The 236,748-nt window shown below is 39.8% G+C and overlaps 3 protein-coding genes and 1 pseudogene across 11 annotated transcripts; 1 reads left to right on the forward strand and 3 right to left on the reverse strand.

Annotated features, from left to right (window-relative positions):
- Positions 1 to 1,346: 1,346 nt before the first annotated feature.
- Positions 1,347 to 45,004, reverse strand: BTBD1 (BTB domain containing 1). Of its 3 annotated transcripts, XM_068558572.1 has the most exons (8): positions 44,511 to 45,001; positions 34,049 to 34,205; positions 29,966 to 30,071; positions 24,177 to 24,374; positions 14,022 to 14,214; positions 7,165 to 7,252; positions 3,428 to 3,574; positions 1,347 to 2,916 (listed from the first exon to the last, which is right to left on the reverse strand). In XM_068558572.1, the coding sequence occupies exons 1-8, from the start codon at positions 44,915 to 44,917 to the stop codon at positions 2,758 to 2,760; spliced, it is 1,455 nt and encodes a 484-aa protein (XP_068414673.1). In that variant the 5' UTR covers positions 44,918 to 45,001; the 3' UTR covers positions 1,347 to 2,757. The 3 variants fall into 3 exon arrangements, with proteins under 3 accessions (XP_068414673.1, XP_068414681.1, XP_068414690.1); XM_068558580.1 differs by lacking the exon at positions 24,177 to 24,374 and having other exon boundaries at positions 44,511 to 45,002; XM_068558589.1 differs by lacking the exons at positions 1,347 to 2,916; positions 7,165 to 7,252 and having other exon boundaries at positions 3,433 to 3,574; positions 44,511 to 45,004.
- A 40,026-nt stretch (positions 45,005 to 85,030) lies between these two features.
- TM6SF1 (transmembrane 6 superfamily member 1) lies at positions 85,031 to 124,372 on the forward strand. Of its 6 annotated transcripts, none has more exons than XM_068558612.1 (10): positions 85,031 to 85,159; positions 90,086 to 90,189; positions 92,353 to 92,450; positions 95,985 to 96,088; positions 97,867 to 97,949; positions 98,579 to 98,700; positions 100,463 to 100,567; positions 102,374 to 102,466; positions 102,670 to 102,789; positions 124,281 to 124,372. In XM_068558612.1, the coding sequence occupies exons 1-10, from the start codon at positions 85,068 to 85,070 to the stop codon at positions 124,296 to 124,298; spliced, it is 939 nt and encodes a 312-aa protein (XP_068414713.1). In that variant the 5' UTR covers positions 85,031 to 85,067; the 3' UTR covers positions 124,299 to 124,372. The 6 variants fall into 6 exon arrangements, with proteins under 6 accessions (XP_068414713.1, XP_068414703.1, XP_068414722.1 ...); XM_068558602.1 differs by lacking the exon at positions 124,281 to 124,372 and adding an exon at positions 110,264 to 110,551; XM_068558621.1 differs by lacking the exons at positions 95,985 to 96,088; positions 97,867 to 97,949; positions 98,579 to 98,700; positions 124,281 to 124,372 and adding an exon at positions 110,264 to 110,551.
- HDGFL3 (HDGF like 3) lies at positions 111,969 to 187,199 on the reverse strand. 2 transcript variants are annotated; one of them, XM_068558662.1, is made up of 6 exons: positions 186,698 to 187,198; positions 136,869 to 136,945; positions 129,313 to 129,451; positions 126,430 to 126,588; positions 122,335 to 122,481; positions 111,969 to 113,063 (listed from the first exon to the last, which is right to left on the reverse strand). In XM_068558662.1, the coding sequence occupies exons 1-6, from the start codon at positions 186,779 to 186,781 to the stop codon at positions 113,058 to 113,060; spliced, it is 612 nt and encodes a 203-aa protein (XP_068414763.1). In that variant the 5' UTR covers positions 186,782 to 187,198; the 3' UTR covers positions 111,969 to 113,057. The 2 variants fall into 2 exon arrangements, with proteins under 2 accessions (XP_068414763.1, XP_068414773.1); XM_068558672.1 differs by lacking the exon at positions 111,969 to 113,063 and adding an exon at positions 114,638 to 115,231 and having other exon boundaries at positions 186,698 to 187,199.
- On the reverse strand, positions 166,313 to 166,795 carry LOC137761051 (low molecular weight phosphotyrosine protein phosphatase pseudogene; annotated as a pseudogene).
- Positions 187,200 to 236,748: the final 49,549 nt, after the last annotated feature.

Below are 236,748 nucleotides of genomic sequence, written 5' to 3' on the forward strand. Positions count from 1 at the left end.
CTCAGGAGTGGGGAGTGGAGAAGGGGGAGTGGAAAAGCCATCAGCTCCATTTGCCACCCAAACTGTACATCTGTTGTTGCTTCTGCCCCGAATCTTTGCCTCTGGAAAGGAGGGAGTTGGAAAAAATACTGCCCAATGGTAAAAAAAAAAAAAAAAAAAAAAAAATAGGGGCTATGATCCAAATGGCAGAAAACCCATTATAAATGTTTATACTGGTTCCTGTTTTCTTTTACATTTCTTTCAGGTTTTAGTAAAGTTCAGCTTAAAAACTCAATCTTATCTTAGCCTTTGCCAATGGAGAAGATGGATTTTTTTATGTGTGCAAACTCGGCAAAAGACTAAATGAGCCGTGTAGCTCTTGGGGCTGGGATTACTATAGCACCGTCCTCTCTTATGAATGATGCATTGTCTAATTCAAGGGACAATTTTCAGGTTTTGAATCTGGATAACTAGAACCGGGAAGCAAAAAGGAGCAGACTGTTTGAAGGAGACAGGACTCGAAAGGGAACAATGTTTTATCTAAAACGTATTGCATTTAACATACTGCATTTGAAGACCTGGCTCTCTCTAAAGTCCTATTAAGGTTATCTGTTTCCCGGTAAATTTTTTTCTTGCAAATTAAAAGCACTACTTATGTGGGCCTTAAAGAAAGAACACTTTTATAATGCAAACAAATAATCACAATTTGTTGGGTAGATACTGGAGTAATCACTCTTTTAAAAAATAGAAATTGCTTGTATTCTACAGTAAATACAGATTAGCCAAGTATCTTTTTGGGTCTCATTGTAAAGTTTGAGAATGGTGGCATTTTGGGACCCAGCAAAATAACATTTTCCCAACTTTGTAGCTTGGGAGATAGATCTGGGTTTAAATTCTGCTTCCCACCACTTACTGACCTTTTAAATCATGAATTTCTTGGCCTGTGAAATGGGTATTATAATAGTACTTCTCTCATACTGATGTTGTGAGAAGCAAATGAGAACGTGTGTGAAGTACTCAGTGCAGAGCCTGGTACCCAGGAGTCACTCAGGTGCTCTATTAATACTAAACGATGGCGAGATGGTCCTTACACTCTATCAGAGTAAATAACAAGAACAGTTTCCTTTCTCTCACCTACTGAGAGTAGAACAGGGGAGAAAAACCTGAGACTGAAAAAAACTGATGAAGCAGCAGACGGCAACAGTTGTTGCTGCTATAGTTGCTTTAAGGCAACAGTAAGGCATTCTTACTATGGGTTGCATTACTTCCATAAATTAAAAATAAGGTTCAACCTCAATTACTTAGAAGCTTTGTTCCGAAATGGTGTCTTACACTCAACTTTTAGAAAAGACAAATGACAAAAAAAATAAATAAAAGTACAATATTTATTTTTTAAAAATTCCAGGGGATGTCCCATGTCAGTAAACGGTTCCATTTCTTGTCCCTTGTATGACTACCTTCAGTTACATGAGACCTCTGCCACCACCACACCTCACTACCTTCTTGAAAATAGCAAATAGAATACTACTTTAGATGGAAAATTTTTTTATCCTAATTACCATTTAGAAAAAATTCTTTTTAAGTTGATACTTAAAAGAATTGTGATTTCTACACATCTTCCACAACTATTTGATATAGCTTAAACTTAATCACACATACATTTTTAATGAGATAATCATTTTGAAGGGAAAGAAAAAGAATGTTATTTATATAAAAATTTTGCTTTATAAAAGTGTATAAATGTCATTCTGCCAATATACTTCCCATCCCCTCCTTAGGCAGCTGTACCTGTTGACAGTGAGGTCATGAATGTTAAACATATTTTATTTCTTGGATAGAACTGTGCAGGTGACAGAAAGTATACTTTTCAGGAGTGATTCTGTTGGATATCTTTAAAGTTTCAAAGCAGCTGTTAGAGATGTTAGTATTTCATTCCAGTTCTTGCTGTGTAAGATTATCGCCACAGAGCTGAACTGATGTCTGTTTACTCAGCCACCATCAGCACCACCACCATCACCTCAATCTTGGGAATTCTCAACCGCATCCCCCCAGAGGGAGACACGTACAGTGGTGCAGCTTAGTGATAAAGAAGCCAGTCTCGGAGTACACCTTTAGACCCTTTGTTTATATCACATTATTGTGAATTCGTACAAATTTCATTTATCGTTTAAAACTGTACTATGTAACATATTATACTATTATAAAATATCCTTTTCTGTAAATGCACTGAAGATTTTCTTTGGCATTTGTTAAGCCTATTTCTAGCAATATTGCAAATGCTAACCACCAGATAGTTAGAAACGCCAAAGATGAGGTCAGTTTTCTTCATTTTCTGAAATTAGTTATTTGAGTTAATAGGAATTCTGTAGGAATACTGACCCACCTCATCTTATGTAACCTTCAAAACAGTTAAAACAGAAAAAAAAACAAACCAGCTATATAAAACAAGAATCTTTCAGTTATAAAACTGCTGAAAGATTATGAGTCAGCTAATCTATGAAATTATGCAAGATAAAGCTGAAATAGCTGTTTTTTTTTTTTTAAACAATTAAACCGGTTCTTTTTTCCCCTAAGGTTATAAGAAAATGGAAAATCTCCCTTTAAATCATGCAGAGATTTAAGTCAACACTTATCTATCTTTTCTAAGAAACTAAAATGTCTCTTATCTTACAGTTATAAATATTCATAACACGCAAACTCTTTTCTGTGGCCAGTTTTTTATGCCTTTGAGACTAGACTGTATGGTACTATTTAGCCAGGATGTATTATAATGCTGAATTATGTATAAAATATTATTTCTGGTATTTGTCCATCTTCTATTGAAGTGCCATTATTATTGCCAGGGGAACTAAAAAAGAAAAAAACAGTCTTGCTAGCAGTAGGTGTTTCATGCACTACTTTCTTCAGTCCTTTTGTGCCATAGTGGGAATCTGGACCCTAAATGAGAACAAAAGGTTCATTAGTAATTTTCATTTAATAAGCACTCAATTTAATGTGGTATTTTAATTATATTACCGATCTACTGTATTTCGTTATAGCTCTTGTATAAAAATTTATGCCAAGTCATTTAAGGAAAAATGCAGTTTTTGCTACAAGCTAATTAATGACTAAAAATACTGAATGTAGAGCTCAGCTATCAGAGGACAGTGAAATGGTTTTAAGGAGATAATTGTCTTATTTTATCTTCTGTCAAACTTCCAATCTCCTACTCAAACACAGGGCTATTTCTTATGAAGAACTATTTCTTTCAGAGCAGAGCTCTGCTGAGGCACTGCTCTTCTCAAAGCAGTGGAATATTTTAGCTCCCACCTTCCTACCTTCCCTGCTTCCGGCAAGGCTGTACTGTTAGTGACTCTCAGCTTCTACTGAAACATGCTCTCTGTAACATGCAAGAGGAGACCGCGGGCCCCGCCAGCTCACCACCTGGAACATTCAGGAAGACTCTTACTTTGAGTGTTGCGCATGCTGTGTAGCACACGTTGGGTAGGATCTCTATGGGTTCTTTGAACATGACCCTGAATGTGTTAGCAGTCCCATCACAACTAAATCCAGTATCATTTTGTCCCAGGGTTTGTTTTTTTTCATATTCAATGATCTGTAATTTTTAAAAGAGAAATTAAAGTTAAAACAAAGTTTCGCAGAAGAGAGCATGAAGCCCTTCAGCACAGCAGAAAAGACTACTACATCTCTCTGCTGTAATTTTTCTCTACTGTCTCTAACCACCAAAGATGGCTTTAAACACGCTGTCAGAAAATGCATTTACCGCAGTAAGGATGGGGAGGATGTTAGATAACTGGGCCTTGGCTGCAGGAGAGAGGAGCTTCTAAAAAAAGACACATGGCTTGGGAACTGGTGTTTTAGACTGTGTGGATTTTAGGTACCTGAGGGAAATGAGCCTTTACTCCTTGCTAACCTATGTCTTGTTGCTGGGAAATTCCTGTAGCATTTCCTATGTGGATATTCAAAATATGAAAATTCCGTCTTTTCGATTTAGTTCCATAATCTGTGCCAGGCACTGAGGGACACCCTCAGGGAGCTTCTAGTCATTAGAGAAGACAAGTAAACAATGACAATTCAGTACAGCACCTGCAGTAGAGAGCTATGCGTAAGATGAAGTGGAGGAGGAGAGGAAAAACTGATTTTGTCACGAAGTGGGGAGGCTCCACAGAAGAGAGTTTTAAAAGCTCAACTCAGAGGTTACCAGGTTGTAAGAGAAAAGTCTTCATGCAAGGGAACAGTATGTGTGGAGGCCAAGGCTCACAAAGCCATCTTTTTGCATACATCAGGTAAAAACGGTAAGAGTAAAACAGGCTAAACCAGTACATGCAGCGAGAGATCAGGACAGTGGCCACCTCAGGTGGGATAGTGACCAGAAAAGATCACAAGGGGATGTCTGGAGTGCTGTAATACCCTGTTCCTTGATCAGGCTGCTGGTTACACAAGTGTGTTCACAGTTTATGAAAAGGGAGCCATACGTACCACTTATGTCTACTTTTCTGTATGTACAGTCGGCCCCCTGTATACGCGGATGCAGAACCTGTGGATGTGGAGGACTGACTGTACTACGTCATTTTATATAAGGGGCTTTGAGCATCTGTGGATGTTGGTATCCACAGGGGGTCCTAGAACCAATCCCCTGCAGATACTGAGGGACTACAGTGTATCACAGTCCAATTAAAAAAAAAAAAAAAAAGACATGATGGTGCCCTGGAATAAAGTAGTAAGACACAGGATTTCGTTGTGGCAGTGTAATCTAGAGTAAACCACTTCACTTCTCCGAGCCTCAGTTTTATCTTTTAATTTGGGAAAAAAACTTGTTTGCCTTCTTCCTAAGGCTACTGTGAGACTCAAATTATACAACTACAGCAACAACGACAGCAACAGACTATGTTCCAAACACTTTACATGCATCATCTCAACCGCTCCTCACAAAAACATAATGGAGGTACCACTACTGTCAAAGTAAACAAGGACACTGTGGCTCAGAGAGGTTACCTAATTTGCCCACAGTCACACCCTGGAGATGGTAGAGCTGAGATTCAAACCCAGGCAGGTCTATCTGGTAGTGTTATCTAGAGGGTGCATGAGACTAGCCACTGGGCGGAAGAAAATAAAGAGAAGTCCTACTTCTATTCATTTTATATTTTATCATTTTAATATACCTATAACCCCAATGCCCTCCCTCAGACTGTACACAAGGAATCTGGTGTCTCATGTAATACGTGAGGGGCGTTGAAGGAAGACAGGGGTTCCACAACTGAAGAGAATGACTGTGGGGCCCTCACTCCTTCCCAGGCCTGCAGATTATACAGCCTGCTTAAGTGGGCTTATGGATCCTATGGATAGGATCTTAACAATATATAAAGTAAAACGGGGAGTGATCATGAAAATCTTTTATACCCGAGAGGTCTGCTGTGGTTTTTTGGCATTAAAAATTATAGAAACAAAATTTCCTAACCTTTAAAATCTTTCAAATAAACAATTTCAGTGGCTTTTGACCGTATTTATTAAAAATATTAAAACAAACTTTCTAATTGGTTTATAAGAGCAAGGAATTGACATGAATGATTTAATTTATAGCTGAATTTCACTATAAACGTTAGCGGATAGAATTTAAAAATGAGCATGATTTCATTAGCACAGCCAATAAAGCAATTCTTCCATTTCGAACAAGGTGTCTTTGTGAGGTAGTGAAGTATCTTTTTTGGCTGTCATCAGACCAGATCTTTATTTTTGTCTGTGTAGGGTCCTCCTTGCTGCACACGGGCTTCCTCTAGTTGCGGCGAGCAGGGGCTACTCTTCATTGCAGTACGCGGGCTGCTCATTGCGGTGGCTTGTCTTTGTTGCGGAACACGGGCTCTAAGCACGAGGGCTTCAGTAGTTGTGGCATGCAGGCTCAGTAGTTGTGGCGCACGGGCTTAGTTGCTCCACGGCATGTGGGATCTTCCTGGACCAGGGCTTGAACCCGTGTTCCCTGCACTGGCAGGCAGATTCTGAACCACTGTGCCACCAGGTAAGTCCCCAGACCAGACCAGATCTTTGAATTGTTGTGTATCTTGAAAGTCAATGATGCATTTTGATTGGTTCACCAATGTTTTTACTACTAAAAATAGTATATTAATTGACATTTTAGAGAGAGCAGTTTTTTCAGCTGAAAGAAGTCTGAAACATTGTTTACTTCCTTTTTTCATTTCTATTTTTGTGTTTTAATTTATGTATAATATAAAATAAGTATAGTATTGCATAGGTATATGTGTATAGTAAATAAAAGTACAATGTAGATGTGTTTCAAAAATAATTTTACTAACTGGGATGTGCAATCAAAAGACGGGAATAAAGACACAGACCTAATAGAGAATGGACTTGAGGATATGGGGAGGGGGAGGGGTGAGATGTGACAGGGTGAGAGAGTGTCATGGACATATATACACTACCAAATGTAAAATAGATAGCTAGTGGGAAGCAGCCGCATAGCACAGGGAGATCAGCTTGGTGCTTTGTGACCACCTAGAGGGGTGGGATAGGGAGGGTGGGAGGGAGGGAGATGCAAGAGGGAAGAGATATGGGAACATATGTATATGTATAACTGATTCACTTTGTTATAAAGCAGAAACTAACACACCATTGTAAAGCAATTATACTTCAATAAAGATGTTTAAAAAAAAAAAAAAGTGTGGAGAACACTGGTTGACTGAAAGGGAAGGAGAGAGGTGCTTCACTTTCTTCGAGATTAAGTAATCGTGCCGTAGCTGAAAGAACTGAGGTGGAGCAGATCTAAGAATGGGGCAGGGTATGGTCAGACAATCAGAAATCAGAGGTGTTACCAGTAGTTATAGGAAATTAGACAGTTTCAAGCCCTAGAGTTCAAAGTACCGTGAAAAAAGCAGGTGGGTGTTTTGAGACAGTCAGTACACAGCAGGAAGAACTAATAGAAGGGTTTCCTGGACAAAGGAGAGCTCCTTATATGTTAATGCTTCTGTTAAGGACCCCAGGACCTCAATTTTCTGAAACTACACTTTTTAGATCAATTGTAAAATGGAACCCTCTAGGCTTAAAATACTAATAGGCTTTCTGATGCCTGTGATAATTATAGTGAAATTTGGATTTTGCCGAAACAATATCTTACCGTAAAATGACACCTGTTATATATTTCAGATGGTATACAGTGGGCAAAAAAAAGTGTACCTGTATATTCACTTGATAATCCGTGGGACCATGAATAGATCCATATAAACCAAATCCGACTATAGAGATTCTTCTATTAACTGTGAACCTGAGAGAATGAGGCCAAATATAAAATAACATACATAATTCAGTAAGCATTCATACTCCAAAGGCTTATACATTTTTTAAGTGTTACTCAGAACATCTAATTTTGCTCATAATAAAGAAAACTATCAAAAATTAAACATCCTTGGAAATGTCATCTGCTTACCAAAAAACTCTTGCTAGAGTAACTTATTGGGAACTTAAGTAGAATCTGTTTTCTGTACTGTACATTTTTGAGCCAAGTAATTTATTTAACCTAAATACCCACTTTTGTTGTAATGATAATTTTAGTCCAAATCTGTCTGCACATCTCCTTCATGACGAGAGATGTGTCAGCCATCAGACCTGATGTGCAGCGTCCCAAACTCTGACAATTCTTCAGCTCGATGAATACTTACTGGGCCTGGCACTGGGGAAATAATGGTCAACAAGACAGTCTCTGCCCCTACTGCACTTATAGCCTAATGGAGGACACTGATAATAAATAAGTAAACAAAGGGATAAATCATTAATTATAAATTGTGATAAGAGTTGTGAAGGAAGCAGGCTGCTGTAACAGAGTTGGTGGTGGAGGTCTGGGGACAGGACCTAAGTTACACAGGTGGATCAGAATGAGATTTCACACTAGAACAATTAGCAGATCCAGTCTAGTCACCATAGTTAAGAAATAGACCCACCTTACTCCATTTTATAAATGTATAAAAACTAGCATCAAGCACAAATGGCACTAAATGACTGTATAATAAGAGATAATCTATAATATAAAGCAGTTATCCTCAACATTTCATACTTTAAGAACTGAAGTAACAAGTTCAAGTTTTATTATTATTACTACCATACCATTACCACTTTATGAGCACTTCCTGTGCCAGGCACCGAGCTTCAGTTCTTTACATAAATTATTTCCTTTAGTCATCATAACAGCTCTATAAACTAAGTAACACAGTGTGATTTTTATCATCCTGTTTTTATAGCTGAAGAAACTGAGGTTTACAGAAATTAACTTGCCTGGATCAAAATGTGTAGCAGAGCTGGGACACAACCCCAGGTCTGCATGGATCAAAAGGTCACACTCTTAATCACTATGTTAAACTCCCAGTACGAGGATCACCTTAAAATTGTTTAAATATATTATTTATAATTTTTTATTATAAAAAAGCAATATATTCTCTGTTTAAAAAAAGTTAGAAAATGTGGCTAAGCAAACAAGAGGAAAAATTTAAAGCATCTCTAAATCTACCATCTAGAGACAACTTCATTTTCAATTTGGTGCACTTCCTTTTCAGACTTTTAGTTCTGTTTTTAAACAATAGAAAAACAGACTTTTTTCTATGAACATATATGTATTATTTTAAAAACCATGTCAGAATATATATATTTTTGTAACGTCATGTAAAAAGGTAAAAAACTACTACTGATTCATTATATTTAAACAATTCCTACTTGTTAAATAATCTAGGTTATTTGCAATTTTTGTTATTATATAACAATGCCATGATGAACAATCTTATAGCTAAATCATCTCACAGTGCCTTCATTATTTCCTAGAATAAATTCCTGGAAGTAGATTTTCTGGGGAAAATGAAAGGCATATTCTTAAGGCCTTAGATGAACTTTATCAAATTGCTTTCTGGGAAGATTATAAAACTTTACACCCAACAAGGAATGAAGATCATTTCTATCTCACTCTCAACAACCACAAGTATCTTCATTTCTTTTTGCTGTTGAGAAACAGATAATTGACAAATTCTATTTATATTTGATTACTGAGTTAACACATTTGCTCATATGCTTACTATCTACTGGATTTTCTCTTTAATGAAAAACCCACTCACGTTCTTTTCCCATTTTTCTCTGCTGATGAGTGTCTTTTTCATGTGGATTTGAAAGACCATGTTATATAGTTATTATATGCTCTGTCAGTAACATCCATTACAAAAACTTTCCTATTTGTCATTTATCTTTTAACTTTATGGTGGTTTTGGATGTAACATTTTGAATTATTTGTAGTCAAATTATGATCTATGCCAAGTTCAGAGAGGCCTATCTCATCCTCATAATAAATAAACATTCTGTTCCAGCACTTTCACGGTTTCCTTTCTTTTAACGTTAAAATTATAATTTATACAAATATTGGAAGATGGCATCAGTAAAGATCTAACTTTATTTTCCCAGTGGTTAATCCTTCCTCACATTCTAAATGTTCATTTACATTAGGTTGGTTTCTGAACTCTGTAGTATGTTCCGTATAACATTCTATAATAGCTTTACAATATTTTTCATATTTGATTAATACCACTCTTTTAAAAAAGAAACCTTTACTTTTTTTTTTTACTTTTTATTTTTGGCTGCGTTGGGTCTTCGTTGCTGTGCACGGGCTCCCTCTACTTGTGTTGAGTGGGGGCTACTCTTTGCTGCGGTGCGTGGGCCTTCCATTGCGGTGGCCTCTCCCGTTGTGGAGCGCGGGCTCTAGGCGCACGGGCCTCAGCAGCTGTGGCACGCGGGCTCAGTAGTGGTGGCACGCAGGCTCTAGAGCACAGGCTCAGTAGCTGTGGCTCACGGGCCTAGTTGCTCCGCGGCATGTGGGACCTTCCCAGACCAGGGCCCGAACCCATGTCCTCTGCATTAGCAGGCAGATTCTCAACCACTGCACCACCAGGGAAGCCCCAGAAACCTTTACTTTTGCAGATTAATTAGAGAATAATTTTGCCAACCCACTCCTCCCTACCAAAAACATATGACTTCTACAAGGAACTGCCTAACTCAGAAAGGTTAGTTTGGAAAGACACTGTCTGATTCCAGTCAAAGTTCTCCAATTCTTTATAAAGATACCATACTGTACATTTCCTATAGGATTTACCCCTGCTACTTTATGTTATTTGTTACTATGGCAAGTGGGGTCCGTTTTTACTCACCATTTTAACTGAAAATTCAAACATTAATTTTTTTTTTTTTTTTTGCTGCATCGCGCGGCTTGCGGGATCTTAGTTCCCCAACCAGGCATTGAACCCGGGCCACCGCCCTGAAAGCGCCAAGTCCTAACCACTGGACCTCCAGGGAATTCCCTAAAATTTTTTTATTGTGGCAAAATATATAACAAAATGTACCATCTTAAGCATTTTAAAGTGCACAATTCAGTGGCATTAAGTAATTCACACTGTTGTTAACCATCAACACCACCCATCTCTGTAACTGAATTTTAATGACACAGGAACATCACTGGTTTTTGCACATACGTTTTATAAGTTGCCACTATTCTTTTTTTATTGGTTCTAATAGATTTTTACTGATCCTGAGGCTGTCTGGGTGGACTAGTTGTTCTCAAAAGGAGTTCTATGCCCAAGGAGGCAGGCTCTGTTTTCACAAAGGATATGAAGCACCACTGACAGGGAGCCAGGGACACCAGATTTACTGCAATACTTAGGAAAGTCTCCCAAAACAAAGAATCCCAACCAACTTTCAAGTGTCCTGTCAATTCATGTAGATGAAAAACCTGTTTTTAACTATGAGACTTGAACTTAATCCCTTTTTATTAATAAACCAAGATTTTCACAGCAATTTTAATATTCACTGACTTTTACAAGAGGTGACTACTATACAAATCGAGGAAATACCATACAGTCATTTCTCATTATTTGTGGTAGTTATATTTTATAGTTGGTGCAAACACAGAATTAGCAAATACTAAACCACTGCTCTTAGGGGGAATGTGTACACACACACACACACACACACACACACACACACACACACTCACACACCACTCATGTGGATTCTAATCTTAAATCCTAAGAACGACTCATTCTAGTATATTCCATTTTCTGTGTTTCACAAAAGAGAAATGGAATTAAGGAGTGTTAAGTGACTTGCCTGAGGCCACCCCACGAACAGATGCCAGAGCTGGGATTCAAACTGTCCCATGGCCACAGAGCTGTAGTGTCCTGCACTGCACTGCCCCCTACCATCTCCATCTCTGTATGAGCGCTGAAATAAGAAGGTAGAGCATCCTCCTTGTTTGATCTCACACAGAAGCATGCTCCCAGGCAACTAAAATCTTTCCTGTGAATGACTAAGAAAGCGCTGCTGGTATTGATTTGGGGGTTATAATTAAATTCTAGCGAGTAGATGAGTTCTCTACTCATCTACTCATATGGAAACTGGATAAACAGGATGGACCGTACTTTGCTTTATTTGAAACTTTTAAAGAAAATGACAAAATTGGCAGCAGTGCTGCTCATGGTATTTGGGACATGAGTATAATACACCTGTTCCCTGCACCTACAGCTGTCTCAGTGTGCTGGTGCGTACAGGTACTATCTCTGATTGCTTGTTTGTCTTCCGGTGCTGCCCAAGTGTCTACATATTGAAGTACACATTTGATTTTACTATCAGTTACATTCACTGTCCTTTACATTACAACTAGGCCATTATATCATTTTAAAAAAATGAAACACATTATCTATGAATTTCATTTCAGGTTAATAAAGGGGGAATACAAAATATTTATTACAAAAAAGGGAGAACTAGGTCTGATGGAGTGAAGAACTACTAATATAGACGTTATCTGCAAAAAATGAAAAACACCTCTTCCTCTCCAATATTTCTTTTTGTCTGTTTATATTGAAGTATAGTTGATTTACAACGTTGTATTAATTACCTGTATTTCTTTATCTTTATACCTACATCAATCAGAGTTTTAAGAACACTACTGAAAAATAGCAAGGTTACCAGGCATCCCTATCTTGAGGTTTCAATAGTCTATCATGTTAAAGAAGTATTCTTCTAGACCTAGCCTATTAATGGTTATATCTGGATCGAGGGTAAAATTTTATCAAAAGTCTTTTTGACATCTATCAAAATAAATTTTTTTTCTTTGATCTGCTACCGTGGTGAATTATAGTAATATATTTCCTAGTATTGCGCCATTCTTTCAATTTCCAAACAAACTCTCATCTGCCTTTTTTTTTTTTTTGCACTCCTTTTGCATTGATGGACGTTATTAGGAATAGCCTTACAAAACTCAGTTGGATGGATGTTATTTTAAATGATGTCATTGCACTGCTCAGTGTCCCCTTTCTAAGAAACCACAGGAGAAACTTCTCTTAAGTCTCTGTATCTGAAATAGCCACCCTTCTCCTGAGCAATATGTGTACTTTTCATGTGATAAACTGTTCAAATTTCTGTAACTTTATAGCTTTAGAACCAAACGTAAGATGTCAGAACATGGATCTTGCATATTTATCTCCACTGGATGTATTTTTCCGACCCTGATTTATCACTTTTTTAAAAAAATTGGACTATAGTTTATTTATATCTATTTGCTGTTATAGTATTATTCTTTTAAGGTACTGCTAGATTCAATACACTATTTTATTTCTTTTCTATATAAGTGAGATTGACCTAGAAAATTTTTTGCCTTGTCAGATTCCTGTATAAGGATTATGCTTCTTTCAATAATTAACCAAAAAGTATTTTCTTCTTTGAATGTTCAACGAAACAAACTGTTCCCTGAATGTTTGATAAAACTCACCTGTCAAAACCACCTTGTGAAGGGACAGTTCTTTGATAACTTTTAATTTCTTCCATGGTAATTGGTCTATTCAGGCTTTCTTCTTCAGTCAATTTTGATAATTTATATTTGCCTATAAAATGATCCATTCCATCAAGATGTTCAATTTATTAGCACAGAGTAAACCCAGAATTAAAATTAAAATTTCCTCAGAATATTATTATATTCCCATTATTATCTGTAGATGTAAGTATGTTTTCTTTATTACCTTTGCCAGAGGTTTGCTTATTTTATTGGTCTTTTTCAGGAACCAGCTTATATTTAACAATTCTACTATTTTTAATTCATTAATTTCTACATTTACCTATTTCCTTTCTCTTTTCATATGGTTCTTTTGCTATTCATTTTCTAGCTTCTTGGGTTAATGCTGAAATCATTTATTTCTACTCTAATTTATTTAATAAAAGTAGTTAATTATTGCTAATTCTCTGTGTGACACTTTGGCCTCATCCCGTTAAGTTCTCACATATAGTATTCTCATTGTGAATTATTACTAAATAGTCTACAAATGCATTTTTATTTCCATTTTAACCCAATATTTGTAAGAGTCCTCTCCCTCTTGGAGTTCTAGTTTTAAACAAACTTCTTGTTAGTTTCTAGTTTTATACCAAAGTGCTATTAATATTAAATAAATGAAAATCCAAAAGGCATGTTTTATGAAAACAGGTACATATTCTATTTTGACATTTAACCTAAAGAAACACGGTAGAGCAAATATAAATTCCAAAAGGATTTTATGCATGCATCTTTTAAAATTAAAAAAAAATTTTCCCATTCAAAGTTCTTATAAATGTATACTGAGATATTTTCCATGCAACATCTATGCAAATAAAAATCTCACACTAAACCAAGTAAGAGTAAATGTATTAAATTATAGCCCTGAGACTGTAAAAATAGTGTTTGATCAATTAAGGTCTAGACTTCAGCTCACCAGCAGTGGCAATCCAAACAAAACTCACAAAATAGAAGGCCCAAGTCAATCCTTTCTTACTCTACTTGTTTCCTAAGAGATTCCCTCACTCATAATTCAGTGGAGAGACCAGTAAGCCTCACTGACTTCTTGACTGTTGTATCAAGTTAGAAATGTATTAAACAAAGTATAAAATAAAATGTGGTTAATTATCTCCCACAATATGAACATAAAAGCCAAATGCGAGCCGCTGCCCCTCCCCACCCCACCCCCAAATCTACAATATGCAGATACCTGATTCGATCACTCGTTCCACTGTAACCCCACCGGCTCTCTACTTGCTGGAATCTATTGATGCAGCATTCCTTTCCTCTGAGGCAGCATCTTGGTCGATCAATGTATTCAACTCGGGGCTTAGGATTGACAGTAAAATGAAGAAAGAGGTTTACCACTTCACGATCTGACAGAATTCCAGACTGAGCAGGACCTGTGGAAATAAAAACATAAACCTCAATAAAAGTAACTTCACTGCAATTCCTAACTTTGTAATTCTCCCCATAATAATGTGAATTCAAATGTGAAAGATGTAAAGTAACAATGAGGCAGAAAAATCTCAGCATATATAATTTTAGCATATATTTAATTTAAAAGTTTTACTAAATTCATCCGAGGTTAACCTAATATGTAAGTGTTAAAATCATTAATAAATCAAAGCTTAGTTGAAACCCTGAGGTCACAGAAAGATCCCTGGATTTTTCTATCCATTCGCCCTGAGTATTCTGTTTCCCAGAAAGAGGAGAGCTGGAGAAGTGCTTACAGTGGCAGCCAGAGCTATCGTTACCTCTCCATTCCCCATCTGTCTGAGGCTATAATCAAACAATGGAATATTTAGAGGTAGAAATAGATGGCACAGTGCTTTCATTGTGGGATTTTGAAATTAGCAGAGGTCAGGCGCTAAGATTGGAAGAGCTGTGGAAGCAGCATATCACATGCTATAGTTTTCTCATTCACTGTTTCTGGGAAGAGAAAATTCCAAACAGCTTAAATTTAACCAGGAATAAATGCTATTCCTCATAAAAGATGCCAGGAGATTCCTTCCAAGGCTGGTAAAAACAATCTAAATAAGAGACTGCAAAACACTAGAAATTTGGTTTAGGAAGCTATAAATCAGATTTTAACATAAAACGCCCTAATTTTTAATATAAATTTTTTAGAATATCACACACAAAATTTATCAACCTGCCAGACCTGGCCCCGTGGTTCATTTGCAATCTCTGGATAAATAAAGATTGTAAAGAAGAAAAAATACAATTACACACTTAAAACATGCATTTTAGAGAAAAAAAAAAGAACAGAACATAACTGGAACTGCATAAGATCAGAAGAGAGATGGGGGTGAAAACTCATGTATCTTTCTCAGAATGACAAATAAGACAAAAGAATTAAAATGTTTAAGGTGATTAAAATGGATGATAAAGAGCAGAGACCAACATACAGGTAACTAGTGTTCCTGAAGAACTAACAATAAGAAATAGGATGATGCAATAATTCAAGACTACAGGTATACCTCTCTTTATTATGCTTCGCAGATACATTTTTTACAAATTGAAGGTTTGTGGCAACCCTGCATCAACAAGTCTGTTGCTGTCATTTTTCAACTGCATTTGCTCACTTTGTGTCTCTGTGTCACATTTTGGTAATTCTCTCAATAGTTTAAACTTTTTCATTATTACTAGTTATGATGATCTGTGATCAGTGACCTCTGATGTTACTACTGTAATAGTTTTGAGCCCCATGAACCACACCCATAAGACAGCGAACTTAATTGATAAATGTTGTGTGTGTTCTGACTGCTCCACTGATCAGCCGTTCCCCACCTCTCTCTGTCTCCTCCTGAGACACAACAGTATTGAAATTAGGCCAATTAACAACCCTATAGTTGGGCTTCCCTGGTGGCACAGTGGTTAAGAATCTGCCTGCCAATGCAGGGGACACAGGTTTGAGTCCTGGTCTGGGAAGATCCCACATACCACATACCACAAAGCAACTAAGCCCGTGCGCCACAACTACTGAGCCTGCACTCTAAAGCCCGCAAGCTACAACTACTGAGCCTGCGTGCCACAACTACTGAAGCCTGCGCACCTAGAGCCCATGCTTCTCAACAAGAGAAGCCACCACAATGAGAAGCCCGTGCAGTGCAACGAAGAGTAGCCCCCGCTCGCCGCAACTAGAGAAAGCCCGCGCGCAGCAACGAAGACCCAACGCAGCCAAAAATAAAATAAATAAATTTACTAAAAAAAATGAAAACAACAGCCCTATAGTGGCCTCTTAAGTGTTCAAGTGAAAGAACAGTCAAACATCTCTCCCTTTAAATCAAAAGCAGAAACGATTACGCTGAGTAAGAAGGCATGTCAAAAGCTAGGTCTCTTGCACCAAACAGTAGCCAAGTTGTGAATGTAAAGGAAGAGTTCCTGAAGGAAATTAAAAGTGCTACTCCAGTGAACACACAAATAATAAGAAAGCGAAACAGCCTTAATGCTGATATGGAGAAAGTCTGAGTGGTTTGGATAGAAGATCAAACCAGCCACAACATTCCCTGAAGACAAAGACTAATCCAGAGCAAGGCCCTAACTCTCTTCAATTCTATGAAGGCTGAAAGAGATGAGGAGGCTACAGAAGAAAAGTCTGAAGCTAGCAGAAGGTGGTTCAGGAGGTTTAAGGAAAGAAGCTACCTCTGTGACATAAAAGGGCAAGGTGAAGCAACAGTGCTGATGTAGACACTACAAGTTATCCAGAAGATCTGGCTAAGATAATTAATGAAGGTGGCTACATGAAACAACAGATATTCAATGTAGACAAGTGTCGACAAATAGCCTTCTACTGGAAGAAGATGCCATTTAGGACTTTGATAGTTAGAGAGGAGAAGTCAATGCCCGGCTTTAAAGCTTCAAAGGACAGCCTGACACTCCTGTTAGGGGCTAATGTAGCTGGTGACTTTAAGTTGAAGCCAATGCTCATTCACCATTCTGAAAATCCTAGGAATTTAGAATTATGCTAAATCTACTCTGTGTTATATATGGAACAAAAAAGCCTGGATGACAGCACATTTGCTGACAACATGGTATACTGAATATTTTAAGCCCACTGTTGAGACCTACTGCTCAGAAAAAAAGATTCTTTTCAAAATATTGTTCCTTGACAATGTACCTGGTCATCCAAGAGCACTCATGAAGATGTACAGTTGTTTTCATGACTGCTAACAGGACATCCATTCCATAACCCATGGATCAAAGAGTAATTTAGACTTTCAAGCCTTATTATTTAAGAAGAACATTTTGTAAGGCTATAGCTACCATAGACAGTAGCGATTCCTCTGAATCGCTATTTGCATAGCGATTTGCATCTGGGCAAAGTAAACTGAAAACCTGGAAAGGAGTCACCATTCTAGATGCCATTAAAAACATCCATGATTCGGGCTTCCCTGGTGGCGCAGTGGCTGAGAATCTGACTGCCAATGCAGGGGACACGGGTTCGAGCCCTGGTCTGGGAAGATCCCACATGCCACGGAGCAACTAGGCCCGTGAGCCACAACTACTGAGCCTGCGCGTCTGGAGTCTGTGCTCCGCAACAAGAGAGGCCGCGACAGTGAGAGGCCCACGCACCGCGATGAAGAGTGGCCCCCCACTTGCCACAACTAGAGAAAGCCCTCGCACAGAAACGAAGACCCAACACAGCCATAAATAAATAAATAAATAAATAAATAAATAAATAAAAGAAAGAAAGAAAGAAAGAAAACTGATTCCTTATAATAGTCCCCTTTAAAAAAAAAAAAAATCCATGATTCATGGAACGAGTTCAAAATATCAATATTAAAGAGAGTTTGGAGGAAGTAAACTGTAACTCGCATGCATGACTTTGAGGGGGTCAAAGACTTCAGTGGAGGAAGTAACTGCAGATGCGGTGGAAATAGCAAGAGAACTAAAATTAGAAGTGGAGCCTGAAGATGTGACTGAATTGCTGCAATCTCATAATAAAACTTGAACAGATGAGGAGGTGCTTCTACAGATGAGCAAAGAAAGTGGTTTCTTGAGACAGAACCTCCTCCTGTTGAAGATGCTGTGAAGACTGTTGACATGACAACAAAGGATTTACAATATTACATAAACTTAATTGATAAAGCAGTGGCAGGGTGAGAGAGGACTAACTCCAATTTTGAAAGAAGTTTTACTGTGGGTAAAATGCTATCAAACAGCATTGCCTGCTACAGAGAAATGGTTCCTGAAAGAGTCAATCACTGTGGCAAACTTCATTATTATCTTATTTTAAGAAATTGCCACAGGACTTCCCTGGTGGCGCAGTGGTTAAGAATCCACCTACCAATGCAGGGGACACGGGTTTGAGCCCTGGTCCGGGAAGATCCCACATGCCGCAGAGCAACTAAGCCCGCATGCCGCAACTACTGAGCCCGCGTGCCACAACTACTGAAGCCCGCGCGCCTAGAGCCCATGCTCCGCAACAAGAGAAGCCACCGCAATGAGAAGCCTGTGCACCGCAACAAAGAGTAGCCCCTGCTCACCGCAACTAGAGAAAGCCTGCGCATAGCAGCGAAGACCCAACGCAGCCAAAAATTTTAAAAAGTGAAAATTAAAAAAAAGAAAGAAGTTGCCACAGCCACATTAACCTTCAGCAACCACCACCCTGACCAGTCAGCAGCCGTCAACATCGAGGCAAGACCCTCCACCAGCAAAAAGATTAGGACTCGCTGAAGGCTCAGATGTTAGTTAGCATTCTTTAGCAATACAGTCTTTTTAAATTAAGGTATGTACTTTGTTTTTTTTAGACATAATGCTATTGTACTTAACAGACTACAATATAGTGTAAACATAACTTTTATGTGCATTGGGAAACCAAAAAATTTGTATGGCTCACTTTATTGCGATATTCAATTTATTGTTGTGGTCTGCAACACACAATATCGCCAAGGTACGCCTGTATAATAAAATTTCCTTAGTTGAAAAAAGAAGTCTCCAGATCATGAAAAACGTTCTCAGATATATACCATATATCTATTTAAAGAAAGTAATCAAGAATAAAGTCAACAAATGAGTGAATCAAAATAAAGAATTCAAGAAGGTGTATAATAAAAGAACTGGTGATAAACACTAAATCCAATACAACCTATAATTAAGTCTAATATAGTTGTGTTTTTGTAGTATGTTATGTGGGTGCATAATCAGTTACCATAAAGTGGGCTGGAAAGGTTGAAAGGATGGAACACCATGCTAACATTCTTATCTTAAATAGGGAAGGTCAATAAATATCGTTTTATTATGAAATGAATTAAGAAAATTGGAAGGGAAAAAGTAAATGCAGAATTTATTATTTCCTAATCTCTATACAGAAAACACACACATACACACACACACACACACACTCAACAGCAAAATAGAGAACATAAGGGGAGCTCTCCCTAAAACATTTTTGAAAAATATTAATACAGAAATAATATGCATAACAGAAAAGAACATACATAACAGCAAAAAAAGAAACATTATTTGACTACATAAAAATATTAAGAAGTCTGTAGGATGGAATAGCCTACGTCAGAGAACAACTATAGATGAAACAGTACATAAAATAGCTATTTCATGTTAACAGAGAACAGTTGAGGCAGTCAGTGCTTGAGAAGGGAAATGTATTGAGATGAAGCCCTATATTTGTCACCACTTTTCCCCTTGGGATATCTGTTGATTTGCTTCACAGGGCATAAATGCCACACAGAAACTGGCAACCTAGAAACTGTGGTAGTCCTCAACTGACTGAAGAGACAAAAACTGTAATTCAAAGCTACCAAGGCAGCCAGACAATGACCCGGAAGAGAATACTTAATAGACAAACAAGACCAATATTTTGTGCATAATTTCTCCTTGAAGTATTTGTCAACTCCTGGGCTTCCCCGGTGGCGCAGTGGTTAAGAATCCGCCTGCCAATACAGGGGACACAGGTTCGATCCCTGGTCTGGGAAGATCCCACATGCTGTGGAGCAACTAAGCCCGTGTGCCACAACTACTGAGCCCGTGTGCTGCAACTACTGAAGCCCACACGCCTAGAGCCTGTCCTCTGCAACAAGAGAAGCCACCACAATGAGAAGCCCCACGCACCGCGACGAAGAGTAGCCCCCGCTGGCCGCAACCAGAGAAAAGCCTGCGCACAGCAACAAAGACCCAACAAAGGCCCAACGCAGCCAAAAATAAAATTAAAAAAAAGTTATTTGTCAATTCCTAAGCTATGCACAAGCAAGAGAAAACTATGAGACCAAAAAACCAAGCAGAAAGGAGCTGCTAAGAGACTAGAGTTAAACAGAAATTTCTGTCTTAAAGCTAGGGAGAAAAATTCCCAAATATTTGAAAATTAAGCTATATACTTATAAGGCTGTGGGTCAAGAAAAAAATTACCATGAAAATTAGAAAATATTTTTTATTGAATGACAATGAAAATACAACATATCAAAACTTATGGGGGAAAAAAAAGATGCTTAGAGGGAAAACTATAGACTTAAATGTATACACACAAAAAAATAAAGTTGAAAGTCGCTGTTTTGAGTATTTATCTCAAAAAATCATAATGACTAAGTAAATAACCCCCAGAAAATTAAAATTAGAGGAAGGAAATAATAAAGAAAAAAGCAGAAATCAATGAAATGGAAAACACATACACAATAGAGAAAATTAATAAAGCCAGAAGTTAGTTCTTGGAAAAAAATTAATAAAATGCATAAACTCCTAGGCAAGGCTGATTAAAGGCACAAGATACCAATATCAGAAATGAAATAGGGGACATAATTTAGATTTCACAAACATAGAGATAATAAAAGGATGTTATGAAATTCATGTTAACAAATTAAAGGTCTAGATGAAACTGTTACAAAACGAAAGAGAAAATCTGAAAAGTCCTACTCTACTCAAGAAATTGAATCTCTAATTAAAAACCTTCCACAAAGAAAACACTAGATCCAGACAGCTTGACTGGTGAATTCCCCTAAACATTTAAGGAAAAATAGCACCAATTTTACATAAACTCTTGAATACAGAAAAAAGAAATATTCCTAACTTTTGTATGAGACCAGCATAACCTTGATAATCAAAATCTGACAATTTCATTACAAGAAAGGAAAAATTATAGCCTAATTTCTCTCATGAAGTAGTCCTAAAAATATTTTTTAAATCTGGCAAATTGGATCTAGTAATATATAAAAAGAATAATGCATGACAACCAAGTCTGGTTTATGTAAGAAATCCAAAGTTTTAACTTGGAAAATCAATCAATGCTGTATTAAGCTATACTAAGAGAATAAAGGGGAAAACTGTATCATTATCTCAAAAGAAGAGAAACATTTGGTAAAATTCATGATAAAACTCTTAGAAGACTAGTAATAGAAGGAAACTTCCTTAATCCAATAAAGAGTATCTACAAAAAATTTACAGCAAGCATACTCTGTGGGGAAATACTGAAAGCTTTCTGCCTAAGACTAGAATAATGCAAGGATGTTCACTATCCATACTTCTTAATACGCTCAAGGTCCTAGGTCATACAGTACGGCAAGAAAAAGAAATGTCTAAGGATTAGAAAGGAAGAAATAGAATTATTATTGTTTGCAGATCACATGATTGTACATGTAGACTATGCACAATGATCTACAAATAATTATTAGAATTTATAAATTTAGCAAGATCACTAGATACAAGGTCAATACAGGAAAAATCAACTGTATTTCTATATACTGGCAATCAATCAGTTAGGACATGGAAATTAAAAAACTAATCATTGCAATAACATTTAAGAAATAAAATACATAAGGAATAAACCTACCAAAGAATATGCAAGACCTCTACCAGAAAACTCAAAGTATTACTAAGAGAAATTTTAAAAAGACTTAAATCAATGTTCATTGATTGGAAGACTCAATATTATAAAAATGTCAATTATCTCCACACCAATCTATGGATTCAATGCAATTCCAATCAGAATCCCATGACTTTTTTTGGTGGAAACTGACAAGCTGATTAAAACACTTATGTATATGAAACTATCAATACAAAAGACCACGAATAGCCAAGGTAATCCAGAAGAACAAAGCTAGAGGATTTTCACTACCAGATTTCAAGATTCAGTTTAAAACTACAGAAATGAAAACTCCACAGAATTGGTTCAAGGATACACAAATGTAACAGTAGAGCAGACTAAACATTCCAGAAATAGATTCATTCATATACAGTCACCTGATTTACAACAAAGTTAGCACTGCTGTGTATGGGGGCAAGGATAGTTTTTAATACATAGTCACGTGGGGAAAAAAATTCAACCTTGACCTCTACCTCACACGATACACATGTGTGGAAAAAACACCACAAAAAATAAAAACCCAACTGGATTACAGACCAAAAAGTTAAATGTAAAACAATAAAGTTCCTAGAAGAAAACCTAAGAGAATGTCTTCATGACCCTGAGGCAGGCAAAATTTCTTAAGACATTAAAAAGCCTTCACCTTAAAGGAAAAGACTGATAAGTTAATTCATTAAAATTAAGACCTTCTATTTATCAAGACAGCATTAAGATAATGAAAAGACAATCCACAGACTGGGATATTAGCTATAAGTATATACATTATATGTATCTATAATATATTCTGGATACAAGTCTTTTGTCAGATTATATGCATATAATGGAGAGGATGTGAGGCAACTGAAATGAACTCTTAACTCTCTTAGTTTGGCAGTTGAGTGTGAACCATTACAACTACGCTGGGCAACTATTTGGTAGGATCTACCAACGCTGAACATATGTACACTCTATGACTTTGCAATTGCACTGCCACCTGCTCAACAGAAATGTTCACATATGTACACCAAGTGAGAGGTATAAGAATGTTCTTAATGGCCCCAAACAAACAACCCAAATGTCCAACAGTAAAATGGATAAAGAAATCATGGCACATCCATACAACAGATTACACAGCAATGAAAAAGAATGAGCTACTGCCACACACAACCACACAGATGAATCTAACAGACATAATGTTAAGAGAAAGAAGCCACACACAAAAGAACACATGCTGAATGTAGGACTTCCTTTATATTAAGTTTAGAAACAGACACAACTCATTTACAGAAGCCAGAAAGTAGTCACCTTCGGAAGGGAGATTAAGGACTAGGAGGGGCATGATGGAGACTGGTGGGGTATGGTAATGTACTGTAAATTGATATGTGTGGTTAAATAGGTGTGTTTACTCTATTTGTTCACTTTATTATGTACATGTTATAATTTAAGTTAAAAAGTTTACAAAAAGAAAAAACAAACATTGATTCTGACCAGCAAAAACAAAAACAACCTGTGAGAATACTGGAATATATATAATAAATCAAAAAGAAAAATGTAAATACCCCAAAAGAATAAAAGTCATGAATGAATACCCAGAGAAAACCATAATTCAAAAAGACACATGCACCCCAATGTTCATTGCAGCACTCTTTACAATAGCCAGGTCATGGAAGCAACCTAAATGCCCATCGACAGATGAATGGATAAAGAAGATGTGGTGCATATATACAATGGAATATTACTCAGCCATAAGTTGGGTCATTTGTTGAGACGTGGATGGATCTCGAGACTGTCATACACAGTGAAGTAAGTCAGAAAGAGAAAACAAATATCGTGTATTAACATATATGTGGAACCTAGAAAAATGGTACAGATGAACCGGTTTGCAGGGCAGAAATAGAGACACAGATGTAGAGAACAAACGTATGGACACCAAGGGGGTTAAGCGCCGGGGGGGTGGGGGGGGTGAATTGGGCGATTGCGATTGACATGTATACACTGATGTGTATAAAGTGGATGACTAATAAGAACCTGTTGTATAAAAAAATAAATAAAATTAAATTTAAAAATTCAAAAAAAAAGAAAAAAGAAAAAATACAAATGGCCAATAAACATAAAGAAATATAATTTTAAATCATTATGAGATTTTTTTTTTCTTTTAAATCAATCTGGCCATGACTTAAAAGCAGATGATACTCAATGTTGATATGGGAAACAAGAACTGGTCATAGAACTAAGAAGCATCAACCCTAAGAGTCAGAAAGATATGTCATTGTAACTTTAGGTAAGGCACTTAACCTCTCTCAGGTTCAGTTCTTAAACCTATAAAATACCATATAATTTTTATATATTTATAATATACAAAATATTTTAAAAGATATAAAATATATATAATTTTACAATACATAAATATATAACCTACAATATTATCTTGAAGGGCTATTAGGAGAATTGAATGAAATTATACACACAAATGCACATACATAAACAGCTTCTTTTCCTCTCTCACACAGGAGACTGACTGCCCATTAAAATAGTTTCAAGTAGATTTTGGACAAGTTACAGCCTTACCGGCTGCAAACTCCTCAATGGTCATCAGCGGGAACCGGATCAAGGACAGTGCTTTCCCTAGAACTTTCTGTTTGTTTCCAAAAGTCACAGGCAATTGTTGTCTTTGACATTCTGCTTCTGCCCACCGTACAACAGCTCCAAAAAGTCGACTTTCTCTAATACTAAGAGTGTCTCTTTCTAGAACTGCACAGAGTGTGTCTACAGGTAAAATAAAAAATATGTCAAATTAGGAATATTTTGCTCTTTAACAAAATATTGACAAACATGCTTATATAAAATTTTCAAATCTCAATAAAAATAGGATACTTAAAACTACAGACTCTACACTTAAAAATATTAAAGAATTAAAGGAATTAAACAGCAAAGTTTTCTTTAAAAAATTACTATAAGGTTAACATTCAACTTACTACTTACCATACATGGAAGCTTAGATACAGTATCTCCTTATATATTCATGCCATTCAGCAAGCAAACTCAAATATTCAGAACAAGAATAATAAGTAAGTCAGAGAAAAAGGCTCCCAATCAGTAATGAACAAATTCATAAAGTCTACAGATTACAATTCATTCATTCACTCAGCAAATATTTCTTATTAACCACTCACAATGTGCCAGGCACTATTCTAGACACCGAGGATACATCATTAAACAAAAAGTTAAAAATTCCTTGCCTTCATGGAGCTTACATTCTAATGGGGGAAACATTCAATAAACGTAAGTAAATTATACTGTGTTACATAATAAATGTAGGAAAAGATAGCAGGGTAAGGGGAATCAGAAATGCAGCTTAAAATAGGATACTTTGGATAGGCCTCACTTGAGTTAAGACCTGAAGGAGGTTGAGGGGGGTGGGGTCAGTAAGCCAAACACACCTCGAGAGAAAGAGCACTCCAGGACTGGCCAGTGCAAAGGCTCTCTTATAAGAGTGTGCCTGGCATACCTGAGGGACAGCCAGGAGGTCAGTGTGGCTGGAGGAGAGTGAGCAAGAGGGAAAAGTAGTAGGTGACGAGGCCAGAAACATGGTGGGAAGCGGGGTGCAATCATGCAGCACCCTGTAAATCATTTGGCTTTTACTTTGAGTGAAAAAGGGAACCTCTGGAGGGTTTTGAGCTGTGACATTTTATGTTCTAAAACGACCACCCTGGCAGCCGTGATGAGAAGAGACAGTAATGGAGGCAAGAGTGGAAACAAGATCAATTAGGAGGCTCTTGCGCTGATCCAGGTCAGAGGTGATGGTGGCCTGGACCAGGCGGAAGTGGTGAAAAATGATCAGATTCAGGGTATACTCTGAAAGGAGACTGGAGATTTCCTAACAGATTGGATATAGGGGGTGATAGAGGGCTTGAGTAAAGGATAATTCCCAGGTGTATAGTCTAAGCAATGGAGGGATGACAGTGGCATCAACTGAGATGAGAAAGACTACTACGTGGAAGCAGGGTGGGGGGTGGTGAGAGGGGAGATCTGAAGCTTAATTTTGGACATATTAAGTTTGAAAGCCCTATCTGACATCCAAGTATAAATGTCATGACCGTAACTCAGGTCCTCACTCAGAATCCTTTTCCCTCTTATCATAGGCAAAATTAAAATAGGCTGAGTTATTTTAAACGACAGTAGACCAGAAATCAATGAAAACATTAAAATATAATTAAATTGCCCAGAAACACACACCTAAGAAAAATTTATTAAAAACAAAATTCTACTATGCAATGGTCTACACATTCATACCAGAACCAAATATTTGTTTAATAACAAACATAGGTATCATTACAGCAAAGATATCACAGTCCCCGGAACGTAGAAGGGGCCCAACAATATGTTAAAAATGAAGAGGTTAAACATAATTTTTTTAAAAATCAAGCTTTTTCCTTCTCCTGTAGCTGAGCAGATGAGTATAAACTAAGGTCCCAGGAAACCTTTTCAAAGATAAATGAATGTAAGTCAACATACCTCAATACTTGTAGGATTAGGAATATACCATGACCATAATATTTAATCATTCAATAGAAAAACAGACAACCTTGAACCTACATTTCTCTACCTTGTATGCTAAAAACTTCAGTAAAGGTAAACATAGAAACTTAAAGGCTAAAAAACAAGCACATTATACTGCCCCTGGCATAATGTAAATTAATTCTGTTCTATCAATGTGACATATTATCTTTTTCCTTTGGCAAAAACCTACAAGAGAGAGACAGTATCTGTCTACTTGGAAAAAGGTAAGCATATCCCTCTGGAGCACATATTCAAATGCCAGAGGAGAAAAAGCATCCCCAGAATCTAAAATAGCTATTAAAGCTCCTGAAGCCAGGTCTTTCTTTCAGATCCTAGAATTCTCTTTCATTCCCAATTTTTAACATTTGCGACAAACTAGACTATGAGGTGAAAACACATAGGTCCTCTATTGACAGATGTGTTATAATAAGAAATGACAGCTGAGAGCCTAATAAAGATCATAAAAACACATAGGATATTTATAAACATCATACAATACTGGCTTTTAATACAAACCACTGCAAATCAAATCAAATCAAATCAACAAATATTTATAAGGTTTTCATCCTGTGCAAGGTACCTACTTCAAGATTCCCAGGATCCAATGGCATGCCTAATGGAGGAGCTATTTACAAAACAACTTCTCAGAGTGAGTCACCCAGATGCAGGCAGTATTATTTCAAATGACAGTAGACTGAAGTGGAGCATTTGATAGCTCCTTAAAGGGAAGGAAACTAGGATTAAGCAATGTTTCATTACCAACGTGGGCAGTGCTTAGGGCTCTCAAACATCCAGTAACTCAACAAAAATTCAACAGCACACAACGTGCAGGTGCTGGGGGGGGAACCAAATCTAGTCCCTGCCCTTCAGCATAATGCAAGAAGAGCACAAATCCTTCCCAAGGTAATGTGCAGCAGACAGGCAAACTAAGAAAGGGATGTTATCGAAACAGGAATATATTAAATTTCATGGAAGAGGGGAGGGTAGCAGTTCTTAAGAAAGAGTTATAATTTGAGCCAAGACATTAAGACTGAGTGAGAACTAGCCAAGGTGGGAAGCAAAGGCAACATTCTAGACATAGCCAGTCAGCCCAGTTGGTCAACAAATATTAACTGAACACATACTATGTTCTACTACTTTCAGTGCTGGAGATACAGCGGTAAACAAGACAAAGTCTCTGCCTTTAAGGAGTGTACAATCTAGAAGGAGGAGGTAGACAATCAATATATACATATTCAGACAAAGACCAAGATAAGATTTTCAGAGAGTGATACATATTATGAGAAAAATAAATCAGAGTAACAGAACAGGGATTGTTTAGGGGAATGTGGTACTTTACGTAGGCGTGAGATGGCCCGTCTCAGGTCTTGTTTAACCTGAGATCTGAATGATTAAAAGGAGGTAGGGGCTTCCCTGGTGGCGCAGTGGTTAAGAATCCACCTGCCAATGCAGGGGACACAGTTTCGAGCCCTGGTCTGGGAAGATCCCACATGCCGCGGAGCAACTAGGCCCGTGTGCCACAACTGCTGAGTGTGCGCTCTAGAGCCCGCGAGCCACAACTACTGAGCCCACGAGCCACAACTACTGAGCCCATGCGCCACAGCTACTGAAGCCCGCGTGCCTAGGGCCCATGCTCTGCAACAGGAGAGGCCACCGCAATGAGAAGCCCGTGCATCACAAGGAAGAGTGGCCCCTGCTCGTCACAACTAGAGAAAGCCCATGCACAGCAACGAAGACCCAAAGCAGCCAAAAAAAAAAAAAAAACAACAAAAAAAGGAGGTAGCCATACAAAGATTCACGGGGAAAAGGATTCCAATCAGAAAGAATAGAAAATACAAAGGCTCAAAAACACTGAAATAACTGTCGCCAGTGGATATGGAACATAGTGAATGAGAAGCAGAATGGTAGGAGACAAGGTCAGCTACAGACAGAGGCAGGTAGTTAACTGCCAGCTCTTTACAAAAATTCTGTTTTCTCTTCTTCCTGGGATGTGAGTAGTCTGCATCTTCTAGCCTCCCCTTAAGTTAGGTGGGATCTGGTGACTGAATTCTGTCCAATGAAATAAGAGGCAAAATGAGGGTGCCATTTCAAGGTCAAAGCTTTTAAGATGTGGGTATTTTCCTTGCCAAGGCGTTTTCCCATGTGCTACCAAGATACAGATAATAAGCAGGCTGTAGGAAATGGCAGAGCCACAAGATGGAAGAGAGCCACTCACTGGCCAGGAACACTGCCCTGGACTGCTGCGTGAGTGTGAAAAAAATTTCTACTGTGTTGAAGCCAGTGTGCATTTTGGGGGTTTATTTGTGCAAATGTGTTGAGCTTGCATTTTGGGGTCTATTTGTTACCACAGCCAAGCCTAGCCTACCCTGACTAATACAAGGCTTGATCACATAGGATCTTGTAAGTTTCGTAAGGAGTTAGAATTTTATTCTAACTGCAGTGGGAAGACACTGGAAGCAAGGATGTGATACAATCTGCTGCTGTGTAGAGAATGGACAGTATGAAAGCAAGGGTGAGTGGAAGCAGGGAGACAACAGGAGACCACAGAGGTTATCCAGGTGAGAGAACAGTGGCTTCGACTAGGTGGGAGCAATGGATATGGTAAGAAATGGTCAGATTCAGGATACCTTTGTGTTTTTTTTGGCTGTGCTGTGCTGCTTGCAGGATCTTAGTTCCCCGACCAGGGATTGAACCTGGGCCCCGGCAGTGAAAGCACCGAGTCCTAACAACTGGACTGACAGGGAATTCCCCCAGGATACATTTTTGAGTGGAGAGCAGAGAGCACGTGCTGATAAACTGCATGTGGGGTATGAAAGAAAGAGAGTAATCAAGAATAACTTCTAGGTTTTTAGTTGTGCATGGTGGTGCCATTAGGGAAGAATGAGAAAAAATTGGAAAGGAACAGAAAAGATTTAACAGGGAGTTGGGGGGAAATCAATGGCTCTCTTTTAGCTGTGTTGTTGGAAATGCCTATAAAATCTCCAAATGAAGATGTCAAGTAAATAGTTGGGTATATAAATTTGGAGCCCAGAAGAAGACAAGATTAAAGATAGATATTATGGGTTCATGATGGTGATAATATTTTAAGTCATAAGCCTGGATCAGCTCTCTCTGCTCTCCTACAGGACAAAATTCAAACTCCTCAGCCTGTCACTGCACTGTCCTCCACAAGCTGGCTTTCAGCTACATTGCACTGCCCTTCCTCTACACACACTTCTTCGTGCGGTTCCACTTGCCTCTAATGCCCTCCCCTCTTCATTATGCAAATGCTATCCATTCTCTAAGGCCCATGTCAGAACCTTCTGGGTCAAGATTTTCCTAACACTCCAATGTGAGGTGCTCTCTTCACGTTCTGGATTTGCATAGTAATTATTTTCTACGTATCTAGTTCAGAAAAGGCGAAAGTCACATTTTGCCATATGTCATCCCTTCTATTTAATGTCTTAAATCTTAATTTTCACATATTCGTTCCCTGATTCTCCAATTAGATGATAGTTTCCTTAAGAAAATTCACATCTTACCCTTCTTTGTATTTCTTATAGGACCCCAGTATAATGCCGTGCATATGGTGAGCATTCAATGAATATTTGTTTGATTTGACATCTTTTAAAAGGCAATGAGGTAGTTAAGACTTTTAGGAATACTTTAGCAAAATAAAGAAAGCAAAACTCTTAAAGAGGTAGACTTAAATCACTTGGAAAAACCACTAATTTAAAAACAGCTTGTCTGCCAACAAGGCTGACTAGTAAGGCATTACTGTACTTAAAAGGTAACATTTTAATTCACAGTGAACTTACCTATATCAATATCAGTAAACCCTTCTGCACTTATTGCATCCATCGTGCTTTTGTCTATTGTGTCTAGACAAAGACTAGCAAGCTGAGGTTCATCAAATAATCGAGCCTAAACATATAAAAAGCTAGTTATTTTATTTTCATAGTTATTTTACTTTCAGGCTGTATATATTCAAAGCTAATACTGTAAACAATTATAATTGCTAATTATATAAAAACACATACTTAAAATACAATTATAATGTCTATATGTGCTTAAAACTTTTCATTCCACAATCAGAAAAGCTAAAAGCACAAATGCCCTGCTGAGATAACAATTAATTCATATTACCACTAACAACCCTGTTATTTTTATTTTCATATGCCTATATATGCATTGCGTTGTTTCTTATACATCACTTATTTTATCCTTAATGAAACACTCTAGGTTAGATAAGGCAGACATTATCCCATTATCCAGATGAGGAAACAGAGGCTCAGAGAGGTATACTGACTTGCCTAGTAACATCTAGCTAGTTATGCTCCAAAGCCAGTACTTAAGTCCAAGTCTTAAGATCTTTTCACTAAACGGTAATATCAACTGTCAAGCATACCAGTACCAACAGATTAGATTTTTTTTTCCATTTCCTATTTTGATTGGGGGAAGAGAATAAAGTACAAGAATTTTAGAGCATGAAAGTTCTGGGAACCTAAGCAAAAACTAGGCGTGACAACAGAGGAGCAAATAAGTAAATTCACGTGATGGAATATTACACAATAATGAGAATGAACGATCTACAACTACACACAACAATATGAAGGAATCCCACAATCTTAATGGTAAGCAAAAGAAGGTACCGTATATATTGAGCAAAAGAGTATACAGCTGACCCTTGAACAACTTGGGGGTTAGGGGCACTGACCCTCTGTGCAGTCAAAATCCACATATAACTTATAGTTGGCCCTTTGTATCCGAGGTTCCTCCATATCCTTGGATTCAACCAACCACTAATCATGTAGTGCTATATAGTATTTACTATTGAAAAAATTACACATATAAGTGGACCCACAAAGTTCAAACCCGTGTTGTTCAAGGATCAACTGTATACTGTATGATTTTAGCAAAGCTAAGCTAGGCTTTAAGAAGTCAGAAGTCAAACTTACAATATGTGCTTTATCAGGATGCATATTATAATTCAAAAAAACAAGTTTAAAAATGGGGGCGTTCAAACTCAAATGAATTTTTTAAAAAACTGTAACACTGAAAAAGGAGAAATGAAATTTTTAAAAAACCATAACACTGAAAAACGAGATATGATGATAGGTGTGCCAATGACCAATTTTCCTTTTGGCCTAGGGTCAGCTCTGTTTACATTTAATAGCATGGACAAAACAGAAGTCTACTGTCTGTATTTCAGTTTTTTCAATTGATCCAATAATGCTTTTTATAACACTGTTCCTTCTAGCATGGGATCCAGTCTAGGATCATAGTTTTTATATTTTTAAAATATGAAAAATAGTACATTTTTAAAATTCTAATGTCAGCAGATATTTTAACTGGCCAACTCAGTTTTTATAGGTGAGTTAGTGTTCACGCAAAAATTGATATTTTACTCTAGGAAAAAATTTTTGGTAAAAATTATTTAATTCAGAGTAGCAATATTTCAGCCACTCAGATACAGTATCAAGTTTCCTTTAGAATCTACTGCTGCTACTTAGGAGTAAAATAAATTTTCTCTAAATTTAGTTTGAGTCTGGCATTACCTGATAAAATAGCACTATTTTTAATGATTGTATCACTTCACAGAGGGTGTTTTTCCCTCTGTAATCTATGCTGGTACAGTATACTGGCTCTTTGTTTTAGAGGGAAACTAGCATAGGTCCTCTCAAGTCAATGGACATGCTCAGTTCAAATGACTCACTTGGCAGGAACAAGATGTTCACATGACAATTTGTGGGCTAATTCACATGACCCCACCATGAAAACTTTGGAGTAATGCTTAGTTCTAAGACCAATAAGACACTGAAAAGTTTCTTTTTCTCAATTACATCTGTTAACCCTTGCTACTCAAAGTGTAGTCCAGAAGCACCAGCATCATCTGAAAGTCTGTTAGAAATGCAGACTCTCAGGCCCCACCTTGGCCTCCTGAACTAGAAAGCGTATTTTAATTGTCAAAGTTTAATTTACTGGTTTCTAAATTTTTTTTTTCTTTTGGCCATACCGCGCAGCATACGGGATCTTTGTTCCCCGACCAGGTATGAACCCGTGCCCCCTGGAGTGGAAGCGCAGAGTCTTAACCATTGGACCGCCAGGGAAGTCCTATTGGTTTCTAAATTTTATGACTGAATTTAAAAAAGAAGAGTAGTTAAGTGACCCTCTCTACACACAACAAAATTCTTTACACAATAAAGAATCTTATGACTATCAACTTCTTTATTAGATTTTCATCACAAATTCAAAAGAGGAAAAAAATGCAGGGAGACATCACTTATTAGTTATATAATCTTGGTCAAGTTATTTCACCTCCCTGTGCTTCAATTTCCTTGTCTATAAAATGGGGATGATAAGAAAATCTTCACCTAGAATAGCTACATCTCCTAAAGTTACTGTGAAGATTAAATGAATTAATGCATATGAAGTATTCAGAATGGTACCTGGCACACAATACTCACTCAATACATTTTGCTATTATTATCATCGATATCACCGTACCTTACTGGTTTAAGGTTGAGACCTCACTTTTACCACTTGCTGTCTCATGTTATATAAGATATTTATCTCTTTACGCTTCCATTTCTTCATCTTTGAAATGGGGATAATAATAATAAACAACAGCACAGCTGTAATGAGGAGTAAATGTGATAATATATACAAAGGGACTAGCTTAGTGTCTGGCACACAATATATACAGACATGGAGTTCTGTGATTATGTCTAAGAAGAGGTGACACCAGCATGTTCTTTCTTCTATAACTATAAATACTTAATGGCCAAAGATTAAAAAAAAAATGCCATCAGTCATTTTTGGTATGACAAAATGGATGTAGAACTGGGAAACTTGAGCTCTGGGCTCTGGCCCCACCTAGCCTATTGTGAGACTTTGGGCAGGTAGTTAACTAGCCAGGTTTTAGATTTTTCATTTGGAAAATGAGAGGGTTAAGCTAAGGAACAGCCATGATTATCTCCATTACTAATATTCAGTAGGATTATATATTATCAGCTTAGACTTCCCCCCCGCGCCTCATTTTAACTTGCTTAACTCTGTAAAGACCCTATCTCCCCAAAAGGTCTTATTCTGAGGTACTAGGGATTAAAATTTCAACACATGAATTCTGGGGAACACAATTCAACCCCTAGCACAGGGTTATATAGACTAGTTTAGGATTTTGAAAACAAATTTGTAAAAGGGTATCATAACACTGTCTAAAAAGAACAACAACAATTTATTTATATCTCATGTAAGGAGCTCAGATTACAGGCATTTAACAGATGCTAAATAGTATAAGTTAAAGACTGGTTAATGGTTCCATAGATGTGTTCAGTTGGTAAACATTCATCAGACTGTACACTTATGATATGTGTACTTTTCTGCATGTATAGTATACTCAGTGAAAACTTTTTTAAATGTTAAAGTAAGGATATTCTTAAATTCTAACTCCTCCAGAAGTGGGTCAGCAAGCTTAAAGATAGAAGACAGTAAATCTTACAACTTTTCTGGACTTGAAATATTCAATCTTAATTTCAGACGCAACGCAAATCAAGAACAAAAATGTCCAGAAAGCTTCATGCTATCATACTCTCAATCATAGCAGGAACAATGCTGGATACTAACCTCAACTCCAATCCTAAACAGTTATATAACTTTGAGTCATAATGCCCTATTTATATAAGGCTTCAGTTTCTTTACCTATTATATATTAACTCTAATTTGCTTTTCTATTCTAAAATTATATGACTCTGATGTATTTCCCTGAATGATACCAGAAGATTTTATATGCTTTAAAATAATAATCTAGGACTAATTCTCCAGGAAACAGTAAATATTCATATATAGTTGTACCCAATTTTTAAAGCTAAATGATACATACCTTAGCTACATTTACTTACCTGAGTAAGTAACATAAAGGCATTATCTGCCCTCAGATGTTTGGTGAGAAATTCCACACAATGTGCTTCCAAGGCTGGGACTGCATATTTCTTAGCAGTATAAAGAGTGGTCATAACTGTTTCTGGGCCAATTTGAACTTCATCTGAATACAGAAATCTGGGAAACAAGTGGAAATTGCAGAGATGGTCAGTAGGGTTTTAGAGAAGCAATCCATCAGAGTTAAACCTCTGAGGAATATTTTACAAGATAATGAGCAAAGTGAAAAATAACTTGAAAAGTACATCAAACTTTCCAGGGCTACAGGGCATTTGCACACACATCACCTCATTTTATTCTGACTCAATCCTGAGAGGTAGGCAGTGTCCATTTATAGAGGAGACTAAAGTTAAGTGAAGATCATGGGATCTTCATGTCTCCAAGTCAAATTTTTAGAGGTCTTTTAGCACCTATAGCAGCTTAGGATGAGTGGTTCATTTATCTCTCCTTCATCAAAGGATGTTCCTGTAAGCAAATCTACAGATGGCTTAAGTTCACATCTCTAAATGTCAAACATCCATTTATTTCCTGATAATGGTGTCTTCTTATTCTGGGCATCTTTTAACCTTTCTTTGTTATCCCAGAATTAGCATTATGACCAAAGACTAGAGTACTGGAGCTTTGGAGGAATAAAACAGTTTAATAGTATATTAAATAACCCCATATTGCTATGTGCTTTTGAGTATTTAGATCCAACTTTCTTTCAAAATAATATCAAACCAATACCTCCTCCCCCACACTTCCCCCACCCCGGTTGGCTGCTTCTAACTGCTAGGTCACTAGATAAATCAGATTCCTAGAAGTGCAGATAAAGCATAAGATTCTCAGAGAAGGCCTGGGCAGTTCTTGCTGAACTATACTGAAGCTTCTGCATATCCACTTCAGGGCTCCTTTGTGGTTCCTCAGAGACCTTTGTGCTTACTGCCCAGTTCTCAGCTACACTCAGGATAGCTGAGGGTGCTGGAGAAATAAGGCATTAAGAACAAGTATTTCATTTCAGCAATACTAAAGACTTAGAAAGAACACTTATTACACTTATATTCCCAGGACCCAAGTCGTAAAATAGGAGTTTAAGAAAACCCATTAGGGGGCTTCCCTGGTGGAGCAGTGGTTAAGAATCCACCTGCCAATGCAGGGGACACAGGTTCGAGCCCTGGTCCAGGAGATTCCCACATGCCACGCAGCAACTAAGCCCGTGCGCCACAACTACTGAGCCTGCGTGCCACAACTACTGAAGCCCGCGAGCCTAGAGCCTGTGCTCCGCAACAAGAGAAGCCACTGCAATGAGAAGCCTGTACACCGCAACAAAGAGTAGCCCCTGCTCGCCGCAACAAGAAAAAGCCCGCACGCAGCAACGAAGATCCAACGCAGCAAAAAATAAATAAATAAATATATTAAAAAAAAAAAAAAGAAAACCCATTAACATCTTTCAGAACACTCTATACAGTAAAGTGAGGAAAGGAAGTTCTATTTCAAGTCCCTATCCACTGCTTTTCAATTTCTTCTTCTATTCTGGTGGGCAGACTCACCGCCCAAGATGAAATTCTAGCCTGTTACATCCCCCTAACATCCCACCCTAACCAAATGCTGGCATTCCTCTAATAATATCATTATCCTTACAACTACCTCCATGGAGGCTGTGCATTCTCATACTTCCCTATGTCTCAGGTTCAAGTGAAGGTTGCTGGTTTTCAAGATTACATTGTTTTCAAACATTTTTTCAAAAACCTTTCAAGTCAGCCATCTGTATCACCCTCATAATACTCATTTAACGTCATGTGCCACTTGGTGATGAGTACAGGGAATGAAAAAACCACTTAGTCCCTTATAGTCAGGGGTAGGGGAATGAATAAAAAGGAGAGAGAGAAAATGAACATTTGCTGCATCGCTACCATCTGACAGATGCCAATTCATTTAATCCTCCCACAAGGAAGGTAGGTGCTGCTACCTGCATTTTAAAGATGGGGAAACAGAGGCTGAGGAAATGCAAGAGCTGTCTACCATAACACGCCATTTCTGGGCCTCTGGCTGCTCTCAGTGCTAGCCTATCAGGCCCGTCAGGTGAGGGCTGTTTTAATTTGCCTGGACTCAGGGAGAGATGGCTTGGGTTTGAGCCTATTCCATCACCTGATAGCTATGTGACTTTAAATGAGTTATTGTGTTCCTCTCTGAAAAGAGATGTGGATAACAGTAACTACTTCATAATGTTCTGGTGAGGATTAATATCAGTTAAAATACACAAAGTGTTTTGAATAATGCCTGACAAATACTTAGCCTCAGTAAATGTTAGCTGTTTATTTTTATATTGCTTCGTTTCTCTCTGCTATTTTCCTCTGCATTTCAGAAGGTTTCCTTGCCAGTCTTCTAGCCCTTCTATTTTTCTCCCCAGCAATCACATGTTTAAATTTCTAAGAATTCTTGCTTCTTTCTTGAGTGTTCCTTTTTTTTTTTTTTACTCCACAGCACTATGTCTCCTTTTTATGGATGCAAAAATGTTCTCAAGTCTCCAAGTTTTAAAAGTTCCTTTCTGTTCCCTGAATTACCTATTTCCTTGAGGATCAGCTGTTATTGGTCTTTATCATTCATATTCTGATTTTCCTTATATGTCAAAAGATTAATGATTATCTCCAGTTGAATATCCTGGTAGCTGGTAAGTTTTCTTTGCTGCTGTGTAAGTATAGGAGTGCTTTCCAGCTAAAACCTTCTCCAAAATGGAAAGGGTGGCTGGGAGCTGTGCACGTGCGAGGCTTGCTGACTGGCACCTTGCATTAGAGTGGGAAAGCAGCCTTTAGGTTAGAGAGACCAACCGCCCCCCCCCATGCCATTACCCTGGAGTCCCTAAACCAAATCAGCACCCTAGTTCTCCCCAGGTGGTTTGTCTAGTTTATTTAAAGAGAAGCCTGTCAGATGTCACCGGGAGTTAGCATACAAGAGGGGGTTTGAGGGGATGGCCTATAAACAGGCTTTAAATTAATGCCCATGTTTTAACCCTACCTTCTCATTTTCACCCTCTGCACTACCAACTCTCCACCAAGAGCCGTGCTGGGGCTCAGCCAGGAAAGGCAGCTCCCACCACCACTGTAGTTCCTCGTGCTCTGGATTCTGGGCTCCAGACTTGGCCACTCCATTTCATCATCAACACACTTCCAACTGCCTTGTTCCTTTTCTACATTGGCTTCCAATCTCTCTCCTTTTTTTGTCTTCACTGTAATGGATTTATTTTCTTTTGTATTTCTTTACAGTTTAACTGGGGCAGAGAGAAGGCTAACATCATGCTCAGTTCCCTTCCTAAACTAGAAACCTGGGAAGTTTTTGTTTTAAGGGCAAGATAGGAAGAAGTCTTTACATCTGTCTTAATTTTTTTTCAAGCAAAAATTACTAGAGTTATAAAATATAGAGCTGAAATGTGGGGCCTTTATTACCATTTGTTTGAGTAGATTCAAACTTAAGGAAACCAGCTCCACAAAGTTGAAGTACATGGTTCTTTAAGAATCTGTAAGTGGGGCCCCTGACAGGGAGATCTGGAAAAGCTTCCTACAAGAATTTCTACCTGAGATCTAAAAGGTGAAAAGATGGTAGGAAGAACATTCCAGGAACCAAAGAATTGTGTTTTTAGACTATTCTATATGGTCCAAAACCCCATTCAAATTGCTTTTATGAAATTATACCTCAGTAATATACCTTTGGCTCGAATATATTTAAGAAACATCTACATTTATATCTAAAGACATAGATTGAGGATACTACTCATGTCAGTAATGCCTTCATTTATTTATGTTTTTGGGCTGCGTTGGGTCTTCGTTGCTGCGCGCAGGCTTTTCTCTAGTTGCATCGAGCGGGGGCTACTCTTCGTTGTGGTGCGTGGGCTTCTCATTGCAGAGCATGGGCTCTAGGGCGCACGGGCTCAGTAGTTGTTGCTCGCGGGCTCCAGAGTGCAGGCTCAGTAGTTGTGGCACATGGGCTTAGTTGCTCCACGGCATGTGGGATCTTCCTGTACCAGGGCTCGAACCCGTGTCCCCTGCATTGGCAGGCGGATTCTTAACCACTGCACCACCAGGGAAGTCCCAGTAATGCCTTCTTTATGAGGGGACTGCATCAGGAATTTTTTTTTTAACTGCTCTTATTGTCAGACAGAGTTGTGCATTTCCTAAGCAGTTGGTTTGTTTTTAATCTACAAACACTATGAATTGTAACTGACTAGCCAGGTTTCTCTTTTTGTAATAGTTGCTAAAATTATCAAAATTAAGTTTGTAGAGTACCTATAGCATGCATTTTTGTATTGGCTTCATCTTGGCTCTGTCTTATTTCTTATCCTTGTGTTTCTTGTAAGACATTTTAAATTCTTTTTGGAGCAATGCAAGTTATAAATAAATACTAGACTATAAACAATAAGAAAGGGAACTCTGTGTTTCTTATATTTTTTCCCTATATCTTTCCTACAGCATCGGACACAGTGTGGGCACCTGGCTAAGCTTTAATGAATACATGTTAGCCGACTAGACAATTCAGTACAGGTTTCTAGCTAACATTGGTAGGGAAACCATTTTCATTTCTAATAAGAAAAAAGGCTACTTGAAAATCCAAGAATCATCTTGATTCATATTTTATCAATACATACATGTTTTCTCTACATTCTATTTAATTATTAAAACTGCTATAATAAAAAAACTATGTAAGCCAGTGTTTACAAAATATAATTAAAAATTAAACATAATATTAGCACAATACTTTGTATTTTAAAGTGAACATTTCAGCTCTGATACACTACCTCTAAGGACAAGAGCACAGAGAAATAATTACAGGTCATCAAACTATTTCTGATTTCTCCCCGAAGATGAACGGCTTTCCAAAAGATAAAACTTAGGTTACATTTAATCTAATTTAAAAATTAAAAGACTAAGGCAAAAACTTCATTTTAAATTAGAAAAATCACAAGATCATGTACAAGAAACTGTGTATCACTACTGATTCTTTCATTTTACTCAAAAACATTTATTGAGGGACTATATAATAACAAGACACTAAGACGGGTCCTAGAAATACAAATATGGGAGAGATAGCTCTGCCCATAAAAAGCTTATGGTATGGTAATAAAATGATTAAAAAGTAATGTCATAATTATAACAGAATTATGCATTAGGCATGGTTTGATAACTAATCTCTAAAGATGGCACCAATAAATCACACCTCCTACTATCCATACCCTTATATAGATCTGTCCCATAAGGAATCTGGGCTAATCCTGTTTGCCTCTCGTTAACTAACAGAATGTGGCAGAAGTTAACACTATGCCAGTCTGGGACCTAAACTTTGAGGATGCCTGGCAGCTCCTACTTTTGTGCTTTCTGGAGCCATGGGCTGCTGTTATCCAAGAAGACAAGCTACCCTGCTGGAAAGATCAGCTGGAGAAGACATGGAGAAAGAGAGAAAAAGGTTCAGCCAACTCAGTCTGAATCAAACCTCCAGATGACTCCAGCCCCAACTGCTATCAGACTGACTGCATGGGAGACCTGAAGAATATGCTATAAGAACCTCCCACACAACCCTGAAAGATAATAAAACCATGTTTAAGCTGCTAAGTGTTGGAGCGGTTTGTTGTACAGCAAGATACAAAACTTGCTACAAGAGATTAGATGAGGCAGAGTGCAAAATTAATGATGTTTTATAGAGGAGATAAAGCCTGAAGTATATCTGAAGGGTGGTAATTAAGTGTGGAAATCTTCTAGGCAGAAAGACTAAGTACAAAGGCAAGGAGGCTTTAGAAGGCAAGTATTAAAATAAGGGAAGGGCCATCAGTAGAGTCGGGGCACTGAGCAGATGGAGAGGAAGGGGAATAGATATCAAATCATAAAGGTCTTGTATACCTGCTGAAATGTTTAAACTGCATCCTGTATGCAAAAAGAAGACATTAAGAGATTCAGGGGACTCGTGATAATGTCTGGATGTGAGAGAAATAACTTTGTTAACAGTGTGAAGAATGGAGAGAGCTAAGTCTAAAGGCAGTGGTCTGTCTGAAGCAATGCTGGAAAAAATTAAGAGAAGGGGCTGAATCTTCAAGACTGGTCCAAACAGGATAAGAAACACATGGAACAGACTGGAACCAAACTACAGCTTGGAGCCAAGCCCACCTGAGTCAATCCCCAACTGACCCACAGAACAAGAATATTCAAAGGAAGAATAAATGATTGTTTTTTTTAAGCCCCTGAGTTTTGGGGTGCTTTATAGCATTATTGTGGCAAAAGCTGACTGAGACAGGGCCTAATAAGCGTGCCTGCCTCAAAGACTGTTCTGGAGTTCCCACAAGGTGCTTACGAACAAACGGTAAGCGGAACGTGGCAAGCACTCATTAAGTGTTAGATATTTTTACAGTTGACATGTCCATCTGTATGGGTACTAGACATTCGTTTGTGATTGTCCAGCTGGAAATTGGGTTCGGGCTGAGTACAAGTTTGACAATACAGCTGGGGGAGTATGTAGTGCCATGGGTTAATGGGAGAAAGGAAGAAGACAGCTGAAGACAGAACCTGAGGAATAGTTGTCACCTGAGGAACCCATGTCTCCTTCCAGCCACCGCTCCATTTCTCTGTTCCTCTTGGCAACAAAACTCCCTGAGAGGATTATTTATACTACTGGTCTCCAGCTCCTCACTTCATATTTTCTCCCCAATCTACTCTAATCCTTTTGTTGAAATCACTCTTGCCAGGGCTATCAATAGCCTCCATTTTGTCAAAACCAATAATCAATTCAATGTTCTCATTTTACCCAACTCTCAGCAGCATTTGACATAGTCAACAATTCCCTCTTTATTGGAGCACTTTCTTTAACATGACTTTCAGGACACCAAGTGGGCTCCTTGCTTTCCCTTCTAATTCCACTGACAGCTGTGTCTCAGTCTCATCCTATGCTCCTCCTCCTCTGCTACATCTCTACCTGCTGGAGGGTCCCAGAGCTCATCCCTGTACCTCCTTCTCTTCACAGTCTATTACACATTCCTTCCCTAGGTAATCTCATCTGGCCTCATGGTTTAAATACCATTTACTCTTAACTTTCAAATTTACATTCAGCAAGAAGCTCTTCCCTAAACTCCAGGTTCGTATTTCTAACTGGCTGCTCTTATATCCCTCCTTGGATGTCTGGTAAATCTTCTTGGTTCTACCTTCAAAATATATCCAGATTTTGACTACTTCTCATCATGTCCATCACTACCACCCTGGTATATATAACCCACCATCAGCTCTTGCCCGAACTACTGCAAAAGCCTCTTTTATTCAATTCCCTGCTACTCATTTTACTCGTTCCACAGTCTAATCTCCAAACAACTACCAGAATGAGTTTTTTAAAAATGTAAACCAGATCATATTGCTCCCCTGTTCAAATGCTTCCCACCATACACCAGAGGGAATCCAAGTCCTTCCACAGGCTCTACAGCCCTGCATGATCCTGGCCAGCCTATCTTTTTGACCTCATCTTCTACCACTTTCCCCTGTATTCTATCTGCTCAAATCACACTGGTTTACTCTTGCAATTCCTCTAACAGGAGAAATTTGGGGCCTTAAACATGTTTTTCCTTGCTTAGAATGCTCCTTCCCTCATGACTTGATCATTTTTCCTTAAAATACTTACCAGTACTTGACATTATATCTTTGTTTCTCCCTACTGGATTATAAGCTCCACGAGGGCAGGGACTTTTTCTTGTTCACTGCTGTATCCAATATCTAAAACAGTGACTGGCACAGGGAGGCAGTATTTCTTTTTTCTTTTTTTTAGACAGGTCTCATACCAGATAGGGCCTTAGAGACCACATTAAGGATTCGGATTTATTTTAAGAACAATCAGGAGTCACTGGGAGGGTTTAAACTAGGAAAAGAATATAATAAGGTCTGTATTATTATAAAGTTACCTCGGCTATTGTACAAAGAATGATCGGAAGGGATTAGGGGTACATGTGGGGAAATAAAAGAGGAGATTTTTACAGCAGGTGTCTCAGCTATGGTAAAGGTGCTTGGGATAAAGAGAAGAGTCAAGAGATTGCTAAATAGGTGGAATGAACAGGACTGGATATGTGGATATAATAGAGAAAGAAGACGAAGTCCATAACAAGGGAGGCAGTATTTCTCAAATGAGCAACTAAAGAACATCACTTAAAGGTCTGGCAGATCAAAGTGAGCAGTTTCTTAAAGTGCTTCAAACTCAAGTTCAAAAGCCTTTAAGTAATATTAACTAATTCAAGTTGTAAACATAAAAGTATGCCCAAGCTAACCTGCTTTTCCACCTCAGCAAGTACTGTGAGACATCTTTTTGTCACACAATAATAGGTAAGTAGAGCACCTATGCTTCACAACCAGCCAATAACCTAAGTTTAAAAATCACTTTCAGAATAGAACAATGACTAGAACCTGAAGGACAAATACCACGACTACGCTGAAAACAGGAAAATTTTAAGGACTCAGATTAATTCACTTCTTTTCTATTGATGGGAAAGGATTGACTCATCAACAGCTTCAGTGAAAATATGAAATCAGCATTTTCCCTCTACATTCTTATCCTAGCAATCTCAATATTTTTTAAAGGAGAAAGCTACCCAACAATATTTTTAGATCAGTGGCTCTCACGTATCAGTATTTAGGGAGAGTATTAAATATGCTCTCAAGGTCCCACCTCCAAACATTACAATATTGTAAGGAGGGAGGAAGAGACCTACAAATTTAACAAGTACTCCAGGTGATTACAATGCAGGTGGACCAACAGCTCATTAAAGAATACTTCTAGTTTAGAAAATCTAAATGAGCTATAACCAATCCTCCTGGCTGACTTCAAACCAAAAACCAAAATGATCTAGATCCTAGCTTTTGAGTTGTTTTTCCCCCTTTATAAATGTAATTGAACTAAATTATAAAAAGTATGAGAAACAAAGAGAAAAAGAAAGTCAACATCATCTTACCATTCCAACACAACTTTGGTTAGCATTTTGGTATATTTCCTTCTCTCCTTTTCTCTAAGTATACATTTGCTGTTTCTTTTCCCAGTTTTTAATCATAGTGAGCACAGTTTCAAATGCTAATTATATACATTTTCCACATTAATATTATTACCTAGTGTTCATGAATATCATACTTAGTTGCTGCACTACATTCCATCAAATGCACCTATCACTGTTTATCTAACCATTCTCTCTGCTTGACTACCTCCTCACTACTATAAATAATCCTGCCTTAAATATTTTTGTGGGGAACATTTTCAGTACTTGAATACTTCCTACCTGTGGGGGAAACAATCTACAGTGCCAGACTGTTTTACCACCACCTCTGTCAGAGAAGGCTCCCCAGATGTTATCTTAAAAAAAAAACTGGAGGGTTTAATAGAAGAGGAAAAGTACTACACTTTTTAATTTGCACTTCTTTAATTACTATCGAAGTTAAACATTCATTGTTAATTATTATTTTTTCTTTCCCTATCTATCCTGTCTTTATCCACTTATTAATGGGATTTTAGTATTTATTTTCTACCTGTGTTGTGTTAACTTTGTATTCAATTTCGTTGATCTTCCTGAGAGCTGTGAGCCTTTGTAGAGTATTTATCTGTTCCACTGACCTACCTGTTTTTGTCTCAGTACCACCCAAGACTGCTATTTTAATGATACATTCTACTCAGGCAGCTAAAACCATCTTGGAATACTGAAACACACTTGGCTCTGTTACCTCTTCAAGTTACTTGACTTTTCTGGGCCGCAGTCCCATTTGTAAAATTGTAGAAAACAATACCTATACCTTCCTAAATGGCCTTTCGTGAATAAAACTAATAATGCCAAACTATTAGCTCTCTTCCATTAAATAAAATTAATCAGAAGTCAATCTTCTATCCTCAAATAATCAAAAAGCAAACTCTTAACATCGAAAGGGAGATTCGTTTTTAAGCAAACATAACCTTGTCTGCAGGAACAAAAGGTAGCTAAAGCCAAACTTACTTGTTTTGATATTCACTGTCCTGGATCATGACAACTAACACGAATGAATAAGGCGTAAGGGCATAAAAATAAAATAAAATAAAAGTAAAAGTAAATTTAAAAAAATTTTAAAGGTCATCTCGTCTACAAGACTTCCCAAGTATCCCTCTCCCCCAACAAAAACCTAAAACGTCGCAAATGGGCAATCAGGACAACCTGACCCATACTCTGTCCTCACCACTTCTCTAATTCCCAAGCGTGGGCAACAACCCGCTACTGGAACGTGAAAACGCACGCTAATTGGCCCTAGACACTAATATTTACTCTCACAGCCGGCGGGCAGCCGTCCCGGCCGACAGATTTCGGTTTCGCCCTTCCCGAGCATCACAGACTCGGGAGGAAACTGAGGCCGGGAGGGTAAGGAGAGCCTTGCCCAAGGACACCGCGGGGTTGGGGAGGCCGGCTCGGCGCCCGCCGCTCACCTCAGCAGCGCCAGGAAGGCGGCGGGCTCCACGTCGGGCAGCTCGATCTCGGCAGACGTGGTGGCCATGCCGCCGTTGAACATGGCGTCGAAGACGGCGCTGCCGGCAGCCAGCACGAAGCGGTGGGCGGGGATGCGCTGCGGACCCCCAGCGGCGGCGGCGGCGCCGCGGCCCTTGCCCAGCACGAAGCGCACATCGCTCAGCAGCTCCGAGTTGAAGAGGAACGCGAAGCGCTCCTTCAGCGACGCCTTGGTCGCCTGCCAGTTGTACAGCGGCTCCCGCTGCAGGGGGAGCAGGGGCCCCAGAGAGGACGGCGGCGGCGGTGGCGGCGGCGGCCCCGCGGCGCCCGGCTCCGCCTCAGCCCCCGGGACCTGCTCGCCCGTAGCTGCCGGTCCGAGCGAGGCCATCCTCCAGCGGCGCGGCTCTGCGGGCTAGAAACAGCGCTCCCGCCGCCCACCCGCCATCGCCGAGGCCGCCCCCCGAGGCCGGCACCGCCTCCCTACCTTCCGGGAAAGGCGCTTCCGGAGGCCGCGCGCCTCCGCCGGCCCCGCCCCGAGCTGCCCTGCGCGCGTCCCCGCTGGGCCGGGAGGCGGAGGTGCGTGTGGCCGCCCAGGCCGGACCTGGAGGGGACGGTTCCCCCTGCGGCGTCTGGGCCTCCCTGGGCGCACCGAGATCACCCGAGCCCCGCGCTCCGGGTGGTGGGACTTCGGTGGGCTGCATGCGGCCCGGCGCGGGCGCCTCCTCAGACCTGCGGGCCCCGAAGCTCTCGCCCCTCCTTTCCCTCAGGCCCCTCGTCACCAGCTGCAGCGCCCCCCACGTGTATCTAGGACAGGTCCCTAGGCTCTCCTTCTAGGAGTCGCACGCCTGGAAGTGGAGGGGGCCCGAGGGCATGGCCGGCAAAGCATGTGGGAGGGGACGACCTGATTCCACGTAGCTCCCTCCCCCAGTGGGGGAGGGAAGGTGCTGGTCCCTTAAATCCCCAGGAAGTCACTGTACCTGATTCCACGTAGACCCCTCCCTTCCCCGCTCCAGAGGGCCGCTGCTCCTGTGGTAATCCCTGGAGCACAGCTGGAGACCCTCTGCATCTAACAGCCTTCCCTTTCCTCCTTCTTCCTGTTCTGTCTCTAATTGTGGTATCTGTGTGGACTCAGGCATTTTTTTAAATGTATTTTAACCCATTACCAAAAATTAACCGTATTTTAAATCTCAAAAAAACCCTCAAAGGTACCAAAGCAAAAATAATACAAGTAGTATAGGCTGCATTATCTGGTACGGGACAATAAAGTCATAATTTAATAGCAAAAAAAATGAAGACACCGTTATCAAAACTTGTGGAACACAAAAGTTGAGCTCAAGGCTAGAGCATAGCCAAAAGCAGTTGTTTACCAAAATGAAAACAATGAAAATAAGTGAAATAGAGGATCTGGGAAGATGGCAGAGTAGGAGGCACCAGGAATCTGACTCCCCACCTAAATAACAATTCCACTAGCTGAATCTGTCTGATGTACTTATTTTGGAACTCTGGACTCTGTTGAAGGCTGGTAACTTCTAGGGGAAGACTTGGACAGTAAATCGCTGTTAATTTTGGTCAACTTCAGCTCTTTGCACAGTAGCAGCTACCCATCCTTCACCACCAGCTGCATGGCAGTACACGTGTTCCTGGAGCAGCTTGCACACAGCTTTGTCGCCTACAAATTGGAACTTGCCATCTACCTCTATAAGGATCAAATTATGAGCCACTGCAGCTGCTGACCTTCAACACCCCCTGAAAGGTGTTCAGGGTGGAGATCAGGAATGAGTCACTCTGTGCTCTGGGAAAAACTGGCAGAACAGGTCTTCGGATAGTTAGATATTTTCAGGAGTCCAATTCTTGCAATTCTTGTATCTCCTCATATCTAGAAAAGCACTAAAATCCTTTACGGTGATGTCTGCTCCTTGTGACTAGCAGTAACCTTCACAAGACTAGCAGAAAACTGCAAAAAATATGTGCTTGATTGCATGTACTCCCCCTTCACCAAAATCACATATATACTGACCTCCCCACTCTTTGGAGCAGTTTCTCAGAGCTATCTGAAATGCTGTCTCCCAGGCTATAGTCTTCATTTTGCCCCAAATAAAACTTAACTCACAAATCTCACGTTGTGCATTTTTTTTTCAGTCAACAGCTTGTAGGAGCCAGGGAGGGCAAAAAGTCACCTATCCTCCAAACACTGGGGATCTGTGCTCTGATTTCTGCTTCTGAACACAAATGTACAGACAAAGAGGGGGCAGCTATTGTTGTTGTAGTACCTCTCTCCATTGTTGCAAGATGCTTTAGCTGAAGTGACTTCCTGGGGATTTAAAGGACCAGCACCTTCCCTCCCCCACCCCCCCCCCACCCCCATCCTTCATTTTCACTTTTTACCTTTTGGGGAGCCAGGTATTAAAGACTAGTATATTAAAAAGCAACCGTATTCATGGGGAAAATTAGAAAGTAACCATACATGCCCAAAAGGCTGAGAAAAGACCTGAGAAGACCTTAAGTTTATACCTCAGGCTGATCCGTGGCAAAGAGACAGATTTTACAGTAATCAAAACAACAAAAATAGCAAAAAATAGCAAATGCTGGGGAAAAGGGAGAATCTGATTTGCAAATTACCACATTACTAGATTCAAATGTCCAGTGTTCAACAAAAAAATCACAAGGCATACAAAGAAATAGGAAAGTTTGACCCATTCAAAGGAAAAAAATAAATCAGCAGAAACTGTTCCTGAAAAAGACCTAATGGCAGATATACTAGACACACTTTAAAAAAACTATCTTAAAGATGCTCAGATAACTTAAGAATATGTGGAGAAAATCAAGAAAATGATGTGTGAACAAAACAGAAGTATCAATAAAGAGATAGGAAGCTTGAAAAGAAACCAAAAAGAAATTCCAGAGCTGAAAAGTACAATAACTGAAATGAAAAATTTGCTAGAAGAATTCAAGGGTACACTTGAGCAAGCAGAAAAAAAGAATCAGCAAACTTAAAGATAAGATAATAGAGATCATCAAGGCAAAGAACAGAAAGAAAAAAGATTGAAGAAAAGCAAACAGAGCCTAAGAGAACTATAGGCCCTCATAAAAGAGACAACACTGTGGGATTTCTAGAAGGAGAAGAGAGAGCCAAAGGGGCAGAGAGAACACTTGAAGAAATAATGGCTGAAAACTTATGAAGCAAAAACTGACAGAATTGAAGGGAGAAATAGATGGTCCTACAGTAATAGTTGGAGACATCAATATCCCACTCACAGTAATGGATAGAACAACCAGACAGAAGATGAGTAAGGAAACAGAGGACTTGAACAACCTGATAAGCCAACTAGATCTAACAGACATATACAGAACACTCCACTCAACAACAGCAGCATGCACATTCTTCCCAAGTGAACATGGGACATGTCTTCTCTGACCACAAAGAGATGAAGTTAGAAATCAATAACAAAGGGAAAATGGGGAAATTCACAAAATTTTGGAAACTAAACAATATACTTTTAAACAACCAATAGACCAAAGAAGAAATCACAAGAGAAATTAGAAAATACTTAGAGACAAATGAAAATGAAAACGCAAAATACCAGGGACTTCCTGGCGGTCCAGTAGTTAGGACTTTGCCTTCCAATGCAGGGGGTGTGGGTTCAATCCCTGGTCAGGGGGCTAAGATCCCACATGCCTCGTGGCCAAAAAACCAAAACATAAAGCAGAAGCAATATTGTAACAAATTCAATAAAGACTTTAAAAATGGTCCACATCAAAAAAAAAAAATCTTAAAAAAACCCCACAGTATACCACACAACATTGTGAATCAACTATACATCAATTTAAAAATATATAAAAACAGTGCTAAGGGGGAAATTTACAGCTATAAATGCTTATGTTAAAAAACATGCAATATGTCAAATCAACAACCTAACTTTACAAGTTAAGGAACTAGAAAAAGAAGAACAAACTAAACTCAAAGCTAGCAGAAAGAAGGAAATAATAAATATTAGAGCATTGATAAATAACAGAGAGAACAGAAAAACAGCACAGGAAATCAATGAAGCCAAAAGCTGATTCTTTGAAAAGATCAACAAAATTGATAAACCTTTGGCTAGGTAGACTAAGGAAAAAAGAGAGAAGATTCAAATTACTAAGATCAGAAATGAAAGGGGGGACACTACTACATGCTACAGAAATAAAAAGGGTTATAAGAGAGTACTGTGAACAATTGTTTGCCAAAAAATTGGATATCCTAGATGAAATGGACAAATTCCTAGGAACTCAAAACAACAACAACAGAAACCTTTTAAAACACTTTTTTAAGGGACTTCCCTGGTGGTCCAGTGGGTAAGACTCTGTGCTCCCAAACGCAGGGGGCCTGAGTTCGATCCCTGGTCAGGAACTAGATCCTTCATGCCGCAACTAAGTCCACACACTGCAACTAAACTAAAAAATGCAGATCCCACAGGCCGCAACAAAGATCCCGAGTGCCACAACTAAGACCCAGCGCAGCCTAAATAAATGTCTTAAAAAAAAAAACCCAGTTATTTATTTATTTATTTATTTTAAATAAATACATTTATTTAAAAAATAAATAAATAAAAGAAAATGAACAAATACAATACAATACAATACAAAAAAAGCCACTGTGACCTATTCATCATTCTGTGTCAGAATCTAAACATGGTCACCTTTGGACAGAGTCCCACCAGTCAGCCCACCTTGGGCAACACGCCCACTGATGACACTTCTTATCCATTACCCAACCAAAACCATAACATGAATTTGAAACAGGGAAGGAAAAAAGAACCAAAATTTCTAAGGCCCTGCTTTTTTTTCTTCTTTTTCTTTAAATTGAAATATAGTTGACTGTAAAATATTGTGTTAGTTTCAGGTGTACAACATGGTGATCCAACAATTAAATGCATTATGAAATGATCACCGCAAGCCCAGTAATTATCTGTCACCACACAAAATCATTACATTATTAACTCTTAATTAAAATTTAGTTAACCTTACAGTATTAACTCTAACTCTACACCCCTGTAACTTACTCATTTTATAACTTGAAGTTTGTATCTCTTAAACCTCTTCACCTATTTCACTCAACCCCCTGCCTCCTTCTCCTCTGGCAAACACCAGTTTGCTCCATGTATCTATTAGTCTGTTTCTTACTATTCTTTAGTTTTGTTTTCTTTGTTCATTTGCAAAACACTTTTTTAAATGGTAAGGAAGACTTTATTCAAGTCCATTGCAATGGGGGCATTGCAGTAGGGGAGAGTGATCAAGCTCAACTCCAAATACAGCAATGAGAGCTGAGGATTTATAGCCAATAAGCAAAATGAGGGGGTCAATAATGGAAAATTACTAAGAGGAAACATCAAGGGTAGGGAGATTCTTGCTAAACTAATTTAGGATTTTTGCTGAAGGCAAGCCAGAGTAATCAGATATCAAGGGTAGGGAGTGAGAAACTTGATCAGGTATTGAGGGTAATCAGATGAAGGGTGAGGGCCTTCTTCCTAAACTAACTTAGAGGATTCTTGCTAAGACTGAGTTAGGCAGGCCAAAGACAGGCCTGGGGCCGAGGTTGAGGCACATCTGAGAAGAAGGCTCAGAGGAGCCTGAGTAAAGTTTGGTCAAGGAGAGTCTTTGTCAGAATTAAAGAATAAATAATGCAGATAAGACTTGAGGGACTAGGGTCTTTAAGAGAAGGGAAGTACATGAGATTTACTCTTGCTTTTTCCCTGAGGGCATTTTCTAATTTGTTGCTTATTTCTCAAGCAGAAAGAACTCAAGAGACAGACTATGAAACTGCCAGAGTAGTTGGGGCAAAGTCCTGGAAAGGAGGGAACTACAAAGAAGTGAACCCCAAAATCTTCATACAAATTAACTTTATGCTATTGGATAACTTCTAAGTTCTGCATGGGCAAGGAGAAACAATAGCAGCCGAGAGAACAGAGACAAGGAGAGACTTCACATGTGCTGCAGTGTTGGGGAGACAGAGGTTGTAGTTCAAGGTCCACCAAGATGGAGGAGCCTTAGTGATTACAAGGGACTTTGGCTGAGATCCCATAAGGACATGCCCTAGAAGTAAGGGTTACACACTAGTAGTGAGAGAAAAATTAACTAGGTTAAAACCTGTCTTTGACAGGTTCAAGGTGATCTGTACGAGCTGCTGTGAGGAAATTTAATCCTGTTCAAAGAAAGATATATCATCTGGAGACTCAACATTTTTTCTTCTACAGTGTTGTTGGGAAAAAAATAAAAATTATGAGGCGTGCTAAAAAAAAGAGAGACAGAGAGAGAGATAGAGAAGGAGAAAGAATAGACAACAGAATCAGTTCTATGGATGATTCAGATATTGGATTTATCAGATGAGGACTGTAAAATAACTATGATTAATATGATGAGGAAAATAGACGAAAGATGGAGAATTTCACCAGAGAGTTAGAATCCATGAAAAAAGAGTCAGGTGGAGATTTCTTGACCTGAAAAGCACTATAACAAATTAATACCTAGACACTTTGTGTTTAATAGCAAATTAGACACAGCAGAACAGACGACTAGTATAACTAGACGACAAGTCAGTAGATGTCCAAATTGAAATACAGAGAGAAAAAAGGACAGAAAATACAGAAGGGAATGTGTCTATTTATCATATGAGACAGAATGAAAAATGGAGTACTAGAAGGAGAACAGAGAATGAGGCAGAACAGTATTTGAAGAAATACTGGCTGGATATTTCCCAGAGCAAGTGCCCCAAGAAAACCAGGTAGAGCTGCATAATTTTTTGGATCTAGCCTCAGACGTCATGCAAGGATGCAAGGTCATATCCATTGCATTCTATTGGTTACAAACGAGTCACTAAGACCAGTCCAGATTCAAAGAGGGGGGACACAGACCCCCACCTCTTGATGGAGTAATATCTAAGAATTCATGGACATGCTTTAAAACCAACACCCTACTAAAACTACACATACCTCTATCCTATGACCCAGCCATTCCACTCCTGGGTATATATGCAACAGGGTACTTATGCCCACCAAAAGAAGTACATGAATGTGCATAGCAGCTTTATTCATAGTAAATGACCAAATAATTACCAATAATAGAATGGATAAATGGTGGTATATTCATACAATGTATGAAAAAGAGCAAACCCTAATATTGAAATAATATGAATTAATTTCAAAACATGTTAAGCAGAAGAAGCCAGACATAAAGAATATATTATGATTTCATTTGTATCAATCTTCACCATAGGCAAAACTAATATGCAGGGCTATAGGTATAGAATAGCAGTTAGCTTTTGGGGGGTTGTTGACTGGGAGGGTACATGAGGGAATTTCTGGGGTAACAGAAATGTTCTGTATTTAGTGGTAGTTATAGTGCTGTTGTTCTGGTTATTTATTACTGTGTAACAAACCTGTCCAAAACCTAGCGGCTTAAAACAACAATTTTTTTTTTTTTTTGTGAATCTGCATTGCGGGCAGGGCTTGGCAGGGAAGGCTCTTGTCTCTCCGCCCAGAGTCATCTAGGGTGGCTTGACTGAGGGCTAGAAGATCCACTTTCAAGAAGCCTCACTCACGTGGCTGGCAAGTTGGTGCCGGCTGTTGGCTGGGAGCTCAGTTGGAGTTGAGGGCCCAGGACCTTGGTTTCTCTCCACATGAGCCTCTCCATGTGACTGGGCCTCCTCATAGCATGGTGGTTCCAAGGGCAAGTGGCCTGAAAGAGAGAGAGAGAGCCAGGAAAAGGTTCTATCTCCTTTTATGACCTAGCCCTGACAGTCACACAGCATATTACCTCCACACTTAGTTTGTTGAGGTGGTCACAAAGGCCTGCCCAGGTGCAAAAGGAGGAGACAGACTCTGCACTTGATGGGGGAGTGGCAAGTCACACTGTGGGAAAGTCACATGGGATTATAGACATTGTTAAGTCATCTTTAGAAAATACAATCGGTTATAGGAGTTTACACATGTAAACATTTGTTAGCTTTATACTTGAGACTTGTGTCCTTCACTATATATAAGTTATATCTCAATAGAAAAGCAAATAAAATGTGAAAAACTTGTGAAAGAATATATAAACTTACAAAGATTGACAATTCTTGCCCTTCTTTCCTGTACAACCATTCTGTGGGAGTCACCACCATTATCTGTTTGACATGTACACTTTTTTTTTATATGTACACTTTTAAACTTTATCCTGTATACTTGAAAACATTGCCTATCTATCTATCTATCTAACTATCTAAATCTGTCTATCCATCCATCCATCCGTCTATATAGACACGTATACTCCTAAATACAATTTTTTAAAAAATAAAAATGGTATCACATTACACATATTGTTTTGAAATTTGCTTTTTTTCACTTAGTACATTGTGGAAATCCTTCCATGCCAGGCAGTTTGGGAGTGGAATGCCTTCAAATGTTCAAAGAATAGATGCTAAATAAATGAGAGCTTAGATGATAGATTTCCAAATTCATATTGTGAAGTTAGCTTAATTTTGTTACCAAAACCTGACCAAGAGAACTCACAGAAAGGAAAACTATCAGCCAATCTCGTATGTGAATATAATACCAAAATCTCAAAGTAACAGCAAATCAAATTTAGCACTAATTAAAAGCATAATTAACCACAACTAAGTAAAATTTATTCACGTAGTAATTCGAAGGTAGTTCAATATAAAGAAATAGTACTGGCAATTATCTCTTCAAATATGGACATCTTGACCCAAGTATCAAAAAGACATCTCCAAATACCCTTTGACACAATAGTTTTCCTTTTGGATATTTATCTGATTCAAATATACTCATTTATTTGTGAAATGACAGAAGTACCTGGATATCATGACAGTTTTATTTGTGTAATAAAAGATTTGAATTTCCATTAAGAGAGAACTGGTTAAATTGTGATATATTCATATAATGGAACACTATGAAGTCATTAGAAAGAATGAGGCAGTATTATATGTACTAATATGGCAGCAATTCAAGTTATATTGTCCAGTGAAAAAGGAAGATTACAAAAATAAATTAAAATGAGTTATACAGCTGAAATAATACAAAATTTAGTAGGCATTATAGTGTATAGCAAAAATCCTATGTGACGATGTATTGTCCAACTGTTGGCCTTGACCTCTCTCTACCTCGGTTTCCTCATCTGTAAATTTATTATTATATCAATAAAAGTCATATCACAGAGTCAGGAGTGGACCCAGGTTTTACGGGTCTGAAGCTAATACAATAGTGTGTGTGTGTGTGTGTGTGTGTGTGTGTGTGTGTGTGTTGGCGGGGGTACTTTTTAAGAAAAAGAATGCAAAATCAGATAGAAAATTGGGGTATATGGGTCTTAATTGCACAAGTCTTTCAAACTTTTCTATATGTTTGAAATTATTGAAAAATTAGTTAGAAAAGTATTTATTTATAATGAAAAAAAAATCATAAGAAATCACACATTTTTAAAAAGCTGACCAATATCACAAACAGCACAAATCCAGAAAATAACATAATCTTTTAAATTAAGTAACTGCCTGAAAAACTTCTATAATACTTTCCCTCTGTAGTTTTGTCTTTATACTCTTTATCTCTTGACATGAAAATGATTTTGGAACATCATTTTCTAGAGAGAGAACAGAAAAATTATTTATGCTTTTCCTCTAACAGGATCAAAAAATTTATTATTGGTTGTTTAGAGAAGTTTTTTCATGTTCAGAACTTGTTACTGATAATATGCACATTCTAAGTATTATTATGAAACTTGGGAACCTCTCTCTGTCGTTTCTTCTCTGTCTGAGCTGTAACAGACATTTACAGTACTGCTAGACGTTTGTGTCCAACAAACCCAGGAATTCTGATAAATTATATTTTGTGTGATTCCTGTCACAAAAGGCTATGATTAGCTATCATTGTAACCAACGAATAATCAAGAATATTCCCAAAAAGAGAGGACTTCTTTCTTGACCAGATATTAATAAAAACCAAATCTTCCATTTGCAATTTTACATTTTGATAGATTGGAAAAATTTCCCACAGAAATCTGTTGTTATTTATTTTTAACCTTGTTTTTTTCCACTGCCCACATACCTCTGGGGCTGAGTCCCAGAAGATCCATTTAAATTGTAATAAGAGTTCTGGCTTGTACCTTTGTGTCATGATGCTGGGTAAGTTGGCACAAAAGGCAGCAGAAGTATTCCTGGAAGCTATTCCTACAGTGGCCATCTAGCAAAAGTGACTGATAACCACATAAGGATATCCTACTAAACCTAACTAAATCTATCCCTGACTCAGGTTCTCCTTAAGGCCAGAGGCCATTCCAATGCCTCCCAGTGACATAGAGAAATTGCGATGGAAGATTTATCAGAACCACCAGTCTTAACCAACAGTCATTAACATATCTTATTTTGCAAATTTTACAAAAACATAACATTGTGTGAATATATTGCTAGGGCCCCTCCCAGACTCTTGGATGAGGTTTGTGCAAGTGAAGGGCCCTGAAGCTTAAGCTTCATTAGTTTCATGATAAATCTGCCTCTGCATAGAGTTGATGTAAGGCTTAACTGAATTAATATATGGAAAGCATTTAGAACAGCCCAAGTAAGTGCTCAATAAATACTATTTATTATACATTACTGATATAGAAATAGATAGATAAATACAGCAGACTAGCAAGTCCAGAAAGAGACTTGATTACATATATACATTCATTTATTGGAGGTAGATTATATTTCACTCTCTATTCCAAAATATACACCTGAAAGAATAATTCTATATATTAAAGAAGACTGATAACAGAGAAGAAAAGAAGAAGAAGAACAACAACAACAAGACAAAAGGAACCAAAATAAAGTGCAAGTGAAATGATCTGGTTTTGAGGTGGAGAATTTCTTTTTTTTTCTTAGAAATTAAAAAAAAAATTATTTATTTTACTTATTTTTATTTTTGGCTGTGTTGGGTCTTTGTTGCTGCGTGTGGGCTTTCTCTAGTTTCGGCGAACGGGGGCTACTCTTCGTTGTGGTGCGCGGGCTTCTCATTCGATGCCTTCTCTTGCTGCGAAACATGGGCTCTAGGCGCGTGGGCTTCAGTAGTTGTGGCTCGTGGGCTCAGTTGTTGTGGCTTGCGGGCTCTAGAGCGCAGGCTCAGTAGTTGTGGCGCACGGGCTTAGTTGCTCTGCAGCATGTGGGATCTTCCCGGACCAGGGATCGAACCCATGTCCCCTGCATTGGCAGGCAGATTCTTAACCACTGTGCCACCAGGGAAGTCCCTCATCCCCTTTTTTAAATGGACAAAGGACATGAACAGGGACTGCATAGAAGTATAACCTTTCTGAACAGCGACTCAGAAATGTGTGTTCCAGTTTAAAATCTATGTATCTTTCGTCCCAGCAATTCTACCTATGGCAATTTATCCTGAGGAAATAAGAGCAGAGTATAGAACTATAAACAACAATAACAACAAGGATGTCAAAGCATTATAATAAATTTTTAAAATGGAAACACCCTAGACAGATGATTGGTTAGGTAAATTGTGGTACAATCATATGACAGAACAATAAATATCTATTAAGGAATGTTTATTGGTATGAGAACGTCTTCTCAACCCATAACGCTGAGTGAAAGAGCAGGCTACAGAACAAGATGTAGAGCATACCATTTTGTCCTATGAGCTCAGAGTATACCATTTTGTTTTAAATATCTGTATTATATGTATAACAAAGACAAAGTTTATAACCACTGCTGTTAATTTGATATATTGCAGGGTGATGGAACTGTGAGTGGTTCCACACACTTTATATTAATTTTCTTATTTGAGATTAAGAAAGAGGTAAAAATATTGTGAGGTTTGACTGCATACAATTATTGAATTGGTTAACTGGTAAGTTATAGCAAGGACACCAGCATGTCTATGTCATAAGATGCAGTTTATTTCTTTGTCTTCCTCTGAAATGCTGTTAGGTATCACCTCTCATTTGACTAAATGCAATTTAATTCAGTTCAACACTCATTGCATACTCCTAGTGAAAGTCACTGGAGATGACATTACAAAGATGACTAGAACATATTACTTTCCTCAAAGAAGCTAATAATTTATTAGGAGGGGGAAACACACTGGGACCTGCTTCAGCTAGAAATAAAATTTCTTTTTGGATTTAAAAAAAAAGCAACAGTAAGGGCAATTTGCCATCCCGTAGACTAAATTCAGCTTATTTATGGAATTCTTCTTTCTTTGCTTGTCATCGCTTTCTGGAATTCAGCCTAGAAAGTAACATATGTCACCATGTGTGCTAGTTTATAATTAGAACAAATGTGAGGATGTATAAGAAAAAGAGCTATTGGCTAAAAAACATTTAGTAAAACTCTAGAAAAGGCAGTCAGGACAAAGAAGGAGGAAGAGTTCTATTTTGGAAATTAATTTAATGCTAAAGAAAGAGAAGACTTTTTAAAAATATAAAAGGCAATTATTATGTCCTTAGGATTTTTATGTTTCAGGAGTGCGTGAAAAAGTAGCTGCTATTGGATTACCCTGTATTTGAAAGGATGAGTATTGTGCGTATAAATAGAAGCTAAGGTCAAGAAACTAAAGGCAGAAAAAGACTCACGTGTTCAGCAGAGACTGATAAGCATGTGAAATAAAATCTTTTACTCATAAGCCTGCAATTATGCCTGTGACCAGAGTTTCAGCTCCAGGGAAGAGGGGAGGGGTAAAAGTCAGAAAGGTCCAAGATCGCCCTTCTTGTAAACCTTAAACCAGTCCAAGACTTCACCAGACTTCACTATGATAACATTAACAGCAGAGACTTATTTCTAAGACCTCTGAGCCCATAGGGTAATTTTCTCCCTACACTTCACCTGTTTCCAACTGAGCATTAACACTTTTCAGAAAGATGTGGTTGACCTAAGCCCTAAAAACCACCATCTCCTCCCCATTTAGGGTCAAGAGTTTCTGAGAAGGCTTTCCCAGAGGCATGGTCCCAGGAATTAAAAAGCAGACAGGGGCTTCCCTGATGGCGCAGTGGTTAAGAATCCGCCTGCTAGTGCAGGGGACACAGGTTTGAGCCCTGGTCAGGGAAGATCCCACATGCCGCGGAGCAACTAAGCCCGTGCGCCACAACTACTGAGCCTGCGCTCTAGAGCCCGTGAGCCACAGCTACTGAGCCTGTGTGCCACAACTACTGAAGCTGGCATGCCTAGAGCCCGTTTTCTGCAACAAGAGAAGCCACCGCAATAAGAAGCCTGCGCACCGCACCGCAACGAAGAGTAGCCCCCGCTCACCGCAACTAGAGAAAGCCCGCGCGCAGCAACAAAGACTCAACGCAGCCAAAAATAAATAAATAAATAAATTTATTTAAAAATATAAAAAAATAAAAAGCAAACAGGTAGAGGGTCACCTCTAGTCTGAAGTAGCTTGATTTCCCACCATCCTTCCATCCCCCTACTGACCTCCTCTAGCCTAGAATTCCCATGTTCTGCTTTTCTGCTCAGGACAGAGCAATTCAGCTTTCATCCTTCTCCACTGTCCTGTCAGCTTTCATGTCCCCTCAGGCTTTAGCAGGGCATGTTTCCCTGAGCACTTCCCCACCCTCCCCGCCTTGACTGTCCCCTCTGTCTTTTCTTGGGCTCCTGTCCCAGCTTCCCTGGGCCAGACTCATTCACCACGGGCTCCACCGCTACGCCCCACTGTGCATGGTTGCCAGGGTCTCCACTGAGTGGTGGTGGGTTACCTGGATGCTCAGCGGATCTGCTGCCTCTTCTTTGTCCTTCTCTGAGGGACTCTGCACTTGACTCTCATCACTAGAGGCTCTTCAAGGACAGGGGAGAGAACTGCCTTTTAGTTTACCAAGTCAACTCAAGTTCTTTAACTCCACAGCTCTTAGAGAGATGGACACACCTCTCCATGTGGAATATCTCTCTTCTGCTTTCACCTAGGAGCTACTCTTGCCGACTTGAATGAGAATGTAATGGCTGATACACGGTTTTAGTCTGTGACCCATCTGAGGGATAGGGGGACATATCTACCCATCCCAAACAGATTCTTGGTACCTTTTCACTAAGGAACTGGACTCGTGGGTGGGAACAGGAGGTACTGTCTGTTTCCTTTATCTTTTGGGTCCTATTTCTTAGGTTCCCTCAGGTAATAACATTCCTTCTGATCCAGCTTTCTGGGAGTTGAGGAGGGGAAAGCTGAGATTTGTAATTCCAAATAGCCCTAGTTTCTTAACCCAAACATTTGTCCATTGGCTGGCCCTGGGGGATCCTAGGCATGATTTATCTTTATTGCCTTCCCACTATTTTTCTTCCAAATCCCAGATCCCACAGAATTCTCATGGACTCAAAGAATCTGTCATCTTCTGTCAAAATTTCACCTCCTTTCTGTGATCCCATGAGAGCATGCATTATTTTGGGCCAGTACAACTGAAATAAATGTTAGATTTTTAGTTAACTAATGTGACATAGAGAGGAGTGTAGGGAAACTAGGTTTTTCAATCAAGTAGAAGTCAGGGAACTCTGAGGAGAGTTTATTTAGATGCCACAACAATACCAATAAGCATATACACACAAGTACTGAGGATATTGTTTTTGGTAATCACTTTTCTCCTCCTCCCCCTCCCCTTCCTTGTTCTGACACTACCTCATCACTTATTTTTAACAACTTTCTTGTTCAAAAATTCCATTTTTAATTCACCCTGGTTGCACAGCCACTATGGAGAGTAGTATAGAGGTTCCTTAAAAAACTAAAAATAGAACTACCATGTGACCCAGCAATCCCACTACTGGGCATATACCCTGAGAAAACCATAATTCAGAAAGAGACATGTACCCCAATGTTCATTGCAGCACTATTTACAATAGCCAGGTCACGGAAACAACCTAAATGTCCACAAACAGAGGAACGGATAAAGAAGATGTGGTACATATATTCAATGGAATATTACTCAGCCATAAAAAGGAATGAAATTGGGTCACTTGCAGAGACATGGATGGACCTAGAGACTGTCATACAGAGTGAAGCAAGTCAGAAAGAGAAAAACAAATATCGTATATTAACGCATATATGCGGAATCTGAAAAAATTGGTATAGACGATCTTACTTACAAAGCAGCAGCAGCATAGCACAGGGAGGTTGGCTCAGTGCTTTGTGATAACCTAGAGGGGTGGGATAGGGAGGATGGGAGGGAGGCTCAAGAGGGAGGGGATATGGGGACATGTGTATGCATATGGCTGATTCACTTTGTTGTGCAACAGAAACTAACACAGTATTGTGAAGCAATTATACTCCAATAAAGATCTATTTTAAAAAATTGACACACACACACAAAAAAGAAAAGAAATAGGGACACAGGCGTAGAGAACAAACGTATGGATACCAACAGGGAAGGGGGGGCGGGGTGAATTGGGAAATTGGGATTGATTTATATACACTATTGATACTATGTATAAAATAGATAACTAACGAGGACCTACTGTATAGCACAGGGAACTCTACTCAGTGCTCTGTGGTGACCTAAATGGGAAGGAAATCCAAAAAAGAGGGGACACATGTAGATGTAGAGCTGATTCACCTTGCTGTACAGCAGAAACTAACACAATATTGTAAAGCAACTATACTCCAATAAAATTAAAAAAACAAAAAAGAAGCAGCAAACAATTTGAAGTGGGATAGCACGAAGTGTAGAGCACACACTCTGGAGCCACACAGCCTGGGTTTGAATTCCGGCTCTGCCCCTTACTGATTGTGCGACCTTGGGCAAGTTGCTTAACCTCTGTATGCCTCAGTCTCCTTACCTATAAAATGGGGATTATGACATCTACTTTACAGAGTTGCTACGAAGATAATGTAATAAAGCACTTAAAATACTGCCTGACACATGGTGAGAGCTCTCTTTAAGTGTTTTAAAACAAATATATGTCTTTGAGCTAATTAGGGAGAATAAGCATTTGATTAGTAAGTTTTCTGAGACTTTGCAGACCTGAGAATGTCTTGGTGTTGCCTTGTTCTATGAATGACAGCCTTGCTGAGAAAACAATCCTTTGGAATAAACCTCACCCGTGCCCCCTCCCCTACCACCAAGCCCTGTAGATGCAGTTCCATTGCATCTGGGCTTGACCGGGTCCTCAGAAGTAAAGGCAATCTGACTTGGATTCATGAAAGCCATCCCTGCTGGGAAAACCTGCAAACTATTTCCAGTTGAAACAACCATGTTGCAGTCTCTGACTTAAATAAATTTTTGTTTTTACTTTTTATTGTGGAAGATTTCAAATCTACATAAAAATGAGAGGATTCCTGACAATTTTAATAAGGACTCTGTTTATGTATAAACTCATCTTTTCCCTCTCAAATTACCTTTATATCTTTAGTTATTGACTGTTGAGGGTTGGAAAATCTTCCTGGAGTTTCCCGAGGTCTGGAGTCCAGATGTTATTTTCTGTTGTCTAGGAGTTCTGTGATAAATGCTGTGGAAAGCCTGGATCTAAATTCTGGCTAGATCAGTTACTAATTATGGCTTTATTAATTTTCTCTACACATTTCTTCATTTTTCAAGCAATGTTCACGTCTTTAGATTATTGTATGGGATAAATTAGTTAATACTGTATCTCAGCAAATCCAGGATACCAGTGATTATAAGAACATATTTTATATACCACTAAGAAACAAACAAGGCTTCCAATTAAACTAATACACAATGAATTTTTTTATCACCTAAGATTCTTGTTTTATACTTATTGAAAGAATTCTTTCAGACTTATTTAGAAATATATATTTATCATTTACCACTTTGATAGGATTTCATTAGTATTTTCTATTTGACTAAACCTATAGTTTTATTTTTTTCTCAGTTGAATGACACATATCAGCTATAAGATGCATTCTGATTTTAGAGCTGTTAAAATGGGAAGAAAATATACATTTAGAATTGATTAAATACAGTATATGTAAACCTTTCTGCTTACAATAGGAGTTCAGTGATTTTCTCCAGTTTTGTTTCGCTTTGTTTTACTGTACATTTTTCTTTTGGAGTTCTTTTATGTTCTGACTGATTTTCTACTGTGTCAATTTTTACTTCCACTGCTTCTAATAGTGACTTTAAGTAGTCTGGTATTAATTTTTTATAATAATTTTAAAACTTGCCTGTTGTTCTTGGATATATGTCCTCTTTTATCTCTCACAGCTCATGAACCTCACATGATATAAAAAAAAATCCATTCCGGATCTAAATGTAAAAGGACCAAAAAAAAAATTCTTATAGCAGAAAACAAAGGAGAAGATATTGGAGCAGGCAAAAGTTTCTTAAAAAGGAAATATAAAGCACTTTACCCATCAAATAAAATTAATGAATTGGCCTATATTAAAATTAAGAACTTCTGTTTATCAAAAGATACAAATTAAGAGAATGAAAAAGCAAGCTATAGATTTGGAAAAGATACATATATCTGACAAAGGACTGTCATCCAAAATGTGTAAATTGATAAGAGAAAGGAAGCCAGTTGAATAAAAAATGGGCAAGAGGGCTTCCGTGGTGGTGCAGTGGTTAAGAATCTGCCTGCCAATTCAGGGGACACAGGTTCCAGCCCTGGTCCGGGAAGATCCCACATGCTGCAAAGCAACTAAGCCCGTGAGCCACAGCTACTGAGCCTGCGTGCCACAACTACTGAAGCCTGCGTGCCTAGAGCCCGTGCTCCACAACAAGAGAAGCCACCGCAATGAGAAGCCCGTGCACCACAACGAAGAGTAGCCTCCGCTCGCCACAACTAGAGAAAGCTCGCATGCAGCAACAAAGACCCAACGCAGCCAAAAATAAATAAATAAATAAAATTTTAAAGAAAAGGGCAAGAGACTTGAATAGGCACTTCATTAATGAGGTTACTCAAAAGGCCAAGAAGCACACAAAAAGTTGTTCAACATCGTCATCATCGAGGAAATGCAAACTAACACCATAATGAGATACAGCTATACCAGGACCTCAATGGCTAAAAATTAAATGGCTGACAATAACAAGTGCTGATAAGGATTTAGAACAATCAGAATGTTCATCGTCTCCTGATGGGAGTGTAACTTGATACAACCATTTTGAAATATTATTTGGCATTATCTCCTAAAGATGAACATACACATAATCTATGACCCAGAGATTCCACTCTTAGGGATATTCCCAACAGAAATATGTATGTATGTTCACCAAAAGACATGCCCAAGAATGTTCATAGGAGTACAATTTGTAATAAATGAAAACTAGAGAGCACCCAAGTGTTCATCTTCAATGGACAGAAATGTAAATTGTGACATATTATCACAATGGAAACCTACACAGAATGAACTGATACAAGAGCATAGATGAATCCTACAAACATAATATTGAATAAAAGGAGCCAGACCCCAAAGAGTACATACTGTGTAATCCTGCATATGTAAAGTTCAGAAACAAGAAACTAATCTGTGGTGTTATAAGTCAAGGTATGAAAATGATGTGAGGCAGTCTTCTGGGTGCTGTTGATGTTCTATTTCCAGATCTGGGTATTGCAGAAGTGTAGACTCACTTTTGAAAATTCACTGAACTATACTCTTAGGATTTGTGCACCTTTTGGTGTCTGTGTTAGACTTTGAGTTGCCAGAAAAATGTTGAAGATTTGTTCTCCAAATTCTTACATTTCTTCTGGATGATTTAGTCAAGAAGTTTTCCTTAGGCTCTTACTGCTTTTTACTGTCATCATCCTTAGATTACTTTTTGCTTGTTTACGTATTGGTGATGATATTTTTGCACACAGTAAATGGATGTATTTTATTTCCCTCTTAAATAATGTTCCCGCGCAGCCTTCCCTAAGACAGGAGGCTTATCTTCCCAGAGCAGGAAAGAGTGACTATTTGGCCTCCTTATCAAAGTGATTGGTCTAAAATTAGGGTGGCCAGAGAAAAGATGCAGTGTTCATTCCTGAGCCTCTTTTAGCCCCCTCGGAATGTAGAATTGAGAGCCAGCAGCCCTGCCATGGATCTGCTCGTGGGGGTGGTGGTGGTGAGGTGACCCCACAGCCTGGACCTCCTGGTCAGGGGCCAGATGGACAATGTGGTAGCGATTCAGTGAAGCCCATGGCTCAGTGAAAGCTACGGTGAGGTCAAGCCAGCTGGAGAGCAGCCCTCAGGCTCTGAGCAAGATAAATAAAACTGGGTTACGGGTTAGAGCAACTGCAGGGGTCAGCTGTGGACACCAGAAGCCAGGGCCAAGGCCAGTTGCGCCTCAGTGGTCACCAGCCCCCACAGAGCAAAGGGCCAGCATGAGGCCACGATATCTTGAGGTCACCAGGGCCCCTTCCCTGTACCAAAATGCTACCTTAGAGATAAGCTGGAGGAGAAGGGTAGAACTGACAGACTGAGTCGTTTTGACTCTGAAGCAGCCTTACTAAAAGGGCTTGGTCCCATTCCTGACTGGGACTGATTGTACTAGAACGGACTAAAATACATTTTTCCGTGTCACCTAATCAGTGGGACCCGGTAAGGTCAGATTGCTTAAAGATAAATAAAAGAGCTACATTTCTTTGGCACTTCTGGGTATAGTGCAACGAAATTTGCAGCCCTCTTTCTCTCTTTTATATTTTCTTGAGTTTACCAACTTGTAAACTTTTGTTGCTGGAAATAGTTCATTTTAGGAATTTTTCTAGCTATTTGAATAGAATGTGAAGAGAAAGCTCCTGGCATTGCTACTCTCCACAATCATCCCTTTATTTATTAGTAAAACAATTTTATAGTTTCTCTTACCTTTCCATTCTATTCATCATCCAACCATCTATCTACCCACCCAAACAGTAACCATTTTTTGGAGCCATGTTCCAGGTATTGAGCTAGAAGATGAATGACAGTCCTTTGCTATCAGGTGTCGAATACAGAGGGTAAGCAGATAGCCAACACTGTTCCAATTTCACCTTTCCACACATCCACACAGGCTTGTTTTCACTTTTGGTGTCTAGGCATACTAATTGCCAGGAATTATTGAAAGTACTGGGTTTCTGAGTCTTATGACCCGTTGGCAATCATCTTTAAGAGGTTCCTTGCTTTATAGTATGTCAAGATGGACATCTGCTGCCCTAGACCTGGAATCAGCCATTTCTCTAAGGAGCCTCGGTTCCATTTAATAGGAAATATATTTAGAAACCAGAATCTGGCCTCTAAGGAAGCTCATTTCTTCAGGGTTGGTCATTATTTCTAGTTCTTTTCAGTGGACAGAGATGAGATGAAGAATATTAGGGGAGGAACAGATTTTAGAGGGTAAAGGAGAACCAATTTTTCTCAGTCATTTTTCTATTATCAATCATAGATTATTATTTTTGACTATAAATACATACATCTGTTCTAAGTACCTTTATTTATAGTTTTTATTCCCCTTTGAATTCATTCACTTAGGATAATTTACCCTTGTAGGTTTATTAGGACCGAGGGCAGGAACACTCAAGTGTCTTGCTTAATTATTTCCTGAGTCTATATACAGGACCAGCTATGTAATTTGCCATCCCATATAAAATGAAAATGGGGGCCCTGGTTCAAACAGCAGTTAATAAGTTCCACAAAGGTACTAAAATAAAAAGCTTTTCTCTTTTTTTCCACCGTCTCTCCCTCCCCGATCCTCCCTCCACCTGTCCTGGTGTTTCTAATTTGCTATTTAATGTCAGGTTCCCCTGGGCCCAGGGCTACTGGCAGGCTGAGTGCAGACCTCACAGGCTCCCTAGGGGGCAGTCCCCTTGGCAGCAGGCATGCACGGGGCACAGCAGCTGCCAGGCTCCCTTCCCTGGCAAGACCAACAATGTCCCCTTCCCATAGGCCAGTTGCCCTCACCCACAGGAATGGGAGAACCTCAAAGGTATTGCAACCTTCGTGCCAGGACGTGGTAGGTATCTAGATTTGGGGATGGGTGAGAGATTTGCCCCGAGGCCAGGGTGTTTCTACTCTGGGGTGAGGTCAGCTGCCTGAGCCACCACCAAGTGCACTGTGCCCAACTCTGATCCTTCCCATGCCCTAGCCAAGGCTCCCACCAGGAACGAGGGTGCCAGTGGTTGCTGGGCAGGAAGGCAGGCCAGGTAAGGCCCAAGGCACCAAGGTGGGGGGAGTGGGTGGCTCAAGCTGGTCCCTGGGAGGCAGGCAGTCGTCAGAAGTGGGGGACAGTGCATGAGCCAAGGCTCCAAGCCTCTGGTGCATGCCCCATTGTCCCACTGGACTTCACTTACGAAACACAAATTCAAAGATTAAATTCTTAAGAATTTCATGATGGTGACTACAGAGCATTAAACCCCAAATGTGGGGCTCTTCAGAGCACAGGGCTCTGTGTGTCTCCACTGGTCCTGTGTCCATGAAGTGGTCCCTTCCTGTTTCAGCAGCAATTTTATAAATATGCCTGGGGCCCCTGGGGTTCTTGGAGACCCTTCCAGGGGATCTGTGAGGTCAAAACTATTTTCATAATAACAGGAGGACAATATTTGCCTTTTTTACTCTCATTCTCTCAGGAGTGTACAGTGAGGTTTTCCAAAGGCTGCCTGACAGTGTGATACTGTAACAGATTGAATTCAGAAGCAGAGAATTCAGCTGTCTTCTATTAAGCCAGACATTAAAGAGATTTTCAAAAATATAAAACAATACTATTCTTCTCACTAATTTCTATTGTAGAAAATATAGTTATTTTAAATAAAAATATGTTATCTGTCATTATTTTAAATTTTTAATATTTATTTCTATATAGTCCTTTTTGTTGTTATTTTTAGGTGAATGAAGATATTTAAAATTTTCCAGTTTAAATTTCCAACACAACAAATATTGATAGATAGACCCACATAAACAAAAGCTGTTGGGGTCCTCAATACTTTTTTTAATGAATAAATTTTAAAAATTGAAGTAAAATTCATGACATAAAATTAACCATTTTAAAGTGCGTAATTTGGTGGCATTTAGTCCACTGTGTTGTGCGACCATGACCTCTATTTAGTTCTAAGACATTTTCTTTCATCACCCCAGATGGAAACTCTGTGCTCATTAAACAGTCACTCCCCCATTCTTCCCTCCCCTCAGGCCCTGGTAACTGCTAGTCTGCTTTCTGTCTCTATGGATTTGCCTATTTTGGACGTTTCATATAAACGGAATTATCTAATCTGTGACCTTCCTTTCACTTATCATAATGTTTTTGAGGTTCACCCACACGATAGCATGTATCAGTACTTCATTCCTTTTTATGATTGAATAATGTTCCATTGTATGATATGCCATATTTTGTTTATTCATTCATCATTTGATGGATATTTGGGTTGTTTCCACCTTTTAGCTACTGTGAACAGTGGTACTGTGAACATTCATGTACAAGTATTTCTTGGAATACATGTTTTTAATTTCTTGGGGTATGATACCTAAGAGTAGAATTTCTGGGTCAAATGATAATTTTATGTTTAATTTTTTGAGGAAGTGACAAAGTGGTGATTCTTTTGTTTGTTTTTTTGACAAAGTGTTTTTCACAGCAGCTGCATCATTTTATATTCCCATCAGCAATGTACGATGGTTCCAATTTCTCCACATCCTCAACACTTGTGATTTTCCTTTTTTTTTTTAATTGTAGCTATCCTAGTGGGTGTGAAGTGGTATCTCATTTGTAGTATTGATTTGCATTTCCATAATGATTAATGATGAGCAGCTTTTCATATGCTTACTGGCCATTTGTATATCTTCTTTGGAGAAATGTCTATTCAAACCCTTTGCTCGTTTTAAATTGGGTTGTCTTTTTGTTGTAGGGTTCTAAGAGTTCTTTATATATTCTGGATACTAGACTTTTATCAGATATATGTTTTATAAATATTTTCTCCCATTTTGTAAGTTGTCTTCTTACTTTCTTGTTAGTGCATTGTTTTAAATGAATTTTTATTGGAATATAGTTGATTTCTTAGTAGTGTCTTTTGATGTACAAAAGTTTACAATTTTGTTTACTTATTTATTTATTATTGAAGTATAGTTGATTTACAATATTATGTTAGTTTCAGGTATACAGCATAGTGATTCAGTATTTTTACAGATTATACTTCATTAAATGTTATTACAAGATAATAGCTATAATTCCCTGTACTATACAATATATGTAATTTATACATAGTAGTTTTTATCTTTTAGTCCCCTACCCCTAACTTGCTCCTCCCCTTTCCCTCTCTCCTCTGGTAACCACTAGTTTGTTTTTTATATCTGTGAGAAAAGCTTTTAATTTTGATTAAATCAATTTGCCTTGTTTTTCTTTTGTTGGTTATGTTTTTGGTGTCATTTCTAAGAATCTCTTGCCAAATCCGAAGCTTGAAGATTTACCCCTATGTTTTTTTATAAGAGTTTTATAATTTTACGTATCATTGTAAATCAAATATACTTCAATTAAAAAAAGAGTTTTATAATTTTAGCTCTTACATTTAGGTCTATGATCCATTTTGATTAATTATTATATATGGTATGAGGTAGAGTTCTAACTTCATTCTTTTGCATGTGGATATCCAGTTGTCCCAGCACCATTTGTTGAAATGACTATTCTTTCCACCATTGAATGGTCTTGGCACTTTTGTTGAAAATCAATTAATCATAGATTTCTTGACTTATTTCTGGACTCTCTATTCTATTCTAATTATTTATATATCTATCCCTATGCCAGTACCACACTGTCTTGATTCCTGTAGCTTTATAGTAAGTTTTGAAATTGGGAAATGTGAGTCCTCCAACTTTGTTTTTCTTTTTCAAGGTTGTTTTGGCTATTCAGAGCCCCTTGTAATTCCTTATCAATTTTATAATCAGCTTGTCAATTTCTGCAAAAAAAAAAAAAAAAAGGTCATTTGAATCTTTGTAGGGATTGCATTGACTGTGTAGATTGTAATGGGTAGTATTGCCATCTTAAAGGTATTAAGTCTTTTAATCCATGATCCCAGAACGTCTTTCCATTTATTTAGATCTTTTTTTTTTTTCAGCAATGTTTTGTAGTTTTCAGTGCACAAGTCTTGCACCAACTTGGCTAAATTTATTCCTAAGTGTTTTTATTATTTTTGATGCTATTACAAATGGAATTGTTTAAAAATTTTTTATTTTCAGATTGCTTGTTCCTAATATATAGAAATATAGCTGGTTTTTGAGTGTTGATCTTAGATCCTCCAACTTTGCTGAATTCATTAATTAACTCAGTTTTTTTGTGTGTGTATTTTTTGAGATATTCTATATACAGGATCATATTATCTGTTAATTTTACTTCTTCCTTTCCAATTTGGACTCCTTTACTTCTTTTTCTTGACTAATGGCTCTGGCTAGGACTTCCTGTATAGTGTTGTTGACCAGCAGTGGTGAAAGTAGACATCCTTGTCTTGTTCCTGATCTTAGGGGAAAGTCTTTAGTCTTTTATTATTGAGTATGTTAGCTGTGGGTTTGTTGAGTGTTCTTATCATGAAGGGCCCAATAATTTTTAAGAATGTTGGGAATTCCCTGGCGGTCCAGTGGCTAGGACTCTGCCTTTCACTGCCGAGGGCCCAGGTTCAATCCCTGGTCAGGGAACTAGGATCCCGCAAGCCATGGGGCATGGCAAAAAAAAAAAAAAAAGGAATGTAAAGGGGTCCTGCTGGTATAGAATATTAGTTAAGAGCAAGAGCTTTGTAATCAGTCTAGGTCTTTTGAATCACAGCTTGGCCGCTTACTTGCTTCATGAACTGCTCGGACAATTTAACGGTGCGCTCCAGTTTCCTTATTTGGAAAATGGAGATTTATTTATAACAGTGACATGATCTACCTCAGAGTGGTAAGTGAGGATTACATGACTACACACTAAAACAGTGCCTGAGGTGGAGTAAATGATCAATACATATTGGCAATTATTCAAAGAACTGAACCAATTTAAATGTTCCCTGGCAATTTCTATTCTGCTAAAGTCTACGCCACATAGATTTAATAATTTGACTTTGCTTTTGATTATTTAATAGATGGTGCTTCATTTTTCAAATTTACATTTCCGTAACTACTGTAGAGGCTGAAGAGTTTTCAAATTTTTATCACAGTTGTGATTTTCCCCTTTTTAATCTATTTTAAATCTCCAGTTGTACTTTATTATTAGCTGTCTCACATATTAGTTTGATGCAGTCAAGTATAAGATAAATAACTAAAATTAGTCCAGTTTACACCACGTTATCAAGGCTGTTGTCCTGCTCATAAAAATAATATTAGGGCTCCAAAGACAGTGAAGAGCTGGAATTATCTGTCCCACATAATTTGAATCTTCAAAATAAGCCATGGAGACTGAGCACAGTTGCTGTGATTCTGCTGCAGCGATATAAATATGACCTTCCACGAAAAAGCATGTCATGGCCAGAAGTGAAATTCAAAGCAGCAGGCTGGTTTTCAGAGTCCACATCATTAGAATAGGCTGCCTCTCTGGTTACAGCAAAGTAAATATAGACCAGGCTTATTATATGAACACATTTCATTTAACTTTGCCCATCTCTATTGATTTCCCAATTCAGTTTCAACAGAAACTGGATCAACCCAGTTATAAGTAGGTCTGCTTATTCTTTTCCCATCCACCTCAGACATTTCCTTTCTTCCCAAGGCTAAGTTTTCCACCTTTGCTCTTCAGTTCATTCCCTTACTATCCTGCTGTTCTGTCTCTTGCTTTTCTTTCTGGTGACTTCAAGCTCTCCTCTTCCACCAGCACCTTTTCCCGGTACCCACAAATATGTAAATATTTCCCCTAACAGGAAAAAGGTCCTCAACCCCGTGTCAGTCTCAGAGTGTCCCCCCTTCTTCTTCCTTCCTATCACAGTATTCACTCTGCTTTCTTATTTCCGGCCACTCCTCAAGCAACAATAGGATGGCTTTGGCCACCACTCCTCTGGGCACCTCTAAGGCCGCTGGAGATCTCCTAACTGCTACATCTTTGTCATTTCATTTTTTTTTTAAGATTTTTTTTTTTTGATGTGGACCATTTTTTAAAGTCTTTTGAATTTGTTACAATATTGCTTCGTTTTATGTTTTGGTTTTTTGGCCGCAAGTCACGTGGGATATTATCTCCCCGGCCAGGGATCGAACCCGCACCCCCTGCATTGGAAGGCAAAGTCCTAACCACTGGACCGCCATTTTCACTGGGTGTGATGGTTGACTCCTAACTCTTTGACACTCTCCTTGCCTGGGTCTGTGATATATTTTTATAATTTTTCACCTTTCTAACTTTTCCTTTTCATTTTCCTGCATGACGAGCTCCTCCTCTGTCTCCACCCTTAACCGTTGGTTTACTCAGGATGCCATTCTTGGTGCCCTTTTTTTTCCCCTCCACCCACATTTTCTGCATGATCTCTTCTGTTCCCATGATTTCAGCTAATGCCGGTGATTCTCAAATCTATAGCTTCATCTCTGATCATTCTTATAAGCATAATACTTGTTTTAGATATCCAAACGTCTACTAGAAATCTCCTCCTGGAGTCCCACAAATGCATCAAACTGAGCTGACATCTCCTTTGTTGGAAGCTCCTTCAGCTCCTTATGAAGTAAATTGCTGCTAACTTAAAAAATCCAGCTGAAATCCTGGCACTCAAGTGGAAAGAATGTCTGGCTGTCTGATTTTAGCCTCTGGTTTCAACAGATCACAACATACAGAATGCAACACAGTTGTGTTCTTTCTTTCTTAGTTTATAAAATTTGATTTTATTTGGGCAGCAACAAGCACAAGGAAGGAGGACCCTGTCTCCAGGCCTCTGAGAAAAACCACGATAGGTTTCCATATATCTCAGTGTACCTTCATCCCCTGAGTTCCCTGTCCCTTTCCTTCTCCCCAGCTAGCTGCCACTCCTAAATTCTTCTCTGCTTCGTGCCTCTCACATCCTGTTAATCTCCAAGCTCTGTAGATTCTATTCCTAATTAATCTCTCCTTTCTACTCTCATTGTAGCTGCCCTGGTTCAAGACGCCTTTTTTTGTTGTTATTTATTTGTTTGTTTGTTTTTGTTTTGGGCTGCGTTGGGTCTTCGTTGCTGCGCACAGGCTTTCTCTAGTTGCGGCAAGAGGGGGCTACTCTTTGTTGCGGTGCACAGGCTTCTCATTGCAGTGGCTTCTCTTGCTGGGGAGCACAGGCTCTAGGGGCGCAGGCTTCAGTAGTTGTGGCACACAGGCTCAGTAGTTGTGGCGCACAGGCTTTGTTGCTCTGTGACATGTGGGATCTTCCCGGACCAGGGCTCGAACCCGTCTCCCTTGCATTGGCAGGTGGATTCTTAACCACTGCGCCACCAGGGAAGCCCGACGACTTCGTTTTTCTTGCTTGGATTACTGCTCCTCTTATCCCTTTGCTTCCTGTTTCATTCCCCTTCACCTCAAACCCTGCACACCTACTAGAATAATCTTCTAAAATGGCCAACCTGAAGATGTCCCTCTCCATCTTAAAAGTTTCACTCGTTCTTCTACCCCGGGGGTACCCCAGGGAGGCTGGCACTTCCTAGATCGTGCTATGGTATTTTAGCCTCCGTTCCATTCCATATGTGGTAGATAACTTCTTTCTGAAATGCCCTCTCTGCCTTGGTCCTCCAGGGGTTACTTCCTCTGAGATGCCTTAGTTGAATTAATGATTACTTCCCTGGGGCACCTTTCATCTTTATTATTATTGTCCTTCTCAAATACAGCTGTGACTGTGATCATTTTTTTATAGGTCTGAGTCCTCTGTAGATTGTGAATAGGTTGGTCACTTATTTATATTTTCCTTTTTTATAACCACAGTGCCTAGTAGAATATGTGGTACATCATCTTTATTCAATAAATAAATGTGTATTGAATGAATGTTTTAAATGTGATTGTTTGGATAGGGAATTCAGTGAGCTCTCCAATACTTGGAGGCTGATTATAAATTATACAGCTTCTTTAGTCCTCATTCTGTATCTCCTTCCCACTTCTCCTTTCTGCTTCCTGCCTTTATGTCATTTCCTTTCTACACTAGACATCAAGCAGGTGGTGAACCAATGAGTAAGGAGTGAATATGACAGTTGGGACAGTCAGTTTTACCGTAAACAGAATTCTTATTGTCTGAGTATTCATTAGTCAAGACCCCACCGTTTGAGTTTATGTAAAGTAGCAGAAGTCAACAGCCTTCCAACATATTCACTAACAAACCAGTCAATAACGAAATCAGTCCCCACTGGACTAGCCAGAGTTTATCTCTGCCATTGAGTCAATGGCTTTTTTTAGTAGTCAGTCATCCTTTCCAGGATTGTGGGGTTGCAGAATTTCATGAAGTTGATTAAAGGGATGTTGGAGAATGGTTTATTCACAAATGAAAATTTGATTATAAAACCAGTTAACAAATGAAGCAAATAAGTGACAAGGATTAAAATGTGATAAGTTCTTCAAAGAAGGTGATTTGAATATCAAAGGACTAAGAACTGCCTTTGGAGGAATTCCCTGGCAGTCCAGTGGTTGGGACTCCACGCTTTCACTGCAGGGGGCAAGGGTTCAATCCCTGATCGGGGAACTAAGATCCCACATGCTTTGCAGTGCGGCCTTAAAAAAAAGAACTGCCTTTGGAAAACTGACTAATCTCTTGAATACTTATGCAAAGACACCTGTTTTGGATCTTGATGCAAAACTCAAAAATGATATTAATGTTGTGCATTATGCCATCATACTTATTTTATTTACTTATTTATTTTTATCAAAGTTATACATCTGTTTAATAAAAATAGAGGTATGTGGCTTGAAACGAAAACCAGAATCCCTTTCCCTTCTTTTCCCCATCCCTGAATTCTGCCCCTGAAGGCAACATCTTCTAATGCCTGCTTTTGCCCCATATTTCTAAATAACATGTTTACACTGGAATTTCTTGATTTTTTTCAGGTTTGGTTGTTATCTATTGACTTTCTACTATAGAAGATGAGGCTGTTTGCTTAGTTTTCTATTTCCTCTCACTACTTCAAAGTCTCTGGAGTTGTTCATATCTTAATACCTTCAAACATACTAGGTAACCTAATAGTTACATCTTTTTCTAGAGACAGTTCTCCTGGAGTTGCCTCCCTTCTGCCCTAAACTGGACTGCTTGTTCTCCAGGCCTGCTCCTGCACAGCTGTCACCCCATCTTCCTGGGGGATCCCTCAGCCCCGCTCATGGGCTGGAGCTCCTGTTTCCTGAATCCTACATCTTCTTCTACATTGTATACTCCCTTGTATCAGTGGAACACGTTTTCCAGTAGCTTTCTGAGAAAAGGCTCAAGGGAGGTAGATTTTTTGAGACCTTGCATTTCTGAAAATGCCTTTTTATTTTCATCTCTTGCTTGATAGTTTAATTTTTTTGAGTTAAAGTCCTGAGCTATCTGGACTAGATAATCTGAAAACTTTCCCGCTTAATAACGCCTAAATGGGAGGACTTCCCTGGTGGTCCAGCAGTTAAGACTACGCTCCCAATGCAGGGGGCCCGAGTTCGATCCCTGGTCAAGGAACTAGATCCCGCATGCCACAACTAAAGATCCCTCATGTGGCAATGAAGATCCTGCAAGCCGCAACTGAAGACCCAGCACAGCCAAATAAAAAAAAAAATAAATAAAAATAAAATAAAAACACCTAAATGCTGGATACAATATAACAGGAGCACTTAAACATGTAGCCTAGACTGCAAGAAAGTAAGTGAAATTCCCAGAGGCTAAAACTAAAGTCTGGGGCCTGGAGTCAGCGAGAAATGCAGTGCCTACAGCTCCAGGGAGGTTGTCATTTCAATAACCTGGAAACTTGGTTTTTATGTCTACACTAGTCTAGGAGACCTGGCTTTGAGTTCACTGGATGCGGAACATTGAAACTGATATCCTGCAGAGAGCTGGGACCTTTAAAGGAGACATAACCTGTGATGAAAGGGTGAACTAGCAAAAAATGTCCCACCACAAAAGGGGCTAAAGACAAAGATCATAGGTCATGTCTTGAGCTCAGAGTAGTGGGGGAAGCCCTCCCTTGTAAAATTGTAGCCATTCTATACCATTGTTTGAGATCTGAATTTCTTCTACCAGCATATTCTGGGGGAAATTATTGACCTTTCCCATCTGATTCTTCTTATGATCAATTGCATCTTTTCCTGACATCTGATTTGGGTTTGAAGATATTATCTGTCTCCAGCAGTGGATTAGGACAGTGTTTCTCAGAGGGTAGACTGGAGACAACTTTGAGAACTCCTGGATTAGAGCCAAGCTCACTGACTCTTGGGAAGGACCTTTGCTTTCAAAGCTCATCAGGTCAGTGAAGAAACTTGCAGGAAACTGACCCTGGACTGAACAAGTGTAAAGAAGCTCCAAACAACATGCACACCTTGACCTGGCTGTTTTGTGTTTAAGTATTGCCACCTGGAGAAACTCTTGATGTGTGCACAGAAGAGAATCACAGAATGTTCATTACAGCATTGTTTATAGAAGTGAAAAATTAAAAACAATTCTGAGATCTATTAGCGGAGGAATGAAAAATAAATCATGCTATGGTCATACAGTAGAATGCTCTAGCAGTGAAAATGAATGAACAAGTGTACAGAAATCAGTGGATTTCAAAAACTCAATGTTAAGTGAAAAAAAATGTAAGAATATTATCATTTATGTAAATTTTATAAAATAACTATATATTGTTTACATGTATAGAGACACATATAAATAAAGACTGGATATGCCCCAGTTACAGGGTAGTGATTACTTCTAGAGATGGAGGGAGAGGAATGGGACTGGGAAGGGGATTTCAATTTCAATTTTATTAAAAAAAAAAAAAGGCTTTGAAACACCTTCTTCTCTGTCAGCCCCTTTCAATTTTTGTAGCTGTGATTCTTACAGGGTAAAGGTTTACAATATTTACATTTTGTTTTGTAACTCTGTTTTCCAGTTATTTCAAAAATAGAAAACTTTTTTTTTTTTTTGGCTGCACCAGGGATCTCAGTTCCCCGACCAAGGATCGAACCCACGCTCTCTGTAGTGGAAGCGTAGAGTCTCAACCACTGCACCGCCAGGGAAGTCCCTAGAAAACTTCTAAATAGCATAGTTCTGTGACATGTAAATATTAGTCACTAAAGAAACAATTCATGTGATTGGAGCCAGAGAATATTAATAAATGTAAATCCTCATGTCATTTAAACATTGTTGGTCCAGGGAGATCCATTCAAGCATCCCAACGTGATCAATTCTCTTGATTTGTTGCTGGCTTTTTTCACTTCCTTGGGGTTTCAGTTTCTTGTATTCCATGCTGTCTTTTCTTGAACTTTTAAAAAAATTTTGCTGGAAAATATACTGGCATAATCTGTCATCTAGGATGCATGGATAGTAAATGTTCTTGCATATCTGAAAATGCCTTATTACCGCCTTCACAAATTACTGGCAGTGTGGCAGGGTTTAGAATTCTAGGTCCGAGACTGGTTTCCTTGCTAACTGTGAAGATACTACTCTGTTTTCCAGGATTCAATGTTGTTAATGTTAGATGACAGTTCTGTGTCTTGTTCTTTAGTAGGAAATCCCAAAGATTTTAGGATTTCCTGTTTACATGTACAATTATAAAATTTTACCAGGATGTGTCTATCTAGATTTTAATTCAATTCAACAAATATTTACTGATGCCCGCTAAAGGTCAGGCACTGTTCAAGGTGCTAGGTTTCACTGGACAATGAACAAATCAGGCAAAGATTCCCACCCTCCTGGAGCTGACAATTTAGCAAGGGAGACAGGCTGAAAATAATATGCGTATTTCTTATGCATGGATAAGAAAATTACATAGTATGCCAGCAGGTGAAATATGCTATGGGAAAAAGGAATGAGTAGATCAGTGTAAAGGGTTCTGGGAATGCTGGTGGGGAGAGCTTAGTCTTTTTTCTTTAATTTTGTTCAGTGGGCTTTTTCAGTCTTGAAGACTTGTGTATTTCTTGAGCTTAAGAAGATATTGTTCTGCTACTTCTTTGCTATTTTCTCTCCACTATTTTCTCCATTCTTTCCTAATAAGATAGGTGCAGGACCTCCTGGGTCCCTGCTCCACGCTCTTATATTTTCTGCCTCTTTATTTTTCTTGCTCTATATTATGTGAGATTCCTTGATTGTAGATTAACTGCTTGGTCTTTAACTGTGTCCAAATTATTATTTCAGCCCATGAATTGAATTTTCCCTATTGCAATCCCATTTTTAATTTCCTAGAACTTTTTCTTGTTCTTTGTCCCTTTCTGTTAGCCACTTCTGACCATTTCTCAACTGCAATGCCTTCTTACGTTTCTCTGAGGATGTTAATTGCAATTTTTATAAAGTTCTTTCTTAAATTGTCTCTGTTTCCGCCAAGGTCAGTTTTTCTATTGGTTCAACCTGGGCCTTCTCTTTCATGCTGCTGATGTTCCTAATATATTTAGCAACCTTGGTTTTCTGCTTATAGTTATGAATAAAGGACTATGTTAAGCAGTGTGGGTAGCTTTCCTGAACATCTTGGCAGATTTGTTGGTCCCTGTCAGGCCTCTCCCCTGGCTGACAGAATTGTCTGAGAGTTCTATGCATGTGGGGTTTCAGAAGATAGACACCTTTTTAGGGTACCAGGATAAGAGGGAAGTAGTCAAGTTAGAGACCCTCACGGTTGTCCAAGTAGGTTTTATTCTGGGGGCAGAGCCCTTTAGAATTTCTAACTGGGTTCTGCTTAATTCTCAGGCCCTCCTACTGGCCCCCTCAGACATCGTCTAAACAGATTTCCCTCTTTCTTTAGAGAGCAGGTTTCTTGATTAATGATGAGGGAGAATGCCATTGCTTTCAGCTATTACATTTTCGTGCCAGGAGAGAAGGAAGGGCTGACTATCTGAGCTGTCCACAATACTGTTCCTCAATGCTCGTCCAAACACCCCCTACTCTGCATTTATTGACTGTGAACTTGGACCTGCTCCTTATCTCTCTTGGGAAGAATTTTGGTGTCTCAGGTTTAAATTGTCTCTGTTCTTTCTCCACTACTGTTTCCTATTTTTCTGTTATCCATGACTGCATAAAAAACCACCTCAAACTTTAGTGGCTTAAAGCATCAAAAATGTCTCACTTTTCATGATTCTGTGGGTTGACCATGCAGTTCTTTTGCTTTATGTGGTGTTGATGTTGGGATGGCTGGGAAGTCAAAACTAACCTTCTTCCATGTTTGGTGCTGGCTGCTGGCTGGGATCTCAGCTTAGGCTGTCAGCCAGGGGCCTTGGTTTTTCTCCGTGTTGGCCTTTCTACATGGCTGCTTGGGCCTCCTTACACCATGGTGGCTGGGTTCCAAGAAAGAGCACCATAAGAAGACAGACTCTAATGGGCAAGCTCTTATAAGCTTTTGTTTAAATTATGCTTCCTAATGTCCTATTGGCCAGAGAAAGCTAGCCACCTGCCAAGTCCAGAGTCACTGTGGTAGGGAACTACAAAGGGCACAAATACTGAGAAGTGTGGTTCAGGACACCAGCAAAGTAACAGCTACCACAATCTTCTATGTATCCTTCAGATTTCAGGTCTACTAGGAGTATTCTTTCCTATTTCAAGCACTGTATTGCTTAGTCTTTTTTTAAAATGTATTTATTGGCCAGTTAATTATGTTAACTATTCTTATGTTAACTACTTTTACGTTAACTCTTGAATCAGAGGTTGAAAAGGTATCTAGAGGGGAAAAGTAAATGTCAAGTAAGTCCCTCAACCTCCCCTCCAATGGGTTCTGTCTAACCCAAACCCTGACATGTGAGGTCTTTTTTGTTATACCTCAGGAGCGTCTGAACAATGCAGCAACCTCGGGTTTGTTTGTCCCATGCTCATCCTTTTCATGCAAGAGTGTCAAATTACCCTCCATTTGTTTGCCTGTCGAACCATAATGCTCTGTCCTTACTTATCCACTCAGAATGTTTCTTCTCTCTTGCCAGCCACTGTAATTTCAAACTCTCTGTTGCTTCATTTGTATTAAAATGTTAATATATGAAATAATACTCACAGAACATTGCCTGAAGGATATTCATGAATACCCTTCGATCAGAGCTGGCAGATTGATTTAAGTTGGCAAGTGAGAAGTAGCCTATTGGTAATGTCCAATCTCCATGGGAGAAGGTTTCATTGATCATTGGTGAATGATCAATGAAACCCATTGGTGCTCTGGACTTGGACTGGATGTGGTGGTGTGCTTTCCGGGAAGGTATTTCCGCCTCTGCCCCCAGATATTGTAAAATTTATCACCGAACCAAACCAAACCCTCTGAGAGTTGCTTATCTGTGAGGAATTATTTTGGCTCCTTCGCACTGAGTGACTCTTGGCAATATGCTAGCCACCTGCACTGAAGACATACTGAGAGACAACTGTTCAGAATTAGATTTCTATATTTATTGTAGGAATGTTGCTGAGGACATACTATATGACATGGTGTTCCCTTTAAGAGGAGCCATGAGAGAGTTCTTCTGAGCCTATGATCTGTTTTTATCTTACGGACACTGTGACTGTTATAACATTGTTTCCCTCTTTGCTTTGATTGCTAGGAAACCCAGGGCAATGGTGCAGATCTCATCTAGCAACTGCACAAGACTTTTTGACAAACATTTTACATACTAACTTTACCTCTCCCTTCAGTCAGCATTTATTGAGCATCTGCTCTATGCCTGGCACTACCCAAAAATATCCATGTTAATCATTGTAGCATATTAAGACAGTCAGGGCACTCGTGGCCAAAGACAAACCCAGTGTTTAATGTGACTTAGTGTTTAGGATAACTTAATGTTTCTTTGAGTGGACTGGTCACTCTCTGGTCCCTTCTCGGGACAAGACCCTAGTAATGTACCCACTAAGATACACCACCCTTGCCCTGGTCACTCTCAGGTCATTTTTTTTCTGTCTCTATACACCCCACAGAGCAATCTGTTTGTCCCTTTCACGTTTGTCTAGAGTGTTCAGCCTTTCCAAAGAACACAATCACAACTTTTATCAGAAGGATAAAAAAATGGGAAAAAATGGGGAGAGGGAAGAGGGGAGGGACAAATTAGAGGTATGGCATTAACAGATACAAACTACTATATATAAAATAGATAAGCAACAAGGGCCTACTGTATAGCACAGGGAACTGTACCCGGTATCTTGTAATAACGTGTAATGGAAAAGAATCTGCAAAAATTACTGAATCACTATGCTGTACACCTGAAAGTAACACAATATTGTAAATCAACTATACTTCAATAAGAAAAAAATAGAAAGAAAAAAAGGAAGGAAGAAAGAAAAATAGTGGAAAACTGAAGCATGTGAAAGGGGAAGACGGCACTGGGGCTGGGGGCTAACGAGTGAACACAGGGCTGACTTCTTCACTCTTCCAGAACAGCCTCACTGTGCTCCCTCAGTTCCTGCCCAGCAGTATTCTTCCTTAGTTCCTGCTTCCTATGTGACCAGGTTCTCTGATGTTTTGCTTTCACTTCCCCTCTATGGCAGAAGCAGACATGGTCAGGGGCCCTTCCGTGTAATTCCAGATTCGTCAATTCTTTTGAACCAATACACCCAAAACTGTCTTTCTCATCAGGGAATGGGCAGAGTACAGACCTCCATGTGTCTATTTTTGCTTCCAGGAAGCTTGGAGTCAAATTTCACAGCTACAATATTAGCCTTCATGGCTTGCAAGATGGATGGTCCTAAAAAAACAAAAACCGAAAATCAAAAAACAAATTTATTGTCTGAATGCCTTTTATTTTAAGTCATACCCAACCCTTTTTCAAGAGAAGGGGCAACTTAATAATTACTGATTTGCATAGAGCAGAACTCCAGAACTCAGCCTCCTAAAGCAATGAGTCAACTGGCCAAATCTGTAGGGTGTCCACCCACCATTTCTAAGGTGCCCGATGTGGTGCTTTGCTGCTGGTCAGCTGTGGCATCATGGGTATAGTGACTTAAAGTCAGCAAATCTGAATTTAAGTGCACCCTGTCTTAGCCCTTTGACCTTGGGCAAGTTGCCTCACCTCTTTGAGCCCCAGTTTCTTCATCCATAAATGGCTCCATATTCTTCAGAGAACTGCTGTGAAGATTATAGGATAATGTTGATGGAATTCCTTTATAATTTACAGAGTACTGCAGTGCTGGAGAATGAGATTATATTCACTGGGTTTGTGCCCTCCCGGGAAACCTGGGGAGGGTTCCTATCAAATAGTCTTCACCACTACAAGTGTTCTGACCACTCATATTTTCAGCATTAAGACAAATTTTTGTCAACAAAATAATATAAGCTCCAACATGTATACCAAAGTACCCCAAAGCTTTGCCATGGCCCTTGGGTCCCTTGCAGACTCCTAGGGAGCAGCTCACAGGTGTGGGATGTTGGATGCTTCTGCCATGGAGTTCAGATGCCCTTGGGCTGCTCTGCTGATGGAAATGCTCACCAGCCCCTCTCAGGTGGCCTCTGGTACCATTCTCTTTGACTCTACCCTCTTCCTGGACATTGAATTCATTTCCTTGATTTTTAAGCCACACCTCTAGGCTGGTGACCCTCAAATATGTATCTGCAGCCTGTGCTTCTCTTGGTGCCAAAGACCAGTATCCCCAACTGCCTATGGGACGGCTCCTCCTGGGAGTCCCATGGGTACTGGAAACCCAACACATCCAAAACCAAACTCATCCTCAAGCCCCCTTCTCCCAGCTCTCTCCTCTTACAATTCCTATCCAGATCTTTCACATCTGCCCCCTCCTCTTCCCTCTCATTGCCATGACTTTGGTTCAGGTCCTCATCATCTCTTGCTAGGATAAGCCTCCTAACCGGACTTCCTGCCTCCTACCTCTCCTCTTTCTAAACCATGGTCCACATCAGCTGCCAGGCAGATCTTTGAAGATGCTACTCTGGGGAATTCCCCTGCAGGTCAGTGGTTCGGACTCTGTGCTTTCACTACCGCAGCCCAGGGTTCAATCTCTGGTCGGGGAACTAAGATCCCACAAGCCTCGTGGCATGCCCGCCCCTCCAAAAAAAGTGACTCTGATTAAGTCAGCCTCTCCTCCTACTCATAAATCTTAAATGCTCCCTGCCCTTGAGGTTTTCTGAGACTGAGTCCCCGATCACCTCTCCATTGCCACTTCCCACCAGCCCCCCTCATGCATGAGTGTTTCCAACCAGAGCAAACAGCTTGAAGTTCATTGACTGACATGCTCTCTCATACATTTCTGCCTTTCACATGTGTTGTTTCCATTTCCTGGAAAACCCCACTAGTCCCTGCCTGCTTGTCCAGCTTCTACTTGTTCTGCAAGGCTGGCCTAAAGCCTCAACTCCTCTCTGAAGCTTTTCTTGACCCCTTCAGACAGATTGGTGATTCCTACAGCAATTTGTGCACAAATCTTTTATCACCTTGCATGCTAATTGTTTACATGTGTTTTTCTCACACTAGACTGTGGTCTTTTTGGGCGAAATGTGTTTGTAATTCATCTTTGTGTGACCACTTCTTAGAACAATGCTGGAAACATGGTAGACTCTCTGAGGATGTTTGAGTCCTCTTGTTAGTGATTTAATTGTCACACCCATTCCTAAAGTAGCAGAGAGCATAACCTAAGCCAGCTTGATAAGATAGGAGGAATACATATAGAACTGTGAAGTCCAATACAGAAGCCACTGGCCACAGGTAGCTATTAAGCACTTGAAATGTGACTAGCCTGAAATGAGATATACTGTAAAATACACATAAAATTGCAAAGCTTTAGTATTAAAAAAAAAAGAATGTAAAGTTTCCCATTAACACCTTTGATATTGATGACCATTGAAATGATCATCTTTTGGACATATCGTGTTAAATAAAATATATTATTAAAATTAATTTCACCTCTGTCTTTTTACTTTTCTAATGTGGTTACTAGAAAATTTAAAACTACACATGCGGTTCACATTTGTGGCTTGCATTATATTTCCGTCAGACAATGATGATCTAGAGCGTTCATTCTGTGAACAAATATTTCTTGAGTACCTGCTCCATACAGGTGTTAGTCTAGGTGACGGAAATAGAACGGTAAAGAAGATAAATAAGGTTCCTGACCTCAGGGAGCTTATATCATAATGGAGAGAAGGACACAGAACAGGAAGCAGATGTGTAAACAAGATAATTTTGGACAGTATAAGTAAAGTACTATGAAGAAAGCAAAGCAGGGTACTTGATAGAGAGGGTGGGGGAGGCACAGGAGGGCGGCCAGGTAAGGTCTTCTAGAGCAGGTGAGGTCAGAGGCAGGGAGACAGGGGAGGAGGCTGGCACATGGAAGATAGTAGAGACCTGAACTGAGACAGCAATGGTACAGATAGGGAGTCAGACTTGAGAGATATTTGGGAAGTAACAGGAGGACTGTGGTAATCACAGGAGTTCGGGATTGGCCAGAACCGATGCGGACTGCCAATTTTCTGGATCACCAGGTGAATGGTGGTGCCACCAGATGAGATAAAGCTGGAGTGGTCTTGCGGCAGACGAGGAATTCCATTTTGGCCATGTTGAGGGTGAGGTGCCTGTGGAATGCCAGGGAGCAGTGCTGAGGGGAGACATCAGTGCTAGGAATGATAAAATGGGATCTATTAGCACAGACACGGTCATTAAAACCCAGCATAGATGGGAGGAAGTGATAGAGTGGCATGGACATATATACACTACCAAATGTAAAATGGATAGCTGGTGGGAAGCAGCCACATAGCACAGGGAGATCAGCTCGGTGCTTTGTGACCACCTAGAGGGGTGGGATAGGGAGGGTGGGAGGGAGGGAGACGCAAGAGGGAGGGAGATGTGGGGATATATGTGTATGTATAGCTGATTCACTTTGTTGTAAAGCAGAAACTAACACACCATTGTAAAGCAATTATACTCCAATAAAGATGTTAAAAAAAAAAGTTTTAAAAGGGATTAAAAACAACAACAATAACAACAACAACCCAGCAAGGAAAGAGCGAAGATGGCAAATGGAGAGGACACACAGGTCCAGGGAGCACTTTTCTAAACTGGATCATACACGAGCGTGTGTCTAGGTTGAGGGGAAGGACCCAAGGTGGCTAGAGGGGTTCACGGTATAAGAGAGAAGGCAAGATTGATTCGGCAAGGTTTGGCTGGTGATGGAGGGGTTGGGCTGGCCTGGGAGACTGGCTAGGAGGAGAGAAGGGGTCTCGGATGAGGTATTTGTCCTTGGGGAGGAGGAAAGAGTTTAAGGAGCTGGTAAAGGTTAGGAGTAGTTGTGGAAGAGGATGATGTCCAGGTCACAGGTAAGGACATCACTTGGGGAAGCTTTGGATGTGTCACAGTTTGGGCCAAGGCTTTATCATTATGTCCTCAGAGTTTGAGAAGCCTCCAAGAAGCGCTGGGATAGGGGATTGGGAAAGCTGGCTTTTGAAAGTTGAGTGGCCCTGGGGCAGCTCAGAGCCTCTTTGCCACTCTTTTCTCTCATCTCTAAAACGAGCTGCTGGTGTCTTCAGCTCATTAGCAGGTGTAAGGTCACTAAGTACATGTGCTTCCCTTGGTTGCTTGAGCTCTCCTCTGTCTGAAACTCACTTCCCTTCCCTTTCCTAGCCAGTAGAGGACTCCAGGCTCTGTCCCAGGGGCCGCCCCACAGCAGTGGTCAAGCAGCCAGGACAGACTTGGCCCGCATTATTCTCTGTAACGAGGGGGCGTCTGTCTGTCTGACAGCAGTGTGAGGGCAGAGCCCTTGGCTTCCTTGTACTCTGTATGGCCTAGGGCAGGCTGGCTGGTGGTAAGATGGCTTCCAGGAACGTTACCTGTAATAGAAATGAATAGCGTTCTAGTCTCTTAAATCATCGTATTCCTCGGAGTGTCAGCTCCAAGTAAAAATGGGAATTGCAGGTGATAGCAGTGTACTGAGCAGTACTGGGCACGCACTTCATGCCTATTAACTCAGTGAATCCTACAGTCACACTGACGTGGGTTATTCCCATTAGGTAGAGAAGGGAAAAGACACAGAGAGGTTAAGTACTTGACCAAGGTCAACATCTGGTGAGTGAGCAGACGGGGTTTAAACCAGAATTCGGACTCGGCTTAGGAGCACTGCTCGCTGCCGGCTGTTGGCTGCTCCGGTGGAGAGGTTCCAAGGTTTCGGGATCATTTATCCCTTCCTATCCCCGGCCCGAGGGTTCCCCACGTGGATGATCTCGCGGGCTCTTCCCGCTCTGACACCCCCGGGTCTGGCTCCACCCTCTGCCTGCCCGCAGTTCGGCCCAGACACTCTCCAGAGCCTCTCTCGTCGATGACAAGCTCCCGGCTGCGCCCAGGGCCGGGGCCCCGCGCCCACCTCCCGGTCCGCCGCCTTCCCGCAGAGCGCGCGCCTCTGGGGACACCTGTCCCCGGGCAGGGGGCTGTTGCCGCTCCTCGGCGCCGCCCGGCGCTCGCGGTGGAGTCCCAGCAGCCCCGGGCGGGAGGACGGCAGGGGGCCTCTCGGGCCTGTGCAGCGGCCCTGCTTACCAGGTGGCTGCGGGCGGGCGCGCCGAGGGGGCGCTGCTGAGGGCGCAGCACGGTGGGCGCGCTGGGCGCGCTGGGCGGGGCGCCTTGAAGGGCGCGGCCGAGGGGCGCGGGCGCAGCCGGAAGCTGGGGCGGGGCGCCCGCGGGGGATGCGGTGAAGTGCAAGTGGCGCGGCGGCGGCGGCGGCGATGAGTGCCTCGGCGGCCACAGGGGTCTTCGTGCTGTCCCTCTCGGCCATCCCGGTCACCTACGTCTTCAACCACCTGGCGGCCCAGCACGAGTGAGTGGGTGCGCGCGGCGGGGGTTGGCGCGTCAGGAGCCCCAGCAACTTTTCAGAGGGGGCCGAGCCGCAAACTGCAGGGCAGAGGTTCGCCGGCCTCCAGGGCTCCCCGCGGGCGGCCGGAGGAGGGGAGGCGCCCGGAGTCGTGCGGGCCGGGGTCCTCGCTTAGGCTGGCATCCCTGACATTCGGCGCAATTCTGGGGGCAAGTGCTGGGCGTCCGCTCTGTGCCCGCCCCGTGCCAGGTATCCGGGGTTACAGAGGTCAATAAGGCAATGCCCCTGCCCTTGAAGTGCCCAGGGGCAGGGGTGGGGCGGTACACACACCGACAGCTTGGAGCTTGGTCTTATCTCGGGCTGTGCCTTGTTCGTTTCGCATTTCTCAGGAACGTTTCCATGTATGGACACACGCATACTTGTCATTTCGTATTAATTTTAGAAACTGTTGTGAATGACTAGCAGAAATAGCCCAGAACGAACAGGTAAAGACCTGGGTTCTAGGCCTGGCTTTGGCACTAACCGTGTGGCCCGGCCTCAGTTCTCCTGTCTGTCAAATGGCCTATATTTGCATCCTATTGTCGGGATCCAAAAAGCCGTAAGGGCGCAGTGTTGTGTAGGATGGGCGGCGAGGCAGAGAGGCAGGGCAGTTCCATGCTAAGGAAATGGGTGGGGCTGAAGGAGGCCGCACATGGATTTTGATCAGAGGCCTGCCTCTCCTCTGGGAGGGACCCCTGGCCAAGCAACGGGCACCAGGCAGCAGCCGGCCTGCTCCAGCAGTGGGAAAGGTGCCAGACCTCCGGGCCTGCTGATGTTTCTTGCTGTCTGCGGGGAAGAGGAAGTAAACCTGTTATGTTTCCCACAGCAGTTGGTGCTAAGGGAATTGCATCAGTCTGTACGCTGCAAACCCCCTCCAGACCTTCAGGCTGTAGAGAAGTGTCTGCCCACAGGGCAGTGACTTGCTCCTCTCTCGTTCATGGGGTCACCACTTGCTGACAGCCTTATCCAGGTGGCACCCATCCATACTGAGTGCTCCCTAGGCATGGGCGGTGACAGCCCTTGGTCTGACCCAGTCTTGGGGCACAAATCCTGGAAGAAGCATCTCTGGGCAGTGAATGTCACATGTCTGTGAATATAGTGCATGGAGGACCCTGCCCTCCTAAAATGGCATTATGGGCAGTTCAGCAAATATTTATTGAGTACATATTGTATGCTTGGCACTGTTCCAGGTGCTGGGGAAATAGCTATGAACAAACCACAAGAGATTGGGTAGGCATGTGTTGAGATAGACATCAGCACAGAAAATGGGGCGACATGAGAGTGATGGGGGGGACTGGTGGTCAGGGAAGGCTTCTTGGAGGAGGTGACTTGAGCTGCAGGAGGTGGCCACAGGAAGATCTGGGGACAGAGCTTTCCAGGCAGGGGAACAGGGAGCACTGCAGGGAGAGGGATGTGGCTGGGTGTGAGGATATTTGGGAGGGAGGGCAGCGCAGCTTGTTGAAGGATCACATGGCATGGAGAGGATCTGAGGATGACTGAGATTTTGGCCTCAGCCACTGGGAGGATGGTGATGGCATTTACTGAACACATGGTGAATTATGTATTGCTGTGTATTGTTGAGCACATTGCTAAGCCCTGCAGAGTTTGGAATAATTGGTTCCAACCATTCTTCCTGTCCTCCTGCAGGTTAAAATCCCAGTAGCCTTTGCTTCCTCCCTCTTCTTTCTCCACTCCTTCCCTCCAGCCCTCCCACTGTCTCCTTCCCCCTAATTCCCCGGGCTGGGCTAGCATCTGTTTCTTCCTTCCTGTTCCCCTGGCACTGGCCCTCTCTGGCCCAGCCCATGGCAAAGCCTCCCACGAGAGGTCCCCTTCCCGCCCCAGTGCCCTGTGCATTTCTGCCTCAGCCCACCAGCCCAGCCCACTGTGCTGGTGCTTCAGCCGCACTGGACTGTTCTGTGCTCCTAGGACACTCCTTAACTTTCCCGCCTCCTTGCCGTTGCTCACACTGTTTCCTCTGACGGGGATGCCTTCCTCCCTGTAGCTGACTGTTGAAGCCACACCTGGACGTTATGGCCCAGAGGAAAATGCCACCTCTGCCTCTTCCAGGTCCCTCCAAGCAGATGTGATCTCTCCCTCCTCTGAGCCCCGCTGGGTTGTGCTCTTCCCACAGGAGTTACTTTCCTGTGGTCAGAACTTACCTTCTCAGGCCATAGCTCCCCTTAGTATTGTCCTGCCCAGCACAGGGCCTCGTGCCTAGTGGGCATCCCGTTAAGTTTGCATTAGTTGACTTAGTTGAAGCTTCCTTCCCACCAGACCTTTTACGAAAGCCTGAAAAACAGAAAAATCAAATTAAGTCGAGGAGTCAGAAAAGGGTGGGATCTCTCTCTCTCTGTCACATACACACACACACACACGCACACACACACACAAATACACACACGCACACACAAACACTCTGCTCATACTCACCCATACATGACCCCTCTCAGTAGCTGTCTGTTCATGGAAGGGCATCAGTAACTCCCCGCCCCCCCATCCCAAAACGCACACACATTCCAAGACTAACAACATTTCCACCCTTGGGTTAGTGGCAGCCCTTACCCCTCCCCCCACTCCCCGAGTCCCTGCTGGATCCATGTCTCCCTGTTCTGAGCAGGTCCTGCACTTGGCTGTCACTGGGAGACACAGGTGATCTGTTGCCCCAGTTTCTCTTCATTTTTTGCTCCTCCCCCAGAGGTGGAGAGTGTGAGAGGACACCGTGAACCAGTTCACACTGCTCTCTCATAGTCCAGAAGAGCACCAGCTGTGTGACGGTGCTGGCTGCGAGCCTAGGTCCTTGGTAGGAGCAGGGATGGGAGTTGTCTCCTGGCCACTACCTGTCTCAGGCTGTGATTAAAATGTCTGTCAGCTTACATCGCACACCTATCCTCTTCCCTCTTCACCGGATGCTTCAGCCCAGCATCATGTTCCTGACCCACATTAGCTTCCTCTTCCATCCTCTCCTCCTTTGTCTCATCCCTACAGGAGGAGCCTGGAGCATCCACTGATGTGCACTGCTAGAAACCTCCTATTTCAGTCTCTTACCTGGTCACTGACATGGTCATCCTCATTCTTATCATAGAACTGTGTCATCCATTCACCATCCGTCCATCCACCCATCCATCCACCATCCATCGTCCATCCATCCATCCATCCATTCATCCATTCACCATCCATCATCCATCCCTCCACCCACCATCCATCATCTGTCATCCATCCAACTATCCATCCATCTACCATCCATCTGTCCATCCATCTACCATCCATCCACCCATCCATCCATCCATTTCTCCTTCCTTTCTTTCCCTCCCTTTCCTTCCCTCCCTCATTCATCCATCAATTCCTGAACACCTTAAAAGAGGTCCCGAGGCAGACTTTCTGTGCATACTCATCCAGGTTTCTTGAAAAAGGTTGCACGTTCCCATACCCCACCCCTGAAATATTCTGATTCTGTAGGTCTAGGGTGGCATTTGGAAATCTGGGCGCTGCTGATGCTCAGAGCCCACTCCTTTACTCTTAAGTGGGTCCTGGGGCCAGGTGCTGGGGATACAGCTTTCCTGGACCTGGGGCCAGTCTCCTTGGGGTCCATCTACCTGCAAGTAGCTGGATCACTTCCTGACTGACCTCTCTGACATTAGGGGCAGATTTCTGACTGGTGCCTAGCACCCATTCCAGCTGTAGGTGTGTGGAGTGAACTTCAGCATAAGTTCGTCCCTCAGATATTAGTAGGTATCGGTGGGCTGTGAAGGATACTTTCCAGAAGTCCCGGGGCATGTGGCAAAGGTTTTCCAAAAGTCCTCTGTGATGGTGTGGAGGGCTCTTGGCTAAGGAGTGGTGCTTGCAGCAGCTCTCAAGGGCTACTGAGGAGTGTAGCAGGCCATGGGAGTGGGCCAGGTGGTGCTTTGTCTAGAACTGGATGCCTTGTTGGTGTGGAGGAGTGAGAGAGAGAACATCTCTTAGGACTGGAGGTAGCCTTCTGGGTGAGAGAGCTCAGAGCCTATTGAGATAGGTTCTCCCCATGTAGACAGGGATCTCTTTTTCATCTGCAGTGCCTGGCACATAGGGGTGTACAATGCATTTTTCCTCAATATGTTTTTTAATGAATTAAAAAACAGATGATGAAATGACATGATGTTCCTAAGGTCACACAGGGAGTGGCAGAGTAGGTACTAGACTCCAGGTCCCTTGACTGCTAACTCCACCAAGCCTCGTGCCCTAGTGCTGTCCTGCTGAGGAGGGGCTTTGGTCGCCAGTCTCCTTGGTGCCATGCCCTTTCCCAGGAGAAAGACCAGGGGCTGTGCCCAACCTAGCCTCACCCTGGCTTCCTGGGTGTGGGGTTGGATGTTGGCTTGGCTTCCTGGGTGTTGGGGGGCTAGCATCATTCTGGCCTTAGGCCCGGCCTAGGCTCTTCCCTCCTTGGATTGGCCTTGTCCTCTGGCCCCTTTGGTTATACACACAGCCTGTGGGCTTGTCCACTGAGAAGGTGTATGTAGTTGTGACTCCTGTGTGTTCCCTGGAGCTCAGTCTGAGGGTTTCCAGCTGGCCCTGAGAGAGGAGGCAGATTCAGTGGTTAGACCTGTCAGACACTGGGAACAGGGCTTGGAGGAGCAGGTGGACAGAGGCAGCGGGACAGCAGCAGAGGGCGCTCGGACACATGGTTCACCCAGGTGGGCAGGATGACAGGAGAGTGAGGACCTAGTACCTCTGGTCCCTGAAAGTCACAGGGGCAGCCCAGAGGGGCCCAAGTGCTGCGGATAAACTTCATGAACTCCACGGTGCTTGAGGGATAGGCAGAGGCAGAGCTGCGAGAGAATGCATTCAATAGCCAGGAAATTCCATGCACCAGTGTGTTTATTTTGATAAGTGACCACCTCCCTGTTCTGGTTGTTGCAGTTCCTGGACAATTGTAGGGGTGGCTGCCCTCATCCTGTTCCTGGTAGCCCTGTTGGCTCATGTCCTGGTCAAAAGGAAACCACCCCGGGACCCACTGTTCTATGGTACGTCTCCATGGGCGGGAAGCCCTTTGTGTCCACTTAAGAGCACAACACTCGGGCCTCAGTCTCTTTCCCTCTGTGGTTGTGAATACTCTGAGCCCACTGGTAAAGCGGCGGGAAGGGTGGGAGTATTTTTGTTTTCCTGTAAGCTAAAGTCTCTCCCAGGCTGTGGACCCCACCCTGTGGCAGCTGGGATCCTGGTGGAGGGAAGGTCGCTGCCAGGGCCAGGCAGGACACCCCTCCATTCCTCTCCCCTGTCCCCAGCCATGCTCTGACCTCTGACCTCGGCTCTTTTACCAGCTCCTTCCTGGCTTCCTGCCTTCAGCCTGCTGTTTGCAGCGCCCTCCACCTGGCATGGAACGTAGCCGTATGGAGCCTCAGTTTGCACATTTGTGTAATGAGGAAAATAATAGTATCAATACTTACCGTGGAGGGTTGGTACAAACATTAAATAAGATACTAGTTGTAAAGTACTCAGACCATTGCCTGGCAAGTACACTTGTATGTTAAAGGAATAAAAACACCACTGATTGAGCACCTGTGGTGTGCCTGGTGTGACTCTGAGCACATTAGCAGTATCATTTTATTTAATCCTCACAACAAATGTCCTCCCTGCACAGATGAAGAATCTGGCTCAGAGGTGCTAAGAAACGTGATCAAGGTCACAGTTAGTGAGACAGCACTGAGCCGCACGATTTCTCCCAACTTGCATGTAAAAAATGCTGAAGCTTAGAGAAATGATGTAACTTACCTAAGACCTGACAGCCAGTCAGGAGATGAGCTGGGCCTGTCTGAGTTCAAGGCCCCACTCCACCTGCCTTTGATCTGGCCTCTGCCCGCCTCTGCAGACTGGTCTCCTGCTGCCGTCTTCCCCCCACTCCCTCCATACTCCGTGGAGCCCACGCTTAGCTGCGCTCATGTCTCTCCCAACTCCTCAGGGTGGAGGACCCTTGCTCCTACGCCCTCAGCCCTCTGTCCTCATGTCTGTCACTGCAGCCACAGGGCCAGACTGGAGGGCAGAGAATGTCCTTGTCATCTCTGACCCAGCGTCTGACGCTCCTGTTGGCACCGGCGATTGTTGGTAGAATAGTCGAATGAGCATGTGCTGAAGGCTTCCTCTCCTGGGGGACACGCAGTGGCCGATCACCTGATGGCTCATCACTGTCAGCGGGATCTGGACCAGAGGCCTGCACAGAGGCCCGGGGAGGCAGAGTCTACAGGGCCGGGCACGTGTGGGCCTTCTGCTCCTTCTGGGGAAGATGTAAACGCAGACTCAGGGCAAGGCCAGCTTCCCTTCTCTGTGAGTTAACCTTCCCCGCTCTCCTCTCCATTTCTTTTTTCACAGATGTTTTGATATTCACCATCAGATTTTTCTACCATCCATGCCCATCACATAGTTTGACACCGATTTGTTACAACTTGAACATGCAGCTTTACTGACAAACTGCCACACACTAAATTTGATCACTCACTGTTTAAAAAGTATTATTCCTAAGCTGTTTGTTGCTGGTAGTTTTCAGCCCGTTGAGGAGATTCTCACAACCTTAGTGAGATTCTCTAAGATGCTACGGCTTTCCTTCTTTAACATTCAATGGTTCCATCTCGTATCCATTTTTTAAAAAAATCACTGGCCTTTCTTCTTAAAGCCACTGTCACTTGCACGTCAGCCGCTGTCTGTCTTTCGGATCTCCAGTGTGGGATAAAGCAAGTGCGTTGGACACACCGTGAGGCGGACTGCTTGGTAACCACTGAGATGAATGATCTCTTTTGAGTCCATGTTTTAAGCCTGGGGGTCACCTCTGTGCTTCCTTGGCCACTGGTTAATGGTTTTGTTCCCGCTACCCAGGTGGGTTGCAGATGTGGCCCTGGCAGCCACGTGTAGGAAGTGGAGGATGGGTGGGACAGGCTGGTAGAATCCTCTGGGACAGTCAGTGGGTGACTTTGTCACTCGCTACTCCCTGGGGAGGGGGGGTGTCCTCTCTCAGCTCCACGACACGGGCAGAGATCCAGCTGCGTGCACAGGAGGTACGTTCTTTTAGTCCGTATTGACAACGTCCGCAGTATCTTCTGGAAAACATGAAAAGAAATCATTACTGGCGAATGCCAGGCTCTTAGGCAACGTCCCCTGAGCTACGGCTTTTTGAACTCCTGCTTTCTTTGCTCTAGTGTATGCAGTTTTTGGATTTACCAGCGTGGTGAACCTCATCATAGGACTGGAACAGGACGGGATCATTGATGGCTTCATGACATACTACTTGAGAGAGGTACGGGGTCGGTAGTGAGTACAAGCCTTGAACTAAAGGGTCTGCGACCCCAACAGCATTGCTCGAGATGGAAATCCTTTCGTTTAGTGTAAGCAGGGATGACACACGGTATTTCATTTGCTGCCATAGACACAGGACACTTAGTCACGTGGAAGGTGAAGCAGAAAGTTAGGATTGGATCATGGGAGGCAGTTCTCCTCGGCGTTCGGTCTTACAGCTCCTTCCTCACACCCAACCCACCACCTTTCCCCTTTACTTGTATTTAATATAAATGAGGTTACTTTAAATGAATCCAGTATCTGTGTATCTACTGTTATTAATACACTACTCTCTAAGAAAGCTCAGGTCAGTCTTAAATGTATAAAGCCCCAAACACTGAGGCAGTTAATAAAGCCATTTGATTGTGAGGATGAACACGCACTTCTCCCCCCATCACAGCATGACAGACCTACCTGGCACCTGACAGAGCTAGTCCTTTTTCCTTATTTTATGGTGTGATGAATCCAGCCCCAGAGAGGTTAAGTAACGTACTTAAGGTCACACAGGAAATAAGGAGCAGAGCTGGAAGTGTAGTCTTCATCTGTGTTTCAAATAATGGGGAGCTTTGTGTGCAAGCTAAGGGAGTTTGGATTTTGTCCCGCATGTGAGGGAAGATTTTAAGTCAATGAACAGTGCAGTCAGCTCTGAGAAGGATGGGCTTGACGGGAAGGGTCGATGTCATGAGCTGGGACTCCCGTCAGGAGGCTTTTGCAGGGCCAGCAAGGGCATGAAGATGGCCCAGACGGAGGCCAAGCATGGACAGTAGAGAAGGACGGACTTCAGAGAACTTGGGCGGCTGGAATGAGTAGGTCTCGGGGATGAGTTTGGGGCAATGGGGAGAGTAAGGGCTGAGGTGCCATCCTGATTCCTGCTTTTGGAAGAACGCTGGTGTTATTCAACCGGAGAGGGACAAAAGGGGAAATGCAGTTCCGCAGATGTTCGGTGAGCAGACTGTGGGGGTCACAAGACCTGCTTTCTCCCTCCAGGAGCTAATGTGGCAGTGAGATGGCATGGTCCTAGGCGCAGGGATGGAGGCTCACGCCGGGCGCGGCGTGCACTGAGGAAGACCTGACTCTGGGAGCACTCGGGGGAGCCTCAGCGAGTTGGTGCTGCTGCCCTCGGCTTCTTTAAAAATGGCAGTGGCAGTGGATGATAAACGTTTTCCAGATAGACTAGGGGGTGGAGGGCATGCCAAGGAGAAGAGACAGTGTGGGCAAAGGCTTAAGAGAAGGGACTTCCCTGGCGGTCCAGTGGTTAGGACTCTGTGCTTCCACTGCAGGGGGCGCAGGTTCCAGCCCTGGTCGGGGAGCTAAGATCCCACAAGCTGCACGGCGTGGCCAAAAAAGAAAAAGAAAAAAAATGAGGCTTAGAGAGGAGAAACAGCATATGTCTCCCCACTGCCAGCCTGGGGCGCACGTGTGCAGGGATGATGCTGAGTTCAGCTGGGGACGTGTGGAGTCTCAGGTGGGTAAGGAACATCCTGGCAGGTGTCCCAGCTGGCAGGGCTTCACAGCTGTTGAGCTCGGGGAAGAGATACAAGGACCATCAGGGTATAGTTGGTACCTGAAGGTCTGAGAGGAAAGGAGAGGGTAGAGAGGAGAGGGCCGAGGGTGGAACTTTGGAGACCGTGGCCAGAAGATCAGGAGCCTCCGAAGTGGACTGTGAGGGGACAGGCGAAGAGGCAGAAGGAAAGCCTGGAGAGCACAGGGCCAGAGTCCAGAGCGGGGAGGTTTCAGGAAGGAGGCGGCTGCCAAGAGGGCCTGGAGGTTGAGCTGGTGAGGGTGGTAAGACAGGGTATGAGATGGGGGGCTGGGGTGTAACTGTGGGAGGGTCTGCAGGGCCAGGCTCAGGGACCCGGCTGCCACATAAGAGGAGGTGGGGCTTGGTCTTACAGCCACCAGCAGCTTTGGCAGGTTTTTGAGCAGAAGAGTGACATGTCAAGAGCCAGGGCAGCAGTGTGGTGAATTGGAAGGAGAGGAGAGAGGTAGGAAGACCATGTGGGAAAGGTCCAGTGAGGGGCACTGAGGGCTTGAACTAGGCCATGACGAGAGGGAGGGTTGCCTGGGGTGACATTATAGAGGTAAAATTGATAGGACTTGCCAACAGAGTGCATAAGAGAACAAGGAATGAACAACGACCCTGTGGTTTTGACCTGGGTAAGTTGAATGGTGTCGCCCTGAAAATAGAGAGGCCAGGTGGGGCTTGGTTGAAGGGGGAAGCCAGTGAGTTAAAGGAGGTAAGGTGAGTTTGAAGGGCCCACGGACCAGACAGTTGAAGATGCCCATCAAGCCACCAGGAGAGGTCAGCACTGGCCCCGAGAGCCAGGTGTGTAGGCATCAATGATTAAAACCATGAACTTAGATAGTATTATCCAATCAAAGCATGTCAGAGAGAAAAGATGTGGGCCAGGCACGGGTACTGAAGTATGACTCACGTTGTTTCCTCCACCTCTGTGATTTTCACTTGATTTGATTTTTGAGGCAAGATGACAGAGAGCAGTCTTTGCCCCAGGGGAGTGCAAAGCTTCAGAGAATCCCCTGCTTGGTTGGTTGACTGATGGGCTGGTTGATCTGCACTGTTCCTTGTTGTAGAAAGGACTTAAGGCATCTTAGGAAAACATCTGAAACAAGGCAGGAGAGCACAAATGGAGAAAGAAGAAAGGAAAGTGAGGTGGAGCCAGAATGACACTAAAAACCCAGGCAAGTTTGACAGTGACTTTACAGTAGCCACCTGGAAACATAAGCACCTGGGAAAGGGAAATGTTGTTCATCATATAATCTGTGCTTATAAAATTAAAAATTTTTCAGAAGTATAGGTCTTCTTGGTAGTATAGTTTCTGCTAGGAATTAGCTGTGTGACCTTAGGCAGGTCAAGTAACCTCTTCGAACCTCTGTTTCCTCATCTGTAAAATGGAGTCAATCGTGTCTATCCCATAGTGGTGTTGGGAAGGTTGAACGAGGGGTTGGGTGTGAAGCTCTGAGTGTAGTGCCTGCTGGTCTGTGCCTGCATGGGGACAGAGGCGGGGGAAAGGCGTACCTTCCTCACACTCATCCCACCAAGCCTCTGGGGTCAGTATGAATTTTGAAGGTCAGCCAGTGGCTCTGGTCAGCAGGGTCTTCCCTGGCCACCCCCTCTGCCCAGAGCCAAATACCTTTAGTCACAGATTAGACTTGGCCTCAGTGAGTTCGTTATGTGGCCGGGACTGCCTGTAACGCCATCAGTTTTGCATCACTGTGCACACCTGTGTTGACCTAGCATAGGCCAGGCATTCTCTAATTCCACCCTCTGTGGCAGACCCTAGTTCTGGTGGCTCCAGGGTAAATGTATATTTTCATGTTTCTACCAGTTGTGTAATTGTATGGGATTAAGAATAGTTTCATTTTAGCAGACGAAGATGTTCTGCTGCTTTATTTTACTTTCAGTACAGGTCTGGTGTTCTGTGTTGAAGTGTCTGAGTCATATTTAAAGTGGACTTCTGTTTAATGCTTTCCTTAGGGTGAACCGTATCTGAACACGGCCTATGGGCACATGATCTGCTACTGGGATGGCTCTGCTCATTATCTGATGTATCTGGTGATGGTGGCAGCCATAGCCTGGGAGTAAGTCAGTTCGCCTGGTGGGTGTGCCTTTGTTACCTTAGCAATTGATAGGCGGGTAGGTAAGGAAAATGGATGTATAGAGGCACATACACAGGCAGGTACACATGGACACGAATCTAGGGTCTATGGAGACAAGTTAGACATGGCTTTATTTTTCCTTGTGTCACTGCCTTTCGAACATATGCCTTTGGATTTCTCCTCTGCCATGATGGACAGCTCGGGCAGACCCCTTAACTTTCTGATTATGTTCTCTTGTAAGAGCAGTCTCATTTTCAGAAATTAAAGCCCAGCACATACTGATTCAAAACTTCAAACAACTCCTTTCAGTTCAGAGCTCTCTTTCCCTCCAGTTCAGGCTTACCCCTGAAGCTTAGCAGCCTGCTTTGAGGCTGGGGTGCGTGGTCTGTCCCTTTATTCCTTCTCAGCTTGCTCTGCGGCTGGCTCCTCTGGGAGCATGTGTGTATGTACACGGGGTTAAAGGAAGAGGGGCAGAGTCTTACACGACAATTGCTGTTTTCTGGGAATTGGTAGCCTCTGTTATGATATGCTGGCTCTGTCATGTGGGGCACATGTGTGGGTTCTTGGAGACCCCTACCACAGGAAGGAACCTCTGCATTACACTGATCCCTGAAATGAGCAATGCTCTCTCAGATTGAATTTGTGTGACTCTCCTGCCCATGGTGGTACACCCACAGCTTCTTTCTGCTGGGGCTTCTGTAACCCAGAAGGCAACGCCCTTTGGGGTGGGGATCCTTTAAAGATGGCTCAAGCCCAGCTACTTTCCCAGGCCTCCCCTTGGCTCCAGGTTAGAGAAAGTCATGCATTTTGCCCCACACCAGGTTGAAATTCAGCTTGACCAACTGTCCTGTGCCACTCCCATGCCCTCAGTCATCCACTCAAGGACAGTTCCAACTAATTTCTGGACTTTTCTAGGCCCCCCGCCCATCTCTTCATGAATGTTCCCAAGCTCCAGGGAACACATCAGGTATTTCTGAGAATGCTCAGGCTCTGCTTGCTGCCAGGAGTGGGCCAGTGTTTCTGTGGTTCGGTTAGCATCCAGCTGGGGAGGAACATTCTGGTCTGTCCCCCTGCTGACAATCTCAGTCATTGTGAACGGGCCTCTTGGGATCTGATGCATTTGGCTTGGGGGGTGGGGCAGGGCAGGAAGCACACAGTATTCTCCACTTCTCTTTCCCATCAGAGAATCTCTTTTTGAATTTCTCATGGCCCTTTATGGAGGTGACTGTCAGTTATCAGTTGCAAACAGTTTTTGTCAACATCGCCTATTAAGATTAGGGGTATGTGTCTAGCAGCTCCTTCAGAACATGGGGTAGGTATCACTTATTACACTTATCTCTGGGGCTTTGGCTAAAATCCTGTGACACCAGGGGAAGTCCACTTAACATCCTACTACTCATAATGATTTAAAATATGGATCCAATTTTCTTTGAACCTTCTTTTTACTTTCATGCTGTGAGTTTCATAAATAATAGTGAAATGCAGGACTCCTTTGATAGTGATGACCATGGTATGGTTTAATAGATCAGTGTAGCAAGCATAATTTCCTATTCAAAGGGACACAAAGAGGGTTCTATAGCGTATCACATATGGAAATGCAGTTTGATCACCAGGGTTCCTTGTATTTGATTTATTACTCTTGATTCAGTACATTTTGATTCACGTACTTTACTAGTTAGAACAAAGATAATATTGTGGAGCATCTTATGCTAATAGTATTCTAAGACAAATGTGTTAAGTCAGGATTTTTTTCATTACAGGGAAAGTTATAGAACCATTGGCCTATATTGGGTCGGATCTATTATTATGAGCATTGTTGTTTTTGTGCCAGGAAACATTGTAGGTAAGAAACTTTATCTTAAAGTTCACTTTCCTTTTCTGAAACAATAGGAATTGTTTTTAAATAGGGAAGCTATTTTGGTTGTAATAGAACAAAGAAATTCCAAGTATACCAAAAAAGCTGTTTTGCAGAATTACTCCTTTTCCCTTCCATCTCACCTTTTAAGAAATGCTTTTGAGCAATTTTCCGAAGTGTGCACTGAACAATTAGACTATCTAATATCAGTGTTTCCTGACTTTTAGAAGGATCTAGTGGAGTAAGTATTGTGTTTGTGGCTACATTCAGTGTGAAAATATTTCCTACAACTCTTTGTATTATATATAACTCTTGACACACTGTGGGAACTTGATAAATGTACTTGAAAATTAAGATTCTTGAAAGCTAATGTAGAAGAGTTATTTATGCATGCAAGAAATCAGGATATTGTATTGTCTATTTTTAAAGTACTGTAGATAGGGCATGCCTGTTAATAATAAACACCTAATAATTTTAAATTGACCTGTTTTTGGTTTTATTAAAAATACTGTCTGGCCCATATCAAAATTTTAGATGACTTGAGATGGGGAGGTGTTCTACATGTTGTATTTGGATATACTTTTGACTTTCTCTTTTTTTTTCTCTCTTTTAAATAGGGAAGTATGGAACACGCATTTGCCCTGCTTTTTTCTTAAGCATACCATATACTTGTCTTCCTGTCTGGGCTGGTTTCAGAATCTATAATCAGCCATCAGAAAATTATAATTATCCCTCAAAGGTGATTTTATTAAGTTAAATGTAACCTGTTCTCAGAGTCACAGGGCTCACTCACCACTGGCTACTGGATTGAACCATGCCTCCAGGGATGGAGCCTTTGGGGCATTCAATCAGTGTGACTGTGCTGTTTCTGCAGCATTGGTTCACACCTCAGTTATGGTGGCCAGAATGGTCTGTTTCTGCGTGAATAGATCTGCTTTGATTGGCCAGGCCATGCTTTTTGGAACTTCCTGTGCCAGAGGTTACACTGGCTCTTCCCATCAGATTCCGCATTAGTGTGCGGAGCGTGAGGTTTGTCTGGGGCTGTTAACAGCCTGGAGTCTGAGCACCTGGGCACCTCTTTCAGAGATATCTATGCACTACTGCCCCAAAGGGAGGCTGGAGAGATACTGCTGTTCCAGGTAGCACACACAGCCATAGGGTCTGATTACCAAGAGATCCAGGCACATGGAGACTGGCTACAGGACGTCTTCTGAGACACCTCCCTTCCATTCACAGCCGAGGTGGTCAAGGTGAAACAATACTGGCCGGGCAGGTACTCTGTTAAGGTCTTCATTTCTAAGCTAGTGACATTTTTCTAAGTTTCTCTTCCTTTCATAGGTATTAGATCCTTAAGCAAGATCCTTTAAGCAAAATTGATATATGAAAATATGAGTTACTAGAGATAATCAGAACACGATTCTTCATTTTACAAAAAGACTTACAATAGAATTCATTAAAATACATTTTAATTTACAAACACTTCATTTGTAAACATTTAGACACATGCTCTGTAAACTCAGCTTGGCACACTGACAACTGGTACTCCCTTACACCCTTCTGAGGAATGAGGTGGTTGTTAAAAAATAAGCAAACAGTAACCATAGCCTTGGTCCTCGCTCGGCTCCACGTCAGTGTATCAATACCGTTCCGTTCATGTTGTAAGACACATAGACTGTTCATTTAAAAAAACTGTTAAAACACAGTGATGGCCGGGGAGAAATAGGCATTGTCATTACAGTGCTGGTAGGAACATAAACTCAGAATCGCTCTGCAAAACCACCTGGCAGTGTTATCAACCTTAACAAATGTAACTTTTTAATCTATTAATTCTACTTCTAGGGCACTATCCTAAGAAAATCATCAGAGATGCTGTCAAAGATTTATGTACAAAGTTGCTCATCATCACATTAAGTGTAACCGTGAAAATGCCTAAATGTCCAATAATCAGAGATATGGCACTTCCATGTGATGTTAAGTTTTAGAAGAATTTTTAATAATGTGGTAAAGTACTGATAGGTAGATAGTGAGAGGCAAGAGAACAAATGCAAAATTGTTTATACATTAAGTCCTAATTTTGTGAAAAAATAAATGTAGATTATATATTATACATACCTATGTAGTACAATGTGTGTGTATATATATATATATAACTATATATATGTGACTGGAAAATGTAACAACTGTTAATAGTAGTATGATGGGTTAATGGTTTATTTTTTAAAAATGAGTGTATTTTACATTTATAATCATAAAAATGCTTTTTCAAAAAAAATATGGCCTCATAGAGCCAGAAGGGCCCTTTGAGATCACCTGGCCCAGTCTCATTTCACAGATGAGGAACTGAGACTTGAGGAGAGAAATTATTTTCCTGTTACATGGTTAGTGGTTTTGAATCTTCAACATTCTCTTATCACCCATCATCATGGTATCTATGTTTCAGTAGATCTCAGATTATTCTTCGGCACCTTGGGCCTGCTCATTAGTTACCAACTCTACTTTAGGTCATTCAAGAAATCCAAGCGAAAGACCTGCTGAGAAGACCATTTGATTTAATGTTGGTTGTGTGTCTCCTTCTGGCAACTGGATTTTGCCTGTTTAGAGGCTTGGTAAGCATAAGAGATCATAATAACATAAAGTATATTTTAAATCAGATTTCCTAGTGCACTAACAAAACATACCTCCCATTAGAGCCTGGAGGCCTGGACCTGCTTCCTGACACTCTCCTACCCTCACCCCAGACCTCTCCTCCCAAAGGCGTAGTCCCTTCTGGGCTGCTCCATACCACCTCCTTCAGGTCCTTAGATCAAGCTCTGTACCTGAAAAATTAGCCATTAGTCTCATTCTTTTGGTTCCTTTGATGTTTCTGATTTAAGTATCTTTGGTAAGGGTGGTAACTTAAGACTAGTCAAACTGTGGCACAGAGCATCCATGTGTTCTCAGGAGCAGGGAGATGGGATTGAGGAAGGGGTACCAGAGTAAAGTGTTAGACTCCTGGCCATTTACTAGCTGTGTGGCCTTGGAAAAATCACTTAACCTCTTTGATCCTCAGTTTCTTCCTCTGTAAAATAACAGTACCTACCTTATAGTACTGTTTGAAGATTAAATGATAAGGCACATCGAACACTTGCAGAGGGCCTTATACCTAATAAGCGCTCAGTAAGTGATTGCTCTTACTATTTTTATTGATCAAGGATCCTTCACAATATCCCAGTTTCATGGTTTATTCTCAGTAGCAATAAATTTGAGCAGCCAGAATTATACGGGTAATTATATTCAGCTTTAATGACAATTACTGTTCTAAGGCTGCTGGCATTACACAGCAGTTGGGGGGCAGAGTGGCAAGTGTAAACTGATGCAGCTGATTCATTGTTTTGGGGCGGCTAGCTGGGTCAGGGTGAGTAGTCTTAAGAGCTGTCTCCCTCTGTGGATCATCAGAAACTTCCTGGAGCAGAGTTGGCTAATAGGAGTGGCATGGAAGGGAAGTAAAGGAGAAAGCAGGGCCATAGGCTTTGCTCAGACCACAGAGCACTGAAACCATTCTTTGTTTAGTTTGCTGTAATTCCTAAAGTCAAAAGAACAGAAACAGCAACAATAAAAATGAGACCCAACTGTTTTCTTGCATAGCCATCTCCACTCGCCTGTGCACATGAGAAAAACGTGTGCATGGGTGAGTGTGTACCCTTGGTAGGTGGGGCTTTTAGGTTGGGGCCCATTTTTACCAACTCTGCCACTGACGTGTTCATGTTATTTAGGTGGGACAACATTTATGGCTAAGGACACAAGGAATGGTACCTGAGGGAGGTGACTCAGAGGGGACCCAGTAATGTGCCAGAGACACTTTGTTCTGTGGCCTAAAGTCTACTCTGCCGTGACTAAATCTGCTCTGCCCTCTTTCAAAGTGGATATAGGAGGTGGCTTCAGAGAGGACCTCACTTTCAAATCATTATCCTTTACTGCCCCCAAAGGCCATTTACTCTGTGAGGCACTGGAGATAGGAGGATGCTATTTTTGAATCTTGCAAAGCACAGTTAAGATGAATTTGGTATAGAAATGTACTTTTCTTCCTGCAGGGAATAGTTGGTGAGTTATTCCCAGGAAAAGTGAAACTGATAATCTAAAGCAAGCTGTGCTTTGGTTAGCCAAACCTAGACATTTAAACTGAATACTCGAAAGATCCCCAAGAACAGAGCATTAGTTTCCATTTCCTTCTCCACTATTAACCTCTACTTAATCTCTTCAGAGTAAATCTGTAGAATATTTATTTTCTTTCCTTTTTTTACTGATGAGCTTCTAAAATAGCTTTTGTTAAATAGAAAGCAGCTTGTGACTAAACCTGGCACGTTTAGCCTTACCAGCAAACATAAGAACCAGATGTGACTGTATCTTTATAATGCATTCATTTTTGTTCGTAGATTGCTTTGGATTGCCCAGCTGAGCTCTGCCGATTATATACGCAATTTCAAGAGCCCTACCTAAAGGATCCTGCTGCTTATGCTAAAATCCAGGTCAAGTAGTTATGAAGCCTAAGATTTTTCTAAAATTAATTTTCTCTCTCTTTTTTTTAAGAATGGGAAAACGTGATACCATGTAGGAAATAGGAGTTAACGTTTTCTAAGGCGAAAATGTTAATTGATGAAAATGTTGTGCTTTTCGTAAGGCCAGATTAACTATTAATTTACTGATGACGTTATTTCTCTGTTCAATGCAGATGCTGGCATATCTGTTCTATTCTGTCCCTTACTTTGTGATGGCGCTTTATGGCTTAGTGGTTCCTGGATGCTCCTGGATGCCTGACATAACCCTGATACATGCTGGAGGTCTAGCTCAGGTACTAAGAATATGCTGTTAAGAAAGTTTATTGGGGATTTGGCTGTCATTGTTGAGTGTCTAAAAAATATCTCTGCTCTATGTTTTAGGGTAGGAAACAGTTATTAGAAATGTTGTGCCCTTTGCTTTACAGTTCTTTGGAAGACATTTCTGCATTACTTAAATCTCATAATCTGGTAGGTGTGCCATTCAGTTATACAGATGAGGAAACTGAGGCCCAGCAAGATTAAATGATTTGTTCAAGGTCACATACCCAGCAAGCGGCACTGCTGTTTCCCAGTCTCTGAGCACCACAGCTACTAAAAGAGAATTGAGAGCTGTTATCATTAAGATGTCTATCTGAATTTAAGATTTCAGAAGTTGACTAAATTATGCTACACAGGACCAGGGAAACTGGTTTTAAAAAAGTTCTGCTCCTGGGAAGCTGGGCCTGTCATTCCATTCCTCCCCTCTGGTACTTAGCCAAGCCTCTGGCCTACAGTAGATGTTCAGTGAATGCTTACTTCATTGAACTGGGAATGAAATTATCTACGGAATTATCATTCAAAGCATATTTTTATAACAACCTATCAAAACAAATTGATCTTATGAACAAGGAAAATTATTTTGTTCTTTTATTACTGTAAATTAGAAAACCCAAGTGAACTCATCCTTTAAAATCATTATCTTTGTCTCGCTCTTTTCAAGCAGGCATAAAAATGAGGTTCATCCAGGAACTCTAGGCATATACAGTTAATTATACTCATGGTATAATAATTATGATGGCAAAAAGACACACTAGAATTTACAGGGTTTAAAACCAGTAACAGCATTTATGGGTTAATACATTGGGCTCAATCTTTCCAGTCTGAGGTACTTCTTCTTAACTATAGAATTAGAATATAAATATCAAAAAAGTTGATGCAGTATTCAGAAGTAATGTTTCCTGTCCTTTCCTTGAAGGACATAAGGAAAGAGAACTAGTATTTACCCTCTTTGCAGACCTCTGAATACCTTATTTCTCAGGCCTTGGTGTGGGTCTTTATTTCCATATCTTTCAATACCAACTGTAAGGTGATGACTTTTAATTTCCCATCCTTAGCTCAAACTGTTCCCAGACTCTTATATTTAATTCCGAACTCCTTCTTTTCACTTGGGTGTCTTACTGACATCTCAGATTTAATGTCTAAAATAGGACTCCTGATCCTCCCCACAACTTCTCTTTCATTTCCCCATCTCTGAAAATAGCCCTTCCTGGCATCCAGCAGCTCAAGTCAAAAATGTGGAGTAGTTCTTTACACTTCCCATTCCCTACCGTCTACGTGTAGCCCATCACTAGGTCTGGTTAGTTCTCTCGCCAGAGTAATTTGCAAATCCGCCACTTTTTTACAGCTCCACTGCCACTATGATAGGCTGAGCTCTCATTACCTTACTTCATGCAAGGCAAGCCATGCTAAGTGTTTTACTTACCTATTTGTGTAAAGACAGGCTGTGTGCTCTGCTGGAGTAGCAAATACCCAGTGGTTAAAAATAAAGTTTTATTTATTGCTTGTGCAAAGATCATGTGGGATATTTTCAAGAGTCAGGCCTGGCACCGACCCAACGGCAGAGGAGGCTGATACATGTGGTCTTCCTGTGTGCCTCAGAAGAAACTGTGTGATGAACACACAGCATCATCTCTGCAAGTTTTTCAAAAGCCTCACTTAAAGATAAGCAGGCCAAGACCCAGGGTAGTTGTTACTTGCCTAAGGTCACAAAGTTACTAGAAGAGGGATATAAAATCCCATCTGACTCCAAAGCCCAAATTCTTCTCCGTTGTGTTATCCCTCTCCTCATGCAAACAATTAACTATGCTCCAGAATCCTACAGCAGAGTAAGACTTTGTACGTGGCGTGTAGGAGTTAGAGGACCTTCTCGGAGTGGGAGGCAATGACACCTGAGCTGTGGGCTTTACTGGCCGAATAGACTTGAGAAGACTGCGGAATCGTTTAGATGTTGGAGTGTGCCCCGGTTAGAGGGTACAGAGGGCCTCCCACTCGCCCCACTCTTACCAGCCCCTTGATTAGATTGTTCAGGGTTCAACATCTACTCATTACCCGTGTGCTTTTGCCTGCACAATCCAGCTTCCTCTGCATGCCATGTACCTTGGCCTGCCCTGCACCACGCCCTAATGCAGGAACACTGAGTGTCATCAGCTAGGAGGCTGGCAAGAGTAAGGCCAAGTGTTGGACCTGGTCAAGTCTCAGGAGACAACTTGAGAACTAGGCAGGAAGACCTAGACCAGGGCCTAGCCATGTGCACAGCGTCAGCAGAGTCAGGAGGCTTAGGATGGTCAGAGCTTGGGGGCAAATGGGTACTTAAATCTGTTAACAGTAAGATGAACCCTACACTGTACCTGCTAGTGAGGCTAAGCTTGCAGACAGGCACCTGTGACTCCAGCCAGGAGGTTCTGGGAAAGGCAGTGTGGATAGCAGAGCGGCTGGCAGCAGCAGTGGCAGTCTCAGCCATACGCCAGGCCTTGAAGAAATCTCTGGTCTTATCCATCACTGCCCAATTTGCAAAGGTAGCCTGAGGCTGTCGACTAGATTCTGTCAATGTCAGAAGAATGTTTCTCCCAACCCAACAGAAGAATGGTGTAATCTGAGAATTATGTGTCTGACATTCCCATAACTCTTAGCTGGGCTTTAATATCTACCTATTCAGAGTGTTTAGCCTAAGGAAAAGTTACAAATCATACTGCGACAAAACAGTGCATATGATGAGAATGCTGAATCCCAGTCGTGTGATTTGTCTTCTGCTTAGCGAATACTTGTTCACGAAATGAATTCTCATCTTGAGAGGATATCGGACACATTCATCATAGAAGCTCTCCATTACCTTGATTAGCACCCCGAGCTTGCTAAAACTGCCATTCCTAATTTAGAAGCTTTATGTATTCATGATCCCACTAACTTTATCAAAATCTGCTTTTATTGTAAGATCTAGTGAACTCCCAAGAACCTGTGACTTAATAATAAGAAAAAAATCCTTGAAAAACTTCTAGATCCGTACAAGTCAATGGAAAACATGGTTAGTAGTTATTAGGTCCCTCATTTCAGACCATTTAGGAATTTGCCAAACCTGCTGCCTTCAGAAATCAAAAGATAAATCAAAAGGTAAACTAAAATGCAATAAAACCAGGACACATTTTACACCGAAGAGTTCCACTGGGGACTTTAACCCAAGTATCTTTTCATATAAAATTAAAGTTTCAAGTCTAATTTGAAAAGTATTACAGGCTGTTTAGATCTACTTATTAGCATTTTTTAAATCAACTGAAGAATTTTTCTCTGCTAAAATATCACTGAAAATTAAAAGAAAAGATATAGTTAATATGGTTAAGACCATGAGCTCTGGAGGCAGACTGGTTCGAATCTCATTCACTGATCACTTCAGTGACCTTGGTCACTCACCTCTTTGATACTGTTTCCTCTTCTATAAAGTAAGAATAATAATAGTACCTTTCTCATGGAGCTGCTGTTAAGGATTTGATGAGGTAATATGTGTAAAGGGTGTAGAGCAGTGCCTGGCACATTATAAGCTGTGGGCCTCTTTGTTGCTTTTGTTAATATTGTTGTTGTTAGAAGCTTCCCAGTAAGAGTTCGGAGGAGAAATGCCTTATGTTGCTCAGAAGATACAGTAATCTGTAGCTGTGTGTATTGCGTGTAATTACCTAAAAATCAGAGAAATTGGAAGAAAGCTCTGGGACAGATTCACAGTGGGTTTGGCAGGGAGCCTGCCATGCCATCCAATTAACAGCTCGCAGCCATGGAAGCAGGAGCAGTTCCACTTCAGTCAGGCAATGCCAGGGCCCCTTCCCACCTGCTGCCTCAGACTCTCCCACACCCTGGCTATGCAGGTGCCACGTACTTTCTCACAAAAGGGTCTGGAGGCTCATCTGTGGATAATCTGGTTGTCAAGAGTTGACTCTACTGGGGGACAAGTTTTATTAAGTTTTTTCCTTTATGGAAGCCTTTAAGAAAACCTGAAAGTAAAGGTTTAGGAAGAACATGGATAATTGGGATACTAACACAAATCTCATTTTAATCATTTGCTTCTGATGTGATGCATCACTAAACATCTTTTTTAGTATTAAAACTAGAGCTTGGGTTTAATGTCTTTTTATGTGCTTGTTATCCTTTGGTGGAGACAAGACAGTCTTGAAATTGTCAAAAGATCAGCAAGGGAATCTAAAAACAAAGGGCCCAGGTTTTCAAGCAAGTAGAGTGCCAGATCATGAACAAGTATGTCACTTGGGTTTTGTATCTGTCTGTGGAAGAGCTCCATGTGCTTGACACTGTCCTAAGCACTTGACAAAGATCAACTCATTGAACCTGTATAACAATCCTATGAGGTGGACTCCATTATTATTCTGCTTCTCAGGTGAGGAGCCAGAGGTAGTTACATACCTAACACAAGGTCATATTGCTGGTTTTCGGTGAAGCTGGGATTTGACGCTGTCAATCTGGTTCCAGATTCAGTGTTCTTAACCACAAGACTATGGCGCTCAGAAAACCCTAAGAAACGGTAACACGGTTCTAGATTAGCTATTTATACCATATCAGCCAAACAGCCTGGCTACTGTCCCAATGTTCACATTAGTTTTTGCCTATAATATTTATGTGGACACACAAAACTCTTTCAATTCTCCTTTCTGGAACCAAGATTGTGATTTTTAGTCAAATTCTTTCCAGGTTGTCTCTATAGGAAAACAGAGCTATTAAAATTTAACCTTTTTCTTTGCCTTTATTGCCTTGTATTCCATCCCAACCATCCATTCTTAAAAAAAAAAATATCAAAGTAAATCTCTTAACTAAATTTAAGGTGAAAAATGATTTAGAATGAAGTAGAAGAAAAATTATTAGGGGCTCAACCTCACATCACTGAATTTTGGAGAAATTTCTGGGATCCATAACTTGAACCTGTCATCTTGGCCATGTGTCAGTTCAGCAGCACTGAGGTCACCAAGCCACCAGATCCTACTAGCACAGTGCTCAGGCTGAGCTCTTCGGCCCTGTCATAAGGAGGTCTCACGTGCTGGTGGGAAAATCACCCAGGAGACACGGTGCAGCCCCTTAGCAGCTATGTGCTTGGGAAGGGAACCCTCCTCAAGTGAGAACGAGGGTTTTCTGAAACTTCAGCACCCTGGAAACTGGACGCCATATGCCTTGGGAGGAAGCTATGGTCGGGTTGCTCACTCAGCTAGAGGTGAGGCCACTATAAGTACACCCATTAGAACTATGAGCAGTACCGGAAACTGCAGAAAATTGGCCTCAGGCTTTTTCTCTCAATTACATACTTCTTTTGATTAGAAATGCAATCATCTTTGCCCCTTGTTAAAACATTCTGAAGCAAAAGGCCTACTAAAATAGGTATAAAAATAGAGAAATGCTTTGTAGAAGCTTTTTTGCATTTTGACAGTCACAAGACCATTACTGTTGAACGTTTATTGAGCTCTAACAATGTGATAGGTGCCACACAAAACATCAGACACAGTACCTGCCCGGTGGGCTTACAATCTAATCTAAGGACACGATCATTTTTTAATGTTGCCATGAGTTTGCTGTTTGTGAAAATGAGGTATTAACTGCACCGGTTAGTGCAGCAAAAAAGCCTATGAAATCAGACTTTTTAGCAGGTTCCCTATGCAAGTAGGCATGATTGCTCATATTATTCTCTCAAACTATGGTTCGCATTTCCCCAAATTTGGTGATTTTTGAGATGTGTATAAGTGTCTACAAAGATAGACACCAAATGCACATTTCTTAAAACCATGGTTCAAATCTGGCCTCTAGTCCAGAAGAAAAAATTTAGTTACATATTCAGAAAAATACTGTTATTCAAAATAGGCCCTAGAAGAAAACAGTGACAGGGGCCAAGTTCCTGTTCAGTGTTCCTAGAATGTCCACAAGAGCAGCTCCTCAGGGCAGCCTCTCAAATGCCCTTTACTTTCAAGGTCTTTTTAGCCCAGAGATGAAATGCTTAACGTTCGCTGGGTTCTGTTTGGGCATGTGCCCCGGGGGAGGTGTGTTTGAGGGCAGAGCCCTCTCAGTGCCTCACAGATCACAATGCAGACAATTCCTGCATTGGCATTGGCATTGGTCCCTGGGTCCTTGGCAACACACCACGCTAATTTAATTTCTATCTCCAGAAAGCAGCAAAACTACCAGAGGCCCCCAGAATGTATCAGTAACTTGCAAAAATGTAACCTGTTAAAATCTGTCACTGATACAATCTGCATACATACTGCTTATGAAAACTTGTCCTTTGCTCATCATAGTAAAGTCAAGTGCTAAGTAACACTTTTATCTCTGTTAACCACTTAGCAGAATAAACTGATTTATTAACCACTTAGCAGAATAAACTGATTTTATATGGAACGAAATGTAAGATAACTCATATGTATTTAAAGCAAATTATTTAGTTTTCATTCTTGTTACTTCTGTGCCTTCTTTAGATTATAGTATCTTCTGTCTCTTCACTTTGATCCTGATGAACTAAGTCACTTATCACATTTAGATTCCCAATCCTTTATTTGTGTATATCTTGAATTTCAGTAAGATATGAAATGCAGACTCCAGGATTGCATTCTGTAATGATACAAGGATCCTGAGGAAATACTTTCACGGAAGCCTTTTCTAATAGTTTCCCCTGTGCTTATGAAAAGTATTCAAAAAAGACCAACTGGCACATTCTGAATGCATGTTCTCAACAAGTAATCTAAGTACAAATGGGAAGCTCTTGCCTTTCTGTTTTGTAAACTCAGATTATGCTGACAAGCCATACTTCTAAATAATTTGATTTGAAAAGGTTGCCTGCATGTATATTTGCCATTTTTTAAAGAGCAACCAAATTCCTACCCCCACCTTATCTTACAAAACAACCCTTAGTATTTTTTAAGTTGCATAAAAAAACAAATACGTGAATAAATAAACAAACAAATGCATAATGAAGGGCTTTGAGCTCTTGTTCCAAGGAGTAGGTAAAAGAACTGATAAATGAAGCTGAGGCCCTCCCTCAGTGCTTCTCTTTAAATAGTTAGGCTAAAAATATTTTAAGCTGTCTAAACTCTGTACTTGCTTCATTTTTATTGGAACACATTTTGTGAGCCACAACTGAGTTCCTATATAGGATATCTCCAGAATGTAAATCAGGAAAAAGCAGATTTTATTCAGATTTTTTGTTAAATTGAGCCACTACTGTTTGGTATGGGGGCACTAGATGCGTTAAAAAACAGCTAGCCTGATAAAGACGTGCTAAAGAAGGTTTACTTTATTTGAACAGTTAAGTCAAGACTGGCCCTAAATTCAATGAAATATTGAAGACTATGGATTGTTTGAAAGTCCTAGTTTTGAGGGCACAGCAGCATGGTCTGAAGGAATCATTCAGAACTCATCGTGCATCCAACTAAACACAAAATTCATGCTTACCCCCCCCCCTTTTTTTTAATGCAACAGGCTCAGTTTTCTCACATCGGTGCTTCTCTTCATGCTAGAACTGCTTATATCTACAGAGTCCCTGAAGAAGCGAAAATCCTTTTTTTAGCATTAAACATAGCATATGGAGTTCTTCCTCAGCTCTTGGCCTATCGCTGTATCTACAAACCAGAGTTCTTCATAAAAACAAAGGCAGATGAAAAAGTTGAATAAAAGCATTATTTTATGTTTTTTCTCTCTAAATTACTGACTTTTGTTATTTTGGTACCAATATTTGGTCCCATTCCATTCTCTTCCCATACAGGAACATTTAAGAATACATAAATTCTTGCTCCGTACTGTATATGTGAGCTATCATAGGAATTATGTGGATAAATTTTCTTTTTTTGAAGGAAAATTGAAGTTATTCAGAAAGCTTGTTTAAAGAAATAATATATTTCAAGTTATTTGTGAATAAACTTGACCACCTATCTCAATATTCTGTTTGCACACTTTAAATATAAGTGAAAAATTACAGTTTAGCTCCTATAATAGTGAGCATGAAAAGGAAACTGTTCAAAAGTGAAAATGGTCTATGCATATTAAAAATTTCAAAGTAGCAAATACAGATGGAGAAATATTTTTGCATATAAGATCTATATGTTTCATTATCAACCTCAGTATAAAAGACAAATTATCATAATATTTAAAAACGTTGTTTGAAAAATGTTTTCCCAAGGAAAGTATATTATTTACTGCTGTTTCAAAAATTGCTTTTACTGAAATTTTTTTGTGAGTCTAAATAGCTAAGGAGGGATCTATAACTTTATCATTACCCTTATTTTATTGGTGACTGGAAATGTTTCTATTGTATTTCTGTGTATATTTTTAATAAATTATTTTTGGTCTTTTATGAAGACAAATCTTATTAAATTTGAAACATTTTGTATATTTTTTTTCAGAAAAAGTTCTGTAGTCTTTACGCTTTTTGTTTTAAAAATCTGTCAGTTATATGTTCCAGTTCAAAATGTCATCTACATTCTCATGTTTTAGTGTGAGCAATGAAGAGGACTTTTCATGAATTAAATTTCATTACTTTTAAATTAAAATATTCAAAATTAAAAAGTACCTTTTAAGGAAAAAGAACTGGACTGGCATTCCTACTATCTTTTAATGAACTTTTCATATTTGGAAATGTGAGTGAGTATAATAGAGGAAAATCAATATTTGCTAATAAGTAAGAGAAACAAACCAAAAATCCAGCCGCCTCCTCAGAGCCCGGGAGTGGTAAGTGGACTGGCGCTTTCATGCCCTCAGCTGCCATCATCACCACCACCACCCCTACCATCATCATCATCAGTGGCCCTAAGCTTTTAGAGCCACTCATGTTTTTCCTTCATGTTATTTACTAGCTCTTCACCAAAATAAGAAAACCAAAAGAAAATGGGGTCCAAATCAATGCATGGATAATGTCAAGTGTGTGAATTTAGGGTCCACTGAACTGGTAAGTATCTTAGACGTGCAAGCGATCATGTAGCCAGTTCCTCTCCCTCCCCACAGTGTTTAAAAAAACCCTAAAACCCACAGAGTGTTAAAAGAAAACCCTCACCTGCACTTGATTCTATTGTCAACTTGCTGTTAACAATTTTTGCTTTAATATATGAATTACATTAATACCTCACATTACATATATGAAGCCAAATTACACTAACTTAGTTGTTTACAACCTCAAACCTTACTCCCAGTACACATTCCAATAAATTTATTCTGTAAAAACAATACATTTTTTTGTTTTTGATTTTTTTTTTACAGTAAACTTTTCAACTACAAACCTCGAATACGCGAAAGATGTTCCAAGGACAAGCATAACAGGATTGATAAAACCCAAACTGACTAAATGTGTTCTCACAATATAAGCTGGCATAAAAATAAATAAAATTTTCTATTATCACAATTGCAACAATAATGTACACATAATAATGGTTTGTGGATGAGTATTAACTATTCTAATTCTAGTTCCAAAAGAAAACAACAGATCATTTTAAAAGTCTATATTTAAAAGTCAATGCCTTGTCTTACTTCCCATAGGGCTACTGCTGATTCCAGCTTTAAAATGTAAAGTATCCAGCTTGAGTGATTAGCTCAAATTGTATTGAGACTGGGAAAAAATAAATCATTGCCTTTATTTTGGAGTAACACAAAAGACTCACTAACTTCACATATAGAAACTGAGTTTGTGTACGTTAACAACATGAGTTTTGAGAAGTATAAGCTGTCAACTACTAGCTATTTCTAATACGGAATAGATATTTTACAATATGATTAAACTTTACACATGGCCTCAAAACTGAAGAACAATTTTAAGTTTATCTTCAATATGCCAACATTGTGTATCTAGGAATTGGTTCCTGGGTTCTGTCACAGAGAGGAAATCCCTTAAGCATTATGTTGAGTGGTCATTTTAAAAAATGCTAATTTATATTTAACTGAGTGTTTGGTGATGGTGGAGTAAAGGCAGGAGACTGATGAACATAACTGCCTTGATAAAGGATCCTAGACTTGTATAAGCTTGTGCAAAAATCTGGATAATCCTTAGTGGTTAAGGGCAACTTCATGCAACCAAATAACAAATTAAATCAATAACCTTAAAAAAGGCTAAAATGTCTTTTTTCCCCCAAACACAACAGAGAGGAATGTGAATAATGTACATACAAACTGGGGTTCTGTCAGTGACAACAAGGACTATGTGTTGGTTCATATCAAATCCAAGAATATTAGACAACCAAACGTATAACCTTCTTGTGGTTTTCTTAATATGCAGCATTCATTATGGTAGTTAGGTCTGAAAAAAAGAAAGAAAACAAGCCTTTAGATGATTTTGGATATTAAGAATAAAAGTTATCCACACCTTTATAGTATATAACTGGGTTTTCTGAGATTCCAACCTGCACTGCAGCATTAACAATACTTAGCAAGAACAGCCCCTGAGGCTCTGCTTTATACCTATCAGTGCAAAAAACTAAAGGAACGACTAGGGCATTTTTAGTGTTCCATTAAGAAAAAAAAAAAAGGCTTCCCTGGTGGCGCAGTGGTTGAGAATCTGCCTGCCAATGCAGGGCACACGGGTTCGAGCCCTGGTCTGGGAGGATCCCACATGCCGCGGAGCAGCTAGGCCCGTGAGCCACAACTACTGAGCCTGCGCGTCTGGAGCCTGTGCTCCCAACAAGAGAGGCCGCGATAGTGAGAAGCCCGCGCAGCGCAATGAAGAGTGGTCCCCGCTTGCCACAACTAGAGAAAGCCCTCGCACAGAAACGAAGACCAACACAGCCAAAAATAAATTATTAAGTTTAAAAAAAAAAAAAGTCTAATTGGAAAGAGCACTGACAATATAGCTAATATTAAGAAAAAAAGGGAAAAAACCAATAAACTTTGTCTACTGTCTGGCAGGGAACAGAGTGCAGTAGCATCATGCACTCTGTACAACTCCAGTACTACGTATTGCTGGGATACATACAGTCCATGGAAAAATCAAGATAATCCATCTTTGTGAGGACTTTGGTGTCAGAAGGAAAGGTAAATTCCTGAAAATTTTAAAAGTATTTGAAGAGTATGCAGATTATTCTGTATAATATTTACAACTTAATTACTTGTGACATATGGCTCAAAGAAATACAAAAGTTAATAAAATCAAGATGTACAAAAAGAACGGAAGCCTAGGTTTCTGTTAAAATTTAGATTACATCCATGTGACAAAGATAAAATATTTCCGTTTCCTAAAAGAATTATGTTTCAATCTGGGTCCCACTTTAAATTGTATCAGGTTACATTTCCCCACAGGGATGCTATTTTTGTTTTCTTCATCATTATCCCAAATACATTAAACCCCTTAGTAATGTTCTCATGAGATGAATGAAAGAGGGAACTCGGGCCCCCAATATTTTTTCTAAAAACACCCTGCTTCAGCTCTTTACTTCACTGAGTGAATGAACTTGTTTGTAAGCATACACGTGCTCACTCATGGGTATGTTTTCACTTATGCAGCCAAAATCTATCCTGTACCGTACATAATACAATATACAAATAATTCCAGAACCTTCAAATAGGAAACGTTACTAAACCTACCATCCACTCAAGATGGCAGAAGTACATTTCTTAGCCGCCTTTGTTCCTACCAAAATGAGAAAGCCAATCAAATAAAAATTACATTTAAAATCTGTGAACTTGGAAGATTCAGTGCCTGGTGACTCCTAACAAAGAAAAACACTAGAAATAAGATTATACTCACAGACTTTGGAGGATTTTCCTCCCTTATGAAGGAGGAAGACACCCATTAAAACAATGAAAAATTGTTAATCAACCAAAGAAAATTCTTTATAACAATGTCTTTTTATTAATATTAATGTGAAAGGCAATACATTCTATGTTTACATTGGTAGAAAATTCATAGTAACAACTACTCAATCCATGTTGAAGAGTATGTTTGGAACAGAGGGTCTGATGGCAGCCTCAGAATATTACTAGTGCTCCAAACAAAGTACAAGTGGTAGCAAAATGTGACTATAACTTTAAGGACATGCTTTTTTGGGGGCGGGGTCTTTAAACAAGGTGCTATCAAATGAGTACTTATAAAACCAAATTATAAATCTAATTTTTTTGACTTCTCATACCATAATCACTCTCTGTGCACCTGTGTGTGAATTTATCTTGCTAATTCATAATGGTGAATGTTCTGGACACACTGTTCTGAGTATTTGCTAGACTGGAAGCCTCCTCCACGTAAGCGGCCAGAAGTTGTTCCTTATCGCGCTGGTTGCCATGCTCAGCGCCACACCACTTCTATACTGGATAATGGCTGGCTAATCCAATCAGATTCTCTCTTGAGGTATTTGAATATGAGGCACATTGAAAGGCTGTAGGGTGGCAGTGAAGCTGAAGGACACCCAGAACATAGTAAGCAGAAGTTATGAGGCAGGTGAAGTCATAGGATCATTTTATGGAGCACCAGTTTTACTGCAAAAAATGATGACAGATAAACTATGGTTATTCAGACTTGGGTATTTGGCACTTTGTCAAAAATAAATGAAATGAGCCTATTATTTCAAGGAAAATGGCAGTATTTGTCGCCAATGATAAAATCTGAGCTTTTAAGTGAAAATTAGAACTACATGTCTACATAAGACCACATTTTCTTCCTATACTTCAACCAGAATAACATATCACAACAGACTGAATCCAGAAGCAGATATGAGAATCCTGCCTGATGTCTTCTATTAAAGCAGACATTAAAGAGATTTTTCAAAATGTAAAACCGTACCATTTTTCTCAAAAAATTTTGGGGAAAATGCATTTATTTTTCACAAAAACGTGTTATTTATACTAAGTAATGGGTTTATTATTATTTTAAAGGAAATTAATATCTTAACATTTTGTTTTTATTTCTAATTAAGTAAATATCAATAGCTATATCAAAAACTCTTTGGGGTGCTCAATAACTTTTAAGAGTATTAAAGGGGTCCTGAGCCAGCTTGATGAACCACTGGCTTAGAATAAATGAGAATGAACGGTGAGAAATGAGACTGAAAAGATAAATTGGGGTTGGAGTGTGAAGGCCATTATATGCTGAAATAAGGAGTCTGGGCTTGATCTAGAGGGCAATGGCAAGACATAAGGAGGCAGCACTATATGGCAGGAAGAACAATAGGTCCAGAGTCAGAAGAATAAAGGTGTGAATATTGGTTAGTGGTTACAGTGAACTCTCTGGCTGTCCTCCCAACATTTATTCTATCCCCTGCTCCTCCCCACAATTATGTGATAGCCTTGTGATTTGGGGACTTGACTCCAGCTCCAGGGATGGGGAGAACCTGACTGGTCTGAGCCAGTTCTAATCCCCTTGTTATCAGTGGTTGGTTCAGGGATGGGCAGCTTTCTGACATGGATCTCAATGATGGCTGCCTCCTGGTATTCATACCCTTGTGTAATACCTTCCCTTTGAGTGTGGGCTGGACCTTGTGACTTGCTTCTAATAAACAGAATGAGGCAAAAGGGATGGGATAACAAAAGACTGACTTCTGTGTTGCTAGCATTCTCTCTCTTGCTAATGAAGCCAGCTGCCATGCTGGAGTTGCCTTATGGAGAGACTCATGTGGCAAGCAACCAAGGGAGGCCTTTGGCCAACAGTCAATGAAGAACTGAAGCCCTCAGCCCAGTAAGCTGTGTGTAACCGAATCCTGCCAACAACTTTCTGAGTGAGCTTGGAAGAGGACCACCCCCCCCCCCCAGTTGAGCCTCAAAATGATCTGAGCCCCTGCTAATACTTTTAACTGCAGCTTTGGAGAGATCGAGATAGAGGTATCAACAAGTTACATCTATTTGGATTCCTGACTCATAGAAAATGCTATTTTAGGCCACTGAGTTTTGGGATAATTTGTCACATGGCAAGAGACAACAGAGCAGGTATATTATCTGCATGGCTTCCTGGCCACAAAGATTAGTCCCCTCCACTTCAAAGCCACGTGAGTCAAGAAGGGGAGCTCTAAGAGTTCTGGAGCCTACCCCTTTCTGCCTCATGCTTCCACTAGCAGGGGTGAGGATGAAGGCAGAGGGCCTCTGGAAATAAAGGGTGTCTCAGAAGTCTGTGGGTTCCTTCTAAGAACCTCTTCTTTCCTTTCTTTACCAATATTCATAACTTAACACCACTATCTGCCTTGAGCCATCAATAATCCTTTTTCCTTATGCCCTTTATTCTTGCTTACTTCGGTTGCCACAAGATGGGCTCCAGAGCGTCTATCACTTCCTGGACTCTCATCCTCAGTCACTTTATACATGTTCGTTTATAACCTCATCTCTTAAATGCTCCCACTGCCCCCAAACCAGATTCCTCAATCTCTTCCACTGGGCCCCTTGGAAATCATAGCCATCAGCAAATTTCCTAAATTCACGAGATATTTTACTCATCAACTTGTTCTAACTGAAACCTGGTTTCCACTGAAGATAGTGCTGCTTCTTTTCCTGCAACCCCCAGATGGTAACTATTTCCTTTGCCACAGCTCTTATACTACAGGCCCCCGAGGTAGGGAAGGTGTCCTTGATCTTAATGACTATTTCTCAGCTATTCTTCCTCTCCCTTGTGCTTCCATCCCCAGGAAGAACAATCCTTCTAGCTTTTAGTCTCAATATTGTGAACCACCACCCCTCCCTACTGCAGTCACCTCCAGACACCCCGGGTCACTCCCCCTTTCCCCTTGAAGAATTTAGCTCTGGCCCACTGTCATTCAATACCATAACTGCTGGATGTCAACATGCAGAGAGATCGTCTTTCCAATACTCTGGCCTCTTAAGTTCCTAGACTTCCTCTTCTCCAAAGATCTCGTCTTCCACCTTACCTCAGTCACTCATTTCCATGGTTATTTCGTAGACAAGTGATTCTCAACCACTGAGAGTATTTGCAAATACTGTTTTAAGTCACTGTTTTTTTGGGGGGAATTATGGGAACATTTTAGGTTATTATAAGAACTTGGAGGTCCTGTGGCATTTAATGGGCAGGGGCCAAGGGTACTAAATGTCCTGCGATGTGAACAGTGCTCACACGATGAAAAACTGTCCCACTCAAAATACCAAACTCACCTGCACTGTCATCAGAACCTACTGCCGCCCTTCCGCAGTTTGATCTAAACATCTTCCTATTCTATCTCCACCTATCTTTCCAGCTCGCTCCCTTTATCCAGTACTCCAACTCCAAGAATTCTTGGATATGCAAAATCTGTTGATCCTATCTCCTTCCTCACATCCTTATTTCCCTCTGAACATATTTTGGATTCCATGGGTCCATCATTATAATTAATCCCTTCCTTGCATACACCCGCAACTCCCTTGTCTTGAACCTCCTTTATTCTCTGGGCAAGCGCCAATTCTAGTTAAATGCAATTCTCTGCCACTCCGTGATTGCACAATTGAATATGCCTGGAGAAAAACACACAGCCATCTGACCGTTCTCACTTTAAATTCATGACCACTAACCTCACGTGGGCCCTTACTGCTGTCTGGCAATTCAACTTCATTTCCCTAGTCCAATCACTCTTCTGTTCTTCTAAGTAACTATTTTATCCCTTTTCCTCTCTCTTTAAACTTTCAACACTTCTTCCTGTTCTCACTCTCAAATGTTAACCTTGCTTCCTAAGAAGATAAAAGCAATCAGATGAGAACTTTTGCATGCTCTCACCCCAAGTACTCATTTACCTGCCCCTGTGCCCACTCTGCATTTCCTCCTGCTTCAGTGGATGGAGTAAGGTAACCCTTCTGGATGTGCACTAGATTTTATGCCTTCTTGCCTTCTGAAGGGCACTACTGTGGCAATTTTTTCTTACATTATTATTTTGTGATCATTCCACATTTGGATCATTCTGATCAGCATATGTGCTGTATATTCTCCCATCAAGAAAAAAAAGCCCCTCTGACCTTCTATCCTGGACCATGTCTATTAAATATTTGAAAAAAAAATTAGGCTACTTGCCCTACAAGATATCAGGACACATTATAAAGCTACTAAAATTTAAGAAAGTTTAGTACTGACCAAAGGAACAGAATAGAGAACCCAGAGAGAGACCCATGGCTATATGACAGATGACACTGCAGATCAGAGAGGAAAGGAGAGACTATTTAATAAATGGTGCTGGTTAAATGGTTATGCTATGGGGAAAATGCAGTGGGAGCCTATCTCATACCATACACAAAAATCAATTCCAGATGGATTAAACACTGAAATGTTAAGAACAAAACTTCACAATTTTAAAAGGAAATATAGGAGAATACCTTTCTGACTTTGAGATAGGAAAAGACTTCTCAAACAAGACAGAAAAACGATAACCATAACAAGAAAAGTTTGATACATTTGACTACAATAAAATTAAGAAAGTCTGTTCACTAACAGCTTAGAGAAGATAATCTGCAATGCATATGACCACCCATAGTAGTTAGAATCCAGAATATGTAAAGGAGTCCTACAAGTCAGTAAGAAAAGAAGTCCAACAGGAAAATGGGCAAAAAACCAAAATCAAGCACTGCACAGAAGAGGAAACAAAGGTGGTCAATAAACATGTGAAAAGAGGCTCAACTTCATTATTGATCAAAGAATCACAAATTTAGACTATAATTTATATCCACTATATTGGCAAAAATTTTAAAGTCTGACAATGCCCAGTTAGTCACAGGGAACTCATACACTGATGGTGGGAGTATACACGGGTCCAACAACTTAGGAAAATAATTTGGCATTACCTTGTAAAGTTAAAAACCTTAAACTCATGACTCAGCATGTCCAGTGTGAGTTTACATACCCTAAAGAAACTCTTGCATATGTGCATTAGCTCAAAAATGAGCAAAATTAAATTATTATTTAAGTATGTACATATATGTTAGGTATGGGCTAAAAGTCTGAAAATGAAAAGAAATAATAAATACAACACTAGTGGTTATCTCTGGGTAGGAAGAAGATAGGATGGGGAAGAACATGTATATAGATACAAGTTATTGTTATGTTCTAGTTTTGGCTGAGTGGTAGGGTCTCTGGTATTCATTAAATTACCATGCTTACTACTTTATTTTTATATTATATATATATATCCTTTTGTGTATAAAATTATATTATTAGAAACAGGTTAAAAATAAAAAGATCTCAGGCTCTTGCTTCAAATTCAGGCTCTGACTAGCTGTGTGACCCTGGGCCAATCCTTTCAGCTTCAGTTTCCCCAGCTACAAAATGAAGATAACACCTGCACCTACCTCCTGGGATTTGTATGAGGATCAAATGCATGTACAGCATTTAGCACAGTATGTGGCACATGGTAAAAATGTTAGCCACTACTACTCTGACTCTGCTGCTGTTGTTACTTCTAGTAGCAACTATCTTCTGAGGTGCTTTCAAGTTATTAAAGTAGAAATGGTTTTATTAAATTAGAAAAATGAATCTACAATGCAAGAGCTACAGAGTGAGAAATCATCAGTAATACATAACAGCTGAAACCACATGAGTGCATAAGATGGAAACAGGGGAAGCTTTCAGACTGGAAGTGTGCCAAGACAGCCTAGAGAAAAGTGCTCTAGAAGGAGACTGAGGAGCCACTGGGAGAGAAAGCAGAAGAGACTGGTGACCTGGAGGCAAAGTCAGGAGGAGAAAGTGGCTAATGGTATTAAATGCTGCAGAGTAAAATAAAGACTAAAGGAGACACTGGATTTGGCAATGAGAGGATCACTAGGAACTTTTACAAGAGCAGTTTCCATGAACCGGTCAAAGAAGAAACAAGAGTGCCATTGGTTAAGGTAGCGGTCCCCAACCTATTTGGCACCAGGGACTGGGTTTCATGGAAGACAATTTTTCCACGGACCGGGGTGCGGGGGGCGGGGGGGAGATGGTTCAGGTGGTAATGCGAGCAATGGGGAGCGGCAGATGAAGCTTCCTTGCTCAGCCGCCGCTCACCTCCTGCTGTGCAGCCCAGTTCCTAACAGGTCTCTGACTGACAGGCAGCGGTCCACGGCCTGGGGGTTGGGGACCCCTGGGTTAAGGCATGAGTAGGTGAGAAAATGGACCCTGGGAGAAAAAAGAACTCTTTTAAGAAATTAGAGATGAAGAGAAAGGTGAAAAGAGTAGGATACATGGTGGAAGGGAGGTATCTTTAAGGTTAAGGGAGACCTGATACTGTTTATAGGCAGAGAGTAAGGAGCCAGCAGAAAAGAAAGTAAAAGTATAGGAGAGAAAGGGGACCACTGACGGGGTGTAGCCTTGGAGAAAGCAGGAGATGATATTCTAGACTCTGGTGATAGGAAGGTGCAGATTAGTGCTTCTCTTTAATGTGCATATGAATGACTTGGGCGGTTAGTTAAAATGCAGATTCTGATTCGATAGCTCTGGGGTTGAGCCTGGATTCTGCATTTCTAACAAGCCCCCAGGTGATGCTGATGCTACCTGTCTGCAGACCACACACTGAGTAGTACGGGTGTAAACTACCTCTTCCTCTGTCACGGGAAGTACAGCTAGAAATGGGATTGGCAGTAAAGGGGAGACAAGTTGAGGGAGTTTTTGCTATATACATATTGAAGTTACCTAGGATGAAGGAAGATAGCAGGTGAGATAAAAAGGAAATCAAATCCAAGTCAGGTACTCAAGCCTTTAGTGACTGTTAGCAGCTCTGTGTCCCTGGGAGGGCTGCAGACAAAGGTAATGATAGAGGACTATTTATTGGAGAGAGGTCAAGAGAAGGAAGACAGGCAGAGGATGGAGTAAACTGAGCTGGGTGAGGGAAACAAGGGAATAAACAGAATCATAACTTGGGAAAAATTATGGGTAACTGGAAGCAGGAGGAGACAGTTGAGAGGTAAACAGTAATGACAAGAGTAAGCAAGAACTCAGCTGAAACCAGAATTTAACTAAAGAGTAATAATAATTTATTTTATCAGTATTGTTTTAAAATGATTTGCCGCTGTCCAATTAGTCTTCATAAAGACTCATGGAAAATGACCAGGGGCAAAATCTGCCTTCACTAAACTTTTACAAAGGTGGACTTGCCTGTGACTTTGAAGTTAACAGAGGTTAACAAAAGTTAACAAGATTCAAAGTGTACAAGTTTTCCCCTTGGTTACTTTAAACATTAATATTCACATATAGCTTGAATATTTAAATGTTTATAATCCCCATGGGTATATTAAATTACATACTGCTTCTAAGAAAGAAGCAGCAGTGTAAAATACCCTATTTTGAACATGCCATTCATTTTATAAGAAATACAACTGTCAAATTCTGAGGTGGCATTTCATAATTTCAATACTTCATGCCTGACTTCTAAAAAACTCTCAAGGTGCTGAAGTTAGTTTAAAAAATAATAAACCTGTCAGAGTTCCAAACTGATAGACAGGTGTAATTCCCACCCAGCTCTCTTTTGTTCTCAGACTCTAAGCATCCGATCACTTATTCAGGAGCTGTGAGTGAATGTATATGTCAAGCTGAGAATCTTTCTCCATTTACTAAGGCAACGTTTACTAATGCTGAGATATGAAACCTGTTCTGAGGCAAAATGTCTTCTAAGTTAATAGGAAGATAAGAGAAATTACAGGTATATTCTTACCCCTTCACTGGTTTTTTGCAAGTCTGAAGTTGTGTTTCTTGTGTCATTGCCGGCATCTCCACCCTCAGAGCTGCTTTTATTTTCTTCTTCTTTGCAGTCCTTGTCATCTTCATCTCCTGGAGATTTCCGGGACTGTTTGGAGGATTTCTAAATATTTAGACAAGTTAAAAAGTACAGTCAAAAGTAGAAACCCAAATGCACAAATGTAAGTAAGAAATGTAGAAGTAGCTGACCTATATCCAGCCTTTGTGGCTTGATACAGGATATACCAATACAACATGGCAGTGTGCCACGACTGAGCTAGGTGACCTTGGACAAGTCATTTCACCTCACGGGGCCTCAGTTTAACCAGCTGGAAAGGAAGTAGAGGTGGACTAGATAACCTTCTAGTTCTTTCCAGCAGTGTGATATTAAAAGCAGAAAATAGAGATTCACATACCTGGAACACTGTCAATGAATAAATATAGCTGATGGACACCACTCTAGGAAGGCTACAGAGCTAGAAGGCACCCTAAAGGTCTCCTTGTCCCTCCCCATCATTTCACAGTAGAATGTTAGGTCCAGAGAAGCAAGGTAAACTATCTAGGATACTATATGGATATTCATGTTGGAACACTTATGGAAGCTGTTTGGTTAATGGTATACATGGAATGATCTTGACAAAACTTTTCTATCACTAAATGATATGAATTAACTTTAATCTTTTAAATTATGGATAGTTATTTAAGAACTCAAGGCTACACTGGTAAACTAGCCCTTTTTTTCTTATCAACTTGCATTTGAAACCAAGATGAACTCTACAGTGAAGATGAAAATACAATTATAGTTCGCAGCCAGAGCTGCTTTGCAGAACAGCATTAAAATGATCAAAAGCTGGCCCCACTGTGCACCTTTAAGAAAATAAAATGTAGCATTTCACTTACATTTCCTTTTTGAGAAATTTTATGAATCTTTAAGCACATGGCAAATAACAGCTAAGGCAAAACTCATTAAGGCAAGTCACTTTTGGTCTTACAGAAATGAATTAGCAAATCTGAGCTTCCTGAGACAATCAATATTTTAAAATGCAACTTTCAAAGAGAAAATATCTTCTAGCTATGTGACAGAATATGTAATTACATTGCTTCTATTTTACTTAACTGAAACTACCAACCAAGCCCAAAATGTCAGTTTAAAATGACTCCATTTTTACTTTTTACAAGGAGGGAAAGCAGGGATTTAATAATCCAAACGTGGAGTGCCTGGAGTTAAAGTTTAGATCAAGTATGATGATATAAAAAGTGAAATACTTTTGTTCTCCTAGTAAATACAGTATAATTATTGAAATGCAGTAGTTGCTTTATATAGTAATTCTCAAGTAATAGTCCTTGACTTGCAGTTCTTACAGATAATAAGGCAGAACTCCCTAAAATTTATAGTGCTTACAAAGGATACTTACGAGTAATCCTACAAGTGAGTTTTTAAGCTTTATAATTTGATATACATAGACTAGAATTAGGGCATTACTATGTTTTGCTAATGAGTCACATTTGGTATTCTACTAAGAAATCTGGCTGCCAAGCTATATTTGGTAACCTTAGAAAGCTCTTACTGTGCTTATGCAGATCGTCGCAATTCCTGTAATTTTGGGGAAGGACCCTTCATCAGTTTCATCAATACGGTTTTGAATTGGTTGTGTGTCCAACTGTTGCTATCTTTGGTTTTTAACTAAGATTACTAACGGTTTACTATCATCATCAGTTTAGTTTGTTGTGAGGCTCTCTGATTAGCCCTACTTTATACAGTAAATAACTTGCATGCAAAATATTTTTCGCTTATAATTTTCTAGTATCTGTTATGGCTCAAATATGAATCACACATACACTTACTGCTAAAATGATATATACATAACCTCCCTCAAATGTGCTTATACTATGGCTCTTCATTATGAACTTTTTTTTCCACAGAAAAACAGAATTAGGTGAGGTAGAGGGAAAGTGGGACTTCTCCCTCAACCTAACTTGGATGCAGTCAAAAAAGTCTGTGAACCAAAAGTTTAGTGGTAAAGGAAGATTATTCAACTTTAAGAAACAGATGTAAAAAAAATCACCATATTCAACAAAAAGGAAGCATTTGGGGAGCCAAAGAGAGCAGTGAGGTTATATGAGGTAAGTGGTTCTCTAAATGTGGTTCCCAGATCAGCAACATCAGCTCACTGGATATTTAATTCCCCACCCTGGACCCCGCCCTAGACCTACTAAAATAGAAAATGGTGGGGGGTGCCAACACTCAGCAATAAGTGTTTTAACAAGCCCTCCAGGTGATTCTGATGCATGCAAAAGTTTGAGAACTACTGTGCTAGGTTACTCAGTTGATATTGAAAATTAAAAATCATGGTTCTTAAGTGATCATGAAAGTTGTGATCTTGAAGGAAAGCAAAGGAAATGATTCTTTAATTTAAAATCGATAAGCCTTAGTAAGTAAAGTATGTCTTTACCTCTTCACTACTTTAAATTATAAATCCACCCCAGGTATGAGCCCTATTACTTCTGGCTTTCACAAGAGTGATGAAATAATGACATTTAAAAGCCACATATCCACACTATTAAATACCTCAGGTACCTTAGAGAGCTTAGATAATTTAGGGTGGTGCAACACATTACATAGAAGCTCAGCAGGCAATCATAAACTAAATTAAATTCAATTGGGTGTTTAAATCAAGTCCAAAATGTTAAAAGAAATTCAGCTTAAAAAATAACCCCTATGGAACATACAGTCTGTTAGGGAAAATTCTAATTATTTTGTTGCCATTTGCAAACTTTACCCCCATTTAAGGCAGATACCATGTTTTTCATTAGGTGTACAGGAAGTAACATGCATTCATACAATTTTACCCGTATGCCAGTTGGGTAGATTTTATAGACTGTAAAATAAAATGTTGATAGTCTAAGAAACCCTTGATACTTGTTTTAAGGAATTTCCTAAGTATATCCAGCCACTAAATACCAGAGTCTAAATGGAAGTAATTTGTCCAAGTATTCAACTGTGTGACAGACCAATTGCAGCAAAACTTGTACCCATCTTTATCTTCAAAGATCCATCTACCTTGCTTTAAGTTTCTAAAAGGTGAACAATTTCCACAATATCATAGTTTTTTCAATTGTATTTCTAAATTACTGTATGAAAAACCTAAACCTTCAATTTGTAAATCAAGGATCATGTCACGCCTCCAATAAATTATTGTTACATCTGGAATAAAATTCAAACTCCTTAACATGGCATGCCAGTCTCCATTATTTAGCCCTTGCCTGTCTCTGCCTTCTTTCAATCCAGGGCATGTCAAACTCTTCCCTCCCTCAGAGCTTTGCTGCTCTGCCACATGTGCTCCTCGTCCCATGCTCTTCTTTCAGGTCTCAGCATAAATTTCATCTTTTTGGAAAGGCCCGGCCACTCTATCTAAATAGATACACTTATTCTGTTGTTCCCTGCTCCCATTCATTTCCTTCATAGCCCTTTCAGAATTTACAGTTATTTATTATTTGTTTTTTAACTCTGTGTTTCCACCCCCCAACCCACTGTATTGTAAGTTACATGAGGGTAGGAATGGCGTTGGATTTACTCACCACTATCTACCTAGTACAAGTGTCTGACATAGAATAGGTGACCTGGAAATATGAGAACTGAACAAATAAAGAGCCAAAGCACATTCTTTAAAGCAGAGCGACAAGAAAGAGTCTATCTTTATATTTACATCTGTAATACTAGACACAGTCCTAAATTGTACTGAGTCTCTTATATTCCTAAATTCTTCAGGGCTCACCTGGGGGTTGTTATAAGAGGAATACCTATTCTTACATCCTTGATTAAAGAACAGTCCTCCTCCAACGGAGAAGGTGCTATTTTCAGGGTCTATAGCCCTTATGAGTCAATACCAGTTACCCTCACATCTAAGATCACCTGTCTTATTCCCCTCAGATATATTACTGTCTCTAAAGGCAGAGGCTCCACAGAGCTAATATATTTCTATGTGCCCAGTGAATGAATTAAAAGTAATCTAAAAACCTTTAATGAATATGCATACAGCATTAACAACAATGGAAAAGGTTTCTCAGTAACCTTTGAAGTGTAAGACTTTTTCCGTTTTGAGCCTGCTTTTTCATTCTTTCTTTTGCCTTTTCCATCTTCTTCTACTCTATCACCTTCTTCCTCACTGCTTGCATCTGCAGTATTCCCGCCTTCTCCCTCGGTTTCTGAAGAGCTCTGTTGCTGAATTGCCTAAGAGATAATAAAATATTAGCTAATTACATTTTTGAAAAATAGCAAAGACTACAGACTATGAAAAGAATCATTCTATTCTAATTAGAAGAAGTTCAGCTTACTCAAGATTTTCAAAATAAACGGCTGTCAACTTCAATTTTCCAGTGACCAATTGACATGAACCCTCTTAAGGTAAAAGAATTACAGGCATACCTCGGAGATACTGCAGGTTCAGTTCCAGACCACCGCAATAAAGCAAATATCACAATAAAGCAAGTCACATGAATTTTTTGGTTCCCTAGTGCATATAAAAGTTATGTTTATACTAAACTGTAGTCTATTAAGTTTGCAGTAGCATTATGTCTATAAAAACAATGTGTATACCTTAATTTAAAAATATTTTATTGCTAAAAAATGCTAACCATCATCTGAGCCTTCAGCGAGTCCTCATCATTTTTGCTGGTGGAGGGTCAGCCATGCTGATGGTTGCTGACTGGTCAGGGTGGTGGCTGCTGAAGGCTGGGAGGCTGTGGCAACTTCTTAAAATAAGACAACAGTGAAGTTTGCAGTATCAATTGACAAATGATTTCTCTGTAGCAGGCAATGCAGCTGGATAGCATTTTACCCACCATAGAATTTCTTTCAAAATTGGAGTCAGTCCTCTTAAACCCTGTCACCACTTTATCAACTAAGTTTATATAATATTCTGAATCCTTTGTGGTCATGTCAACAATCTTCACAGCATCTTCACCAGGAGTAGCTTTCATCTCAAGAAACTACACTCTGCTCATCCATAAGAAGCAATTCCTTATTGATTCAAGTTTTAGCAGGAGTTTGCAACAATTTAGTTACATCTCCAGGCTCTGCTTCTAATTCTAATTCTCTTGCCATTTCCACCACATCTGCAGTTCCTTCCTCCACTGAAGTCTTGAAACCCTCCAAGTCATCCATGAGGTTTGGAATCCACTTCTTCCAAACTCCTGTTAATGTTGATATTCTGACCTCTTCCTATGAATCATGAATGTTCTTAATGGCATCTAGAATGGTGAATACTTTCCAGAAGGTTTTCAACTGACTTTTGCCCAGATCCATCAGAGGAATCATCATCTACGGCAGCTATAGCCTTACAAAATGTATTTCTTAAATAATAAACTTGAAATCTAAATTACTCTTTGATCCATGGCTGCAGAATGGATGTTGTGTTAGGAGGCATGAAAACAACACTGATCTCATTGTACATCTCCATTAGAGCTTCTGGGTGACCAGGTGCATTGTCAACGAGCAGTAATATCAAGATTTTCAAAGGAATCTTTTTTTCTGAGCAGTAGGTCTCAACGGTGGGCTTAAAATATTTAGTATACCATGTTGTCAATAGACTGTGCTGTCATCCAGGCTTTGGTGTTCCATTTATAAAGCACAGGCAGAGGAGATTCAGCATAATTCTTAAGGGCCCTAGGATTTCTAGAATTTCAATGAGCACTGGCTTCAACTGAAAGTCACCAGTTGCATTAGCTCCTAACAAGAGTCAGCTTGTCCTCTGAGGCTTTGAAGTCAGGCACAGACTTCTCCTCTCTAGCTATGAAAGTCCTAGATGGCATCTTCCAATAGAAGGCCGTTTCATCTACATTGAAAATCTGTTGTTTAATGTAGCCACCTTCATTAATTATCTTAGCTAGATCTTCTGGATAACTTGCTGCAGCTTCTACATCAGCACTTGCTGCTTCACCTTGCACTTTTATGTTATAGAAATGGCTTCTTTCCTTAAACCTCTGGCATCAACCTCGGCTAGCTTCAAACTTTTCTTCTGCACTTCCTCACCTCTCTTAGTGTTCAGAGAATCGAAGAGAGTTAGGGCCTTCTCTAGATTAGGCTTTAGCTTAAGGGAATGTTATGGCCGGTTTGATCTTCTATCCAGACTACTCAAACCTTCTCCACAGCAGCAATAAGGCTGTTTTGCTTTCTTATTATTCATGTGTTCACCAGAGTAGTACTTTTAAATTCTTTCAAGAACTTTTCCCTTGCATTCACAACTTGGCTAACTGCTTGGCTCCAAGAGGCCTAGCTTTCGGCCTATTCCAGTTTTCAACATGCCTTCCTCACTAAAAGCTTAATCATTTCTAAGCTTTTGATTTAAAATAAGAGATGTATGATTTTTCCTTTCACCTGAATACTTAAGATGCCATTGCAGGGTTATTAACTGGCCCAGCTTCAATACTGTTGTGTCTCAGGGGATAGGGAGGCTCAAGGAGAGGGAGAAAGGGGGAACGGCTGATCAGTGGCACAGTCAGAACACACACAACATTATCAATTAAGTTCACTGTCTTATATGGGTGTAGTTTGTGGTGCCCCAAAACAATTATAATAGTAACATCAAAGAGCACTGATCACAAGTCGCTATAACAAATATAAGAATAATGAAAAAGTTTGAAATATTGAGAGAATTACCAAAATGTGATGCCAAGACATGAGGTGAGCAAATGCTGTTGGAAAAATGGGGCCAACAGGCTTGCTCAATGCAGGGTTGCCACAAACCTTTGATTTGTAAAAAATGCAGTATCTGTGAACTGCAACAGAGCAAGGTATGCCTGTACATTTAATCCAAAGTGCTACTGGAGCCAGAAACAATTCTGACTTCAAATGGGTGGTGGGTAATCATTAGTACAAAGGACATATAAGAAAGATCCAAAAAAGAATTAAAATAAAAAATGAGATGTAGCAAGTGATAATGAAGTAAACCATCACCTGGTATCCAGTAAACTTTACTCCTGGGTTATTTTCTATTTCCCACAATCCTTCATTAAATCCTTTCCGTTTGTTTGACTTTCCAAACTTGTCTTTGTATTCCTTATAAGGGAAAAGGTCTTTGGGACCTAGAAATGCACTGCAGAGATATATTAGAAAGAGATTTGATATTTTGACCTTCAAATGTAAGATATTTTTAATATCAACTCAAGTGTCAGAGCACATTTTAGTAAATACATTAAAAGTATATATAAACCCTCTCAGTTAGACACATATCACAAGATGTTTTGCAAATAGATTTCAAGGTAGAAAAAATAGACAGCTAGGTATGCAAGCCAGCAACCCTGGATGGTGCTACTTTGATTTTACTTTTAAATTACTAATTTCTTTTTTGTTTTGAAATTGATTTTTAGTTAAACTACTTTAAAAGTAGTTTTAAAAATGTCTACTTTGACCACTTAAATCATCATCTTAAACTAAGACTTACCTATGCTAATCTTTCATAGGCAAGGGTTTTGTAAGACTCACAGTAAAAACATAAACACTGGATTAAAAAATGATTTTAACTCTATATGCCACATTAGTGTATTTATTCACTATTATTTCTATAAATTAAAAAAGCATTAGTGTTTAATGAGGCACTACACAAGAAAAAAATTAGAAGTGGCAAAGTAGATAGAATCATCCAATTTAAACCTTATCCTAAATTAGTCATAATTATGAAAAGAAAATGAGTTAGAATAAATCCTGGGGCTGGCTAATAGATCTGAGCATTTAAACTAGAGTCTTCAGCATTATTATCTATGATATTAACCTGGTGAATGAGATGGTGGAGGCCCACATGCTGGCTGAGACTCATTTCAAACTAAGATTCATTTATTCAACAAATTTTATCGAACATCTCTAATGTGAGGCACTATTCCACAGGTGCTGGGGATTCTTCAGGGAACAAAGAGATGAATGTCTCTGCCTTCATGGAGCATACATTCTAGTAGCAAGGGTAGGGGTCTAGACAATAAAGAAGATAAATAAATAAAATACATAGTACTGTGTGCTGAAAATAAATCAATAAATATATAGATGAAGCAGAGGAGGGGGATGGTTAAGGACTGGGGTGGATTTTACAGTTTTAGAAATACAGATCAAGAAGGAAGGCCTCACTGAAAAGGGAACATCTAAGAACTGAAGGGGGTGAAGGAAGAACCCATGCAGTTATCTGGGGAAGAGTAGAGCAGACTGAAGGAAGAGCAAGTACAACAGACCCTGAGGTGGGACAATGCCTAGTGTGTCTGAAAAATTAAGAGGCCAGTGTGGCTAGACTGAAATGAGTGAAGAGAGAGCTGTGTGAGATGAGGTCAGAGAGGTAACAGGATGGGAGCACAGATTACGTCAGGCCTTGGAGGCCACTACAAAGGCTTTGAGTCACGTGGGAAGCCATTAAAGGTTTTGAGAAGTGACAATTTGTGTTTTAACAGCGTCACTTTGGCTGCTGTGTTGAAAACACACTGAAGAGCTGGGTACTAGGGTAGAAGCAGAGAGACTAATTAGGCTACTGAAGTAACAGTGGTGACTTGGACCAGTTGTAAGCAGTGCAGTTGGTGAGAGGTGGCTGGATTCTGAATTCACTCTCAAGAAAAGAGCCAAGGTATTTGTTAATGGGCTAGATATGGCATGTCAGAGAGAGGGTGGAACTGAGGATATCTCCAAGGTTTTAGATTGAGCAATTAGAAGAATGCAGTTGATATTTACTGAAATGGAAAGATTTTTGAGAGAACAAGATTTGAAGATGAAAAGCTTAGTTTTGGATGTTGAATTTGAAAACTTGGTTAGATATCCCAGTGAAGATGTCAAGTAGGCAACTGGGCAGGTGATTCTGTAGTTCAGGGGAAAGGTCTGTGCTGGAGATATATATTTGGAACTTATCAGCAGAGACGATGTTGAAAGCTTTGAGACCATAGGTTAACAGTTTACTGCTGATTTTTATAAATTCCATTTTCTGACTGGATCTTAGTACTGATCCCTTCCTTACACTGCCCAGCTGGTCAAGAATTCAAGTTGATAAAATCACCTGAGGAAGCTTTCTGACCCCAATCACCAAACTTTCCTTGACTGTTCACCTTTAATCGTTCAGCATGACTGCATTTCACTGAATCCAGAGATAGTTTATCAGGATACTGGACATTCTAACCAAATGCCTGACAAACTGAGCATGAGAAGGAAATGTGACTTTGGGTACGGTGATTTCACTTTTAGAGCAATTTGACATGAATTATTAGACTGTGGTTTTTGACCTTTCTCCAGTCCTTGACTGTATGTATAGGAATTAATTGTGGGCTAAGCTGCCTGAGGTTCACGTCAGCTACAGATGCTAACCAGAGCTTGTCTGTACTTTAATTATGCCACAGGAGTTAAGATTAATGATTCAACTGGCCATGTTAGCTGTTGCCAGAAAAAGGAACATTGAATGAGCTATTCTAAAACAAGTTCTTGTTTTTCATAGACAATCTTGGTTTTTCCTGGATTATAGATAATTCCACAAATCAAATCCCCTCTCAACTGGTTAACTTTGCTGTACGTTTTATAAATTTTAAAGGGTAGGCCAGAAAATAGAATTGTTCAAAGTTACATGCTCTAAGGATGTTATTTTTTTTCCTGACAAAGGCTGCCTTGAAAATTGTCCAGACTAAAACTACTGGGGTAAAGTTATATGGAGCAGAAGAAATTGGGGCTCCAATCACCTACCTGTCTGAGCAACAGATTCAAAGAAACTGGGGCTCCAATCACCTATCTGTGTAAGCAACAGATTCAAAGCCATGTTCTGAGGAAAATTCTGGTCCTGCCTTGGGGTGCTCCTGCTGACACAGTTGTCTTGTTAAGTTCCTCACCTTCCACATACTTTCCCCCCCTTTCATTTATTTCATTTAATCAATTTTAATTCATTCAACAGCTAGTTTTAGACACTCCCGAAGTCATTCTACGAGGCCACCATCACCCTGATACCAAAACCAGACAAAGATACTACAAAAAAAGAAAATTACAGACCAATATCACTGATGAATATAGATGCAAAAATCCTCAACAAAATACTAGCAAACAGAATGCAACAACACATTAAAAGGAGCATACACCATGATCAAGTGGGATTTATCCCTGGGATGCAAGGCTTCTTCAATATACCCAAATCAATCAATGTGATACACCATATTAACAAATTGAAGAAGAAAAACCATATGATCATCTCAACAGATGCAGAAAAAGCTTTTGACAAAATTCAACACCCACTTATGATAAAAACTCTCCAGAAAGTGGGCACAGAGGGAACATGCCTCAACATAATAAAGGCCATATATGACAAACCCAGAGCAAACATCATTCTCAATGGTGAAAAACTGAAAGCATTTCCTCTAAGATCAGGAACGAGACAAGGATGTCCACTCTTGCCACTATTATTCAACCTAGTTTTGGAAGTCCTAGCCATGGCAATCAGAGAAGAAAAAGAAATAAAAGGAATACAAATTGGAAAAGAAGAAGTAAAACTGTCACTGTGCAGATGACATGATACTATATATAGAGAGTCCTAAAGATGCCACCAGAATACTACTAGAGCTAATCAATGAATTGGGTAAAGTTGCAGGATACAAAATTAATGCACAGAAACCTCTTGCATTCCTATACACTAATGATGAAAAATCTGAAAGAGAAATTAAGGAAACACTCTCATGTACCATTGCAACAAAAAGAATAAAATACCTAGGAATAAACCTACCTAGGGAGACAAAAGACCTGTATGCAGAACACTATAAGATAAGACACTGATGAAAGAAATTAAAGATGATACCAACAAATGGAGAGATATACCATGTTCTTAGATTGGAGGAATCAATATTGTGAAAATGACTATACTACCCAAAGCAATCTACAGATTCAATGCAACCCCTATCAAATTACCAATGGCATTTTTTACGGAACTAGGACAAAAAATCTTAAAATTTGTATGGAGACACAAAAGACCCAGAATAGCCAAAGCAGTCTTGAGGGAAAAAAACAGAGCTGGAGGAATCAGACTCCCTGACTTCGGACTAAACTACAAAGCTACAGTAATCAAGGCAATATGGTACTGGCACAAAAACAGAAACACAGATCAATGGAACAAGATAGAAAGCCCAGAGATAAACCCACACACCTATGGTCAACTAATCTATGACAAAAGAGGCAAGGATATGCAATGGAGAAAAGACAGTCTCTTCAGTAAGTGGTGCTGGGAAAACTGGACAGCTACATGTAAAAGAATGAAATTAGAACACTCCCTAACACCATACACAAAAATACACTCAAAATGGATTAGAGACCTAAATGTAAGACTGGACACTATAAAACTCTTAGAGGAAAACATAGGAAGAACACTCTGACATAAATCACAGCAAGATCTTTTTTGATCCACCTCCTAGAGTAGTGGAAATAAAAACAAAAATAAACAAATGGGACCTAATGAAACTTCAAAGCTTTTGCAAAGCAAAGGAAATCATAAACAAGATGAAAAGACAACCCTCAGAATGGGAGAAAATATTTGCAAACAAATCAATGGACAAGGGATTAATCTCCAAAATATATAAACAGCTCATGCAGCTCAATACTAAAAAAACAAACAACCCAATCCAAAAATGGGCAGAAGACCTAAATAGACATTTCTCCAAAGAAGACATACAGATGGCCAAGAAGCACATGAAAAGTTGCTCAACATCACTAATTATTAGAGAAATGCAAATCAAAACTGCAGTGAGGTATCACCTCACACCAGTTAGAATGGGCATCATCGGAAAGTCTACAGACAACAAATGCTGGGAGAGGGTGTGGAGAAAAGGGAACCCTCTTGCACTGTTGGTGGGAATGTAAATTGATACAGCCACTAAGGAGAACAGTATGGAGGTTCCTTAAAAAACTAAAAATAGAATTACCTTATGATCCAGCAATCCCACTACTGGGCATATACCCAGAGAAAACCATAATTCAAAAAGACACATGCACCCCAATGTTCACTGCAGCACTATTTACAATAGCCAGGTCATGGAAGCAACCTAAATGCCCATCAACAGACGAATGGATAAAGAAGATGTGGTACATATATACAATGGAATATTATTCAGCCATAAAACGGAACGAAATTGGGTCATTTGTTGAGATGTGGATGGATCTAGAGACTGTCATGCAGAGTGAAGTAAGTCAGAAAGAGAAAAACAAATATCGTATATTAACGCATATATGTGGAACCTAGAAAAATGGTACACATGAATCGGTTTGCAGGGCAGAAATTGAGACACAGATGTAGAGAACAAACGTATGGACACCAAGGGGGGAAAGCGGCAGGGGGTGGGGGTGGGGGTGGGGGTGGGGGTGGTATGAATTGGGCAATTGGGATTGACATCTACACACTGATGTGTATAAAATTGATGACTAATAAGAACCTGCTGTATAAAAAAATAAATAAAATAAAATTCAAAAATTCAAAAACAACAAAAAAACACCTACCATAGGCCAGGCACTGTGTAAAGCACTGTGTATACAGGGCTTAGCAACATCCACACAATCTCTGCTTTCACAGAGAGACTGAATGTTAGGTACTTGCCAGGGCATATAATCTCAGGTTTAAGGACACCCAATACTTAGTAAATGATCAGCTGAAACAATGTTATAACAGGCTTTCTAAAGTTCATTCTCCTCCAGATGTTTTAAAATCTACCTCTGGATGATCAAACCAGCAAAAAACTCACATACGGACGGTATCACACTGCTCCTTGGTAGAACTGCTTTTACTGAATTGAGACTTGGAATTATGCCACTGACTTATATTAAGGATGCTATAAGAAATAACTCCATAAAATCCTTCACACTGTTTACTGGAATGATTCTGTTACTTTTACTAGCAATATACCAGGTGGCAAATTCTTTAAGGGCAACTTTTATTTTCACTGCCTTAAAGAATATCTAGAAAATGTTTACTAAGTGAATGAAAGTTACCACATAATATTAGTAAATGGTTGATTTTGGTGTATGCAATGGAAATGTGATAATCTTGTTTATCAAATCCTGCCTTGTTCTAGATATACAATCAGATCACTTGGAATTAGGTCCTAAAGAAAAAGCAAAATAATGGTATGGACATAAAAGGGAAGGAGGAATGAGGGAAATACAAAAATAGGTATCACAAAGCCCTACGTACTTATTACTATAGGTAAAACATTTATTTCTAAGCTTCGAGCAACCTCTTCAAGGAGAAAAACATGTTAAGTTGCATAGTCCACAAGTGTCTATTAGATAAAAATAAAACAAAGAAAATAAAACCTCTTGAAAAAAACATAAATTTCTCACATGAAGACAAGAAAGAAATATGCCTTAAAGGGCCCTCTCCCAGCTAGCTCTCTTTCAATATGAGAACGAGGAAGATGTCAGAGTGGTAGAGACAGCAAGAAAAGAAAAAGTTCATGCCTGGCTCTACTAACATTCACATGAACATAGGGGGTGACCCTGAATATAAGATTTCATCTTAGTTTTTAGCTTTCCCCCCCATTTGCAGTTCCTATTCCATTTGTGTCCTTGTTGTAAATAACCATATACATTCTCAGTGTGTCAGGTTCTGTGTGTCAAGACTGCCTATGGTTCCCTAGCATCCATTATCATTGTCTTTCTTTTAATGGATACTCCTCCCAATTTGCTTCCCCAACAAAGTTGCCTAGCTAGAGACTATGCTTCCAGCTTCCTTACAGCTAGATGTGACCATATGGCCAAGTTCTTGCCACTGGAATAAATGCAACTGTAAGCCACATATTCAACTGCTGTGTCATTTCCTTACCTCTTCCCTCTCCCCGTTCCCTCTACCTGGAAGATGCACAGGTACTGCTGAGCCAGTTTCTGCTTTTTTTTTTTTTTTTAAATAAGCAGACAAGGGCAATGCCCTAGGGAATGGCAGGCCAACACAACAGAAGAAACCTGGGTCCCTAGAGCAGAGCTGAACATCCACCTTGATCTACCTACCTTGATAGACAGATCTATCTAGATAGATAGATAGATAGATAGATCCCCCATCCCTGGACTACTTCCAAAAAAAGAAGTAAATTCCTATATTCTTTGAGACACTGTATTTTCAGTTTCCTTTATTCAATAGCTTAATCTGTACTCTGACCAACACAATTACAAAAACTTAGAAAGGTAGTATGTTTCCTTCAAGGTCTGACAAGTTGAAGGAGCCTGAGAGAACATAACTTTGTTCTGTGAAATATGAATGGAAGACATCTCTCTAGGTCTTAAAAGTGTCCTAAAGGAAACTTCTGGGTCATGCCCAACATTTAAGCAGAAACAGAAATGATATTCAAAAGCAAAATAAATGAAAAATCTTCACATTAAGAAAAAAATATATTATCTTTGCAATTTTATATAATTGATTATAATGATTTTAACAACATATAAAATAATATAAAGTGATTTTAACAACATATAAAATAATGTAGTCTAGCAGAATCAAATTAGAACTGTTGAAAATTTAAGTTGTTTTGTTGACTTACGTTTCATGGGTGCCAAAAAAGAAGATAGGATACTTATTTGCTGGAGGCTTCACAGCTCCCTCTGGGAGTTCATCAATCTATTAAAGATAAAATCATGTAAAATAGCATAAACATGATATAAACATTGTTCCAATAATTTATTGCTAATTTCAAAATAAAATCACTCTAATAAAAATCCCAACAGTTTTTCTTTTCTTGAACCTTATAAAATGATTCTAAAGGTCGTATTTGGCACACCATATGGAGAGTAACACTGTAAATTGATTATAACTATTATGGTAATACATAATCAGGAGCCAAAACTACTCATTTCCTTCAACTCAACAGAATTACTCTTGGGAATCTGCCCTAGTGAAATAATTCAAAAGAATAACAAAAAAGAAACAGAAGATGCACTTTTGGGGGACAGTAACAAATTTTTACACCCCACCCTACAAGATAGGAGAATTATGGAAAATTAACTCAAAATACTATGTAGTCATTGAAAGATATCATCTCTTGCTCGGACTAGTGCAAGTCTCTCCCCATCCACTGAAGCTCACATTACCTTTTTAAATGCATATTTGATTGTGCCAAATCCTTCAACAGCTTCTCATAGCTGTGCATCTGAAACCTCTGGGGCTTTTAAAAAATAAAGATCATCAATCCTTCCCCAGACCCAGCAATTTTTACGTACAGCTGAGGTTGAGAACTTCTCATAGGATAAAGTCTAAATTCCTTAGAATGCAACATAGTTATATATACATTATTCCCTAGAATGTTTCAAGAAATGGTCCTTGACTCCTAAATCTCCATCTGTAGTCCCAATCTTTCCGTTGAACTCCAGGCATGAAATTACAAACATCTACAAACCATTTCCATTTACAGGTCCTACAAACAGCTTAAAATGAAGAAAAGGCCTGGAGTTCTTCAGAAGAGGCATACTTGGAGTTTATAGAGCAAGGAAAAGGGTCTGGTATCCTGTGTCCTGAAGATATCTGCAGGCCTTCTTAACTAACATATGGCGACAGCCTGAGGATTACTACAGCATCACAACATTCATCTCTGAACTGAATGAACCATGTGTCACAGAACAGGTGCTCTGGTGTACTGAGAAAAGATGGCCTTTCAGTCTAGAAACTTTAGTCCTGCTTCTGACTTCAATTGTGATATCGAAGATATCACTTAATGACTTTCACATCTGTAAAATGAGATGGTTGCACTAGATAACCTCTAGGTTTCCTTCAAGTCCTGAAATTCCATGCCTTGCCTAAAACTGAACTAATTTTCTCTGAATCTGTTTTTGTTTCCTATCTTAAGTATTGGTACACTCAGTACCAAGAAAGAAACCTTAATGTTTTTATTATTATTCAGTTTTTCACCAAATTCCCCAGTTTGGCTCCTGAAATGTCTCCAAATTGAACACCATTCCCATTACTAAATTTAGTTCCCTAAAAAAGTTCTCATGATCTTTTGACAAGGCCACAGCAGCCTGTCAAAGTATCTCCTTGCCTCTGGGCTTTCCCGTTACTGACTGTACAACTTCTGGGTAAACCCTGTATGTTTTACATTCAATACACTACCCTACAAAGACAACTTAAAATGAGTAATTTCATTTTGAATAAAATTCAATATATATTCAATTATATATATATATATATATACACACACACACACACACACACACACACACACACACACACACTCTCATACATATATTATTGTGGTAAAAAATACATAACATAAAATTTTCTATCTTACCCATTTTTAAATTTACAGTTCAGTAATGTTAAGAATATTCACACTATGATACAGATCTCCAGAAAATGAATAACTATATTTTAAATGTACAAAAAATAGAACTTAATATGGAAATGTATGTTTATGTATGTGGGAGGCACTGAATTGCTAGCTGACAAAACACTATCACATCATGTTTTTTTTTCACTCTTGTGAGAAAACTGAAAGTGAATCTTTTTTAAAAAACTTTTAAAACTTTTCTTTCAAATAAAACACAACTTTTGGTTAAACTTTTCCTTTGCTGTGTTATACAACTAACATCTACTGTAGAAGTTGCAAACTGACGGCCCTTAGGCCATGTCTGGCCTGAAGAAATGTTCTGTTTGGCTCACACAGTGTTTTTAAAAAACTGAATTAGGTATCAACACTTTAAAATTGGAAGATTGATCTTAAAATCCAGAATAGCCTCTGTGAAAAAATAGCGAAGATAGGGATAAGCAACACTAAGCTTGCATTCCCAGGAGGCAACAATTAGCTGAAGATGATCAACAGCTGCCTTCAGACAAGGTATGTTCTCTCAAGTTTGCTACATTCCCCAACACTCTCTAGGTAATGTTGTAAATGCCTGCTTCCCTTACTTACATTGCTTGCCTGGCCCCTCTGAATATGAGTTCATGCCCCTGTAATAAATAATGCCAAAATAGTGGCCTTACCATCACGCTGGTTCCCTCATAAAGGTGTTAAATGTTGACATGCACTAACTATATTTTACTGAGTCTTGTTTTGAAAATTACACTGACAGTTTTGGAATTATACCAAATTGTTCAAGTGGATATACCTTCTTGAACCAATTAAAGAGTGCACCTCCTAGGCACTGGTTTTTGTTTGTTTGTTTTGGCTTCTAGAGTGAATACCAAGTGGCAATAGAACTTTATCTTCAGAGTTTCTGTTTTTCTACTGTTTCTATTTTCCTGACTTTTATTTTCACTTTTATTTCTGGTTCTTGGCTATGTTTGGTTCTGATTCTGGTTTGCACACAGCCAATGTGTTATTCCCCATTAATAGGAGGATGGGGACCTATTCTCTTTTGGGTATGACAGGGCAAATAATCTGGTACAATAGTCTTTTGGTTTGTAGAAGAATAAGTCTTGCTTTTACTGGAAAGAAGAAAAGCCCTTTGAGATCTAGATCAGTGAGTGTATGTATTTTGTGTTTCCTTTAACCTGTTAACTGAAGTTGTAGACCTGAAGCCGTAGGCTCTCTGTGTGCCTATCATACTTGAGAGTCTTTACCCTTCCTTGTGTGAGTTTGAAACATTTTCCTATTTCTGGGAAGGGTATTAACAAATTAGATATAAATTTCTTAAAATGAAAGAGCTCTGTTTTTACTGATTTACAGATACTAATAAGATTACAAAAATCTAATATAAAGGAACGTAAGAACCCTCAAGAAATTAAAAAGTGAATGTAGAATACTTCAAATACGGTGGCCTTTTTGTTATTGTTCATTGTTTATCTGTCTGCTTTGTTCACTGCAGAGACACAGGGAATGTCAGTTAGAACTGAGGCTCTGTCCCTTGGAGTCTACAACTCTAACAAGCCCCATGGACTTGGGGCCTGGAGGCAGGCAGCCTCACATTTCCTAGAAAACTTGTTCTCAGAGTTTCATCCCTGGGCCTTCACCATCAGTGTCACCTGCGGACTCATTAGAAATGCTAGTTCTCAGTCCAGAACCCTAATGAGGGTTAGGCCCAAGAATCAGTGTTTTAAGAAGCCTCCAACTGTTTTTGATATACATTATAAAACATTCCATCCTCCTGCTGTGGTTTCTGTGGATGAGTTGCCTTTGTTTCTTCTGATTAACGTTAAGTCTGCTTACGGAGGAGATATGGGGATATATGTATATGGAGAGCTGATTCACTTTGTTATAAAGCAGGAACTAACACACCATTGTAAAGCAATTACACTCCAATAAAGATGTTAAAACAACAACAACAACAAAAAACATTAAGTCTGCTTAAAGCTGTGGGATTTTTGCCCTGAGACCGCAAAATTGCATCAGTGCACATTAATTTTCCTAATATTTTAAAAAATGTATAACATGTCCAGTTTTCTATTTTTTAATTAAAGGAGTGCTACACTATATTAAATGTGGTGGCTTTTTAAGGAAAAAACCCTTCTCACAGGAACTGTTAGCTCGTAAGTATTCTTATATAAGAATCCAAATTTAAGTAATCAAAGTGAATCTTTGAACAAATCAGACTGGTTTACAATTTTGGTTTAAAAATAACTATTTGGGGGCTTCCCTGGTGGCGCAGTGGTTGAGAGTCTGCCTGCCAATGCAGGGGACACGGTTTCGAGCCCTGGTCTGGGAAGATCCCACATGCCGCGGAGCAACTAGGCCCGTGAGCCACAATTACTGAGCCTGCGCGTCTGGAGCTTTTGCTCCGCAACAAGAGAGGCCGCGATAGTGAGAGGCCTACGCACCGTGATGAAGAGTGGCCCCCACTTGCCGCAACTAGAGAAAGCCCTCGCACAGAAATGAAGACCCAACACAGCCAAAAATAAATAAATAAATAAATTTTTAAAAAAACAAAAAACTATTTGTCTTTATCTGGATTTAATCATTGTAGAGTGTAATATAAGTAAATTTAAGAAAATAAAATTGGGGTTTCTCATGAAGATACTAATTTACATCCGAATTTCTTAAGTTCTGAAGTTCTTACCTAACCTCCCTCGGCAGACTTCCCTGGTGGTGCAGTGGTTAAGAATCCGCCTGCCAATGCAGGGACACAGGTTCGATCCCTGGTCCGGGAAGATCCCACATGCCGCAGAGCAATGAAGCCCGTGCGCCACAACTACTGAGCCTGCGCTCTAGAGCCTGCGAGCCACAACTACTGAGGCCTCACGCCACAAACTACTGAAGCCCATGCGCCTAGAGCCTGAGCTCCGCAACAAAAGAACCACCACAATGAGAAGCCCGCGAACCTCAAGGAAGAGTAGCCCCTGCTCACTGCAACTAGAGAAAGCCCACACACAGCAACGAAGACCCAACGCAGCCAAAAATAAATAATAATAATAAAAAAATAAAGGCATCATCATATAGATAAAAACAAATAAGGAAATAATTAACAAAAGAATAAAATGGACATTAAAAAAAAAGGAAAAAAGGGTCTACTGATAAGCTAATATTACTTCCATATAATGTTTAAGATGAAGGAAAACGTAAACTATAATTCTGACAAACTTTTCTATATCAACAGTAATTATGTTCTGTGGTATGTTAAGATTAAACACAATTTCCGGGCTTCCCTGGTGGCGCAGTGGTTGAGAATCTGCCTGCCAATGCAGGGGACACGGGTTCGAGCCCTGGTCTGGGAAGATCCCACATGCCGCGGAGCGACTAGGCCCGTGAGCCACAACTGCTGAGCCTGCGCGTCTGGGGCCTGTGCTCCGCAACAAGAGAGACCGCGATAGTGAGAGGCCCGTGCACCGCGATGAAGAGTGGCCCCCACTTGCCGCAACTAGAGAAAGCCCTTGCACAGAAACGAAGAAGACCCAACACAGCCATAAATAAATAAATAAATAAATAAAAATTAAAAAAAACAACAACAACCTAATTTCCAATAGTTAACTTTAAGACCTTGGACTAATATTAAATTGAGTTAATTAAATGATCATCTTTGCATCTTTGAATAATTCCTAAGTAAGACAGAATACTGAAACATTGGTCAGCAAGTGTAGTTTTAACATATATATGATTTTAATTTTTATATGTTATGTAGTGGAAAGGACACGTGTATTATGTGTATCCATGAGCTTTGATGGTTTGTTAAAACACTTGTATATAACAGAAATTTCTCAGTTTCTCTGTGAAACAGAAGTTAGTTACCTTGGTTAAGTTATAATTGATATGGAGATTGAGACTATACTAAGAACAACAGTGACACAGAAATACAACCATGTATGCAAAGGTAATGAATGGCATGTGTTCTTGTTTATTAATGGGAAAGGATTAGTCTTTTGTACTTGAAGTAAAAGTATCTAGGTTGTTCCAAAATGTGAAAGAGGATAATGAAGGACAAACCTGGATATTGAAAGCTGTAGAACATTAGTGGAAAGGGAAATTTATTTGCCTTGGACTATAATAACTGCAAATAATAGTCTAAAATATGCAATGAAATATTAAAATTTTTCCAAAGCTGGCTCAGTTTTGATGGATTTATTCATAAGATTAAAAAGGGAAAGCTTCTAAATCCATTAATGTCAAATATTTATTAATATAAAACCAGAATTTGGTTTTCTCTGTTAAAATAAAAAATTGGTCTTGGAGTATTCTATCTGTTAACAAAATATGGTAAAAGGTTATTCTTTACCTCCTGAATAATCTGCATAGATAGCCATATCTCACTAGAATAACTTCTTGGAGTTTGTGCTGACTCTGTCATATCATAAATTTGTTTTTAAACAAACAACGAAAGTTCCTTGCTAAAGAGTTAAAGTTCTTTTAAAAAACTGGGTCACCACCTTCTATGTTAATTTAAAACATTATATTGTTACTTTGACTAAGTCTTTATTCATTATCCTCAGATATCTAAGCTCCTATCTTAATCAAGCAATGAAGTCTGATAATTCTTGTGATGCTGCTGAGTTCAGAGAACTCACTGTGAAACAAATGATTTGGTTCAGATTGTGGTGTAAGACCAAAGTGCAGTATTACGTGCTGCCTCAACATTTTGTAAAATGGGGATGGTCTTGAATGGTCTACCTGCAAGTTCTCTTCCTCGCTCTGCTCCTGTGGATAAGGTCCCCTAGTCAAAAAATCCTCTTCATCGAAGGGACCAAGCAAAGTTTCTTTTTAATCCCTGCTAGCCTTTATCCCCGGTTTTGGTTCCCTGCTAGCCTCAGAATTATTCAGACAAGCCAATCACATCCTCCTGTGTGAACCCCACTCTCCTGATACTACAAAGTCTTCTTCCCATTGCCTGAGTTGTTCACTGTTTCTGAGTGCAACCTCCAGGTCACCCTGTACGGCACGCAGTGTCCTCCTCCTCTGGGATGTGAGTTTATGTAACTAATAAATTGTTGCCTATCTTATCTGTCCAGTGTTGTGTGTTGAGCCATTCCCAAAAACATACGGTGGGAATCCTCTCTCTCACCAATAGGGTGAATAGGAAGTGATTAAAATACAGACAGGCACCAACATCAGGGGAATCTTATCAGAATGCTGGGGTAAGAGGTTCCACACAGTGGCTCAAATTTATTATGTGTGGTAGCTTAGAGGTTTCATACCGAGTCCAGATGGTAGTTGCGGGTGGGGTTGAGTGGAGGAAGAGAAGTCCTGAGGGCCAGAGGGCTAGGCAGAGATACCAAGGTCCCTCCCTTGGCAGTGTCTCTTCTCTCAGAAATGCTCATGGCCCATTCATTCCCTTACTTTGTTCAAATCTCTGCTCAAATAGCACTGCATCAGAGGGCTTTTCCCCTACAACCCAACTGAAAGTAACACCTCTTACCCTGTCATTCTCTATTCTTTTATTCTGCTTTATTTTTATTGTAAGAATTTCCCTGCCCTTGAGTATTTGTTTGTTTCTTCACATTAGAATATAATCTTTGTGAGAGGGAAACTTGCTTTGTTCTCCACAATAGCTCTACTGCCTAAAGCAGCACCTGATACATGATTGGTGCATAATAAATATTCCTTGAGGACCAAGGTTCCCTTACTGACTCAGGATCTGAAGAAGCCTATACTTACATGGAGAGAATCAGTGACCCTGGCTGTGAAGAAGAGAAAGGTACACCACAGACCACTTTCAATCACAGATTACTAAGAAAAACTATTATGAGGTTATAGTATAAAGGAGTCTTTATGCTTAAGAAAAGGAAATAAGAAGAACAAACTTGTCTCTTTGAATATGCCAATAAGAAGAATTTTGGGGGCTAGCTGACTAAGAATGCGGAGGAAAAAAAGACCATTTTACCTATTAAAGTTTATTAGGTGAGGTTAAATTACAGAGGGGAAAAAAGCTTGTGATATTATAAAATGGCTTTAGATAAAGAGAAGTCTATAAATGAGTCAACAAATTTACTGTAGGGGAAGAAAGGGAAAGCACACTATGGAAAAAGGAAATGTGCACAAGAGGAAGGGGAAAGAATTTTTAAAATTTGAGTATATCTGGATTAACAAACAGGTAACTGATCAACTTAATATCTGAAAATAACACTTTGTTAGAAGGACCCCAAACATAAGGAGATAACTTCCAAAATAACAGTTCAAAAAATCTGTTGAAAACCAGTCCCTAATTAGCTTCAAGAATATAAAAACCATCACTTGTTAGTTGACAGAGCAATTTCACATTGAAAGACATTTTGTTTTTCACTCAATAAAACTTTGAAAAACCTCGCCATTTTCATCTTTAGAAAATTATAAATAATTTTGAGAGGTCACAATACACTTAGAACACAGTGCTTTTAACTTATTGTAGGCTTTATGTAGAGGATAGGCCAGATGACTGACTGAGGTCCCTCATTCGTATGTTACATTGCTGATTCTGGAGGAGGAGCATATATGGGGCATTAACACATCCTCACAGTATACCTGGGGAGAGCCAATCTGACAAATGGAGAAACTCAGGCTGAATAGTAAAAAGTGAGGGATTTGGTGTATGATCTTCATTTATATCGCCAGATCCCTCTTTTTTTTTTTTTAAATTATAGCAGGCACATTTTAAATTAAAATGTATAAAAAATCTGGCCTATTCCCCCAACTTTCCCTCAATCTTAAGCAATTGTCCACACAGGTTCAATCTTGAACAGGTATAAATACACTCGTTTTTAGGGTTTATCTGCATTTTTAAAAAATTTTATTTATTTAATTTATTTATTTTTGGCTGCGTTGGGTCTTCGTTGCTGTGCGAACTTTCTCTAGTTGTGGCGAGTGGGCACTACTCTTCATCGCGGTGTGCAGGCTTCTCATTGCAGTGGCTTCTCTTGTTGTGGAGCACGGGTTCTAGGCACGCAAGCTTCAGTAGTTGCAGCACGTGGGCTCAGTAGTTGTAGCTCGCAGGCTCTAGAGCGCAGGCTCAGTAGTTGAGCGCACAGGCTTAGTTGCTCCATGGCATGTGGGATCTTCCCGGACCAGGGCTCGAACCCGTGTCCCCTGCACTGGCAGGCGGATTCTTAACCACTGTGCCACCAGGGAAGCCCTCTATCTGCATTTTTATTGAAGTAAAATTTATAGTGAAATATACTGATCTTATATGTATTGAATATATTTAACAAGAATTTGATACATGCATATACCCATTTAACCAACCCCTAATCAGGTACAGAACTTGTTATCTCAGAACATTTCCTCGTACTCCCTACCGGTTATTTCTCATCCACCACAGGCAACCACCTTCCTGATTTCCATCATCACAGATTGGTTTTGCCTGTTCCTGAACTTAAAAAAAAAAAAAGCAACAAGTTTTTGGTCATTGGCTTCTTTTGCTCAATGTCTTTTTGAGATGAATTCATATTATACTAGTAATATAATTCTAATATCATTCTTTTATATTGCCAAGTAGTATTCTACTGCATCCATTCTCTTTATGTGATGATGGACATTTGTTATTGTTTCTAGTTTTGACTATTGTGAATGAAACTGCTAAAATTATTCTTGTACCTTTTTTGGAGGGAATATATGCTTTCATCTTTCTTGGATAAATACCTAGGAAAAGGATTAGTGAGTAATAGTGTAGGGATATGTTTAACTTTGTAAGAAACTTCCACACTGTGTTCCAAAGTGGTTATTATACCTTTTTTTAAAAAAATTTATTTTACTTATTTATTTTTGGCTGCGTTGGGTCTTCGTTGCTGCACGCGGGTTTTCTCTAGTTGCGACTAGCGGGGGCTACTCTTCGTTGTGGTGCGCGGGCTTCTCATTGCGGTGGCTTCTCTTGTTGCTGCTCTGCAACAAGCTCTAGGTACATGGGCTCCAGTAGTTGTGGCACGCGGGCTCAGTAGTTGTGGCACGTGGGCTCAAGAGCGCAGGCTCAGTAGTTTCGGCACACAGGCTTAGCTGCTCCGCAGCATGTGGGATCTTCCCAGACCAGGGCTTGAACCCGTGTCCCCTGCATTGGTAGGCAGATTCTTAACCACTGCGCCACCAGGGAAGCCCGGTTATACCATTTTAAACCCCCTTGAACAATACATGAGTTCCAGTTGCTCTACATCCTAACCAACACTTGGTGTGGCCAGTCTTTTTAATTTTAGCCATTCTAATAGGTGTGAAGTGGTATCTATTGTGGGTATCTTTTAACATACCAAACTGTCACAGTGCTCTACACATTTACCCGAGAGAAATGAAAGCTTATGTCCATACAAAGATCTGTACAAGGATGTATATGGCAGCTTTACTCATAATTGTGAAAATCTGGAAACAGTCTAGATGTCCATCAACATGAGAATGGTTAAACAAACTGTGGTGTATTCACACAAGGGAAACTATTCTGTAGTAAAAAGAACAAAGTACTAATCATACAATAACATGGATGAATCTCAAAAGCATTATGGTAAATGACAGAAGTCTGCATAAAAGAGTAATACTGGTATATTGCATAAATGGAATACTGCATGATTCCATTTATATGAAGTTCCAGAAAAGAAAAAGCTAATTTGTGATGAAAAAAACCTCTAAACAGTGATTACCTCTGGGGGAAGGTGGGAGTAGTAACTGTCTGGGAAGAGGCATAAGAGAATTTTCTGGGGTGATGGTATATTTCATATCTTGATAGGGGTTTGGTTATATGGGTGCATAAATCTGTCATAACTCATCAAATGGAACATTCACTGTATATAACTTTTACCTCAAAAATGTAAATAAACATTAAATTCTAGTTAATTACATGCATTCTAAAGTGTTTAGGAATGAAATACAATAATGTATGCAAATTCACTTAAAATACATAAAAATAAGATAAATTGATGGATGGAGAGAAATTGTTAGATGGATACAAATGTCATAAAACAAACCTAGCAAAATGCTAATTGTAGACTCTAGGTGGTGGGTTATGGTGTTCACTTTTTATATCAACTTCTGATACATTTCAAAAATTTCATAATAATATTTTGGTAAAAATAGGAGAAGAGGGGAGAGAGGATGAGGGTAGTATAACAAGTTGGTTATAACCTTGTTCTTAAAATGGAGTCAACTGATATTGTTTAGTCAATAAATCAATATGAGACAGGAGGGGCTTCCCTGGTGGTGCAGTGGTTAAGAATCCGCCTGCCAATGCAGGGGACATGGGTTCGAGCCCTGGTCCAGGAAGATCCCACATGCTGCGGAGCAACTAAGCCTGTACACCACAACTACTGAGCCTGTGTGCCACAACTACTGAAGCCTTCCTGCCTAGAGCCCAGGCTCCACAACAAGAGAAGCCACCACAACGAGAAGCCCACGCACCGCAACAAACAGCAGCCCTCACTCGCTGCAACTAGAGAAAGCCCGTGTGCAGCAACGAAGACCCAATGCAGCCAAAAAAAAGAAAAGAGACAGGAAACTGTTGTGCTTTCTTATAAGCCGAGTTGGTTTTCAAAACTGTGTACGTACAATACTTAAGCTAAAAACAACTGAATTCAAAAAAGAATTTTTAATGAAGCAATGCCATTTGCAGCAACATGCATGGACCTGGAGATTATCAAACTAAGTGAAGTCAGACAAAGACAAATATCTCATGATATCACTATATATGGAATCTTTTAAAAAAAAAAAAAAGATACAAAATGAGCTTGTTTACAAAACAGAAACAGACTCACAGACATTGAAAACAAATTTATGGTTACCAAAGGGGAAAGGCAGGGGAGGGATAAATTAGGAGTTTAGGATTAACAGATACACATTACTATATATAAAATGGATAAACAAGGAGGACCTCCTGTATAGCACAGGGAACTATATGCAATATCTTATAATACCCTATAATGGAAAAGAATCTGAAAAAGAATATATATATAAAACTGAATCACTTTGCTGTACACCTGAAACTAACGCAACATTGTAAATCAACTATACTTCAATTAAAAAAAATTTTTAAAGTTTTTAAAACCACCAAATTGTCAATTAGTGATTGCACTTCCACCAATCATGTGAGTCCCTAAATCCCTACATCTTCACTAATAATGAATAATTTATTATCTTTTTATCTTATCTAAATTTGCTATGTGAAAAATGCTGTTTTGTTTTGATTTGTACTTTCTTAATTATAGATGATGTTGAACATCTTTTTCATATGTTAAAAAGTTATTTGTATTATGTTTTCTATAAACTGCTTTTTCATATCCCGTGCCCATTTTTCTACTGGGTTGTTGTCTAGTTTTGTTACTGATCAGTAAAAGCTCATTTTGTTTGTATGCCTGTCTGTCTGTCTACCTATCTTTGTCAGCCCTTTTCCTACCATTTGTTATGTTTTTTACCCATTTATCATTTGTCTTGACTTCATCTGCAAAATTTTTTTTGCTAGCAGAAATTTCTTAATTTTTATATAGTAACAGCTATTAATCATTTCCTTTGTGGCTCATGGGTTTGTATCTTGCTTAAAAGGCCTTTCCTACTTTAAGATTACCCAAAAATTATCCCATATTTTCTCTTGTATTACTTTTGTGATTTCACAAGTCACAAAATAATTCTATGAATTATTTTCTTAAGCTAGAAATGTGCCTAATAATAAGTGTAGGGAAATGAGCACCCACATAAATAATTACTAGGACTGTAAACTGCTACAAACATTTAAGAAATTGATATGATTGCATATATTATAAAATTAAAACATACATACCACATGGCCTAACAATTCCACTTCTAGGAACCAATCTATCCTACAGAAATAAGAACATGAGTGAGTATGTAAACATAAACAAACCAATATGTTCACTGGGGCTCTCCTGCCAAAGAAACAACTAACGGGCCATCAGTGTAGGAATGGTTAACTAAATTATGGTGCAGTCATAGTATGGCACATCCATAGCCAAGATCTATGTGCATTGACTTGGAAAGCTAGCAATATATCAAGGACAAGTGAAAAGAGCAAGCTGCAGGATAAAAAATGTTAGGACAAGTGAAAAGAGCAAGCTGCAGGATAAAAAATGTTAACTACATAAAACCATGCGTGCATGTGAATGCTTATGTAAGTGGAGGAAAACATTAGGAAGGGTACACGCCAAACTGTCAATGCTAGTTATCTCAATGGGGTAGGAATGGTAGTGCTATAAAACATTTCTTCTGAAATTAAAAATAAACAAAAATATTATTTTGTCAGAGTAACCCAATAAAAACACTGATGTTTAGGGCTTGCCCTGGCAAGTCTGATTTAAAAAATAATTGCAGAATGGAATTTTTATTAGGTAAAGAGCAAATGGACAATTAAACTTCCAGACTCTACTGTCTATGTGTGCTGGATGACTTTTCCTTTAAACCGTCAGCCCCTCTGAACCAATGAGAACCTCATCTGATCAGATATAAAGGCACCTTTTCCCACTACAAGGGGGGTTTGGAATGAGTCTCCAGTTATATACTTGGTCTGAATTTCTAAGGACACTATATTTGCAGAATTTAGCCTTCCCTTTTCCATTTCCCTAGTAAGGAGTCTTAGCTGGTCTTCCTCCAGCAAAATTTCCTTAATTATATGCAAGATTTTATATAGCACATTTTAATGGGGAGAGAATTCACTGCTTTACTCATATCCTCCAAACCCTGCTTCCCCCATCAAAAAAATGTAAAGAAAAACAATCATGCTAAACTAAATTCAGACACTTGTGAATCTAATTCACAGTATTTGTACCAATTTGGGAACATCTTTTATTTTTGGTGTCAACTCATCAAGCTTTATGTTGTCAACAAAAAATGATATACAATATCTGTTTTTTTCCCCCTTAAATTCTATTTTATATGATATAAATTACTGCCATTTCTTGTTTTATTCAAATCTGATAAATAGATCTTTCCAATTGGGGCGAGTTTTTGTCTTCTACTATTTTGTGTTAGATCGGTCTCTTTTAAACACTGCATTGCTGGGTTTTATTTATCAATCCAAATGGAGAACCATTTATGTTTGTAACATAATGTCTGGCTTTTTATGCCTATTTTTTCTCTTCATGTTTATTTTTATTACATGAATTATAACTCAAATACCTCATTTTTAATTCACTAAGTACTTCCTATATTTCAAGAACATTATTAAAATAATATTTACACAATAATATTAAGATAATATTTACCTATTTATTCTAATCTGAAACAAAATATTTAGTGCTTTCCCCTCTCTTCTTCCCTTTCCCAATCTTCCCTCCATCTTTTCTCTATTAGGTTTTACTGTTTGGTTTAATAAATTAGTTACTAATCACTTTTCTTGTTATAGTGACTGTAGGCAACTATCCAAGGGAGATGCCTTCAAAGAAGGAGGAGGAAGAAGGCAAGCAGCATGTAAAACAGGATGTTGATATGGAACTACCAGAGTGTCAGTTTCAGCTAAAGATCTAAGACAATAGATAATACATTCCAAAATGAGGTGAGTAACCACCATGCCAAACTTGCAAAGAATGTGGGCAAAAAACTTTGTAAACTTTAGCTCTAGCACAATAAGAAAACAAAACAAAGAAAGGTTGGAGAAGGAAAGAAAAGAGATAGAGATTAGGAGAGGATTTTTGGAAAAAGCTTCTTTTCCCCAAGGAACTTGACCTAGGGAAAGAAGTTTCAACAAGACTACTTGGAGAGCTTAAGATATATCTTCTAGAGCTTGGGAGTCACAGGAGACTGGTGTTTGACTCAGGTCTGAGAAATCCTGAGAAAGAGTACAGGACTTCCTGGTCAGTTCCTCTGATGGCAGAGTGAAATGGGTGATGAATGCACTGAGATTGGCTTGCACTTCAAGAGTTTCTTGTGGTAAGAATGCAAGTCTTCCATGGACCATTAGCTAGAGATACAGTAAGTCCTCTACATATGAACCTTCAAGTTGTGAACTTTTAAAGATGCAAACATGCGTCCGCACGTCCAACCACATAAGGTAGTTCACGTGTCTGGTATACACTGTCACATGCATGCATTCTCTACAAGTGGTTGTGCTTTCGTGTACTTTACCGTATAGCACTGTAGAGAGTACGGTAGTACAATATCTTTATTTCAAGTCAGGATGTCTGGAAGCAAGCGTAAAAGCAGCAGTGATGTAGCTGGTACTGCTAAGAAACGCCAAGCGGTAATGATGTAAACAAAAGTGAAAATAATTGAGAGTGGAACGAGGCGAAAAGATGGTAGGTGTTGCTCGTTCTTACTACTCGTTCAACCATCAGCATGATCCTGAAGAACAAGCGCGATCATGAAAAATGTGAAGTCTGCTGTGCTGATGATGTTGACAATAATATTGAAGAAGCGTGGAAAAGTGATGGAGGACATGGAGAAACTTCTCAGTGTGTGGATGCAGGATCAGCATCAGCGTTGAGTCCTGCTCAGCTTAATGCTGATTCAAGAGAAAACTAAAAGCCTTTATGAAGACTTGAAGAAGAAACACGGCAAAGAATCAGAGGGTGCATCTTTTAATGCCAGCCATGGCTGGTTTCATTGGTTCAAGGTTACAGCCAACCTTCACAATGTAAAAGTTAAGTGTTGAGGCAGTGAGTGCAGATATGGTAGCTGCCCAGGAATTTCCTGAAATGCTTCAAGAAATTATTGATGAAGGCGCATATTTACCCAAGCAGGTTTTTAATGTGGATCAGACAGGACTGTACTGGAAGAAGATGCCAGACCGAAGTTACATCAGTAAGGAGGAAAAGTTGATGCCAGGCTATAAAGCAGCAAAGGACAGGCTAACTCTTGTTGTTTGGTGGCAATGCTTCCAGTGATATGAAGCTGAAGCCTCTCTTAGTTTATCATTCAGAGAACCCAAGAGCCCTTTAAAAATATAGCCAAGGGCTCTTCCTGTTGTGTGGAAGAGTAACCCCAAAGCCTGGGTTACACAGGCCATTTTCCAGGACTGGTTTTTCCACCACTTTATCCCAGAGGTAGAGAAATATTGCTTGGAGAAGGACGTCCCATTCAACATTCTATTGCTGCTTGACAGTGCTCCAGGCCATCCCCCATTCATGGATGACTTTCATCCCAACGTCAAAGTAGTGTTATCTGCCACCGAATACTACGTCACTTATCCAACCTATGGACCAGGGAGTTATAGTGACTTTCAAAATATTATTTGCATCACACTTTTCATCAGGCAGTAAAGACGAGTGACAAATCAGGAACAACCTTGCGACAATTTTGGAAGGACTGTAACATCTACAAGGCCAGAAAAAACACTGACTTTGTTTGGCGTGAGGTTACAGCCATCACCATGAATGGGGTTTGGAAGAACCTTTGTTCACACAGTTTGTTCACGATTTTTGTGGCTGTGAGAAGGTGGATGAGGAGTCCAAAGAAGTCTTCAGCAACTTAGTGACCCTCAGCGAGAAGTTGGAGCTAGATCTCCAAGAGGATGACTTCACTGAACTCCTTGCTGTGCAACATGAGGAGCTTACTAATGAGGACCTGATGGAACTGGAGGCCCAGAGAAAGGACAAAGAGAGACAAGAGGAAGAATTAACTGAAGAACCGAAGATTCACGATGCAGGAAATGGCAAGGGGATTTTCTGTTATTTGAGGAGGCACTGTTAGTTTTTGAGGCACAGGACCCGAACGTAGAACGGTACACGAAGCTTGCAGCAGCCATTCAGAATGCAATCATGTGCTACTGTGTCATCTATGATGAGAAAAAAAGAGCTAGTACCCAGACATCACTGGGTTGTCTTTTCAAGAGGGTAGATAGAATTGAATCCAGCAAGGAACCAGAATCTGTGCCATCGACGTCAGGTGTGAGTGATGTTGCAGCTTGCCCTCCATCTCCTATTGCTGATAATCCTTCAGCTCTACCATCTCCTACCTCCTCTCCCTCCTCCAGTCAGTAACTCTTCTTGCCTGTTCACTTGATGCCAGCCCCTGGATGCCAGCTCTTGTACTGTACTACTGTACTTTTCAAGGTACTGTAAGAGTCAAAATGTTTTCTTTCTTGTGTTTGTTTTTTATGTATTGTTTGTGTGAAAAGTATTATAAACCTGTTCCAGTACTATATAGCCAATTGTGTCAGTTGGGGACCTAGGCTAACTTTGTTGGACTTAACGAACAAACTAAACTTATGAACGCGCTCTTGGAATGGAACTTGTTATACGTATGTAGGGGACTTACTGTAGTATGAAAGTTGTCTTAAATCCTATCCAAGAGGGCCATGTGGAGGTGAGGGGACCACAGCAGAAAGAAGGCAGAAATGTACCGTGACATGTCTAGGGAGGAGGGACTGGACTAAGGGCCTATTCATAGGAGATACATTTGCCTGTATCAAGAGAAGTGAAGATGAGATAATCCCAGGATTACTGGAGGTGGGGTGGTAGGGTGCTTCTAAAATGGTTCCCAATAATCCTCATTTCCTGGTATTCATGGCCTTGTGTAATCCCCTCTTCTTGAGTGTGGGCTAGATCTAGTTATCTACTTCTAATGAATGGAATATGGCAAAAGTGATGGGATGTCACTTCCAAGACTGCGTTAAAAAAGGCTGTCACTTCCAGCTTGCAGACACTTGCCCTCTTGACTGCTTGCTCTGAGGAAACTTGCTGCCATATCATGAGTTGCTCTGTAGAGAAGCCCATGTGGCAAGGAACCGAGGGATGGCTCTGGCCAACAGCTCATGAAGAAATAAGGCCTTTAAAGTCAATAACTCATGAGGAACTGAATCCTGACAACAACTCCTGGAGTGAGCTTGGAAGCAAATCCATTCCCTAGTCAAGCTGTAAGATGACTATGACAGACACAGAGGCAGAAGGTCCAGGTAAGCCACGCCTAGATTCCTGATCCACAGAAACTGTGAAATAATAAATGTTTATTGTTTTAAGCCAGTAAATTTTGGAGTAATCTGTTATGTAGCAAAAGGTAAAACAGGGTAGCTCTAAAGAAAGTACAAAAGAATTCATGAGCAAAAGAATCAGCTCTAAACAGCTGCCCAGTCTAGACAGCATCAACGCCAGCTCACAACAGCTATTAGTCTAATAAGAACTTTCCTGCTACCTTGTACCCATTTCAACCCTAGAGGGCTGAAGAATGTTGGATGAGCAGTCAATACATGAAGTAAGGTCAAAAAAATTAGTTGACCCCCCCCTTCTTAATACAGTAGGCCAACCTTTGGTAGGGAGAAATTTTGGCTTTAAATAAAGTTTGAAGTTTTAAATAATTATACAGAATTGACCATATTAATTATTGAACTTAGTCTGCTTTTGTACTAGAACTGCTTTGAGGACTTCTCATTAGCAGAGAGTGATCAGAAAAGTTATAGGACTTCATCCAAAGGGACTGGAGCAATGTTAGCATCACAAAATGGGTCTGAACAGAGTAGAGGCAAAACAAAGCTTCAAAAAAGCAAAATGAGGAAAGAAAGAAGTCAGAGCAGCTAAATCACAGAGAGAAACAGCAAAGGTGGGGGTAGGTCAAGATGAATACTAAGTAATGCGTGAAGACAAGGCAAGAGAAAATCAGCTAGGCTAGAATCCAACATTTTGTAAATGGTAGTTTCCAAACCCAGAGGTCTTCACAGTGCTCTGAGAAGTTTGCATTATTAATGACAGTCATGGTATCTGTTTCAATTTCAATTTAAAAATCAATAAATACAATAATTTAAATACTTTCTTTCTAAAATTGAACAGTATGAGAGCCTCTTCGTATCTACTGAGCAAGTATGTGTAGCAATAGTAGGTAAGTGTGTTCACGACTGAAATATTCAGTTAGGTTTATCACTCAACTGAACACAGCTAGCTGCTTCTGGATTTGACCATTAATCTGTTCTAATTTTTATTCTTTGTCTCATATTATTTAGCTTATATCCAAAACAAACTGTTTGTTAAGACTGCAAAAGAAATATGGATGTTGAAACAGAAGTTAGTGAAAAGCACAAAATGATAATAATCTTGTAACATTTTTTCAAAATTATCTTTATTCTATCTGAAAATTGAATTTATCTGATCAATATCAAGATTCTCCATCTGAACCAGTATTGAAAGGAGAAAAAAATGATGACAAGTATATCCCAATTTAGCATTTTATTTAAAAAAATTAATTATACTTTAGATTATCATTTTGGTGACTATCTTTTCATGTCTTTTATATACATGCACAGATATTTTACATAAATGGGATACGTTACAGAAGCTGTTTTATCATGGAGATCCTTTTTCTTTTAAATAGAGACGTGTGTGTGTGTGTGTGTGTGTGCGTGTACGTATCGAGTGGTAGGTGAGTGGAGGTTTACCTCTACAACCTCTCTCAGACCTACTTATCCCAAGGTAATGATTACAGTTGGAACCTTCAAAGTCATGGTTCCTCATCTGCTGATTCGACCAACCGTGGAATGAAAATTATTTGAGAAAAAAAATTCCAGAAAATTCCAAAAAAGCAAAACTTGGATTTGCCAAGTGCTGGTAACTATACAGCATTTACATTGTATTAGGTATTATAAGTAAGCTAGAGATGATATAAAGTATATGGGAGGATGTATGTAGGTTACATATAAAGGACTTGGGTGTCTGCAGATTTTGGTATATGCAGAGGTACTGGATAAACAATCCTCCTGAGAATATCGAGACATGATTATTCATAGCAAAGTATGCTTTTCTCCATGTTCATATACAAATATTTTATACACAGGCAGAAGTGTCTTTTTTGTGGGGGGGGGGGGCGACTACGGTGTTTCTCACACACACATGCACACAAAATGAATCACATTTTATCAAATTCTCTGCATTATTAAAAGTCCTTGAAGTCAACTGGCATAGATTTAACTCATTTATTTTTAATGACTGCATAATAATCCAGTGATTGGATAACCTATAATTTACCCAACTTTTTCCTGAGGAATGTTAAATAAGGAATTTACCTTATTTTTAGTGTTTTTGCCCTTAAAAAAGGCTACAGTAAACATACTTAGATTTTTATGCACTGGTGCTTCTATTTCCATGAGATACGATTTCCAGGAGTGAGACTGTTGGATCATATATTAGAGGTATTTTTCATTTTAACAGATATTGCCAGACTGCTTTCAAAAAAGGTTATAATAATTCACTTTTCCACCAAGATATGAAAATGACCTCCCTTCCAATCTTTGACAGCATTAGGCATTACTGCTCTTTTAAATTTGCATTTCCCTGATTAATGGTGAGGTTAAACATCTTTTCATAGGTTTATTGGCTATTAGGATTTGCCCTTCAGTGAATTGCCTATTCATATCATTTTTGCATTTCTCTATAGGCTTCTGTCTTTTTACCATTCATCTGTAATATATTAACCTGATATCTATACTCTCCATTGCAAATATATTTCTCTATTATATAATATGTCCATTGAAACATTTTCTTCTCTTGAGTTCCAGGATACTACACTCTCCTGATTTTTTTTTTTTCCTTTCTCACCATCCACTTCTTTTCAGTCTTCTTTTCACAGATCCTCTTCTCTACACAGACTTACTCCCCTGGTGATTTCATCCAATTCCATGGTTCTGAATGCCATCTATACACTGATGAGTCTCATATTTCTACCCCCAAAATCCAGACCTCCCTTTTGAGCGTCAGACTCACCTACCTCAGTGTCTCATAGGCATTTCAACTCTTAATCTTATGGCCTAACCCATTTATCTTTCAGTATTCTCTAATGTGAGTAAATGACATCACTGTCCAACCAGCTGCTCCTATTCGAAACCTGGAAGTCATTATTGATTTACTTCTCTCCCATACAGATATGTCTCAATAACACTAATTCCTTTCAATTATACCCCCTCAAATATATCACCAAACTAACCATTTCTTTCTACATCCACTTCTGTCCGCTCTGGTCTACTCTACCATCATCTAATGCCTAAACTTCTACAAAAGGCTCCTAACTGGGCCCTTTGCATCCACCTCCCTAGCCCCTACCTCTGCCCCCAACAATCAATTCTTCAGATCCTAAACATAAGTCAGATCATGTCATTCTGCTCGAAACACTCCAGTGACTTGCCATATTTTTAAAAATTCTAAACTCATTGCTAAAGCTGTAAGACCCATGATAGGAATTTTGTCTACCTCCTTGAACTCATCTCCCGCCCTTCTGCCCCTAGCCCTAGCTCATTCTGTATTAGTCTCATTTGCCTTCTTGCTCTTCCTTGAATATGCCAAGCTCATTCCAACTTTTACCCCAGAGCTGTACGACTCCTTCCTCTCGAACACTGACTCTGCTCAAATGTCACATTTTCAGAAAACCCTTCCTTGATTGTGCAGAAACACACACCCACACAGCATCACATCATATGCTATCCTCTTTGCTTGCTTCATCTTTTTCCATATCTCTTATGGTTACATTAAATTACAGATTGCTTTGCTTGCTTGCTTAGTCATCTATCCCACTCTAAACTAAAACATAAGCTTTATGAGGACAGAAAACATGTCCATTCTCGTTCACTACTAAATCCCTAGCACCCAAAACAGTGCCTGGCACATAGCAGGAATTCAGTGTAATTTTTTTTTTTCAAGAATGACTAAATGTTGCTTTATTATTTTTTGACACCGATCATTGCAAAGCTAGCCTAATTACATTGAAAGGAACCAATATATAGCTGTAGTTCATTCGTTTTTAACGTTTAATATTTTTACATCAATATACCACCATTTAATTTTCCATTCTCTGTCAAGGACATTTGGGTTACTTCCAAGTTTTTTTGCTATTATGAATCATGTTGGTGTGAATATTCTTGTACACATCTTCTAGTACACACGTGAGTTTCTCTAGGATTACAGATGTTGAGTCAGAAAGTATGCAAAATTCAACTTCATAACATAAAGCTAATTTGTTTTCCAAAGTGGTTGACCAATTTATACTCCTTCAGTGGTGTATAAGAATTCCTCTTGCTGGACTTCCCTGGTGGTGCAGTGGTTAAGAATCCTCCTGCCAATGCAGGGGACACGGGTTCGAGCCCTGGCCCGGGAAGATCCCATATGCTGCAGAGCAACTAAGCCCGCGAGCCACAACTACTGAAGCCTGCGTGCCTAGAGCCCCTGCTCCGCAACTAAAGAAGCCACCACAACTAGAGAAAGCCCGTGGGCAGCAACGAAGACCCAACGCAGCCAAAAATAAATAAATAAAATTTTTAAAAAATTAATAAAAGAATTCCTATTGGGATAAACAACAAGGTCCTACTGTATAGCACAGGGAACTATATCCCATCTCCTGGGATAAACAATAATGGAAAAGAATTTTAAAGAAGAATGTCTGTATGTGTATAACTGAGTCACTCTGCTGCACAGCGGAGATTGGCACAGCATTGTAAACTACACTTCAATTAAAAAAAAGAAAAAAAATACTCAAATAAAAAATCACGGAGTCGGGGGCTTCCCTGGTGGCGCAGTGGTTGAGAATCTGCCTGCCAATGCAGGGGACACGGGTTCGAGCCCTGGTCTGGGAAGATCCCACGTGCCGCGGAGCGACTAGGCCCGTGAGCCACAATTGCTGAGCCTGCGCGTCTGGAGCCTGTGCTCCGCAACGGGAGAGGCCGCGATAGTGAGAGGCCCGCGCACCGCGATGAAGAGTGGCCCCCGCTTGCCGCAACTGGAGAAAGCCCTCGCACAGAAACGAAGACCCAACACAGCCAAAAATAAATAAATAAATAAAAATTTTAAAAAAAATTTAAAAAAAAGATGATGAGAGAATTTAAAAAAAAAAAATAAAAATCACGGAGTCTAATAAAACACAGATAATGGCCAAAAAAAAATTCCTGTTGATCCACATCCTCTCCAACATATGATATTGGAAAATCTCTTAATTTTTGGCAACCTCATTATGATCTTAATTTGCATTTCCCTAACTACTAATAAGATTGAGCATCTTTAACTATATGTATAGGCCTTATGTAATTCTTCTATGAAATGGCTGTTCATGTCTTTTTGCCTATTTTACTATCCAGCTATTTGTCTTTTTCTTATTGATTCATTCTGTATACTAAAGCTTTGCTGGTTCTGTGTGTAGCAACTTCCTCCAGGTTGTGGCTTATATTTTCAAGTTCATTAAGGGATTTTTTAACTCAACAGAAGCACTTGATTTTAACGTACTAAAATTTATCAATTTTTCCTTCCATGGCTAGTTTTTTTCTGTGTTGTCATAGAAAATTCTTCCCTACTCCAGGGATATAATATATTCTCCCCATATGCTTTAAAAGCTTTTTACACTTTCATCTATGTAGAAATGATCTTTGTATATAGTATGAAATAGGGATCCATCTTCATATGGATACTATATAATTAACTCATATGGATAACTAATCATGCTAGCATTGTTTAAAAATACTCTCTCCATATCCCCCCTCCCCTACCTGCAATGCCACCCTTGTCACATAGCATGGTTCCATATATCTGTGGACCAGTTTCTGGGTAACCATTCTGTTCTACTGGTCAGTACAACTCTCCCTGAGCCAAACACTGTCTTAATTTACTATTAACTATTATTTGAACAATTCTACATTTTGATATCTGATAGGACAAGTCCCACCATCTTGTTCTTACTGTTCAGAAATGTCTTGTCTTGGTTATCTACCCTTCCATGTATATTTTAAAGGACAACAAAACAAAACCATAATTTAAAAACAAACACTCATTTACAACAACAACAAAAAGTATAAGATACCTAAGAATGTACAAAGACTTATAAAACAATTTAAAAGCATTTAAGAAAGCCCACATAAATGAAGAAATAGACCACATTCATGTATTAGAAACCTAAATAAGATGTTAATTTTTCCATATTAATCCATAAATATAATTCAAATTCAATCAAAATCCCAACATAGTTTATTGTGAATCTTGACAAGCTAATATACTGTTTTTAACCCTCACTCCTTGATTGGAAGCATAAAGAATTATAAATTTAGTATAAGATATAAAACTTTAACCGAAATATATATTAGAATCTAAAATGTGATCAGCCTTATCTACTTCCGATGATAGGTCTTTCTTAATCGAAGTCTAGAAATTTTCCTTTATTATACTTCAGATAATTAATTTTGAAATATCTGTCCTGTCTTCTAGAGTTCATGTTGTTAGCAAGCTGACTCTCTCTGAAATATACTTGTTGTGTATCATCTCTTCCCTTATATTTGTCTCCAAACACTTCTTTTGCTTTCTAGATATGTTCTTCAAAGTCTGTCTTCTATTTTGACTAATTTATTGATTCTGCTTGTTACCTGAGGTGTTTACATACTCTTTACTCTGGCTATTCTTATTTAATAGAGTCATTGTTCACATCCTAATGTTCTTTACTGAAAAAAAAAAAAATTTAAAGAACACGGACGTGTTACAGTACCATAAAGAAAGGCTTTGGACAATCATAAGGCATAGCATAAAAGGACTTTAAAAAAGCCAGCGAGAAAGGGAAGAAACAGCATAAAGGTTGGAAAAAGCAAATACTCTTTGCATACTTTCAAATTTAGTATAGAAGCAATTATCCTGAATGGCTCTGAAAACAAGGGGCCTATGCCCTAGACTGCTGATATCAAACAAAAGGCAAAATCACAGAAGCAAAGTACAAGTATGATAATCCATGAAGTGCCTCAGAAATTTAACCTATAGCAGCATTAATAATATTCTAAGGATTTAGAACCATCTCCTAAATGTATCCAATTGTAATTTATCTCTTTTTAAGGATAAAGATGTGAAATTAGTTTTGTCTTTCTGCCAAAAGCACCAATCTACCAAAATAAAAAATAAAAAAAGCAAAAAACAAACCCCCCAAAAATGTAATGACTGTGTTCCTGACAGGGTTGCTAAACAAATATTTAATAATAGAAAGTAGACAGTAGGAAGAAAACACCAAAAATTCCACAGGATAATTTTCTGAGAGATTCTTTCCTTCAGTTTATGTCTCAGGGATGAAATTCATCACTTGTAAATTAGAATAATTCTACACATAAAACAAAATTAAAGCATATAATAGTCTTAAAACTATGCCTGTTTTTGACAAATAAAGGTGGTAGCTTAGCCAAACCATCTTGACTGCCTCATCTATGCAAAAGCTCATTTAAACATTTAAATAATCACTCACAGGCATTTTCTGAACACTGTATCTCATTTTCCTTGTTCTCAATTATACCCAACTGCCTCATATAAGGCTAGGCCTGGGCAAACTTGTGCTTTGTCTTCATTCTTACCTTTTCATCTTTCTGATAAGATCACAATGACCCCAGGACCTCGTATTTCACTGCTCTTGCTTTCCCCACATATGCTGCATATGGATGTCCATAAAAACTCACTGTCCCAGGAATATCTGTTCAGAGTCCTGTTCTTTGCTTATTTTAAAATAAATTACAGGGACTTCCCTGGCGGTCCATTTATTAAGACTTTGCCTTCCAATGCAGGGGGTGTGGGTTCGATCCCTGGTCTGGGAGCTAAGATCCCACATGCCTCGTGGCTAAAAAACCAAAACACAGAACAGAAGCAATACTGCAACAAATTCAATAAAGACTTAAAAATAAATAAATAAACAAATAACAACAAGCACAATGATCAACAGAGTGAAAAGGGAGTCCACATAGTGGGAAAAATATTTGCAAATCATATATCTAATAAGGAGTTAATAATATTTAGAATATATAAAGAACTCTTACAACTCAATAACAAAACCCCCCAAATAACCCAATTAAAAAATGGGCAAAGGACTTGAAGATATACTTCTCCAAAGATATACAAATGGCCAATAAAGCACATGAAAACATTCTCAACATGGATAATCATTAAGGAAACGCAAATCAAAGCCACAATGAGATATCACTTCATACCCATTAAAATGGCTACTTTCAAAAAAAAAAAAAACCCCAAAAAACAAAAAACAAAACCCCCAGAAAATATAAAGTGTTGGCAAAGATACGGAGAAACTGGAACCCTTGTGCGCCATTGGTGGGAATGTAAAATGGTGCAGTCCCTATGGAAAACAGTACGGTATTTCCTAAAAAAAATTAAAAATAGGATTATCGGGCTTCCCTGGTGGCGCAGTGGTTAAGAATCTGCCTGCCAATGCAAGGGAGACAGGTTCGAGCCCTGGCCTGGGAAGATCCCACATGCCACAGAGCAACTAAGCCCGTGCGCCACAACTACTGAGCCTGAGCTCTAGAGCCCGCGAGCCACAACTACTGAGCCCACGTGCCACAACTACTGAAGCCTGCGCGCCTAGAGCCCGTGCTCCGCAACAAGAGAAGCCACAACAATGAGAAGCCCACGCACCGCAACGAAGAGTAGCCCCCACTCACCGCAACTAGAGAAAGCCCGTGCGCAGCAACGAAGACCCAACGCAGCCAAAAATAAATAAATAAATAAATAAATTTATAAAAAAAAAAATAGGATTATCATATGACCCAGCAATTCTACTTCTGAGTATATACCCAAAAGAATTAAAGGCAGGGTATCGAAGAGATATGTGTACCCACACGTTTATAGCAGCATTATTCACAATAGCTAAAAGGTGGAAGCATTCCAGGTTTTCATCAACGAATGAATGAAGAAACAAAACGTGGGATATACACGCAGTAAAATATTATTCAGCCTCAAGAAGGAAGAAATTCTAATACATGCTACCATGTGGATGAACTTTGAGGACATTATGCTAAGTGAAATACTCCGGTCACAAAAAAGACATGTACTGTATGATTCCACTTATATGAGGTACACAGAGAAGTCAAATTCATAGAGACAGAAAGTAAAATGGTGGCTGACAAGGTTTGGGGGTAGAGGAGAACGGGGAGTTACTGTTTAATGGGTACAGAGTTTCAGTTCTGCAATATGAAAAAGTTCTGAAGATGGATGATGGTGATGGTTACACAACAATGTGAATGTACTTAATACCACTGAATTGTCCACTTAAAAATAGTAAATTTTATGTTATGTATATTTTAACACAATTAAAAAGAAAAAATTACAATTAGCACATAAATAGCTCATCCTAAGACTGGTTTTAAACCCTTTTCTTACCTGAGCCTTAAATTTTCTAAATTAAATAAGGGTTTCTGTCTAACTGTCAAAATGGTTAGAGTGAATTCCGTATTTTCTTTCACTTCTCGCTCTCATCCTACGCAGGTGAGTAAAGAGGGCAATGGATTGTACTGCAGTTCTTCCTACTAACTTGCTCTGTAACTCTGAGAAAGTCACTTGGTCAAGAAGTTTAACGCATTTTAGTTTTCTCATCCCTCTCCTCAAAGTAACAACACTGGAAGTCATCTTAAATCTTATGTCTCAGAAGGTACTAATCACTAAACTTTTCATTGACGACTTCAAAACTGACTGCAGGGAGGCAGGAAGCAATAGCACAAAATGTAAAGGAAGGTTCATTCAAGATGCAGTGTTCTCTCTCTATAACAGTTAAACTGTGTAAGTCCTATTACAAATAATAGGACAATAAATAGTTCTAAAAACTACATTTCAATGTCCTATAACCAAAAAAGGGCTGAAATCCAGCCTTTTTGTAAGGAAATGCCAATAAAAAATGTCTCTATTCTCTTTTTCATGTTCCTTCTGGGTTGGTCAGTTTTATTACTTGTACATTTAGTCTAGCTGCCTTGTTGATAGGAAAATCTTCTCATCACTTTCTGCACACATCTCACTTTTATTCTTTTCCTTTATGCATCTATGGTTCTCTTCCTTAACCTATCTCAAGCTTTTTCAAGGTAAGGTCATGTCTCATTCATTTTTGTAATGCTAAGTCTATCAAGTCTATCATGGAGACTAACCCAGAGTATACACTCAATGAACACTTAATGGGAATATGATGATGGAACACTGGTGTTACCCAATTCACACAGCCCCGCCTTCACAAGGAAATAACTGGAAATTAAAAAGATGAAAGTTTCAATGACAGAAATTAAGAATGTTACACAACAAACTGTTTAAAACCAGGAAGCATTTCTGCTAACCAAAAAAGTAGATAAAATCTTGAGGAAGTCTGTTAACAAAGAGTGGAATAGGGGAAAATCTCCCAGGGGTGGTCAAAAAACATTAAGCTACATATATACTGTTTATACAATTTACATCTTAAAACAGGAAAGAAAAGTTATGAGTGAAAGGTTGGATAAAGACACAACAGCCAAATGTATACAAAAATAAAAGCAGGTTACAAGTTACAAGTACCATAACTTACAAGCTAAAAAAGTATGAAATGGTAGAGTGGATCGTTATATATATATTTTTTGTAATTTCCCCAGTTTATCTGAAAACAATCTTTTCTGACATATATTCATAGGAATTTTAGATCAGTCATCTCCAAGTGCACAGAAATTACCTATATTTGCCTATAAACTAAGCACTGATAAAAGAATACTTAACATATCAATATTTAAGCATTCCAATATAAAAGGACTTTTCCCAACTTATTATTTTTTTCCCACCTAAGCTGATCTATATTTGACATTCAGGTTAATTACATGCATGTAAAAGCAGGCACAGTCCTCAAACTAACCTAAGGTAAACCAGCACACAAGTGTCCTTATTCCCGGACATAATTACATTTCCAGAGGCAAAATGGTTCAAATGGGAACAAATAAGCTAACTTCCTTATGAAATAAACTAAACAGACACAAACTAAGGAGTGAAGGTGCTAAAGATTAATCCCACAAATCTTCCTCCTTCCTGTCCTGTAAATGCACAAGTGTGCACTGTGAGCATGTATGAACACTTCTCACCAACATCACTGGACACCAGGCCCTGGCATCAAGAGGTAGTGCAAGGCAGGGGGCCCCATCCACACAGAGGGAAGACGTAGTGCAGATTCTTGGAAGTGCCGATGGGATCAGATGCTGATGGGCCTTACAGTGATGTTTTACTTCATTATATTCTATTTTGTTGCTCTACTATTTTGTTTGTTCCACTATTTTTGTAACTGCGGTGAAGTGGGAGGTTCAACTAGTCTAAGAACATTTACCCCATAAACTGTCTGAATCAAAATTTTTATTTATTCTTCCGCCAAACACAACTGATTTCCATCTACAATTTTTTTAAATTTAATTTTTATTTTATATTGGAGTATAGTTGATTTACAATATTGTGTTAGTTTCAGGTGTACAGCAAAGTTATTCAGTTATACATATATCCATTCTTTTTCAGATTCTTTTCCCGTACAGGTTATTACAGGATATGGAGTAGAGTTCCCTGTGCTATGCAGTAGGTCCTTGTTGATTACCTATTTTATATATAGCCGTGTGTATATGTTAATCCCAAACTCCTAATTTATCTCTCCTGCCCACCTTTCCCCTTTGCAGAGCACAGAATCTTAAAAGGGAAAGTTCAGGGTAGGCTTCTTGGAGGAGGTGCCATTCTTTCTAAGGATAGTAGAACCTCCTGGGGTGGCAGGAGGGAGCAGTGTGTCAAAGTTTGAGAAATATAAGAAAATATGGCAAAACTAAGGTACACGAGTGGAACTCCGGGTTTGGGAAAGAAATGAGAGTTGATACTGGAAACCTAGTGGGGACAAACAGAAAGGGGCCTTGTTACAATTATTTTTTAAAGTAAGAAACAGTGAGTCAACTGAAGAAAGGGCTGTGGCCTTGGCTAGGGAATGGTGACACTGTGTCACTCGACTGAGAATGCGGGCCTATGGGGACGAGCCTGGGCCGCAGCAGGACTGGAACCGGGTCAGTGAACCTTCTCCAGCAAGGCTCTGCAGCACCGCACACACTGGTGGTAGACGGTCTCAAAGTCAGCGTCATTACCATAATAAGGATCTTCAATAATGAGTTGTTCCTGTGGATCCTAGCTCCCAAGTGTTCAATTTTCGCTCTGCAGTTTTTAACTTGATTACTTTTCCTATTCACATCTCTCAGGTTGCTTTCATCCATACATAGTATATAATCAAAAGTGGCAAAGACTTCTTTGGTAACTTGCCAGGCAACGTGACTCATGGGGATAACCATGCTTCTTCATGCAAGCCTGCCCCCGATAATCAGGAGGGTTTCCTAGTTCATACGTGGACACTGCTGCACTGTCTATCCTCCAAGTATCTGAAATGTTTTGATCAGTTACAAGTTTCCTGAAAACTGTTTCTGCGATGGGTGATCGACAGATGTTACCCAGACACACGAACAGCACTGACTTGGTCACCCGTATGGCCATCTTCCCGCGCGCATAGAGGCGCCCACTTGGATCATTATATTCTGACAAAAGGTACACTACCCTGGAGTTATAAGTCCTAAACACTTATGTGCCAAGTTAAGCCCTGAAATAGTCAAAAATATTGTGAGAGATATGTAGAAATATAATAGATATGGTAGCTATACTTCTGCATCTCTAAATATTGACTGCTACAGAAGCCTTCTTTTTAGGAATACAAAGAACACTTTAAAAAAGTTGATCACAGGGACTTCCCTCGTGGTCCAGCGGTTAAGACTCTGCATTCCCAATGCAGGGGGCCTGGGTTCAATCCCTGGTCAGGGAACTAAATCCTGCATGCTGCAACTAAGACCCGGTGCAGCCAAATAAGTAAATAAATAAATATTTTTTTAAAAGTTGATCACATATTAAAAGAAAACTCAAATTAAAAAATAGTTTAAAAGACTACATACTCTGATAACAAGGTAATCATGCTAAAAAAACAAATTTAAACATTGTATAAAAACGTTTAACCAATGATAATTTCTAAAATTATCTCCTAAACATCTCTTAGGCCAAAAAAGAAAAGAAAATCACAATTAAAATCTATGTTGAAAATGATTATAAAACACCAATTACCCAAATCTACATGTTGAAGCCAAATCTGACCTTAAGAAAACTAGCTTTAAAAATTTTCATTTTCAAAAAAAATTTCAAAGAATTTCATGACTTTTGAAATAAAGAAAAGAAAGGTAGTGAAGATGAAATCAGAAATTTATGATGTAGGGGAAAAAAAATAGGAGAACTGATTAACCAAAAAAAAGGGAGAAATAAAAACCAAGAGCTAGAGTTTTGATGAAAAAAATGACAATAAAGCTGACATATCTTTGGCAAATCTAAATACAAAAATTTTTTTAAAATATATAAAATTAGTAATGAGATGTAACTACAGTGACTGAGACTAAAAATTATAATAGAATGATATATATATATATATATATAAAACTCTACACTAGAAGGTTTACTATATCTATGAAATAGACACTTTTCTAGGAAAATAAAAATGGTAGAATTGACTCAAGAAGAGTAGAACATGTGAATAAACCAATAACCATGAAATTGATTTAAAAGATGCCCGAAAAAACCCTCAAAAAGTTTCCAGGCCTGAAGTGGTTTTAAGGTCTTTCAAGTCTTGGAAGTAGACTTGCTTGCTTGCTAAATATAAGTTATTTTAGGGACTTCCCTGGTGGCGCAGTGGTTAAGAATCCGCCTGCCAACGCAGGGGACACGGGTTCGAACCCTGGTCCGGAAAGATCCCACATGCCACAGAGCAGCTAAGCCCGTGCTCCACAACTACTGAGCCTGCATGCTGCAACTACTGAAGCCTGTGTGCCTAGAGCCCGTGCTCTGCAACAAGAGAAGCCACTGCAATGAGAAGCCAGCACACTGCGACAAAGAGTAGCCCCCGCTTGCTGCAACTAGAGAAAGCCCGCATGCAGCAATGAGGACCCAATGCAGCCAAAAATAAATAAACAAAAATAATTTTTTAAAAAATTGAAATTATTTTAGGGCATCTAAAAATTGGAAAGCTTACCACACATTTTACCAAATCAGCAAAGCTGTGAAAGAAATCAGACAAAAGACTTACTACATCAGACAGAACTGAAAGGAGAATAGACAATTCAACAATAATGGATGGACACTTCAATACCTCACTCTAAATAATGGATAGAACACCTAAACTAGACAGAAGATCAAAAAGGAAACAGAAGACACTATAAACTAACTAGACCTAACAGACATCTATAGAACACTTCACTGAATAGCAGCAGAATACGCATTCTTCTCAAGTGTACATGGAATATTCTCCAGAATAGAACATACGTTAGGTCATAAAACATGCTTCAATGAATTTAAAAGGACTGAAGTCATACAAAGTATGTTCTCTGACCACAAGGTAATGAAATTAGACATCACTAATAAAAGGAAATTTGGGAAATTCACAAATACATAGAAATTAAGACAGCACGCTACTAAACAATTGGCAAAGGAGAAATCACAAGGAAAATTAAAATTACTTGTAGATGAATGAAAACATAAACATAATACACCAAAACTTATGGGATGCAGTGAAAGCAATGCTTAGAGAGAAATTTATAGCTATGTACACTTATATTAAAAAGGAAGATCACACATCAATAACCTAACCTTCTACCTTCAGAAACTGGAAAAAGAATAGCACACCAACTTAAAGCAAATAAAAGGAAGAAAAAAATAAAGATTAGAGTGGAAATAAGTAAAATAGATAATAGAAAAATACAGGAAATCAATGAAACCAAAAGTTAGTTCTTTGAAAAGATCAATAAAATTGACAAATCTTAGGCTAGAATGACCAAGAAAAAAGAGAGAAGATTCAAATTACTAAAATCAGGAACGAAAAGAGAACATTACTACTGACCTTACAGAAATAAAAATGACTATCAGGGAATAGTATGGATAACTGTATGGCAACAAGTTAGATAACCTAGATAAAATGAACAAATTCCTAGAAAGGCACAAACTATTGAAACCCACTGAAGAAGAAATAGAAAATGTGAGTAGAGCTATAATAAGAGATTGAATTATAAAAAAATACCATAAGTAATAAAAAAAAAAAACTACCACAAAGAATCTAAAAAAGGGCAACTCATAGAAACAAGAGTAGAATGATGGTTGCCAGGGACTGGAGGGTAGGGGAAATTGGGAGATGTTGGTCAAAGGATACAAACTTCCAGTTATAAGATGAGTAAGTTTTGGGGATCTAACATACAGCATGGTGATTATAGTTAACAATACTGTATAGACTTGAAAGTTGCTGAGAGTAAATCTTAAAAGTTCTCACTACAAAAGAAATGGTAATTATGTGAGGTGACTGAAGTGCTAACTAACCCTACTAGGGTAATCACTTTATAATGTGTAAGTGTATCAAATCAACACGTTGTACACCTTAAATTTACACAATACTTTATGTCAGTTAAATCTCAATAAAGCTGTTTAAAATTAAAAAAACACCCACAAAGAAAAGCTCAGGTCCAGATAGCTTCATTGGTGAATCCTACCAAACATTTAAAGAATTAATACCAATCCTTCACAAACTCTTTCAAAAAACAGAAGAGGAGGGAACACTCCCCAACTCATTTTTTGAGGCCTGTATTACTCTGATACCAGGATCCCAGAAATAGACATCACACGAAAACAGAACTATAGATCAATATTACTTACGACCATAGATGCAAAAATCTATGACAAAAATACAGATCTCCCTCAACTTATGATGGAGTTACATCCCAATAAACCCATCATAAACTGAAATTATCATTAAGACAGAAATGCATTTAATACACCTAACATACTGAATATCATAGCTTAGCCTAGCCTAGCCTACCTTAAATGTGCTCAGAACACTTACATTAACCTACAGTTGGGCAAAACAATCTAACACAAAGCCTATTTTATAATAAAATGTTGAGCATCTCATGTAATTTATGGAATACCATTCTGAAAGTGAAATACAGAATGGTTGTATGGATATAGAATGGTTCTAAGTGTATTGGCTGTTTACCCTAGTGACAGTGTGGCTGACTGGGAGCTACGGCTCACTGCCACTGCCCAGCATCAGGAGAAAGTATCTCACTGCATATCGCTAGCCTGGGAAAAGATCAAAATTCAAAACTTGAAGTGTGGTTTCTACTGAATGTGTATCACTTTTGTACCATCATGAAGTCGAAAAATTATAAGTTCAACCGTCATGTGTCAGGGATTCTATTTCTTATTAGCAAACAGAATCCAGCAATGTATAAAAAGAATTATGCACCATGACCAAGAAGTTTTATTCCAAGAATGTGAGATTGGTTTAACACACAAAAATCAATCAGTATAATACACCATATTAATAGAACAAAAGACAAAACATCACACGGTTATCTCAATAGATGTGGGAAAAGCATCTGACAAAATCCAACATCCTTCCATGATAAAAACATTCAACAAACTAGGAATAGAAGGAAACACCCTCAACCTGATAAAGGGCATCTCTGAAAAACCCACAGCTAACGTCATACTTAACTGTGGAAGTCTAAAATTTCCTGCATAAGATAAGGAACAAGACAAGGATGTCCACTTTGACCACTTCTATTCAACATTGTACTGGAGGTTCTAGTCAAGGTCATTAGGCTATATGGAATGTAAAATGGTATAACAGCTTTGGAAAAGAGCCTGGGAATTTCTCAAAGGGTTAAACAAAGAGTTACCGTATGACCCAGCAATTCCATTCCTAAGTATATACCCAAGAGATTGAAAACATTAAATCCACATAAAAAATTGTACACACATGTTCATTGCAGCATTATTTATAACAGCCCAAAGTGGAAATGACCCAAATACCCATCAACTGATGAACAGATAAACAAAATGTGGAGTACCTATGGAATGTTATTCAGACATTACAAGGAATAAACTACTAGGACTTCCCTGGTGGCACAGTGGTTGGGCCTCCGTGCTCCCAATGCAGGGGGCCTGGGTTTGATCTCTCATCGGGGAACTGGATCCTACATGCATGCCGCAACTAAGAATTTGCATGCCACAACTAAGGAGCTAGCGAGCCGCAACTAAGGGGCACACCTGTTGCAACTAAGACCCAGCGCAACCAAATAAATAAATGAATATTAAATAAACAATAAATAAAAGAAATAAACTACTGATACACACTACAACATGGATGAACTTTGAAAATATTATGTTAAAGAAGCCAGACATAATTGGCCATATATTCTTTTTTAAAAAATAAATAAATTTATTTATTTATGGATGGCTATGTTGGGTCTTCATTGCTGTGCGTGAGTTTTCTCTAGTTGTGGCGAGCAGGGGCTACTCTTCATTGCAGTGCGCGGGCTTCTCATTGTGGTGGCTTCTCTTGTTGTGGAGCATGGGCTCTAGGCACGCGGGCTTCAGTAACTGTGGCACGTGGGCTCAGTAGTTGTGGCATGCGGGCTCTAGAGCGCAGGCTCAGTAGTTGTAGCTCATGGGCTTAGTTGCTCCGCGGCATGTGGGATCTTCCCAGACCAGGGCTCAAACCCATGTGGTTTAGAATCCCCTGCACTGGCAGGTGGATTCTTAACCACTGCCCCACCAGGGAAGTCCAATTGGCCATATATTCTATGATACCTTCAAATGAAATACCCAGAATAAGCAAATTCTTAGAGACAAAATAGATTAGTGATTGTCATGGATTGGGGATAAGGATGGATGATGACGGACTGCTTAATGGGTATGCGTTTCCTTTTGGGGTGATAAAAACGTTCTAGAATTAGCAATGGTTGTACAGCATTGTGAATATAATAAAAACCACTGAACTGTATAACTTAAACAGGTGAATTTTATGTTACCTAAATTATATCTCAACAAAAAAAGAAATGTATGTACAATAGTCCCCCATTATCTGCAGTATCATTTTCTGTGGTTTCAGTTACCTGTGATCAACCATGGTCCAAAAATATTTAATGGAAAATTCCAGAAATAAACAATTCATAAGTTTTAAATTGCACGCCATTCTCAGTAGTGTTATGAAATCTCAAGCCATCCTGGCGTGGGACATGAATTATCCCTTTGTCCAGCATATCCTACCTGTTAATAACTTAGTAGCTGTCTCAGTTATCAGATCAACTGTTGCAGTATTGCAGTGCTTGTGTTCAAGTAGCCTTGATTTTACTTAATGAGGGCCCCAAAGTGCAAGAGTAGCGATGCTGGCAATTTGGATATGCCAAAGAGAAGCTGTGAAGTGCTTTCATTAAGTGAAAAGGTGAAAGTTCTCGACTTAATAAGGAGAGAAAAAATACCATTTGCTGAAGTTGCTAAGATCTACTGTATGAAAGAATATTCTATCCATGAAATTGTGAAGGAAAAAGAAATTTATGCTAGTTTTGCTGTTGCACTCCAAACTGCAAAAGTTATGGCCATAGTGCATTATAAGTGTTTAGTTAAGATGGAAAAGGCATTAAATTTATACAATAAGATATTTTGAGAGAGACCACATTCACGTAACTTTTATTACAGTGTATTGATATAACTGTTTTATTTTATTATTTGTTATTTAATATTTTACCATGCCTAATTTATAAATTAAACTCTATCATGGGTACACAGGTATAGGAAAAAACGTATACATAGGGCTCAGTATTATCTGCAATTTCAGGCATCCACTGGGGGTACTGTAATGTATCCCCATGGATAAGGGGGGATTACTGTACTGAAACAAAGTAAGATGTATTCCAGGTATACAAGTACAATTTAATATTTAAAATATATAATTAATAAAAAGGCCAAAAGAGAAAACTTACAAGACTATTACAATTCGACAAAATTTAACTTTAACAAAATTTAACTTCCATTCTTGATAAGAATTCTTAGAAAAATAAGAATAAAAGAATACATCAATGGAAAACAGTATGGGGGTTCCTTAAAAAACTAAAAATAAGAGTTGCCACATGATCCTGCCATCCCATTCCTGGGCTTATATCTAGAGAAAACTATAATTCAAAAAGATACGTGCACCCCAATGTTCACTGCAGCACTATTTACAATAGCCAAAACATAGAAACAACCTAAATGCCCATTGACAGATGAATGGATAAAGAAGATGTGGTATATATACAGAATGAAGTATTACTCAGCCATAAAAAAGAATGAAATAATGCCATTTGCAGCAACATGGATGGACCTAGAGATTATCATGCTAAGTAAGTCAGAAGGAGAAAGATAAATACCATATGATATCACTTATATGTGTAATTTAAAATATGACATATGAACTTACCCACGACACAGAAACAGACTCACAGTCCTAGAGAACAGACTTGTGGTTGCCAAGGGGGAGGGGGGCTAGGGAGGGATGGATTGGGAGTTTGGGGTTAGCAGATGCAAATTATTATACATAGAATGGATAAACAACAAGGTCCTACACAGGGAACTATATTCAATATCCTGTGATAAACCATAATGGAAAAGAATATGAAAAAGTATGTATATATAGGTATAACTGAATCACTTTGCTGTATGGTAGAAATTAACACATTATAAATCAACTATACTTCAATAAAATAAATTTAAAAAAAAGAACATATCAACATGATGTGGACCCCAGCTGTCATAAAATTTTATCATAATGTTCTGAAATGTGCACAAATATAACAGTACTACTATTATAACAATACATTATAAAACCAAGATAAATTTATACAGTATTAAGTAGGAATAAAATGACACCAAAAAATCCAAATTAATAATTTAATGTCATACTGTTTTGCTGGAATTACATCCTGTTTACAACATGAATACGCCTCAGGTTCTTTTGTGTTTAGCATTCTTACGCTGCCCTGGGCTGTATAATGAATCAAATTTCACACTATTTTTCTCTATCAGAACTACCACCAGGCCTCCATTTGCACAGCCCATCTTGACATCATTAGGTGATCAATAAGATATTGGAGGCAAAGAATAAGGAGCATCTAGGATAATTTGAGGTCTTTGTTTTTGGGGGTGACTGGCTAAATAGTAATCTTTAAGTAAAACAGGAATACTTGGGTTGGGAGGGGTGGCTAGATTACTTTTGATGATGAATTTGTGGTACCTGAGGGACAGCTAGATGGAGCTGTCTAGTAGGTAAATGGATGTATGGATTTGAAGTCTGGGCCTGAAACAGAAATTTAGAAGAATGGTGGCTTGAAGCCAAAGAAGAACCTGTAAAGTTATGGTTAGAGAAGCAGAAGAATCTTTCAAAAGAAACACATGAGGGAAGTCAAGGGAAGAGAATTTTTTAACAGCAGTGTTAATTTCCACAGAGGTAGCAATTAGGGTTGAAATGAATTCTATTAATTGGCAGGTGATGGTGACTTCTGGGAGAGGGGTGAGAAAGAGACAGTAAGGTCAGTTATTTAAAGAAGCTTGGCTACCAAGGAAAGCAGAGAGAGCAGTGCCTGGAAGATAGAGATTAGTCTTTCTAGTCTGAAGAGAGAAAGTCAGTGGAGGGGAAGAGGCTGATGACTTAAAGTCTATGAGAACAAAACTTTGTTTAGGTCACCTTTCTGCCCCCAGCATCTATTAGGGTGTTAGTGTTTGGGACACAGCAAACACTCAAAAATATCAATATTTGCTGAATGTTGAATGAAGAAAGGAAAAGGGTGGGGTCAAGCAAGAAGGGGAGGGTCTTAGTAAGGAGGATGGGGAAGAGGCGATGGAGAGGGAAAAAAACATTTTTTTGATCATCCGTTAAACTTCAGATTCTTTATGTTCAAAATCTTTGAAAAAACCCTGAAAAGAAGGCATTATTGTCTCCATTTTACAGTCCATCAAAGCAAAGAGATCAGGTACCCAAGGTCATTCATCTGTTGAGGGATAGAGACAGTAAGCAGACATGGCTTTATCTGCACATAAAGCTCCTGCTCTTCCACTGCACCTTGAAAATGAACATATAAAATATGAAAGTAAAATAATTTGCTGAAAATAAGGGGAAAGAAGTTGAGTTGGAAGAGGGTAGTAAAAGTATCTACTAACACCTGAGGAGGATGGACAAGGAGCTGACCCAGGTCAAGTAAAAGGAGTAATGAGCAGTGTTGAGGACCTAACTGAAATTAATACTGGAGCAGCCCCAGTCTGCATGCCTTTGTGATTCAGTCTAGTTGGTCTCAGCAGGAGTTTGTAGGGTGAATGCATGAAAGTGTGCATGGGGTGAGAGCAGTTCAAGTAATCATGTAGATCTAATTTGGATAAGGAAGGAGTGAAGCCAGGAGGTAGCTGGGATACCCAGAGAAAATGGAGAGGTCAAGGGCTTATTTTTTAGAGTTTACAATATTGAATGAGAAGCAATTTTAATGGCGCAAAGGAGGGGTCTTCAATCACCATCATCTCTATTTCACTTCAACAAACTTCTCTAACCGCCTGCTCTTGCTGAGCTGCCCTACTTCTGTAATTTGCTTTTATGACAATATTAAAAACAAGGGACACATTTGTTCTGGGTTACCTGATCCCTTGTAGTTAAATAAATATTTGCCCCAGACAAGGAGCTTATTAAAAATGAACAATGGAGACCATCAAATTTCATAACTCTACAAAGGCTCTGTCCTTCACCCGCCACCCCACCTAGCACAAGATAGGGCCAGTGAACAACAGCAGTGACAAAAAGCTGAGCGGAGAACCACCAGAGTTCTTGAATACCTGACTTAACACAAAGATTAACCTAACCCTTTTGTTTCCAGATACTTCCACTTAGTATAGTGGGGCTATTTTCCAATAGAAGTGTACTTATTTTGTGTGAGTCAGTCAGCCAGATGTGAGATATAAAACTGTGCTTACTATAACTTTTCAGAAATATATCTTTTTCAGAAATTGAAGTGTCTTACTATCATCAATATTAGATTGTCTCTTCTGAGATTGCTGTTATCTAAATAGTAGCAAGGAAATCTCTTTTTGATTGGACAAAAGTGATTGTAAAGAAAATACAGAACCATTAGAAATGTGGTAGTCCCCATGACTTTACATCCACCTCAGAGGGTACCACAAACCTACCCCACCTATAGGTTTTCTGGACTTAACAAAAGCCCATCAATCCCAGTCATAGATAGCCTGATACCTCCACAGTCTAGTCTCACAAACCCAAGAAAACCCCAGAACCTCAATATCATCAGCCAGGGAACACTAGATAGTCAGTGTTTATCACTAACTAGTTAGCAAATGTATGAAGCTTATTACCCTCAACAAGCCATATTTATGAAACTATAATTAGCTTCATAGAGAAAGCTAAGAAAGTAGTAGGTATATTTGCAGTTCAAAGAATAGAAGGAAAATGAGAGTAGAAATATCTGATCTGTATACCTTTGGAGATCAAGTAAAATACTGGCCAGGGTGGTTAAGTGACCTAACATAACTTTCATTTCTTATGTTCATGTGACCTCCATGTAGGACTATGGCTACAGCAGAATAAAAAGCTCAGGACTATTAACTCATCTCAAAAATCCAACTACTAAAAAAAAAAAAAAAAAAAAAAAAAAAAAATCCAACTACTGTTCTATATAAACATATATAACTCACATAGATTAATCTCCCTTTGGCCTAACAGACCAGACCAGTGCTTTTCAAACTACAGGTAGTGAAATTGATGTTGTGGGTTACAACCTGATTTTATACAAAATGAAATATAAAAACATCAAGATGCATCACATATAGTATGTTTTGGTGAAAATCTTTTTCTAGTGTGTGTGTATGAAATTAATATTTATTTCTTACTGTCAGTTACAGTCAAAAACAGTCTGAAAGCCACTAGACTAGACTGCAACAGAATCAATCAGTAACAATGACTCATTTCCAAAGTCTAAATACTTTTTCAAAATTATTGACTTAATCCTCATGTAGCAGTCCAGCGAAGGAGATAAGAACAGTTATGCCTTGTTTGAAAATAGCTGGTCTCATTTTGAAAGTCAAACAGAAGTCTTGAGGGAATTAATTTTCAATCCATTTAACATATGCTAACTCCAAAAAAAAAATGAACTGAGAATTCATAATACTGCTCCCTCTAAATATGCATTTCCTCCAAAATTAAAGATGTCATTAGTACAAAAGTTCTACTTCAGTGACAGAAAGGAAGAAGAGATCTAAAGGCATGGGTTTATTTTTTGACATTTTTCCCTACATAAAAGTTTTTCAATCTCTGTGAAACTCATTTTTATATTTGCTAACCACTACTGAACCTAAATGAACCCACCACTTACAACAACTCTCATCTTAAAACATATTTTGATAGAAACTAAGAAGTTACTAGTATGTTAGTAAGAATTACCCAGTCCACTTTGAAACGTTACCTCCACTTTTGGGGAGCCTTCAAGACTCTATAATCAGGCTTAGGGAATCCACTCAGAGCTTGAGTTTCAGTGATCAAGTGGGAGTAGTTGATTCATAGGCACCGTTTATCTGCCAACGAAGTCCAGCTTAGTTTGCCCCCAAATCCTGAAGCTATGTGGACCCTCTAGAGATGGCTCATCACACTCAGAAATCTGGAGGGGTAATATTAATGGGAAGTCCCCACAACTCCCAGAGCCTAAAGCCAACTTACTATTATAAAGTCACAAGGAAACTGCTGAAAGACACACTTGCCAAACCACAAAAACATTTACTGAGACTTTACTAGGTCTGGTGTTTCTAGGAGGTAATTATTAGGTACTTAATTAGCAAACACTTCCTTCATGTGTATTTTCACATTTGATTACTAGGAAAAAGGGTGAGACTAAGAATTATCACTCTCCCTGTTTTACAAAGAGGTTGTAATAAAAAAAGATGCCCAAACCTAACAAACCAAGAGAGTGGTAGAATGAGGTGCTTATCTTTTAACTCCTGGTCTAGTTGTCTTTCCCGACATGGCAGGAAGTCTTGCTCAGAAATCTGGAGGATGTCACTCTAAATGTCTGAGCTCACCAATCATTAGATTATTTCACTCTTTTTAACCTCTACGTGGCTCTCTGTAACCCTACAGATGGTACTTACCTAACTACAGCAAATTCTTATCAAGTAAGAAGATATAGTAGAAAAATTCAATTACTACCTCCATTTTAATCAGCTGAAAGGAGATTACATATACAAATGGCAGTGATACACTGTACATAGGAAAATGCTGTTACAGAGATTGGGAATGCAGTAAACTGGCAAGAAGTTACACAGGCTAGTAGTAGTAGTTCTTATGATTTAGCTTCTAGGCTCTACTGAACCAGTAACTCTCATAACTACCCTACCTGATGTTCAAAGTAGATGTGTTCTCTCACATATAAAGGTTTTAGAACTTACACTAAGTCAACATCATGCTACTCATTCAGAATTGATTTTAATGGGTCTCTGCTTTCTTTAAATGCACAACTAATATTTATTTTTATATTGCCTTGTGTCAAAGGGCTTTCAAAGAGATATAGACTAAAGATAATATAATAAATGTTACAATAGTAAATGTTCTCTGACTGAATATTTCCAGCTTCACAGAAACTTGTGAGCCCTACAAACACACATATATGTATGGTCTTTTTACATACCGCCAAATGCTTCTTTAGTCCTTTACCTAATCTGATATCACATTTCTTATGTTCTTGTGGCATTCTTAATAATCTGGGATTAAGACACTTAATTAAGTTGTCTTCAGGTGAATTTCTTAAGCTAAGTCTTGGTTCTCTTATGGGGATATCTACCTCATAGTAGTGTTATTATATATACTCATTCTAACTTGATAATCAAGACACATATACATTATTGACAGAATGTCATATATGATACATATATTCTGCCTAACTTGTAACCAAAGAAATTAATTCAATTAAATATTTGTGCTTATTAAATTGAGAAAGATTTTTAAAAGTTTGAATCATCTACTTTTAATGAATATGTGAAAAAACAAGTATTCTCTTATTCTGGTAGTGGGTAAGATAAGATAGTGAAATCTTTGTAATACAAACCTTTAAAACATGCACATGCCCCTTGACTCAGAAATATAATTTCCAGAGACTTGTCCTAAGGACATAACAATTAAGCCAAAAGAATGTTTCTCAGAGTATTCTTTTATAGTATAAAACTGGAAATAAAATAAGTGTCTTACAATAGCAAGTAGTTATAATTTATAAAAATAGGTCCATGCCATAAATTACCAGATGGCTACTACAAATAATGTTATAAAAACATATTCATTGCCATTGAAAGTCTTCTAAAGATACAGTGTTTAGAGGGGAAAAAAGGTTGCAAAACTGTATATATTACAAAAATTATGTACTTACACATATAGGTACATATTCATGATGCTTGTAAGTATGTCTAGGGATGTTAATCTTTCTACAGTGAACATTATTACTTGTGTAATAACTGTAACTCTGTCACACAGGTGAAATTAATATATAACATGAAGGTCAGTCCATTCTCTCTTTTAAATAAGGATAGTTTAAATAGTTTACAGTATGAGTAAATTGTTTTCAGTGCAAGGAACACTATTAACTGTTAAGTGTCCTCTATAGTCAGTACTTCTATTCTGTGGTGAAGAAGAAATTTAAAAAAATTCTAATCAGTTACAGACATTTTAATAAAATACATTAAAGATGAATTATTAGAAAACTAAAATTAAAAGGCGTACAAATACAGACCTCAATTTTAAACCAGATTCACAAACAAAAAGTTACTCTATCAAATTGCTAAAAAAGTTTCTAAACTCTTGCTCTCAATTTCTGTATCTATCTTGTCACTGACAGGTAACAAACAGTCCACAGACCATGCTTTCAGTACTGCTTGAAATGATTAAGAAATCTTTTTGCAGTGGGCTAACAACCGTATTAAGTGGACTATATTTTGATCAGACATCTGGAGACTCTTCTACAATAGAAGATATTTCTCTAATAAACAGGAATATTTGGGCTCTTCCTCTACTATACTTATTAGTCTATAATGTTTTTCTAATGCTAAGAGACATTTTCAACAAAGTCATATATCATTTTAAACCATCAGTCATTTTCCAAAAGAATCAAACACAATCTCATATAGTGGAATTAAGAGAATTAATATTCTTCAAATCATGGGGCAACAAGTAGTCATTAGGGCATTCCAAAGGGGATATGCCAGATATACAGATTCACCTGGCTGATGGAAAATGTAAATGTTGGTATTGAGAGTTTAAGTTGCCTGTTTGCTCCCAGGGTTAAGCTGAAGAAAATGAGACAGTTTGCCAGTCTCAAACTGGCAATGTGAATATAGTCTCTTGGGGAAAGGCTGAGTGAGCCTGTGCCACTCTACCTGAGGAATGAACCAACGATGGACTTCTGTGGACTCAGGAAAAAGTAATACAGATTATAAACATCTTACTTTATGTCGAGATTGAAAAGAATTTAAGTGTCAACTGATTCTCTGAAAATATGTAGCCTGGTCTCCAGAAATAAAGGTTCACAGTCTAGCAGTTTACTGTCAAGGCCAAAAAAAAAATGGAAAGTGCTATGGATCAGAAACTGAGGATTCCCAACCAGTATTTACATTAATAAGAGGATAGGGAAACACTTTAATTATTCAATTACAATGTTTTAAAATTGCTGCAAGTTTAATCTGTTGGTAGAAAAACAAAAAAATACACCTAGTACAGTGCCTTACATACAGTAGGTACTCAATAAAAGTTCAATAAGAGTTCAGCTCTTTGAACTGTCATAGAGGGGTAAGTCAAATGCTTAATTCTTAAGTTTTAACAAGTGAGAGGTGGAGAGCTAGATCAAAAATATGATGAGCAATGAATGATTTACCATGAAAGGAACAGAAAGACTCTAGTAGAGTTAAGCAAAAGACAGAGGCAGAATCCAGAACTACAAAGAAGCCTCAAGAGAAAGCTGTGAAGTAGTAAATGAAGCTTCTAAAATAGTCAAAGGGAATAGGAAGATGCAAATTTGTAGGACTGAAGCCCTAAAGGAAAAAATTTCTCACTGAAAGCTAAGAATGGTGAAATTCAATCCAAGAAGAAGCTTGGAGTATTAGATTCTTTTTCCCCACCTCATACAAAGTGTGCTTTTAAAATTGAGGCATTATATACACAAATTGAGGCATTATATACATAATAGTGCATAAATCCCCATGTGCAAGCTTGATAAATTTTTACATACGTACAAACCCAGATCAAGATACAGAACATTTCCAGTGCCTCCTACCAGTCAGTAACCCCACCACCACCTCCACCTACCACAAACTGATACCATTGATCAGCTTTGCCTGTTTTTGAACATCATGGGATCATACAGAAGGTACTGTCTTGCGTCTGGCTTTTTTCACTCAACCTTATATTTCTGAGATTCATCCATATTTTTGTGGGCATCAGTAGTCTGCCCCTTTTTATTGCTGGGTAGTACTCCACTATACAAACATACTACAAATTTGCTTAACCGTTCTCGTGTTGATAGACATCTGGGTTGTTTTCAGTCTTCTGCTATTATGGATAAAGCTGCCATGTACGAGCATTACTGTACAAGTCTTTTGGTGGACATAAACACCCATTTCTCTTGGGTATATGCCTAGAACAGACTGCCAAATCACAAGGCAGGCGTGTGTTTAACTACAGTAGATCAGGCCAGTTTTCTAAAGTGGTTATATCAACTTACTCTCCTATTAAAGTTACTCTCCTATTAAAGATGTTTGAGAGTTCTCATATAAAGTTAATTTTTTTTAAAATTTTTATTTATTTACTTATTAATTTATTTATTTATTTATGGCTGGGTTGGGTCTTCGTTTCTGTGCGAGGGCCTTCTCCAGTCGCGGCGAGCGGGGGCCACTCCTCATCGCGATGTGCGGGCCTCCCACCATCGCGGCCTCTCTTGTTGCGGAGCACAGGCTCCAGACGCGCAGGCTCAGTAATTGTGGCTCACGGGGCCCAGCCACTTCGCGGCATGTGGGATACCTCCCAGACCAGGGCTCGAACCCGTGTCCCCTGCATCGGCAGGCAGACTCCCAACCACTGCGCCACCAGGGAAGCCCCAGAAGGTTAACTTTTAAAAAGCTCTTTAATTGAAACACAAGAGCTTTAAGACTTCCTGGTTTTTGTATTGTTTTTTATTTTTCCATTTTTTAGAGTAGGGGTAACATAAGCAGAGTGCTCACACCTCAGGGGATACACAAGATGATTTTAGAGGGTCTGAGAAGAAAATAGTACAACTTCTATCTTAGTTTCTTATTCTTTCACCTAAAAAGTAAATTTTACTAATATCCAATACATCAATTAACACTAGTTTGCTTATTTAGATAGTTATATTTATTCACTTTAGGCATACTGTGACTTATTGCCATTTGTGTGTGCCTGGTTGAGTAGAATTATGGAACATCTACTTCTAACAGAATTCTCGCTAAATGAACAAGTGGCTAAAGGAGTCCTACAAAGATGACACTAATAATGTAAGCACAAGCAAACAAGGAAATGGCCAAGCTGACAGTTCTATTCTATAATATCTCTTTAGAAGATAAAAACTGTGACAATCTAGTCAGATCTCACAAGAAAGAGGCAAAAATATTCCAAAAATTAGTACTTTTTAAAATATAAACTTAATCTAGTACTATTAATGACATTTTGCCAATAAGAATTTTAAAACATAAAATATCTATATCATCTGTCATCCCTGTTAGTTTTTTCGTATGTATCTTATAATATGTATAATAGTACAAAGTACATGTATATGTAATTTTAAAGTAAATTTACACATAGTAGAGATGCATGCTCTATTTTTTTTTTTTTTTACCAACAAGGTACACAATCAAAAGCCTTCAGAGGGACTTCCCTGGTGGTTCAGTGGTAAAGAATCCACCTTCCAATGTAGGGGACTCGGGTTCGATCCCTGGTCAGGGAACTAAGATCCCACATGCCATGGGGCAACTAGGCCTGCGCGCCTCAACTGGAGAGAAGAACTAGAGAGAAGCCCGCGTGCCGCAGTGAAAGATCCTGCATGCCCCAACTAAGACCCTACGTGGCCAAAAATAAAAAATAAATAAAATATTTTTTTAAAATTAAAAAAAAAAGGCTTCAGAGACTCTTGTTTTAGCATAAGTATTTTTTAGTATTAAGCTAGTTAATCCTTAGGCATAAATGAACTTCTAATTTTTAAAGTCATATACAGCAAGTATACTCCATTAGAAACAGCCAGCTGCTACTTAATGTTAAAATAATACATCTGAAAAGGAAGGAGGACAACAATCAACTGGGAAGAGGCATAAGGGAACTTTCTTGGGTACTGGTACTGTTCTGTCCCAGTAGGGGCTTGCATTATACCAGTGTATACATTTGTCAACTCACTGAATGGTACATTTAAGGTAAGTGTGTTTCAGTCTATGTAAATTTTACCTCAAAGGAAAAAAAAAGAATCTATTAAAAATATTGACCTCTAGTTAATGAAATACATTCTGGAGTGTCTAGGAGTAAATTATCTGCAACTTACTTTGAAATGCATTAAAAAAAAGATGGACTGCTGTATGGATAGAGGGATGGATATGTGAACAAATAGGTGATACAGCAAGTACAGCAAAATGTTAAGTGCAGAATCTAGGTGGTAGATATATGGCTGTTCACTATACAATTTTTTTAATTCTCTATATGTTTGAAATTTTTCATGATAAAATGTTGGACAAATAACAAATCTACTTAAGAGCTGAAAATTTTAAATAGTGTAGTGATACAGGGGAAAAATTAGAAATTCAAAAAGCAAAAAAGATAGGAACATTCAAGTACTGCTGCTTAGTTCTTTTACATACACTAAATCTGTGAGGTGAGAATTATCCCTATTTTACAGAGTAGTAAACTGAAACTTAGACTACAGAACACACCCTGGGCACAGAGTGTGAAGCTCAGCCAAAAGCTGAAACCAACCTGATCAAATTTACTAGATGTCTGAATTCTCTAGACTCACATTCCTCACAAGGGGATTCCTAGGACCAAAACAAATGTCTTCTCTACAGCAGAGAAGTCACTTCTCCATGCCACGTGGACCAGCTCTGACCATCAGAAAGCTCCTCCCCATAGCCTGAAGAAATGTTTCCCCCATGTTCTCCCTCCTATGTTTCATTCCTTGTGGCCATATATTGATAGAATCCCAACATGGCTGGCCTTCATATCAAGAAACAATATTTGAAATTTAAATAAGTAGGATTTTCCCCCCCATACTTGATAATATCATCATCTACAAAGCTATAGCTAGGTGTAAAGTGGGGATACTATCTCACAGAATTGGGCTGCAAATAAAACGAGAACACTGACACATTCAACTGTAACAAAGAGTAGGGACTCAAATATCTTTCTTCTTTTTCTAACCTTTACCTTTCTTTGGAAATTACAACATGTCACTCACTATAAAATATTTTTAAAAAATTAGAGACTTAGGTCCTTCCCTTGAGGAGCTCACGTTAAATGTGAACAGACACACATTTTTTCCCCTGTATTTACTGTATCGTATCTAACAATGTAATTGATTTTATTTCCTCATTTTATTTTCCATTTTGCCTTGGTTGGGAATTATAACTCCTAGGAATTTTATGTACAATTAAATATACAACTACGACTACTTCTGCAGCACTTTTTTGTTTCAAAATTACTACAGGTGGCCAACATATGCAAGCAACATGTTAATGAAATTTTAAGTCTATTTTCTTTTTGACTCTCAGGAGATATTTTCAAAGGTAAGATTAAAGAAAGCCATTGTGTTACAAGAAAATGACCAACTAGTGATGATAACTTTCAATTCACTTTTGACCATGTATAAACATATGTGCCCTATAGCTGTTTATTTCTTACTTAACGAATATATTCAAGGGGTTCCCTAAAGGACTCCTAAAGTAACAAATCTTGCCCCAAAGCATTATGGCACTGTAGTAGGAAAAATAACCCATTATTCCACCATGAAAACTTTGCCTTATTTAAGGAAAACCTACAATTCAGATGTGGAGAAAAATTATTTGCACAGCCTCACGGAATCTGAATAAGACTGTTTTTTCTCCTTGAAATCTGAGGTTGTTAGTGTTGGAAGGAATCCTAGAGATGATCATTTTACAGTTGCAGAAATGGATATTCAGACAGTTGAGATGATTAGCCCATAACAGAGCCCAGACCTGATGCCAGGGTCCCCCAATTCCTGACCCAGTTTTCTTTCCATTTTACAATCGTGACAAACTAAAAACAAAAAAAGTGATTATGTCCATCCATTACTTCAACTTCACTAAATTTCAGTCTGGCCACCCATGATGTCACTTCCTTTTGTGAATGGGTGTATTTGGGGGAGGGGGGAATCTCAGTACCTTCACTTGCATATAATACAACATTTTTAGAGCCTGCACTCATACTTATGCCACTATTTCCCATGTCTACTTCTATTCCTCAAGTTTACTAACATAATCTTCAACATGTTTTGACCCTCCTTTTCACTGTTTCTTATTTCAAGCAATTAACTGCCAACTGTTATAAAATAAAAGTAAAAGGGATTTATTTTAAGACACAAAGCACACATGTTAGCAAAGGGCCTAATAAAATTTAATGTTATGTATTACACGCAGATGCTTTCTAGAGAAAGAGCCCAGCGAAAACCCTGCTACACAGAAAGAGAGCGCTATTGTGGACTGTTGTGGGAGGCCGAGGATAAGGTCTGGGATCTGACCTAAAACAAACATGGAGGTGAAAAGGCACGAGGAGCTTACAGGACACACCAGCCAGTGCCAAGCTGCAAGCTCCCGGCTATTTGGTGTCGGCTTAAAAGAACCATGGGCACCAAGGATGCACGTACCCCAGGACAAGGATAGGGCAGGCGGGGCACCCGGAATCGCGCTCAGGGAAAACTCAACAAGTCTGGATGGCGAAGGATGCAACGAGAGACGGATGAATGACTGCCAAGAGGCTCCAACTAGCTCTCAATGACCACTACCCCTTTCCAGGATTTGCGCCGCAGGCGCCCGCCGGCTCTCCGACAGCCATTTGCACTACGCTCCCCTACGTGCCCCGACGTTCGCCCGGGACCGCGGTGTCTACCAACGACCCTGCCCGGAGCGATGGCTCCATTCCAGGCCCGCTTCCCGGCGGCGCGGGCTCCCGGTCACCACCGGCTTTCCGGGAGGAAGGCAGCGGCGGGCCTGCCGGGGCCGGAGCCGCCTTCGAAAGTGGGCGGAAGGATGGCGGCCCTCGCGGGGTGCGGGCGCGGCCCGGAACCCTCGCCTCCGGCGCGGCCCCGTCCTGCCTGCGCAGCGCTGCCCGCGCCCTCAGCCCCGGCCGCAGTCGGCCGCTCGCGGCGGGCTCCGCGCTCCGGGCTGAGGCAATGGGGAAAGGGGGCGGGCGCGCCATCATGAAGGGGAAAATGGTGGGCGGGCGGGCCCGCGCGCGGCCGCCGTACTCACCCGGGCCGGCCAGTGCGGGTAGCCCTTCATCTTGGCGAAGACCAGGTCGCCCGCCTTGTACTCGCGGGGCCGCGGACGCGCCATCCCGGCCGCTCCCCTTCCTGGTCGTCCTTGGGCGACGCGAAGATGCCGGGAGGCCGCCCCCCCGCGGGCCAACGGACTGCGCCGCGCTCCCCGCGGGCCTCGAGCCGGGCGGGCGGGCGGACGAGCGGCCGCTCCGACGAAGGGAAGCGGCGAGGCGGCGGCTGGGGCGAGGGGTGGGCGGGGGGCGCAGCAGGCCCGGCAAATCACCGCCCGGCAGCGGGGGAGGGGAGCCCCCGGCCGCTCGGCTCTCCCCGCGCTGAGGTTCCCCGCCGCCGCCGTGCGCTGCTCACAGGCGCCGCGTCGCCTGCCTCATGCCGCCGCCGCCGCCGGCGGCCTCTTTCCCGGGCTCCCGGGCGCGGCGCGAGCACCGGGCCTCGCGCCTCCTCCGAATTCCTCCTCGGGCAGCGACCGCAAACACGATCTTATTATTGTTCTCGCGCGCGCTCAACATCCCCCCCCCCCACCACCACTTCCCGCTCCCCACCCCTCCCCTCCAGGGCCGGCCGGTTAATTCCTAGGTACACGGCCGGCTTTTGCGCAGAAACCGAGCGCGCCAGCCCGGCAGCTCGGCTGGCGGGCGGTGGGTGCGTCTTCCCCCAGCACCGAAGCCCGCGCCGGGCGGACGGGAGCACCTACTCCAGAGGCCGCCCGCCGCCCGCTCTCTTTTGTTCTTGGCCCGGAGCTGCCAGCCTCAGCCCAGCCAATCACCACCTGGCCGGCCCCCTCCCCACCCGTCCGCGCCACATCGGGGGCGCTCCCACCGGCACCCCCAGTCCCACGGCCACCTCCCGCTGACTGGTCTCCCTCCCGGCTCCCCGCCGCGGGCCGCTTCTGCGAGTGCTCTAGGGTGAGTGGGGCACAAAGGCGCTCCAGGCCGGGGGCCGGCCGCGCGAGGGGACCTGCTACGCAGAGCATCAGGCTGCTGGAAAGAGCACCGCTCTGGAGTCAGCGACCTTGTTGGGGTCTCACCCTAGGCTTCCCCTTCACAATGTGGTGTGACCCACCCAGGGCAAGCCAACCGGAGTCACCGGAGGTTATCTAATTTGCCAAGCGGGACAGTCGGGATTCGAACACGGATCTCCATAACTCCAAAGTCCGGAAGCGGTTATGCTTTTCCATGCGTGGGCCTTATAGGCCTGTAGTTTTGTGAAAGGGACTTATTCTGGCAGGTCACTCGTTTCCAATCCTGGCAACATTTTGGACAAAGTTTTTTTGAATCTGCCCAATGAATGCTGCCTCTCTCATCATCCTGAAGCTCATCTTTAACAGGTCAGCTGACGCAGCTCCTGAGCGTAACGGACTTTCTGTGGTCCTCATCTTGTCTCCTTGTTTGTGTCTGTCCCCTATTCTAGGCTTTCTTGCCCTCTCTCCCTTTTATAGAAGCTACAGTTCCTCCCAGCATTTGCGTTCCTCACTTGCTGTGTAGAATTGTGCGTGTGTTTTAACCCCTGCTCGTGTTCCTTTAATGGGGCTTTAAATTCTCTAGACTTCCTGTGGATTGTTTACTTTAATAGTGCTTAACATTATCTACTAATGCATTTCCTTACTACTTGCATCTGGTGATTTTCCTTTTTAGATATTTACCCTTCCTCACCAGTCCTACAGGTTCACCTTTTCCTGTTTTCTCACTGTAGACTAGTCTAGGTCCTTTTGCCTCTGTTGCAAGAGCCTGTGTAAACCGTAGTCTCTTCGGGCTGCTATAACATAATACTGTAAATACTGTAGACTGGGTGACTTATAAACAACAGAAATTTATTTCTCACAGTTCTGAGACCGGGAGGTCCAAGATCAAGGCATAGGCAATTCATTTGTCTGGTGAGGGCCTGCTTCCTGGTTCACAGAAAATAGTCTTTTCTCTGTGTCCTTACATGGGGTAAGGGGTAAAGGGGAGGAGAGTGAGGCAGCTCTCTGGGATCTCTTTTATAAGAGCACTAATCCCATTGATGACGGCTCCATCCTCATGATCTAATCACCTCCCAAAGGTCCCACTTCCAAATACATTGGTCATTAGGATTTAACATGACTTTTCAGAGGATACAAACATTCAGTCTATAGCAGCCTGCTAATGTGTCTCCCACTTCTAGGACTGCCATGTATACCTGTCATCATGTCATCATGCCCTGCTCATGAACCTGTGAATGGTTCCTATATCCTCTTATGCCAAACCCAGATCCCTCTGACCAGCTGCCAAAGCCCTAGCTGTTGGCTGCTCTCCCCACATGGTCCCGCCTCCCTCTGGGCACAGATTAGAGATAGGGGAGAGGAGAGAAATGAGAGGGGAAAGGTGGTCAGTTGGAAGCCATGGGAGGACTTTAAATAGGGCAGGGGCACGATCATTGTTTGGGTTTAGACAGATTACTCCGGGGGCCTCTGTGGAGGTGGATTTGAGGGTGAGAGTCTGGAGGCAGGAGCTCAGCTGGCAGGTGGGGGGCTCTCTCCAGAAGAGAGAAGACAAGGGCTGAGACAGGCCTTGCTGACTCACTGGGCAGTATGTAGCAAGGAAGAAGGAGGAGTCAAAAACTCTTCCCTGGTCTCTGGCTTAAGCAATGGGATGATTAGTTTTGACATTCACTGAGATGAGGAAATCCATGAAGAATGGGCAATTTGGAGATGAGATCATGAGTGGTTTTGTGTGTTGAGATTTCCTGGGGTATCCAGAGAGAGATGCTTTAGTGGAGAGCTGAATACACAGCGTGGGGAAAGTGGTCAAGGTAGAACATAGAGACTCGAGTGACTTCAGTAGATAAGTGGTGGCTGAAACCATGAGGGAGGTTCCTAGGAGACCGTGTAGAATGTAAAAAGTGGTGGCGAGGATGGAGCCAGGTAACACCAACATTTAAGGGTTAGGCAGAAGAAGAAGAGGAATGTGGTCCTGTAGGAACCAAAGAATTAAAGAATTTCCAGAAGGAGGGAGATGTCCAGATACATGCCACAGGGAGGTCAAGTTAAGATAAAGGAGGCGATGGCTCCATTTAATCTGGTGATTGAGAAGTATTTGGTGTCCTTGTTGGGAACTGTGTCACTGAAATGGTGATGAGAAGAAACCAGAGAGCAGTGGCTTGAGATGGGAGTGAAAGGTGAACCTGTGGAGGCAGGAAGTGTAGACAGCTCATTCCCAGCGGTGGAGAAGGAATAGCCCAAAAGCATGCAGGGAGAGTTGTTCTGTTGTGATTATTTGGCTGGATTTTAAAGATTGGAGAAATTTGAGTTTGTTATTAGGAGAAGGAGCCAGCAGAGTGGTTGAAGACAGAGTCCAAAGAAGGGACATTTGATGGGGGTTTGGTTATATCGATAATGTGGAGATTTCTCCCAGTCTAGGCTTTGGTTTCAGGTTTTTAATTGAGCCTCGGCCTGACTGCTCAGCACACATTTTCTGCCTGCCTCTCCTGCCGTACCAAGTCACACTTAATGACACACGCACATGGGATCCCCTTACAGGCTCCCTCTGACTGGTCGTCGGGAATCTCCTAATGTGCTTGGCTAAGAGCCCATCTGTTTTGCAGCCAGGTTGGATGCAGACCACCTTGTCAACACAGTTTTGCCAGGGATGAAGCATTGCTCTGTGGCTTTCACTGCAGACAGAGCTTTCAGACTGGGTCCTCCGCTTTTATGCAAAGGATTGTTCCTCTGGCTATTCCAGAACAATGCTCTATTCAAATATTTAACAGATAATAAGTAACCCTTTAGAGATACCACTAAGACCATTAAAAGAGTCTGATGTGTTTTATTTTAATCAATGTGGCCCCAAGAGCTGGTCTATTTGCTATGTCAAAATAGAATACATTAATTTTACTTGAGAATTGGAAGGATCTCCATTCACACGTGGTGATAATATCAACTTTGATCACCTGATTTCAGCATCCTCAAATCCCGATGGGCTACTACATCTCCCTGCCCTTGGCTACCTGATCTATTTTTTGCCACTTCTCACTCACACATCCACACATGCTGTCAACCCTGTCCTGTTTGCACCTTCCCCTTTCATATCTTGGCTCAGCTTCCCGATAAAACTCTTTTAACAGTTCCTTCAAATCTTGTCTCCCAAGTCACCCATTCCACGATGCTTCAATTACCTACAATCTATTCCTCCACCCAAAATTATATATGAGAGGATATATCTAAAGCATTCGGAACAGTGCCTGGCACATACTAAGTACTCATTAAATGTTAGTTTATATTGTTGTCTTTGTTGTTAACATGGTGTGGTGAAAAGAATTATGGAAAGGGAGTTGGGAAAATTTGGTGTTACACACACACTCGGTATGTCAGAAGGGCACTCCCTGGACTTTGCATCAGAGTTCATTTCTATTACTTTTGCCACTAGGGTTATCTCTCAAATGTCCTTTGACCCAGTCCCAGAAGAACTGGTCTCATATCCTTTGAAAGAGAAAGGATCATAAGATATTGACACCTTTGTGACAGTCAAATAGAAGAACTGTAATATACTACTTGTGGTGAGAGAGGGAACTCCCACCTCAGTGTGAGCACCAGGAAGTTCTAGGTTGGCAAAAGGCATCATAAACTCAGCATGGGCCACGATGGGGCAGGGTAGGGGTCAAAGGTTGGGGTCAGCATTGCTGGAGGGAGGGTGGGTGACAGCAGCAACTGTACTCAGGCCACAATGTATAGAAACAGAGAGCCCCCCAATAATGACCCTAGATGCATGTTAATGTTCTCTGAAGACATACTTGAGTCACCTGCATCTTTTTTGGGGAAGGAAAGGGATATTGTTTAGGTCCTGGGAATTTTCCTCCCTGATACTCAGAGTCCAAGGCTGTTTCTATTAAGACTGTTCTCATTCTTCTCCCTTCACTGTCCTGTCTCAGGCTGAGAAACAAACTGGAGAATTTTAGTGAGTTATCAGCTATTTGGGAGAAGAGGTGATTCAATATGTAGAAAGTATTAAAGACGAAGAATTTGCAAATTTAGCTACCACTTTGGCTAGTATTGTTCCAATATTTGTGTAAATGCTGCTGAAGAGAGCCTTGGATCAACAGTTAGCATTCATTTCTTCATTGACTTATTGAACAAATATTTGTCGAGTACTGCTGTGTGTCAGTCATTGTTCTAGGACTAGAAGTCATGGACAACAAGGAGGATGGTGAGGGAATCAAAAACATGTCAGATGAAGTAGTGTTGCAGGAGTTACGAGAGGCCAGTGTATCTAACGGCAACCATCTGAAGGGCTGCTGTGTGGAGTGAAGGATGTGGGAGAAATGATGCGTTGCTAGCTCTAGTCCTAGCCATTGTGAGGCGTAGTAACTTCCACTTTCACCTTCTTGGAATCCTGGCCCACCGTGTAAATACAGCAAGTCCCCTACATACAAACGAGTTCTGTTCCTAGAGCGCGTTCGGAAGTCCAATCTGTCCGTAAGTCCAAAAAAGTTAGCCTAGGTACCCAGCTAACACAATCAGCTCTATAGTACTGTACTGGAATAGGTTTATCATACTTTTCACACAAAAAATACATAAAAAACAAACAAGCACAAAAAATAAAACATTTTGACTCTTACAGTACAGTACCTTGAAAAGTACAGTAGTACAGTACAACAGCTGGCATCCAGGGGCTGGCATCGAGTGAACAGGCAAGAAGAGTTACTGACTGGAGGAGGGAGAGGAGGTGGGAGATGGTAGAGCTGAAGGATCGTCAGCAATAGGAGACGGAGGGCAAGCTGCAATTTCACTCACTCCTGACGTTGCTGGCACAGGTTCTGGTTCCTTGCTGGAACCAGGTGCACGTTAACATCTTTGAAATTTCACAACTTGAAGGGGAGTTACTGTAATTACAAATACCCTGCTGGTATGGAAGGGGAAGGGGCACGTGGAGAGAGACAGACCCTGGAGAATGAAAGACTAGAGAGAGAGAGAGAGAGACACCTAGACAGCCCCCAACTCTTCTGATCCCCCTATTGAGGTGCCAGACATGTGAGTGTAGCCATCTTGGGTCCTCCAACCCCCGTAAGCTACAGGCAGTCCTTACTGAGCCTGGCTCAGATTGCAGAATTATGTGCAAGTAAATGGTGATGATTGTTTTAAGCTACACAATTTGGGGATGGGTTGTTATGTAGCAACAGATAACTGAAACAGGGTTTAATTAGCAGATTAGATACAGCTAAAGGGAGCTTGTGATCTGGAAGATAGGTCAAAAGGAAAGATATTCAGACTTAAGCCCAGAGAGACTAAAGGAAGGAAAAAACAGAAAAGAATGTAGTATAGCCACACCAGCTTTCTATTGGTATTTCTAAGGTATTTTCTATGAGATACAGTGAGAAAGTCTAATATGAAGTCTCAGATGTTGAGGAGAGAGAGAGAAAATGGGATAGAAGCAGTATTTGAAGCCATGATGGCCAAAAATTTTCTAAAACTGATTAAAGCTATCAAGCCATGGATTAAAAAGTATTTTGCATGATGAATTACTTGGGTAATATATATGGAGAAATAAAAATTCACAAAAAGTGAGATGAGGTGCATGGAATAAAAAGGCCCTAGATCCTAAGATAGTACAGAAAGTGGGAAAAGCACTAACATATTAAATTTTAATAATTTAAAGATTCATGTCATGATCTGTAGGATAACAACTAAAAGAATAATAAAAGAATTCTCAACTAATGGGTGCAATAACAAAATAGTAAAATAATACAGAACCCAAAAAGGTAAGAAAGAAGAGAAAAAGGACATAGGATAGTGGATTAAATATGAGATAAATATTCATAATTATTTTAACCCAAAAATATCAGTGATCACATTAAAGGTAAAAGGAACAAATACTCCAATTACAATTAAAAGATTGTAAGACTGGATTAAAAAGACATCAGCGTTATGCTTTCAAGAGAGGTACCGTAAGAGTACTGAAAGTAAAATGATTAACAACAACAAAAAAACCCTTGCAAATATCAATAGAAATGGCTTTACTAACATCAGACAAAATAGACTTTACAACCCAAAGCATTACTATAGATGAGTGGCTCTCAAGTACGAGCGATTTTGCCCTCCAGTGGACATTTGGGAATGTCTAGACATTTTTTTTTTTAAGTATTTATTTATTTGCCTGTGCCGGGTCTTTTTTTTTTTTTTTTTGGCTGCGTTGGGTCTTTGTTGCTGCCCGCGGGCTTTCTCTAGTTGTGGCAAGTGGGGACTACTTTTCATTTTGGTGAATGGGCTTCTCATCGGGGTGGCTTCTCTTGCTGTGGAGCACAGGCTCTAGGTGCGTGGGCTCAGTAGTTGCGGCACACAGGCCCTAGAGTGTGCAGGCTTCACTGGTTGTGGCGTGTGGGCTCAGTAGTTGTGGCACACGGGCTTAGCTGGTCCGTGGCATGTGGGATCTTTCTGGACCAGGGATCGAACCTGTTTCCCCTGCATTGGCAGGTGGATTCTTAACCACTGAGCCACAAGGGAAGTCCCAGTGCCGGGTCTTAGTTGTCACATGCCGGATCTTCGTTGCCGCGAGCAGGATCTTCCTTGCAGCATGTGGGATCTAGTTCCCTGACCTGGGATTAAACCTGGGCCCCCTGCATTGGGAGCTTGGAGTCTTAACCACTGGACCACCAGGGAAGTCCCTATTCATATAGTTTTGATTGTCATGGGTAGGGTCGGGATGCTACTGGCATCTAGTGGGTAGAGAACAAGGATACTGCTAAACATCCTACCGTGCACAGGACAGCACCACCATACCCACTCAACAAAGAGTTCTCCTGCCCAATATGTCAATAGCACCACAGTTGAGAAATGCTGCTATAAAGGGACATTACATAAAAATAAAATGGTAAATTCACCAGAAAAAAATCAAAAGCTTAACGTATACACTAATAACATTGCCCCAAAATATATAAAGCAAAAAGTTTACAGAACTACAAGGAGACGAGACAAATCCACATTTATGGTGGGATATTTCAACAAAGTTCTCTTAGGAACTGATAGAAGAAGTGGACAAAAAAAAAAAAAGAATAAGAATGTATGTGATTTATCAAAAAATCTACAAACAATAAATGCTGGAGAGGGTGTGGAGAAAAGGGAACCCTCTTGCACTGTTGGTGGGAATGTAAATTGATACAGCCACTATGGAGAACAATATGGAGGTTCCTTAAAAAGCTAAAAATAGAACTACCATATGACCCAGCCATCCCACTACTGGGCATATACCCTGAGAAAACCGTAATTCAAAAAGAATCATATACCACAATGTTCATTGCAGCTCTATTTACAATAGCCAGGGCATGGAAGCAACCTAAGTGTCCATCGACAGATGAATGGGTAAAGAAGATGTGGCACATATATACAATGGAATATTACTCAGCCATAAAAAGAAACGAAATTGAGTTATTTGTAGTGAGGTGAATGGACCTAGAGTCTGTCATACAAAGTGAAGTAAGTCAGAAAGAGAAAAACAAATACCATATGCTAACACATATATATGGAATCTAAAAAAAAAAAAAGTTCTGAAGAACCTAGGGGCAGGACAGGAATAAAGATGCAGACGTAGAGAATGGACTTGAGGACATGGGGAGGGGGAAGGGTAAGCTGGGATGAAGTGAGAGAGTGGCATGGACTTACATATACTACCAAATGTAAAATAGATGGCTAGTGGGAAGCAGTCGCATAGCACAGAGAGATCAGCTCGGTGCTTTGTGACCACCTAGAGGGGTGGGATACGGAGGGTGGGAGGGAGACACAAGAGGGAGGAGGTATGGGGATATATGTATATGTATAGCTGATTCACTATGTTATAAAGCAGAAACTAACACACCATTGTAAAGCAATTATACTCCAATAAAGATGTTTAAAAAAAAAAGAATGTATGTGATTTAAGTAACGTAAGTAATAAACACAATCTTATTGATATATTTAGAACACAGTACCAAATATCTATAGAATACACATTTTCAAATATATATGGAACATTTACCAAAACTTACCATATGCTGGTTCTTAGAGTTAATCCCGACAACTTCCAAAGGATAAAATTAGGCATGGTGTGTTCTCTGCCCACAGTGGAATTAAGCTGTGAAGTCAGTAACAAAAAGAAAACTAGGAAATTCCAAAATATTTGGAGATGAAACAATATTTTTAGTGTCTAATTTTCAATAACCCATGAGTCAAGAAATTACAATGGAGATCAAAATATATTTTGAAGTGAATAACATTGGAAACACAATGTATCTAAACTTGTGAGATGAAGTTAAAGCTGTGTAGAGTCTTAAATGCATATATCAGGGGGAAAAGGATGAAAAGCAATGATCTCAAGTATTCATCTCAACAACTTAGTAAAAGAACATAAAGGTAAACCCAAAAAAGGAGAAGGAAGGAAATAACAAAAAGCAGAAATTAATAAACCATAAAAATATATCACAGGATAAACAAAGCTGGTTTTCTAAAGGACTAATAAAATGGATAAGCCTCTGTCAAGACTGATCAAAAGAAATAGAGAAAGAACAAATAACAAATGAGAAATGAAAAGGGGGACATTTCAAGTTCTACAGATATTTAAAATAATAAAAAAGTCATTGCGGACAACTTTGTGCTGTTACATTTGGAAATTTAGATGAAACTGACAACATACTAGGAAAACACTTCTTACCAGAATTCACACAAGAAGAAAGAGAAATGTGACTAGTCCTAAATCTACTACTGAAAGAAATTCCGTCTGTAAGTGAAATCTGCCCCCAAAGAAAATTCCAGGCCCAGATGGCTTCACTGGTATATTACACCAAACATTTTAGGAAGAAATAGTGCCAATTCACAGAAACTCTTTCAGAGAATAGAAAAAGAGAGAAGACTGGAAAGTTGTTTTATGAGTCCAGCACAATCTTAATATCAAAACCTGACAAGTATATAACACAAGAAAGGAAAACTATATACCAATCACTCTCACAACACAGATAAAAAAATCTCAACCAAAATATCAGCAAACCAAATCCTGGTATACATAAAAAGAATAATATATCATGACAAATTTGAATCTAATCCAGAATGCAGGTTGTTTAACATTGAAAATTAATCAATGTCATTCACAACGTTAATATAGTAAAGGAGAAAAATCACATGATCCTTTTAGGAAATTCAGGAAAAGTGATAAAATTCAGCATATATTTTTTAAGCAACAACAAACTAGGAATGGATAGGCACTTTCTTAATAGAATAAAGGGTATATACAAAAACCTATAACAAACATCATACTTAATGGTGAAATATTGAAAATTTTCCCTATGACTGTGAACAAGGCAAGGATATCTGCTGTAACACCTTCTATTCACGATTGTACTAGATTCTTTAGCTTATGAATTAAGGTAAAGAGAAAAAACAGGGACTTCCCTGGTGATGCAGTGGCTAAGAATCCGCCTGCCGATGCAGGGGACAAGGGTTCCAGCCCTGGTCTGGGAAGATCCCACATGCTGCGGAGCAACTAAGCCCATGCGCCACAACTACTGATCCTGCGCTCTAGAGCCCGCAAGCCACAACTACTGAAGCCCATGCGCCTAGAGCCCATGCTCCGCAACAGGAGAAGCCACCACAATCAGAAGCCCGCACACACCACAACGAAGAGTAGCCCCTGCTCACCGCAGCTAGAGAAAGCCTGCGCACAGCAACAAAGACCCAACGCAGCCAACAATAAATAAATAAAATAAATAAATTTATAAAAAAAGAAAAAAAACAAAGTATGAGGATTGGAAAAGAATAAATATACTGTTATTTGCAGATGACATAATTATGTATGTACTAAGTCTAAAAGAACCTATAGATAAACTATTAGAATTAATAAGTGAATTCAACAATGTCACCAGCAAAAGGTCAATATAGAAAAACGAGCAATTGCATTTCCATACACCAGCAATAAACAATTAGAAAATGAAATTTTAGAAATGCTATCATTTTCAATAGCACCAAAAACATCAACTGCTTAGGAATAAATTTCATGAAAGATTTGTTAGAACTTTGCACAGAAACTATATTATTTAGAGAATTTAAAGAAGAACTAAATAAATGAAGAGATATACCATTTTCATAGATTGGAAGACTCAATATCATAAATGTGTTATTCCTTCCCAAGGTGATGTATGGAACCTAATTAAACCAAATTAAAATCCCAACAATTTTTTTTGGGGGTTGGGGAGGTGTGTGAAAATTGACAAGCTGCTTCTAAAACTTGTATAAAATGCAAGGAGGTAACAATAGCCAAGACAACACTAAAGAAGTGAGTAAAAAGACAAACCACACAGAGTGTGAGAAAATATTTGCAAGACACGTAATCAACGAGGGGCTTATATTCAGAAAATACAAAAAACTCCTACAGATCAATAAGAAAAAGCAACAATCCAAAAGAAAGATGGTTAAAAAACTTGAACAAGCACTTCACAAAAGATGTTAGGCATATGGGAAAAAAAAAATGAAAAGCTTCTCAAATCATTAGGTATCAGAGAAATGCAAATTAGAATAATAATGAAATACCACTATCTTCCTAAGAGAATGGCTAAAATTAAAAGCACAAACAATTCCATGTGTCGGCAAGAATGTGAAGTAATTGAAACTCTCAAACACTGCTGGCAGAAGTATAAGTTGGTATAACCAATTTGGAAAATAATTTATCATTATTTTACTGAAGTTGAATATATTTACTAAAGTTTAATATAAAGCAATTCACTCCTTAGGCATATAAATGTGAACATAAGTACAACAAAAGTCATGTACAAGGGTTTTCTTAGAAGTGTTATTCATAATAGTTAAAACATGGAATAAATCCAGATGTTCATCAACACTAGAATGGATAAATAATGGAACAGTCATATATTAGAATAATTTATGGGATGCAATACCCATAAATACCATAAATACTACCACATGTAATAATATGGATTAATCTTATAAACATAATGTTGAACAAAAGTAGCCAGGCACATGAAAGAATAAGTACTATGAGATTCCATTCACAAAAAGTTCAAAAGTTATCCATGGTATTAGAAGTCAGGATAGTGGTTATCTTTAGGAAGGAAGATGGAGATAATAATTGGGAATGGGCACAGGGGACTTTTGCTGGTAATGTTCTGTTTTTCCACCTGGGGGGTGTTTACACAGGTGTGTTCACTTTATGATAATCATGCTGTACACATGGTAGGCATGTTTTTTCACATCTTTATAATTGTTATACTTGAATAAAGTTTATTTCAAATTAAAAATGAATATTGGTGGACTATAGCTTAAAAATTCTGAAATCAACTCCATGTACATGCTTTTATGTCTGATGTTTGCTTTCCTTGACAAATCCCTAAAGGATGAAGGGGATTTCTGACTTTCAAAGTGACTTCAGGAATGGGAGATAATTCTTAGAAAGTATGCAGAATTCTTTCCAGATCATTAAGGACCACTTACCAATAAAGTTTGAACTTCTCAAGGAGAGAGACTATTTCATTTACTTCTGTATGCCCAGCACCTATCACAAGGTCTGACCTAGCTTTAGGCCAGGGATGGCAAATAGATTTCACTAACTGTGCCAACTCCAAATTATTAATAATGGCTACCTGGAACACCATGTAGGAGAATGTATTTTGAGACTGCATCCAGGATCTGTGGGAAAGATTCTGTGTTCAGTTAGCAGTGTCTGCCATATGTACCAGATAAAAAATGATGGCACACACAACACGTACCTGTCATTTGTGGCTTAAAGATGCCACAACCATGGGATCTTGGTTGATGATGCAGAGCACTCAAGAGAATTGTTTGCCCAGGAATTCACCATAGGACCAAAGGCTTTTAAGCTAATAATGGATGATATCAGAGAAAAGTCAATGAATCAATCTGTAGAAATAATTACTGTGGAGGAAGTAAGTTTTGATGGGAAGAAAAATAATAGTAAATGATGTTGGCAGTAAGTCAAAGTGAAATGGAAAGGAAATCAGAAATAGTACTTATGACCTCCAGTGTCTACACATCAACTTTTCCCAAACAAATACTGCTTTTTTAGGATATTCACAAGCAGGTTTCCTAACATTTGTGAGACCCAGATCAATAGTGTAAATTGAGGCCATGTATCATACAAAAATATTTAGAAGTTATAAGTCAAGCTAACATACTGTTAGATAAAATATGTTCTGCCCACTTACTTTGGCAAGTGTACTTTCAAAATGATAAAACTGAAAAATGTGTAAGCAGCTATAATCTTTATGTGATTGAAACATGGCAAAAATCAAAGATGATGAATATAATTATTATCGCGCATGTCTGCCTGTTCTGTTGATGGTCCAGTGATGTTTGGGTGAGTAATAAATTAAAGGTACACATGGTTAATCAATTGTTTTTATATTTACTCCATAACATTTATTTTCCTGCCTTCATTTCAGCAAATCAAGATTTCCATAACATGCATTTTATTGATAATGATGTCAAATTAGACATTACTAATGTCTGTAATATAACACTGTAGTTCTTAGATGATTTAAAAATTTTTAAAAATTATTTCAATTTGGAGAAATGTTGCTCTGCTGGGGCAGTAACAACTATAATTGCCAATATTCTCAAAGCAATACCTACATTTGGAAAGAAACCAATAATTTTACATATTTTATATATCACGTATATCATGATATGCAACAATGGGGTTGCATATATAAAATGATTATTACAGAATATATTATAAAAATATTTTAATTTCATCATATACTGTTAATATTTATTATGATTTTTATCATCTTCTAAAGGAATATCTGTATACATACAGTATTTATTCAGTTATTTTCAAATATTTTTCAATGTTGAAATATTCCATAGAAAACCAAAATAGCAGTATCTTGCTTGATTGGTGCAAATTTCTCTTTAAAAGAAGACTACTTCTTGATTTAATTTGACCAGAAAGGGGTCTCCACAGAATTAGTTTTAGGATCATTTGTAAGTAAATCCTCTCCTTCAGAATCAAGCAAATTGTCTGTTTCCATGTTCTGATATCCTCCTATTTTATTGGACTATCACTTTTTTTGTGTATTTCATATGTAGCTTCTTTTGATTTAGAAAAACATGTTCTCAAAAATTAAAAAAATTAATCCTTTTAAAGTGAAATAGTTTTAAAAAATAAACTTCTGCTAATACTTTTAGTAGCAAGCAACAGTTTATACCAAATAACTGGATAATGCAAATTCAAAATTATTTTAATTTTCCAACAAATACCATGATTTGTTTTTCATTTGAGGATTTTTTGTGATTTCACTGAACTCTTTTTGGGCATTTCATATCTTGTCTAAATTAAGTCTAATAGCCTTAACAACATTCAGCTGGATATAATTAGTGTCCTAGAATGGTTGTAAGGTCACAGTTTATATATATTTTCATCAATATTGTTCTATCTTTGGGCAGACCTAGAAAAATTGTAAGGGAGGAAAAAAACTACTCCTCTATCTTTTTCAGTTCTATGACTGGGGCCTGAGAATTAAACTGACAAAGACAGATTAACAAAAGGAAAGGCACACAGATTTTATGTGATGTTAGTATTTTAATCTTTACATGCATGGAGGCCTTCATAGAAAAGCAGTTAGGACCCCGAACAAGCAGTTAGACCCAGGAGCTTGTATACCATGTTAACAAAGAACAATCAATGCGGAGACGTGACAAGTCAAAGGAAAAGGGGTTTGGGCTTCTATGGGTGGTAAATTATGGGAAGGGAGGAAACTAATGGAAGATAATGGTTATTTTAGTAAGATTTGTTTGTCAGCACCTATCTTGGTGCTGACTTTCTGTCTCCAGAAATAAGAATCGTTTTCCTCCTGGTATAGGAGAGGGGAGGGGGAACACCTTCACGAAGGGAAACTTATGACCTGCTTTTAGGGAAAAAGCATTTTTTTTCATTTGCACCTTCTTAATTGCCTTCAGCTCAAAATAATCCTTATGCCAAAGAGGCATATTTTGAGGTGGCATATTCTGATCTTCTGATCTCCTACAATATCATACATAACCTTTGAACTGTTTCCAAGTATGTCTCTTATCAGAACAGATGAGGCCCCATCTTTTAATATTAAATTCGAACAGTATGCCGTATATGGCACAAAGAATACGTCTATATCCAGGGCCAAAATTCTGGCTTATCCACCCTTTTCTTTTTTTTGTTTTTAATTGATTGATTGATTGATTGCTATGTTGGGTCTTCGTTTCTGTGCTAGGGCTTTCTCTAGTTGCAGCAAGCGGGGGCCACTCTTCATCGCGGTGCGCGGGCCTCGCACTATCGTGGCCTCTCTTGTTGCGGAGCACAGGCTCCAGACGCGCAGGCTCAGTAGTTGTGGCTCACGGGCCTAGTTGCTCCGCGGCATGTGGTATCCTCCCAGACCAGGGCTCAAACCCGTGTCCCCTGCATTAGCAGGCAGACTCTCAACCACTGTGCCACCAGGGAAGCCCTATGCACCCTTTTCTTAACTGTTAGTACCCTTGACAGTTTTTTTCCAGCTTTACTGAGATATAACATTGTGTACGTTTAGGTTCATAATGTGATGATTTAATATACATGTATATAGTGAAATGATTACCACAATAATGTTGGTTAACACAACCGTCACCTCATGTAGTTACCACTTCTATTAACACATATATGTGGAATCTAGAAAAACGGTATAGATGAACTTATTTGCAAAGCAGAAATAGAGACACATATAGAGAACAAACGAATGGTTACCAAGGGGGGAGGGATGGATTGGGAGATTGGGACTGACATATATACACTACTAAGTATAAAATAGATAACTAATGAGAACCAACTGTATAGCACAGGGAACTCTACACAATGCTCTGTGGTGACCTAAATGGGAAGGAAATCCAAAAAAGAGGGAATATATGTATATGTATAACTGATTGACTTTGCTGTACAGCAGAAACTAACACAACATTGTAAAGCAACTATACTCCAATGTAACAACAAAAAAAGATTTACTCTTTTGGCAACTTTCAAGTATATAATTCAGTATTGTTAATTATAGTCACCATGCTGTGCATTAGATTCCCCAGAACTTATCCATCTTATAACCGGAAGTTTGTACCCTTTGACCACCATCATCCATTCCTGGTACCCTGGTGACCACCAATCTACTCTCTGTTCCATAAGTTCAGTTTTTCTAGTTTCCATATATGAGATCAGACAGCACAATTGACGCTTGAACAGTATAGGAGTTAGGGGTGCTGACTCTCCTCACAGTTGAAAACCTGCATATAACTCATAGCTGGCCCTCTGCATATGTGGTTCCTCCATATTCACAGTTCCAAATCTGCAGATTCAACCAACCTCCGATTGTGTAGTACCATAGTATTTACTATTGGAAAAAATCTGATTATAAGTGGACCCATGCCGTTCAAACCCATGTTGTTCAAGGGTCAACTGTATTTGTTTTTCTCTGTCTGACATTTCACTTAGCATAATACCCTCAAGTTTTATCCATGTTGTTGCAAATGGCAGAATTTCCTTCTTTTCTATGGCTGAATTATATTCCATTTATATATATATATATATATGTGTGTGTGTGTGTGTGTGTATATATATATATATATATATATATATATACATATATATATATATATAAAACAAAAGAAGAACAGGGAATTCCCTGGCGGTCCAATGGTTAGGACTCTCTGCTTCCACTGCAGGGGCCGGGTTTGATCCCTGGTTGGGGAACTAAGATCCCAAAAAAGAAGAGCTGAGTGTTTTGACCACCATCCAATTTTACAAAGATTAACCCACTGTAGTCGCTGAGTGACAGTGCACCCTGTGCTTCAGACAGAGAAATTAAGGCGATGACAGGATGAAGCAATCTGTGCTTCAGACAGAGGAAATTAAAGGCGATAAGAGGATGCTCTGTGCTTTGGACAAGCAGGCCCCTTAGATAGTAAGATGTATCTCAGGAAGAATTTTAATGAACCCAGCTTCTTGCATCTTCCCATACATAGAAAAGCACTAAAATCATTAACTTGTGATATCTGTTCTTTGTGACTAGTGGCAAGCTTTTACAAAGATGTATGCTTGACTGCGTGTATTCCCCAGCAAAAAAAAAAAAAAAAAAAGAGTCATATATAAACTAAGCTTCTACCACCTCTTCAGAGCAGTTTCTCAGAACCCTCTTCAGATCTCCCAGGCTATAGTTAGTCCTCAGCAAGTTTAACTCACAACTCTTGCATTGTGTATTTTTCTTTCAGTCAACAACATACCACACACACACGCACACACCCCCCTCCCCATTTTCTTTATCCATTCATCCATTGATGGATGGGATCTTAAGTTGTTTCCATATCTTGGCTACAGTGAATAATGCTGCAATGAACACATGGGTTCACATATGAGAGAGTGACTTTATTTCCTTTAGATATAATACCCAGAAATGGGACTGCTGATCATATGGTAACTCTATTTTGAATTTTTTGAGGAACCTCCATACTGTTCTCCATAGTGGCTGCACCAATTTCCATTCCCACCAACAGTGCACAGGCTTCCCTTTTCCCCACATCCTTGCCAACACTTGTTGTCTCTTGTCTTTTTGAGAATAGCCATTCTCACAGGTGTGAGGTGATATCTCACTGTGGTTTTGATTTACATTTCCCTGATAATTAGTGATACTGAGCACCTTTTCATCTACCTGTTGGCCATTTGTATATCTTCTTTGGAAAAATAGCCCTCAACAATTTTTGACATTACTTACATAATTTATATAAAACCAAAATGTTATTTTATTTTATTTTATTTATTTATTTTTGGTTGTGTTGGGTCTTCGTTGCTGCGCGCAGGCTTTCTCTAGCTGCGGCGAGTGAGGGGCTACTCTTCATAGTGGTGCACGGGCTTCTCATTGTGGTGGCTTCTCTTGTTGTGGAGCACGGGCTCTAGGCACACTGGGCCTTCAGTAGTTGTGGCACATGGGATCAGTAGTTGTGGCTCAAGGGCTTAGCTGCTCCACAGCATGTGGGATCTTCCCAGCCCAGGGATCCAACCCATGTCCCCTGCATTGGCAGGCGGATTCTTAACCACTGTACCACCAGGGAAGTCCCCAAACCAAAATGTTTTAATTTTAACTTTAATTAAACTTCATAAAATATTTTCATGGAAATAAAAGCATTTGCCATTCAAGCATAAAATGTCCATTTTATGCCAAGGTAAAGAATCAGTATTGTATAGTATATGATATATCTATATGAATATATATATGTATACACATTTAAAATTAGTCTTTTTTTTTTTTGGCCGTGTGGCATGTGGGATCTTAGTTCCCCAACCAGGGACTGAACCTGCACCACCTGCAGTGGAAGCTCGGAGTCTTAACCACTGGACCACCAGGGAAGTCCCCTAAAATTAGTTTTAATTGTTTAGTATTGCAACATATTCTTCTCCACCCTGTGCAATCGTTGGCTGAAACCTTACTAATTCACACCAGAACGATGAATTGGAATACAAAGAAAGGAAAACAAGTAAACTCAGTCCTACCTGGAGAAGATATTTTGTTATGCAAAAATGTATTCAAGCTATCAGAGAAGGATTTGACATGTTAATTTTTCCTTTCTCTTACTTAAGCACTTCTCCCACTCAGAACTTCTCCAGACTCCCAGCCGGTGTTGATCATTCACACTGGCAGCAGAGCCACCCACAAACCTTCATTGTGTTTTGACACAGTCACCTTTGGTTTGGAGGATGCAGGGAAAGTGATGCAGAGAAGCTTTTCTCTGGGTCCTGAACAACGTTTGTGATATGCAGGGCCCAGGGCAAGGATTCCTCTCGTCTGGATCTGTGACTGGTACAGTAATAAGTGTAGGGCAAAAAGAAATACATAGTCACATAAGTTTGGCAAATGCTAAGTTAAAGCACAGTTAAGCCATCTTTACTGTGGGGATTCTTAGAGCCTCTAATACGTTAGAGAATCTAATAAATGGGGGACAAATCTAACAAAATTTTTAATCTTCAAAAGGGGACAAAGTATGTAGCTCATGTCAAATGAATTCACCCTCAGGATCCTTTATTCTTGGAACATCTTATAGGATGGGTGCTCCAGGGAGCAGAGGTTGGGAGATGCTGTTGTACCTCAGTGCACAAGATTTCCTCTCCACAAAGTGGTGAGAAGGGGAGGAAAACACCCTGCAGGGCAGTGCAGTGTTTGAGAAGAGACTCTTTCCTCCACTTACCTCTTCAAAGCCAAGTCAGGGATTCCCCAAGGGAATCACTCGTAGAATTTGGGAAAGTCTGTGAGATGGGGAGGCTGAGGTTTCCATTTGTGACTGTGTTCTTGCTTAGTCACTTGACTTGCTGACCTTTCCCTGGGATACCAGAGCAAGGGAAAAGAGCACTGGAGAAGACAGACGAGGGGCCAGGCCCACATCCCGTACTTCCCAGAAGCCAAACATATGGAAGAGAGATCCCACAGAACTCCAAGGGCCTGTCAACTGAAAAAAAGCACAACCTAAAAGTTGAGAATTATGTTTTATTTGGGGCATTACTGAGGATTTAAGACCAGGATGCAACCTCTCAGCTCTGAGGGACTATTCCAAAGAGGTAAGGGAGGAGCCAGGATCTATAGGAATTTTTGCAAAAACAAAACAAAACAAAACAAATCAGGTAATCAAGCATCAAAAGATTATTGCTAATTAAAGAACAACCAGATATCTCAAGTTAATGAATTTAACGCTTTTCTGTGTACAGGAAGGTTTAAGAGACTGGGCTTAATGAAATCATTACTTTGATATGCACCTTAACTACCAAGGGCCAGGATCCTGTTTTTCTCCATCCTGAATCCCCTCAGGGTGCACCGCTGTGAGTGGCTGCAGTGGCTGATGGCTTGATGGCCACAACATCCTTTGTTTTCTGATATGGCAGATGATATTTGTTTATAGTCACACAGGTTGCCATGGAGAACAGATGATATAGGGAGCCTTAGTCTTTCAGGGGCCACCACAAGGGGGAATGACATTTTACAGATATCCTAGGAATGCAACACAATACCACTAGCTGGGGAATCATGGAGAAGATGCGGCCAAGTCTCCTAATGGCACCAGTGCTAACCCCTCACCATTGTTCACACCACACCAATAGACAATGAGCTAAGAGAGGCTTGTAACATGGAGGACCCCAGGTTTCTATCCTCCTCCTGCCCTGGAGAGAGAAGAAGTCACCAGGAAGAGGTGGGGGTTGAACAGATCTGTCCTGCTACCAACACTTTACAACGTGACTCTATACTTTAGTCAGGATGGTGAAGTGGAGAGGGAGCTTTAAGCCACATTTGCAATTGATACATTAAAGTCAACTGGACTGAATCTTAAAAAAAAAAAATGAAAAGGTAACTGAATTTAGGGAATTAGTATGAGAGGTTAAGAGAGCCCTCTCCACAGTAGGAAAAAGATTTCTCCAGAGAAGAAAAAAATAAATAAAACTATTTCATAGTGGTGGTTAAAAACAGGTTTTGGAGCCAGACTACTACCTGCACTGACTTGTTGGTTCCTCTTATTAGCTGAATGACCTTTGACACGTTACTTAATTTCTCTGGGACTCAGTTACCTCATCTGTAAAATGGGGATGATGAGAGTATCTATTTCACAAGGTTATTCTGAGGATTAAACAAGTTGCTATTTGTAGAGCACTTAGGAACATACATGGCACAGAGTAAACTTTTTATAAATGGTTGTTAAGAATAAAATAAGTTGGATTTCCATCATACTCAATAGTGAAAGGCTGAAAGCATTTCCTCTAAGATTAGGAACAAGACAAGGATGCCTACTCTTGCCACTTTTATTCAACATAGTTTTGGAAGTCCTAGCCACATCAATCAGAGAAGAAAAAGAAATAAAAGGAATCCAAATTGGAAAAGAAGTACAACTGTCACTGTTTGCAGATGACATGATGCTATACATAGAAAAATCCTAAAGACACTACCAGACAACTACTAGAGCTCATCAGTAAAGTTGCTGGATACAAAATTAATATACAGAAATCTGTTGCATTTGTACACTAACAATGAAATATCAGAAAGAGAAATTAAGGAAACAACCCCATTTACCATCACATCAAAAAGAATTAAATACCTAGGAAGAAACCCACCTAAGGAGGCAAAAGACCTGTACTCTGAAAGCTATAAGATGCTGATGAAAGAAACTGAAGAAGACATGGATGGAAAGATGTACCATGCTCTTGGATTGGAAGAATCAATATTGTTAAAAATGACCATACTACCCAAGGCAATCCACAGATTCAATGCAATCCCTATCTAGTTACCAATAGCATTTTTCACAGAACTAGAACAAAAGAATTTTTAAATTTGTATGGAAACACGAAAGACCCTGAATTGCCACAACAATCTTGAGAAAGAAGAACGGAGCTGGAGGAATCATGCTCTCTGACTTCAGACTATACTACAAAGCTACAGTAATCACAACAGTATGGTACTGGCACAAAAACTGACATATAGATCAATGGAACAGAGTAGAAAGCCCAGAAATAAACCCTCGCAGTTATGATCAATTAATCTATGGCAAAGGAGGCAAGAATATACAATGGAGAAGAGACAGTCTCTTCAATAAGTGATGTTGGGAAAACTGGACAGCCACATGTAAAAGAATGAAATTAGAATATTCTTTAACACCATACACAAAAATAAACTCAAAATGGATTAAAGATCTAAAGGTAAGACTGGCTACTATAAAACTCCTAGAGGAAAACATAGGCAGAACACTCTTTGACATAAATCACAGCAATATTTTTTTGGATCCGTCTCTTAGAGTAATGGAAATAAACACAAAAATAAACAAATGGGACCTAATTAAACTTAAAAGCTTTTGCATAGCAAAGGAAACCATAAACAAAATGAAAAGACAATGTACAGACTGGGAGAAAATATTTGCAAATGATGCTACTGACTAGGGATTAATTTCTAAAATATACGAATAGCTCATACAGCTTAATATCAAAAAAACAAACAATCCAGTCAAAAAATGGGCAGAAGACCTAAATAAACATGTCTCCAAAGAAGACATACAGTGGCCAACAGGCACATGAAAAGATGCTCAATATCACTAATTATTAAAGAAATGCAAATCAAAACTACAGTGAGATATCACCTCACACCAGTCAGAATGGCCATCATTAAAACTTCTACACATAATAAATGCTGGAGAGGGTGTGGAGAAAAAGGAACCCTCCTACACTTTTGGTGGGAATGTAAATTGGTGCAGCCACTATGGAGAACAGTATGGAGGTTCCTTAAAAAATTAAAAATAGAGTTATCATATGATCCTGCAATCCCACTCCTGGGCATATATCTGGAGAAAACTCTTAATACAAAAAGATACATGCACCCCAACCTTTGTAGCAGTACTATTTACAATAGCCAAGATACAGAAGCAACCTAAATGTCCATTAACAGATGAATGGATAAAGAAGACGTGGTATACGCGCGCACACACACACACACACACACACACAATGGAATACTAGTCAGCCATAAAAAAGAATGAAACAATGCCATTTGCAGCAGCATGGATGGACCTAGAGATAATCATATCAAGTGAAGTAAGTCAGACAGAGAAAGACAATTATCATATCACTTCTATGTGGAATCTAAAAAAAATGATACAAATAAACAAAACAGAAAAAGACTCACAGACATAGAAAACAAATTTATGACTACCAAAGAGGATAGTGGGGCGGGGGAGATAAATCTCAGAGTTTGGGATTAACATATACACACTACTATACATAAAATAGGTAAACAACAAGGACCTACTGTATAGCAGAGAGAACTATACTCAATATCTTGTAATAAACTATAATGGAAAAGAATCTGAAAAAGAATATATATATATATATATATATATATATAACTGAATCACTTTGCTGTACACTTGAAACTAACACAACATTGTAAATTAACTATACTTCAATTAAAAAAAATAAGAGGTGGATTTCTCAATAGACTGGCTATACTCAAATGACTACTGGGCTAGGCAAGAAATGTAAGTGGTTGAAACAAACTATGTACAAGATAAGGAGTGGTGAGGACTGTGGCAAACTGGGGAGCCCCTTATAAAAGGGACAGTCATGCTAAGCTTCAGCTGATTCTTACCATATTGGAACAAGGCCCAACCTTAATTAGAAATATTCCTGAAAGACATTACTGGAGAAAAATGCCCTCACCTACCACAACTTCAAGTGGTCCATTTCACTGATAATTCATTCAACATGAAATAACTAGAGGTGAGAATCTATACTTATCTCTTGGCAGAGGTTTATGAGTTGGCCAGTTGGCCAGGGACTTGGAAAGAACAATATTGGAGTGAAAAGGAGATCTAGGGAAGAGATATGAAGATGGACCTCCTTGAAAGGGCACAGGGTGTAAGGATATTTATGTCCCATGTGGGTGCTCACCAAAGGGCATCTACCATAAAATAATTAAGTAAATAAGAAGACATGATCTGAGGAGGTCAGCAAGCCTCTATTCCCAGCTACCTTAGTGCTTGCTGAATGCCCCGTATTCAAAGTGGCCATGATGGCAGCAATGGGCCCAACACGTAGACCTCCTCCTCATCAGGATGATGTAGCTGAATGTCTAACCTGCCAACAGCACAGGCCAATGATGATACCATAATATGAAGTAGGCAGTAATTGGTTCTCATTGGAATAATCACTTATGGATATGGATTACCTTTTCTATCTGCAGTGCTTCTGATAGTACCACCCTCCCTGGACTTATGGAATGCTTTATTCACCAGGAAAGTATTTCATACATCACTTCTGACCAAACAACTCATGTCACAGCGAAAGGAGAACCACAACAAGCTCATGCTCATGTAATTCACTGGCTTTACCATGTGCCCCAACACTCAGAAACAGCTGGCCTGAGAGAACAGTAGCATGGCCTACTGAAGACAGCTACAGTGTAAGTTGGAAGACAATAACTCTGAAAGGTTGGGGTATATCCTACAAAATATGTTTCTTTTCTTCTTGTACCAGTGATCAATATATGTGCTAATTTTTCCATAGCCAGGATATTCAGGTTTAGAAATCAAGGGGTAGAAATGGGAATGTTTCTAATAACCCACTCACAAAATTTTTGCTTCCAAATATGATAGGTTTCTGCTAGCTTAGAGGTCTTAGTTTCTAATAGAAGAATATTTCCACTAGGGATCATAATTGATTAACATCCTTGAGTTATAAGTTGAGACTACCATTGGCCAATTTGGACTTTAATACGCCACTCAATTAACAGGCAAAGAAGGGGGTCATTGTATTGGCTGGGGTGATCCCAATCATATTAGGGAATTGAGTTGCTAAGACACTCAGTGGATTCTCTTAAGGCATCTCTTAGTGCTCCCACATCCAGTAGAAAGAAAGTTAATAGTAAACTAAATAGTAAACTAAATGAAGACCACTGGGGGTCAGATGGTTCAGGAATGAAGGTTTGGGTTACCCCAAAGAATCTGGATCTGCCAAGAGACTGGCTGAGGATAAAGGGGACAAAAATGTATAGTGAGACAAGAAGCTGGATACAACAACTACAGCTTGAGTACCAGTTACAGAAATGGGGTGCATCAGCATGTATATTTTTCCTTGCACCCTCTCTCTCTCTCTCTCTCTCTCTCTCTATATATATATACACACACACACACACACACACACACACACACACACATGCATATATATATCTGTATATGTATTATTTCTTCCTCCCCATTTTCCCCTGCATATAAGGCTTAATATTAGACTTTGTGTTCCAAACGGTTCACATGGGATTCTGACTGAATTAGAAGAGAAACTAGCCTCACCCAGAGATGGAAATAGGAACTGTTAGGTTTTTGTATATTGCTTATTTGGGAAGAGAGTGATGGCTGTATTGCTTTTTTGGGAAGAGTGTGATAGCTTTGTTGTACAAAAAATGGTAGCATCCTGTTAGGTGGAAGCATGGAGTTTTTATTCTTGTCTTACATTCCTGTCTTCTGGCATTGTGTTTCTAGAGATGATCAGAACCCTGCCTGGGTTTATTCCCCAATATAGGTGACTTGCCTGTGTGCTAATAGTATTCTTTATCTTTAGAGTTGAGAAACTTCTCCAGGCTATGTCTCAGTTTTGATGATACTGTATCATATTTTCCTCCACAACTTTGTTGTCTTCAGTTGACTAAATTTGAAGATATAGTTATTTCTTCATTTCAGGGGTGTTTTCATCTGTTCTAATTTTGGACACTTTTTTTTTTTTAACATTTGTTTATTCTTTATTTAGGAGTATCATTTACCTGTCTATGTCTTCCATATCCATCATTTTACCTCTAATTGTTTTATTTCTTTGCCTTTTCCCTTTCTGTGAGACATTTTTTGGTGTAATTCATTATCTTCCTTGATTTTTATTCTCATATATGAACTAGTTATATACAGACATTTTTTTCTTTTTGTTCTCTATTTCTTTCCTTTTCTCTGAAATCTCCCTGTTATTCTTCTTAGTCTATTGTATTATCTTTTAATCTTTTCTTTCATACATTTCATGTTCTCTAAATGTAAGGGCATGAAATACTTATTGCTTGGTATTTCCTTCTTTTTTCTAGGGTGCACTTACTGACAGAATGGACTTTTCCCTGGTTAAAAGATCTGCCATCATTTATCTGGTAGCTTCAGTCTATTCTTTTTTATTTTATTTTATTTTATATTGGAGCATAGTTGATTGACAATGTTGTGTTAGTTTCAGGTGTACAGCAAAATGATTCAGTTATACATATACATATATCCATTCTTTTTCAAATTCTTTTCCCATTTAGGTTACTACAGAATATTGAGCAGTGTTCCCTGTGCTATACAGTAGGTCCTTGTTGGTTATCTATTTTATTTTATAATATTTTATTTTATTTTTAAATTAATTTTTTATTGGAGTATAGTTGATTTACAATGTTGTGTTAGTTTCTGCTGTACAGCAAAGTGAGTCAGTTATACATATACATATATCCACTTTTTTAGATTCTATTCCCATATAGGTCATTACAGAGTATTGCAGTCTATTCTTTGTGAATGTCCTTCTAAAGGCCTTAGATGTGATTATACTTGTTCTTAAATTCATTCTCATGAAGAAGTTACCTAGGTACTTGTATTTAGTTAGGGTTCTCCAAAGAAACAGAACCAATAGTGTGTGTGTGTGCGTGTGTGTGTGTGTGTGTGTGTGTGTGTGTGTATCTGATGGGGTAGGCTGGCAGGCTGGAGACTCAGGGAAGAGTTACAATTTGAGTCCAAAGGCAGTCTGCTGGCAGAATTTCCTCTTTCTCAGGGGAGGTCAGTCCTTGTTCTATAAGGCTTTCAACTGATTAAATGAGGTCCATCCACATTATGAGTGGTAATCTGCTTTACTCAAAGTCCACCAGTTTAAATGTTAATCTCATTCAAAATACACCTTCATGGAAACATCCAGAATAATGTTTGACTAAATATTTGAACACTGTGGCCCAGCCAAGTTGACACAAAATTAACCATGACAGTACTATACCAATATTTTCTGAATGGGTGGTGTCAAGAAAACAAATGGGTAAACAGAAATGGAGAAATTATCTTCAGACATGTAAAATAGATTTCATCAGCCAACCATACTTTAGAGAAGCCCAAAGTTTCTGAGGTAAACAACTATCCTCTTTAATAAAGGCTAAACCAGAATGCAGTATTTCATTCATTCAAGGAGAAAGCAAAGAAAATTAGAGGTGATGAATGAATAACTGTACCCCCAGCTTTGGGAAGACCAAAATTTCTTCCAGGCTATCAAAGAAAGAAGGTAATTTGCATCAGCTAGTGATGAAAAGAAAGCATCACTATCTCTCACACAGACCACACCATATGCCCCAGGTACTATCTGTGTTCATTTCCCCCCTTTCCCAACTTCCCTTTGGTTAAGAGCTCCCTCCCTTTGGGGCCCAGTTCTGTTCATATCCTGCATCAAAACTCCCCTCTAGGATTTAGACTCCTCTCAAAGGCTATAGCATTTGGTATCTGTACTAGGCATTTTATTTATTATTTATCTTACATATCCATCCTTTTCCTGACGCACAAGACTGCAAGTTTCTCAAGGACCCATGTCTTATTTCTGGAGTCCAGCACACAGCATGGGCAGTTAATGAGCTGATAACATCTATTAAGAATGACACTATGGACTTTTTCTTAACATTGTATTTACATGGTACTGTAAAAGTGTAATATCTTTATATAAAATTTCAGGGTTAAATGGTGACTTGAGTAAAGGCAACCTACTTCTATCTCAATCCCAATGGAAATGAACAAGGGAATAAAAAAACTAAAAAATGTCCTATTTCTTTCCTATAGAAGAGGGCAGTCGCATGACAGAAAATTAATTTCTGGAAGTCACAGTGAGCTGGAACATGATCAAGAAGAATGCCAAGTATTAATTTATAATTCCCCTCCCAAGAAGGCAGTTGAACTTGTGGATTTTTAAATCTAAGAATTCCTAGTTTTTTGGTTTTTTTTATGACGGGAGGGAACACTGAGAGTGGGCAATAGGACAGATAGGCAACACTCAACTCAGTATCTTCTTGTCTATAAATATCAGTGGCATTTGAGGGCCTGGTTCATGGCACAGAATCTTTACCAGACATAGAGAAAAAACTATGTAGATACCTTGGCCCACAGCCCTGGCTTCCTCCTTTTTCTCTTTGAGAGGCTTGATCACTGAACTGTAACAAGTTCTTTACCTTAAGATAAAGGCAGAATGCCATCAGCACCTGAGTCATGCATGGAGTGATCTAAGAAGAATGTTGGGGGCAAACACAAGGCATGGCTGACACTCTTAGCATTCAAATCTGATTAAATGAACGAGCACATAAAGAAGAACTATTCCGTGACTTGAAAGGAAGCTTGCCAAGTTCTCATGAGTCAGAAGAGCACGTGTTCACAGGAGAAATTTTATTTTGGGTTCTCAAAATTCAAGAGAACTTCAAGGTATCCCTGGATGATGGTGGCCACCTAAATTTATATCTTTCCATGCTTCCTCCAAAAACTGTACAGATTGACAAGAAAAACAAGTGAAACCACCACTAACCTGTGCCTTTGGCATACTAGAAGACAGAGAACACTACACACTTCAAATTCATTTAATACATGTAACTTTAGCTCTAAGACTAAAACAAAAGTGGGGGGCAAGAGTGGAAGAATAATATGTCTTGGGGATGATAGAATAAGTTCATGGATTGTTGTATGGGCAACAGGTGGGAGTTACTGGATACTTCTCATAACTGGCAAACGCAAAATATAAAAATATATAAAATAAAATATATATTTATTATAAAATAAAAAAATGTAAAAATATATATTAAAAATAAAAAGTAAGGTTATTGTAAAAGGTCTAAATATAAGGGTAACAACTAAACAAATATTCTGTGACTTGGCAAACCTCTCTAAATATCAAAAGAAAATTTAAAAATTAGAACAAAGAAAATACATCCAATAGAGAAAGAAATACAATAAAGGTACATGTATAGTAATTATAACATAAAATAATACGGCAGAATTGAGGCCAAACATATATGTCATATCAATAAAAGTGAGTGGACTGAACTCACCTAATAAAAGAAAAGGATTTTTAAGTTGGCTCATAAAGCTGATAGGTATACAAGAGACACTGAAAAGTCATTCAGAACGGTTAAAAATAAAGAAATAGGCAAAATATACCAGGTAAATGGAAAGGAAAAGAAAGCTGGAGTTGTAATCCTGATATCAGTCAAAGCAGTATTTAAGTCAAAAAGCATTAAGTATAACAAATAAAGATGCTAAAACCTATGACTCACAATTAAGCTAGAACAATTATAGATAGGTATGCACCAAATAATGCAGCAACCACCTATAACTATACTGTAGGTGCAAGGAGACACAGATAGGAAAACACTAATAGTAGGAGGCTTTAACATACCACTACAAGTACAAGACAGGTCAGATGGTCAAAATAAGCAAGAATAATGAAGACAAACTATGTAATCAATAAGGTAGACTTTATGCATATATAAAACTTTCACACCCTGATTATAGGAATTACACCTTCTCAAGCACACACAGATCATTAGCAAAAATGGATCATGTATAAAGTCATAAAGGAAATATTAAATTCCATAAAGTAGAAAATTACTAATAATACTTTCTGATAACATAGAATAAAACTAGAAATTAATAGCAAAGTATTTTTAAAGGTCCACCTAGAAATTAAAGAATCTCCTATTGGGTCTAATTTTTCCAATGTTTATGGAACATCTACAAAAATTAATTGTATATTGGGCTACACAGAAAACCTCAATTAATTCCTCAAAGCTGAAAATGTACAGGTCACGCTACATCTTATCATGGTGCAATAAAATCAGAAAGTAATAACCTAAGATTAAACAAAGAAATAATCTTGTAAAACTTGGAAATGAAAACAATTTTATTATATCTTGGATCAAAGAAGAAATAAAAGTTAAAATTATACTACTTAAAAAATAATAACATTATATTTTAAAACCTCCATAAGAGTTAAATTCTTAGCACCAAATTCTTACACTAGAGTGAGAATAAATGAATTGAGCATTCAACTTATGAAAACAGAAAATAAACACAAGAAAAGCAGAAGTAAGGAATTAATAAGGATAAAAGTAGTATATTAGTAAGTAGAAAAATGAACTAGTGTTACTGATAAACAAATTGAAGGAAAAAAAATAACACAGATTTCTAGACAGATTGATCAAGAAAGGAGAAAGAAAATGTTTCTTTTAAATTACATGTTTAAATTACCCGAATTGGAAAATTACTTTTAAAATTGGCAAAGTAAAGGCATTTTTTTTTCCTCCTCCTCCTACTCCCCACCTCAAAGCTCATCAGAACCAACCATCAAAAAAGAATGTGATCTAGGCTCTGCAATGGGCATAAGACATTCTTTGATGTGAAAGAGAGCCAGGAGGAGGCAGGCACTTTGTGGATTCCATTTTCTGGAAGGTTGGCTGGGGAGGGGTCTGGCCTTGGGTGCAGTGTGGTGGAGTTTCAGGGCGTCCAGACCCAGTGACCGAGGTCCCAGCTGGCATAGGGTCTTCACTGTAGAAGAAGAAAGGTCTTTGCTGGGTGAATCACACTGTGTGGCTAGACAAGCAATGCTCCTGGCTGTGTAGCCTCCAAACCTGACTTGCTGTCTGGCTCCCCTAAAGGTTTTGTGAGCCACTTAATGTCCTTTGATAAATTCCTTTTCTGGTTACAATAGCTTGAGTGAGTTGTGTAGTTAATGACCAAGAACCCTCCTGATCTGAGGAAGGTCAGAGACCTGAAAGTTCATTGCTAGGGGCAGTCTTCTCCAAACATTTTTGATTGTAAACCACTATCAGAATAAAATAGATGCACCCCAACACATAACCCTGTAATTTATATACAGGGTATGTTCATGAATTATATAAATGATAAAACAGATTGAAGGAGAAAATTTAAACTGATGAGATTTTAATGGACTAAACAATATTTAAAGCCAGATCATTTTAATTTTATTTATTAACAGCACATCTTTACTCATATAAGAATCCACACCTCAAATACTTTTTTTGGATAAAATTTGGCTTTTTTCCCGTAGATCTGATTAGATTGTTGTAGTTTTTACTCTGTAACGTGGCTGATGAAAAGTTCATCTCTAATAGTAAAAGAGGTGTTATGTCTGCCATTTTGATCTTAGTGTTTTGTTTGTGCTTGCTTTAGTATTGTCCTCATGCTGTGGACAATGAATGTCTCCTGCCATATCAGCAAACAAAGGATGCAGGCACTGCAACCACCCCCAACAGTGCACCCTGAGGGGATTCAGGATGGAGAAAAACAGGATACTGGCCCCAGATAGCTGAGGTGCATATCAAAGGAATGATTTCAATGAGCCCAGATTCTTGCATCTTCCCATACATAGAAAAATGCTAAATTGAATAACTTGAGAGGTCCAGTTTTTCTTTAATTAACAGTAATCTTCTGATGTTCTGACTACCTGGTTTTGGTTGTAAAAACTCCTGTATATCCTGGGCTCCTCTCTTACCTCTTCAGAGTGATCTGAAAGGCTGCCTCCTGGGCTTGAGTCCTCAGCAAGTCTACTGAATAAAACATAATTCTCAACTTTTAGGTTGTGCAGTTTTCCACTCCATAACACCATAGTTTTTTGTTTGTTTGTTTTGTTTTGTCTTGTTTTTGTTTTGGCAGGAATTTCTGTAAACTTCTTGTTTACTTTGTGTTGGCTAGGTTTTACAATTAGATAGTATAGTTGCTAATCCTCTAAACTGGGCACACGTAAACTGTGTTACTCTGCAACACAGAGAGGGAAGGAAGGAGTGTGAGAGCCACTATCAACTTCTCTATGTGTTTAGCTTCCAGTCTTCCGAATATGTACCACATGTCCACCTGGCACACGAGCCAAACAAGGGTGCTCTTGTTTGGCTGTATATTCAAGGTCAGTAAAGATGAACTTCTTTGTTTTGTCAAGATAAAAATAAGATCAACGTATTTGAAGAAATAAGGAAAGACTCCTTTCTTTCTTTCTTTTTTAAAACATTCAGTTCTTTTGGGAATTATTTATTTATTTATTTATGGCTGTGTTGGGTCTTCGTTCCTGTGCGAGGGCTTTCTCTAGTTGCGGCAAGTGGGGGACTCTCACCATCGCGGCCTCTCTTGTTGCGGAGCACAGGCTCCAGACGCGCAGGCTCAGTAATTGTGGCTCACGGGCCTAGTCGCTCCGCGGCATGTGGGATCTTCCCAGACCAGGGCTCGAACCCGTGTCCCCTGCATTGGCAGGCAGATTCTCAACCACTGCGCCATCAGGGAAGCCCGAGACTCCTTTCTTTAAATATGAAGCTCCATATTTTCTTCCTTCAGCCCATTTGATCATCTTGTGCACCCCCTTGGGAGTGACTCGGCCACCTGGGAGACTCTGGATGGCAGCAGTGAGATCCAGAAGCAGGTGTCAATCATGAAAGAAGCAGGACACTTCCTGTACAGGCCAGGTGGACACTGGAAAGGCAGGGGAAATGGAGCTGAAGGAGAAGTGACACTGGAAGGCCAAATTTGTTGCTGGTGACCTAGTTTGTATGGCTTCTGAGAAGAGGCAGTAATCTCCAGACCATAGCACAGGGAGTAGTGACTCAACCTCTGAGCCAACCACCCAGTTGAAAAATGGAATATGAAAGGAGACTTAGTCCCAGGACAAAGGAAAGATGTGGAAACCACTGTTTGTTTGTTTATTTGGCTGTGCCACGCAGCATATGAGATCTTAGTTCCCCAACTAAGGATTGAACCTGTGCCCCCTGCAGTGGAAACGTGGAGTCTTAACCACTGGACTGCCAGGGAAGTCCCCACTGGGTTTCTTTAAATTGAAGTATAGTTGATTTACAATGTTGTGTTAGTTTCAGGTGTACAGCAAAGTGATTCAGTTATATATATACAACTGAATATATATATTCTATTTATTTATAATATATATATTCTTTTTCAGATTCTTTTCCATTATAGGTTATTACAAGATATTGAATATAGTTCCCTGTGCTATACAGTAGGTCCTCACTTATCTATTTTATATATAGTAGTGTGTATCTGTTAATTGTTAATTAATTGTTAATTGTTAATTGTATCTGTTAATTTGTTAATCCCAAATTCCTAATTTATCCCTCCTCCACCCATTTTCCCATTGGTATTCATTAGTTTGTTTTCTATGTCTGTGAGTCTGTTTCTGAAACCACTGTTACTTGGCTAACTCAGTAGACAGTTCCAAACTCTTTCTTTGTTGCCACCTCCACTACAGAGGAAAGGAAAACTAAATCTTTGCTTTCCCTGCTTCCCTGGCTGCTAAATATGGCCACGTGACATGGTTCTGGTCAATGATATGGAAGTAGAATCTGCTAGGGCCTTCTGGGAAAACTTCTGCTTTTCTTGATAATACAGAAAAACCTATTTAGTGCCACTCTTCTATCCCTTCCTCCTACCTTCAGTTCAGGTTGGTGACTGGAGTCAGAGAAGCCTCATTGTTCCTCGACAATGAGGGAAAAGTCAAGAGAATTGCAGAGATGGTGGCCCTGGCCAGGTTGGGCCACTACACAAATCCCAGCAGTTACTTATGCCTAGATTTCTTGTTATTTGAAATAAATTCTGTCTGACACTAATTTTTTGAATTTTCTGTTGTATGCTTCAAAGCATTCCTAAGTGTTACAAGACACCTCCTTATAGACTAAAATGATAGAGCATTTCTCTCCATTTCCTCCCTCCCTCTACTCAGCCTCACTCATCCCCACTCTATTCTTCAGCAAGTAACCAGCCCCACTGAAAGGTGAAAAATCATCAGAAAGAATCTTGCATAAGTTCTGTGCATGGAAACAAAAGCAAAAGCAAAGGAGGAAAGGAACGTAGGCAGTTGAAAACCATACATCCCAAGAAGAATTACTCCTTTGGAATATGGAGCTCTTAGAAATATATAAATGTAAATATAATATCTAAGAGAATATAAATATAATAGCCAAAATAAATATTACTTAGATAAAAAGAAAAGTAAATAATTAAACAAACACGACTTTTCTTTTAACAAAAGAAAGGAAAAAGATGGAAGGGTGATGGCAGGGTGGGATTTTTAAACTTTTGTCTTCTGTGTTTTCATCCACCTCCCCTCAGCCCCCCATGAGTTTGTATTACTTTTGCATTCAGAAAAATCCCAATATTTAAGAAAAGATTCCACTTTACTATATCCTCAAGTCCCTTCTCTGGTGGCTTGGATTTTAGGTCAGAGAGACTCCTTTCTTTAACAAAAGCCAAGCTGTTCTGATTATGTTAGGATGACTATTATCAAAAAGCCAAAAGAGGAGGAGGAACCAAGATGGCGGAGTAGAAAGAGGTGCTTTCACTCCCCCTTGCGAGAACACCAGAATCACAACTAGCTGCTGGACAATCATCGACAGGAAGACACTAGAACTCACCAAAAAAGATACCCCACATCCAAAGACAAAGGAGAAGCCACAATGAGAAGGTAGGAGGGGTGCAATCACAGTAAAATCAAATCCCATAACTGCTGGGTGGGTGACTCACAGACCAGAGAACACTTATACCACAGAAGTCCACCCACTGGAGTGAAGGTTCTGAGCCGCACATCAGGCTTCTCAACCTGGGGGTCTGGCAATGGGAGGAGGAATTCCTAGAGAATCAGACTTTGAAGCCTAGTGGGAATTGATTGCAGGACTTCAACAGGACTGGGGGAAACAGAGACTCCACTCTTGGAGGGCACACACAAAGTAGTGTGCGCATTGGGACCCAGGGGAAGGAGCAGTGACCCCAGGGGAGACTGAACCAGACCTACCTGTTAGTGTTGGAGGGTCTCCTGCAGAGGCGGGGGGCAGGCTGTGGCTCACCGTGGGGACAAGGACACTGACAGCAGAAGTTCTGGGAAGTACTCCTTGGCATGAGCCCTCCCAGAGTCTGTCATTAGCCCCACCAAAGAGCCCAGGCTCCAGTGTTGGGTTGCCTCAGGCAAAACAACCAAAAGGGAGGGAACCCAGCCCCACCCATCAACAGTCAAGTGGATTAAAGTTTTTCTGAGCTCTGCCCACCAGAGCAACAGTCAGCTCTACCCACCACCAGTCCCTCCCATCAGGAAACTTACACAAGCCTCTTAGATAGCCTCATCCACCAGAGGGCAGAGAGCAGAAGCAAGAAGAACTACAATCCTGCAGCCTGTGGAACAAAAACCACATTCACAGAAAGATAGACAAGATGAAAAGGCAGAGGGCTATGTACCACATGAAGGAACAAGATAAAACCCCAGAAAAACAACTAAATGAAGTGGAGATAGGCAACCTTCCAGAAAAAGAATTCAGAATAATGATAGTGAAGATGATCCAGGACCTCGGAAAAAGAATGGAGGCAAAGATCGAGAAGATGCAAGAAATGTTTAACAAAGACCTAGAAGAATTAAAGAACAAACAAACAGAGATGAACAATACAATAACTGAAATGAAAACTACACTAGAAGAAATCAATAGCAGAATAACTGGGGCAGAAGAACGGATAAGTGACCTGGAAGACAGAATGGTGAAATTCACTTCTGCGGAACAGAATAAAGAAAAAAGAATGAAAAGAAATGAAGACAGCCTAAGAGACCTCTGGGACAACATTAAACGCAACAACATTCGCATTATAAGGGGTCCCAGAAGGAGAAGAGAGAGAGAAAGGACCAGAGAAAATATTTGAAGAGATTATAGTCAAAAACTTCCCTAACATGGGAAAGGAAATAGCCACCCAAGTCCAGGAAGCGCAGAGAGTCCCATACAGGATAAACCCAAGGAGAAACACGCCGAGACACATAGTAATCAAAGTGGCAAAAATTAAAGACAAAGAAAAATTATTGAAAGCAGCAAGGGAAAAACGACAAATAGCATACAAGGGAACTCCCATAAGGTTAACAGCTGATTTCTCAGCAGAAACTCTACAAGCCAGAAGGGAGTGGCATGATATACTTAAAGTGATGAAAGCGAAGAACTTACAACCAAGATTACTCTACCCGGCAAGGATCTCATTCAGATTCGATGGAGAAATCAAAAGCTTTACAGACAAGAAAAAGCTAAGAGAATTCAGCACCACCAAACCAGCTCTACAACAAATGCTAAAGGAACTTCTCTAAGTGGGAAACACAACAGAAGAAAAGGATCTACAAAAACAAACCCAAAACAATTAAGAAAATGGTAATAGGAACATACATATCGATAATTACCTTAAATGTGAATGGATTAAATGCTCCAACCAAAAAACACAGGCTTGCTGAATGGATACAAAAACAAGACCCATATATATGCTGTCTATAAGAGACCCACTTCAGACCTAGGGACACATACAGACTGAAAGTGAGGGGAAGGAAAAAGATATTCCATGCAAATGGAAATCAAAAGAAAGCTGGAGTAGCTATACTCATATCAGGTAAAATAGACTTTAAAATAAAGAATGTTACAAGAGACAAGGAAGGACACTACATAATGATCAAGGGATCAATCCAAGAAGAAGATATAACAATTATAAATATATATGCACCCAACATAGGAGCACCTCAATACATAAGGCAACTGCTAACAGCTATAAGAGAGGAAATCGACAGTAACACAATAATAGTGGGGGACTTTAACACCTCACTTACACCAATGGACAGATCATCCAAAATGAAAATAAATAAGGAAACAGAAGCTTTAAATGACACAATAGACCAGATAGATTTAATTGATATTTATAGGACATTCCATCCAAAAACAGCAGATTACACTTTCTTCTCAAGTGCGCACGGAACATTCTCCAGGATAGATCACATCTTGGGTCACAAATCAAGCCTCAGTAAATTTAAGAAGATTGAAATCATATCAAGCATCTTTTCTGACCACAATGCTATGAGATTAGAAATGAATTACAGGGAAAAAAACGTAAAAAACACAAACACACGGAGGCTAAACAATATGTTACTAAACAACCAAGAGATCACTGAAGAAATCAAAGAGGAAATAAAAAAATACCTTGAGACAAATGACAATGAAAACATGATGATCCAAAACCTATGGGATGCAGCAAAAGCAGTTCTAAGAGGGAAGTTTATAGCTATACAAGCTTACCTCAAGAAACAAGAAAAATCTCAAGTAAACAATCTAACCTTACACCTAAAGGAACTAGAGAAAGAAGAAGAAACAAAACCCAGTTAGCAGAAGGAAAGAAATCATAAAGATCAGAGCAGAAATAAATGAAATAGAAACTAAGAAAACAATAGCAAAGATCAATAAAACTAAAAGCTGGTTCTTTGAGAAGGTAAACAAAATTGATAAACCATTAGCCAGACTCATCAAGAAAAAGAGGGAGAGGACTCAAATCAATAAAATCAGAAATGAAAAAGGAGACGTTACAACAGATACCGCAGAAATACAAAGCATCCTAAGAGACTACTACAAACAACTCTATGCCAATAAAATGGACAACCTGGAAGAAATGGACAAATTCTTAGAAAGGTATAACCTTCCAAGACTGAACCAGGAAGAAACAGAAAATATGAACAGACCAATCACAAGTAATGAAACTGAAACTGTGATTAAAAATCTTCCACCAAACAAAAGTCCAGGACCAGATGGCTTCACAGGTGAATTCTATCAAACATTTAGAGAAGAGCTAACACCTATCTTTCTCAAACTCTTCCAAAAAATTGCAGAGGAAGGAATACTCCCAAGCTCATTCTATGAGGCCACCAGACAAAGATATTACAAAAAAAGAAAATTACAGACCAATATCACTGATGAATATAGATGCAAAAATCCTCAACAAAATACTAGCAAACAGAATGCAACAACACATTAAAAGGAGCATACACCATGATCAAGTGGAATTTATCCCAGGGATGCAAGGATTCTTCAATATATGCAAATCAATCAATGTGATACACCACATTAACAAATTGAAGAAGAAAAACCATATGATCATCTCAATAGATGTAGAAAAAGCTTCTGACAAAATTCAACACCGATTTACCATAAAAAGTCTCCAGAAAGTGGGCATAGAGGGAACCTACCTCAACATAATAAAGGCCGTATATGACCCACAGCAAACACCGTTCTCAATGGTGAAAAACTGAAAGCATTTCCTCTAAGATCAGGAACGAGACAAGGATGTCCACTCTTGCCACTATTATTCAACCTAGTTTTGGAAGTCCTAGCCATGGCAATCAGAGGAGAAAAAGAAATAAAAGGAATACAAATTGGAAAAGAAGAAGTAAAACTGTCACTGTTTGCAGATGACATGATACTATACATAGAGAGTCCTAAAGATGCCACCAGAATACTACTAGAGCTAATCAATGAATTGGGTAAAGTTGCAGGATACAAAATTAATGCACAGAAATCTCTTGCATTCCTATACACTAATGATGAAAAATCTGAAAGAAAAATTATGGAAACACTCCCATTTACCATTGCAACAAAAAGAATAAAATACCTAGGAATAAACCTACCTAGGGAGACAAAAGACCTGTATGCAGAGAACTGTAAGACACTGATGAAAGAAATTAAAGACGATACCTACAGATGGAGAGATATACCATGTTCTTGGACTGGGAGAATCAACATTGTGAAAATGACTATACTACCCAAAGCAATCTACAGATTCAGTGCAACCCCTATCAAGTTACCAATGGCATTTTTTATGGAACTAGAACAAATCATCTTAAAATTTGTATGGAGACACAAAAGACCCCGAATAGCCAAAGCAGTCTTGAGGGAAAAAAACCGAGCTGGAGGAATCAGACTCCCTGACTTCAGACTATACTACAAAGCTACAGTAATCAAGGCAATATGGTACCAGCACAAAAACAGAAACATAGATCAATGGAACAAGATAGAAAGCCCAGAGGTAAACCCACGCACCTATGGTCAACTGATCTATGACAAAGAAGGCAAGGATATACAATGGAGAAAAGACAGTCTCTTCAATAAGTGGTGCTGGGAAAACTGGACAGCTACATGTAAAAGAATGAAATTAGAACACTCCCTAACACCATACACAAAAATAAGCTCAAAATGGATTCGAGACCTAAATGTAAGACCGGACACTATAAAACTCTTAGAGGAAAACATAGGAAGAACACTCTTTGACATGAACCACAGCAAGATCTTTTTTGATCCACCTCCTAGAGTAATGGAAATAAAAACAAAAATAAACAAATGGGACCTAATGAAACTTAAAAGCTTTTGCACAGCAAAGGAAACCATAAACAAGATGAAAAGACAACCCTCAGAATGGGAGAAAATATTTGCAAACGAATCAACAGACAAAGGATTAATCTCCAAAATATATAAACAGCTCATGCAGCTGAATATTAAAGAAACAAACAACCCAATCCAAAAATGGGCAGAAGACCTAAATAGACATTTCTCCAAAGAAGACATACAGATGGCCAAGAAGCACATGAAAAGCTGCTCAACATCACTAATTATTAAAGAAATGCAAATCAAAACTACAATGAGGTATCACCCCACACCAGTTAGAATGGGCGTCATCAGAAAATCTACAAACAACAAATGCTGGAGAGCGTGTGGAGAAAAGGGAACCCTCTTGCACTGTTGGTGGGAATGTAAATTGATACAGCCACTATGGAGAACAGTATGGAGGTCACTTAAAAAACTAAAAATAGAATTACCATATGATCCAGCAATCCCACTACTGGGCATATACCCAGAGAAAACCATAATTCAAAAAGACACATGCACCCCAATGTTCATTGCAGCACTATTTACAATAGCCAGGTCATGGAAGCAACCTAAATGCCCATCGACAGACAAATGGATAAAGAAGATGTGGTACATATACACAATGGAATATTACTCAGCCATAAAAAGGAACGAAATTGAGTCATTTGTTGAGATGTGGATGGACCTAGAGACTGTCATACAGAGTGAAGTAAGTCAGAAAGAGAAAAACAAATATCATATATTAACACATGTATGTAGAACCTAGAAAAATGGTATAGATGAACCGGTTTGCAGGGCAGAAGTTGAGACACAGATGTAGAGAGCAAACATATGGACACCAAGGGGGGAAAACCGCAGTGGGGTGGGGATGGTGGTGTGCTGAATTGGGCCATTGGGATTGACATGTATACACTGATGTTTATAAAATTGATGACTAATAAGAACCTGCAGTATAAAAAAACAAACACAGAAAAAAACAACTAATACTAAACTTTCTTTGGGTTATTTGTATGGAAATATGTTAATATAAATGTTTCAGACATTACATGAAATTTCTAAAAATCTTATATGTTCTGGTATAGTCAGTCATAATTCTAGTTATTACTTTAAAATGTATATCTCAGAAATAACTAAATTTCCTTGTCAATTGCATTATTATGAACTTTCATCAAATCTTTAACCATTGTCATTTTTAAGTCTTTTGTCATTTACAGACAGCTCTGGGTGTACTCTGATGCTTTTGCCAAAACGTTCCTATAAAAGGGTTTCATCTTCAAGGAATTCATGGAAAAGACTCTGACAAGTACAGGTTTCTGGTAACTGACTATACTGCTGAACTGAATGAATAAGCATTTTCAGAACTCTAATGGAAAACTGATGAATTCATAAAAGTGCTAACAAAAGATCAAGATGAAAAAAAAAATTAATTACATGGGACTGAGTGAACTGATGAGGATGATTATAATTTTTGTGACTTTCTGTTTGAATAAAAAATAAAATAAAATAAAATAAGTCCCTCAAGGACTCAGAGGCAAAAAATATACAAATCAATTTTCACTGCAAAGTAAGGGACCTGTTACAGTGGAGGATTACTGGACTGAATGTCAGTATTATGACATAGTATGAGTGTGTTTCGTGTTTGGTAATTGCAATCATTGTTGCTTTTGTTGTGGTCATCCATTTACAATGCTTGGTGTCAGTTTATTTATCTCTTGTAAAAATAAAATACAGTGTGTGTGAAAAAAAAAGTTAAAAAAAAAAAAAGCCAAAAGATAACATGTTGGTGAGGATGTGGAGAAAGGGGAACCCTTGTGCACTGTTGGTGCAAATGTAACTTAGTACAGTCACTATGGAAAGCAGTATGAAGGTTTTTCAAAAAATAAAAAATAGAACTACCATATGATCTAGCAATCCCTGTTCTGGGTGTATGTCCAAAAGAAATGAAGTCACTATCTCGAAGAGATATCTGCACTCCCATGTTTGTTGTTGAATTATTCACAGTAGCCAAGACATGGAAACAACTTAAGTGTCTGTTGACAGATGAATGGATAAAGAAGATGTGGCATATTGGGACTTCCTTGGTGGTCCAGTGGCTAAGACTTCGTGCTCTCAAAGGTTCAATCGCTGGTCAGGGAACTAGGTCCCACATGCACAACTGAAGATCCCGCATGCCACAACTAAGACCCGGCGCAGCCAAATAAATAAATAAATATTAAAAAAAGAAGATGTGGCATATATATATATAATATACATATATTATATTTTATATATGTTCTTTTTTTTTTTTTAGCAGAACACAAAATATTAAAACCTAACATATGAGACCAGATAGAAGGGGAATGAACTCCTCTGGTGCTGGTCATTGCCCTCCTGGCTACTCCTCATACCCCCTTTGGCCTGTGAGGTCCCTGTGAGGTTCCTAGAACACTTTGAAATAAAATCTGAAACCACCATTTGGTAGATGGAGAAATGAGGTCTCCAAGCGTTAGAGATGTTTAAGGCCCCACAGCTAGGGGTGTGCAGAGGTGGAAGGTGAAGCCAGGAGCCTGGGGGCCCTAAACGTGTCCTTCCCACCACATCACTCCTCCACATGCAGGCAGGTTGGAGAGCTGGAAGGGCTCTGGTTTCACCTTCTGTTCTAGGAAGGCAAGTGCCAAACTGGGGAGTGACAGAAGAAGCCTGTGTGAACTTACCCTGAACCACTGCCCTAGGTGGAGACACTCAACTCCACGAAGCAGGCTTAAGAACATTCAGGAAACATGTCTTCTTTACACCTGGCCTTGGCATTGGAGGACATGAGGGGAATTTCCAAACACATTATTTCTGGACAGGCAGGATTCCAGCAGCACACAATGCCAATTGCAATAACCAAGACATTCCAGCAGAGGGCACTATTCACCAACAATCTGAAAGGTGGCCAAGCATCAAAGAAGATTGGAAAGCCAAGCAGCTCCTTTAAAAAATCATTTGTTTTTTCTTAGTATTCCCAGCCCTCTGCAAAGAACATAAAGAAAATATAGCAATACAGATGAATTAAGAATCAGTCACAGATTTCTAGGATGTAGCTTTAAAAGCATCAGGTGACCAATTGGCATTCAGTTCTTTATACAATTTGTCTGAAGTCACTTCTAAAGTTTCTTGGGGGACTTCCCTGGTGGTCCAGTGGTTAAGACTCTGTGCTTCCAATGCAGGGGGCACGGGTTCGATCCCTGGTTGGGGAACTGAGATCCAGCGTGCTGCAAGGCATGGCCAAAAAATGAAAAAAAAAAGTTTATTGGAAAATATGGTTTTAATGAGTAGCCAAAAGTAGACCTTGCACAGAAGGAGTTATTATGGGTGAGGAGGGAGGGTGACAGGGGCTGGGCTACCTGTCAGGACTATAAAGCTGGTGTTCAGAGATTCAGACGTTTTTCTTGTACCCCACTATTGCCAGGGAGCTGGGACCAAGGTCTCATTTCCCCGTGAGTAAATCCTGGGTGAAAGATGTTGCCCCAGGGCGTCTCAGCCTCCTTTGTAGATGCCCCCCAGGATCTGAGGGGGTGGGAGAAGAGGCTGAGAGAGGTTGCCTGAGCCAGGGGCCAACTCTCCTCTTCCAGGAATGGGATGAGTGACAGACCCTCCCTTTTAGGAACGGTCTTGACCAGTGGTTCTCAACTGGGGGCTATTTGGTTACCCACCCCCACTAGGGGATATTTGGCAATGCTTGGAGATATTTTTAGCTGTCACAATTTTGGGGGTGCTACTGGCATCTTGTGGGTAGAAGCCAGAGAAGCAGCTGAACATCCTACAATGCGCAGGGCAGCCCCCTACAGATAATAAAGAATTATCTGGCCCCAAATGTCAACAGTGCCGAGATTGAGAAACCCTGGTCTGGACTTTAGACCAGGGATTCTCAAAGTGTGGTCCCCAGTCCAGGTGCATCAGCGTCACCTGTTACAAGTGTAGATTCTCCGGCCATGCCTCGACCTACTGAGAAGCTCCGAGAGCCACCTGTGCTTCAATGAGCCTTTAAGATGATGTAATGCATGTCCACTTTGAGAACCACTTGCCCAGGGACGATACAGCTTGAGATTTAGGAGTCTAGGGGTGCTTTTAAGATATGAATGTGCTTGGGACTTCCCTGGCGGTCCAGTGGTTGAGACTTCACCTTCTAATGCAGGGGGTGAGGGTTCGATCCTTGGTCAGGGAGCTAAGATCCCACATGCCTCGTGGCCAAAAAAACCAAAGCATAAAACAGAAGCAATATTGTAACAAATTCAATAAAGACTTTAAAAATGGTCCACATCAAAAAATCTTTAAAAAAAAAGAAAGATACGAATGTGCTTATAATCACCGTGGAATTGCTAAAATGCAGATTCTGATTTAGTTGTATGAGAATTTGCATTTCTTACAAGCTCCAGGTGAAGCTGATGTGGCTGGCTGAGGCCTACACTTTCAGAAGCAAGGATCTAGGATATTGCTTCCAAAACCTGCCAGATCATAAGGTAGACCTGAAATGTGCGTCGAAACTTCAGATTCCCAGGATCCCCCTGAGGCCCACTCTCTAAGCCATCTCCAGAGAAGGGGCCTATGAATCTGTATTTTTAGGAAGCGCCTCAGAAAATTCTCACGATCAAGCAGGGGAAAACACTGACTTCTGACGGCAGATTCAGGAGTTATCGATTAATGACATCATCTCTGAGTCCTCTTTGTCTGTATACTGGAAGTTCTCAACCAGGGCTGAGGAGGAGCATCTGGGGAGCTTTGAAACTCTCCCTGCAAAGGCCACAAAGCAGGTTGATTACATCAGAACCTCGGAGGATGGGACCTAGGAAGTGATAATTTTAAAAGATGCCCAGGTGACTCCAACGTGCAACTACATTTACGAATCAGTGACCTTAGAAAACAGTCCCGCAGTTCCTCAGAAAGTTAAACATATAGTTACCATATGACCCAACAATTCTACTCCTAGGTACATACTCAAGTGAGTTGAAAACGTATGTCTACACAAAAATTTGTATATGAATGTTCAGAGCAGCATTATTCAAAATAGCCAAAAAGTGGAAACAATCCAAATGTCCACTAACTAAATGGAAAAACAAATTAAAATAGTTGTGGTATAGCCATACAATGGAATATTATTTAGCCATAGGAAGGAACGATATGTTACAACATGGATGAACTTTGAAAACATTACATTAAGTGAAAGAAGCCAGATACAAAAGACTATATATTTTATGATTCCATTTATATGATATACCCAGAATAAGCAAATCCATAGAGGTAGAAAGTAGATCAGTGGCTTCCAGGAGCCGGTGTGAAGGGGGAATGGAGAGTGATTGTTAATGGGTACAGGGTTGTATTTTGGGGTTATGAAAATGTTTTGGAACTAGATAGAGGTCATGGTTGCACAACACTGTAAATGTACTAAATGCTGCTGAATTGTATACTTTAAAATAGCTAAAATGGTAAATTTTACGTTATGTGAATTTTATCTCAATTAAAAAAAGAAAAAAAAAAAAGAAAGAGTGACCTATACAATTTCCTAATAGAGTCTAAGAAATCAGGGAAAATCTGGATGTGAGTGGATTAGCTCATTCAGAATAAACCTTAAGATCGGCCATATTTATGCCCCCATGGTCTTTGACCCTCTGCTAGAGGAGGGAGAAAAGGGTTTTTGAAAGCTTGATTGGAGGAGTGAATATTATCAGATCCCTAGGATAAAGGGCAAAGAAGCTAGTTTTCATCTGTCAGTTGAAGTTGTATTGACTTGAAAGTTTGCTCTCAGAATCTGGGAGGCTCGTGTTCTTTTAGTGTTCAAAGGCTGATGGAGAAAGTGATTGCTGAGATGAATTTTCTTAAAGTGTGGGTGTTATTTAATGTGAATATAAACAGAAGGATGACCCACAAGGCTGAAGGTTTAGGGACGTGCAGGCAATTGACAGTTAAGTTACATTTATGCAGCCACACACCTGGGCGTGGAGACAGAGTGCCCAACCTTGAGGAGGGGAGGTCACGGGGAAGTCATGACCCCATTCCCTCAGTTAGGTGGGCCTCGCAGGAAGGGATGCTAGTGAGAGAAGTTGAAGATAGAGAGACCTCTCTTCTGGAAATTCAGCTTGTATCATTTTTAAATTTTTTGGTTTATTATCAGTCTTCCTTGCTGGGTTTTAAATTCCACAAGAGCAGGGACCACATCTATTACATTTACCACTGTGCGCTCAGCATGCTTGGCACACGGTAGAGGGTTCTCTGTTGATTGACAGCCAGAGGTCACAAGTAAAGCCCCTTGGTGAGGGGTGAATGCTGACAGTAGACCTGCCAAAGGAGGGGCTGGGGTGGGGGAGGGCAAGTCTGTGGGTAAACCTGACAGCACATGGGTGCCAAGAACTGGCTCGCTTCACTCAACACTGAGAGGGAGAGACAGCGAGGTCACCAGGGGCTTTCAGGAAGTGATGACACCCGAGCTGAGTCTCAAAGGAGGACCAAGGGTTAGTGGGTCAGAGACTGGAAAGGCGATTCCTGCAGAGCAAGCAGCATATGCAGGGCCTTTGGGGCCTGACTAGCCCCAGGATTGTGGGCCCACTGCAGGGGGTCAGCCTGGCTAAGGCCTGGCTGGACCGGAAGTCCCTGGAGGGGGTGACACCATCAGACCTTGGGCTGCTGTCTGGAGGTTGGATTTGAGAGAGAAATAAAAATAGGAGGCTGCTGAAATACTCTCAGAGAACGGAGTGGAGGGTTGCCTTGATGAACTGACATCGATGATGAGCAGGAAAGAGGGGAAGGATGTGAGAGCGTTTTCGAAGGTAGAGTTGTTTGGATTTGGTGACTGAGTGCTGTTGTTGGGAGTGAGATGAAAGGAGAAGTCTAGGATAGGGATGATGATGGTGACGAAGACGATGCTTACGGCTAATGTTTGTTGAGGGTGTACGTGCCAGGCACTGTGCTAAGTGTTTCATATACACCATGTCATTTGGGTCTCATAATGAGCTATTGAAGCTCATGAGTATATTTTTATACTCATTATACAGATGAGGAAACTGAGACCCAGGGAAGCTGCTACTTGGCCAAGGTCACCAGGTTAGTATGTGGAACAGCCAAGGACAGTCAGACCTAAAGAGCTATGCTCTTAACCATACTCAGTACCGCCCCAGGGTTTTAGTTTGGGTTGGCCAGGTGATGGCGCCACTCCCTCAATCCGAGGAAACGGAAGGAGAAAAATGTTTGATTGGTGGGGAAACGACAAACTGAGTTGAGGACAAGTTGAACTGGAGATGCTGTGGGTTATTCCATGATAACCAACAGTGAAGAGGGCAGCTCTGGAGGGATCCTGCTGGGGATGCAAGTCACAGGGATGAATAAGACAACCAAAAGCATGAGCATGAGGAGAGAAAAAGGCCAGGGAGGGACCAGGGTGCACCAAAGAACCAAAGGTGTCCTTTGGATATGGCCATCGGGAGCAAGAAGAGTGCAGCCATAGGACAGAGGCAAAATCTACTATTCTAAGGAAACTGGATGCACAAGGAGGAGGAAAGAAGAGTCACCAGAAGGGATCGGGGGAGGGGGGGACAGAGAGCTATTTTTTCTTTCTTTTAATCCTTAAGATGAGAGAGATTTGCAAATGTTACAGGCTAGAGAGACGGAACCATTAGAAAGACGAATTTGATAATGAATGGGAGAGGAGAAAAGTGATGGAACGACAACCTTGAGGCACCTGGAGGGATGAGGTGAGAGCATCAGTCTTCAAAAAGAAAATGAACACTTCTTCTGAGTCTAGAGAAAAACATAGGTTTGAATGTACCTTGAACAGGACCCAGGGGCTTTAGAAAGGTAAGATTTGGCCAGCTGCTCCAGCTATCTTGCTCTACACCCGCTGCCACGTTTGCACAGCGGCCACACTTCCCATGGGTTGCTCGCAGCCAAGACGGAGCATGGCAGGGAAACGATTCCCAGGGAACCCATTCCCGGGAGATGGGGGACTGCTCGGATGGTTCATCTGGACACAGGGACTCCCCAAAGGCCGTGCTGAGCCTTCCTCAGGTACATGGCAGTCTCAAGATACTTTCACCCAATCTTCCCTCCTTCCTTTCTTCACTTGGGGTCAGCCCTGCATTGCATCTGCCGGCTCCTCCAGCTTTCCCCAGCTCCCTACTTTCTCTCAAGAGTGTCTCTTAATACCATCCTTGTACATTTAGTCCTACTGGCATCTGCTTCTTAGAGGACCCAGACTAACATAGCCACCCAGGCACACATGGATAAAATCAGAAAGGTTGAGTTAGGGAGACTCGGATCCCTCAGTGGGAGGTGATGAGCCCAAGGAGGCTGTGACGGGTCTGCGTGTGATGGCAAAATGGGTGGTGGGAGCGCAGGGGGGATCCTGGTCCCCTTCTCACAGAGGCCTGCAGCTCACTGCTGTCTGCCAGGCACAAGATAGATTCTCAGGAGGTCCAGGCAGATGTGACCACATGAGGACGGGTATGAATACAGACAAATGGATGGGGGCTGGTGGGCACCGGGGGAGAAGCTGAAGGGGTTCCCACCTAATTCGCGGAGAGCAGGAAGTGAGGTCAGCTCTGTGAATATGACCGGTCCATGGGACCATGGGGTGGGACCTTGCAAACTGGAGGTTTGGAACAGCTGCTATGGTGAGAGGGAGGGAGAGACGGCTGACAGAGACTGTAATGAAAAGAGAATGGAGAAGCGGCAGGGGCAGGAAAATGTTTTAGGGCCTTCTAGGCCTTGGGAGGGTCTCTGGATTTTACACTAACTGCTAAAGGGAAACCTTGGATGGTTTCGAGCTGGGGCACTACAGGACTGGACCTATAACTTAGAAGGACATTCTGGCTACTGTAGGAGATGAGAATGGATGCAGCAGACCAGTGAGGAGGTTACAGCAGTCATCCAGGCAAGAGATGACACAGCCCGGAGCAGGGCGGGAGCAGTGCAGATGCTGGTAGCTAAGAAAGTTCCCCTCTGATGACTCCTATTCTCCCACTGAAATAAGAAGCAGGGACACTGACATCACCTGAGAGGGGGGCTGGATGGGTAGGTGGGATCGTGCTTTTATCTATATGTTGGAAGAGTAGAAGAAAGAGGCAAAGTTGTTAAAAGATAAGTAATAAAAACTTACTTTCATGTATAAAATAGATAACTAATGAGTACCTACTGTCTAGCACAAGCAACTCTACTCAATGCTCTGTGGTGACCTAAATGGGAAGGAAATCCAAAAGAGAGGGGATATATGTATTCGTATAGCTGACTCACTTTGCTGTACAGCAGAAACTAATACAGCATTGTAGACCAAATATACTCCAATAAAAATTTTAAAAAATAAATTAAGGGGCTTCCCTGGTGGCGCAGTGGTTGAGAATCTGCCTGCCAATGCAGGGGACACGGGTTCGAGCCCTGGTCTGGGAAGATCCCACATGCCGCGGAGCAACTGGGCCCGTGAGCCACTATTACTGAGCCTGCGCATCTGGAGCCTGTGCTCCGCAACAAGAGAGGCCGCGATAGTGAGAGGCCCTCGCACCGCGATGAAGAGTGGCCCCCACTTGCCGCAACTAGAGGAAGCCCTCGCACAGAAACGAAGACCCAACACAGCCATAAATAAATACACAAATAAATAAAAATTAAAAAAAACAAAAAAACCCCAAAAAACCCCACAAAACTATAAAAAAAAAAATAAATAAAATAAATTTTAAAAACCCTGTGTATTTAAGAAAGAAAGAAGAGGCTTAAATCTTTCATTGCATTCCATTTTGAGCATTGGCCATAAGACTTATCTTTGATAGCATAGATTTTTTAAAAATCCCTGTATTTTCCTTGATAAGTGATACCTAGCCCCTCCTCCCAGTGAAGTAACCACTTAATTTCTTTGCAACTCATGAACCGCTGCAGTTCCTGTTAGGATGGGGCAGTAGTTACTGATTCCTGTCCACCAGACCAGACCTTCCCTGGGTGGTTAGAGCTGTAAAATTCATAAGTGTGTGTGTGTGTGTGTGTGTGTGTGTGTGTGTGTATGATGATCACATGCACTCACACAACACACAGTATGTATGACACAACTGCTTTGACAAATGTTTGCCTTTTTAAACAAAAAGTGTGTCATATATTTTTATTAAATCATAGAAAACTCATTTGTATACAAATTTTTCCACTTTGGGGACAATGGAATATTAAACAGCTGGGTAACAAAACAGTTGAAACATACATCTCATTTTAAGCAGAGACAAATTTTAAGTTGTCACATTTATTTTTTAAAAAAATGTTGAAATAATCAGTAACACGTTATTAGCTTTTTTCACCTTTGGGTCAGAGGAATAGTATCTCTTATAAAGCCCCAATTCTCCTTAAGGATGCTTTTCATTATTCAAACCAACCATGAGTTTAAAAAGGTGATTAACTTGAAGTTTTAATACAAAATCAATTTCTTTTTCCCAACCATGGACTTTTAGGGTATTGTAAATGCCAAATTTCAGGAGAGGGTCTCCTTTCACAGGACCTATTATGCTTCTTTTCTACAACAGCAAATGTGTATAATGGTACAGAATATATTTCAGAATAAGTTAAATATTAAGACATACAGTATGGCAATAATGTCGTACTTTTCTTTCTACCATGTAAATTCAAATGTTCATCCTAACCTTACACATTTATAAAAGGGTGAAGACTGAGGGATCCAGTGATAATGAAAATGCACAACCATCAGGACCACATTCTCTAAACACTTTGACTGAATATATACAAATGGTCCTGCCAGAGTCACGCCTGCATTTGTTCCACAGGGGATCTAAATGAACAGACGCCGAAGGTCACCAAACGAAAATGGGCAGTGGTTTTGCAGTTTAGGTTGTCACTCGTTCTGCTTTTGAGCAGAGACCCAGTGGTCACACTGTGACATGTCTGCACTCACCACAAACACTCACATAACATAAACACAAATTAAATATTAGCAAACTTATTTTAAATTAAATTGAAGATCGCTATTTTTAAGTGCATGAAGTATTTCCCCCTAGCTTCTTAACGCGTGTTACAGAGCGAGAACTAACATCTTGGGTAACATTCGTGTTCCTACGTATTAGAGGCCAACGTGCTTCCTTTGAGAACTCCCTGGAGTAACACATGAGATCTTCAGGGGGAAAAAAGGCAATTCTCCAATCTACATGGAGGAATAGTCTCAAATAGTCATTTTCCCAAACTCCAGTTTGGATTTCAGACTCATTAAAGCAGGAACTCAAAAATGTGATCTTTGGGAGTGGCTCCCAAAGATGGGAGTGTCACCTGTGGTGACAGTCTGTGTCCCAGGACACTCGA

The sequence above is a fragment of the Eschrichtius robustus genome, chromosome 1, assembly GCF_028021215.1.
Source record: "Eschrichtius robustus isolate mEscRob2 chromosome 1, mEscRob2.pri, whole genome shotgun sequence".
Lineage (NCBI taxonomy): Eukaryota > Metazoa > Chordata > Mammalia > Artiodactyla > Eschrichtiidae > Eschrichtius > Eschrichtius robustus.

Bases quoted from the DNA above. Each gene is read 5' to 3' on its own strand.
- BTBD1 (XM_068558572.1), bottom strand. From the start codon at position 44,917: ATGGCCTCGCTCGGACCGGCAGCTACGGGCGAGCAGGTCCCGGGGGCT. The intron at 30,072-34,048 runs GTAAGTAAATGT...TTATATGTTTAG, and splicing joins CCTTTATGTTACTTACTCAG to GCTCGATTATTTGATGAACC. The intron at 14,215-24,176 runs GTAAGGCTGTAA...TTATTTCCACAG, and splicing joins CATTGAGGAGTTTGCAGCCG to GTCCTGCTCAGTCTGGAATT.
- TM6SF1 (XM_068558602.1), top strand. From the start codon at position 85,068: ATGAGTGCCTCGGCGGCCACAGGGGTCTTCGTGCTGTCCCTCTCGGCC. The intron at 92,451-95,984 runs GTACGGGGTCGG...TGCTTTCCTTAG, and splicing joins TGACATACTACTTGAGAGAG to GGTGAACCGTATCTGAACAC. The intron at 102,790-110,263 runs GTACTAAGAATA...TTAATGCAACAG, and splicing joins ATGCTGGAGGTCTAGCTCAG to GCTCAGTTTTCTCACATCGG.
- HDGFL3 (XM_068558662.1), bottom strand. From the start codon at position 186,781: ATGGCGCGTCCGCGGCCCCGCGAGTACAAGGCGGGCGACCTGGTCTTC. The intron at 126,589-129,312 runs GTGATGGTTTAC...ATTATCTCTTAG, and splicing joins TAAAGTTTACTGGATACCAG to GCAATTCAGCAACAGAGCTC. The intron at 122,482-126,429 runs GTTACTGAGAAA...CTAAATATTTAG, and splicing joins AAAAGTCTTACACTTCAAAG to AAATCCTCCAAACAGTCCCG.